The sequence below is a fragment of the Balaenoptera musculus genome, chromosome X (genome assembly GCF_009873245.2).
Source record: "Balaenoptera musculus isolate JJ_BM4_2016_0621 chromosome X, mBalMus1.pri.v3, whole genome shotgun sequence".
Classification (NCBI taxonomy): Eukaryota; Metazoa; Chordata; class Mammalia; order Artiodactyla; family Balaenopteridae; genus Balaenoptera; species Balaenoptera musculus.
Genome location: NC_045806.1, coordinates 99387676 through 99654946, shown reverse-complemented (window position 1 = coordinate 99654946; position 267271 = coordinate 99387676). Strand labels below are relative to the sequence as shown.

The 267271-nt window shown below is 40.3% G+C and overlaps 1 protein-coding gene across 3 annotated transcripts; it reads right to left on the bottom strand.

The window, feature by feature from the left end:
- Positions 1-32141: 32141 nt before the first annotated feature.
- DOCK11 (dedicator of cytokinesis 11) lies at positions 32142-220564 on the bottom strand. Of its 3 annotated transcripts, none has more exons than XM_036840275.1 (54): positions 220326-220540; positions 180298-180414; positions 180125-180214; positions 178927-179009; positions 177839-177908; positions 177124-177219; positions 165569-165703; positions 163212-163389; positions 162718-162797; positions 161367-161450; positions 157173-157313; positions 155407-155619; positions 150186-150308; positions 148603-148685; positions 145273-145395; positions 144993-145069; positions 142195-142379; positions 142041-142106; positions 140195-140287; positions 138038-138161; positions 126600-126721; positions 125899-125985; positions 124436-124525; positions 118238-118356; positions 116593-116662; positions 116386-116511; positions 115413-115484; positions 114362-114508; positions 110952-111035; positions 107198-107309; positions 106652-106690; positions 104816-104994; positions 100435-100551; positions 98777-98852; positions 98089-98198; positions 96162-96273; positions 90356-90422; positions 88944-88991; positions 87479-87621; positions 86104-86219; positions 83782-83919; positions 80459-80641; positions 78103-78216; positions 75599-75814; positions 75453-75510; positions 67142-67248; positions 52188-52310; positions 48900-49013; positions 48228-48374; positions 40522-40732; positions 39650-39840; positions 39106-39206; positions 37705-37843; positions 32142-32613 (listed from the first exon to the last, which is right to left on the bottom strand). In XM_036840275.1, the coding sequence occupies exons 1-54, from the start codon at positions 220425-220427 to the stop codon at positions 32491-32493; spliced, it is 6264 nt and encodes a 2087-aa protein (XP_036696170.1). In that variant the 5' UTR covers positions 220428-220540; the 3' UTR covers positions 32142-32490. The 3 variants fall into 3 exon arrangements, with proteins under 3 accessions (XP_036696170.1, XP_036696171.1, XP_036696172.1); XM_036840276.1 differs by having other exon boundaries at positions 125899-125982; XM_036840277.1 differs by lacking the exon at positions 106652-106690 and having other exon boundaries at positions 220326-220564.
- Between the last annotated feature and the right edge of the window lie 46707 nt (positions 220565-267271).

The following is a 267271-nucleotide window of genomic DNA, read 5'->3' as shown; positions in this document are numbered from 1 at the left end:
GTTTGTGTGCATGTCAGTTTCTGCCACTGGATTTACGTTCCTGGAGGCCGGAGACTCTGTCCAGGGTGACTCCAGGATTTCCACCTAGGAGGAGCTTAGGGCCAGCAATCTGATTGGAGGCCATGTGTACAGCATGCAAGCACACTGCTCTGACTTAGGTTATAAGTTTATTTGGGGTGGCTGTAGGGAAGACAACGTCTGGCACCACAGAGAACATGAAGATGAATGTGACATGATCAGTCCGGATTTAATTGACTTAAAGGTTTTTGCTCTTCAGCAAGTGGTTTTCTTCTAGAAGTTTCACAGGGTGCACTCAAGGAAGTGCTGTTTGCACAAGAGGCCTGTGACAGGACTGTCTGGCCGTTCCTCACACAGGCCAAGCGCACTCCTGCCTCAGGGCCTTTGCCCTGCCTATTTCCGCTGCTACTTGCCCTACTCCCTCACTTCATTCAGATAGCTCATTGAGGCCTGCTCTGGCCGCCTCATCGAAAATTGCAAACCCCATCAACACTCCCTATCTCCCTTCCTGGGTCACTCTGTCTCTCTAACACTCGAATGTAAGCTTCAGGAGGGCAGGGAATTTTTTCTGATTTTTTTCCCCCAGCTGTACTCAGAACTGTACGTGACACATAGTACATACTCAATAAATATGTTTGAACGAATGAATAAGCTACACTTTGATAGGTGCTATGAGGGATACCAAGCAACCAACCAACCAACCAACCAACCAAAAAAGGCAACAGTTCTTGCTGTTGCCCTTGGGAAACTTCCAGCGTAAGTATGGAAAGGTATATAAAACAATTAGAGGAAATGGAACAAACAAACATAAATGGCAAAAATGCTCTTCTGTGGTACAGGTTTCAGAGAAAGGCGAGACAGACCAGTATGGTTGGAATTGCTTTTGAAGGCTTCTTGGAGTAGATGGGAGTTGAACTAGACCTTGAAGGGTGACCAGAACTTAGGGAAAGGGGTTGGGGGAAAGGGAGGGAGGGAGAGGGAGGGGGAGGTAGGGACAGAGAGCGCATAAGCGAACAGCAGTCAGCTTGAGGCTAGATCTCAGAAGTAATAAGGAGCCTTTTACCAGCAAGGTGGTGGCATACATAATAAAAGTGGTGTTTAGGAGATCTGGTTGTCTAAGAGGAATCATCAAGACTTCCTTAATTCTTGCCCAGAGGGAAGAAGGCTAGGGAAAGACTATTTGAGGCTTGGCAGTCAGGGACAGGGTCAGCCTCTAGGCAAACTGTGGGCTCCACCATCAGACCCCTGGGGCTGTGAGGCCAATTCTTCCCTGGGCCAAACAACTTGGGGCGCTGTGTTGCAAAGAGCATACCCCTGGGGCCTGGCACCCCTACTCTCTCTCTCTCTCCCCTTGAGAGCATTCAATATCCCTTTCAGGGACTCCGTGGCCTCACTCCCTTCAGACCGCAAACACTCCCTCTACGGAGCTGGCCCCGTTCTGCTTTCCGACACTTCAGAGGAAGGGCCTCTGTGCCTCGTCGGGAATCTGGGGCTCCTCCTTTGGCCTCAGGTTGGGGTGCTGTCACTGGGGCCACTACCCCAGCGTCTCAGCCAGGATTCCTGCAACCTTCTCACTGCACCCTCTCCACCCTGGATGTAAGACCCTGTTTAGGTCCTGGGCCCTTCCCTGGCCCAGGCAGGACCCATCTTTGCACACTGCCAAGCGCAGCCTTCAGCAGTCCCACCTGTGCTAGTGCCTCACCACTCAGGACGCTTCAGTTTAAAGATTCAAATGCATCACTTGCATGTTAGCTGCCTGCATCTTTTTGTCCTGAAAAGTCTCCATTGTTTGTCTTGAATGTGTAGGGTAGTTACTATTTACATTTGAACAGAGAACCCTCCGGTCCCTCTTGCCTCAGTCTAAGGTGCCTGGTGCCTCCGCTATGGAATCAATGCTCGAATTTGCACATCCCCAGAGGTCACTTTGCCTATCTGGCTGTTGCACAGTTCCCTCTGAGGGATTGAGGCCTCACTTTTCACTTGGAAAACACCAGGCTTGGGGGAGGGCGGGGGAGCAGCAAAGCCCATTTCGATTTAGTTCCTGAACTATGCCATATCGCCCACAGCCCTTCACCTGGATTGCCCTTTCTGACTGGGCTGCTTAGAGCAGGATGACTGCAGCACGACCACGACCACGTAGTGGGTAGCATTCCTGGAGCTGGGCCATGGCTGTGTGCATTCTGGGCCATCCTCCCCACTTCTCAGCCACAGAGGCAAAGGCCGGAACTTCACTTCTCTGCATCCTCACTTCCCAGGATGGTACCAAGCCTTGCGGATTTGATGAGGTTTGCTTTATGATACAATGTATAGTTCATTTTTGTAAGTGTTTCATGAGTGTTTGAGGAACAATTCTCCAATTATTGGGCCGAATGTTCTACATGTGTCCATTATATCAAGTTTGTGGATTGTGTTGGTCAAATCCATGTACTTGCTGAATTTTTTTTTTTTTTTCCTGTCGGACCTATCAGTTACTGAGACGTGTTAAAATCTCCCACCATCATACTATGATGGTGGATCTGTCAAGTTCTCGTTATAATTCTGTTGATTTTTGCTTTATATATATGTATTTTTGAGGCTATTTCATCAGATGCATGCAAATCTAGAACTGTTATAGCTTCACAGTAAACCAAGTCATTAATCATTATGAAGTAACTTTCATTAATCTATGAGTGCTTTTGGCCTCAGGGTCTATTTGACTAATATTAGTATAACTTCATAAGCTTTCTTGTGGTCAGTAGTATGTGCCTGGTACGTTTTCCCCGCATCCTTACTTTCCTGTCCCTGCTATTGTGTTTTAGATGTGCTCTTGGAAACAACATACAGTGCAAATTTGTTTCTTTTCTATCGATAGGCAATCATTGTCTTTTTTTTTAAAATAGATCTTTATTGGAGTATAATTGCTTCACAATACTGTGTTAGTTTCTGTTGCACAACAAAGCAAATCAGCCATATGCATACACATGTCCCCATATCCCCTCCCTCTTGAGCCTCCCTCCCACCCTCCCTATCCCACCCCTCTAGGTGGTCACAAAGCAACGAGCTGATCTCCCTGTGCTATGCTGCTGCTTCCCACCAGCCAGCTGCTTTATATTCGGTAGTGTATATATGTCGATGCTACTCTCACTTGGCCCCAGCTTTGCCCTCCCACCCCATGTCCTCAAGTCCATTCTCTATGTCTACCTCTTTATTCCTGCCTTGCAACTAGGTTCATCAGTACCATTTTTTTTTTAGATTCCATATACATGCATTAGCATACGGTATTTGTTTTTCTCTTTCTGACTTACTTCACTCTGTATGACAGACTCTATGTCCATCCACCTCCCTACAAATAACTCAATTTCGTTTCTTTTTATGGCTGACTAATATTCCATTGTATATATGTGCCACATCTTCTTTATCCATTCATCTGTCGATGGACACTTAGGTCACTTCCATGTCCTGGCTATTGTAAATAGTGCTGCGATGAACATTGCGGTACATGTCTCTTTTTTTTTTTTTTTTAATAAATTTATTTATTTTTGGCTGAGTTGGGTCTTCATTGCTGTGCGTGGGCTTTCTCTAGTTGCGGCGAGCAGGGGCTACTCTTCGATGTGGTGCGTGGGCTTCTCATTGCAGTGGCTTCTCTTGTTGAGGAGCATAGGCTCTAGGTGCGCAGGCTCAGTAGTTGTGGCACACGGGCTTAGTTGCTCCGCGGCATGTGGGATCTTCCTGGACCAAGGATCGAACCCATGTCCCCTGCATTGGCAGGTGGATTCTTAACCACTGAGCCACCAGGGAAGCCTCCATGTCTCTTTTTGACTTATGGTTTTCTCAGGGTATATGCCCAGTAGTGGGATTGCTGGGTCAGATGGTAGTTCTATTTTTAGTTTTTTAAGGAACCTCCATGCTGTTTTCCATAGTGGTTGTATCAATTTACATTCCCACCAACAGGGCAGGAGGGTTCCCTTTTCTCCACACCCTCCCCAGCATTTGCTGTTTGTAGATTTTTTGATAATGGCCATTCTGACCAGCGTGAGGTGATACCTCATTGTAGTTTTGATTTGCATTTCTCTAATACTTAGTGATGTTGAGCATCTTTTCATGTGCCTCTTGGACATCTGCATGTCTTCCTTGGTGAAGTGTCTATTTCGGTCTTCCGCCCATTTTTTAACTGGACTGTTTGTTTTTTTTGATAGTGAGCTCCATGATCTGTTTGTATATCTTGGAGATTAATCCTTTGTCTGTTGTTTCATTTGCAAATTTTTATCCCATTCTAAGGGTTGTCTTTTTGTCTTGTTTACGGTTTCCTTTGCTGTGCAAAAGCTTTTAAGTCCCATTTGTTTATGTTTTTATTTCCATTACTCTAGGAGGTGGGCCCAAAAAGATCTTGCTGTGGTTTATGTCAAAGAGTGTTTTTCCTATGTTTTCCTCTAAGAATTTTATAGTGTCTGGTCTTATATTTAAGTCTTTAATCCATTTGGAGTTTATTTTTTTGTATGGTGTTACCTAGTGTTCTAATTTCATTCTTTTACATGTAGCTGCCCAGTTTTCCCAGCACCACTTATTGAAGAGGCCGTCTTTTCTCCACTGTATGTTCTTGCCTCCTTTGTCATAAATTAGGTACCCATATGTGTGTGGCTTTATCGCTGGGCTTTCTATCCTGTCCCACTGATCTATATTTCTGTTTTTGTGCCAGTATCATACTGTCTTGATTACTGTAGTTTTGTGGTATAGTTTGAAGTCGGGGAGCCTGATTCCTCCAGCTCCATTTTTCTTTCTCAAGATTGCTTTGGCTATTCGGGGTCTTTTGTGTTTCCATACAAACTGTAAAATTTTTTGTTCTAATTCTGTAAAGAATGCCATTGGTAGTTTGATAGGGATTGAATTGAATCTGTAGATTGCTTTGGGTAGTATAGTCATTTTCACAATATTGATTCTTCCAATCCAAGAACATGGTATATCTCTCCATCCATTTGTATCATCTTTAATTTCTTTCATCAGTGTCTTATAGTTTTCTGCATACAGGTCTTTTGTCTCCTTAGGTAGGTTTATTCCTAGGTATTTTATTTCTTTTGTTGCAGTGGTAACTGGGAGTGCTTCCTTAATTTCTCTTTCTGATTTTTCGTTGTTGGTGTATACGAACGCCAGAGATTTCTGTGCATTAATTTTGTATCCTGCAACCTTACCAAATTCTTTGATTAGTTCTAGTAGTTTTCTGGTGGCATCTTTAGGATTTTCTATGTATAGTATCATGTCATCTGCAAAGAGTGACAGTTTTATTTCTTCTTTTCCAATTTGTATTCCTTTTATTTCTTTTTCTTCTCTGATTGCCGTGGCTAGGACTTCCAAAACTATGTTGAATAAGAGTGGCGATGGACTTCCCTGGTGGTGCAGTGGTTAAGAATCAGCCTGCCAATGCAGGGGACATGGGTTTGGGCCCTGCTCCGGGAAGATCCCACATGCTGCAGAGCAACTAAGCCCGTGAGCCACAACTACTGAGCCTGAGTGCCACAACTACTGAAGCCTGCACGCCTAGAGTCCATGCTCTGCAACAAGAGAAGCCATCCAATGAGAAGCCTGCGCACCGCAATGAAGAGTAGCCCCCGCCCGCCGCAACTAGAGAAAAGCCCACGTGCAGCAGCAAAGACCAAACACAGCCAAAAATTTAAAAAAATAAAAATAAAAATAAAATAAAAGAGTGGCGAGAGTGGACATCCTTGTCTTGTTCCTGATCTTAGTAGAAATGATTTCAGATTTTCACCATTGAGTATGATGCTTGCTGTGGGTTTGTCATATATGGCCTTTATTATGTTGAGGTAGGTTCCCTCTATGCCCATTTTCTGGAGAGTTTTTATCATAAATCGGTGTTGAATTTTGTCAAAAGCTTTTTCTGCATCTATTGAGATGATCATATGGTTTTATTCCTTAATTTGTTAATGTGGTGTATCACATTGATTGATTTGCATATATTGAAGAATCCTTGCGTCCCTGGGATAAATCCCACTTGATCATGGTGTATGATCCTTTTAATATGCTGTTGGATTCTGCTTGCTAGTATTTTGTTCACGATTTTTGCATCTATGTTCATCAGTGATATTGGTCTACAATATTTTTTTTTGTGATATCTTTTTCTGGTTTGGTATCAGGGTGATGGTGGCTTCATAGAATGAATTTGGGAGTGTTTTTCCCTCTGCAAGTTTTTGGAAGAGTTTGAGAAGGATCGGTGTTAGCTCTTCTCTAAATATTTGATAGAATTTGCCTGTGAAGCCATCTGGTCCTGGACTTTTGTTTGTTGGAAGATTTTTAATTATGGTTTCAATTTCATTGCTTGTGATAGGTCTGTTTATATTTTCTAATTCTTCCTGGTTCTGTCTTGGAAAATTGTACCTTTCCAAGAATTTGTCCATTTCTTCATGGTTGTCCATTTTATTGGCATAAAGTTGTTTGTAGGAGTCTCTTATAATCCTTTGTATTACTGCAGTGTCAGTTGTGATTTCTCCTTTTTCATTTCTAATTTTATTGATTTGCATCCTCTCCCTTTCTTTCTTGATGAGTCTGGCTAAGGGTTTATCAGGTTTGTTTATCTTCTCAAAGAACCAGCTTTTCATTTTATTGATCTTTGCTATTGTTTTCTTCATTTCTATTTCATTTATTTCTGCTCTGATCTTTATGATTTCTTTCCTTCTGCCAACTTTGGATTTTCTTTGTTCTTCTTTCTCTAGTTGTTTTAAGGGTAGGGTTTGATTGTTTATTTGAGATTTTTCTTGTTTCTTTAGGTGAGATTGAATTGCTATAAACTTCCCTCTTACAACTGCTTTTGCTGTGTCCCATAGGTTTTGGGTCATCGTGTTTTTATTGTCATCTGTTTCTATGTATTTTTTTATTTCTTCTTTGATTTCTTCAGCGATCTCTTGGTTATTTAGTCGTGCACTGTTTAGCCTCCATGTATTTGTGTTTTTTACAGTTTTTTCCCTGTAATTGATTTCCAATCTCATAGCATTGTGGTCAGAACATCTTGGGTCACAAATCAATCCTCAGAAAATTTAAGAAAATTGAAATCGTATCAGTCTTGTCTTTTAACTGTACAGTTTAGTTCTAGTATGTTTATACTTATTTCTCCCATCTGATTTTGTGCTTTCTGTTTGTCCCTTTTTTTTCTGCTTCTTTGTATCCTCTCCTCTTTTGACTTCTTTTAAATGTTGTGTGTGTATGTGGGGGGTTGTTTTTTCATTGCAAGAGCATGTTTTATTTTTCATAAAATATTCATAATAATACTGCCTGCCACAGGTTTTGTTGTAAGGATTAAATGAGATGAAGAAACTCACATAAAATATTTATCCAGTGCCTAACACATAGTAAGCAGTACTAAATGGGAACTATTATTAGAAGTTCTAGTACTCTTTCATATTTAGGGTTCCCTTGTCTCTCACAGTTCCGCTTCTGTTGTTCTCCTTTCTGCTGACAATATTCCATTTGTTCTCAGTCCCTTTTCTTTCATTTCTCCTTTCCTGCCATTTGATTTCCTGTTTCTGCTCACCCTTTCATCCCCAAGCCAGCTCCATGTGCAAGCTGCAGTGGTGAAGCCCCTTGGGGAAGAGAGTCAGCGTGGAGGGGCTCTGTGACACAGCAGGGGCAGGAGGAGAGACAGCAGTGCCTTGTCCACTGATTCCCATTCCACAAGGTGACAAAGGTACTGCCCAACACGTGGCCGAATCTGTGTGTCACTCTTGGCTGGCCACGGTGAAACTGGATCAGCTGCGATCATCAGTTTCTGTGAAATGGGTATAAGGCCAGAGAACTCACCAGCTAGAATACAGTTTAATTCCTTTGCACCTGTGCCTAGAGAGGATGGCCAGATCCTCGCTGTCTGCTCTCAAGAAGGAGTCCTGCTGTGGGACAGTGGTTGTCACCTCACTAGGAATTTGCATATGTACTAACCAGAGCCTGGAAAGAGGAAGCATTTATACTCAAACACATTGTGGTCAGAGGAAAATTTTGTCACCATTGTTGTGACAGAACTGCAACTAAATTTATCAAGCTACGTACTTTGTGTGTGTGTGTGTGTGATGCTTGGAGAAAGCAACACATTATGTTTCCAAAAAGCAAAAACTCCCCAGACCAAAAAGAAAGCCCTCTTCTCATCTCGTATTTGATTGCCATGATGATTCCTTACTCCACCTACTTCAGATCTTTACTTTTTCTGTGTCCTTTGTAGCATGACATTCTTCCAGGAGAGATTATGTCACCAAAGGAACATTGGAACTTGGTTGAGTTTTGGGTATTTTTCGGTTCTCTGGTGGTTTCTGTACTTGGATTGAAATAAGCAAAGGTGTTGATCATCCATATTTTGAATGGGCCTCACGGAAATATGAGAGTCTAATCTCTTGATGGCAATTCAGCATATACTTTTTTTCTTCACAATAAACTTTAAATAGATGCTGCTGGTATTTTTTGAAATTTCTTTATTACAAAAGTGCAATTTCAACTTACAATGTAAATGAAATGCAATACATCCCTGTTTGCATACACAATAACAAAATGCTTCTCTGTGATTCAGAAGTTCTAAGAAAACAAGCTATATATAATGTATCTATCTTCATCAAAGAGAATGCTACTGCCAGCATGGAAACAGGAGCAGTTTAATTTCTTGCAACCCACAGAAAAGGTCTGGAGGAGAAGGTGAGATAAACATATGCTGGAGACAGGGGTGCAGAGTGAAACACATCAAGGAAGGTGAGAGAGTTTTAGGATAAAGTGGGAAAAGGAATGAAGGTCAGAGAGAGAGAGAGAGACAGAGAGATTGGAAATGGGAGAGAGGATCTTCCAATTTTAGTAGTCAGGTAAATATTTGATTGATTGATTGATTTTTTGAGTTTAATTTTTTTTTATAAGCAGGTTCTTATTAGTTATCAATTTCATGCATATTAGTGTATATGTGTCAATCCCAATCTCCCAATTCATCCCACACCCCGCTTTACCCCCCTTGGTGTCCACACGTTTGTTCTCTACATCTGTGTCTCTGTTTCTGCTCTGCAAACCAGTTCATCTGTACCATTTTTCTAGATTCCACATATATGCATTAATATATGATGTTTGTTTTTCTCTTTCTGACTTGCTTCACTCTGTATTACAGTTTCTAGGTCCATCTATGTCTCTACAAATGACCCAAGTCTGTTCCTTTTTTATGGCTGATATTTGATTTAAAGTGACTCTGAGGGGGTTTTACCTCATCTAGTATGCTCTAGACTGTGGATCTCAAATTTTTTGATCTCAAGACCCCTTTAAACTCTTAAAAATTATCGGGGACCCCTCTCCCACAGCTGTTCGTCCCAAGGGCACTCCTTACTTAACAGCCTGCACTCTGAACTGTCTCAGAGTTCACTTCCTGGGGGAACTTAACCTGTGACAAGTGTCCAGCACAGGACCTACCATATTTATGCTTGAAGTATTGCAGCAATTAGTTTTTCCTCAGCTACATGTGGGGACTATTCATTTTGTAAAGAGGTTTTTAAAATCTCTTAAGGTATTTCTTGGATAATAGGATTTACAAAAAATAAGGTATAATCATTAGGGAAATGCAAATTTAAAACACAGTGAGGTACCACATGACACCCATTAGGATGGCTATTATTAGAAAAAGAAAGAAAAGAAACAAGCTTTGGCAAGGATGTGGAGAAGTTGGAATGCTTGTGCATTGCTGGTAGGGATATAAAATTGTGCAGCTGCTGTGGAAGACAGTGTAGCAGTTCCTCAAAAAGTTAAACATAGAGTTATCATATGATCCAACAATTCTACTTCTAGGTATATATCCAAAAGAATTGAGAGGAGTGATGTGAACAGATTTTTGTACATCCATGTGTATAGCAGCATTATTCACAATAGCTGAAACATGGAAGCAACCCAAATATCCACAGACAGATGAATGGAAGCAAAATGTGGTGTGTTCATACAATAGAATGTTATTCAGTCTTAAAAAGGAAGGAAATTCTGAGACATGCTACAACAGTGATGAACATTGAAGACGTTATGCTAAGTGAAATAAGCCAGTAACAAATGAACAAATACCATATTATTCCTCTTATATGAGGTATCTAGAAGAGTCATATTGATAGAAAGTACAGTGGTAGTTGCCACAGGCTGGGGAGAGGGGAGAATGGGGAGCTATTGCTTAATGCATACAGCATTTCACTTTGGGATGATGAAAAAGTTCTGGAGATGGATAGTAGTGATGGTGGTACGATAATATGAATATGCTTAATGTCTCTGATTTGCACAGTTAAAAATGGTTAAAATGGAAATGTTTATGTTATGAATATTTCACCACAAAAAAGGTTTTAAAAAATTAAGTATAAGTATGCCTGAAATCTTGCAATACATTAGTAAATTGGTTGCATAAAATAGTTAATGACGGGCTTCCCTGGTGGCGCAGTGGTTGAGAGTCTGCCTGCCAATGCAGGGGACACGGGTTCGAGCCCTGGTCTGGGAAGATCCCACATGCCACGGAGCGACTGGGCCCGTGAGCCACAACTGCTGAGCCTGCGCGTCTGGAGCCTGTGCTCCGCAACAAGAGAGGCCGCGACAGTGAAAGGCCGGCGCACCACGATGAAGAGTGGCCCCCGCTCGCCGCAACTAGAGAAAGCCCTTGCATAGAAACGAAGACCTAACACAGCAAAAAAAATAAATAAAAATAAATATATAAATAAATAAATTAGTCAGGAGATCTTTAAAAAAAAAAAGTTAATGAATCATTCCTTTTTATTGCCAAATAATAGTTCATTGTAGGGATATACCACCTTGAAAACATTATGCTAAGTGAGAGAAGCCAGTCACAGAAGACCACATATTGTAGGATTCATTTCTGTGAGAGGTCTGGAAGAGGCAAGTCCATAGAGACAGAAACTGGTTTAGTGGCTGCCTAGGGCTAGGAGGAGGCATGGGATGAAAAGAGGAAAGGCTGCTAATGGTGTTAATGGACACAGGGTTTTTTGAGGCAGAAAGATGATCATGTTTTAAATTGATTGTGGTGATGGTCATACAACTCAATGGTTATACTGAAAATCACTAAATTGACTTTAAATGAGTGAGTCATATCTCAATAAAGCTTTCGTTAACAAAAAGGTTAATGAAAACTAAAATCGTAGAAAAGACTCTTGAGGAATATCGTTCCCGATTGACCTAGGAAATTAAACTCTTATGCCTCCATGTGGAAATGTTCATGGGTTTTCTTGTATTTCCCTTCAGTCATTCAGTAAGTATTAATTGAAAATTTTCTGTGGGCAAATAACACTATTGAAGGTACATAGTGATCAACAACAAAAAGTATTGTCTTAAACCACAGTGTCTGCCTTTCAGAAGCTTGCTCTCTGATTAAGGAGACAAGCCATACACACATGAAATGAGATTAATTAAGGCAATGCCATGTTGGAGTTCAATTATCGACTCATGTCCACTTGCCACACACAACTAACCTAAAGCATTATTATTGTAAAATTAGTGATGCTGAAAATAAGATTTCACCATGGTTAAGAGCGAGGGCTCTGGAGCCAGACTGTCTGGTCTGAATCCTGGCTCCATCGTTTACTAGCTGTGTGACATTGTGCAAGTTACTTAACTTCTCTGTGCCTCAGCGTCCTCCTGTTGAAAATGGGGATGATCATGATAATAATGGCACCTACTTCAGAGAGTTGTTGTGAGGATTAGATGTGTTAATACATGTAAAGTGCTCAGAACAGATCCTGGCACATAGTAAATGCTCAATGAAAGTATCAGTTACTGTTATTTCCAGAAAACTGTGGGTAATCCCTTTGATGAATATTGAATATTTGTCCAGTGAAAAACCTTAAACATACATTTTAAAGACACTTCTTAACAGAGCTGTAACCCTTTTGCCGGAGATTTTGGCAGCACATATGGCAGGGTGTCATTCAGGAATGTCACAGTCTTATTGGCCCCAGGTATCTAGAATGTCCAGTATCCTAATTGGGCACAAAGTAGGGGCTCAGTAAGTATTAGAACTCAATGAAAAAATTTAGATTAAAATGTTAACATTTTTGGATGATACAGTTATGTAATTTTTAAGCCAGTTTCTTATTTTTTCTCAAAATGACTGGATTACTTTTATTTGCTTATATATTTTTATTGTTAGTATTTCAAGCCTACAGAAATGTATAGAGACCAACATGGTGAATGCACGTATACCCATTACTTAGCTTTATTAAACTGTAACCCCATGCCCTATTTACCTGAGTTTCCTTTAAGAAGTAAAACAATACAGACAGAGTTGACACCCTGTATGCACCTTTCCCTGTCTCTCCAACACCATCTCTCCCTAGAAGCGCCATTATCTTGAATATTTTTATACTACTACAATGAGGGTATTCATAAATAATATAGGGGTTTTTGCATACTTTAAAACTCTATACAAATGGTAATCTGTACATGTATCATTCTGAAACAAACTTTTTCATTCAGTACTTTGTGAGACTCATTCATGTTGATACATGTAGCTCTAGTTCATTCATTTTCCTTGTTGTAGAGAGCTCCAGAGTGTGTATGTTTGCTTATCCATTCTCCTGAAGGAGGACATTTATATCGTTTCCATTTTTTCGCTGTTACAAATGGGGTTGCTCTGAAAATTCTTGGGCATATATACAGATTTCTCTAAATGTCCATCTAGAAGTGATATTTGCATCTTCCACTTGACCAGATATTGCCAAATTGCCTTGTAAAGTACTTGTACTCTCACCAGCCGTGCCTGGAAGTTTCCATTGCTTCACATCCTCGCCAAAAGTTGTTATTTGTTGTGCTTTTAAAAGTTTTGCCAGTTTGATGGATATGAAATGGTGTCTTATGTAAAGCCTTTAGAATGTTGCCTGGCACATAGTAGGGTCTCGGTAAGGATGAGTTATTATTTTAATTACCATTTCCATAATCAATATGGGTTGGGCACCTTTTCATTTGGTTGCTGGTCATTAAAAGTTTCCTCTTCTGAAAAACAAATACTGTATGCTAACACATATATATGGAATCTTAAAAAAAAAAAGGTTCTAAAGAACCTAGGGGCAGGACAGGAATAAAGACGCAGACGTAGAGAATGGACTTGAGGACACGGGGAGGGGGAAGGGGAAGCTGGGACGAAGTGAGAGAGTAGCATTGACATATACACACTACCAAATGTAAAATAGATAGCTAGTGGGAAGCAGCCGCATAGCACAGGGAGATCAGCTAAGTGCTTTGTGACCACCTAGAGGGGTGGGATAGGGAGGGTGGGAGGGAGATGCAAGAGGGAGGAGATATGGGGATACATGTATACATATAGCTGATTCACTTTGTTATACAGCAGAAACTAACACACCATTGTAAAGCAATTATACTCCAATAAAGATGTTAAAAACAAAGTTTCCTCCTCTGTGAAGTACCTCTTCATGTCCCTTCCCCATTGTTCTTCTACTAGGTTGTCTTTTTCTTATTGATTTATAGAAGTCTTTATATTTTCTTGCACTAATCCTTTGTTGTTTATGTATTCTGTGGCCTGTCTTTAACTTCATTTATGGTGTCTTTTGTCATTCAGAATTATATTTTTTTATTTTAATATACTCAGATTTATCATTTCCCCCTTTGGGTTGTGCTTTTTATTGTTTAAAAAATCTTACCCTATTAGTGGTTATGAATTCTCAAAAGAACTCTATTTTTCTGCCCAGAACCGAGGCCTAGGTAGGCAATCTTTCATTTAGTCTCCTCTGCCAGTGGACAGGTTTTTTCCTAATTCGCCATTTCACTGAGGGGATAACTAATTGATGGTCCAACACTAATATGAAGTTCTTGGTTCCAAAGCCTTGGCTCCTCTCTCTGCATGTGCATTGTACTGATTAGTAGTAGGTTCAGCTGAGAGCAACAGAGCTCCCAAATAATAGAGGCATAAGTGAGAGAAAAATTGTCTCATATAACAGTCCAGAGTAAGGCAGTCCACGCCGGCATGGAGTGTTTGTCCCTACCATGTTCTCAGGTACCCAGGCTCTTTCTATCTTGTTGTTCCAGTCCATGTGGTCTCTGTATCTCAGGTCACCTCATGGTCCAAGACGGCTGCTCCAGCCCTAGCCTTCGCTTGTACATTCCAACCAGCAGAAAAGAGTAAGAGGTCAAGTAGAAGGGACATGGCAGTTGTCTTTTAAGGAGATTCTCAGTAGCTTCCAAATAACATTTTCTTTTATATCCCATTGGTCAGAACTTAGTCATGGTAGTCTTTATTCTGTGTGACTGTGTCCAGCTAAAAATTAGGAGTTCTGTTATAGATACAGAGGAGAATGGATATTGGGGGATAAGAGTCTTAGCCACAGTGGTCAAATCTCAAGTCATTAGATGACAAGTTACCCATATACCACTATAGTTTTTAGTTCTCTTATCCTTTCTGACACCTTATTTTCTTGTACTCTCAACTGTGCCTTTCAGACAGTCATTCAATAAATATTTATTGAGCATCTACTATGGAACCAGGAACTGTTTTCAGAGCAGGAGTTACACCAGTGAACAAGGCAAAAGCCCCGCCCTCATGAAGCTTACATTCTACTTGAGGGAGGCAGACCACAAGCAAACCAGAAAATGCAATACTATAATGTCAGAGGGTATGAATTGGGATGGAGAAAAGTAAAAGTAAAGCATGTTTACTAAGGGGATGGGGAGTGCTGGGAGTGGAGTGAGCAGTTATTATTTCAGGGAAAGCCGACATTTGGGTAGAAACCTAAATGAAATGAGGAAGAAAGTTACGACGTTATTTTGGGTGAGAGCATTTCAGGCAGAGGTAAGAGCCAGTGCAAATGCCCTGAGGTGGAAGTGGACATGGTATGTTCAAGGAACAGCAAGGAGGCCTGTGTGACTGGAGCATGGCTGGAAAGTGGAGAGAGAGAGAGCAGCGGTACACCAGAGGTTCCAAAGTGCCAGATCAGCCAGAGCTTCGTAGGATTTTGCTTTTATTGGAGTGAGAAGAGAAGCCATTGGAAGGTTTTTTTTTAATATAATTTAATTTAAAAAAAATTTTTATTTATTCATTTATTTTTGGCTGCGTTGGGTCTTCATTGCTGCGCGCGGGCTTTCTCTAGTCGCGGCGAGCGGGGGCTGCTCTTCGTTGGTGGTGCGCGGGCTTCTCATTGCGGTGGCTTCTCTTGTCGTGCAGCATGGGCTCTAGGTGCACAGGCTTCAGTAGTTGTGGCACGCGGGCTCAGTAGTTGTGGCTCACGGGCTCTAGAGTGCAGGCTCAGTAGTTGTGGCGCACGGGCTTAGTTGCTCCGTGGCATGTGGGATCTTCCCGGACCAGGCCTTGAACCTGTGTCCCCTGCATTGGCAGGTGGATTCTTAACCACTGTGCTACCAGGGAAGCCCAGAACATTCTCTTCTTATTCCTTTTTTTTCAGTGAAATCAGTAGAAAAATCATTTGCTAACAGTAACATAGTAGAGAGAAAACTGGAGGTTTGAGGAGAGGGGAGATGGTGTGAAATATCTACTTTTAAAAAAATATAGTATATTATGCAACATTATGCAAAGTAGGATTATAAGGTAGAATCAAGGAACAGACAGTGAAGATGCTGCTTTTTTTCTTTAATAAATTTTTTTATTTGTTTATTTTTGGCTGCGTTGGGTCTTCGTTGCTGTGCGCGGGCTTTCTCTAGTTGTGGTGAGCAGGGGCTGCTCTTCATTGTGGTGTGTGGGCCTCTCATTGCGGTGGCTTCTCTTTGTTGTGGAGCACAGGCTCTAGGCGTGCAGGCTCAGTAGTTGTGGCTCTGGGGCTCAGTAGTTGTGGTGCACGGGCTTAGTTGCTCCATGGCATGTGGGATCTTCCTGGACCAGGGCTCAAACCCATGTCCCCTGCACTGGCAGGCAGATTCTTAACCACTGTGCCACCAGGGAAATCCTGAAATATCTACTTGTGATGTTATATTTTGTAAAACATTTCTAGGTGTTCGTTGTGGGAGGGATTTTTGCGTCATCCAATGAGCAGTCTGCTGTTGTAGCTCACTTTTATGATGAGGGAAAAAGGTCATTTTAAATGAAAAGACATGTAGGTACTTAAAATCATCCTATCCAAAATAAGACAAAAGATGCTTTCCTTAAGAAACTGACATATTAGACAACATAGAAAAAAGAAACAATCAAAAATCTAAAATGTTTCTTACAGACTCACAGACATAGAGAACAGAGCTGTGGTTGCCAAGGGGGAGGAGGGTGGGAGAGGGATGGAGTGGGAGTTTGGGATTAGCAGATGCAAACTATTACATGTAGGATGGATAAACAAGAAGGTCCTACTCTATAGCACAAGGAACTATTTTCAGTATCCTGTGATAAACCACAGTGGAAAAGAATATGAAAAAAAATATGTATGTATGTATAACTGAATCACTTTGCTGTACAGCAGAAATTAACCCAACACTGTAAATCAACTATACTTCAATAAAATTTTTTTAAAAATCTAAAATGTTTCTTAAATTCCAGCAAGTGAATAAAATAGAAATTAAATTGGCTTTCCCCTTTATTTACGTGGGAGGTGTGACATCAGAGAGTGATTTGCCTAATGTCTCTTGCTCCCACCAAGACTTGGTGACTGTCATCATATAGGCAGGGTGAACTCCCGTGATGTTTGGCCACTGGTCTCGTTTCCAGAGAAGAACACTGCTGCTGTCCAGTGCCACACTGAAAACAGAGGGCAAAGGACTAGAAACTGAGGACCAATGCCTCAGATGTCTTGGGTAAATTAGCTGAGTCCTAGCCACCAGCAGACGGTTTGGCCCCAAGCTAAAGCAGGTCTGAATGTCCAGTCTGGAGACCAGTGGAGAAAAGGGCCAGACCTAGTCCAGCCGGCCCCTGAGGTTAGACGGAGCCAGCACGCACTCAAGTGCTCGCTCCCATTCTCTGCCTCGTAGTCCCTTCCACCGGGACTAGACTACAGAGAATCATTTACCCTCTCCTCCCAGGCCACCTCATGAAACAGTGGCATACATTAATAGGTTGTTTCTCCAGTGCCAGATGAAGGAAGAGGCAAACTAATCTGTAGCTTATGCTTCACACTATGAGGAACTTAAAAAACCTGGGAAGGGACATGTGCTTCCACCTACCATAGGTATAGAGGATTTTTCTTTGCAGTCTTCAACTTTAACTGTCCATGTCAGAAAGCAATATGGACGAGTACCTGAATTAAAACGGTGTAGATATGGATGAAGAGGTGGGACAGATTCGAGAAGTATTGAGGAAGTGAGTTCTGTAGGACGTGCCAGATTAGATGTGGGAAGGAAGGAGAGCGAGGATTCTAGAGCAACAAAATCCAGCCCACTTACTTCGACCCATGACCCACTTGTACGACCCATGACCTAAGAATGGATTTCACATTTTTAAATAGTTGGCAAAAATCAAAAGAAGACTATTTTGTAACATATGAAAATTATGTGAAAAATTTTCAGTGCACCTAACTGCAGATTTATTGGAACTCAGCCCCACCCATTTGCTAGATGCTGTCTACGGCTGCTTTCATTTTGCAATGGCAGGGTTGAGTAGTTGTGACAGAGACCATATGGCCTGCAAAGCCTCAAATATTTCCTATTTGGCCCTTCATGGAGAAAGGACACCGACCTAGATGACTTGTGGGCTTGTGGCCTGGGTGACTGGATGGGAGATATTGTCATCACTGAGGCGGGGAACACAGGAAGACGAGCAGGCTTCTAGGGAAGAGGAGGAGGTCAGGTGGGGGCATGGTGATCATGAGGTGCCCATGGGCCCCCAAGGTGAGAAGCCCAGCAAGCAGCTGCATATAAGGCTCTAGAACTTGGGAGAGAGGCCGGGGCTGGACACCGAGCTGGTGAATACTGGCGCCCTTCCCCTTCTCCAGAAGTAAATGCCCCAAATCCCACAGTCTCTTCCCACTATTTTGGTAGGGACCTTAGAGTTCCAAGTTTTTCCTCAATTTCAGTGTTTGCTTTAGCCATAGAGCTGTAATTTCTTTTAGAACCCTAAAGATGTGGCGTGGTGCAGGTGAAGACTAGAAGGCTTTTAAGAATTTATTTGAGAATTGGAATTATCTTCAGTTTAGTCTCCAGTCTTCCTAGGATGTAAGGCCTTTTCTTGTTTAAATTACAGCTAAATGGTGAGGTGGGAGGGGGCATAGGTAGATCTTTCGATTTTGCTGCTCTAGGTTGTGCTTCGGCAGAGGGGAGAAAAACAAAACCAAAAGGCAGCATTTTGGTATCCCTGAATTCACACGGATTCCTTCTGAAAACAATTGTTTCTCACAATATAAAAATAACATTAGAATATGACTCAGCCATAAAAAAGAATGGAATAATGCCATTTGCAGCAACATGGATGCAACTAGAGATTATCATACTAAGTGAAGTCAGTCAGACAGAGAAAGACAAATATGATTTCGCTTATATGTGGAATCTAAAAAAATGGTACAAATGAACTTATTTACAAGACAGAAATAGAGTCACAGATGTAGAAACAAACTTAGGGTTACCAGGGGGGAAAAGGGAGGAGGGGGATAAATTGGAAGATTGGGATTGACATATACACACTACTATATATAAAATAGATCACTAAAAAGGACCTACTGTATAGCACAGGGAACTCTACTCAGTACTCTGTAATGACCTACATGGGAAAAGAATCTAAAAAAGAGTGGATTATATGTATATATCTAGCAACTGCCTTCCAACGTCAGGAAACTGAGGCTTTCCTCCTCCTTCCTTCCTTCCTCATCTTTTTATGCTCCAGCATCTCTCTTCTTTTTCCCTCGATTCATCTCAGTGTGGTGGCTCAGAGTGTGAATTTTTACACCAGATTCCCTGGGTTCAAACTCCAGCTCTGCCACTTATTGTGTGATCTCAAACAACTTATCTAGCTTCACTGTGCCTCAGTTTCCCCAGTCATAAGATGGTGGGTAATATTACTAATTGCCTCACAAATTTGTAGTGAGAATGAAATGAATTCTTGTATGCAAAGCACTTATAACAGTGCCAGGCACATATTTAAGTACTGTCTGAGTTATTACTAATGTCATCATTCCCTTCCACATCCTTTTTTCTCCTTTCCTCATTGTTTACTGTCCTACAATGATCCCACTTGGATTACTGCCTAGGCTTGAGTTTCCTTTCGTGAGTGCTGTGGTTGTTGTGTTTTTCTTCAATGTGGAACCTCACAGAGGTGAATCCTCACCTGAATCAGTCAATTCCAGGTGTCGGTCACCTTGGTAAGATGCCTGTCTCTCAAACCAAAAACAAACAACCGACTTGCACTAGGCAGGAGAATGTTCATTGGCATATCTATTGGGACACTGACTCTCCAGCTTCACCAGGAAGATGTCACAGTGTCTAGGAGGGACCTCCTGGGCTGAGAAGTAGGCTGTGGGTGGTGAGAAGCAGGGAGAAAAAGCGAGGACCCCAGGTTAAGGTGTCTCTGAAGTTGTGCCAGTCTTTTTTAAGGCTAGATGTCTCAGATGTTTACTTCCTTTTTGTTCCTCCTCAGAGTTTAATAAAGATGTCCTTTCTTCCTCCTTTGACTGTCATTGTTTTAATTTACATTTCTTTAATGAGAAAGTTGAACATTTGTTCTTATATTTATCAACCATTTGTGTTTTCCCTCCTGCAAGTTGCCTATTCATGTTCTTTACCCATTTTCCTATTAGAAAATTCATCTTATTGATTTGTAAGAATGCTTTTTAAATTTATTTATTTTTGGCTGTGTTGGGTCTTCGTTTCTGTGCGAGGGCTTTCTCTAGTTGTGGCAAGCGGGGGCCACTCTTAATTGCGATGCGCGGGCCTCTCACTGTCGCAGCCTCTCTTGTTGCGGAGCACAGGCTCCAGACGCGCAGGCTCAGTAGTTGTGGCTCACGGACCTGGTTGCTCCGTGGCATGTGGGATCTTCCCAGACCAGGGCTCGAACCCGTGTCCCCTGCATTGGCAGGCAGATTCTCAACCACTGCGCCACCAGGGAAGCCCAAGAATGCTTTTTATATTAAGGATATTTATAATCTATCATAGAGCTGCAAATATTTTACTCAGTTATTTTTCTTTTGACTTTACTTACAATGTTTTTAATTTAAAATTTTGGGGGGACTTCCCTGGCAGCCCAGCAGTTAAGACTCCGCACTTCCACTGCAGGGAGCACGGGTTCGACCCCTGGTCAGGGAAGTAAGATCCCGCACACTGTGCGGCACGGCCAAGAAAACTAAAATTAAAGATAAAATAAAAAATAAAAATAAATACAATTTGGGGGATCGAATTTATCAGTTGCTTATCCTTTTCGTCTTCTGAATTCTGAGTCTTCGTTGGAAAGACCTTCCCAACCTCAAGACTGTACACATAGTAATACATGTTCAATTCTAGCTCTTTAAGGGTCTTGTTTTTTTTAACATTTAAATCTATGATCAATTTGAAATTGATTTTTGTGTAAACAGTAAGGTAGGGATCCCTTAACTTTTGTGCAGATACTTAGCTGATTACAACAATACTATTTATTGAATAATCCCAACATGATTTATTGATTTATTTTTTGGAATTAAAGCTTTGTCATATGGATTTTTACATATATTATTCTGTTACATCCTTCTGCCTGCCTACTTCCATATTAGTAAGTTCCTGGTTTTAAAAACTTATTAAGACTTTTTTTTTTGGAGCAGTTTTAGGTTCATAGCAAAATTGAGAGGAAGGTGCAGAGATTTCCCATGTACCCCTTCCCCACACGTGCACGGCCTCCTCCCCCATTACCCACAGCCCCCACAAGACGGGTGCATTTGTTACCAAGGATGAAGCTACACTGACACATCTCAATCACCCAAAGTCTGTAGTTTACCTTAGGGTTCACTCTTGGTGGTGTACATTCTGTGGGTTTGGGCAAATCTATAGTGATATGTACCCATCATTATAATATCGTACAGAGTATTCTCTCTGCCCTAAAAATCCTCTGTGCTCTGCCTATTCATCTCCCTCCACCCACTTTCTAAACAGCAATCACTGATGTTTTTATTGTCTCCATAGTTTTGTCTTTTTTTTTTTTTTAACAAGGATGTCCACTCTGGTTTTTTTCAGAATTTATTTATTTATTTTTGGGATGCACTTTGCGTCATGTGGGATCCTAGTTCCTCGACCAGGGATTGAACCTGTGCCCCCTGGAGTGGAAGCACGGGGTCTTAACCACTGGACCGCCAGGGAAGTCTTTCCATAGTTTTGCCTTTTCTAGAATGTCATATAGTTGGAGTCGTACAGTATGTAGCGTTTTCAGACTGGCTTCTTTCACTTAGTAATATGCATTTAGCGTTCCTCCATGTCTTTTTAGGGCTGAATAATATTCCGTTGTCTGGACGTACCTCAGTTTATTTATCCACTCAGCTACCAAGAAGGACATCTTGGTTGCTTCCAAGTTTTGGCAATGGTGAATAAAGCTGCTATAAATATTCCTGTGCAGGTTTTTGTGTGGACATGTTATCACTTCCTTTGGGTAAATAGCTGGATCATATGGTAAGAGTATTTCTAGTTTGTAGAAATCTGTCTTCCAAAGTGACTGTACCATTTTGCATCCCCATTAGCAACGAATGGAGTTCCTGCTGCTCCATATCCTTGCCAGCATTTGGTGTTGTCAGTGCTCTAGATTTTAGCCCAGTCTAATAGATGTGTAGTGGTATCTCATTGTTGTTTTAATTTGCATTTTCTTGATGAGATATAATGTGGAACATTTTTGTAAATACTTCTTTTTCGCAAATATGTTCTCCCAGTTTGTGGCTTGTCTTCTCATTCTCTTGACATTGTCTCTCACAGAGAACAAGTTTTTGATTTTAATGAAGTCCAGCTTATTAATTAGTTCTTTCACGGACCTGTCTTTGGTGTTGTATCTAAAAAGGCATCGCTATACCCAAGGTCATCTAGGTTTTCTGTTATGTTATCTTCTGGGAGCTTTATAGTTTTGCATTTTACATTTAGATCTGTGATCCATTTTCAGTTAATTTTTGTTAAGGGTGTAAGGTCTCTGTCTAGATTTGTTTTTTTGCCTGTGGATGTCCATTTCGTCCAGTATCATGTGTTGAAAAGACTATATTTGCTCCATTGCATTGCCTTTGCTCCTTTGTCAAAGATCAATTGACTATATTTATGGGGGTCTATTTCTGGAATCTCTATTCTGTCCCATTGATCCCTTTGTCTATCCTTTTGCTAATACCACACTGCCTTGATTATTGTAGCTTCACAGTAAGTCTGGAAGTCAGGTAATTAGTCCTCCCAATTTTGTTCTTCTGTAAATGCCCAGTTTTAATTAGGTATATTATTCATTTTAAGGTCTGCTAGGGCAAGCCTTTGTTTCTTATTGCTCTATTTCGGGTATTCTCTTCGCTCTTTTTTCATCTTTATTCTCTCTGATAAACTTGAAAATCATTTTTTCAAGTTAAAAATATCCTTTAGGGATTTTGATTAGGATGGCATTGAATTTAGATATTTAGCAGAGAAGTCACATCTTTATAATTGTGACAAGGTATGCAACGCCATTGATTCAGGACTTTATTTTTATGTCATTCAGTAGATAGTCTTCTCGACCTAATGCTTTTTTCTTTCACGGCTAATATCGTAGAAGTCTTGGGTTTTGTCTTATTAGAGGAATTAAACTGCTTTATAGGTGGCAGCAGCAATAGAAATTGGAATTGTTTGGCCAAGTTAGCAAGTTGGGAGTGTCACTAGTAGTGAGAAAGACTTCACCAGAAAGTGGAAGGGACAGTTACGGAGATGGTGAAGTAGACCTTGAGCATCCTCAGGTTCTTGAGCATAGCCCATCTGCAGACAAAGGGCCGAGTTAGAAATGAAGGTCAGGTGGACCCCTCCTGCTCGTGTATGCAGGCACGCAAGCGGGCAGATAGTTGCAGTTGAGGGTAAAAAACCGTCATTAGTTGGGAAGAGAGATCTCCCAGTGGACTATTGGTAGGATGGCCAGTAAAAGGGTCCTTGAGGACAAACCAGCTGGTGGAGTAGCCTTCACGGAGTCCAGTGAGGTAGGCAGCAGTGCACCTTGTGCCCTCCTGACATTAGGGGCCAGGTAGTTTTGTTGTAGCGCTAGATTCCAATAGCTACCCCACCTTCCAAAATGTCTCCAGACGTTGCCATATGTCTTTGGCGGGGGCGGCAGGGGGCATCACTCCCAATTAAGAACCACCATTCTGAGATCTAAGGGACCAGAGAGCAAAGGAATAACCAAAGAAGTGAGCACTTGAGGTCAGCCAGCAGGGTGCTGGTGGTGAAGTTTAGGGTCTAGGCAATTCAGTCTTGGCCGGTTGGCCTCCTAGAAATGGGAAGTGCAAGATAACCACCCACACTCTGCCACATCCTGGTAGACGGGGTGTGATGGTGCAGGTAGCTGACTTCCTACGGATGCCCCAACATCAGAGCAGGGGGAGGAAGCAAAGTAGGGGCAGGGACTGGTTTGCTCACGGCCAACTGAAGGAAGAAATCCTTGCTGGGGAATACCTGGAAGGGGGGAGAATGACAGTAGAGAGGTATCCATCCATGAGGAAAGTTTCAGATTTGGGGTGGAGAGAGGGAAATTATAGCCAGTTCCACCTCAAGACATTTCCCTAGTGCAGGCTTGTCAGATCCTGACTAAATGTCAGTTTCTCCAAGTTGCAGTGGCTGCAGAAACTTGCTGAAATGCCCTTAGGTGAGATGAGCTGGAGTTATGGGTCATGGTTGTGGAAACTGATTGATTCGGACAGTGATCGCTGAGAAGCTAGAGTGAGGAGAGCGCACAGCATAGGAGTGTGGCGAGCTCTTAGATGAAGGAGGAAGAGGACAGGGTCTAGGAGGGGATTGGGAGGGAGGGGCCGGCGCTTCACTGCAATGCACGGGGACAGTAGACCTCAACTCCAAGCCCCATCACCTAAAGTGAGGATGAAATGTCTTTAAACAAGATTGGTTGGGCAGATTTGCCCCTAAAGGATTTCTATAGCTACAAAGAAATGGGTAGGAAATGGGGAAGGGAAACTCTGAAAACTTTTCTGATCTTTTTCATGAGAGCTGGGTATCTGTGAACATTGACAGCGGAAATCCAAATGAGAAATGTAAATTAAACTCAGTTGAAGGAGGCTGTGTATTTAGAGACTCTCTATAGAGGGAATACTGAGGGAGTAACTCCCACCAGTTCAATCGCAAATCCAAAACCACTTCTGTGTAATTCTGAGAGCGGAAGGAAGCCAGAGGAGGTAAGCAGAGAGGTCCTAGAGTTCAGGGGCCTAAGGGACAGCTTGTCAATGCTCAGATGTGTGTGGAAGCTATAAAGATAAATAACCGGCTTCTGTTCAGGAAGACAGACACAAGGGCAGGGCTGATATTCAGCCAGGATGCACCAGTATGGCAGTGTTTGCCGCTAACAGCCAGCATCTGTGTATGTTTGTCGGCGCCCATACCACACAGGAAATAACGTCCTTGCACGGGGCACAGCTCTCCATCACATGGCGAGATCTAGTGAGGCCAGCGGTGAACTGTGGAATATCAAGTGGTAAAAATGGCCTGACCTTGACCCACCCATTGTCCCTACCCCACTTCCACCTGGAAGGGAGAGATGGGTCCAGAGACATAGAGGGTGTGGTGGCTGGCAAAATTCTGCTATGCTTTGGGGTAAAGATCACAGTTCTTAGCTAACACACATATAGATGTAACAATCAAATAGATGTGTCAGGTATCACTGCCTGGGCTTTACATACCTTACTTCATTGAATTTTCACAGTAATGTTAGGAGGTAGGTAAAATTAATGCCTCCATTTTACAGATGAGAAAATTAAGGCATAGAGGGATCAAGTAACATGCCCAAGGTCCCACAGCTTGGTAAATGACAGAGCTGGGATTCTGACCCAGCCAGTTGGCTTTCAGAGTCTGTGCACTTAACCAGCATATGCTATATAGAACGAATGCCAAAACTCTCAAAATGAGAATAATCACTAGAGGGCAGACAAAGCCCCTGGGTAGGCTAGGAGGACCCCTAACTAGTCCATCCCCTGCCAAAGGCTCATCTAGAAGCACAGGGTTATCATGAAACACCCCTGGGGGCCATCACAGTGGTGGTAGTTCAAAGAGAAAGCAGAATAATCACAAGATGGTTAAACCAATGGGGATAGAGTTGGAATTTTCCCTCCTGAGGATTCTCCTTCCAGGGCTAGAACTTTTTGTTTCCATAACACAGGAGGAGGAGGTGGTGGTAGTGGTGGTGGGGTTACCTTATTTTCTGCATAAATACCCCAAATTACTTCCCTGAACATAATTTCTCTTACATGTGACCTGAATTGTCTTCAGCTGACCTTGTACCTACTTGGGGTTGCAGTGGAACAAAGTGCAGCCAAGGTTTCCTTCCAGAAGTCTTTCATTTTCACTGTACTTGTTCTGATAGGGATAATTTTGTCAACTCAGCCCTTTTCCCTCACTCGACCTCTTTCATTTTGTGTGTGTTTGTGTGTCTAGATTTAGTTTGGGATGTGGAGGGAGGGCATAGTACTATTATCACGATTGACAGTGGTTCTGGAAGCATCTCAAATCCTGACTATGGCAAAGAAGAATTCTGAAATAATTCACTGCATGAGCACTATAGGATCTGATCATCTTTGCATTGAACAGAACTCCACATCTATTTTAGGTCTGCTTTTGCTTCTTAATATTAAGTGTTCAAATATATCAGTGCCAGGCACTATTATTTATATCCCTCAAAGAGACATAAGATGTTTCTCTTCAGGGATACAGAATTCAGAAGACCCAGTCCAGTTATTGACAGAAAAAGACTACCTTTGGAAATAACTACTAGATTATAATTATAATCTCTCATCTGCATATCTGCCCACCGAATACTGCCTTGATCATTCATATACCTGGCTCACAATGGGAGATCAAAAAATTGTGACAAATGGTCTACAATTCACGGATTGCAGCCCTGAACTGCTCATGTGATAGCTTCCATTGGTTTCCTATCAGAGGCACACACTCGGCATGCAGGATGCGGGGTCCAGAGCTTTTTAAGACTCTCAAGTAGGAGATCTACCGAAGCAGTGATTATTACAAAATGCTACAATACACAAAGAACAAGACTTGTTGGTCAGAACTTGACTGAGGTAGGCTGAAAAAGTTTTCTAACATGGGAATGAAGCAACTAGAGCATAAATTTTCTAGACAAAAAGAAAAGGCTGATTTACTCAGTTTGAATCTAAGACGAAAGGATAAGGGAGTCAGAAAAACAAGATAGAGAATGTTACCTGATCTTACATGCACTCTATTATTATTTTTCCTTTGCATGTCCCTTGTGATAGTGATTGGTTTTAACAGAGTTCACATAATAATTAAAATGAAGTTAATTTTTTAACTTCTTGTTAAAAACCCTGCCTAAGGTACTTCCTTAATACACACACGCTAGTTCCTACCCATCATCCTTCAAGGCTGTGCTCCTCCACGAAGGCTTTTTTGTTCTACATCTAGAAAAGCTCTGCCTATTCAAGCACTTGCCATTACCACTGATTTGCTATTATCAGACCTCTTCATACCTTATGTGACTATGTCTTACTTTCTCAACCACACTGTCTCTGAGGGCTGGGATATTGTCTACATTGCCTTGCTCATAATAAAAGCCCTGGAAGTATCTGCTTATCTAAACTGGCTTTATTTCCTAGACACTGCTCAAGTACTTATTCTGTGGCAGGCACTTTTAGATTTCAGGGAAACAGAGGTGAAAAATTAGACACAGACTCTACCTTTATGGAGCTTACCTTCTTAGTAAAAAGGAAGAGAGGAAACTTTTTTGGTCTCTGTAGAAAGCTGCAGGAAGTTGCAGCAGGAGACTATAGGAAATAGTATATAATAGTTGAAAACACTGTGGACTGCGAGTTAGGATGCCTTGGTTTCATCTCTAATTTGATGTGTATCGTGAGTACATTTCTTAACCATTTCTCACCTATTTCCCTATATGTCATACACGGATCATATGATTACCAGGGGAAACTGAATTGGAAAACAGATGCAAGTCATGTTGGAGGGAACTTCCTCAACCTGATAAAAAGCATCTATGAAAAACCCACAGCTAATGCCATACTTAGAGGTGAAAGAGTGAAAGCTTTCTCCCAAAGATCAGTAATAAGACAAGGATGTCTTGCTCTCACCACTGCTATTTAACATTCTACTGGAAGTTCTAGCCAAGTGCCAAGTAAGAACATGAAATAAAAAGAATCAAGATTGGAAAGGAAGAAGTAAAACTATCTATTTTCAGATGACATGATCTTATATAGAAAACACTAAAGAATCCATAAAAAACTATTAAAGCTAATAAATGCATTCAGCAAGGTTTCGGGATACAAGGTCAATATACAAAAGTCAGTTGTATTTCTATAAACTAGCAATGAACAATCGGAAAATGAAATTTAAAAAAAACAACTCCCTTTACAATAGCATTGAAAAGAATAAAATACTAAGGAATAACTTTAACAAAAGAAGTGTAAGACTTCTAAACCGAAAACCACAAAATACTTTTGAAAGAAAGACAACCAAAGCAAATAGAAAAACATCCTACGTTCATGGATTGGGACACTTAATATTGTTAAGGTGGCAATATTCCCCAAATTAAATTACAGATTCACAGCAAATTCTACCAAAATCCCAGCTACTTTGTTTTATTTTTGCAAAAATTGACAATCTGAGTCTAAAATTCATATGGAAATGCAAGGGACCCAGAATATCCAAAACAGTCTTGAAAAAGAATGAAGTTGGAGGACTTGCACTTCCCAACTTAAAAACTTACTACAAAGCTACAGTAATCAAGACAATGCAGTACTGGCATAGGGACAGACATATAGATCAATGGAATAGAACTGAGAGCCCAGAATAAACCTGTACATTTATGGTCAATAGATTTTTGAAAAGGGTGCCAAGACAATTCAATGGGGGAGAATAGTCTTTTCAACAAATGGTACAAAGACAACTGGATATCCACATGCAAAAGAATGAATTTGAACCCCTATCTCACACCATATACAAGAACTTGAGCTTGAAATGGATCAAAGACCTAAAAGTAAGAGTTAAAACTCCCAAACCTGAAGAAAATGTAGGTATAAATCTCCATGACCTTGGATTAGGCAATGTCTTCTTAGGTACGATATCAAAGCACAAGCGACAAAAGAAAACATAGATAAATTGGACTTCATCAAAATTAAAAACTTTTGTTTCAAAGGACGCCATTACAAAAGTGAAAAGGCAACCCACAGAAATATATGGAAATCATATATCTGCTAAGGAACTTGCATCTAGAACATATAAAGAACTCTTGCAACTCAACAATAAAAAGACAAACCAATGTTTAAAAATGGGTAAAGAATCTGAATAGATATATCTCCAAAGAACATATAAAAATAGTCAACAAACACATGAAAGAATGCTCAACTTCATTAGCCATTTGGGAAATGCAAACAAAAACCCCAATGAGATACCACTTCACACCCACTAGGAAGGTGATAATCAAAGAGGCAGATAATAACAAGTGTTGCTGAGAATATTGAGAAATTGGAATCCTTATTTATTGCTGCTGGGACTGTAAAGTGGTGCAGCTGCTGTGGAAAACAGTCTGGCAGTCCTTCAAAAGGCTAAATGTAGAGTTACCATATGACCCAGTAATTCAACTCCTAGGTGTATGCCCAAGACACATGAAAACATATCCACAGCAAAACTTGTACATGAGTGTTCATAGCAACATTATCAATAATAGCCCCAAAGCAAAAGTAACCCAAATGTCCATCAACTGATGAACAGATTAAATGTGGTGTATCCATACAAAAGGAATATTATTCAGCTATAAAAAGGAGTGAAATTCTGATACATGCTACAACATGGATGAACGTTGAAAACATTATGCTAAATGAAAGAAGCTAGTCACAAAAGGCCACATATTGTGTGATTCTATTTATATGAAATGTCCAGAATACAAGTCTATAGATACAGAAAGTTGATTACTGATTGTCAGGGGCTGGGGGCTGGTTGGTGGGCAATGGGGAGTGACTGCTAATGTGCATGGGGTTTCTTTTTGGAGTGATGAAAATTTCTAAAATTAATTGTGGTGATGGTTGCACAACTCTGAATATACTAAAAACCCTTGAATTGTGCATTTCAAATGGGTGAATTGTACGGTGTGTGAATTACAGCTCAATAAAGAGGAAAATAGAAGAGAAAAAAGCATGTTGGAAAAAGTTTTAAGATGCCATACACAGAGGCAAAATCTTTGAAGGATTTAGTCACAAGTTCAGTCAGGAGTTGGATAAACATACATATACACTTTTCTTCAAGTAACCATTACGTGGTTTGGGACTAGAAAAAAAGCATTATTGTAACTGGAACCAGATGAACGAAGCACTCTTATTGGCCAAATCCCAGGATAGGGGAATAGCCTTGCTACACAAACCCGCTCCCCATCCCCATCCCTTTTACTCTACTCCTTTCCCTTGTGTTTTTTTTTCCCCCCTGTGTTTTGATAGCTGAAGTAGTATACTGTTAGAACAAGACTGAAGGTAGCCCACCATTTTGTGGGCTACCTGAAATATGAAATATGTGTCTGAAGCCTGAAATATGTGTCTGATTATTAATATTTTCAAGAGTTTGGAAATTTCCTATTATTCCAATACATTGCTCAGGTTCTGCATTTCAGATAAACCAGTATTTATAATCAAAGGCTTAGGTTTTTATTATGCTGACCTATTTAGTTTGTTAATTAACCAGTGAGTCATCTCTAGTTCTATGATACGTTGGTCAAGGTTCCAAGGCTGTTGTTACCACTGCTGCTCTTTGTTTCATTTTTAAAAAGATGTTTACAGTATTTATTATAGGCAGCCAAGTCATATGGTAACAATAACAATCCCATCTATAGACACGATGACATTGGTGCACCGGTTACTTGGAAAACCTGCATGGAATTGCTTACTTTCTCTACGGGTTATCACTGTAGTGATAAACTAACACTACTAATGGTGACTTTATTCACATTTTACAATATGGTCGAAGACTATCAAAACAAGAGCTTCCAGGGGAAATTGGACTCAGGCTTAACTGCAAAATAATCAGTATAGCAGAAATGTACTCTTTGATGTGAATTAATCTGTAGAGGCCAAATCACTTCATGAAATCATTAAACTATATAAACAGTAATACCTAATATATGCAGTGTTTCAAAACACATTTCGCTGGCCTTCTCTAGTCTAGCCCACCTTGTTTTCTGTATATAGCTTTCTGACCTCAGTCTGAAAGTTGGTGAAAAAAAATCTAGTGAAATTGTGCTATGACCCAGAGAACTCACTGGCCACAGGGCACAAAATTATCTTTAACTTTTCCTCTTTTCTCCTTAGCCATCAATAAGTCATGTCCAGTCTTTCCACATAGTATCTCTTGCACTTGTCCTTTCTTCTCCATTCTTATTCACATCTATGGGTTTATGGACTCATAACTAAAAATAACATTTAATCAAGTAATCTCTCTGTTCAAAAACCTTGACTGGCTCCCCCATATTTACTGACTGAAGTCCAAATACTATTAGCCTGGTATTCAAGGCCTTCCAAAATCTAGGTCTGAATTTTCTTTCCACTACTCCCTTGAACAAAACTGGTCTCCTCACCATCCCCTGAACTTCTGCAAATTCTCTTTGCACCTTTGCTCATGATGTTCCTCCTGCCTAGAATACCCTCTCACCTTAGAAAGCCTGTTCAAGGCTTACTTTTGTCCATGAAACCATCCCTGAACATTACAACTCACAGCGGCCTCTCATTCCTTGAATGTGATATGAGCTATGGGCAATGTCTTTCATTTGTCAATGTTCATATACAACTTTTCTTGTCTTATATTGTTAATTCTTGTTTTATTTAATTTTGTGTCTATATTGCCTCCTCAACTAGATTGCAAGTTCCTTGAGGGCAGGGGTCATTTGTTATACTTTAAAAAATTATCCACAGGGCACAATACTGTGCTGGGGGACATGATAGGGACTAGTCATTGACAAAGGAGCACTGAAGTTTCCCCAAGATGCCTCATTCTCAGAAGGCAGCACTCTCTCTAGGTGACGGTTCTTTACATATACATGCCAAATATAATCACTTTAAAGGTGAAACTAACTCTCCAGTTACTCCAAGATATTAAGGAATTACAAACTGCCTCTGAAATTTCTGAATCCCCTATTAAATACAAAATTAACGTTTCATAAATAATTTCATGCTCCCCTGAAAGCTTAAAAATGACATGTAAAGAAAAATGGCCAAGTCAGGTGCATAATCTCTAAGATTTACTTGATCACAAAGTATTTAAAAAGCCAAGGCTCCATGCGATCCATTTATATTTCAGTGTCTGTTTCCCCCCGCCCTTTTTTTTTGTCTGTAAAATAAGCTAAACTACATAAGAAAAATAAGTCTAGGACTTAAAGTTTACATGAAGGGCAGCCAAAATTATACGGATAATGCAAGCTAAAAAAGTTCTTTGCATCTTGGTTTCTCCTGAATTATTTAAGTAGTCTGAGGCTTCTTCATAGTTAGAGATGTAATCCTTAGCTAGCAGTTGCTAAATCTGTGGTGGTTATGTATACCGACCCAAGAAACGCTGCAACCATCAAGTTCTATCAAAATGCTTGTCAAACTTGTAAACTGAAGAAAATCATCATTACAAAATCCCTACCCTCAGAATCTGCTGCTAAAGCTTTGAAGTTGCATAGTATGTACTGACTGCAAATCTCAGAGATGTTTTGTTTAGCTTTATAGCTATATAGCCTCAGCTGATGAAGCTCTGGCAACAAACGCTGCTTGCTAGGCAAACCTACGCCACAAAGGAATCCCTCGTCTTGTACGTCAGAGAGACCAACTGGAGAACCTACCATCACTGGATCAAAACTTGAAGGATCGGTAACCCTGGTATTTCTATATATATCCTTTCTTTGTGAAATTTTCCTTTTTAAATAATGCTTTTGTTTCCTTTAGCCCAGTCTTGACCACTGGTAGGCAAGATTTCAAATCATCTCCCCAATTGGAAGTATCCATGTTTTATGGAAATTTTATCAATTTTTTTCCTCCAAGGATTAGTATGATAATAAATTTAGCTTCCTGTCAAGAAAAATGCTAAGTTCAAAGTATTTCCTTCACTTCTAATTACAAATAAGTTTTACCTTTTATTGTGTTCCATTATACAATTTTACACAGTACCATTATTATTTTAAGCAACAATTAAGCAAATCGAATTAATGTTTTTGAGCTCTACTTCTCAGTATATAGATTTACCTAAAAAAGTACAAACCAAGCACAGTGGTGCAATTTTCCAGGCACTTTCAAGTTGCTTAAATATTTACAAATATGTAAGCACCCTGTTTGAAAGCATGAAAATTTTGGTGTCAGGAAGAAAACACTCCATGTATATCAAATCCTTAAATTTTAACATTTGCACAGCTCAAAATATTCCTGAGAAGGTTCATTCTTGTTATCACTTTACATCTGTATGTCCTCATATTTCAGCAGCGTATCTTGGGGAACCATAACCTCTGTCACTCGACGTGCCACTAATTGCACAAAATACATGTAACGTGTTGCTCATCCAGGGAGAATGCATTGTGTCTTCTTGTAATATCTAAAACGAAAGAAGTCTGCATGTTTATCATGAAGTAAAATAGCCACTGCCAAAAAAGTATGTGTATATGAAATCACAGGCATATTTCAATTTATCACTGACACTTAGCTATTTAAAATGACATAAAGCAGAAAGAGCAAAGAGAAACATTACCGACTCAAGTCTTCAAAGCTGTATTACAAAGGCAGCATATCAAAAAAGCAGAAAAGATCTGGTTACTCATTAAGAAAAACAAAAGGCTGTAAAATGCAAAATTCAACAGAAAGCGAGAGGTAATACAATCTCTAAAACAATTTTTTTAACAGATGGTCATAACAAGAGTCCTAAACAGTGGACTCTTTGATACAAGTTTATAGATCATCTTCTAAGAGTGGTTCTCAGGATCACTGTGGGACTTTTCAAACATGCAGATACCCATGCTCCTTCCCTGGAGACTTGGGAAATAATATTAAGTGAAGAGAAAATAAGTGAACATTTCTAAATACATACTATAATTATATAAGCTAATTAATACAGAAGACTTTTCTTGGAAATAAACTTCATAAATATAAATTTTATATCCCATAAACATGTAAACATACATATTCATATTAGTATAGATGTTTTAAAAATTATCCACTTTTTTTAAAGATTTTTTTTTGATACGGACCATTTTTAAAGTCTTCATTGAATTTGTTACAGTGTTGCTTCTGTTTTGTGTTTTGTTTTTTTGGCCGCGAGGCATGTGGGATCTTAGCTCCCCGACCAGGGATCAAACCCTCACCCCCTGCATTGGAAGGTAAAGTCTTAACCCCTGGACCGCCAGGGAAGTCCCCAAAATTAACTATTTTGTGTGCTCAAAAGCAACAGAGATCTCATGCATGGATTATATAGACGAAAAGAATAGCGTACACATCACATCCAACCTCTTTACTATACTGTCCCAATTTAGGTCTCAAGCTTTCAATACTGGGTTCTCGAGTTAGCTCTGAAACTTCAGTATTAAGCCTGCAAATTGGTTTACGGTGGCAGTAATGCGTCATATCATTTGTGTTGCTACAAATCATGTCTTATATAAAGTCCATAATAGAGAAATTTCCTCTTACAAAAATCATAACTCATGACACTAATCTGAAAGCACAGGAGAGGTTTAAGGGATGATTGATTATCCACAACTGTCAGATGTGACGAGAAAATAGAGCATTCATCATGAACAAAACAGACCAAAAAGACACTACAATGGCCACCACCAACTCTATCTAATTAAGACCTGCAATTAATAGTTTTAAGGTGATATAAATCCCTTTTAAAAAGTCAAAAGCTTGAAGAAGTTTTTTTTTAAATGATTTTGCTTTTTTTTTTGTAAAGCTATTTTAATTAATTAATTAATTAATTAATTTATGGCTGTGTTGGGTCTTCGTTTCTGTGCGAGGGCTTTCTCTAGTTGCGGCAAGCGGGGGCCACTCTTCATCGCGATGGGCGGGCCTCTCACTATCGCAGCCTCTCTTGTTGCGGAGCACAGGCTCCAGACGCGCAGGCTCAGTAATTGTGGCTCACGGGCCTAGTTGCTCCGTGGCATGTGGGATCTTCCCAGACCAGGGCTCGAACCCATGTCCCCTGCACTGGCAGGCAGATTCTCAACCAGTGCGCCACCAGGGAAGCCCTGAAGAAGTTTTTAAAAGGACTTTATATTTTAGTATAGTGTAACAGATTACATTGAAAAGGGCCAAGGATATCCAGGCCGTATCTTTTTGTCAAGTAGTCATTTATGGAGCTCACAGATAATTCACATTGCAATGCACAGCTATATTTTATCTTATTTTGTATTATTATGTTTTCCTTTGGGAAATAATATGTCTCAAAGTGTACGACTAAAAAAAGGCTCTCTTTTATATGAGAATCTAATAGGAAATATTGATTTACAAAAATTCACTATAAAGTCAACATTTGCCCAAAGTAAGGCACACCTGAATATGATGCATTATGACAGTACAGCGTGCATAAATATAAACCAATAGAAACTAAGATCTTTCTTGGTTAGCTATCAATATATAATATCAAAGGTCTAAAATATTGGTCCCTAGAACTAAACAAAATAGCCATGGTTCATGGAAATTAAATGAGAGAGACAGGTGGGATATAAGACAGCAGATTTGTAAAATCCATACTTGAGGGTGTTAAAAAAGAGATGAGAGGCCCAAAATGGAGTCACTTGCACTAAGCCCATGTCACCTGAGACTTAATACCTAACCTAATTGCAGTTTCAGCCTTTTCTAGGCAGGTAATCTTAAGCAGTGAAAAAAGTGTGTATACTACCAAATGTAAAATAGATAGCTAGTGGGAAGCAGCCGCATAGCACAGGGAGATCAGCTCGGTGCTTTGTGACCACCTAGAGGGGTGGGATGGGGAGGGTGGGAGGGAGGGAGATGCAAGAGGGAAGAGATATGGGAACATATGTATATGTATAACTGATTCACTTTGTTATAAAGCAGAAACTAACACACCATTGTAAAGCAATTATACTTCAATAAAGATGTTTAAAAAAAAAAAGTGTGTGTATTACTTTCAGTCTGGAATTACCTGGTCGGCACTAGTGAGGTACTCCATCTGACAGACCCTTACTGTGCCCCGTAGGAAGGTGACCTTGCCTGAGAGAATCAGCTCTTTTCTAGAGTAACTTCCTTGTCCTGCCTCGTTCTACCTGTAAAAGTCTTCCATTTTGTAAAACTCTTCGGAGCTCCTTTCTGTCTGCTAGATGGTGTGCTGCCCGACTCATGAATCACCGAATAAAGCCAAGATCTTTAAAATTTACTCAGTTGAACTTCGTTTTTTTTAAACACGGGAAAAAAGAACTTTATAAAACCACTACTCTAAATATCTTGATCACAGTAATAGCAGTAAATTGAATGATTTGCTTTCATTTTGAATAAATTAGAGCTCAATGCTAGGTCATACGGTTGCATGCAAATTATATAACTGTAATATAATACACATTGGCTTAAAATGATGTAATTGTTTTATATCTTTTGTGAAGGAGGAGTTTTTGCTGTTTTTTCCTATGGACTATGGAGAACAAAACCCCATAAACTGGACAGGTTCTAGGAATAAATTATGTGGTCTTATTTGATTCAAGTATACCCCAGAGCAGTGATGGTGAAGTCCCCACTGTACTCAGAGGCTGAGCTTGAGATACAGACAATAAAGGAAGTGGAATGATTCCCTATCTTCCTAGTCCTGATCACCTGGCTGCTTTGGGAAGGAGGCCAAAAAGGGCCTCTGAAAACTGAGCAGCAAAGGTATGCCTTGGAACAGTTTGCACTCACTCCTAAGTGGGCTAACAGAAGTAAAGATGGCAAAAAGAAGAAATAGATCACTGATTCCAGACTCCTCAGGCCAACAAAATTCCCAGCCATGAGAACGGGAGAGTAGGAGACTGGGGTGACTCGTCTCATTGAACAGATGGGATGATGAACGTCTGGCTGACTGGCTTCTCCATACTGAGAAGATGACCATGGTTAGAAAATTAGACTCCTAGTCACTCAGTGCGACCTTGGGCTAATGGTAACTAAATTTCCCATAGTCCTTTCTAAGAGAAAGCATACATGCTAAATTCAGAGAGGTGGAGCCTGGAGTCAACTAGCTTTTGTTTTCCTCGAAACGCCTCTTCTTTCACCCATCATTACACTGCAGATCTTTGGGAACTAACCACTATTTGTAAGTCTATTTGTAAGTACACCCTTTGAGTGATGGTCTCACGCAGGGGAGTGCCAAGCAATCAATGAAATGCAGATACCAGGACAGATGAGGTTCTCCTTTCTGGAACCAGTGTTAAGAATGGGTTCTCTAAAGGGTTGTAGTTATCTTTGTTTCTTTTAAGGAGCCTTAATTTCTTTAAAAAATTGAGAGTTTGAAGAGTTTCTGAAGCAAATATTTATCTTATTGGCTGTTTTCCTTAGTAAGGAAATTAAGGAGACTTTAATGATAAGCTTAATAGGCTCACGCACTGAGGGACCAGACCATCATGCTGTGACTTTTACAACTGTGTTGAAGATATTAAAATACTTGAGTGACAATCCATGTCTAGAGTGGTTGTAAACACAGATTTCAGGACCCCAATAGAGGAATGACATTTACCAGGACAATTCAGGAGTACTCTGGTTTTAGGTAAGTAGGGATATGAAAGTCATAACTATTTAATTATGACATAATTTGGCTGTAAGTGGTGAGCAGATCTTTGCTTCTATATTTTTCAGATTGTGTTCTACTAAGTTAGCTGTAATTGTCATTAACACTCAGTCATAAATTAAAATGCTAGGTTTTATGAAAATAAAACTAGCTGTATGGGTATTAAGACGATTCCCAAATTTTGGAACTCACCTAAATGATGGTATAGTTGTCCCTTGGTATCCTTGGAGGATTAGTGCCAGGACCACTGCCTCTCGCACCCTCCCCACCACGGATATTAAAATCTGAGGATGCTCAAGTCCCTTACATAAAACGGCGTCATAGTATTTGCATATAACCTATGCACATCCTCCCCGATACCTTAAATCATCTTTAGATTGTTTATAATACCTAATACAGTGTAAATGCTATGTAAATAGTTGCCTATGTGCAGCAAATTCAAGTTTTGCTTTTTGGAACTTTCTGGAATTTTTTTTCAAATATTTTCGATCTGCAGTTGGTTGAATCCATGAATGTGTAACCTGCAGACAGGGAGGGCCACCTGTATCTAGTTTCTTACAGCTAAGACAGGAATATTCATTTAGGGATTCGGCTACTGAGCCATTTCACTTCTCTAGGACCCTTCTTGAGAGATTCTTATCCATGTTCATAGTAGATCAACTCAGACTTGCTCAGCTACTCGCTTCTAATGGCTCTGTGGCACAAAGAACCAAATGATTTATTATCTGAAGCAATTGCTAAAGCAATTGTCAGTAATCGCTTCAAATTTCATTTGTGTTACATCATTTAAATGATTAAAGAAAATATGAGCAAATTTTAAAATAACATACTAATTTCAAGGTAACACATTTCAAACTAATAGATTTGTTAAGTAACTCTTTACGGACCCCAGATCACGTTTTCGTTTTCAACCACCCTAATACTTGCCTGCTCGTGAATAATGTCAGACAGTTCTTTTACCATGTCTCTGAAATTTGACTTTAGCCCTTCATGGTACTCAATCTGATCCTCTTTAATTAGCCGCTCGTTTAGTTCCAGTGCAATGCTGCATGCTTGGATGAACTTCCTGTGGATGAAGATCAAAGATAAAGTTTTTGTTGTTTATTCCTCGAAAGTCTCACTGACAATTTAATATTTACTTTAACCATGGCTTGCCTACAAGGAAGATTAGAATCCTATATTTTCTCACTGTGCTTTTGCTAATGCCACCTCCTAAGTCTGAAATATCTTTTTCTTTCTTTTCCATCTTTCTCTTCTGGTTTCTTACCTCCTTCAAAATCCGGCTCAAAACATATACCCTCTAGGAAGCCTACTTGCTCAGTCATTTACTTGATATGATATCAGCTAAAGTTGTGCTAACATTAATTTACATCTGTAGATAATGTCATTTATTCAAAAATAATTTATTTGGTACTAACTATGCACCCAGTACAGTGCTGGGTGCTATAGGCATTAAGTATCTGCCCTGGGCTGGTAGGAGTGGGGACAGAGAGTTGATGAGCTATCATAAAAGCATTTTTCCATCATTTCATGTGTTTATGTTTAATGTCCATAATTAGACTGTAGGTCTTAGGGGACAAAGTACCTCACTGCCCACTTGTTTTGTATCCCTGTCATAGCAACTAGCAGAATCTTTTTATACATGCCAGGCATTAATAAATATTGAATGAATGACTACAGGTTACTCTGTAACTTGAAACAGCTGATAACACAGAGACAGGAAAAGTAAATGAAATAAGTCTGAAGCAAATGAGTGGGTAAGTTATCATCTTTCTCCTTAGTCTATTTTACTCAGCTGTCTCTCTTATTCTGAATGTAAACTCTTTTTATATATGAAACAGATTTTTTCCAATGCAAGACCATTCAGACATGCCCTAGCTTAGAGGGATGCTCAGTCCAGACAAGATATCACATGCCCTAGACTGGAAGAATCCAAGTGGAACTAAGGATGTGGATAGAAGCAAGCCTATCCAGCCCTTCCTACCCTAAATGGTCTGAAAAGCTGTAACATAAGGTCAGTCAGGCAAAGGAGGGCATCACATAATGAAAGTAGGCTTGTGTTTGTGTCACAATATCCAAAGCAATAAAGTAAGTTGTCATATTTAATGTCTTGGGTCACTAGGACATTGTTAAAGTCCTGCAGCAAGATAGAAATCACACATTTCCTTACTACTTAAAGTACCATCAGAAGGTCACTTAAATGTTGTGAAAGAGAACAGAGAATGTCCTTTTTTGGAGGGACATTATTTGGTGAATATTTTGGCTTCTTTTAAGAAGAAAATGGAGTAAAAGAATAGAGGAGTAATCTGAAAACTACAAAGCACTTACCTAAACATGTCTTTCAACTCATTTACTTTCTTAGGTGGATACTTGCTAGCTTGACTGTCATTTAAGAAAGCCCTTGCATATGCTAACGGACCTGCATTTACCTAAATTACGAAAGGAGAAAAACGAGAGTTGTTAGAATACAACCAAAAAGTAATTTTTGCAATTCTCTTTTTAAAGAAAACCAATATGTTAAAAATCCACATCTGAGAAACATATTTACTATTCTTACTATAAATTTATTTGAAAAAGATTAACTAAAGCAAATCATCTGCAAAGATGATATTCTAATAGGTTAGTTAATGATTTCTGATATGTAAATATAGGGCTTGGCTATAGTCAGAGGGATTTATGTTAAAGTCCTCTGACATAACACAAAATTTATAGAAATTGAACATAATTTCTTTATTAACTTAATCAAAAATGTACAGGTTTTTGCACTCAGTAAGAGTATAACAGACAATTACAATTAATGCTTGCTCTGTGCCCTTATGAAAGCAAGAGGAACGTCAAGAAACATTTAATACATGTTTAGCAACCAACATACCTGCACTGAAACACAGCCCTGCAATTTAAGTTGGAGCTGAATCATGTCCACGTCAGCAGAAGAGCAAAGCTTCTGCAGCTCTGCAGTTTTATCTTTTATTTCATCAGTAGCAACATCAATTGGCTTTAAATTAATCTGCTGTTCATAGTTTATAGGGATCCTCTTCTTCACATATGGAAATGAGTTTGAAGCTATTAAATGTTAAGATTGAACAAATGAGTTTTTAAGACAGTAAATCAAACAGGCAAATTAAAGAAAAAAATCTATTGTGCTTAATTCTCCCCATGCTTTGTCTGGAAAATACCTTAGGGACCAGATTGGCGCCTTATTACTTCAGGATTGAGGGAGAAATTCTCTTTATGAGACAACTCAGAGCAATCATGAATTACATACGGGAAACCAATGGTTTATAACATAGCCATGTTTGTGCAAGCTAGTGACTGAACAGCAGAACAATGAATGATTAAAGTTTCAGTTACATTTTCCTGCTGACCAGCTGCTGCTTGTGTGTATCAAAAAATGACCATGTCAGGGGCTTCCCTGGTGGCGCAGTGGTTGAGAATCTGCCTGCTAATGCAGGGGACATGGGTTCGAGCCCTGGTCTGGGAAGATCCCACATGCCGCGGAGCAACTAGGCCCGTGAGCCACAACTGCTGAGCCTGCGCGTCTGGAGCCTGTGCTCCACAACAAGAGAGGCCGCGATAATGAGAGGCCCGCCCATCGCGATGAAGAGTGGCCCCCGCTTGCCGCAACTACAGAAAGCCCTTGCACAGAAACGAAGACCCAACACAGCCAAAAATATATAAATAAATTAATTAATTAAAAAAAAAATGACCATGTCAAACAAAGAAGTTATGCCAAGTCCCACTTACTAGTCAAGATCGTACGGCGTTTGCACTGTTCTTCTATACAGCCTTGCTTTTTGCCTGATAATGTATAAGGAGCCTCAAAAACAAATCTGTTGATATTATGGTTTCTTTCAAACTCAGTTTTTCTTTCTGTGAGTTCTTTGTCATCAAAGTAGGGCTTCACATAAGTGACTTGGATATGAGCATATTTGGGATCAAGCTCTTTGACATTTACCTGTAAGGTAAGAAAGTTTTGTTTTTTATTCAATATATGGGAAAAGGGGGTACAGGTAAGCTACTAACTCCTCTGAAATCAATTGAGGACCACTGTCGCTGAATACACTGTGAGTTGAATACACACCTGGAAGAGGTCTTTGCTCTTTTTTCAAGGATCGTTTCCTTCTGATTATTAAGAAGTTACAGAAACCTATTTGGAGATTACAGAAATGCAGGCAGAAAATAAAAACTGTAATGCTACCACTCAGCAATGACCATTATTCATATTTTCATATATTTCCTTCCAATCTCTTCTCTATGCACATGTATTTACAAACCTGAGATCATGCTGAACATTGTTTTATAATCTGATTTCCTAAAAATATATTAAAGTGGCTCAACTGCATATTTGAATTCCACCTCAATAAAATATATATTATAGAGAGGATTCTGAGAAGATGGCAGAGCACCAGAAATCTATCTTCCTACAGAGACAACAGTTACACTGGCAGAATCTATCTGATGTAACTATTTTGGAACTCTGCAGTCTATTGAAGACTTGCAACTTCCAGGGGAGGACCTGGGCAGGAAATTACCTTAATTTTGATTTTGGTCAATTTTAGCTCTTGGCACAATGGCCGCTATCTGTACCTCACCCCTCAAGTACCATGGCAGGCAGTGGTGCACATGTTCTTGGAACAGCTTGCGGGAGCCAGGATGAACAAGAAGGACCCTGTCTTCCAAATATTGGGGATCTGTGCTACGACTGCTGATTGCTGCCTCTGATCACAGGGGGGCAGTCAAAGAGGCCATGGCCATTACTGTAGCACCTCTTCCCATTGTTGCAAGGCCCTCCCCCTCTGGCTGAAGTGACTTCCAGGGGATTTAAAGGACCGGTACCTTTTCTCCCCCCCTCCCTTCATTTTCCTCTCTTTCCCCTCTTGGGAGCCAGACACTGGCGACTAGGGCGTTCAAAAGCAACTGCATATATGAAGGAAACTAGAAAGTCACTGCACATGCTCAGGGGAAGGCACAGGCTAAGGAAAGACCTGATAAGTCCCCAAGTTTACACCTCAGGTTTATCCCTGGCACAGAGACAGCTTACAACAATTAAAAACAAAACCAAAACCCAGCAAACTCTGGGACAGAGAGAGAGAGAATCTGATTTCCAGAGTGATCATGTTATTAAATTCAAATGTCCAGTTTTCAACAAAAAAAGAATCACAAGGCATACAAAGAAACAGGAAAGTATGGCCCATTCAAACGAGAAAAATAAACCAATAGAAACTGTCCCTGAAGAAGACCTGACAGCAGATCTCCTAGAAAAAGACTTTAAAACAACAGTCTCAATGCTAAAAGAACTAAAGGAAGTTATGGAAAAAGTCAAGAAAATGATGTATGAACAAAATGTCAATATCAATAAAGAGGTAAAAAATCTAAAAAGAAACCAAAAAAGTTTTTCAGAGCTGAAAAATATAATAACTGAAATGAAAATTCACCAGAGGGATTCAAAGGCAAATTTCAGCAGGCAGAAGTAATAGTCAGTAAACTTGAAGACAGGACAATGGAAATTATCAATCAGAGTAACACAAAGGAAAAAAAAACTAAAGAAGAGTGACAGAGCCTTAAGGAACTTGTTGAACATCATCCAGCAGACGAACATACCCATTGTGGGAGTCCTTGAAGGAGAAAAGAGAGAGAAAAGGACAGAGAGAATATTTGAAGAAATAATGGGTGAAAACTTCCCAAATCTGATGAAAGACAGGAAGCTCAACAAACTCCAAGCAGGGTAACTCAACGAGACCCACACTGAGACATATTAAAATCAGAATGTCAAAAGCCAAAGACAAAGAGAATTTTGAAAGAAGCAAGAGATAAATGACTTGTCACACACGAGGGATCCTCAATAAGATTATCAAATTTCTCATCAGAAACTTTGGAGGCCAGAAGCCAGTGGACTGATATATTCAAAGTGCTAAAGAAAAAAAAATCTATCAACCAAGAATCCTATATCTGGCAAAACTGTCCTTAAAAGTGAGGGAGAGGGACAACTTCCCTGGTTGTGCAGTGGTTAAGAATCCACCTGCCAATGCAGGGGACACGGGTTCGAGTCCTGGTCCGGGAAGATCCCACATGCTGTGGAGCAACTAAGCCTGTGCACCACAACTACTGAGCCTGCGCTCTAGAGCCCGCGCGCCACAACTACTGAAGCCCATGTGCCCTACAGCCCACATGCCACAAATACTGAGCCCGCGTGCTGCAACTACTGAAGCCCGTGTGCCTAGAGTCCACGCTCCGCAATAAGAGAAGCCACCGCAAGGAAAAGCCCGCACACTGCAATGAAGAGTAGGCCCCGCTCGCCGCAACTACAGAAAAGCCCGTGTACAGCAATGAAGACCCAATGCAGCCGAAAATAAATAAAATTTAAAAAGAGAGAATGTGATTTAAAAAAAAAAAAAACCACTGCCAAAAAAATCAACTGAATACAAAAGAAGATAGTAATGCAGGAAATGAGAGACAAAAAAGCTATAAGGCACACAGAAAACATAGCAGAATGACAGAAGTAAAGTCCCTCCTTATTAATTAGTAATTAATTTAAATATAAATGGGTTAAATTCTGTAAACAAAAGACAGAGATTGGGAGAATGGATTAAAAAAAAACAAACATGATCCAACTATATGCTGTCTATAAGAGACTCACTTTAGCTCCAAAGACACACAAAGGCTGAATGTGAAAGAATGGAAAAAGATATACCATCCAAATAGTAATCAAAAGAGAGCAGGGGTAAAGATACTAATATTGGACAAAATAGACTTTAAATTTAAAAAGGTTACAAGCGACAAAGGAGGACATTATATATTGACAAAAGGTTCAATACAGCAAGAAGATAAAACAATTATAAACATCTACACACCTAATAACAGATCATCAAAATATATGAAGCAAAAATCGATAGAACTGAAGGGAGAAATAATAAATAGTTCTACAATAATAGTTGGTGACTTTAATACCTCAATCTTAATACTGGATAGAACAATCATGCAGAAGGTAAGTAAGGAAATAGATGACTTGAATAACACGATAATTTACCTAGACCTAACAGACATATATAGAAAACTCTACCCAACAACAGAATACACATTCTTCTCAAGTGCACATGGGACATTTTCCAGGATAGACTATATGTTAAGCCACAAATAAGTCTCAATAGGTTTATAAAGACAGATATCATACAAAGTATCTTCTCTGACCACAATGGGATGAAGTTCGAAATCAGTAACAGAAGTAAAATTGGAAACTTCACAAATTGGTGGAAATTAAACAACATATTCTTTAAAGAAATCAATGGATCAAAGAAGAAATCACAAGGGAAGTTAGAAAATACTTAGGTATTAATGAAAATGAAATCACAACATACCAAAACTTATGGGACACAGCAAAAGCAGTGCTTCAGAGGGGGGGGGGATTTATAGCTATAACATTTAACATTAAAAAACAGGAAAGGTCTCAAATCAACAACCTAATTTTACAACTTAAGGAACTAGAAAGAGAAGAACAACTAAACTCAAAGCTAGCAGAAGGAAGGAAATAATAAAGATTAGAGTACAGATAAATGGAATAGAGAATAGAAAAATAACAGAGAAAATCGATGAAACCAAAAGTTGGCTCTTCGAAAAGATCAACAAGATTGACAACCCTTTAACTAAACAGACCAGAAAGAAAGAGAGAACACTCAAATTACTAAAATCAGAAGTGAAAACGAGGACATTACTACCAATCCTACAGAAATAAAAAGGATTATAAGAGAGTACTATGAGCAAGTATATGCCAACAAATTAGAAAACCTAGATGAAATGTGAAATGAACAAATTCCTAGAAACACAAAGCCTACCAAGACTAAACCATGAAGGAATAGGGAAATCTGAATAGATCTTCAGTAAGGAAACTGAATCAGTAATAAAAAATATCCTGACAGAGAGAAGCTCTGGACTTGGTATCGTCACTGGTGAAGTCTCCCAAATATTTAAAGGAGAACTAACACCAAGTGTTCTCCAAATTTTCCAGAAAAGTGAAGAGAAAGAAACACTCCCTAACTTATTCTATGAGGTCAGCAATACTCTGATTACCAAAGCCAGACAAAGACAGCACAAGAAAACTACAGACCGATATCCCTTATGAACACTGATGCAAAAGTTCTCAACAGAATACTAGCAAACTGAATTTAGCAGCATATTAAAAGGATTGTACATGATGACCAAGTGGGATTTATTCCTGGAATGCAAGGATGGTTCAACATATGAAAATTGATCAATGTAATATTGATACACTGCATTAACAGAATGAAGGGGAAAAAAACCACATGATCATCTCAATCGATGCAGAAAAAGCATTTGACAAAATTCAACACCCTTTCATAATAAAAACACTCAATAAAGTAGGAATAGAAGGAAATGTCTACAATCTGATCAAGGGCCACTGTGAAAAACCTATAGCAAACATTACATTCAATGGTGAAAGGCTGAAAGCTTTTCCTCTAAGATGAGGAACAAGGCAAGGATGCCCATTTCACCACTTCTACCCAACATGGTGTTGGAAGCACCACTGAATTGTACACTTAAAAATGGTTAACATATAAATGTTATGTTATGTGTATTTTACCACAATAAAAAAGATAGTTATCACAGTTCTATATTATAGTCATTGACATGACTTTTAATGGATGGATATGGATAAGCATGATTTATTAGATCAGTCCCTCATTAATAGACTCAGGTTGTTTTCCAACATTTTGCTATTATAAATAATGCTCCAATGAACATCCTTGTATTTAAAACTGTGTACATTTCTTTCTGATTTATTCCTTAGGAAAAATTTTTAGATGAGAAGTTGCTTAGTTAAAAGATTTACATGGTTTTAGGAATTTTGATACATACTACCCAACTACCCTATAGAAAAGATTACAATTCGTACATCCACAAGCAGTATTTGACATTGTAAGAGTGGGTACTCTTGATTGCATTAAGCCTATTCTATGGAGGAAGGGGACCACAGGAAAGCAGAATCGTTCTATTTCAGAGACATAAAATTATAATAGTTACAGACCATTACATAAAGAGTCTAAATTCCACGTTAAGAAGCTATGCTGCAGTCTCTCCATTAACTCCAGATGATTCCCAGGACCCTCTTCTTTCAGTGTTCTCCCAACTAAATTTGACTTGTGCCTTGGGTGTTGGTGACACTGTCAATATCCTTGCAATTTATCATAGTCAGGCCTTTTTGTGTTTAGCATAGGAAAAAATGAAACAAACCAAAAAAACAACAAAAACCTCCCAGGAAACAGTCCCTACATCCTTTTTTTCTCCTCCACGTATACAGGAGCATAGACAAGGGAAAGTTTCTTAGCAACTTTTAAAACTTCTCCAAACCCATCCTACTTGTTATTACATAAAAATCTAAAAGCCTAAATCTAGAAATCCTTTCTTTTCTTTCCCATTAAAAAGCTAGATTTCTCCAGAGAAACTCAGGTGAGGTTAATTATCTGGCTAAGACAAGACATAGAAGGAAAATAAAAAAGAGGTCAAGACTGATTTTGACCTTATAAAATAAACTATGTATATGGTAAACATTCAAACAGTACATGAGGGTATATATGAAAAGTAAAAAAAAGTCTTTCTTCCCACATAAGACTCTAGTCTCTCTCCTCAGGGATAACCATGGTTAACAATTTTGTATGTATCATTCCAGAAATTTCCTAAGCATAAACAAGTGAGTATATGTGAATATCAATTTTCACAAATGTAATCATCCTATCCATAATGTTCTGTGCCTCACCTTTTTTCTCTCAATAATATATCTTGATAGGTATATCAATACTTATCAGTTTTTTAATGCTTAGGATACTATATCCATTATATGGGGGTAGTACCACTTCCTTAACCATATGGATATTAGATTGTTTCCAGGTTTTTGTTATATAAACTTTGCAGCAATAAACACCTTTAAACATACATGTTTATGTGTATATATCTATCTACAAGATAAAATGATAAATGTGAAGTTACCGGGTCCAAGGAAAGATACATTTAAAATACTGGAAAATATTGCCCAACTGTTTTTCACATTGTTTGTGCCCTTAAGCAGATTTTGTTCTTTGGCAAGTAAAAGAGTGTTTTTAATTTTTAATTTCACATATTAAGAAAGAAATAAGGATTTTAAAAGTAGCAACTGCTTATTATATCTGTTGCCTATGAAGACTGACTAAAATATTGTGCATAAAAATAATGTCAGGAGTCCAGCTGCCTGATGGTGGCTTGTCATTAGTGCTTGTTGGCCAGGTTTTCAGAGGCAGAAGAAAGTAGAAAACCGCATGTTGTTCTGCAAGCCTGGCTTTCTATTAACTTTCCATTTATAGTATCAGTAGTATGGCAGCAAGCCTAAAACTTTCTGGCTACAAGGAGATAAAATTTTCTGTTGTCTTAATTCAATAAAACAACGCAAAATAGTGAAATGGATCAGAAGTAGAGAGGTTCTGCCAAATATTCATGAATTTTGAACCTATCAGCACATCTATTTTTAAATGTCGAAGGCATATGCTTAAGATAAAATCATCTCCATGAGATATAGGTAAGTACAAAGTGAAGAGATCATTTTCACAGTAGAAAATGAAGTGTCTTTACTATTGCCACGGGCTTTTCACTCCGGCAATGCTGCTTGTTAGCTATTAAGTGCTTTGCGTAGCACCATGCAATCATAGTCACGCAGTAAATATTTCTGGGGCCTACAGATCCTGCACTGTATAGGTCCTTCCTACCTGAAAAATCAGCTCTCATCCTGTACATACCCATGGTAACTAAGGACAGTCAGGCATTCCTATTGTGCCTTCCCGCAATTCTGTCTATAGGGAACTATGCGTTTCTAGGAAAGAGCCTCTCTTGCTGGAACCTTTCTCATCCTTGCCTTGGCAGGGCTAGTGGGATGGATAATCTTTAGATCAAGGCCCAAGGCATCTCTCCTAAACCTACATCACTGCGAATGTAACTAGTGAACTAAGGATATCTTAGAGTAAAATGTGTGTCCTAAGATGATTTTAATCATAAAGTATGAAATTGACAATCATGATGCACAACAGCATTCACAATAATAGCTAAACTTTATTGAGCGTGCCAGCTTCTATTATTATTAGTGAATGCTTTTTTACATACCAGGAACTCTAATCACTTTCCATATATTAACTCATTTAATTCGTACAACAACTCCATGAGGAAGGCACTATTATTAACTTCATTTTACTAATGAGAACAATGAGGCACAGAGAGGTTAAGTAACTTCCCCATGGTCACACAGCTAGCAAGTGGCAGAGAATGGAGATTTGAATCCTTCTTTCTGATTCCAAAGCCCCTGTCCTTTCTTTCACAATCTGGAAAGGCTCTATTTCCCATGCCTCTCCTCCACTAGCTAAAAAAGGAAAAAGTCAGTAGCAACGTACCATGCCTGGAACCAATAAATATGTTACCTTGTCTGAATCCTGAATTATTTTGACATTCTCTGTACCAAATTTTTCACCATAAAGTTTAACAAGTCTCAGGGAAATCTCCGAGAGGCCAGTGAGCTTTGGCTCTTTATAGATGTACTCCTTTCCATCCTCTTCTTCAAAAAAAGACTATTATAAAGTTAAACATACAATAATTTATAAATAATATGAGCAAACAAAGCATTTACAGAAAATCTACTAAATAATTAGCAATAATGTATTTGAAATAGATTTTAAATAATAGTACTAAAAGTCACATGCATATATTTTAACTGAAATAAATGAGAATTTTCAAACTCAGTCATATGAGCATATTATTGGCCTGAAGATTTCCACACTCGATTTTTTCATCGCCTGCATACTTACCTGATTTTTATTGCAAATCTTTCAGTGCTAGATATTAAATATACATTTAAGAAGCTTAACAAAAAATGAAACTGAAGGAAACATTCAAATCTTATATGTTGTACTCTGACCTAGTGGATTTAGATATGGGAACCAAAGTGAACTTTATACTTACAAACGAGGCTTCCTGCTGTTGTGACAGGTGCTCTATCTAGACAGAATCCTAGAACCAATAACTGCTGCTACAGTAATCATTCAAAGGTGAATGTTTAAAAAAGAAAACAACTTTATGAACTAAAGTATACTTACTTGGCCATAAAAGGCAACTCTGAAGAAAGTGCCTAAAAGTCTTTTTTTTGTGTGCATAACCTCCAAAATTTTTGTGTAAGCTCCATGAAGAGTTCTATAAACTTGAGTAAGTTTCTGAAAAAATGAGAATAAACAAAATAGCTTTGTTTTTTGGTTAGTTACTAAATGTCTAAGATAAATGCACAGGAAAAAAAAAAAGCAACACTATTTCCTTTTCAAAATGGTTTTGGTGGGGTCATTCACACTCCCCTCCCCCATGGTCATTATTAGACAAAACTCCTTAACAACTTTAGGTCGTAGGGTAGAGCTTAAAATGGTCAAATAACACTGTATTTCTAAATATCATGTTTCATTTCATTCATATCTCAATGGTAGTGTATAATTTAAAAATACTGTGTTATTGACTGCTTTTTTCTTATGTCTGAATTATTTTAACTGAAAGATAAGCAAAATGCTTTGCTTGAGCTCTTAGGTGGAGAGATGAGAATAAACAATCCATGCGAACAATTTTGGAGAAGAAAATAAAATTCAGACACAAAAATAATAGTATAAACCTGACTGAGGACTCCTTTTATACAGGTTCACAGACATTTTCAAAGAATATATTCTTCTACACATCCAGAAAAAGGGAGCACGCTGTGCTAAGAACATTATCAAGAATGTGAAAAGACAACCTACAGAACAGGAGAAAATATTTGTAAACCACAGATCTGATAAGTTTTCATATCCAGAAAATATAAAGAACTCCCACAATCCAACAACAAAAAGACAAATAACCTAATTTAAAAGTGAGCAAAGGACTTGAATAGACATTTCTCCAAAGAATATATATAAACGGCCAACAAGGACATGAAAAGATGTTCAAAATCACTGCTCATTAGGAAATACAAATCAAAACCACAATGTGACCCCACTTCACATCCACTAGGATGGCTGTAATAAGAAACCAAAAATAAGTGTTGATCAGGATGTGGAATGTGTACACTGCTGGTGGGAGTGTAAAAGGGAAAACAATCTGGTGGTTACTCAAAAGTTATACATGGAGTTACCCTATGATCCAGCAATTCCCCTGTTAGGTATATATCCAAGATAAATGAAAACACACCCAGGGCTTCCCTGGTGGCGTAGTGGTTAAGAATCCGCCTGCCAATGCAGAGGACACGGGTTCGTGCCCTGGTCCGGGAAGATCCCACATGCCACGAAGCAACTAAGTCCATGTGCCACAACTACTGAGCCTGTGCTCTAGAGCCCGCGAGCCACAACTGCTGAGCCCATGTGCCACAACTACTGAAGCCCGCGCGCCTAGAGCCCGTGCTCCGCAACAAGAGAAGCCACAGCAATGAGAAGCCTGTGCACTGCAACGAAGAGTAGCCCCTGCTTGCCACAACTAGAGAAAGCCCACGCACAGCAACAAAGACCCAACGCAGCCAAAAAAAATAAATAAAATAAATAAATTTATATATAGAAAAAGAAAACATACCCATACAGAAACTTATACATAACTGTTTACAACAGCACTATTCGTAATAGCCAAAATGGGGAAACAACCCAAATGGATAAACAAATTGTGGTATATCCATACCATGAAATATCATTCCGCCATAAAAAGGAATGAAGTTCTGATACATGCTACAACCTGGATGAATCTCTAAATATTATGCTAAGTGAAAGAAGCCAGAAACAAAAGGTCACATCTTGTATTAATTTTTTTTTATGATGCATCCAGAATAGGCAAATCCATAGACAGAAAGCAGGTTAATGGTTTCCAGAGGGTGGGGCATAGGGTGGAGAGTGATTACTAAAGGATATGGAGTTTTTTTCTGCGGTGATAAAAATGTTTTGAAACTAGAGAGAGGTGGTGAGAGCGTAACGTTAAGAATGCACTAAATGCCACTGAATTGCACACCAGAATATGGTCAATTGTATGTTAGTGAATTTCACTTCAATAAAAAAAGGGGAGCACAGAAGCAGACATCCTTTCTCTAAAATTCTTCCCATATTATTTTCTGCAGTTGAGCTCAATTTGAGGGAAGTTTTCCTTACCTTTATGGCTGCCACCTCTGACACTTTTCAGCCTATCCCATAAAGATACACTGAAAAATTACTGCATCTCATTCAGAACACTAGGGGATCTATACAGACCCTTGCACCCCTACAAGGGAATAGGAGTAGTTCCCCTATAGAACGTATTGTTTCCTTTAATGTGTAGGGAAGATATATTTTTCTTTTTTCCCTATTAGTCAATTGAGTAGCAAAATGTTCCCTGGGTTTCTAATATCCTGATCTTCAACCTAAGAGTAAGAGAGTGGGTATTTTGAAACTTTTACAAAGGTTCTTAGGATGTAATGTAATGCTTTGATAGAAAGCTCAATGCCAATTCTTGTCTTGTCTCATAGGCTATTCTTTGTCATCTGTATGACTTAGATTTAATTATTTAACTCTTGCTTTTTAATATAATCACTTGAACTCCTCTATGATTTTTCAGGCATGCCCCATATACACCAAAAGCATGGCAAAGAGAGAAAGACCCAGAACCTAGGAAGAAAAAGTGAGTTTGATCAGAGCCAGTTTGGAACAGAGATTAGAACACTACACAGATGATATTAAATGTATGTTTTCACTCTTGGAAACTTCTTCAACAATGAAAGACTACTTGCTATATTTAAGGATAAACTGCTTTGCTTTTTAAAAAAAATGGCTTGAATCCTAAATCATCCCTTCCCAGCATAGTAAGGGTAGAAAATTATGATATGGACTTAGAGACTTGAATATAAAAAATTCCTGATCAGTGCTGGTGGCAACAGCTGCTCATTATAATGCTATTCTTTATTAACTACCCTTTATCAACAGCTTTATCTGGCAGAATAAATTGGAAAAACTCCTCACAATAGGGTTATTACTAGTGACATTATCTCCCCTACTGTCATCTGCCAGCACCTTTAGTCTCACCGTCAAATTGCAAAGAATAGAATCATGCCTATCACCCTCCCCGGGCAACATGGAAATCCAATAGCTTTTTTTAGTGAAGGTTTAGTGAAGACAACGTTGATTGTTTTCTGCCATGAGTGGAGGAGGAGAGATTGCTAGATAAAAATGTTTTGTGAACCACTGGTATAATGTAAATTTCAATTTATATCTTAAATGTTTGGTCCTTAATTTTATTTGGAAAATTTATATGAATATGAGGTAGGATTGTAATTTTAGGACCTCCTAGCATTTTTTAAGGATAGTAACTTAAGACCAAAATAAAACATATAGGCCAATGATGCAAATGTTTAAATTACCTACCTCGAATTCTCGACGTTTCTCGTAAATTGGAATGATCAACTTGGAAATTTCAGAAATTACTTCATAACGTTCTGCTTTCCATAAGCCATCCACACATTGTTCTAGCAACTCCAGCAAAACTTCCTGCATTGAGAGAAAACTGCAATCAGGAATTTGAGATAGTTTTAGAGCTCTGGGCAAATATATTTTGAACCATTTCAAGTTAATAAAGAATAGAATGTACTAAATTTAATGAAATGCACAGAAGGAGTATAGTTGTGTGACTATATTTTTCTAAATCACATACTTGAAATATTTGAAATTGAAACCATTCTTAAAAGTATGAAATTAATATTGACAATACTAAACTACTATTTACTTTGTTTATCACATAATGAAGATGTTAACTGTACTTACAAATGGTAACACATTGAGAAGAAGTATTTTTAAAAGGGGATACATTGTTCTAAACTGAGGATGTTTAAATGTCTAACAGGGTAAATTCCACTAAGTCTATAAATGTCCATTATTTTTCCTTTGTACTGAAATTATATTTAAACACAATTAACAGAGTCTTAAGATAATTTGGCAGTTTTCAAGCTGTTGCATCAGTGACAAAGGTGTTTATTAAAATGACGTGATTTTGGTCAACACTGCTTCCTTCCTCACTATTGGTTCTAAAATTAGTGGGAATGACAGTATAATACCTCAAGATAGAGATCTCTGACCTTGCTATAATGATAAGAGCTGCTATAAAACAACCATCATGTCATGTTCTCAACAATAAAAAGATGAAGCCAACTACTCATGCTATCCATGTCTTTTTTTAAAAATTTATTTATTTATTTATTTTTTAAACATCTTTATTGGAGTATAATTGCTTTACAATGGTATGTTAGTTTCTACTTTATAACAAAGTGAATCAGTTATACATATACATATGTTCCCATATCTCTTCCCTCTTGCATCTCCCTCCCTCCCACCCTCCCTATCCCACCCCTCTAGGTGGTCACAAAGCACCGAGCTGATCTCCCTGTGCTATGCGGCTGCTTCCCACTAGCTATCTATTTTACGTTTGGTAGTGTATATATGTCCATGCCACTCTCTCACTTTGTCACAGCTTACCCTTCCCCCTCCCCATATCCTCAAGTCCATTCTCTAGTAGGTCTGTGTCTTTATTCCCGTCTTGCCACTAGGTTCTTCATGACTTTTTTTTTTCCCTTAGATTCCATATATATGTGTTAGCATAGGGTATTTGTTTTTCTCTTTCTGACTTACTTCACTCTGTATGACAGACTCTAACTCCATCCACCTCACTACAAATAACTCAATTTCGTTTCTTTTTATGGCTGAGTAATATTCCATTGTATACTATGTGCCACATCTTCTTTATCCATTCATCCGATGATGGACACTTAGGTTGCTCCAATGTCCTGGCTATTGTAAATAGAGCTGCAGTGAACATTGTGGTACATGACTCTTTTTGAATTATGGTTTTCTCAGGGTATATGCCCAGTAGTGGGATTGCTGGGTCGTATGGTAGTTCTATTTTTAGTTTTTAAGGAACCTCCATACTGTTCTCCATAGTGGTTGTATCAATTTACATTCCCACCAACAGTGCAAGAGGGTTCCCTTTTCTCCACACCCTCTCCAGCATTTATTGTTTCTAGATTTTTTGATGATGGCCATTCTGACTGGTGTGAGATGATACCTCATTGTAGTTTTGATTTGCATTTCTCTAATGATTAATGATGTTGAGCCTTCTTTCATGTGTCTGTTGGCCATCTGTATATCTTCTTTGGAGAAATGTCTATTTAGGTCTTCTGCCCATTTTTGGATTGGGTTGTTTGTTTTTTTGTTATTGAGCTGCATGAGCTGCTTGTAAATTTTGGAGATTAATCCTTTGTCCGCTGCTTCATTTGCAAACATTTTCTCCCATTCTGAGGGTTGTCTTTTGGTCTTGGTTATGGTTTCCTTTGCTGTGCAAAAGCTTTTAAGTTTCATTAGGTCCCATTTGTTTATTTTTGTTTTTATTTCCATTTCTCTAGGAGCTGGGTCAAAAAGGATCTTGCTGTGGTTTATGTCATAGAGTGTTCTGCCTATGTTTTCCTCTAAGAATTTGATAGTGTCTGGCCTTACATTTAGGTCTTTAATCCATTTTGAGTTTATTTTTGTGTATGGTGTTAGGGAGTGTTCTAATTTCGTACTTTTACATGTACCTGCCCAGTTTTCCCAGCACCACTTATTGAAGAGGCTGTCTTTTCTCCACTGTTTATGCTAGCCTCCTTTATCAAAGATAAGGTGACCATATGTGCGTGGGTTTATCTCTGGGCTTTCTATCCTGTTTCATTGATCTATATTTCTGTTTTTGTGCCAGTACCATACTGTCTTGATTACTGTAGCTTTGTAGTATAGCCTTAAGTCAGAGAGCCTGATTCCTCCACTCCGTTTTTCGTTCTCAAGATTGCTTTGGCTATTCGGGGTCTTTTGTGTTTCCACACAAATTGTGAAACTTTTTGTTCTAGTTCTGTGAAAAATGCCAGTGGTAGTTTGATAGGGATTGCATTGAATCTGTAGATTGCTTTGGGTAGTAGTGTCATTTTCACAATGTTGATTCTCCCAATCCAAGAACATGGTATATCTCTCCATCTATTTGTATCATCTTTAATTTCTTTCATCAATGTCTTATAATTTTCTGCATACAGGTCTTCTGTCTCCTTAGGTAGGTTTATTCCTAGATATTTTATTCTTTTTGTTGCAGTGGTAAATGGGAGTGTTTTCTTAATTTCACTTTCAGACTTTTCATCATTAGTGTATAGGAATGCAAGAGATTTCTGTGCATTAATTTTGTATCCTGCTACTTTACCAAATTCATTGATTAGCTCTAGTAGTTTTCTGGTAGCATCTTTAGGATTCTCTATGTATAGTATCATGTCATCTGCAAACAGTGACAGCTTTACTTCTTCTTTTCCGATTTGGATTCTTTTATTTCTTTTTCTTCTCTGACTGCTGTGGCTAAAACTTCCAAAACTATGTTGAATAATAGTGGTGAGAGTGGGCAACCTTGTCTTGTTCCTGATCTTAGTGGAAATGGTTTCAGTTTTTCACCATTGAGGACGATGTTGGCTGTGGGTTTGTCATATATGGCCTTTATTATGTTGAGGAAAGTTCCCTCTATGCCTACTTTCTGCAGGGCTTTTATCATAAATGGGTGTTCAATTTTGTCGAAAGCTTTTTCTGCATGTATTGAGATGATCATATGGTTTTTCTCCTTCAGTTTGTTAATATGGTGTATCACGTTGATTGATTTGCGTATATTGAAGAATCCTTGCATTCCTGGAATAAACCCCAGTTGATCATGGTGTATGATCCTTTTAATGTGCTGTTGGATTCTGTTTGCTAGTATTTTGTTGAAGATTTTTGCATCTAGGTTCATCAGTGATATTGCCCTGTAGTTTTCTTTCTTTGTGACATCTTTGTCTGGTTTTGGTATCAGGGTGATGGTGGCCTCATAGAATGAGTTGGGGAGTGTTCCTCCCTCTGCAATATTTTGGAAGAGTTTGAGAAGGATAGGTGTTAGCTCTTCTCTAAATGTTTGATAGAATTTGCCTGTGAAGCCACCTGGTCCTGGGCCTTTGTTTGTTGGAAGATTTTTAATCACAGGTTCAATTTCAGTGCTTGTGATTGGTCTGTTCATATTTTCTATTTCTTCCTGGTTCAGTCTCGGCAGGTTGTGCATTTCTAAGAATTTGTCCATCTCTTCCAGGTTGCCCATTTTATTGGCATAGAATTGCTTGTAGTAATCTCTCATGATCCTTTGTATTTCTTCTGCAGGGTCAGTTGTTACTTCTCCCTTTCCATTTCTAATTCTATTGATTTGAGTCTTCTCCCTTTTTTTCTTGATGAGTCTGGCTAATGGTTTATCAATTTTGTTTATCTTCTCAAAGAACCAGCTTTTAGTTTTACTGATCTTTGCTATTGTTTCCTTCATTTGTTTTTCATTTATTTCTGCTCTGATCTTTATGATTTCTTTCCTTCTGCTAACTTTGGGGTGTTTTTGTTCTTCTTTCTCTAATTGCTTTAGGTGCAAGGTTAGGTTGTTTATTCGAGATGTTTCCTGTTTCTTGAGGTAGGCTTGTATTGCTATAAACTTCCCTCTTAGCACTGCTTTTGCTGCATCCCATAGGTTTTGGGTCATCGTGTCTCCACTGTCATTTGTTTCTAGGTATTTTTTGATTTCCCCTTTGATTTCTTTAGTCATCACTTCGTTATTAAGTAGTGTATTGTGTAGCCTCCATGTGTTTGTATTTTTTACAGATCTTTCCCTGTAATTGATATCTAGTCTCATAGCGTTGTGGTCGGAAAAGATACTTGATACGATTTCAATTTTCTTAAATTTACCAAGGCTTGATTTGTGACCCAAGATATGATCTATCCTGGAGAATGTTCCATGAGCACTTGAGAAAAATGGGTATTCTGGTTTTTGTGGGTGGAATGTCCTATAAATATCAATTAAGTCCATCTTGTTTAATGTGTCATTTAAAGCTTGTGTTTCCTTATTTATTTTCTGTTTGGATGATCTTTCCATCGGTGTAAGTGGAGTGTTAAAGTCCCCTACTATGACTGTGTTACTGTCGATTTCCCCTTTTATGGCTGTTAGTATTTGCCTTATGTATTGAGGTGCTCCTATGTTGGGTGCATAAATACTTACAATTGTTATACCTTCCTCTTGGATTGATCCCTTGATCATTATATAGTGTCCTTCTTTGTCTCTTGTAATAGTCTTTATTTTAAAGTCTATTTTGTCTGATATGAGAATTGCTACTCCAGCTTTCTTTTGATTTCCATTTGCATGGAATATCTTTTTCCATCCCCTCACTTTCGGTCTGTATGTGTCCCTAGGTCTGAAGTGGGTCTCTTGTAGACAGCATATATACGGGTCTTATTTTTGTATCCATTCAGCCAGTCTGTGTCTTTTGGTGGGAGCATTTAATCCATTTACATTTAAGGTAATTATCGACATGTATGTTCCTATTCCCATTTTCTTAAATGTTTTGAGTTTGTTATTGTAGGTGTTTTCCTTCTCTTGTGTTTCTTGCCTAGAGAAGTTCCTTTAGCATTTGTTGTAAAGCTGGTTTGGTGGTGCTGAACTGTCTCAGCTTTTGCTTGTCTGTAAAGGTTTCAATTTCTCCATCAAATCTGAATGAGATCCTTGCTGGGTAGAGTAATCTTGGTTGTAGGATTTTCTCCTTCATCACTTTAAATATGTCCTGCCACTCCCTTCTGGCTTACAGAGTTTCTGCTGAAAGATCAGCTGTTAACCTTATGGGGATTCCCTTGTGTGTTATTTGTTGTTTTTCCCTTGCTGCTTTTAATATGTTTTCTTTGTATTTAATTTTTGATAGTTTGATTAATGTGTCTTGGCATGTTTCTCCTTGGATTTATCCTGTATGGGACTCTCTGTGCTTCCAGGACTTGATTAACTATTTCCTTTCCCATATTAGGGAAGTTTTCAACTATAATCTCTTCAAATATTTTCCCAGTGCCTTTCTGTTTCTCTTCGTCTTCTGGGACCCCTATAATTCTAATGTTGGTGCGTTTAATGTTGTCCCAGAGGTCTCTGAGACTGTCCTCAGTTCTTTTCATTCTTTTTTCTTTATTCTGCTCTGCAGTAGTTATTTCCACTATTTTATCTTCCAGGTCACTTACCCGTTCTTCTGCTTCAGTTATTCTGCTATTGATCCCTTCTAGAGAATTTTTAATTTCATTTATTGTGTTGTTCATCGTTCCTTGTTTCCTCTTTAGTTCTTCTAGGTCCTTGTTAAATGTTTCTTGCATTTTCTCTATTCTATTTCCAAGATTTTGGATCATCTTTACTATTATTATTCTGAATTCTTTTTTATGTAGACTGCCTATTTCCACTTCATTTGTTAGGTCTGGTGGGTTTTTGCCTTGCTCCTTCATCTGCTGTGTGTTTCTCTGTCTTCTCATTTTGCTTAACTTACTGTGTTTGGGGTTTCCTTTTCGCAGGCTACAGGTTCATAGTTCCCGTTGTTTTTGGTGTCTGTCCCCAGTGGCTAAGGTTGGTTCAGTGGGTTGTGTAGGCTTCCTGGTGGAGGGGACTAGTGCCTGTGTTCTGGTGGATAAGGCTGGATCTTGTCTTTCTGGTGGGCAGGTCCACATCTGGTGGTGTGTTTTGGGGTGTCTGTGACCTTATTATGATTATAGGCAGACTGTCTGCTAATGGATGGGGCTGTGTTCCTGTCTTGTTTGCTGTTTGGCATAGGGTGTCCAGCACTGTAGCTTGCTGGTCGTTGAGTGAAGCTGGGTCTTGGTGTTGAGATGGAGATCTCTGGGAGATTTTCGCCGTTTGGTATTATGTGCAGCTGGGAGGTCTCTTGTGGACCACTGTCCTGAATTTGGCTCTCCCACCTCAGAGGCACAGCCCTGATGCCTGGCTGGAGCACCAAGAGTCTTTCATCCACATGGCTCAGAATAAAAGGGAGAAAAAATAGAAAGAAAGAGGATAAAATAAAGTAAGATAGAATAAAATAAAGTTATTAAAATAAAAAAATAAAAAAAAATTATTAAGAAAAAAAATTTAAGTAAAAAAAAAAAAAAAGAAACGGATGGACAGAACCCTAGGACAAATGGTGAGAGCAAAGCTATACAGACAAAATCTCACACAGAAGCATACACATACACGCTCACAAAAAGAGGAAAAGGGGAAAAAATAATATATCTTGCTCCCAAAGTCCACCTCCTCAATTTGGGATGATTCGTTGTCTATTCAGGTATTCCACAGATGCAGGTACATCAAGTTGATTGTGGAGCTTTAATCCGCTGCTTCTGGGGCTGCTGGGAGAGATTTCCCTTTCTCTTCTTTGTTCGCACAGCTCCCGGGGTTCAGCTTTGGATTTGAACCCGCCTCCGCGCGTAGGTCGCCTGAGGGCGTCTGTTCTTCGCTCAGACAGGACGGGGTTAAAGGAGCAGCTGATTCGGAGGCTCTGGCTCACTCAGGCCGGGGGGAGGGAGGGGCACGGATGCGGGGTGAGCCTGCGGCGGCAGAGGCCAGCGTGACGTTGCACCAGCCTGAGGTGCCGTTCGTTTTCCCGGAGAAGTTGTCCCTGGATCACGGGACCCTGGCAGTGGCGGGCTGCACAGGCTCCCGGGAGGGGAGGTGTGGATAGTGACCTGTGCTTGCTCACAGGCTTCTTGGTGGCTGCAGGAGCAGCCTTAGCGTCTCATGCCCGTCTCTGGGGTCCCCGCTGTTAGCCACGGCTAGCGCCCGTCTCTGGAGCTCCTTTAAGCAGCGCTCTTAATCCCCTCTCCTCGGGCACCAGGAAACAAAGAGGCAAGAAAGAGTCTCTTGCCTCTTCGGAAGCTCCAGCCTTTACTGGTCTCCCTCCCGGCCAGCCGTGGTGCGCTAACCCCTTCAGGCTGTGTTCACGCCGCCAACCCCAGTCCTCTCCCTGGGATCCGACCTCCGAAGCCCGAGCCTCAGCTCCCAGCCCCCGCCCGTCCCGGCGGGTGAGCAGACAAGCCTCTCGGGCTGGCGAGTGCTGCTCGGCGCCGAGCCTCTGTGCGGGAATCTCTCCGCTTTGCCCTCCGCACCCCTGTGGCTGCGCTCTCCTCCGTGGCTCCGAAGCTTCCCCCCTCTGCCACCTGCAGTCTCCGCCCGCGAAGGGGCTTCCTAGTGTGTGGAAACCTTTCCTCCTTCACAGCTCCCTCCCACTGGTGCAGGTCCTGTCCCTATTCTTTTGTCTCTGTTTTTTCTTTTTTCTTTTGCCCTACCCAGGTACGTGGGGAGTTTCTTGCCTTTTGGGAGGTCTGAGTTCTTCTGCCAGTGTTCAGTGGGTGTTCTATAGGAGCAGTTCCACGTGTAGATGTATTTCTGATGTATCTATGGGGAGGAAGGTGATCTCCGCGTCTTACTCTTCTGCCATCTTCTCCTCTCCCATAAGTCTTAACAGTTTGTTTCTATCTTAAAGAGATGAACTTCAGACCTATAAAACTGACTGCTAAAGCGGCTCTTCCTGTATGTCCTCTAGACAATTTTGAATTCATCTTCTTCCTAAACTAGCTCTTTCACTTGTGTTTCCTACCTAGCCAGTGGTCATACCCTATAAACTCTTAGCTAGAAAATTAACAGCAGTTTTGACTTTACCCTTTGTTATGGGTTGAACTGTGTCCCCCAAAAAGATAAGTTGAAGCCCTAACTCCCAGTAACTCAGAATGTGACCTTATTTGGAAATAGGGTCATTGCAGATATGAATAGTGGAGGTGCAGTCATACTGGAGTAGGGTGAGCCCTTACTCCAATATGACAGAGATATGCAGGGAGAACACCATGTGACTACAGAGGCAGAGACTGGAGTAACGGAGCTATGAGCCAGGGAACACCAAAGATCGACAGCTACCACCAGAAGCTAGGAAGAGGCAAGGAAGGCTCCTACCCAGAGTCTCAGAGGGAACATGGCCCTGCTGACACCTTGATTTCAGACTTCTGGACTCTAGAACTGTGAGACAATAAAATTCTGTTGTTTTAAACCATCCAGTTTGTGTACGTTCTCATGGCAACCCTAGGAAACTAATACACTCTCTTTCTTTACTCATCCTCTAATCAGTCCATCACCAAGTTCTGCCAGTTTTACTTCCTAAATATTTCTCAAATCTGACCCTTCTTCTCCATTTCTGCTCTCATTGTTAAGGTTCAAGACCTCATTATTGTTTTCTAACTGATCTTCCAGCCTTGGCACTTTCAAATCTATCCTCCACAAATCTGCCATAGGGTTCTGATTAAAATGCAAACCAGACCACATCCTTCTTCCCTTCTTAAAATCTCATGATGGCTCCCATCATTCGCAGAACAAAGGACAAGCTCTTTCATTTGGCACACAAGCCTTGCAGTGATCTGGCTGATACTTTTATAATATCATCATTCATCATGCTCAGCCTGGTACTTGATGCTCAAACAATGATGAGCTACTGGTAGTTCCTCTGAAGCACCATGGTGTTGCCTTAACTTTGTGCCTTTGTCCATTCTGTACCCTCTTGTCCTTTAATCCCTTTCACTTAGTTAACCCTTTAAGAAAGCTTAGGTATCACCTCTTCCAGGATTCTTCTTCTGATTAGCAAAGAGTAGCAAGACACAAGACACCTTTTTTTCTTACTCTGATAATTCATTGGGTGGATATTTATCACTATACTTGTCCGTTATCTATGTATCTGACTTTCCAAATAGGCTGTGACTCTTCAAGAGTAGGGACAATATATTATATTGGTTTCTTCAGTCACTAGTATGGCGGCAGTACATAGTAGATGTTCATTAAATGCTGCTACTTGAAAAAATAATCTATATATTAACATTTAATAGCCAAATTAAAATTTCTATCAACAGTGGGAAGGAGGAACTTTGGGGGAGTTAAAAATCTATTACAAACTAGCAATGTTTGCCCCAGGAATATAAAGTTGGTTTACAATTAGGAATAAATCCAGTGTAAACAGAATGAACCATGTAAACGGAATAAAAGAGAAAAATGCGATCTCAAGCAATAGATGCAGAAAAAGCATTTGAAAAAACTCAACACCCCTTCATGATGTTAGAAAAGAATCCCCAGAAAACAGGGAATAGAAGACCTTTCTCAATCTGATAAAGAGCTTCTACTAAAACCCAAAAACCTACAGGCTGAACACTCTTCTCCTAAATGTGGGAACAAGTCAAGAATGTCTGCTCTTACCACTTCTATTCAACATTATGCTGAAGGTCCTAGCCAGTGTAATAAGGTGAGACAGAGAGAGAGAGAGAGAGAGAGAGAGAGCGCAGAGACTGGCAAACGTAAAACTGTCTTTCTGTGCAGATGACATGATTGTGTATGTAGAAAACCCTAAGGAATATACAAACTACTAAAACTAATAAGCAGATTTAGCACGGTTGCAGATTATAAGATCACCATACAAAAATCACTGTATTTCTATATACTAGCAACAACAAATTGAAAACTAAGATTAAAAAATCAAGCAATACTATTTCCAGTAGCATCAGAACATCCATTATCTAACAATATATACCCAGGAAAAGACTTCTATCCTGAAAAATCACAAAATATTGCTGGGAGAAATTAAAGACAATCTAAATAAGACCTGACTGAAAGACTCAGTATTGTTAAGCTCTCCATTCTCCATATAGTGATATATAAATGTAACAAAATCTCTACAAAGCTTCCAGCAGGCTATTTTGAGGAAATAGAAACAATGATTCAAAATTCTGCATGGAAATTCAAAGGATACAGAATAGCCAAAACGACTTCGAAAAAGAATACAGTTGGAGGGCTAACACTACCTGATTCCAAGACTTATAAATTTATAGTAATCAAGACAGTGTGATATTGGTATCAAGATGGACAAATAGATCAATGGAACAAAACAGAGTCTAGAAATAGACCACAGACATATAAAGAACAGAAATTTGACTAAGGTGCCAAAGCAATTCAGTGGGGGTAAAAGCTTTATTTTTCCCCAAATGGTGTGGACCATGTAAAATAACTGTTTAGAAAAAAATGAACCTTGGGACTCCTCTGGTGGCTCAGTGGTTAAGAATCCACCAGCCAATGCAGGGGACACGGGTTCGATCCCTGGTCCAGGATGATCCCACATGCCACGGAGCAACTAAGCCTGTGTGCCACAACTACTGAGCCTGCGCTCTAGAGCCCGCGAGCCACAACTACTGAGACCACGTGCCACAACTACTGAAGCCCGTGTGCCTAGAGCCCATGCTCCGCAACAAGAGAAGCCACCGCAATGAGAAGCCCGTGCACCACAACGAAGAGTAGCCCCCACTCGCCACAACTAGAGAAAGCCTGCGCGCAGCAACAAAGACCCAACAAAGCCAAAAATAAATAAATTAATTAATTTTTAAAAAACAGAAAAAAATGAACCTTGACCTCTCATTCCATGCTCAAAAATGAATTCTAGATAGATTATCAGCCTAAACATAAAACTCAGAAACAAAGTTTATAGAAGAAAATATAAGGCAGTATCTTCACAGTCTTGAGGTAAGCAAAGATTTCTCAGACCAAACACACACACAAAAACAAACCATCAAAAAAAACGGTAAATTGAACTTCATTAAAACCAAAACTTTCTGCTCAATAAAAGACTCAATTAAGAAAATAAATAAACAAATCAAAGACTGGTAAATAAATCTGCAGCAAATATATTTGACAATGGACTTATATCCAGAATATAGAAAGAACTCCCTTAAGTCAACAAAAAAAATAATGCAATTTCTAAAAACGGGCAAAAGACTTGAACAAACATTCCACAAAAGAAGATATATGAAAGACAAAGGAGCACATAAAAAGTGCTCAATACCATTAGTCATTAGGGAAATACAAGTGAAAAACACAAGGAGGTACCAATTCATGTCTAACAGAATGGTAAAAATATAAAAAAAGATTAGCAACATCAAATGTTGGTGAGGAAGTGGAGCAGCTGAAACTCTTATTCATTGCTGGTAGGAATATAAAATGGTCCAACCACTTGGAAAAACTCTGGCAATTTTTTATGAAGTTAAATATATAACTTCCCCAGGATCCAGCAGTTTCGCTCCTAGGTATTTACCCAAGAAAAATGAAAGCATATGTCCACAAAAGGTCATAGATAAGAATGCTTAAAGCAGCCGTATATTCGTAACAATCCCAAACTGGAAACAATCTAAAATCCATCAACAGGAGAATGGATTTAAAAATCTTACATTGATATAATGGAGTATTTAGCAATGAAAAAGAACTTTTGATATACTCAGCAATATGGGTGTATCTCAAAAACATTATGTTAAGCAAAAGAAGGCAGATACAAAAGGGTACATACTGAATGATTCCATTTTATGACACCAAAATATGGCAAAACTAATCTACAATGATAGAAATCAGATAGTGGGGGTGGGGAGACTAACTGGAAATGGGCACAATGGAACTTTCTGGGGGAATGGACACGTTCTATTTCTTGTTTCTGGCGGTAATTTATATGGGTGTATACAACTGTGGAAATTCATCAAGCTGTCCACTTAAGATGTGTGAATTTTACTGTATGTTAATTGTATCTTTAAAAACTATTGCAAATCAAAAGTCAGAAATGCAGTTTTAAAAACAAATTAAATTATTATTGGTTTAACTAACCTATTTAAATAAGGCACTAAGTGAACAACAATTTGTATTTTTCATTTCAATTAAACTTGTAAATCGGTGGCAGTTATTTTCCACTGGCTAGAGCACGGGGAAGAAGCCCTATTATATAAACTGAAACATAAAATGGCACTATGGAGAACATGATTCTATCTGTATACATCAAATGAAAAGCATGTATAAATTATTACTGTAGAACACAAAAGAGTTCCAACAAATGTGTTTACATAGAAAACTGATTACAGTTCTTGACTAATAAGAAATATTACCGCTCTCCTTGAGAGTATAAAAAAGGGTCAGGCGCAAGGCCATTTTTATGACTAAGTTGAAGCTGCTGTTTGGAAAAAAGGACGTAACTTCAGTTGTGTTAAACCATTTATCTCCCACAAACTCCCGTGAATCTTTCTGCTGCTAGCCCGCACAAACTGGAGGTCTTAGATGAAAATCATTGAAGTCTAACTAAAAACCCAAAAAGTGAATTAACTTACTCAAGGCTTCACAGTCAAGCAATGAACTGGGATTAAAATTCAAGTATCTCGATTCTCTGTTATGATAAATTAATTCAGCAAGGATGTTTTAAGCATCTACTCTTCTAGGTTCTGGAGGTAAAAGGAAACCTTACTATCAAGTTGGTCAGTGATAAAGTCTGACATTTATGTAGCACCTAATGACTTATAAAGAGCCTTCACATTTGTTGTGAAGTGACCAGGATAGTATTATCACCTTTATTTTATTGATGAGGAGAGAGACCCATATAGAAGTAGTAGGTAAAGCTTCTAGGCATATATCATCTTAGCTAAACGAACTAGAGCTACCTTGAGATTGCTTATATTTTTAAAAAAAACAGGACTTCCCTGGTGGCGCAGTGGTTAAGAATCCACCTGCCAATGCAGGGGACACAGGTTCAAGCCCTGGTCCGGGAAGATCCCACATAACGCAGAGCAACTAAGCCCGTGCGCCACAACTACTGAGCCTGCGCTCTAGAGCCCATGAGCCACAACTACTGAAGCTCGCACACCTAGAGCCCGTGCTCTGCAACAAGAGAAGCCACTGCGATGAGAAGCCTGCATACTCCAACGAAGAGTAGCCCTCGCTCGCCGCAACTAGAGAAACCCCACACGCAGCAACGAAGACCCAAAGCAGCCAAAAATAAATAAATAAAATAAATAAATTTTAAAAATTAAGTAAAAATATTAAAAAAACAATTCATAAAGTATAAAATGTGCCTCTGCCACTTTAACCTGGCTGCTTCTTATGTTTCTTAATACAATGTTAAAAAAATTTATTTCTATGGGACTGCAACCCCTTAAATCTCTCCACTTTTGTTGTTTCTTTCTTTCTTTGGTCTTCACATTCCTTAATTGTGAACATCAATGTGCCTCAGTCCTTGGTTCTCTGGTCTTCGCTTGCTGTATTACCTCCCATCGTCAGTGTGCTTTGGTTCTCACACAGCTACGACTTCCAGATGTGGCTCTCCAACCCTGATCTCTCTCTTTAGATTCAGTTCTGAATTTCTAATGGCCTGATGTTATTTCCATTTCAATAACCTTCTACTTCAAATTCAACACCCATCAAAAACTGATTTCATCATCTTCCCTGTAAAATCATCCATCCATCATTTTTCTATAATATCCAAACCTGAAATCTCAGCACTATCTTTGACTCTTCTCCTCCCACAGCCAGCAAGTCTTCCTCTTTTCTTCACAGTGTTTCCTGAACCTGTCACTACCTGGGTTTAGGCCTGGCTGCTTCACATCTGGACTCTTAGGGCAGCCCGCCCTCCAGACTCTGCCTCCAGCCCCTATCCATCTACCTCTAATACATTTCCCACATAACCGCCAAATTAACCTTTCCTCTTCCTTGCTTTCATCTTGTCATTATCCTGCTCAAAAACCTTTGACAGCAATTCAACATTCTAATCAGTGAAGTCCAGACATTCAAAGTTTCCCAAAATCTGACCTCAACTACTACTCTTCTCTATGTGAACCCAATGGCTTTGCCAAAATGATCCATTCACTGTGCCCCCAAAGATGCCTTATACTTTCCCACCTCTTAACTTTTGTCCCCGTTATCCTCCTCCCTCTGCTAAAATGCCTTCAGGGTGTCTTCACGCTTCAAATCTCTCTCTAACCCTAACTGTCCTCTGTTCTACCTCAGCTCAGAGGCATCTCTCACCTTCAACTCTGCATGGAACATACTGTCTGTATTATTCAAATGGCACTGTCTTGCTTTTCTCCATTTCGAGCAGGTGTATTATCTCTTTAGGTAGACATAAGAGGTCAGGGATCAGCCATATCTAATTATTTTATAGCTTCTATATCACCAAGTCCAAAGCCTTGCTCACAAGTCAGTGCTCAACAAATATTTGTTGAGTGATTGACAACTGAAGCTGTTTGCTACCCATATGAAGGTTGAAGCAGAAATTTTCCATCTTTAAAATACTCGTAAGCATCCTCTCCTTAGCTGTTACATTGTTAGCTATATTTTTTTACGGAGATTTCTCCGAAGTATGTTGACCGTGATCTGGTTACTGGGAAGGTGAGCTGAGGAAGATACATGGTACATTTCTAAAACCAGACAATAAGAACAGTTCCAGAGATAGGGCTCCACATTCCACACAGGCACATCTTTTCCCTGGGCAGTTTTAATGCTTACAGTTCATCAACCCTTAGTTACCTTCCAAATTAAGTTAGCTGTAATAATTTTTTTTTAGCTGTAATAATTTTTTAATGTAAATAAATTTTAAGAAGTTAAATTTATATAACTGGCAATGCAGGCCCTGGAGTCTTACTTCACTATAATGGACGTCCATCATTCCAGCATCTTCTTTCATTGCTCCTTCTTCATCTATATTGGGAGTAATTTTCTTGAAGGCTGAACATCCATTAGGGAATAATTCTGCGTGAATAAAAACCAGTGAAGTAAATTTATTTTTAAAAAGTGTTTTGTAAATAACAGATAGCCTTACAGGGATTAGTTACCCTTAAAAATAAACACATATTTTTGTAAGGATCAAAGTCATAAGTGCAATTTGCAGTTACAAAAAAAGAATTTTACAAATTATTTCTATCTACTATACATCCTACCAGTCTTTTTACCAAATGGTGAGCTCAAGTTACTTACAAATAAGTTTCATTCTCTGACTATGCATCATCTTCAATGGCTACTATAGTAAATGTTTTCCTAATGTGATCTAAAAATTGTTATTAACACTTTGATCCTGTGTATGTTTATGGTCTGTCACCTAAACAAAGAGAGCATGTACTTTTCAGATAAACATCGAATGAGCTTTTGTAGTCATCTCTAGCTCCTCATTTCACTGGAGAATTGGAAAAGTGGGTTGTTAGCCTAGCCTAGGACTTGTAAAGAGAGGCAGAAAATAAAACAGATGCCAGGGATGAAGCATCCTTAGAGAAACAGGATGGGGCACTGGAAGAACCAGAGCTTTTGGAGTTAGATAGACCCAGCTCTATCATTAACTGTGTGATTTTAGACATGTTTCTCTCTCTAGGACTGTAAAAAGTTCCATCATCTGTAAAATAGAAACAGCAGCTACCTTATAAGAATTCAATGAAATGTAAAGTGTTTAGAACAGAACCTAACATATAACAAGTGTGCAATGCATTATTATTACCAAACAAAGCTACCAATAAATAAACTAGCTTTCTCAAGATAAAATAATTGCTAGCAGCTCGTATAGTAAGTGACTCTGCAGCTGGACCCCTGGGAAGTAGGAAGTGAGCTCAAGCTGAGAACAGCTGCTGTAGGACTGTGGACCAAATTGTTACTGTCAAGCAAGAGTCTGGGTATAGAAGGCCACGTGGTTGCCCTGCAGATTCTGGACATAGGAACATGTCCAAACACTCCTGCTCTGGCTGCGTTTACCGCTATCTAAGGGGGCTGTCATTTTAGAGTTAAGGAAAATTCAGCTTCCTTATAACCGAATCTGCTAGGCAGTGGAAAATGGCTGGGCACAAAGGGGACAGCTTTTGCAATCTATTGTTCTACAACCTCTCTAATAGTGATGCTTAGAAATGATGACCTACTCACGACTAAATATTTGGTAAGCTTCCTGGTGTTAGAGGTTGGGGAAGGAAGAAGGAAGGTTTAAGAAAGCCAAACCTCACATTGAGGAGATTTCTCAGCATTCTGATGGAAAAAAGGGTCATGTATCATGGCTTGGATTTTGCCAACTCTTCTTGTCTAAGTGAATGCTAACTAGACATACATCTTCTGGTAAGACGCTTAATAGAAAATGAGTTATCAAGTCAGCATCACACTTCTATGAGAGAGAAAGATGGGATTCTGGTTAAGAGAAGATGGGGTTATTCTGAAGCACTTTTTCAAAAATGGAGAAACACATAGGGAGTAGTCAGTGGATTTCCGTTACAGAAAAAGGAGAGGCAGAAATGAAAGTAAGATTTACTTTGACCCAATGGACTTTAGGGCCATTTTTGTTCAAAGAAATTAGGTAATAAAAGGCACTGAAGATAGAGCATGGCATGTTTCATTTCTGAGGATAAGCATGCCTAAAATGGTCTGTTATATAGACTTCTAGGGGAATTCTATTCAAAGTGCTGGATCACAACACGATAAGGAGCTGTACCAGAATGTAAATCAATTCATCACTTCCTTCTTCAACAAAGTCTTTCTATAAAAAATAAAAAATTCAGCTGAACTAACCATCATGCTCAGTGACATAGTTGATTTACATTCGGGTTAATATTCCTTATCATGTCATGGACCAGTAAGAAACAGTTCTCAGACTGGCAGTTGCGTCCATGGGACACTCTGAGTAGCAGGTGCATTAGGAGAACTTTTTGAAATTTAGGAGAAAACGTCCCACTTGATTACCTTTATGAAGTCAAGAGCTAGGCAGTTAAGGAAGAGGGCCCCAAAACTTGACTTGAAGAGATAGTGTGGTCCTTAACAAAGAAAAGGGTCAATCCCTGAAGGCCTCAGGCAGCTAGGTCCATGACTGGGGGAAAAATCCTGTCTACTCTGAGGATATTATTACTTTAAGTGATTCCCAAATCTAGGGTTTCTCTAGTAGGCCGTGATTTAGGGGAGGACAAAAAGGGGCATACTCCTATGCCTGAGATCAGATGAGACTAAAGCACCTTGGGAAAGAGTCTTCCGGTGTGTACCTTAAGTAGAAGGAGGGTAAATTATGGTTCTTGTCAGAAACAAACAGGTTAATACCTTCTTTTGGACTTTGTTGTGTGTATCATCTGGTGTAAAGACTACTATTATGGATTTTCAGCTTCAGAGTCTACTATTCTTGCTAAGTGTATTATCTTGAGTCCTATGCCTGATGACGTTATCTCTAGCTAGAAAGGCCTATATATCCCCTTGTTTGCTTAAGTTATCAACACCCACCAAACTATCCAATGATAAGAGGACTCTTTTGTTTGTTAGGGTCTTTAAAATGCTTGGGGAAAATTCTGATTCCCTTTAGTCTTGTTTAGTCTTGTTTCAGATGAAACAAGTTGCTGAATCGAGGCCAGTGTATATGTCCCAACAGAGGGAGGCACGTGTGTGAGGGCTCTCCCGTAGCCCTGTGTAGCATTATATAACATGGTCTTGGAGGGTCTGCTTTGAATCTTTCTGGTATGTGACCTGGATTCCTGATTTTGCCCTTCATAGCTGTAGCTTCTGTATTCCTGATTGCTGTCCAAGGGAAAGCAAGATGCAAACTGTCCAAGTAGAGACCACTACCTTGAGCACAAATAGTCCCGTGAAAAAAGTAGGGAGGAGTTTGGAGGATGGGAAGCAGTTGAACCCTTGATAAAATACGACTGCTGGTCAGAAGAGGGATAGGAGGTAAGAGCGGAGGGCAAAAAGGGAAAAAGCTGTAATTGGGAAGGAAGTGGGTAAAGAAAAAGCTTTGCAGAATTTAAGCTATCAGAACCTGGGTATAAAGACTTGGCAAAGGGAACATTATCCTATAAGGCATGAAAAGAACAGACTCTATGGGAAAGGAAATTCCTTTTCCTGGGGGTGCTGGAGGAGCTCTACAGGCCTGAAGCTTTGCTGAACCTCGGATGCTATGTGGTGGTGTAAGAATGCAGACTTGATTCTTGTCTTCCCTGGGGGAAAACAGTTGTGCAATCTCTCCGGAAGAGAGGAGGAAGAGGTACATAAGTCTAGTCTCCAGAGAATGAGATCTAGAACATTTTGAGGTTTTCAGACAAAATAAAAATAAGGAAATTTAGATCTGTTTTTTATTACATATTTTTGGGAGTGGCAGTAACTAACACCTAGCATCACCACTTAGAGGTAACTTAGGGAAAGGGAAGAGAATGGTGACCCTTAAGATCTCTGGTACAAAGAGCAGGAGCCCTGGCTGCCTGAAAGACGTTTGAGGGTGGCGGTGCAGGGAGAACTGCACACCTCCTTCCCCTTCCCCTTTCAGTTCAGGGCCTGAAAGATGAAAAAAAGGATCTAGAAATGGGCCCTCACTGGTGTTCTGTGGTCACCTCTGGAGGCCAGGGGCCCAAGTCCTGGCTCGCTTAGGCAACCACCCAATGAGACAAACTATTTTTTTTTCTTAAAAACTCTAAATAGGAAAACGTGTCTCCAGTGCATCAGCTGTAGCATTTCATTCCATCTTGATGAAAAAGAAAGCTTTATAATGACTCCAACAGAAATGGCATAGGACTTTGAGAAAACAGAAAAATTTTGGCAATTGATACGTCAGAGATTTTGTCTTCATTATCAAGGACACTTGATAGAAAACACAGGGTTCTACAATTGCTCAATTATTTTTGTTAAATAAGTGTGTCTTAAGTATAAATAAAACTTTTTTTTTCAGTCCTGCACTCAAAGGTACTTTTATTTACTCTGTGAATATCCAGGTCTTATCTAGATCATGGATTTCTCAGACTGAATGACAGGTTAACAGATTAAGTTTTTAACTTCTGTTTTAACATTAGTGGTCTACCTGGGTATAACTATCATAGCTGAATCAGCTAATTAGCAAAATCAGGTGTTTTCGATCATTGGCATGATTGAAGCTAAGGGGGGAAACCCTGAGGATTTTACTACTGCCACCATTTTAGAATACGATTTTCTAGTTTGAGTAGAATTTTCCAGGCTTAAAAATAGATGGCACCTATAAATAAATATGTAAACCTCTCCTATATTTAACATTATTTTTTGTTTAAAATGCAAAACATCATTTTCTTCCTACTCAGAGAAGGGCTCTTTGATTTCTGTGAAGGATAAATTCTAAAAAACCTTGAAGGTATTATGAAATAAATACTTAAATGACTAGTTAAAAGCACTGTTTCCACTTGTTGAAACATGTCACACTGTTTGGTGTTCAGGCTAGCTGCCTCAAGCTAATGTCCAAAAAAACCCACAGCAATATTTAAATATTTTAGTTGCTATTTTCTCCAATACTATAGTTATAATTCTAAAGCTTAAGAACTGATAATGGAGATTAATAATTCTTGATTTTTGCTTAGTTTTAAGGTCTTTGCACTTGTGAAAAAAAATTCTAAGGAAGTATTTTAATATATTTAACTATTTTCAATATATAAAGGGTATAGGTTTATACTCAGTAGACAAAAAACTCTTATTTCAGATTTCTACTAATGAAAAAGATGAGATAATATTAACCTGATATACCTGAAAGACACACCTAGAACTTTATTTAGTACCATGTTTAGGGTTCTCATATTTGTTAGTTTTTTGCAACTGCAGGTGTGCAATTTCAATATGTGTTTTTACTGCAATTTCTCAGGCATACCAGTGATGTAGAAAAAAAACCCTCAAACAAGGCCTTCTTTTGATAATTAATCCCATTCTCCATTTTAAAACCACATATGTACTAAAAAGAGAATACTAGAGTATACCAATTTCAAAATATGGATTGTTCAAAAGAAATTCAGTATCAAACAGAAAGTGTTAAATTTAAAATATAAGTAAAATGAATCTACATTTTAGTCATGCTATCTGGGAAGAAAGATATATAGTTAACTGTAGGAATTCTGGAATTAAAAAACAAAACAAAACATGGTTGTGTTCTCAGAGCCAAAACTGCAGCCATGTGACTCCCACAAGATGGTTTCATTTTGCCCAAATGTTACTCATTTGACTGCCTTCAAGGAAATAGCTTGGCAATTATGATAGATAGTGGGAGATTTCTTTGCAATGTCCATTGCCAATCACTTTTTAAACCTAACTCAACTGTTTTACTATTTAAGTAGTTGTTACAACAGTCAACAATACTAATTTTGGAAAGGGAAGTTTTCAGGCAGATTCCTGAATTAGACTTGCTGGATCCTGAGCCCTTCAAGACCATGACTCCTTTTTGTGGCCCCCTTCCACCCCTGCAACCAGCCCCAGCTCTGTTGAGACATAATTGATATCTCACACTGCGTAAGTTTAAGGTGTATGTGTTGATTTGATACATGTATATATTGTGAAATGATTACCACAATAGTGTTTATCACCACACATAATTACCATTTTGGGGGGAGTGAGAACATTTCAGATCTATACTCTTAGCAACTTTCAAGTATATACCACAGTACTGTTAACTATAATCACTGTGTACATTAGATATCCAGAACTTATTCATCTTTTAAGCGGAAGTTTGTACCCTTTGACCAAAATTACCCCAGTTCCGCTACCCCTGGCTACCACCATTCTACTTTCTGTTTCTACAAATTTGGCTTTCGAAGATTCCTCGTATAAGTGAGATCATACAGTATTTGTCTTTCTCTGACTTAATTCACTTAACATAATGCCCTCAAGCTCCATCCCTTTTGTCACAAATGGCAGGATTTCCTTCTTTCCATTGATTATATGTGCCATGTCTTCTTTATCCATTCATATGGATACATTTCATATGTTTTCATGTTACTAATTAGCATCCTTTCATTTCAGCTTGAAGAACTTTTTTCAGCATTTCTTAGAAGACAGGTCTAGTGGTGATGGACTCCCTCAGCTTTTGCCTGGGCAAGTCTTCATCTGTCCATTTCTGAAGGACAACTTTGCTGGATGGAGTATTCTTGGTTGGCAGTTTTTTTTTTTTCTTTCAGCACTTTGAAAATATCATCCCACTCTCTCCTGGCCTGTAAGGTTTCTGCTGATAGTATCCCACAGATCACATAGGCTTTCTTCACTCTTTTTCATTTTCTTTTTTCTCCTCTGACTGGATAATTTCAAAGGTCCAGTCTTCTAATTCAGATTATTTCTTCTGCTTGATCCATTCTGTTGTTAATACTCTCTACTGTGGTTTTTCACTTCATTCATTGTATTCTTCAGCTCCAGAATATGTTTGGTCCTTTTTTGTGAGGTTTCTATCTCTGTTTAACTTCTCATTTTGTTCGTGTATTTTCCTGATTTTGTTGAATTTTCTGTTTTATTGTGGCTCACTGAGCTTCCTTAGAACAGCTATTTTGAATTCTTTATTAGATAAATTGCAGATCTCCATGTCTTTGAGTTTGGTTACTACAAGATTATTGTGATCCTTTGGTGGTGTCATGTTTCCTTCATTTTTCATGTTCCTTGAAGTCTTCCACTGCTATCTTCACATGTGAAGTAGCAGTTACCTCCAACCAACTTTACTGACTGATTTTAGGAGAGAACAACTTTCCATCTGTCCTGCTAGGGATTCTGAGGCTTTCACAGACCTGCTATGGATACACCTGCTCCACAGTTCTTGCTCCCTCTTATGACAGAATTCTTAAGCGTGTATGTCTTTTCTCCATCATGCAATACACCAGGCCAGGTGCTAACAGCCTCCCATTTGATCACCCAAGGGTGATTCTAAAGTTCAAGCTTGTGGTCTCTCCCTGGCCCACTGATTTTGGCTGGTTTTCTGCACATGCTCACTAGCCATCTGCCTTCAGGAGCATGCACAGAGATCCAGCTACAGTGTGTGGCTGAGGCACATGGAGCACCAGGGGTGCCTGTGGGCCAGCTGGGGGGGATCCACAGGCTAAATATCTCTAGCAATTTGTTGGTGGGCTTTTTGATGGAGTCTGTGATGTGATTAGTAGGATCTGTGTCCCTGTAATGCCCTCTAAGTCCTATCTGCTGCTCTCCCAGCCTCTTCCTGCCCCCCCACTCATTCAGTTCATGACTCAGTACTCTCAATGGGGCAAGAGAGAAATGGGCCTCTTTGGCAACATCTGCACTGCTGGGAAAGGCAGTACCCACTCACATGCCCTCACTTTTCCCTGCAGAAGAAATCACGGTGAGAAAGTCTCTCTTGGCACTGAGCTGTGCCACCTTGGGGAAAGGGTGACACGAGTAAAATCAAACTGTTCCTCTTATCCTCTCCAATGCATTCAAACTTGTATAATTTTTTGCTCCAACAGCATGCTGGAACTTCTCCACTGGACTTCTGGACTTCCCCCAAGGCTCTCTCATCTGTGGGAGATTATCTAAAGACAGTGTTCTCCAGGGGATCCCGGACTGCAGCTGAGAGGGGCTGGAGCCAGCTCATAGGCCACTGCAGGGTCCACAGACAGGACACAGATCTGTCTGCCTATTACCTGATGCATAGGTGGGTAAAATTCCTCCCAGGTCCCTTGGCATGTGGTGCTGGATCCCACAGCTCCCACAAAGGCACTTTCGTCCATGTATGGGTGCCAAATTGCTGTTGAGATGGGTATACAAATGAGGGACATCTTATAGGGCCATCTTGCTGATGTGCCAACTCCCTTTTAATACCAAGATATTGTTGCACTAAAGTGGCTGTAGAGATATAATTTGTGGGCAGTTGTTGGTAAAGTTGAGGCAGATAGGGGAAAATAAGTGGTGTGTATTATCCAGGGCTTCTCATAAGCCCTGAGAAGAATTTAATTTGTGGCAGTCTTCCAGGGAGACAGTCTTGGAGAATAAACACTGGGCATCAGGCCTGGCCCTGTACTATTCAGCTTATTCTTGTACTCTTAATGAAAGCAGAAGGCAAATGAACAATCCAGTTTTCTTTTATAACAACTTCTGTTTAACAGTGAATAAGGCTAAAGGTGAACATACTTTTCAGAGCTCAATCATATCACATTCACAGTTGCAAGCTACAAAGATAAAAATTCTTGTGCTAACTGAAGTTCTCCCCATCTCTAAGAACAGAAATATCTTACTTTTTCGATGAAGAAACTCTGCAACCAAACCTGCTACATGGACATAACACATTGCTGCCTGAAAAAGGATGACAAAGAAAGAACTGTCAGATTGCGCTCCAGGGGTTTTGCAGGGTTGTGTTTAGAACAAAGCCATAAGTAGTCACCTCTGAAAAATCTCCATTTTTTATATGAATCTTCGCCATGCTATCAAGCCAGGTTTTCCTGAGCTCTGGGGTACTTGCATAGGACTTGGCTAAGCTATACTGGAGATCAATTAGCATTTCGGGGTCTTTCTCATGCTCCTTCATTTGAGCAGTGGCCATAAGAACAGTACGGATTCTCTTGGTCAAGTCTTTAACTTCTGTGGGAAAAGCAGTTGCCTAATATCAAAACAAACAAAAAGGACATGTTTATCAATATTACCAATGTGCTCTAAGCCTAGGCATCCAATCCTGGGAATAACACACAACTTTTACCCCTTGTTAGAGATCTTGGTATTTGGTTCTTGGTTCTTGGCATGTGGCATGCCTAAAGAGTTTTAAATTAATTCTTTAAAATATATCCCACTAGCTCAGGCTTCAAAGGCAATGAGTTTGAGGGCAGTATATTCATAATACATAAAAGCACGGACTTCGGAGCCAGACTGCCTGGCTTTGAACCCCAGCTCCTCCACCGTGAATTCTACAGCTATGAGTGTAATGTACATTCACTTTTATTGTGTAATTTTAGTTACAACAGTAACTAAAAATTGACAGCTTACTATGCACCAGGCAGTGGCCTAGGTGCTTTACATATTTTAAATTTTATAACAACCTTATGAATTAAGTACTATTATAATTCATTTTACCAACGGAAAACCGAGGTATACAGCAGTTAGGTAGTTTGGCCAAAGTCTTGCAGTTGGTAAGCGGTAGAGACAGGATTTACACCCAGGCAGTTTGGCTCCAGAGCTAGTGATCTTAGTCACTCTTCCACATTGACAAGCATACTTATCCCATCTACCAACTACCATATACACTAAGGTGAAAACCATACTGCAAAAATTTCCAATTATGCAAGTAAGAGTTGATGAATCACAGAACACTCTGAAGAGTTTAAAGAGATCATTAACTTCTCTCAAAGTGTCTGTTCCCAAAAACACGAAGTTCGAGTTTCCTCTTTATCCTGGGCACTATTAAGGAAGTCCTATCGCTTCCTATTAACCCCACTGGAGTAATCACAATTATTTGTAGGATTCAGAGAAGATGAGTAAGGGACAGGTACAGGGCTTTGGGAGCCTTTCAATGTGAATATAACCAAATGTGGAGAAAATGATTTTTAAAAGTGCCTTCTTTAAAGATGACTTTTAAAAATAATTATATATGTAAAGTCTCTTCTTATACATTAATAGAGATTCCATTTACTGGGAGAAAGCTATACTTTGTTGTACTAGAGTTTATTGGTAATGACTTCCCTACCAGAATAAAACTAAGTCATTTCAGAAATGAGTCATGAAAAAGATTTCCTATCAAGGAGGGCTAAAACAGACCCCATTTACTTTGAAAAAGCTGCTAACCCAACTTTTACATAACATGGAATTAAGGATGATAAAAACTGGTAAAAATAAACTCTTAGGGTATAAGTAAAAAAATCCTAAATGACATAAGCGTTTTCTGTGCTCATGGGATTAGCTGAAGCATATACTGATCTCCCAAGGAACCAGAACTGGCTGAAAAGCAAACTTTCCCAGCCTGACAATGGCTGGCACTACTCAGTGTTTTTTTCAGTTTCAGCAACATTCCTATGGGAATATTTTTTGGTACAAAGATCCGACACATCCCAAACATTAAGTATGCTGTGACTGTGAGCTTTTTTTTTTTTCCAGATATTACACAAATTGTCAAATTATGCTGAAAGATGACTTTTCCCAAGAATGGGGATGATTCCTCGGGGAGGAAAAGTTCTCTATTGGCAAATGATTCTTCTTCCCTTGTACGCATGCATCACTGAAGATCAGAACCTGCTCTCCATGAAACAAAACAAAAAATGAATTTTCACAATGTTATAGGTTTTAAGCATATAGCTCGGAAAGAGGAATGGTGGTCAGGGTCTTGGGTTTGGCCTCAGCCAGCTGGTGCCTAAGAATGACAGCCTTGGACTTGGATTTGCCAATAAGTATCTCTGGTAAGCCCCAGTTAACAGATGATTCTTTAAACTCAGAAAATCATCAAATAATGAATCCCTTCTCTGCCACTCCTTATCTGTTGGCAAAGGATCAGGCAGCTGTTAGCTAATCTAATAAGTGAGGTTTTGTGAAATTTCAAACTCAGTGCTTAATTAACCAATCTTATAAATGGTAACAACTGTTAAGAAAGGACCCATTTCTTTTCTGAGCAAGTTTAAAAATCAAGCCCAGAAAAAATTCGAATCCTATCATAACTATGTATACACACTATAGCCATTGATCCATCCATTCAAATAATATTGAATATCCGCTGTGTACCAGGCAGTGTTCTAGGTGCTAGAGGTGCAGTGGTATACAAGACAAAGCTTTGACTTGTGAAGCTCACATTCTATAAACTCTATACTATATAAAAATTGTGACTCCAACACACAGTTTAACTTGAGGAGTGTAAACTTCCCTGACAGTGAACGTAGTTCTAATTTTTTACTTGAAGTGAGAGCATACCTTCATAGGTCTGTCACTATTTGCAAAATTACTGATAATGGATAAAGACTCCTGAAATCTCGATCCTCCGCTTAGTGCTACATCAGCTATCAGCTGGCTTACAGCAATGATAATCTGTGGGAAGAAGCAAACACCATTTTTTCAAATGTCTTTTGAATAAATGCTGCTTATTTTCATCATTGTACAAACCCATAAGCACTCATATGAAATTCTTTTGAAGATCCTACATAGTTCCATCAAAATCTATTTTCTTCATACATGAGGGGTTTAAACTCTTCTATTGAAATAGCAACTTCAGAGGTTCCTAATTACAAATTTTATTGGGACTTTTCTTGGTTAGATGTGAAAAACCTTCCAAACTCATGGCACAGCTAGATCTAAAACTGTTTTCATAATTAGTGAACTAGTACAATGGTGGTCAGGTCTCTACTTTCAATATGCCTGCTACGTAGTAGCTATGGCAAAGTTGGGAAGAAATGACCTTTTTCTTGATGGTTTCTCCTTTCTTTTCACTAGTCTATTTCAGTGTGCTGGACTTCCAACTCCAGCGCCTCAGCTCCCTTCTTTGTTTCTGACTAGGGCCTGTCTAGTTTAGATAGCAGTATATGTTACGGCATATACATTACATAATGATAGCAGTATAATGTAACATAATGGTGCTTTTTAATTTCTCAGGCTCCTTTGGTTGAATGTGTAAATGATTCAGGCTAAGGTGTTAGTGGCTGGAAGCTTTACCCTTGATCCGGAGAAGCAAGATACCATAGGAGCTGAGTGCAGGCTCTTGAGTGAAACTGCCCTAGATTCAAATCTTGACTTTATCCATTATTCACTGAGTGGGTTTGAGAAAGTTAACTACCCCTCCTGTGCCCCACTTTCCTTATTTGCAACATGGGGATGATAACAATATCTACTTCATAGAGCTGTTAGGAGGATTAAAGAGATCATAATCATAATACTACTACTTACCCACTTTATTGACCACTTAGAACCTGGTTCTAAGTCTGCACATTTATTAATTCATTTATATTTGAATAAAGGACTTGAGAAAAATTGATGTTTTAACCCAGAAGAATGGACCCTACTGGGGAATTTCAGATACACCAGAACACTAATTGCAGAAATGTTTTGGGGGAAGGTGGTACACAAGTGACACCTCTATGAAAGCAAATATTAGACACCCTAACATATAATGCTGGCCCTAGTATCCAAAAGTAACTATATAGAAGATTTTTACAGGAAGCATATACTTCTATCAGATTTCCAAATCACTGATGACGTTTCTAAAAAGCTGCTTATGGCTGTTTCCTCATTTATAACCCAGTCTCCAATAAACAACTGCAACGGGACAGACCATGGCAGTGAAGACAGAAATATGACCAAGCATTTCCCATATTACGAAGAGGGCTACTGAGCCAAGAAGTCCCAATTGTTGTTTAATTCAGAGTTGTTTCATCAGATAAGCTAAAGAACATGGAGACATTGAAAAACAACTGCCACGTACTCAGTGTCTATTATGTGCCAGGTATTTTGTGCCTGGCACCACACACACTTTATTTTTAACCCTCATGATAACCCTGCAAGGTGAAACATACTTGGTCTCATTTTACAGATGAGGCAAATAGTTAAGACAAATTGAGTAACTTGCCTAGGGTCACATAAGTAAGTAAGTAGCTGAGCTATGATTTAAGCCCAGGTAGGTCCAATTCCAAAGTCTATGCTTTCTACTAAACCTTGAGACTTCTCTCATTTTTTTACTAACTGGGCATGCCGGCACATGAAAAACACAAGTGCTTTGTTTGTTACTTAATCATCTCATTTAATCCTCACCACAACCGTGCGAGGTAGGTAGGGATATTTACCACTATTTTACATATGAGGCAACTGAGGCACTGAGAGACTAAGGAAGCCCTTGCTAAGGTCACACAGTGTGTGATAGTCCTGGAATCTGGAATCTGGAATCTATGCTCTTAACACCTATGCTGTAGAGTAGTGCTGTCCAACAGAAATATGATCTGAGTCACATGTGTAATTTTAAATTGTCCAGTAGCCACATTAAAAAGTAAAAAGACACAAGTGAATTTTAATTTATTTTACTTACCCCAATATATCCAAAATATCACTTCAACATATAGTCAATATAAAACAATTGAGATATTTTACTTCTTTGTACTTAGTCTTCAAAAGCCAATGTGTATTCTATATTTACAGGAGATCTGAATTCAGACTAGCTACATTTCAAGTGCTAAACGGCCACCTGTGGCTAACAGCTATTGTATTGGATTGGGTAGCTCTAGATCTTGACATAGAGGCTAAAGATTGAATAGAAGAAAGAAGAGGAGCTTTGGTTTTCACTGACCTGCAGATGTGTCCTCAAAAAGGTTTTCCTTTTGGTATACTCAAAGTTGTTTCTCATCAGAAGATACAAAAGTGCAGAGGCTTCATTCCTGGTTGAGCTAATCTTTGATGTGCAGCACTTTAAAACCTCATAGCAAAATGCAGCACACATGTTTACCCTTCCTTTGAAAAAGGCTGAGGGAAACTAAAGAACAGGAAAAACATAAATAAGTATCTGAAAACCCAATCATAAAAGTCAATCAACTATCAAGTGCCTACTATATTCTAACCTAAAACTATGCTGGGTGCTTTGAGGATACAAAATCAACATAAGGCTAGGGCTCCACTCTGGAGAACCCAAACTAGTTAAAAACATAAAGACCAGCATGTATTAATGACAGAACAATGCAAGTCAGTATACAAGTCTCTACAAAAATGTGAGGTGCTGACTATAAGTGCTACGGATCTAAGAAGAGCTCATAACGGTCTGGAAAAGAAGATAATTAGGTTCTCAGTAATATGTATTAAATTAATGAATGACTGAAATGATGAATGATTGATGGGTCTCAATTTGGGCCTTAAAAATGGTTAGGACAATCTGCATTACTTACTCTTTTGCTTTATATTTAAACAGTTCCTTATATTATGAACTTCCAAATGCTGAGAAAATTATACCAGGAATCTATTCAGCAAATAAAGTTGATCTTTAAACAAAATGGGGTATAGATGAAGTGTACACACACAAACATAAACATGTGCATCCTCTATTCATAAACTGTTGATCAAAATACATGTTGGCATAGAAAAAGAGTAAAAAAAGTGACTAATTCTCAAAACAGGCAAGTGGCTGCTACTTTGAGAACGTATTCACTCTGTTTCGTGGAAAACAAACTATACATGTAACATAGGCTTATTACAATCTTCCATGCTTACATGTCTAGGCAAGCAAGTAGTAAGCTGCTCCAGGGTACACAATGGATGTTTTTCAGGGAGTGTGAAGCTAGAGGGCCACCCTTTCAAAATTATTTCTTGGGAATATTGAATTTAAACCCATATCATAGGAACCTATTTTCTTTTTATCACCTTAACACCGAGTGCAATGCTATGAAAGTTTAATAAATGTTTTCTAGTTGGCAGTTGAAAGATCTCATCAATAGTCTCACCGGATTAAACCAAATCTTGTTGGGCAAGATACTCTAGTACGAAAATAAAGGAAGGGAAAGCATAGCTGTAGTGTAGTTAATCCGCTATAAGAAGTCTTCTACCGGAACTTCCCTGGTGGTCCAGTGGTAAAGAATCCGCCTTCCAATGCAGGGGATGTGGGTTTGATCCCTGGTCAGGATCTTCCATCCCCTTCTATGTTGTTTTTCTCCCTACATTCCAGCTAAACTGGGCCTTGCAGTTCCCAGAATTTCAAGCTCTATCCCAACTCCAGGCCTTTGCATATGCTTGTCCCTCTCCCTAGAATGTTCTTCCTTACGCTTTTCAAACAGCTGGTGCCTTTTCCTATTTCAGGTCTCATTTTAAAAGTGACAAACCTATCTAAAGTAAGGTAACTCCCACAAATCATTATTCGCTATCTCAACGCCTTGGTTCCTTCCTAGAACTTGTGACAATTACTGTTTTATTTACTTGTTTATTTTCTGCCCCACCCTCCTTGCCCACTGAAAGCTTCATGAGGGCAGAGACTAGGCTTCTAGGCTACTTTTTAAAGAGATTCTCCCCCTCCCGCAACAGTTTTCTTAATAAAAATCTAATTATGGTGCTTTCATGCTCCCTGATGCCTAAAAGATGAAGTCTAACTCCTAAGATGAGGACATAATCATCCGGTCCCCATCGACCTCTTCAGTCTCATCTCTTGCTGAGTCCATACTAAATCCTAACTCCGGTGCTGCAGAGAAACTTTTGCTAAATTAGTGTTTCCCGTCCTTCTCCTGTTCATCCTCAGTTCTCTGTATAGACTTCTTTTAGCCTAATGGTATTTGTGGATGTGCATCAATGTGTGTGTGTTTCCCTCTACTGGACAGTAAGTCCTCAGACTGTATCCCTGACACAACGTCTGACACCAGTAAGTACCTACCCAGTAACTGTTTGTTAAATGAATTATTTCTGAATCTCTTTCCCTTAGTTTCTCGTAACATGCTTGCACTGAACTCAGTTTTCCATTTATTTCTTTATTCAAAAAATTGTATTAAATAATGGCAATTTAGGGCTTCCCTGGTGGCGTAGCGGTTAAGAATCTGCCTGCCAATGCAGGGGACACGGGTTCAAGCCCTGGTCCGGGAAGATCCCACATGCCGCGGAGCAACTAAGCCCCTGCACCACAACTACAGAGCCTGCGAGACACAACTACTGAGCCCACGTGCCACAACTACTGAAGCCCGCACGCCTGGAGCCCATGTTCCGCAACAAGAGAAGCCACCGCAATGAGAAGCCCGCGCACCGCAATGAAGAGTAGCCCCCGCTCGCCGCAACTAGAGAAAGCCCGCGTGCAGCAACAAAGACCCAATGCAGCCAAAAATAAAAAAATTAAAAAAAAAAAGAATGGCAATTTAAAAATAAACCTTCAAGATCACCTAATTTCTATATCAGTTAAACCCCGTAAGTTGCCATACAAATAATGACAAAAAAGTTTTCCACACTCAGCTATCCTATTACACAAATTGGTTAACTGAATTTGTCTTGTTGGAGTTACACATACCAGAGTGGAGGCCTAGACTGTGCCTTTCCATAATTTTAACTCCATCTTGGTTCCTGATGCTTTTAATTATGTTTAAAAGCTATCAAAACCAGACCAGAAATAAATCTTTGCTATCTGTTTCAGTCATATTTATTCCTAAAAGCCTAGTCTGAGGTTTTAGTTTAGATGAGGTAAATGGCCTGAAAATTTAGAGCCCACAGATACAATTCGCACTGAAAAGAAGGATTCATTCATCTGAACGTGTATTGAGTGCCTACGATTTGCAAGATATCATACAAGGCCCTGGGGTTATAAGACTTGGTCTCTGCTTTCAAAGTGCTTATACATGAGTACCCTCACAGCTTATATATCTTCAGCATGACAATACTTTCAAAAGAAGCAAAAGAGAAGAAAAACTGGCAGTTGGTAATTTTAAAATGATACTCTTCAGAAAGGAATGACAGGACAAAATAAAAAGCACGTGCTGATTTTAGGGAATGCCTGGTCAGGCTCTCTTTACGTATTTTGCTGTTCTAATATTTACAAAGGCAGGATTTAATGGCTTCCTTATCTGAGGTTTGGAGAGGTCTTCGCAATGATCCCTGTTCCCCTTTCCTTCTTGCTATGAAGCAAGGCCACTCGCAGCCACAGAGCTCTGCTCTTACCTTACTAATGAAAGCTCGCAGTGAGGCAAAGACATGTTTCAGCGACACTTCAGATTGCCCATTTTTAAGAAAAGCAAGATGAATATCAAATACTTTTTTCATTAACGGATTGTGGCCATCATTATTTAAAAGTTGGCTCTACAAAACATGAAAAAAAAAATTTGCAGAAATAGTTTATGCTGCTCCCCCTAGAATGAGAGAACACGCTTTACCAACAACCTGTTTATCAAACCACTGCTTGAAAAGTAACAATAAAAAGTTTAACATAATCTAAAATCATCTGTGCCATCTTTCAACTTGGAAATCTCAAAATACTATATAAACTACATCTATACTTAATTCCACAATTTTAAATAGATGAAAAAAATCTTTTTCCAGTATAACACAGCAAATACAGAACTAGTATGGGAAGAGTATTTTCTATTAACCTAACCATATTGCTCCTCAATTCAGAAATCAGTAAATTAAAAATGGATACAAGGTAACCAGCCTTTGTATTTCTCTGACAAAGTAATGTAAGAATTAAGGAAAACATCAATTCCATTTTAAAAGTCTAGTATCTAATTTGCTTTTAAATGTATGTTTAGCATAAGATATCTTTAGCCACTGGTGACAAATTAAACCCTCTATGAGTAGAGATAATAACAGGGATCACAACTGAACAGACTACGTAAATTGTTTAAATGTTCCTTGCAAATAGAGATATAAGAGAAACAACAAATTGTAGAGAAATATCTATTGGTTTGTGAACCTTTAAAAAAAAGGCATTGGTTAACACCTCCAGCCCTGCTCTCCTATCCCTCAAGAAACTAATTACCGGGTTACAACTTGGCCAAAAGTAACAACAATGAACCAAAACAATATGCAAACCTGTAACAGATTTAATAGTAACCTTGATAGCCAGAATCCCTGAATGGTGTTTGATCTTTCTGTTAGTCTACTTCTAACAAGCATGGGGTAGTGGTTAGAAGCATGGACTCTTGTGATAACTGGCCTAGATCAGAATCCTGATTCTGCTAACTAACCACCTATGTGACATTAACTTCCCTGTGAGCCTCAGTTTCCTCATTTTAAAATGGGAAAAATAACAGTATCTATATCACGAAGCTAGTGTGAGGATTAAAGGTGAGTCCACATTTGTACTTTTAAGTTTACTAAGGTATAATTTACATACCACAAAATTTACCTATTTTAAGTACATGATTCAATTAGTTTTGGTAAATTTCCAGAGTTCTGCAACCATTACAACCCAATCATTCCCATCATCTCAAAAAGATCCTTGGTGCCCATTTGCAGTCCTCTTTTCCACCTCCAGACCCACAACAAAAAAGTGAGTTAATGTTTCTAAAGCACTTAGCGGATAGTGCCTGACATCTACCAAGAGATGTATGTTAAACAAATAAGAAGTATTTGAATAGGAGGAAGGAATACAACGCAAACCTTGAGACCAAATGTCTTACTTACTGGCACAATAAAAAATGAATTTGGGTTGCATTTTAATCAGAACAAACTTAATACTTCATAAAGGGATTTTGCAGCCTATTTCTTATTAGTATCGAATTCAGTTTTCCCTGATAAGCCTCTTGGAAAAGCACAGGCCAGGTTTCCATAGTAAATCCGGAGGGCTGAAGCAATTAACTGAATTACTTAGAGAAGGGGGGAAGAAAAGAAAAAAAATCTGTATAACTCAGATGAAAAGCCAGCAAGAGTTTTCACTTTTGAGTTCTCCCACTACTGTTACCCTTCATTATAGTTATACAGTCTTTACTTTTCAAAGCACTCTCACGTCCATTATCTCATTTTACATCTTCAACAACCCTGCAAGATAATTGCTTTTAATTTCTTCTTCTTCTTTTTTTTTTAATCCTAGCAATGATGATTTGTATCGAGAGGCAAGCATCTGAGAAAAACCACTAGGCACCTGATGAGGGAAGCCAGCCGGCCAGCCTGCCTGGACATCATCTGGCTTGACAAGATACCTCATCACAACGGGTGTTTGGATAAACTGACTCAATCATAATTTGGGCTAAAAAGTACTGGATATTTTCATAAAAGTGTGAAAGAAAACTGTTTTTAAACAGGAAAATAAAAGAGAAGGGAAATTCAGGGCAAATTAGTCCAATCCTCTCATTTTATGGATGTGGCACACGAGTCTCAGTGATTTCCCAAGGTCACACAGGAGCCAAACTAGGTCTGCCATCCAAGTTTCCTGACTGCTCACCGGGGGCTTTTATACTATACTAAGCTTCGTCTGACTAATTAGTTTTTGCATAATATTTTCTTTGCAATGATACCAACTGAGTTCTAACTCTTCATGTTTACCTTGAAGCACTGGGTGAAAAATGATATGGTATCTAGTACTGTTAGGGAAACTTCAGTAGCAGTATTGCCTTCAAGAAGTGCCTGATGGAAAATGTCTGCTTCAGTTGTTGCAGAACCTGGGATTTAAAAAAAAAGAAAATTAAAACTGCCCAACACAGAGATTCACATAACAGTTTTGAATGATATTCTCCCCCAAAGACTCAGAGAGAGAGACAAACACAAAGAAAGCAGGCTTTCAATACCTGCAGACTTAATGAGTTTCACTGTGTTTACTCCTTAATCAAATATGGTCTGGGTTAATCAATTCCACTGATTTTTACTTCAGCTCTGTATCAACAGCTCTGCAACAAATAATTAGGTGCCCACTTCTTTGGAGACAAGATTTCAGTGATGAACTATGGTGATGTAACCAGGAAATAACGCAGGAGGCATTTTAGGCTGTGCTGTTAATTATGTGTGCAAAAATGAGAAACTCATAGAAATGCAGCTACATTACATACAGTGGTGCCCTATGGCCAGATGTTTTCAATGATGCCAATGGTATGAGATGTTTCTAAATCAGAAGGAAAACAAAGCATCTGGGCCAACTGAAATACACAGGTTTATTATATTGATATTTTTACAAGTGACAAAGAGCAAAGCTGAAGGCTGTAAGACTTGCATTTTTTTTAAAGGTCTTGACTCTATTAGCTCAGGTCCATCTGCTCAAGACATTTGTTTTTATTATCAGCCCTTATCGCAAAGCCAGTTCTGCTGGCTTCCTTTTATGCAACCTCCAAAGGACTGCGTGGAAATGAACGTTTATCTCACTCTTTGACTTTTTTATTAATATTTGTTTTTCAGAGGATAGCTTCCATTTATATAACCCTGTAGCTTCCTCCTTGTCCTATTCGACTTGTCAATACTTCAACCTAAGTGAAATACATCTTTGTCAAAGTACTATTTACAGTTCTTTGATTTCTGTGGTCAGCTCAGCATGGACAATCCCTTAAGATCACTGAATGAACAATAGCAACTCTAAACAAATATTATACATACTATTATATTAAGATGCCGTTATTTGCATTAAAGTAGGAATAAAGGATATCGAATGTAAAATAATATAAGAACAATAATTCAAAGGGAAAATTAACTTCCTTGATATTGAACTAAGAAAAAAAACCCATTATTACCTAAAATTGCTGAAAAATCCATGCATATTTTATCATATATTCACATATGATGAAATGACTGTTCATAAACAGAGATATGCAATTGTATGTATGTATGGGAGATGATTACCAATTGTATTGGAGATTTAAGCCAGTACTTCTTTAAGATTAAATAGTATAAATATCTGTTTCAAATGGGTACCCTACACACATTTTTCACTTACTGTGATTAAGTGTAAATGAACTTTCCAGGCTACTAAGATGTTGAAGCCGGGCCTGCATTATTCCTGATCTGTTTCGAAGAGCTGGCATGGTTTGCGATTTTCGGTCTATTCCAAAGTGTTTTGACATCCAGGCATCATGCACCCTAAAATAAATGTTAAAGTTAGGAATGGAGCACTCTGAGAATACATCTCAACGTTAGATTTTTTAAACTAATAAATGACTAGGTTTCCACATAAACACTGTGTTATGCTCAGTATTTACTTGGCTTAAATGAGGCATCACTGGAAATTGTATGAAGCTTAATGTACATTTAAAATAGCTTATACTATACGAATACAAGTAAGGAATTTAGAGAGTTTCTTACTTCCCTTCTTCTCCTCAAAAATATCAGAGTAAAGTGGACAACACTCCAATAAGATCCAGTCTTTTCTCAGGAGGTAAGGAAAGGCAAGAGTCAGAGAAAACAGTAAGAGGGATACTCGGAGTTGACGTGAGGTGGAAGAATTCCTGGAGTTAGATGTTTAAGAATGAGTGCCTATCTAATCTGTTTCTGGACCTGAGTTAAACTTGGAGCAGAAATTTTTACTCTATAAACATGTCTATTTGCACATTTTTCTTTGTTTTCCTTTAATTTTAAGGTTCCATTAAAAAAAATTACAACCGGGTAATACAGGAACTAAGGAAGAAAAAGAGTTTGTCTATCCTCTAATAAACATAGAGGGTGGGTCAGCAGAATCTTAGAGGTTAAGGTTCATGGTGGTAGTTACCATACCAGTTCTAAACCAGTTCCCAGTGCTGGGAAGACAGTGGAAATCATCCCCTGAATTATTAGGATGTTCCAGAGACTCAGCAGTAAACCTCATCCAAACAGCCTCTTTAGTTTTTGGAAGTGCCATGGAATTTACTTAAAAAAAGAATTCTATTTGAGTTCCTTTAATGACTAACTCTACCCCTGAAATATATCTTATTGAAATAAGCAAGTAATCTTTTCCTTACAGTTCCTTATTAAGTATTTATTTCACTAAGACTTACACAGCAAAAAGAAGAAATAAATAATATATAGTGCACGTCCCAATTGCTGTTGGGGATTTCTATTCACGTTAGTAACTGAGGTGAGTATTGACAGGTCGTAGATAAAAGTACAGATCTTACAGTTGTCCTCACTTTACGATTTCCTGCCTTCCCCTTGATCTAGCCCTTTCTCACATCCTTCAGAAGAGACAAGCATCTGTTCTAGGAGTAGAACAGAAACTCTGCATATCAGTCTAACTACTACCCTCTGGAAAACTTAAAAAATGTTCACATCAGATTAATTTCAACTTTGAGTTGAGACGCATTAAATAAATCATGGGTATCTTAATGTCAACTCAAAATGAATCATCTAGGTTATACATGGCATAATTAAGACTGCCCTCTGTTGGAAGAGAAGAAAAAAAGTGGAAATTGCAGTGCTATGGGAATTACCTTGCTATGTTTCTTTTCCCCATATATCTAAAGTGAAACAAACATACTCTAGAAAGAAAAACAAGAGCATGTTAGTAAGATATTACCATACTTTGCATTTTAACAAGTAATATTTGAAAATTCATGTGTCACAAAGAATGACCCATTTAAAATCATATTACAATAATATGTTTTGGTATACAAAAATAAATATACAAATAACTACTTGCCATATTATATCTTTCTACATTTATTTGCTACAATTACATCAGCACCAAAAAGCTCCATGTCTTCATATACAATTCTAATGACATATTTTTTAAAAAACCGTCAATGCAAATCATCCCTTGTGCTTTATAGTGTGTGTCACAGCAAAGGTCTCTAGCACAGTGAGTAACACCTAAAAAGGTTCTTAAGCCCTAAAAATTGGGGCAATTGCTATATTTTTTATAATGGCATTAAAATACTTTCTAGTATGGAAAATCTCAAACACATACAAAAGTAGAGAGGACAGCAAACTAAATTCCACATACCCAGCACCCACCAGCTTCAACAATTATCAGCTCATGGCCATTCTTAACTTCTACCCCAAACAGGTCCCATGCTCTCCCTCCACACTCCCTACTGCCTTTATTTTTTTTAAAGTAAATCCCCAACATCATATATTTTCATTAGTAAACATTTCAATATAATTAGAGTAGTTTTTTTTAATCGTAATTTTTATTTGCTGACATTTTCTGCAAAATTTTGAAAGACTTTACTAAGTTCTTATGCATAGATTACCCTCTTTGTGTTTTGGTAGACACACACATACGATATCATATATGTGTACTATTTATTTAGAAATTTCTTACATTTCATTCTAATTTTTCTTTTAGCTTTCAATAATGACGTAAAAATAGCTCAGCATACAATACAGGACAATTTCCAACCTCCACCTAGGAAAAAGGCTAGATTTTTTTCCCTAAGGACCTTGCAGTAGAGAGAGAGATATATATATATATGGAAATATATATATATATGCATTTCTGAAGTAGGTAGAATTACTCAGCTCTACATGAGTACAAATTCTAAATTCCAACATTTAAGCTGCTCCATTAAGCCAGCATCTGCTCTAAATGAATGATTTAGGACAGCTGATGCCACTTCCAGTTTTCCAGATCACAGAAAGACTCCTGATGGTCTGCAAGGATGCACTATTATTAGCTAGAGTTTTCTATAATATCACAAGTATTTCATCTCCATGTTTTTCTTCTGTCTATGTGTGAAGAACCTGTATGTCAGCCTCTAAACTATCAAAATAGTTTATCATTTCCTACATTATTAACAAATATGCTGTTGAAAACAGAAAAGGGGTAATATTTTATTATGTATAAAAATTAAGCTCCCAAAAATAAGAGGAAATTTTATGAAAATAAGTTAATATAACTTACTCTAGAAGTATAAGAATGTTTATGAGCTCCTGGGGAGATACTTTATTCCAGTAAGTTAAGAGTGTATCTGAAAATGGAATGAATAAAGTGTTACATCTTGAGATAGCATAGATCTTACAGCGAATAGCGCAGTGAACTCCAATGTACCAATAACTTAGTTTCAACAGCCATTAACTCACAGCCAATTCTGTCTCATCTATATCCTCCCCTCCTATCTCATCTCACTGCCCAATACCCACACTGTATTCTTTTGAATTAATTCTAAATATACCTTTTAATCTGTAATTATTTCAACTTCAACAATTATTTTTATGTATTTTATAAATGTTCTTTTGGATGGCTTATCATCCCTGAAGACAGAGGAAGGGAAGTAGACCTGGGGTTTTTAATAAGCTTCCTAAAATTTTATGCAAGATGGTGCATTTAAGTACATTTTTCCGAAGGTAGGGTCAAGCACCTTCGCCTGCTACTCAAAGGGCTCTGCGAACCAAACAGTCTGAGAACTTTAAACTTTAGAGGAAGAGACTGATAACTTTCTTTTTCCTCTTTGCCTTTGGATTATCAACCCTGAAGTCCTGGCAATATACAAACATACACACACATTAATGGAACTACTATTTCAGATATAAAAGTCCCTTAAACCTATCACATACATTTCTCTTTTGAGCTGTTCCCTTTTTTTTTTTTTTTTTTTTAACACACTCACAGAGACTTTTTTAAAAAGAAAAATATTGCCCTCACTTAACCTTCCATTCCTTTTTTATCCTGTTCAGATATAGCTAATGGTGTCAGCAGGTCCACTTCTATATTTAAAAACCTGGTAGGGATCGCAAAAGTAGGCAATGACGTAATGGCCTGCCCCGCGAGAGCCTCTGAAGATAGGGATGGACGACTAGGTAATGTTGGCTAAACGGAGGGGTGACAGGGAGGGAAGAGTGTGTGGGTTTTGACTTTATTTCCCCAATTTACTCAAGACCATGAGTACTGACAGTTTTCAATGTTTATAAAATACTGATCATCAGGAATAAAGATGCTAACATAAGGTCAAATTAGATTTGTTTCAAAAATAAAGTGAGCACTGACTTCCGGTCCCCCCCCCTCCGCCTTCGGGAGCCCTTCCGGCTCAGCGCAGCATGGCTCTCCCAGAAGTCACTGCGTTTCCGGTCTCTCCAGCCTCTCGTTACAGGCCGGCTTGAAGGCGCTGTCTTCCTTCTGCGCACTGGCTTTTCCCGCCAAAAGGAGGCTCGGGTCTCCTTTCCGCCGCCAAACCGCGCCCTTCTGTCCACCTCCGAGCCATCCTTGCACCCGCCTTGTGCTCTGAAGCCTCTTCGCAGGTCTGTAGAAGGGGTGAAACTCTCGTCCCGTTCGCGGCCCAGCTCTAATCAGCAGCCCTTCCGCCATTTTGCCAGCGGCGGTTTGTCTCCACTGTTTCCCAGTCCCAGTCAGGGAGACGAGATGCAGGAGGGGAACGTGGGTGGAGGAGACAAGGGAAGTGGCCGGAGATCTCACGCAAGAGATAAAAAGCAGGTTAGCACCTGTGATTTGTTTTCTGACGCTTTTAAAAAAACCTGGCTAATCCTAAAAGAGCTGCATGACAGGGAGGTACTCAGTCTCCAGAGGAAACTAACCAGTCTGAGGAAAGAGCGATTGGCAGACAGAAGGTGGACGGGCTCCAAAGCCAAAATTGAAGAGTTGATGGAGCAACAGAAAATCCTGAATATCACCATCCATGACCTGCGAGATAAGTTAAGCTCTAAAATATGTGACCGCTGTTCAGTGAACGAAATGTACAGGAAGACGCTACAGAAAGAATTTTACCATATCCAACAAAAAAATATGAAGTTTATTGCTTCGCTCATGGCAGAAAGGAATAAATTAAGAGAAGAAAATAAACAGCTTTCTGCAAGACTAAAACTGAAGGAGCAACAGCTTCATCCTTCTAGTTCTGATAGTGATGACGATTTCATTCCTTGCGCTCAAAATAGCAGGCTAGTTTTTTCAGTCAGGGAGCCTGCACCCAGATCTCAGATGCATCTGCCTGTCAGACTGGTAAAGCAGTCAAATACTGAAGAGATGAAATCTGGAGGCAAAAAGGAACAGCAACGGAGTCCCACGTTTCCAGGTCCACTTTATGGTCAGGGCATCTCTGAGGTGCCAGAGACCCCTCTGGAGAGTTCCTCTAACAGCAGTAAGCCTGCCACAGTAAGGAGTGCCAACCGGAAGTCATCTGTAAGTTTTCCTTTAACATCTAAACCTGGCGCTCAGAGCGGGTATGGATTTCAAGGTGACTTCAGCCTTCCTGAAGACAGGCTTGGCAATACACAAAAGGAACTGATTTTCACACAGAAGACCTCCACACAAAAGCGTAGAGCTCAGATGTACTTCTCTTGGAGCCCTTCCAGTATTTCTGCGAGAGAAGACCGACCTACTCCATTAGTATCTGAAACTTCAGAGGAAGATATGCCTGGTCATACTAGCTCATTTCCTCCTCTTACACAGAGAAAGGAAAAGCGCCCTTTAAATGTATTTCCTTTTGACTGTACTTCTAGTGGGAAAAGAAGATCAGTGACTGGTGTTGCCCATTACAAAACTGGATTTTCGGTGAGAGACAGCTGTAACCAGACACCTTTCAATGAAGAGTTGACTGTGAGGAAGAATACTACTGAATCTACAGGTGCAGCGCATGGTGCTGATAAGCCACAAGGTGAGACCCAGAGTTTCATTTTGGGGTCTGCAATAAAGAGAAAAGCCAGGGTACAGTCAGAAAGAAGGAAGTAGCTTTCCCTCTTCCTCTCTCTTAAGGAGACTGCTTTTCTTTTCCAAGAGGACAGTCTTGCTGTCAATTCAGACTGTGTAACTGATAACCCCTGACTCTGATATACTTCTCAGAATATAATATACAAAGCAATAAGACCTACACAAAAGTTGGGCAAATGACTAAGACTTTGAAACAGTGAATTATTGCCAGTTAATAAATTTCAGCTACAGAGAAGGAAACTCATTCTTCAGAATCCCTGTACTTCCATATGAATGTGTAGGGTCTACCATCTTTTTGCTGAAATTAAGTTGCTACTGTTTATGAGTCAATAAAAAGCCCAAAAAACTGAAAGCCAAGAGAAGACCTAAAGGGCGTGGACTTTAAGAGTTCAACATTTAAATGCATATAGAGTAACGAAAAGTGAAATATTTACTGGACTTGACAAGGTAACTAGAATACATTCATTGAGAAGGACCAAGAAGCAGATATTTTTTCGGAATAAAATGAATATGACTTTACAGATACCATGCAGCATGACTTTACATTTACAGAAGATAAAGAGGAGATGTGACTGTATGCTAGTCATTAAAAATTTGCTTTTAAAAATCAAAAAGCAAGAACAGAAGAAGGAAAAACCTAACCAACAAAGATCAAATATTTAGCAAGCAAGGTCAACATTTACAAGACGAGGGGGAACTATGAAGTTCTCAAGAAACAAAGCAGTTATGGTTTTACCCATGACATGAAAAAAGCAGCCAGCGGCTTGTCACTGGTTAACACTGTATGTGGTATGTGGGCGTGTGTGCACATGTGTACTGGGGTGGAGGAGAGGAGAACTAGTCAACGATGCATCTCCCTCTCCTCCTTCCTTCTCTCTCTGCCCCTACCACCCTCCTTCTTACTTTCCCTGGGCTGTGGTGGTATTCAACTACTTTTTTCTTTTTCTTTCCAGTTTTTTTTTTTTTTTTTTTCCTCTTGGGCCTTAAAAAAAAAAAAAGACAAATTTATTAAGTGAATTCATGTGCCATAAAACTCATCCATTTAAGTAGTGCCCAATACAGTAGTTTATGGTACATTTAAAAACTTATAAAACCACCACAGTTTTAGAATATTTTCATCACCCTAAAAAAAAAACCCATACATATTAGCAGTCACTTTCTACACTCCCCCACTTTTCACCTTGTGGGGAGACAAAAACAGTGAGCTGTGGCTGTAGTTATTAACTGATCCATTATTTCCTGGAATGAAATACCACCAGGGTTGAAAATGGTTTCCCTTTACTGTTTTCTTTCCCCAAACATGGAGGCTTATCACATAGCCTCAATAATCTTTGATGTTTACTCTAAATCATACATTCTTAGAACTTGAAGATTCTAGTTATTTAAACCTGTTTTATTAATATACTTTAGAATTAACCATTCATATCTAGCTTTTGATTTGTTTCAATGTTTCTAGTGAGTTAACTGTCAACTTATTTTATGTTTTTATATGCTGCATTATTACAAAAAAAAAGATTTAATATTTACTAAAAATGAAATAGAAAAATAGAAAAAAAGTAAAATTTAACTACTATATTATGATGATCAGAACCCAGGTGCTTTTATGTTCCTCATTCCTGCTTACTTTTTTTTTTTTTTTTTTTTTTGAGCAAAAACAGAAAAGGAAGAAAGGGGAGGGAATTGTGTAAACAAATGTGGTATTGAGAATAAGATAACCTTCTGATTTTACTTCCAGAGGACATGCAGTTTATGAAAATCCTTTGGTTATAGTTTATCATATAAGGTAAAGAGGAAATGGTAATACTAGTTAATAATACAATTATACACCAAGGAAAAAAGAACAGAGCCTGGAAAAGAACCTGACACCATGCAAAACTGTATAATGGTACTGCAAAGATAACAGCATTGTGGGGAGACAAAAACAGTGAGCTGTGAATTATTAACTGATCCGTTATCTCTTGGAATGAAATACCACCAGCATTGAAAATGATTTCCCTTTACTGTTTTCTTTACCCAAACATGGAGGCTTATCACATAGCCTCAATAATCTTTGATGTTTACTGTAAATCATACATTCTTAGAACTTGAAGATTCTGGTTATTTAAACCTGTTTTATTAATATACTTTAGAATTAACCATTCATATCTAGCTTTTGATTTGTTTCAATGTTTCTAGTGAGTTAACTATCAACTTATTTTATGTTTTTATATGCTGCATTATTACAAAAAAAGATTTAATATTTACTAAAAATGAAATAAAAAAATAGAAAAATAGAAAAAAAGTAAAATTTAACTACTGTATTATGATGATCAGAACCCAGGTGCTTTTATGTTCTTCATTCCTGCTTACTTTTTTTTTTTTTTTTGAGCAAAAACAGAAAAGGAAGAAAGGGGAGGGAACTGTGTAAACAAATGTGGTATTGGGGATAAGATAACCTTCTGATTTTACTTCCAGAGGACATGCAGTTTATGAAAATGGTTATATTCTATCATATAGGGTAAAGAAGAAATGGTAATACTAGGAAATAATACAATTATACACCAAGGAAAAGAGAACAGAGCCTGGAAAAGAACCTGACACCATGCAAAACTGTATAATGGTACTGCAAAAGATAACAATGACATTCCTTACCCTCAAAGAACCCTTCCTGTCTTTTTGTTTGCTTTTGATTTTCCAAATCCTGGGTCAAATAAAAGCTAAAGTGTTAACTATGACACTGGTTATTGTTATTTTCTTCTGTTTACGTTGGTCATTTACTGCATTATATGCTCTGCATGAAAAAAATGTTTAGCACTTCTAAAACTATTGCCTCACTTTAGAAACTAATTTTTAAATTAAAAAAAAAGTTATTTCAAAGAATCAAACCTGTATGACCGAAATGAACCTATTTTTAGTTAAAATATAGGAACATTCTAAGGTCAGAGTCTTCAAAGTTCTGTTTCTAATGTGCATGTGTTCTACATGCAGATGATGGTCAAATATTTGTTGCATGAACTTGTAAACCTGTGAGGGTGGAGTACAGTCCACGATTAATATGCTGGTAACTCACCTTCAGAAATCATTTTTACTATATACAAATAGCACATCAAGAGGCTTCTGATTTCATACTGATCCAATCGGTTATACTGAGATACACTACTCCTTGCAGAACTCTGCCGAGTCTGTAATACAAAGATAGGACTTTTGTGAAACAATATTGGTACTGTAGCTTCCCATAGCCTTTAACTCAATAACTGTTTTAACCATTAGTCCTCTGTTTGGGAAAATTCTAAGCATAAATCCAAATTTTATATCACATTTGGAAGGTAAATGGGCTGACTCTTCTTTGCTACTGTACCTAATAATATCACTGGAAATTACCCTGCAGTCTTCATCAAGATATAGCCATGAATATACCGTGTATGTTTCATTCCCATAGGTCCTGTGTTTTAGTAAGAAAACATTTTGAACAATCATATGTGGCTATTCCAGGAAAAATAGCTTTTACGTCAAGGAGAAACTTAACTAAGGTACATTGAAGCATAAGAAACATTTTAAACTCTTTAACTTCAGTCTCTCCTTAGAGTTTATTAAAATCCAACGTCTAAATAATAGGTCGGAAAATCTATCTTAAAAAAGGGGCTTAATGACATTACAAGATAATTTTACTAAGGAGGACCCAGTAATACTTCAAAATTAGAGCCTCTACAAAGTAGTGATGTTCCTATTATTTAGTGACTTTTGTTAAAATAGCAGTTAAGCATGACAAGATCTGACTTATTTGGGGATTTGTATGAATACAGCAATGACAATCTCCTAACGAATGTACCCTTGTTAGAAACCAATACTTTCAGCTGAGCTAACCTGGGCTGGGGATATATATTTACTAATGTAGGATTCACCAAGAACTTCTACTTGGAGCAAAACATCTAGGTTCTGAACGCTTGCTAGCTGTGTGACTACTAGCAAGTCATTTAACCTCTTTGTCCTTTATGTGCCTTACCTATGACAGTGTCTGTTGTCTTAATTCTAAATGGTGTGAAATGAGAACCTTTATGATTAAATTACTAACTATGCAAAGACTCAATGGAGTATATAGTCCAGTGGTTCTCAAGGGGTGGTTCCCAACCAGCGGCATCAGCATCACCTGGGAGCTTAGAAACACAAATGAGCAAAAGCCCCCAGACTGACGGAAACAAATTCTGGGCATGAGGCTCAGCTATCCATTTTTATAAAGTCCCCCAGATGCACCCTAAGAATGCCATGATCTAGGAGAAGAAGTGCCGGAATTAGAAAATCTGGGTTCAGGCCTGGCCCTGCCATAGTTGTGTGGTTGTCCTAAGTCACAATCCCAGTTTTAATTTGTAAATTGAGAGTTGGAATTTATTATTTTTATGGACCCTTCTAACTCTAATTTTATATGATTCTCTGATTTTACGTAGCAGCGTGACAAGGCTTTACTGGTCTAAAGTGAGGTTTCTGTCTCAAGGCAGACATATCCCAAACTGTAATGTTACGCTTGAAATAATTTGATGGAAGAGTTAGAGAATATATTGTGATTAAGTGATTCTGGGATGCTGAGATCATCAATTTGGGGACCTAATTTTTCTTCTCCCATGTTAATGTCATTACTCTATTACAAAAGAATAAAAAGCTGAATCCTGCCAGGGAGTGATTTAAGTGACAAGGTACATTAGGCATTTTAAACTTGAACCTTCCCTCTCTAGAACAGGTTTACAGAGTGTTAGGGTTAAAGGAGGTATTCAGAGTTGGAACTCTTAAAGATGAATGCCTTATCCTCTATAAACAGTTTTAAAATATCCAAGTAGCAGCTGCCAGGATAGGAAGGAACTGCTACAACATCCAAGAATTATGGGATGCTTTTTACAGATCCAGTACAAACTACAGGAGAGTAGAGAGACCCCTATTTGCATAAAAAGAAAGACTGCTGTAGCTTAACACATCACTAGGGTTATCCTATATATTTAGGTTCTTACATTTTCACCAGTGCTGCCCTGATCTGGAAATCCTGTTGCTCCTTCTGGGATGAGCGAACCTCTCGAATCTTCCCTCTTAATTCCGTGTCCATTTTGAAAAGACCCATAAGCTGGAAAAAAGCCAAGTCCTTGTTAGCAACAGGAGGAACTGTCAAAAATATTTTTAAAACTAAGCACTAGGTTAATTTAAGTAAAGACATATTTTAGGAAATAGATCTTGGTCATCTAAAATGTGAAGTTTATATATTACATTAAAACACCATAAGAAGCCAAATAAAGGGTAAACAATTTTTTTTCCTTGAAACACTTTAACATGTATGAAACTACAAGAAATTCCTTGCAAGTCATAAAATAAAGGCAAACAATTAGATAATTTTATAGATAAGGAAAGTTTGGCCCAGAAAAAGGAAGTGTCTTGTCCAGGACTGGAGACAGAGGATTGGAAACCAGTGTTTTTCTCATTATCCTTTATTTTCTTAGTATACTAAGCTAAATTCTACACAAGCTGAGACGAGGAAACCTAAGCAAAGAAATGTGGCTGCAAGTGTGTGTCAGATTTTAATTAAACTTTAGTAGAGATCATGCTATGTATAGTTTTTATTATGAAATATTTCAAAACTACAGAGAAGTATAGGGTACATTTCTAAACAGCCATGCCATGTATAATCTTTAAAGGACTTTTAATTACCGGTGTCTTTGTCAGTGCTCAGACTCCCTCTACTTGTAGGTGAAGCGAAGCCACATGCAAACTCATCTCTGGATGCCTGTAACACAGTGTGATACCTCTGTCATTTAAATACATTTGTACACTAGGATAAGAAATCAGAATTAACAATGAGATGGTACCCTAATTTTAAACAAAGCTCACTGTGAAAGTCTAAGTCACATATCAGTATTGGTATTTAGGGGACATCTCTTTAAAAATGGATCCTGGTACGCTGTTACAACCATGACCTCTGGCAAAGTGACACAACTCTAGGTGGCTGGTAAAAGCTGCAACTGGTGTGATCTAAACATGGTTCCATTCTCCTCCTTGAAGCAAGGGCAATACTAGAAGGAGAGGTGTGACCAGAGGCCCTACATGATCTTGAGTTGCAAAAGAAAGAATAGATAAGTAAAATATTTCCAAATATCACTGTCAAATGTTGTGGAGTGTGCATAAGCATGAGTAACTGTGTTTGTGAAGAAAGGCTTGCTTGACACCCAGGTAGGTGATATAGCATCCACATTTAGCTGATTTACATAATTGGGAGCTACAGGCAATCAAGCGAGGCTTAAAAGCAGCTTTCTCAGGAACCCAGGGTAGGCTTGACAAATCTACGGACATTTATTATGGGGAATTTCCAAAGGAAGCTGTAAAGGACACAGTTTCACCTGCCACCCAACAATGTGACTTGGCTACTGAACATGTGAAGGTGATCTTGGGCCAGACAGAACGTGGAGTGGGGGTGGGGCAGGAGTTATTAGTCCCACTGGACAGACTGCAAAGTATACACCACATTTTAAAATGGCAATCGGTAAAATGGAGCATGTCCAGAAGACTCCAACCAAGAAATGTAAAGGGTTTGAAACAACAAATGATGAAGTGGAGATATCTGGCCTGGAGAAAAATTTAGAAGGGACATGTGTGAAGGGGTATCACGTGGAGGTAGAAATGGATGTGTTCTATGTATCACTAGAAGGCAAAACTAGGACCAGTGGATAGAAAATCTTGTAGATCTAATGTGAGAAGGAAAGTTTTAATTACTACTATGGCAAAAGGTTGTTTTGCCAAGTGGGAGACTGATCACCTCCAAAGTTCCTTTCAACTCTAAGATTCTAAGGGGAGAAAAAAGCACAGACCAACTGTGATGAGTTAAAAGCCACTCACCAGGAAGTGCTGAGAGGAGGCTGTCAAAGAGAGGGAGAAGCAAAGGAATACAGTTTAATCCCTGGTGCCTAACATTTTGCAAAGTGAATGTTTTGTTCAGTTTTCTGGTTGAATAAATATATGAAGGCATGTAACAGCAGCAAATCTTAAAAAGAAAACACTGAGCACAGAGGATTCTTGGTGTTCTCTTGGACCTCGTTACTCAAAGTGTGGTCCTTAGACGAGAAAAAGCCAAGAGCCTGTTTGAAACGCATAATCTCAAGCTCCACCCCAGGGCTACTACCTTAGAATCTCTGTCTTCATTCCCCAGGTGATCCATATGCACATTAAGATTTGAGAAGCACTGCTCCAGGAAAAAGTATAAATTTAAAATGTTGTAAAAGGTGCACTATTGAGACCATACAGCGTATGACCCTAATTCCCAATACAGTCAACAAAACAGGATAAAATGACAATAGAAACACATTACTACTTACAGAATTAGGCATGGCTGCACAAGAATACAAGGTATCTCGACCTGCTAATCGCTGTATATTTTCCAAAAGCAGTCCAACAAATGGGAGGTACAATTGTGCTATTTTGGCTTGTTGGTTCTGAAAAATAATTATCAAAAGCTTAATAGATATATAATATGCCTATATTACAAATAAAGTTGGCTCCATCTATCCGTTTAAACACTAAAAGCAAGCTAATATTCATAACAAATTAGTGAAGCATGAGTCTATTTATACCCATACTCTCAAAACTAGCTGCCACACCACTTTGTTGGTATTTGAATTTATATACACTACAGAGTCGAAGCACATCCTTCAAACATCACTACATAATAGGCAAAAGTTTATTTTTTTTAATAGCAGATCGTGTTAGTCCTGCTCTTTAACTCCAGCGAGGGTTGGGTTTGATGAGAGCAGGGATCCTGTCTGTCTTGTTCATAGCTTCATCCCCAGTGCCTGGGCACATAGGATATGGTCAATATACATTAGCTGAATGAATGAATAGATGGAAGAAGTAAAAAACATGGTGAATTACTGTATTCATTCAAGAAATATGTCTTTGCTTTGAGTAAAGCTGCAATTAAAATAATGTAATCTTGGCCCCCTAAATCAATTATACAACTTGGGAGATTGATATATTTGTAAATATGCAAGTGAAGCTGGCCACTGGTCATCTTAATGAATGTGGTACCTCTTATACAAACTTATTGCTTTTCTCAGCTATAGACATTCCTCACCAGATATGTACATACATTCAAATCAGCCAAACCAGTGGTTGTGATGGCACAAGAGTTGCCCTCCATATTTTAGGACTTTGGGAGGTTTGTCTGTAGACTTAGATAAGGCCTCTAGGGTACAATGGTTAACCTATAGAATACAGATCAATAGTGTCTCATAGTTGCATTTATTCTTGAAATTGAACAATTTTTCATATGTTAATTGTCCATTTGTACTTCCTCTTTTATGAGTTTCAGGAACTCTTAACAGACCTACTTCTAATACACAACCCTAATCAGTAATAGTCTCTATCACTAGGAGATTCTGGTTCAGTAGGTCTGGGCTGGGTCCCAGGAATCTGCCCCAGATGGTGCTGATGTGCACTGAGGTTTGAGAACCACTGATCTAGTTCAATTTCCTGCTCAAGGCAGGAACAGCCCTTACCTGCATCCTTGACAGATGGTTAGTTTTTAAACTTCTTAAACACTCCAGCCCTTTCAGAGGTTCTGTTAGAAAAATCCTTTAGCAGTTTGTAAGTTCTACCTGCTAGGTATAAGTTCTACCTGCTAGGTATATAGTCCACTTCCACTTTACATGGCAACCCTTTAAATATTTGGAGACAATTACCACAAATTGTCTTAATTCACTCTTCACAAGGCTAAATAGCTGTTACTACTTTTCTTTATTCTTCACATGGCTTTGATTTCAACAGTTTCCACCATCATCATCACCCTTTCTCGGCAGTTCTCTAATTTTCCAGGGTCCCACTTAAGATTTGAGAGGCAGTAGTATAGTCTAGTGGTTAAGAGCACAGATTTTGAATTTTAGACACATAAATTCCAGCTCTCCTGTTACTAGTTACTTGATTGTGATCAAGTCACTTAACCACAGTTTTCTCTTTAGTAAGATGGGGATAATAATAGTGACATTAATTCATGTAAGCTAATGTTTAATACAGTGCCTGGCATATAGTGAGTCCTCAATAAATTTTAGCTACTATTATTAATATTATAGCTTCTCGATGGGAATTCATTTTAGCTCTGATAGTCAGTGATCACTAGGGAAGGAGATACTACACCTTTCTCAGGTGAACAGGAGCACAGGCAAGCATGCAGTCAGGGCAAATATATTAAAAGTTTTGTCTGCACAAAAGACAGAAAACCATCTAAGAATCTATTAACAGAAGACAGTTTAGATAAATAGAATAAGGTATATCCATATGATGGAATACTATGCAGATTTAAAAAAAAATACAGTAGATCAAATCTTCAGGCTATATTGTTAAGTGACAAAAGAAAAATGCATAATGGTTTCTACTATATATTTATATATATACATATATATAGCATATTGGCTTGTGCATGCATAAAATAGAAGTTTATATAAGAAACTGATAACAGTAGTTGCTTCTGGAGAGATGAACTGAGGCATGGAGGTAAGGAATGGGAGAGAGGCATTTTGATTCTTTTTTTTACCATGTGTGTAAGATTACTGTAAAAAAAAAAAAAAAAAAAAAAGGAAAAAAAAATCTGCCCACAGTCCAAGCAGAAATTGCAATTCTTAGGTGTCAACATCACTTGCAGTGGGTACAGGAACTAATACAGACCCCAGAATAAATGTTAGATGTTGGATATTCTTGTTCTGAGTAGGAAAGATGTCTCATGGTATTAGGAGGGCTCCCAAAGCAGTTTTTGAGTAGCACATAATAGGGACCAGTGACATCTCCATAATTTCATTAGAGGAGAGGCTGCGGAGGGCAACATGGCTGGAATGGGGGGTGGCGGTGACTAGGAGATCGAGTCTCAAAGCAGCCTTTCCACAGGAAGAATTTTTTTCTTGACTGTATTTTTATTTGGGGTCACTTTGGGGGACCCAATGGAAATTATAGGGGCTTAAAGCTCCCCTCTCTGCCCCCACCTTGGCATCATCATTAATGGTGAACATGTTTTAAGTGAATGTATCAATATTTGACAAATGACCTCTTAGGCCACCTGTGAAGTCTTTGGACCAAACAGAGAAAGGGAATGAAGCAGGTTCATGAAGCAAAGTTTTACTGGGGAGAATCCTATACACACTTAAAACCTGTCAGAAGATTTTGAACAAAGAAAGGGCTTTAGAAATTACTGAAAGGGTAATGAGGCTGGCATCTCAATCTTTCCCATAGTCTAAAACCTCAAACACTCAAAGAGGCAGAGTGTTATTTACAGACAACAACAGTGATGTGTGTGTGTGCGTGTGAGTACATATACTGCTCTCAGAATTTTAAAAAGTAAATAATGTGCAAATATGTGATATAAAATATTTAAAATTCTACCTCTAGGTAAGACACTAGTGAAATCCGATATTCCTTCACTTTCATCTGAGGAGGCAGGGGAAAAAATACAACTTCCTGCTTTAAGAACAAGAACTTCATTTTGTACTTTTCCCACAAATTCTTTGAAATCATGGCTAAAGACATTTTCCTCCGCTACTACTAGGTACAGAGCCCAGTGGTAACTGGCATTTTTAAAGCTTTGACAAAGCTTGGTTGGAATGGATGACTTTAAGATATCTTTTCATTTATATATATTATACCAGTTAACTTACGTTAAGTCAGTATCAACATTCACACACACACAAAAAGTGGCACATAATAAAGCAAACCACACTAAATGGGAGTATGTTATTATAATTATAATGTGGAAAAAACAATGCAAGCTGCAGTAAGTAATAACATCTGAAAGCTAAAGAGTTTAAATCTACTTTAGGATAGAATTATATGAAGAAAACTAGCAAAATTTGTAAGTAAAACAAATCTTCATAATTAAAGAAATATAATTGGATGTAGCTGGCAGGCATTTTCTGTTTTTTAAGGACAAATGGGAATACTGTAGAAAAAGAATAAAATCCATCTCCAAGTCAGCTTTCCAAAGTAATTATAATAATAAATGACATGACAATTTTATTTAAATTTGAATGTAAAACAAAGGGACAAATTCTTAATTATGAAACAATATGTTACATTGAGCCAGGTAAGTAAGTTAGGTTATTCTAAATCCATACAGTTTGGCATCTACTTTTTGAAGCCCATAGGGTATAATGTTAGTAAGATTTGAATATACCCTCCATCCCCATATATTAAGTTAAAGGTGCGGCAAAAAGCAACTGCAGCTGTGGCCTTCACACACGGACAGTGTGTAATGTATGTAAAGTTTACAGCCACACCTACATTTTTTCAGTAAGAAGAAAAACTTCATATTACATATTTTATATTGGACATACTTAATGTGTCATTATTAATCACTTAATAATCAATAATAGCATTTATTTAGGGAGATATTTAAGGATATATATTAAGGTGTGTATTTGAAAGAGTGCACATGGCTATAATCGTATATGATTTTTAAAAAAAATTCTAGTTTATGTAACAAATCATGAAGCAGTTGTGCTGTTCTTTAGACATGATTTGAAAAACCAGTGTTCTTCTTCAACAGTTATCTGAACAGTATTTTTAAAACCTAATCATTTGAAACGGAAACAAAACGTATTTGTAAAAATAAATTCATCAATCCCCCCGTTATGTTCCTTACTGAAAACTTCACCTTGAACATAAAATCTTCTTAGAAACTAACTAATGTGATACTGATGATGATACGAACATCCTTACCTTGTGCTGGTATCTAGTGTCAAATGCATGTTTTATCAAAAGATTCTTTATGACAGAGATAGCTGTATATCTGATCTCATAATTGTCTTGAAGAGCGATGGAGGTTTCCCTCAGAAGTAGACCAACCAAGAAGTGATGCTTGCAATACTCATCTGATAAACTGTATTCAAGATTTGAATCTGCAGCATAATGAAATTTAAAATCCATTTATAAAAATACTCAAAAATTACTTTAACATTAAAGCACTATATTTATTCCTTAGTCATATGTGACCATGCTAGCAAGAACTATACTGTTATTATTAACAAATATGAACAATTCTTTTGTCATATAGAATAAGCATGCAAAATTTTACAAGATACGAGCACTCATCATTGGGGCTAGATGATAGCCTTAATGACAATTTCAGTCGGTAAAATAGTCCCTAGAATTCTTTGTTTTTCGAGATGCTTTTCAAATCTTAGAAATCTTAGGATAAAACCTAGAACGAAAGAATACTGTATTTGGCAATGTTTTAACACATTTCTTCACATCTGAAGAGATTTAGTTACAACTACAGATTGGAGTAATTCTCTACAGCAATACTTGATTCACTTATCTGTTTATATTTGTAAAGTAGGAAAAGGAAGAGACACTAGACAACTGAATCACCGTAACAGTATTAACTATTGACTGTTTTAGTAAACGTTATACATTGGCCCCAATATGATGGGGCACAAGAACAATAAGAAAAACAGCCTCTCACTCAAATTCATCACACGAATACAAATCTTGTATTTCATAAAATTACCGCTTTGAACTATTTCTTTCACTTCCTTTTAGATCCTTAGTCCATTTTAAATCCCAGCTGCTAATATCCCGGTTGGGACTTGCCTTATATAAACTGATTGGGTCACAATCAGAAGAGACCGTGACCAAGTTTAGTAATTTCTATGGTAAATTTCTACTACCTTTATTTCCTCTCCCGTACCCTTTAATTTTAGTTAGGCCATAAAGCTGAAGGATATGTTTTCCTTTTCTTTTCTGGTCTCTTCAGCACTTAATATAATGCTATATATTCAGTTAGGACTTAATAAATGCTAAATCAGATTTAACCCTAAATCCTCATCCCTTCTTTTCCCTGAATTCCTCAAGCCATCAATAAATACTGGGGGAAATATCGGACCTATACATGCTCAGAATCTAATAAGGGAGCGGTTGAATAGGGGTGCTTGGGTTTTTAAATATTTTTTCTCCGTTTTCACTGGCTGGCATTCAAGCACTGAAACTGATGCTCAGCAGCTACCCTCCTAGAGACCAAGGTAGCTGATATTCTTTCTGCCATTGGTCATGCTCTTTTGTGAACCCCAACCACTTTCTATGCACAGGAACCAGTACGGACTAACCCAGGTGGCCTTATCTGGGTCGACTTTACAATGGTAGTAAGCTTTTTTACTTCAGGGGTTTGAATAAATCCAATCAGGTAGTTTCAGCCAACCTCCAAAACTGTGGCCAAGCAGTCATTAAGCAGGGTCAGAGAGGAGGGAGGCAAGCCTGGCAGAGATGAGACACACTTAAAGAACAGCTACCCTCTAGCCCCCATGCTGGCTTGAGCCAAAACTTGTTTTCTGAGGACGGTGTTTTAAAGTTGATCCTTCTAGCAATCAACACTCAAGCTGATTTTAAGAGTTAACAAATACACCACCTCCTAGGTTTTCTGGGTACATTAACTAAAGCTTCATCTTGGCTAGGGAGGATTTAAAAAGCAAACAAAGCCCCCATCCATCTTAGCCATTCATGAAATCAATTGTTTTTAAAGACAGCAAACTACTTTAGAGTGAACCGAGTTAAACCTACCTACTGAAGTCAAACGGTCCACCGCAAATGAAAAAAAATCTAATTAATATATGAAAAGAAAAGGGACAAATAAAAAACATAGTAACATAAGAATAGTGCTACACAACAAAGCATTCAATAAAACTAGCAATGGAGATAACTGAAGGCATTTCATCAATTTAATACATACATATCACTATTTTACTCTGCCTTTATACTTCTCTTTTGATGTTCCATTCAGCAGAAATGTATTTATATGGTTTTTTCTTAATTCAGTCTCACATAAGAGTCCAAACAGTACTACAGAGAGCAATTTAACTGGTATCTGACATCTGTGTTTAAAAACGCAGCAATCTATGTAACACACCTAATTTCTTCATACTATGAATACTACCACTGACACTATGAAGGAAATGCCGAGTACCATTAACAAACCTATCTTCAGATAGTAACAATTCTGACATTACCTTTAGATTGACTGGTTTAACTAGAAAACGTTATACTATACTAGCGCTAGCCAAAAAAAGGAAAACACAATCCCTAATGATGGAAAACACGAATACATACCTTGAACTCGCTGAAGTTTAGGTTTTGCAAATGCCATTGGCAAATTCAGAGGAATGTAATGTTCGTGATTGCAGACTGTTTGCAGGAATTCAAACTTGTATTCAGCCAGGACCTAAACACAAAGAAATTAAACAAAAACTCCTATTTAGTAGTCATTTACTATTTTAATAATTAAATACAGTACATTAATTTTCAAAACAGAAGTGTTTAGTATTTCAGGCATACCTTAAAATGTGACCTGTGCAGTAAAGAGCTAACATAGCAGGTCCAAGACTGCTCGCCTTAAAAAGGCCTGCTTGCACGGTTGGTCATTGGCTGGCATTTGGGAAATTGGATTTTTTTTTAATTATATAAGTTTCAGGTATACAATATTATAATTTGACATCTGTATACACTACAAAGTGATCATCATCACAAGTCTAGTTGCCATCCATCAGCATACAGTTTACACCCCCTTCACCATTCTGCCCACCCCCCAACCTCTTCCCCGCTGGTAATCACTAATCTGTTCTCTGTATCTATGAGTTTGTTTTGGGGTTTTTTTTGTTCATTTCTCTTTTTAGATTCCACATGTGAGTGAAATCATATGGTATTTGTCTTTCCATCTGACTTATTTCACTTAGCATAATACTTTTAAGGTCCATCCATGTTGTAAAATGGCAAGATTTCATTCTTTTTTTGTTTGAGTAGTATTCCATTTTATATATATACACATACAAAGACACACACACACTTACACACATATATACCACATCTTCTTTATCCATTCATCCATCGATGGACATTTAGGTTATTTCCATATCTTGGCTACTGTAAATGATGCCACAGTGAACATAGGGGTGCATATCATTTTGAATTAGCGTTTTAATGTTCTATGGATAGATACCCAGAAGTGGAAAAGTTGGGTCATATTATGGTAGTTCTACTCTTAATTTTTTGAGGAATCTCCATACTGTTTTCCACAGTGGCTACACCAATTCACAGTCCCACAAACACTGTACGAGGGTTCCCATTTCTCCACATCCTCTCTAACATTTGTTATTTCTTGTCTTTTCGATAATAGCCATTCTAACAGATTATGAGGTGATGTCTCATTGTGGTTTTGATCTGCGTTTCCCAATAATTAGTGATGCTGAACATCTTTCCATGTGCTGTTGGCCATCTGTATGTCTTCTTTAGAAAAATGTCTATTCAGATCCTCTGCCCATTTTTAAATCAGATTGTTTTTGTTGTTGTTGAATTGTATTAGTTCATTATATATTTTGGATATTAACCCCTTGATGGATATATGATTTGCAAATATCTTCTCCCATTCAGTAGGCTGCCTTTTCATTTTGATGATGGTTTCCATCACTGTGTAAAAGCTTTTTAGTTTGATGTAGTCCCATTTGCTTATTTTTGCTTTTGTTTCCTTTGCCTTTGGAGTCAGATCCACAAAAACATCACTAAGATGGATGTCAATAAGGTTACTGCCTACGTTTTCTTCTAGGAATTTTATGATTTCAGGTCTTACATTCAAGTCTTTACTCCATTTTGAGTTAATTTTTGTGTTATGATGTAAGATAGCGGTCTAGTTTCATTCTTTTACATGTGGCTGTCCAGCTTTCCCAACACCTTTTATTGAAGAGACTGTCTTTTCTCCATTGTATGTGCTTTGCTCCTTTGTTGTAACTTAATTGTTCATATATGTATGGGTTTATTTCTGGGCTCTGTTTTGTTCTGCTGATCTGTGTATCTGTTTTTATGCCAGTCCCGTACTGTTTTGATTATGATAGCTTTTGTAGTATAGTTTGAAATCAGGGAGCATGACACCTCCAGTTCTGTTCTTTCTCAGATTGTTTTGGCTATTCAGGATCTTTTGTGGTTTCATACAAATTTTAGAATTATTTGTTCTAGTTCTGTGAAATATACCACTGGAATTTTGATAGGGAATACACTGAATCTGTAGATTGCTTTGGGTTGTATGAACATTTTAACAATATTAATTCTTCCAATCCATGATTATGGAATATTTCCATTTATTTGTGGCTTCTTCAGTTTCTTTCATCAGTGTCTTATAGTTTTCAGTGTACAAATCTTTCACCTCCTTGGTTAAATTTATTCCTAGGTATTTTATTCTTTTTGATGCAATTGTAAATGGGATTGTTTTCTTAATTTCGCTGATAGTTTGTTATTAGTGTATAGAAATACCACAGATTTCTGTATGTTGATTTTGTATCATACAACATTACTGAATTCATTTATTAGTTCTAACAGAGTTTTGGTGTAGTCTTTAGGGTTTTCTGTATGTATTATCATGTCATCTGCAAACAGCGACAGTTTTACTTCTTCCTTTCCAATTTGGATGCCTTTTATTTCTTTTTCTTGCCTAATTTCTGTGGGCATCCTTGTCTTGTTCCTGATCTTTTTTTTTTTTTTTTTTTTTTTTGCTGCGTTGGATCTTTGTTGCTGTGTGCGGGCTTTCTCTAGTTGCGGCGAGCAGGCGCTACTCTTCGTTGTGGTGCACGGGCTTCTCACTGCGGTGGCTTCTCTTGTTGTGGAGCACGGGCTTCAGTAGTTGTGGCACGTGGGCTCAGTAGTTGTGGCTCACAGGCTCTAGAGTGCAGGCTCAGTAGTCGTGGTGCATGGGCTTAGTTGCTCCACGGCATGTGGGATCTTCCTGGGCCAGGGATCGAACCCATGTCCCCTGCATTGGCAGGCAGATTCTTAACTACTGTGCCACCAGGGAAGCCCCTTGTTCCTGATCTTAAGAGGAAAAGCTTTCAGTTTTTCACTGTTGAGTATGATGTTAGCTATGGGTTTGTCATATATGGACTTTATTATGTTAAGGTATGTTCCCTCTATACCCACTGTTGAGAGTTTTTATCATAAATGGATGTCGAATTTTAGCAAATGCTTCTTCTGTATCTATTGAGATGACCATATGATTTTTATCCTTCATTTTATTAATGTGATGAATCGGGTTGACTGATTTGTGGATGTTGACCCATCCTTGTATCCCTGGAATAAATCCCACTTGATCATGTTGTATGATACTTTTAATGTATTGTTGAATTCAGTTTGCTAATATTTTGTTGAGGAATTTTGCGTCTATGTTCATCAAAGATATTGGCCTGTGATTTTCTGTTTTGTGGTGTGGGAAATTAGATCTTGAAACAAACATTTCCTACATGATAAGGCTGTGCCTTCTGTGCCAGCCTGTTCAGCACTGTGCAAACCATGTGATTTATGGTGAACATCTGCTTTCCTGTCCTTTCCAAGACTCTGGAAATTTTGACCAGCCTCAAATACATAACTAGCCCCCAACAAAACCTCTAAGCCCTGAGTCTCAAATGGGCTTCCCTAAAGAGAAATATTGCACACATGTGACTCAATTTTCACTGCTGGAGAGAGGATGTGCTCTATGTGACCCTTCACAGGAGGGAGGGCACTCAGGAAGCCTGCACGTAGATTGCCAAGGACTCCACTTGATGTCTTTTCCCCTTATTGATCCAACTGAGCATCCTTTTTGTGTCACTGTAATGAATCTTAGCCATGAGTACGTCCTGTGAGTCATTCTAGTGAACCATCAAACACGGGGTAGTATTGGGGACCCCCAAAACACTATCCATTATTCCCTGCTTTGAGGTATAACTCTAGTCAAAGCACCTAAATGAAAACAGCAGTTCCAAATCCTCCAGAGGAGAATAAATGTCACCACTGTTCTCACACTCTAATGTCTGACACCCACTGCAGTTATGTCCTTATAACTTACCTTAGGATCTTTGGGGCTGAATCCAGATATATAATCATTTATCAAATTGAAAACAAATCCTCTATCCATTAGTGTCAGACAGCGCTATAGAAACCAAATCAAAATGAACAGTTAGTTACATAATTCTAAAGGTCTGTCAAGTTTTTAAAATTCAAAAATTTTTAAATTTTTTCCACATTAAGGGGATGACATTCTCACTTTTACAGATAATAGAAAAACTTTCAGAGATTTAGGTGACCTTAAAGAGATAAAGGGGGACTTCCCTGGTGGCACAATGGTTAAGAATCTGCCTGCCAATGCAGGGGACACGGGTTCGATCCCTGGTCCGGGAAGATCCCACATGCCGCGGAGCAACTAAGCCCGTGTGCCACGACTACTGAGCCTGCGCTCTAGAGCCCGCGAGTCACAATTACTGAGCCCACGTGCCACAACTACTGAAGCCTGCACGCCTAGAACCCGTGCTCTACAACGAGAAGCCACCGCAATGAGAAGCATGCACACCGCAACCAGAGAGAGCCTGAGCACAGCAATGAAGACCCAATGCAGCCAAAAATAAATAAATAAAATAAATAAATTTATTTTTTAAAAAAAGAGAGAGATAAAGGGCAAATGACTTATCATTGGAATTGGGACTCAACTGTATAATTTTCAAACTAAGATATATATACACACACAAACACATGTATACATATATATACACATATATGTATATAAACATATATACGCATATATATTGATATGTAATCTATTAGCTATACTGCCTCATTTTGGTTAACTCTCAAAGCTCAAAGTGAACTGGAGGGTGGTTAGTGGGGCTTGCCTATGTGAACATTTCAGGCCAAAAGTGAAGTTTTTCTTTGGGTCCTGTGAAGTCTTGGCCTACAAAACATTCTTCCTCTGTGACAACCCTACTAGTTGTTCATATTTTCCTGCCATCACTCTCCTGGTTAATGCTTTCATTACCTTGCAACTGCACAACTGCAGTTATCCTCCAGACCTGTCTTCCTGCCACTAATCTTTCCATCCAACTGCTTCCAGATTAATCTCTAAGTCCTAGCCCTAATCATGTCACCTTTCTTCCCAAAAGCTTTCAACAGTTCCCTATTGCCTCTAATATAATTTCAAACTCCTTAGCTTGGCATTCAAGGACACTCACAATCTTGTCCCAACCTACTTTTCCAGTTTTATCTCCCAATACAGCTCATCTACTTATTACCCACTCAAGATGCACTGTGCATTCCCACCTCCGGGTCTCTGCTCATGCCAGGTCTAGCTAGCAATTCTATCACTGCTTCTGCATAATCCTGCCCACTCTTCAATGATGAAGCCCATTTTCATTAACCACCTTGGTCTACAGGGCCCTTTTAAACACTTTACACTAGCTTGTATTTTCCTTATTATTTTCCTGTTTTCCTCTAGAGAGGACAATAGGAACGATCTCTTTTTCTTATGCTCTCCATGGTACCTACAGTAACCCTGTGAAATAGAAGGAACTCAATATTTGATTCATCAGCCACTTGCATCTCACTTCTCATCTCTCCTTTCAACTTCCACTGCCTCATCACCTCTCACCTGGATTAATGAGGTAGGCTTATATTTATCTGTTCATCCAAAAACATTTTGAGGATCTACTGTGTTTGAAACAATGCATTACATTCTAGAGAAATACAAAGGTGAATAAGATATGGTCTTTAGCCTTGTCCAATGGTAAGGACAAATACACAAATAATTAAAATACAGCACACTAAAAAGTTATAGAAGTATGTAAAGGACGGGTAAACAACAGAAGGGGTGATCAGCCCTGTGTGGGAAGGTTAGGAAAGAGCTGAGCCTAAAAGATGAATGGACTCTGCCAGGCAGACAAGGGGGAACGACTGGTCTTCTAACTGGTTGCCTTGACTCTGGCTTTTTCCTCACCTCTTCCAAAATCTTTGGTATATAGCTCCATGGCATATAGCTCAGAATCTAAATCCCTTAGCCTGACATTCAAGGCCTTTCATCATCTGGCATCAGATGGTCTTTCCAGCTCTACCTCCACACATCCTAAACTCTGCACAATGACTTTCTTGCTCCTCCCTGAACAATTCTTGAACGCATATCTCATCTTTGCTCATGAATCCTCTACCTGAAACACCCTCAACCCTGTCTTGGGGAACTATTCTTCTAGTCTCTGTCCATACTACCTGGTCCTAATCCCTCCCTTACTTGTTTTCCTATTGTATTTTGTTTGTATTTTCAGTATAGCAGTCATCACACTTGATCTTGTACATGTATTTGAATATAATTACAGAGATAGCCTCTCACATCTTTGGATTCTCACAGAGAAGACAGACAAATGTTTGTTGACTTGAATGAGGTAAATACTGCTATTAAATCGACTATGTTCTATTCCGTTTACATAGCAAACTTTAAGTTTAAACTCCATGGAAGAAACGGAGATTTTATATTCCAAATAATCTCATCTTTACTTTAAAAAGATATGTGGATGTTTGGTTTTTAATACGCAAAAGGGCTCATGTAATAGTGTTAAAACTTTATTTTACTTCTGGTAAAGAGAGGTCTTACATCAGAAAATCATGCTCTGGAGATCTGAAACCTAGTTGTGAATTTTTAATAAGAAAACAAGGGTATGTGAGCTACTAAAACTGCTTGGGTGGATTATTGACTATGAGGTTCTTAAGATAAGGTTGAGACATGATGAAAGGCTGTGAGAAGATGGGGAGTGGAAAGAAGTAAAAACTAAGTGCATTACAAATCCATGCCCCTTCTCTGCAACAAATCAAATATTATTATTACCCACTTTCTAGAACAATCGCATTCCAGCATTGCCCCTTACATATGGAGAATAACAAAATACAACAACGAGAAATGTGCTATCTTTCATAAATATAGGAGTTTCTGATATCTCTCAAAATAGTCTCACTGACCAAAATCAACAGTTTTCATTTACATGTATTAGCCACAAGTAGATGGTGATTATATTAGCAATGTGTAGACTGTGCTTTAGTTCAAGAGTTACAAACTCAGAGGCTGACAGGGTCAGAGAAGCTATTTAAATGTATAAAGAGTGTCGGGGTATATTAAGGAGTGGTGGGGTTTGTGGCAACCTAGAAAGTACATGCCCCACCTAAAGGCATTCAAATTAATATTTTTGAGAAACACCATGTAAAACCAGCAAGACGTGCCTTCCGGTTAAGCCACCTATGTGAGACCTCTGATTTAATTAATTAACCATTGGGGGTGGGGGATCAAACATGGCTGTTTAACTGAATTGATGGATTAATTCAGTCAAAAGTTTCTCCAGCAGCCTAGCTGAGTCTCTAGAAAGTGGGTAATTTTTTTTCTTTGGCTTTAAAGACCATATTGGTGAAGAATAATTCCTTACCATGTTCTGGCTGCCTTTAACTCACCTTCAGGAAGCTAGCCAAACTATAATTGACGTTTCTGGACTCATCAGGAATCTCTGCATAGCGAATAGTCACGTGAGGAATTATTGCAAGAAGCAATGAATGTAAGACATGATGATATGCCTCAGAAAATCTCTGGCCTCTGGGAAGCTTAAATTAAATAGGCATAGAAAAAAGAGTTGCAAAAGATCTAAATCAACTGCTGTTTTTATTTTCAGATACATTCTGTATAAAAATGTGTTTTAAACTGGAGTTTAATTTTTCTCCCAACTTAAAAATGACATGGCTAGTTCAGTGTATACTTTAGATCATTATAGGAACTATCTGGACCTCTAATACCATAACTGACTGAAATCATGAACGAGAGTAGGTCATTTTGACCCAACTTTGGAATCGTGTTCCAGAGATACAGACACATCCATTTTTCATTCCATGTTTTTCCTGACACACAAAGTATACATGTATCCATGCATCTCAATTTTAGTAAACCTGCTCTGTGAAGATTCTGATAAAAATGATAAGTATGAGGTGAATATTTTTTACTTCACAAATCTTAGCTTTCAATTCCTATAGCTAAGAAAATTTCTTTGTACTTTCGAAAGAGTTTAAAAATATAACTAAATGTATACAGCACATGCCAGGAACACATGTATTATTACATAAAGTGTTTTTAACTTTGTACATGCCTTCGACCTTTCTAAGAGAATGGTTCTTTCTTATTTGGTACTTGTTCTTCTTCCAAATGAATGTTCTGACACAGACATTTTAAAACCACAAGACAAAGCGAAAGCTTCAAAGATAATGCATTTAACATGGCAAACACCTCACAGGAACAATCTATGTGGAAGAGTCTCTGACGATTAGACTTCGAAAACATATGAACTGTCAGATTTTTGCAATACATCCATTGTTTGTTTGCTTGTTTTAAGCAAAATTGAAAAAGCTAAGGGCTAAGAGCCCTTAAAATATAAAAGAGGATTTGCATGTCACGGCTACCTGTGAATAAGATTAGCCTTCTTTGTCTATGTTAAATATTATTCTTGAGCCTACTTACCTTAATTTTATTCTCTTCCAACAAGTATGTGGCCATAGACTTTGCAATAATTTCAAAGAAAAACCATGAGTACTAAAATAAACAAATAAATACAAATCAATCTTTAATAGTTACCCAAATCCTTGAAGCTTAGCAGAGGTTGACGAATCACTATGGATTTTGTCTCTGAACTTTAGTAACATTTTAAAGTGATCGCAATTGTCCAAGTCCCACAGGATACCTTCAAATTGTGTTGGCAAAAAGGTAGTAGTGTACCTTAGGGCTGGCTGGTGATGTACAAAGGCTGTTTGGTGGGAATGTTTAACTCAGTGGGGAAGGGGATTTTATCACTGACACTGCTTTGATTTGCCTACGTGTGGTGATAAGAGCAAACCAACTGTTAGTTTATTTTTAAATTCTCTAGAGACAATGAATCGTATTATGGCCTGCACCCAGTGGGGGACCCAACCCTGCCCTTGGTACAACACTGGGGCCAGCCCAAGTAGCAGAGGTGTTTGTGTTAAGTGTAATTTGAAGGGTACAGAGAAGCCTCAAGCAGATACATCCTAAAATACCCAAAATTGAAATTCTACCATTATTAACAGGAATAGTAAAAACATGACAATAATAAGAGCCACCATTTGAGTGCCTACTGTGTGCCAGAAACATGTTAAATGCTTTGCTTATATTTTAGAAATGAGGAAGTGGAGGCTCAGGATTGCTAAATAACGGGCTCCAGGACACAGAACTACTATGCAGTGAATAGAGGATTCCAGCCCAGGTCTATCGCCTCCAAAATTCTTTCCATTACACATTCGACTGTGGGCAGGATGGGGTGGGGAGGGTGAGGGGAATGAAGGAGGTTCTGTGGAGAACTTGGGGGAAAAGGATGTGTAGGTAAAGTGGTGAGGAAAAGGAAAGTCACATGAGGAAATGATGAAAGGCTAGAAGTGAAATGGCTGCTTTCCTTGCCTGCCGTGTCCTGTGTCCTTACCTTTAGCAGTTTGTTTATTGCTAAAAAGTCTGCAGACTGTTTCAATACCGCTATCATCGTAGTAGCCAGAGTTTCATGTATCAGCTGGGCCTGAGGAACACTGGGTTTTTCAGGTCGGAAGCTATACTACAATCAAAGAAAACGAGCTGTAAAACACAATTCTCTCATAAGACAAACTGCTCAGAAAGAAAGCTTTACTCCACAAACCTTTATGAAGGATCTTAAATAATTATCCAAGCCTTCTTCATGGCACTTTGATACGATATGTAAGAGAACCCTGAAACAACATTCACAAAAGTCAGCACGTCAGGCTACAATTAACCACTATAGTTCGATTGTTAGATAAAACCATCATACTTAACCCTAAAAATACCTAATACTGCCTAAATAATTAAAGGTGAGATGACTGCATTAAATGTCATCTTAGTTTGGGTCTAACAGACATTTCAGCATCTAACATGCTCAGGGTCTTGTAAAATATGTTTCCTGGTTCAAAAGAAGGATATTTTATTTTGGCAACCCAGATATTTCATCTCCTTTCTAAACCACATTTGAAGTATGGTCATAACTGCCATATAATAAAAAAACAAACAAACAAACAAACAAAACCCTTCAGTAAGGTAAATATTGAAATCCCCTCTAGTGAGAATAAAAGGAAAAGAATAGAAAAAAGATGTTAAGCATGACAACAGATGGGGGAAAAGGGAAGGGAGAGACAGAGCAGGTATAATGATATGAACTAAAATTGGAAGTAAACCTAAGATTCATAGAAAGTTTTAAAATTATGAGACCAGCGGTGGTTCTCCAACCTTAGCATGCCTCAGAAACCCCTGGAGGGTACACTGCACGCCCCTCTCCCAGAGTTTCTGATTTTTTACGTCTGGGGTGAAGTTCAATGATTAGCATTTTTAATAAGCTCCTAGGTGATATTGATGCTGCTGGTCTGGGAACCACATTTTGAGAACCACTGGACTAGAATAATGCTTTTCAAATTTGCAACCAGACTATGCCCAACAGCAGAGAAGAGCAAACAGTACGAAGGTGTGTGGAGCTTCAGCCCTGAGGCTCCGGAGAGGCTCAACAGAAGTGGCAACAGCAGAAGCAGCAAAGCCAGAAACAGCCAGCACTGAGTTCACAATTTTTTGGAAAACTCCTGTTTTAACTTCAAAATTCAGGTGCATTTTGCATCCTACTCTACAATATATCCTTGTTTGTTTTCATATAAAAAGAACACTCCATCATTCTTTCGAGTACAATTTGATGGCCTAGGGCCACTCTGTCCAATGTGAGAGCCACTAGTCACAAGTGGCGATTAAATGAATTAAAATTAACTACGATTAAAACTTCAGTTCCTCAGTTACACTAGCCACATTTCAAGTGCTCAACAGCTAAATGTGGCTAATGGCCACCATATTGGAAAGCACAGGTATAGAACATTTCCACGACTGGAGAAAGTTCTACTGGACAAGACTGGTCAAGGGCAATGGTTCTCAAACTCCCTTGCATTAGGGACTCATCAGGGAAACTTAAAAAAAAAATACTGATGCTGAGTTCCACCTTCAGAGATTCTGGTTTAATTGGTGTGAAGTATGGTCCGGGAACAGCCATTTTTAAAAGCTTCTAACATGCAGCAGTTTTAGAACCTCTGGTTGAGGAAGTTCATCCTATGGTTTCTGGTATCATCTATCCCTGGGGATATAAGTCCCCTGGTCTGAGAAGTATGAAACTAGAGAAAACTGATATTAGATTTCTGACTTTGGGGTTCTCATTTGGAAGATAAATTTATATTTCAAATGAAGAAATGCAAAAGGAAACAAAAGTTGCTTCTTGGTATTATAACACTGAAACTCACATGGTGCAGTTGATAGGCACGTCATCTTCATGGGTCATATTTGTGAGAACTCGGAAGAGTTGCATAAGAATTACAGGTAGAAACTGTATCATGACTTGGATCTCCATGGCATGCAAACACTAAAATAAGTCATTATTAGTTATGAAAATAAACCAAAATATGATATAACTTGCAAAGGTGAAACAACAAAAAATTAAGTAATGAAAACTACATTCACTAGAATATAAGCTCACTTTAAACACGAGCTTCAGGGGATAGGGGACTTTGTCAGTTACTTTAGCCACATCTCTTATTTTGGCACTCAGATTCTGTTAGTTCATTTAATATTAAATGCTCTATTGAAGATAAGTATAACCGGGATCAACAGGTTTTGGAATAAAGACAACAGACTCTTGGTAAACCAACACTCAGTCGGGGCGAGGAGCAGGCATGCTTGGAGGTGATGGAGACGGGCCTACCAGCCCCCAAGTTCGTGTGTTTTACAGGGGAAAGTGGGCCATTACTTTGTGGTGAGAAGTTACGTGGGATTCAATAAGGTGTGTTTCTATATATAATTGGCTTTACACTAGCACCATCCACAAGCTGAGGCAGTTCTGCATTCTAACATCTCACAATACGTTTCTTCAAAGTGCTAACACTCTGTCTCTACTGATCAGTATCTTGACATCAAAAAGAAGAAATATGTCCGTGTATACATAGAAATGATACAAGCAGCTAAATATGTAAAATGTCTTCCTTCTTACTTCCCTTCTCTCTGCATTCATTTATTCACTCATTCATTCACTCACTCATTTAGTCAACTGGCCAACCAAAATAACCTCACTGAGCACCTTCTACACCAATTCAATATTTAGTGCCCTGGGAAATACAGACACGGGGAAAACAAGTGTCTGTACTAAGGAACTCAGCATTTATCTTTCATAGCCTCCCTTACTCTTGCTCTATGTTGCCATCCTTACTCTCACCATCCCTTTTCAGGCTTCTCTCATCTATATTTGAATCATCTCAACAGTGACCTCTTAGATTTCCGGGCAGCCTCTCTTCAATCGGATGCATAAGGCAAGAAACTGAGGTCAGGGAACCCATGGTCTATCCTTCAGGTTTTTCCTTCCTTTTGCCCTCTCTCTTCTATCCTTACAGCCGTCGCCCTTTTTCAGAACTCTAACCTATAACCAAAATAGTCTAATAATTTTCTAGTAGGTCTATGTACACTTTCTCCTCACTCCCAATGTCTCTCATTTCCAAAACTTAATCCTCCTCAAATAGGGGTTACATCAGGCCACCCCGTGCCACCAAGAAGATTCTTCTGATGCTTCCCCATGACCTAGGGCAGCGGTTCTCAACCAGAGACCCTGTGCCACTCCTCCACCCCAATGTCCGGAGACTTTTTGAGCTGTCACAATTGGGGGGTGCTACCGACATCTAGTGGATAGGCCAGAGATGCTTCTAAACACCCTCCAGTGAACAGGACGGCCCTTTACAACAAAGACTTATCCTGCCCCAAATGTCAATAGTGCCAAGTTTGAGAAACTCTGACCCAGGTATTAAGTCTAAGTTACTTAAGACCCAGCTTACACTCTTAACCTTAACACTCATCATTCTTCACGAGGCCACACTGGTGTCTTGACTGCTCCTTGAATATATCAATGCACTGCTACCTTTGTTCACACTTTGTAGCCAAATCCTCGCCACCCTTCCCAGTCAAGTTCCAACCCCCAGTTCAGTGAAGCCATTCAATCACTCATTCAACAAAGGCATACTGAATGAACTTTCAATTGCCAAGCACATCAAAAAAACATGGTTCCTACCATCAAGCAGTTCACAGACTATGGGGGGAAAACACATGGAACTAAATCACTGTGATACAAACACTAAACAGTACAACCGTGGTATATACAAAACGTACAGAGGAAGAAGAAACCGAGTCTGCCAGTGAGGAGGGAATGTCATATGAGGCTTCAGAAAGGAGGAAGGTTCAAGGATCGTAAGTAGGATCACATCAGGTAGAAAAGAGAGACGGACCTTCCATGCAGAAGTGATCTCCCTGCACCAGTACTGTTCCTCTAGAATTTATTCTCCACATAGCAGCCAGAGGGTTCTTTTTGAAAGGCAAATTCCACAATGTCATTTCCCTCTGTTACAAACAAAACCAACCACCAGGAACAAAAAGTTGTGAAGGGCTCCCCATCCTACATGTACGCTGCCTATCGCTCCCCACTCATGAGGCCATCCTCCTGCTTTGCTGCTCAATGTGCTCTAGCTACGTTGTCTTTGCTTCTTTTCTTTCCACACATCCCACTGCAAAGTGTTTACACCTGCTGCAATATTCTGTCATCCTTTTACACAGCTTTATCACCTATGGCTGTCTTCCTCGCATCAGCTTCTTTTCAGCTTAAAATGGTGTCATCTCCTAGACAGGTCTTCCCTGACAAGTCCATCTTGACTGCACTCCTGGTCATGCTAGAGCCCAATAACCTGTTCTATTTTCTTCATAGCACTCATCCCTATGTAATGTGACTTACTTATTTATAATCTCTCTACCCCAACTAGAGTAGGTATGTTGTCTAAACTGTTCCCATTATAGTCCCAGCATCCAGTACAATATGTGACCCATAGTAGGTGCTCAATAAATATTTGCAGGATGACTGAATAAATGAATAAAATAAGGAACCAAAGGGATAAAGATGGGAACCCTCTAGTCTCAGTGGTTCCTCGGTTTTGTGAACTCTTAGCATTTATACCCTGTATCACACATTTGACATTTAACTATATATTGCTTTGGACTATCATTTGTACTACTGACTTATATTGTCATTTGACTAAAGTGGATCCTGTCTCTCTGACTGGTTGTAAGATCCCTACGGACAATGAGCCTAAGTTATTCTTCTTTGCAAGCCCCACAGCATCTAGGAAAATACTGAACACATAATAAGAGCTCAACATGTAGATGGTTAAATGAAGTGATGAAACACTGTCATTTACAAGGACAACAGGTAGCAAGGTTTGATAGAAAGAAAACAGGACTAGGAGTCAAAAGACACATCAAGAGACAGGCTTGGCTCAGCTCTGCTAGTAACCAGAATGACCACAGGCAAATCACTCTCCTCGGGCCTCAGTTTCCTCATCTGTAAAACAAAATCGCTAAAGATCCCTTTCAGCGCTAACATTCCATACAGGAGTTTGGCTCTTTCTATGATCACATGGCATTTCATTCACTGCCACTAGAGGGCAAGCATAGGTCACATAAATATCAGAAATTCCACACCCTTAAAAACGCAAATATGAGTACTTTTTTTTCCCTCCATTCTAAGAACACCAGTATAGGAACATCGTGTTCTGTTCAGTTCTGTTAAAACTTTTACAAAGCTTCCCACTGGAAGAAAAAGACAATGATCTCAACAGACAATGCATTCATACGTAGAGCAGGAGTTCTAGACATTACCCAAGAAAAGGATTTGAAGTTAGATGACTACTATACTTCTTAATGATAATTAAGAATCGTAGCCACCATTTATCGGCTACCTCCCTGATTCTACCCTTCCAACAATATATTTTCTGTATGGTAGGCAGAATGATACTTTAAAACCAAAGTCACATCATGTCACTCCTCAGTTCAAGGCTTTCCATCTCACTCAGGGTACAATTCCAACTCCTCATCATGGCTTATGAGGCCGGACCTGACCAGCAACCCAGCTACCTTTCCAGCGTGAGGGCCTAGCACTCTGTGTGCCAGCCACACTGGAACTCCGGCTGTTCCTTGATCACACCAAGCAAGCTCCTCAGGGCCTTTGCCCTTGCTATTCCCAGCTCTCCCCCAGAATTCCACATAGCTGGCACCCTCCTTTCCTTTAGGTCTCTGTCAAACATCACTTTACTGGAGAGCTCTTCTCTGACACTTTATCTAAAAGAGGGACTCCTTATTACTCCTATTCCCCTTCACTATGTTTTGGTTTTCTTTATAGCACTTATTACCACCTGACATGACATACACAGTCGGCCCTCCGTATCCACACGTTCCGCATCTGTGCATACGGAGAGCTGACTGCAAGGGACTTGAGCATCTTTGGACTTTGGTATCTGTGGAGGGTCCTGGAACCAGTCCCCCGAGGATACAGAGGGACCACTGTATGTGTATATGTGTGTGTGTGTGTGTGTGTGTGCGCATGCATTTATTCGTTTATGTGTTTATTGTCCATCTGTCTCCACAACAAAGTAAGCTCCTTGAAAACAGGGATACTGTTTGTTTTTTTCATTTATCCTCCCAATGTTTAGAATGAAGCCTGGTCCATAGAATGTACTCAAGAAAAAAGTGTGGAATGAATGAATACTATATAGCAGATGCCTTATCTCACTGAGGCCTTGTAACCACCCTACAAGTGGGTTGTTTTTTTGGTTTTGTTTTGTTTTGTTTTTTAACATCTTTATTGGAGTATAATTGCTTTACAATGGTGTGTTAGTTTCTGCTGTATAACAAAGTGAATCAGCTATACATATACCTATATCCCCATATCTCCTCCCTCTTGCGTCTCCCTCCCACCCTCCCTATCCCACCCCTCTAGGTGGTCACAAAGCACTGAGCTGATCTCCCTGTGCTATGCAGCTGCTTCCCACTAGCTATCTATTTTACATTTGGTAGTGTACGTATGTCCATGCCACTCTCTCACTTCGTCCCAGCTTACCCTTCCCCCTCCCCATGTCCTCAAGTCCATTCTCTAGTCGGTCTGCGTGTTTATTCCCGTCTTGCCCCTAGGTTCTTCATGACCATTTTTTCTTTTTTTTTTTAGATTCCATATATATGTGTTAGCATACGGTATTTGTTTTTCTCTTTCTGACTTACTTCACTCTGAATGACAGTCTCTAGGTCCATCCACCTCACCACAAATAACACAATTTCGTTTCTTTTTATGGCTGAGTAATATTCCACTGTATATATGTGCCACATCTTCTTTATCCATTCATCTGTCGATGGACATTTAGGTTGCTTACATGTCCTGGCTATTGTAAATAGAGCTGCAATGAACATTGTGGTACATGACTCTTTTTGAATTATGGTTTTCTCAGGGCATATGCCCAGTAGTGGGATTGCTGGGTCGTATGGTAGTTCTATTTTTAGTTTTTTGAGGAACCTCCATACTTTTCTCCATAGTGGTTGTATCAATTTACATTCCCACCAACAGTGCAAGAGGGTTCCCTTTTCTCCACACCCTCTCCAGCATTTATTGTTTGTAGAGTTTTTGATGATGGCCATTCTGACTGGTGTGAGGTGATACCTCATTGTAGTTTTGATTTGCATTTCTCTCATGACTACAAGTAGGTTTTTATCTTTATGTGAGAGAAGAAGGAACAAGGGCTTGGAGAAGTTAAGTAAGTTGGTCAAGGTCAATCACAGAGCTAATAAGTGACAGACCCGGGACACAAACTCAGTTTGTGATTCCAGAACCCATACGTGTATTACCTCATGTCATACTACCTCTCTGAAAGAAATGAACCTTTTCATTTCCTGAGAATATCATTCACTATTAACATATGCCTAAAGGGAAATCCTGTAGAGGCTTCATTTAAAATAAAAATGCCTCAGACTGGCCATGGCTGATCTACTGAAGGAGCAGACAAAAGAAAAGTCACTGTTAGCTGGGTCCCATGACGTGTGCCCTGTCCCACCACATTAGGGAATAAATGGAGTCTTGGATTCTCAATACATTTGATAAAATATGGCGTTACTTATGACTCCCTTCTATGCAACATGCAGAAACTAGGTTCTCTTTTTTTAGCTGACCCTTCTGATAATCTTTCACCTATGAACACAGGAATCATTTCACATTTCATTCCAAGCAAAAGTGACTCCATTTCTCCTGGCCCTTCTCCCCAAGCTTTCTCCACCTTTACCAGGCCATTGGCAAGATGAGAAAAGGTCTGGAAAAATCAATTTATGGAACTGAAATAAACATTTTCATGAGATTTTCAAAAATATGTCGACGAATTCTGGCTAAAGCATTTTCTTCCTAATGTAGCAATTCTGCGGTCTGCTTCTAAACAGCCCCTTGATGGAAAAGCACATAATAGAAAGTGTTCTCTTGAGGATACACAGCCAAAAGTATTTTTAAAGGGTTCGTTTGATTTTTTTCCCCCATGTCAAAAAATGTGGCAACCGAATGACATGAAAAACAAACCTTTCACAGAAAGCTACTGTTCATTTACCTTTAAATATTTAATGAGCTCCCCTGGAACTTCTTTCGAGCCTGACTGAATAAGCTGGCAATGATGGAAGAATTTGTGCACATGTAGATCCTGAAAAACAGATGGACACAGCATATGAAATTTGATTCATTTTTTTAAATTTTTTTTTTATTTTTTAACATCTTTATTGGAGTATAATTGCTCTACAATGGTGTGTTAGTTTCTGCTGTACAACAAAGTGAATCAGCTGCACGTATACATACATCCCCATATCTCCTCCCTCTTGCATCTCCCTCCCTCCCACCTGCAAAGCACAGGCTCCACCCCTGCACCACACCCCGCCACCCCGGAATCTTGGAAACCTGTTTCCCTGGGTCTTCTAATGGCCAGACTCGGCATCTGCAGCTATCAACATGCATGTTCCTAAATGAGTCCCATAGTCCTCTCGACCATCACACAAAGCAGCAAAACCAGGCGCATTCAGCATGTACCTAAGCACACTGGGTAGGTCACCATTTATGCCCAAGTAGTCACACATTTGTTTAATCTCTTTTTTGGCTAGTGTAGACTCTGAAGTTGGGCTGTTTCTATATTTTAATGAAATGAGCAGGAAGAGAGGTCTGAATTGACAGGTGAAGAAAACGTAGCAACAAGGAGTCACCAGAATAAGTCTCAGGCATTCAGTGCCCAAGGTACCCTGGCCCTGCACCGGCCAGTGTCCAGCTGTCCTGTATGGAATCTACAGATATTGAATTTGTGGACGGCATGGACTGTATCAGGAACCAGAATCATGAAATTCGGATTTTGACCTGCTTCCTCTAATTACCACCTGTGTGACCTCGGGTAAATCATCTAACCCGAGCGAGCCTCGGTTTCTTTTCCTCTAAAATGATGAAGTGGGCAGGGGGAATTGAGAGGGACCTTGTAGGCCACACCAAAGAGCGTGGACTTCACCTTCTCCACCCGTGATTTTTCAAACTGTGCTTGAGGCGTCTCACAGATATTTGATCCTAATTTCATGGATGTCGAGGCTAAGAGCAAACTGTAGTAGCCAGCCATGATCCACTGACTGCAAATTTCTGTGTTCAACTCTAGTCTAACCATGAGAAAAATGTCAGACAAATCCCAACAGAGGGGCATCCTACAAAATACCAGTAGTCCTGAAAACTGACAAGGTGACCAAAAACAAGGAAAGTCTCGGAACTTGTCACCGCCAAGAAGAGCCTAAGGAGACATGACAACTAAATGTAACACGCTATACTGGATAGAATCCTGAAACAGAAAAAGGGCATTAATAGGTAAAAGGATTTGGTAATTTGAGAAGAATTTTTAAATTTGAGCTATTATTAAGAATGATGTTATTACTAATGAGAAAGTCTTTCAGGCCACAACTTCTCTAAGGCTGTAGAATCGAATATAGTCTGTGTTAATCCAGAAATACACTCAAGTATTAAAATTGACAAAATTCAGGTGATGCAACTTACTTGAGTATAAATGGTAGACTCCAAGTGACTTTTAATCTTCAACAAAGGCTTTGCACCATCTACCCACTTAATATCCACATTAGACTGCTGTGAAGAGAAAATACACACATGAGTTTCTGTACCATAGCAATGGATAGATGAGCAACATATAACACCTTTATGCATTTCAACATTTTCTTTCAGAAACAAATGTGTTAGTTTCGCACATAGGGAATTATTGGAGAAAATAACCTGTCTTTAGAATAAATGTATCCTAAACCATTTTGAATTTCCAATCCTTTGCAGGCTGATACTTTTCCAAATGACAATAAAAATTACTAAAGAAATGAATTCTTTTCATGATGCACAAAATCGAAGTCCCATTTTAAAAATCGTTATTAGAATCAACAGACATGAGGTTACTTTGTCAAACTATTATACAAGCTTCTCAACACTCATTTTCTATACTTATCTTTGTCGTGGACCAGCACCAGCCCTCAAACCACACTCTGAGTAGCTATCAACCAGACCAAACTATCGACTATGCCAACGGTATTCTACTTTTTAAACATTTCATCATATATGTATAACTGAATCACTTTGCTGGACAGCAGAAATTAACACAACGCTGTAAATCAACTATACTTCAATACAGTTTTTTAAAAAGAGGGGAAAAAAACATTTCATCATGATTACTTCAACAAATACAGATATTTTCCTACCCTTCTTGATTCGGCATCATTCAGATTCAAGTAGCCTGGGGGAAGATTAGCGGAAACTGGCAGCTGCTGCTCAAATGTGATGATTCTACCATCCTTCAGCAAAGGTACCCAGGCAAAGCCAACTGCCAAGACAATAAACAACCATGAGAAATGAAATCGCAAATGCAGTTAGCTACACCAATGTCTGGTCACCGGGGAGCAGGGCAGGTCTGTATGTGGGAGTCCAGGTGTTGGGCATCCGAGTACTGGGGAAGGAACAATGAGTTTGGATTGCTTCCTAATCCTAGCCTGACCACTAACAGGTTATTCATGCTACCTCCTTGACTATAATGATGGGAACAACAACACACAGCTCTTCTATCAAACAGAGTGATTGAGAGACCAAAGTGAGCTAATATACCAAAACACTTAAAAACTTTTAAAGTGCATCAATTTCATTATTTTGACACACTGGGGGAGAATTTTTGGTAGACTTATTTTTTAAACAATTCAGATGTCTCTCGTCCATCCTTACAGAGTCTCATATCTGAGACAACAATCACCATTGTTGCTTCCAGCAACCCTAGGGTAAGCAAGGGACTGCAGAAAATTAAGGTCACAAGTCAAGGTTACATTCCATATTTATACAAGGCAGTATTTATCTGGGCAGTTTTCCTGATTACAGAAGGAAGAGGGGTAGTGGGAGAATGCAGCCAGGGCACAGTGCTTACAACTGCAACCCACTGAGAGATTTTCCTCCCAGTCTCTACATTTCTTAACAGTTCTACCCCAAAGAGCCTCTTGGCTTCCTATTAGAAAACTCATCATGTTCTAGCTGAAAAAGCCAGAGCCATCTGTGTTGCTCAAGTCAAGCGATGTCAGTATTTCCATTATAGAGATTACTCTGGGCTTCAAGTGTTTATAACTCAGCTGTAAAAAAGCTTGCTCTGGACTGAGTTCTGGCATATGAGAGAGGGTGTTGGCTGGAGAGTACTTTTGAAAGCCGTTGCTTTCTGATGCTTTGAAATACTTTGCGTAAGTGCGTGTGTGTGTGTGTCTGTGCGTGCACGCGTGCATGTGTTTACACTGTGAGCACTTAAGTCAACACAAATCTGGTTAGAATGTTTTCATTCACGTGTTTAATTTGGCAAATGCTTTAATTCTTAAAGAGACTAATATGTTGCTTTCTCTAAGCAGACTGAAACATGCCTGAAGGGCATCTTACTAGTACAACTTCAGAAATGCTCTACCCGGAGATCTTTTAGAAAAAGCAGAGGAAAGTAACACGAGCAGAAAAACCATGCAAAAGGACTCTGTCAAAGTAGTTAAACTGAAAATTAGACAAATGACAAAAGGTTTCCAGTCCAGAAAGTAGGAAAAGGAAAATACATTTCTTCTTCTTAGGCAACGTTTTTTTTTCCTTATAGAAATTCTTACTGAGATATAATTCAGATGCCATACAATTCATCTACTGAATATTTAAAGTATACAATTCAATGGTTCTTAGTATATTCACAGAGCTGTGCATCTATTGCCACTATCTAATTCCAGAACTTTTTCATCACTCCAAAAAGGAACTCCGTATACCCTTAGAAGTCACACCCTATTTGCCCTTCTTCCAGTCCCGGCCAACCACTGATCTCCTTTCTGTCTCTATGGAATTGCTTGGGCAACATTTTGCACTGTGAATCAATCAGAGCACGGCCAAGGGTATCTTGCAGTCAAAACTCATCTAGCACACTTGGACGCTATCAAGGTACAATGTCAAGCACAAGCCATCTAGCTCAAAGATGTGAAGCCACTTAAAGGATGGACGGTTAAAAGTGATGAGTGGTGGGGAGGGAGGGATAAATTAGGAGTTTGGGATTAACAGATACATACTACTCTATATAAAATAGATAAACAACTAGGACCTACTGTATAGCACAGGGAACTATATTCAATATCTTGTAATAACCTATAATGGAAAAGAATCTGAAAAAGAATATATGTGTGTATATATATATATATATATATATATATATATATATAGGTGTATATACTGAATCACTTTGCTGTACACCTGAAACATTGTAAATCAACTATACTTCAAAAAAATTTTTAATATTTTTTTTTTAAAGTGATGAGTGGCACATAGAACAACCATCTCACACTCCACTAAGCATCTTGCCCTATCTGTCTAGGATTTGGATAAGGAAATAGTCATTTGTTGCTCAGGAGGTGCACTGTCATAGGTTCTCATCATTCTGCCAGATTTCTTCTCAACCTGCAAGGTCCCTACCCTGAATGAACTGCAATTTCTATGGGGATCTAGAAGAGGACCACCCTATCCACAAAGGGAACTTCCTAATATTCAGTCCTGCTGTGTGCCGGGCATCACTCAGATGTCTCACTAGCACCTCAGACTCAACATCAGTCAAAACCTACCATCCCTACCCACAATTCTGCTACCTGGCAATACCTTCTTTCCAGTTTCGAAACTTCAGTGCTAACTTTGAATTATCTCTCTAGTAGCCAATCACTTGCCAGGTGCAGTATATTCCTCTGCAATTCTCTTTTCCTCCATCCCCCCCGTTACAGCCATAGTGCGGCCCCCTTTCTCTCCTGAACTTCAGAAATAGCCCCCTAACTGGTGTTTCCTCCTTCCTTCCTTCTTCCTGCTCCAACTCACCTCACCCATTATATTGCTGCCTGATTAGATTTCCTGCAAAACAGCTCTTACTGGTGTTTACAACCCTCCAGTATTTCCTTATCGGTAACAGAATAAAATCAAACCCACAACCTGGCATTCAGGGCTTTCCACCATCTGACGCTTCCTTTCCAAGCTGGCATCCTATGATTCCCTCTCCAGTACCCTGTGCTTTGATCCTATTGAATTACTTGTGGTTCCCTGTCCAGACCCCTCAATACTCTGCCTCTGTACCAGCTGTTCCTTCATCCTGAAATCCTCTACCATCCTGCCATCACTGCATTATCAAATTCTACCCTGCCCTTTAAGGCCTCACCCAAACACCATCTCCTCCTGGAAGCCTTACCTAATTCCCAGCCACTTGTCCCTCCACCAGCTGAAGTAATAACTCACTCTTCTCTGACATCACACAGTGCCATTTTCTTGGTAACTACTACTTTCTATCTTGTGTTATAAATGTCTACATAGGTCTCATTTCCCCTACTAGATCATGTGCTCACTGAAGATGAGATCTATGTTTGGTTCTCCACTGTATTCTCCATAGTACCTCCTATAATATCTTGTACATAATACATATGCAGACATATGTGCTGAGTGAATGAACAAATGAACAAATTTAAGATTGGTCCAGGGACTTCTCTGGTGGTGCAAAGGTTAAGAATCCGCCTGCCAGTGCAGGGGACACGGGTTCACTCCCTGGTCAAGGAAGATCCCACATGCCACGGAGCAACTAAGCCCGTGTGCCACAACTACTGAGCCTGGGCTCTAGAGCCCGTGAGCCACAACTACTGAAGCCCACGCGCCTAGAGCCAGTGCTCCACAACCAGAGAGGCCACCGCAATGAGAAGTCCGTGCACCACAACAAAGAGTAGCCCCCGCTCGCTGCAACTAGAGAAAGCCTGCGCGCAGCAACGAAGACCCAATGCAGCCAAAAATAAATAGAGAGGAGCTTCAAGATGGCAGAAGAGTAAGACGTGCAGATCACCTTCCTCCCCACAAATACATCAGAAATACATCTACATGAAACTGCTCCTATAGAACACCCACTGAACGCTGGCAGAAGAGCTCAGACCTCCCAAAAGGCAAGAAACTCCCCACGTACTTGGGTAGGGCAAAAGAAAAAAGAAAAAACAGAGACAAAAGAATAGGGACGGGACCTGCACCAGTGGGAGGGAGTTGTGAAGGAGGAAAGGTTTCCACACACTAGGAAGCCCCTTCGTGGGTGGAGACTGCGGGTGGCAGAGGGGGGAAGCTTCAGAGCCATGGAGGAGAGCGCAGCAACAGGGGTGCGGAGGGCAAAGCGGAGAGATTCCCGCACAGAGGATCGGCGCCGAGCAGCACTCACCAGCCCGAGAGGCTTGTCTGCTCACCCGCTGGGGCGGGTGGGGGCTGGGAGCTGAGGCTCAGGCTTCGGAGGTCAGATCCCAGGGAGAGGACTGGGGTTGGCTGCGTGAACACAGCCTGAAGGGGTTAGTGCACCACAGCTAGCCGGGAGGGAGTCCGGGGAAAAAGTCAGGAGCTGCCGAAGAGGCAAGAGACTTTTTCTTCCCTCTTTGTTTCCTGCTGCGCAAGGAGACAGGATTAAGAGCGCCACTTAAAGGAGCTCCAGAGATGGGCGCGAGCCGCGGCTATCAGCGCGGACCCCCGAGACGGGCATGAGACGCTAAGGCTGCTGCTGCCGCCACCAAGAAGCCTGTGTGCAAGCACAGGTCACTCTCCACACCTGCCCTCCCGGGAGCCTGTGCAGCCCGCCACTGCCAGGGTCCCGTGATCCAGGGACAACTTCCCCGGGAGAACGCACGGCACGCCTCAGGCTGCTGCAACGTCACGCTGGCCTCTGCCACTGCAGGCTCGTCCCGCATCCGTGCCCCTCCCTCCCGCCGGCCTGAGTGAGCCAGAGCCCCCGAAGCAGCTGCTCCTTTAACCCCGTCCTGTCTGAGTGGGAACAGCCACCCTCAGGCGACCTACATGCAGAGGCGGGTCCAAATCCAAAGCTGAACACCGGGAGCTGTGCAAACAAAGAAGAGAAAGGGAAATTTCTCCCAGCAGCCTCAGAAGCAGCGGATTAAAGTTCCACAGTCAACTTGACGCACCCTGCATCTGTGGAATACCTGAATAGACAACGAATCATCCCAAATTGAGGAGGTGGACTTTGGGAGCAAAGATATATATATATTTTTCCCCTTTTTCTCTTTTTGTGAGTGTGTATATGTATGCTTCTGTGTGTGATTTTGTCTGTAGAGCTTTGCTTTTACCATTTGTCCTAGGGTTCTGTCTGTCCGTTTTTTTTGTTTTTTTGGTTTTTTTAGTAGAGTTTTTATTGCTTGCTATCATTGGTGGATTTGTTTTTTGGTTTGGTTACTCCCTTCTTTCTTTCTTTTTTTTATTACTTTTTAAATTTTTTAAAATAATTATCTTTTATTTAATAACTTTTATTTTATTTTATCTTCTGCTTGCTTTCTTTCTTTTTTTTCTCCCTTTTATTCTGAGCTGTGTGGAGGACAGCCTCTTGGTGCTCCAGCCAGCCATCAGGGGTGTGCCTCTGAGGTGGGAGAGCCAACTTCAGGACACTGGTCCACAAGAGACCTCCCAACTCCACGTAATACCAAACGGCGAAAATCTCCCAGAGATCTCCATCTCAACGCGAAGACCCAGCTCCACTCAACGACCAGCAAGCTACAGTACAGGACACCCTATGCCAAACAACTAGAAAGAAAGGAACACAACCCCATCCATTAGCACAGAGGCTGCCTAAAGTCATAATAAGGCCACAGACACCCCAAAACACACCACCAGACGTGGATGTGCCCACCAGAAAGACAAGATCCAGCCTCATCCACCAGAACACAGGCACTAGTCCCCTCCACCAGGAAGCCTACACAACCCACTGAACCAACCTTAGCCACTGGGGACAGACACCAAAAACAACGGGAACTATGAACCTGCAGCCTGCGAAAAGGAGACCCCCAAACACAGTAAGTTAAGCAAACTGAGAAGACAGAAAAACACACAACAGATGAAGGAGCAAGGTAAAAACCCACCAGACCTAACAAATGAAGAGGAAATAGGCAGTCTACCTGAAAAAGAATTCAGAATACTGATAGTAAAGATGATGCAAAATCTTGGAAATAGAAGGGAGAAAATACAAGGAACTTTTAACAAGGACCTACAAGAACTAAAGAGCAAACAAACAGTGATGAACAACACAATAAATGAAATTAAAAATTCTCTAGAAGGGATCAATAACAGAATAACTGAGGCAGAAGAATGGATAAGTGACCCGGAAGATAAAATAGTGGAAATAATTACTGCAGAGCAGAATAAAGAGAAAAAAAATGAAAAGAATTGAGGACAGTCTCAAAGACCTCTGGGACAACATTAAACGCACCAACATTCGAATTATAGGGGTCCCAGAAGAAGAAGAGAAAAAGAATGTGACTGACAAAATATCTGAAGAGATTATAGTTGAAAACTTCCCTAATATGGGAAAGGAAATAGTTAATCAAGTCCAGGAAACACAGAGGGTCCCATACAGGATAAATCCAAGGAGAAACACGCCAAGACACATATTAATCAAACTATCAAAAATTAAATATAAAGAATATATTAAAAGCAGCAAGGGAAAAACAACAAATAACACACAAGGGAATCCCCATAGGGTTAACAGCTGATCTTTCAGCAGAAATTCTACAAGCCAGAAGGGAGTGGCAGGACATATTTAAAGTGATGAAAGAGAAAAACCTACAACCAAGATTACTCTACCCACCAAGGATCTCATTCAGATTTGACAGAGAAATTAAAACCTTTACAGACAAGCAAAAGCTAAGAGAATTCAGCACCACCAAACCAGCTCTACAACAAATGCTAAAGGAACTTCTCTAGGCAAGAAACACAAGAGAAGGAAAACACCTACAATAACAAACCCAAAACAATTAAGAAAATGGGAAAAGGAACATACATATTGATAATTACCTCAAATGTAAATGGATTAAATGCTCCAACCAAAAGACATAGACTGGCTGAATGGATACAAAAACAAGACCCGTATACATGCTGTCTACAAGAGACCCACTTCAGACCTAGGGACACATAGAGACTGAAAGTGAGGGGATGGAAAAAGATATTCCATGCAAATGGAAATCAAAAGAAAGCTGGAGTAGCAATTCTCATATCAGAAAAAAATAGACTTTACAACAAAGACTATTACAAGAGGCAAAGAAGGATACTACATAATGATCAAGGGATCAATCCAAGAAGAAGATATAACAATTGTAAATATTTATGCACCCAACATAGGAGCACCTCAATACATAAGGCAAATGCTAACAGCCATAAAAGGGGAAATCGACAGTAACACAATCATAGTAGGGGACTTTAACACCTCACTTTCACCAATGGACAGATCATCCAAAATGAAAATAAATAAGGAAACACAAGCTTTAAATGATACATTAAATAAGATGGACTTAATTGATATTTATAGGACATTCCACCCAAAAACAACAGAATACACATTCTTCTCAAGTGCTCATGGAACATTCTCCAAGATAGATCATATCTTGGGTCACAGATCAAGCCTTGGTAAATTTAAGAAAATTGAAATCGTATCAAGTATCTTTTCCGACCACAGCGCTCTGAGACTAGATATCAATTACAGGAAAAAAACCGTAAAAAATACAAACACAGGGAGGCTAAACAATACACTACTTAATAACCAAGAGATCACTGAAGAAATCAAAGCGGAAATCAGAAAAACCTAGAAACAAATGACAATGAAAAGACGACAACCCAAAACCTATGGGATGCAGCAAAAGCAGTTCTAAGAGGGAAGTTTTATAGCAATACAATCTTACCTTAAGAAACAAGAAACATCTCAAACAACCTAACCTTACACCTAAAACAATTAGAGAAAGAAGAACAAAAAAACCCCAAAGTTAGCAGAAGGAAAGAAATCATAAAGATCAGATCAGAAATAAATGAAACAGAAATGAAGGAAACGATAGCAAAGCTCAATAAAACTAAAAGCTGGTTCTTTGAGAAGATAAACAAAATTGATAAACCACTAGCCAGACTCATCAAGAAAAAAAGGGAGAAGACTCAAATCAGTAGAATTAGAAATGAAAGTGGAGAAGTAACAACTGACACTGCAGAAATACAAAGGATCATGAGAGATTACTACAAGCAACTATATGCCAATAAAATGGACAACATGGAAGAAATGGACAAATTCTTAGAAATGCACAACCTGCCGAGACTGAACCAGGAAGAAATAGAAAATATGAACAGACCAATCACAAGCACTGAAATTCAAACTGTGATTAAAAATCTTCCAGCAAACAAAAGCCCAGGACCAGATGGCTTCACAGGCGAATTCTATCAAACATTTAGAGAAGAGCTAACACCTATCCTTCTCAAACTCTTCCAAAATATAGCAGAGGGAGGAACACTCCCAAACTCATTCTACGAGGCCACCATCACCCTGATATCAAAACCAGACAAAGATGTCACAAAGAAAGAAAACTACAGGCCAATATCAATGATGAACACAGATGCAAAAATCCTCAACAGAGTATTAGCAAACAGAATCCGACAGCACATTAAAAGGATCATACACCATGATCAAGTGGGGTTTATCCCAGGAATGCAAGAATTCTTCAATATACCCAAATCAAACAATGTGATACACCATATTAACAAGTTGAAGGAGAAAAACCATATGATCATCTCAAAATATGCAGAGAAAGCTTTTGACAAAATTCAACACCGATTTATGATAAAAACCCTCCAGAAAGTAGGCATAGAGGGAACTTACCTCAACATAATAAAGGCCATATACGACAAACCCACAGCCAACATCATCCTCAGTGGTGAAAAACTGAAACCATTTCCACTAAGATCAGGAACAAGACAAGGTTGCCCACTCTCACCACTATTATTCAACATAGTTTTGGAAGTTTCAGCCACAGCAATCAGAGAAGAAAAAGAAATAAAAGGAATCCAAATCGGAAAAGCAGAAGTAAAGCTGTCACTGTTTGCAAATGACATGATACTATACATAGAGAATCCTAAAAATGCTACCAGAAAACTACTAGAGCTAATCAATGAATTTGGTAAAGTAGCAGGATACAAAATTAATGCACAGAAATCTCTTGCATTCCTATACACTAACGATGAAAAATCTGAAAATGAAATTAAGAAAACACTCCCATTTACCACTGCAACAAAAAGAATAAAATATCTAGGAATAAACCTACCTAAGGAGACAAAAGACCTGTATGCAGAAAACTATAAGACACTGATGAAAGAAATTAAAGATGATACAAATAGATGGAGAGATATACCATGTTCTTGTATTGGAAGAATCAACATTGTGAAAATGACTCTACTACCCAAAGCAATCTACAGATTCAATGCAATCCCTATCAAACTACCACTGGCATTTTTCACAGAACTAGAACATAAAATTTCACAATTTGTATGGAAACACAAAAGACCCCGAATAGCCAAAGCAATCTTGAGAACGAAAAACGGAGTGGAGGAATCAGGCTCCCGGACTTCAGACTATACTACAAAGCTACAGTAATCAAGACAGTATGGTACTGGCACAAAAACAGAAATATAGATCAATGAAACAGGATAGAAAGCCCAGAGATAAACCCACGCACATATGGTCACCTTATCTTTGATAAAGGAGGCAAGCATATACAGTGGAGAAAAGATAGCCTCTTCAATAAGTGGTGCTGGGAAAACTGGACAGCTACATGTAAAAGAACGAAATTAGAACACTCCCTAACACCATACACAAATATAAACTCAAAATGGATTAAAGACGTAAATGTAAGGCCAGACACTATCAAACTCTTAGAGGAAAACATAGGCAGAACACTCTATGACCTAAATCACAGCAAGATCCTTTTTGACCCAGCTCCTAGAGAAATGGAAATAAAAACAGAAATAAACAAATGGGACCTAATGAAACTTAAAAGCTTTTGCACAGCAAAGGAAACCATAAACAAGACGAAAAGACAACCCTCAGAATGGGAGAAAATATTTGCAAATGAAGCAACTGACAAAGGATTAATCTCCAAAATTTACAAGCAGCTCATGCAGCTCAATATCAAAAAAACAAACCACCCAATCCAAAAATGGGCAGAAGACCTAAATAGACATTTCTCCAAAGAAGATATACAGATTGCCAACAAACACATGAAAGAATGCTCAATATCATTAATCATTAGAGAAATGCAAATCAAAACTACAATGAGATATTATCTCACACCAGTCAGAATGCCCATCATCAAAAAACCTTCAAACAATAAATCCTGGAGAGGGTGTGGAGAAAAGGGAACCCTCTTGCACTGTTGGTGGGAATGTAAATTGATATAGCCACTATGGAGAACAGTATGGAGGTTCCTTAAAAAACTAAAAATAGAACTACCATATAACCCAGCAATCCCACTACTGGGCATATACCCTGAGAAAACCATAATTCAAAAAGAATCATGTACCACAATGTTCATTGCAGCTCTATTTATAATAGCCAGGACATGTAAGCAACCTAAGTGTCCATCAACAGATGAATGGATAAAGAAGGTGTGGCATATATATACAATGGAATATTACACAGCCATAAAAAGAAATGAAATTGTGTTATTTGTAGTGAGGTGGATGGACCTAGAGTCTGTCATACAGAGTGAAGTAAGTCAGAAAGAGAAAAACAAATACCGTATGCTAACACATATATATGGAATCTAAGGAAAAAAAAAAAAAGGTCATGAAGAACCTAGGGGCAAGATGGGAATAAAGACACAGACCTACTAGAGAATGGACTTGAAGATACGGGGAGGGGGAACTGTAAGCTGTGACAAAGTGAGAGAGTGGCATGGACATATATACACTACCAAATGTAAAACAGATAGCTAGTGGGAAGCAGCCGCATAGCACAGGGAGATCAGCTCGGTGCTTTGTGACCACCTAGAGGGGTGGGATAGGGAGGGTGGGAGGGAGGGAGACGCAAGAGGGAAGAGATATGAGAACATATGTATATGTATAACTGATTCACTTTGTTGTAAAGCAGAAACTAACACACCATTGTAAAGCAATTATACTCCAGTAAAGATGTTAAAAAAATAAAAAATAAATTAATTAATTACATTAAATAAAGATTGGTCCAGGCTAGCTTGGATCTGAATCCCAGGGCATGCTGATATTGATAAAGTGGGTGTGGCACGGGCCATGTTCTTAGGGCCTGCTATATTCTCCTAAGGATGCTTCCCACTGGCTTATCTAAAGCCTTGCTGAACGAGACCATGACTGGAGCTTTACTACCAAAGCTTATTCAAGTTTGTTAGACCTGTCCTCCTCTCACTAGAACTCCAATCTCCCTCAGGTTCAAAAACGCCCATGGCTCTGGGCTCACGTCCCTCTTCTCAGTGAGCAGAACTGGAAAATTCTGGTTGCTGGGCTATTCTATGTGAAAGAAATAACAAAAACACTGCATCACAATATGGGTTTCTCTCTGAGAGGGGCAATATTACTTTACGTTGCCTATGGTAGTCTAAGTACACTGGCAAGCATTTGGACATGACGTTGGGTAGAAGTAATGATAAAACGAACATATAATTCATCTTTCACCAATGAACTTTTAACTCAAAAATGTACTTTTTGGTGAGGGGAAGTGGTCTGTACCTCGATGAAAAGAGGTTATATATAGCCAAGATGACTCAATTTCAAATAGGTCTAGAGAGAGACATTTAAAGAGCACACGTACCTGGAGTTTCAACTGTATCCTGCTTTTTGGTTGTTCCCTTTGTGTTAATTTCACAACTCACATGATAAAAAGTGAAAAGCAAATGATGTTTTTGATGCAGGTGAATGGGAAGCTCAATTTTAATCTGAAATGAAAGCAAAATTACACATAGCGTTTTGTTTTGTTTTCATTGTCAAGCTGGACTGTCAGACCTTTAGCTCTGTTTCATCATACTTTTCCAGTGACATACTTTTCTAAATCACAGGCCAAGTGGTCAAATAATAGATATGATTTAAATATACTCCAAATGCTTTTCTGGTCAGTTTCACAGTTTGACAACAATATTCTCTTGGGTTGTGAGGGCTGATTTATTACTTTTGCTGGAGAGTCCAGTGGATTCTCCTGGATTCAACTTTGCAGCAGGATTTTCTGAAACACTGGATCAAAACCACATCCTTACAGCCCAGGGATACTCTGTAACTCAGTGTGAGTCAGTGAATGCAATCCATCTACAATGTGCGTTGAATTTGAAAGGCTGCTTTTTTCGAAATCACTGCCCTCCTCTGCATGAAGAAAAAATTAAGCCTTTCCAAATAAACATGCAAAAAGTCATTGTGTTATTATGGGATCCACAAATTACAGTTTATATAAATTTCTTTAGAAGAAAAACACAACCTTACTCTTGAATAAATAAAAAGTATCATCCTGACACACAAATTTAATACTAAAAATTAATACTTTAATACAAGCATTGCAAGTACTTTTCCAGTCAGAACCCAACTGCCTGTTTGTAATGCCTCCTGGGAAGTATATGGGAGACAGATTACAGATTTAATTGATTTAACACACATACGTGGACACATACAGGAACGCATGCAAACATACACACACGCTCACACTCACTTTCCTGGTTAATATATAGTGAATGCTTGAAAAGTCCATTTCTGACTCCCTAAAGATAATGTGGACTACTTACTACATGAACAAGTTTTCTCTACTGACTGACATTGGTTATAGAGAGGGATGTATTAAACAGCTTGGTGATGGGACATCTGGCCTAATTATCATTCACACAAGGCATCGTTTTGGTGTTATAACTAATTTCTGTCGTAGGTATATTTCACCACAGAATATGCCTATTCACAGCATCCAGACCATCTGGGTATCTAATGCTCTGCTGCACATCAATATGGACATACTCCCTCCCTGGGTGGCCAAAATGCAAAGTCCCACTACCCTCCTCTCCATCCCCGGAGAAAGTAGGGGCACTGGACTGAGAAGGAATGAGTGAGCCTCGGGCTGGGGTTTAAGGCCTCCATACAACAGCAGCTGGGCCTGGGGAAATCAGGACAGCACGGGGGATGGTTTCAGACCAAGCCAGGGATGGAGACGTGGAGCCTGAGAAGCAGAAACAGCAGAGCTTCTGGCCTGGGCTGCACATCCGGGTTCCATGGAGACGTACAGCCATCAAAAGCAGTCTGCGGATTTGGATAAGCTGGCTGCACACAGACGAGAAGAGGCTGTGACAGAGACGCTAAGAGAGACACTGGAAAGGACACAGAGACATAGAGATAGAGAAGCGCGAAGAAGGAAGGAGAGGCAGGGACAGAGTCAGAAAGGCAGACTGAGGAAGGGCTCTCGGAGGCCGGGAGACCGCGCCAGCCCCCTCTGTCTACATTGCGCTGCGGCATTTAGTGCAGCCAACGGGATTCTGGGGACCCAGCCATGCCGCTGTGTCTCTCGGAGCATTTCACTTACAGGGAGGCCGCACCCTCCCACGCAGAACCACAGGAAGAAAGAGCTAAAAGCGCCTTCAGAAAACCCCTTCTAAATTTCTTATTTTAAAGCTTTGGAAATGGAGACTCAGAAAGGGGAAGTGACTTGCTCAAGGTCACGGAGCCAGTTGTTGTCAAGGTAAGGGCTAGAATCCCCATTCCAGTGTGGTGTCTGTTTCCTACATTATCTCACGCCAGAGCCCCTTCAACTTGTGGGCCAATCTTCCACTGTCACCAAAGGGCACCAAGCAGGCAGTGGCCCCTCGTTCTGATGTGACATTTTCTATTTTCATGGGACAAAACATTCAGGGAGTGAAAATGCAGACACAATATTGGAAATGATTCAAAGAGAAAAAGAAGAGCCACCACTGCGTTTTGTAAACATCAAAATAACGCGTTTTACCTCATCATAGAACTCTGGATTTTGGTTGTGATGCGAGACAACAGCATAAGCGTTTGTGGTAAAAACAGGCCCCGCAGGTTTTCCATAAATACACTGCAAAAGAAGGAAACAGAGTCACCGCTCTCAATGCCACTCTTTAAACATGATGCTAGGGAACCACATACAGTTAGAGGCATCTGTGAGCCCAGGGTCACGGCCAAGCCCACCGGGCTCTCACCATGAACCTGTAAATTCCAAATCATTTACAGTCACTCCAGACACCACCCCAGACATCGCCTTACTTGGCTGCATGGATGCTTCTGAATTTCCGGCCATCTGAGAAATATAATTCCAACCTAGCTGACAGTAAGAGGCTGAACACTTCTAATCATTCGGAAGGGAAACACTCTCCAACCAGGCCTGGAAAGCTTACTTCTCTCGTGCTATTTGCACTTCTTAATATGAGAAGCTCCCCCTCAGTCGGTCAGCAACATTTGCTGAATGCTCGCTGTGCGGTGGGTAAGGCGAGGAGTTAACAAAACAGAACCAACAGCAGATCCATTCCTAGCCTCGAGGGATTAGAAATTGAATGTCCATTAAGCTACAGACTAGCTTACTGTTCTCTCACTTTATGAGCCACAGTTTAAGAGTCACCGGCTTGCTGTTACACCAATAAAATTAATGGAAGGCTTTCTATGGTTCCATGGAAAGATCCAATTTCATTTCTAGTGTGAGTTTTTCACTTCCATAGGCCTAGTAAGTTCAAGGATGAATATATGGAGTCACTGTGCCAAGGTCCTAACTGCCTCACTCGGGTACTTCAGAGCTAGCCTCCGGGCCAGCTAAGAAATGAAAGTGACACTCCACATGAGTGCAACGCCAGCTCTCCCTAAATATGGTCATGAAGGCAATTTGCAGGCACTGCGGAGAGGTAACCTAAGAATCTTTAAGTATACAAAAGGATACCGCATGGGGGTGAAGAAAAAGTTATTCTCATCTCCACTGAAGGAAGAATCAGAGAACACACACCTAATTTGAGCCAGCTAATTCTTAATTTAACTTAGCTTTCTCTGTGAAAAAACTCTCTTTTCAAAGGTCAGAGCTATTAAACATTCAATGACTTAATCGGGGCTATTCCAGCCTCTTTCCCGAGGTGGTTTAAGTGGAAGATTTGCCATCCATCTGTCTGATTTAGGCTCAAGCTAGAGAAGTTGGGAAGCCAGATAAACACTTTGTGATGGCTAGAAGGTCTGACTTCTCTCTCAGGCCTCTGATTAATGGGCTAAAGAGCCAAAAGTAAAAAGCGGCTATGAAGAGTGAAAATGTAAGGGCACTGTGAAGTGACAGGTATTTAAGGATTGCGGTATTAGATAATGCTGAGATGCTTTTCGTAGATCACTAATTCAAGTTTGGAGGCACCATTTGGCAGCCAGAGACTAGAAGTCATATCTCAGATCAAAGCAGTTATGCTGTGCTTCTGTCAGCTCGAAGCCCGTTCAGGTTTCAAGGAGAAAGGAGTTTAAACTCCCCTGATGGTACCGTTATAAGCTGTCAGGTCATAGGAGAAAACGACCTTGTGACTGGGCATTGGAACAATGCAAAATCAAAGTGGAGCAAAGGCAAAAATCTGGCATATGAAGCTTACCCATTTTTAAAGCTATATATGCTCCTAACTCATTTTGTTATTTCTTAGTATTTAACGCGTTCTTGTAGTTAATGTGTAGGAGTAGAGAAGACGATATAACATTTGTCACATTAGTACATTTTCTTTGACGTTTAAACACATTAAACTTAGCATATGGAACTACCGAGTACCAAAATCTCTATCTCTACTAAAAATGCATGCTTATCAATATCACAAACAAACCTTTAGAGCGCTAGCATCACTTTCATCCGAATCCCGGAATTCCACACAGACTGCGATGTTCCTTGCCTAAAATGATTCATCATTCAAAATGAGTGACAAAACAAAATTATAAATAACATTTTACACCCCAAAATATATAGTTTACACTGTGTACCTTGGCAAATGTTTTCTGGCTATCGTATTTTAACTGCAAGGGATATACATATAGATGGTTTTTGTAAATAGTAAATGGATAACAATATTTTGTCATTTCTGGAACAAACTCTTCAACTTCCACAGTAATATTTTGACAATTCTTTTCAAAAGGCTTCAGGGGCACATATGAAGATGTAAGACAGTCTATAGCAGAAAAAAGAACAGGCAAAGATATAACAATCATTAACACATTCCTGCATTTATAAAAATATACATGATTTGTGTTCTCAAAGAGCAGTTTAACAAATAGAATTCTTAGTGATTGACAAAAAGTTATACAACCACTTTAAGAACCCAGAAGAACAAGTAGGAGTAAGTAGCCTGATGCTGATTTTAGTGAAACCCTTCAAACCAGACGTGGATTGCTATTTCATTCCCAACGTAGAGTGATTTGCCAAATATAACACATCATAATTTTGACAAATTTAAACTCTGCAAAGAAATCCATTACATTTTGCCTCCTGTGACTGCAATTTAGCTTTCACTGCAAATTTCTATTGGTATCAGGGAAGTAACAGTAAATTTATGCCAATTAGCTCATGGCTAGTCATTCTTAAAAAGTTAACTTGGTGCAGGTGCAAATTTTCACTTAAGAAATAATGGCAGCCTTTTGAAACTACAAATCTTATGATGTGTTACCAATGATAAATTCAATCCTCCCGAAAGTGGAAAACACAAAGCCTCAGAGAGGTGTAGAAGCACATGTTATTGAGGTAGCCCCTTGTAGTAAAGGTTATTCATACACTTAAGGGGCTCTAAGACTGCTGGTCCTTGCTGCAGAGCAATACTGATGGAGAAGGAAGACCCCGGAGAGCCAGACCTGAGGACACAATATTTTTCGTTCGGTTTGGTTTTCTATTATAGCGATACTTACAACAGAATATCTGGCGGTATAGAGTAAAGGTACAAAGAAACAAGTGATCATTTCACTACCCAGAGATAACTTACTGCTAATATTTTGGCATATTTTCTTCTAGTCTTCTTCTTATGCATGTTTTATATAACAACACAAAAATCCCACTGTATACAGAACTTTATCCTGGTTTTATTTGGCGTTTTATCTGATGTCTTATTTCATGAATTTTTTGTAAACATTATTTTTCATAGCTGCATAAAGTTTCATGGTATCTGGATACCATAATTGCCTTAACCACACTGACAGTGCTGGGCTCTGGTTGTTTCCAAATCCCCCCGCCCCATATAAACAACACTGCAAAGAACACCTTTATGCATAAACTCCTGTTTACACTTCAAATTATTTCTTTAGGAAAAAAATAATCCATTGTACTCTTAGATGTTTTAAAATGTCAATTGCCACTCTCCTACTTCAATCTTTTCGTGACTTCTCATGGTACTTGGAATGAAATTCAGTCTTTTAAGGAGTTACCATGGTCTTTACAATTCTCTACATGACGTGATTTTTCCTACTTCTCCTACTTCATCTCCTACTCTCCCTTGTGCCCGTCACACACTACACTAGAGCCACATTGGCTCCATTTCTGTTCATACAAACCAAGCTAGCTCCCACCCTCAAGATCTTTACATATGTGACACCCTCAGAGCAGAATGTACAGTCCCAATCACCACATGCTGGCTGGGTCACATGGTGAGCCTTCATTGGCCACCCTTTTTAAAGCAGCCTGCCCAACCACAGACTGAAATTATTCATTTATTTGTTTTCTTGTTTAATGTCTGTCATTCCTTCTAGACTGTAATCTCCATACTTGCAAAGCATCTGGTAAGTATTCAATAAAGTTTACTCAATAAATGCTTATTCGGTGAATAAATGGCTAGATAGAATCTCAGAAATGGAATGCCTTAGTTACGGACATTCATGGATATCTACTGCCAAATTGTATTCCTACTCATGATGGGGGACGGTGCCTGGCCAAAACCTAGCCAGCATTAGACAGTTCCACTTCATTTTTGTAAATCTGATAGATGAACAAAAACATCACAATGCTTAAATGTTTACCTTTGTGTTAGTGGCATAATCACTGAGATTGGACATTTTAAAATTATTTACAAGTCATTTTATTTCCTGCAAATTGTCTTTTGTGTCTCCTGAGATCATAGATTCTTTAGACAAGAAAAGAGATTCTCCTCCTTTTGGATCCCTTCGTTGATGAAACTTATCCAAGGCAAGAGGAGCAGAAACTCACTGGAGCACACTCACAACATCATATATAATACATGAAACAGCACCTGATAAAATCAACTTAATTCACTTCCTAATCTGTAACTATTTACCACGTGTCCTGGGTTGAACAGTGTCCCACCAAAATTCATGTCCACTAGAAGCTCAGAATGTGACCTTATTTGGAAATAGGGTCTTGGCAGATGTACTTAGTTAGGATGAGATCATAATGGATTAAGGTGGGCCCTAAATCCAATGACTGGTGCTCTTAATAGAAGGCCATGTGAGGACAGAGGCAGAGATTGGAGCGATGCAGCTACAAGCCAAAGGATGCCAAGGATAGTCAGCAGCCACTAGAAGCTAGGAAGAGGCGAGGAATGGTTCTTCCTTAGAGCATTCAGAGGGAGCATGGCCCTGCTGACACCCTGATTTTGACTTCTAGCCTCTAGAACCACAAGAGAATAAATTTGTCGTTTTAAGCCACCCAGTTTGTAATACTTTCTTACAGCAGCCCTAGGAAACTAATATACCATGTAAACCTCAAGAAAAACACTGAGAAGATAAAAACCTGAGATTCAAGCATAACTCTGTAGGCTTATTTGCAATATGTAAGTTCTTACTTGATAAGTCCACAGGAACACATTCTACTGTGATGTTTAGCTGCCCAGGAATAATCTGCAACTTGGTCTTCTCTGGCCTAGGTGTAAAATAAGAATATTTTATACTTAAAAATATGATTAAGAAGTGCATTGGTTACACTTTATCCAAACTTCCAAATGCTTCCAAATCCAAATGCTCTGAAGCATTTGATTTTTCCCATATATGACTCACATTCAGAATTTGAAGAAATTATAATTCATCTATTATACTGATTTACTGCAGTAACTCCAAAACACTTACTTCTTGTATTCCGAGAGCAACTTGAGAATGTCTTCATTTGAAAGCTTGCTACTGTCTTGTTTATACAAAGGAGAAAATCTCCCATCCAGGTCCAGAGAACCTTGAATATCTTTGAAAATGGGTCTAAAACAGGAACAGAAGGGGTTTTTTAACTCGAAAGTATTGATAAATTAAGATAAAATAGCGGTGGTGGGAGTATAAAATGGTGAAACTATTTTGGAACATAATTTGGCAGTTTCTCCTGAAGTTAAGCATACACCTACCCTCTGATCCTGCAATTCCACTCCTAGGCATATTTCCACATGGTACTTGAACGTTCACAGCAGATTTATTTGTTATAGCCCCAAACTGGCAACCACCCAGATATTCATCAACAGGTGAATAAACAAATCGTGGTATATTCTTACGATGGAATACTACTCAAAATGAACAACTGATACAACATTATGGATGAAACTCAAAAACAGATTGAGCATAAGAAACCAAATGCAAGGGACTTCCCTGGTGGTCCAGTGGTTAACACTTCTCCTTCCAATACAGGGGGTGCGGGTTCCATCCCTGGTCGGGGAGGTAAGATCCCACATGTCTCGTGGCCAAAAAACCAAAACATGAAACAGAAGCAATACTGTAACAAATTCAATAAAGACTTTAAAAATGGTCCACATCAAAAAAAAAAAAAAAAAAAGAAACCAAATGCAAGAATACATACTGCATGATTCCATTTATATGATAGTCTAGAATAGGTAAAAGTCATCTAAGGTCAGTGGTTGCCTGGGTGTGGGTGGGATGGCTGACTGGACAGGAATATAAGGAAATTCTCTGGAGTGATAGACATGTTCTATATCTTGGTTGGGGTGGTAGTTTTATGACTGTAAATATCTGTGAAAATTCACCAAGTTGGACATATAAAATGTGAATTTTAATCAAAGGTAAATTCTCTCTCAATAAAGTTGATAAAAATTGAATCAGATATTTAAGATCAATTTATAGAGTCTGCAATATATATGTAAAGTTTCCAATATGAATTGGAACTATTCCCTCCCCCTCCCCTTCTTCCATTTTTCAAGCAGCTATTTTACTGCTAAATCGGGAAGTAATGTACAAGCACCCAACACACTGGAAGCAGCTATGGCCAGAAGCACAATTCCCCCTGGCAGAACCTCTGAAAATGTGGTTATAGGCATTAACTATTGTTCCTACTTCTAAGCATACCTCCTTTATTTTCAGTAAACAGGGGTTTATCACACATTTTTTAAATACCCCAGCCAAGCCTTTAGAGTGAGGTCCTGCTACTGCTGACAACCAAAATAATTCAGGAAGAAAAAAACAGCATAATTCCGCATCAGAACTGAGGAGCAAAGCTTCTAACTTTGAAGATTTTAAAATTTATTTTTCTACTGGCAAATCAGCATCAAGCAGCTACTGCTATGGCCTGAAGGGGGGCGGGGGGCAGTGTGCCACAGGTGTCCAGAGTGGGCTCTGAACTCAGACGCCATGAGCGCTAGGCCCTATTCATACACATGCCATGTGAACTTGGGCAAGGATTTTTTTTTTTTTTTTTTTTTACTTCAGTGACTCAATTTCCTCGTCTCTAAGATGAGGGAGAATACTACCCACCTCTTTTTTTTGGGGGGGGTATGTATGTATGTAGGTATTTATTTATTTGTTTGTTTGTTTGTTTGGCTGCGCCGGGTCTTAGTTGCGGTGTGCAGGATCTTCGTTGCCGCATTCAGGATCTTTTTTTTTTTTTTTTTTTTAGTTGCAGCATGCGGGATCTAGTTCCCTGACCAGGGATCGAACCCGGGCCCCCTGCATTGGGAGCACAGAGTCTTATCCACTGGAGCACCAGGGAAGTCCCAATACCCACCTCTTAAGGAAGTATACATTAAACACTTAGACCTCTGCCTTATACACTGAGCACTTAATTCCTATAAATAATAACAGCAGCAGCAGCTGGAGCATCACTAAGTATGCTTATATTTACAGGCTATATTTCACCTTCTATAATGCCTAAATATACCACCCTCCACTACTCTTTGCCCTTGACCTATCCTTGGCTATCATTCTTACCAGTCTGCAAAACAAGGACAAGGTGTCTTTTCATCTACCAACATACAATGCATTTTGAGACCTTCTCCCAAATGAAATGATTGTAAATAGTGACAGAAGAGTTAATTAACTTAGAATCTCCTATCCTTATGCTACTCCTCAGCACCCACTGAACGTAACTGATTGAATTATTCAGAACATGGTGCCCTTTCCCCAGAAGTTCCAGTGAGCTGTACAGGCTATACCACAAACAAGCCAGTGAACTTGTACTTCAAAGGGGGAATAAGCAAGAAGCACGTTTTAAGTCATCACTGTAGGTAGACTTGCAAGATCTGGAGAAAAAACATGTAACCCACCATCAGATATGTGGTATAGATAATACACTTCCTAATAGACTACTCCTGAAGGGGTTGCCAAATTTGTCATCAGAAAGCAAGAAAATCTATTAAGTAATTACACACTTGCACTTAACAACAGCATTCTTTGCCTTCTCATTTTTAGTATGTTTTTCAGAATTACTCTATGATGGCTTTTCAAAGCATAAACCCAGCCAACTCTGAAATAGTGGGCACACTGTACATAATTCACTAGAATTTCTGGTTTTCTGGAAAAAAATTCCATCACTTTAGCAAATAAGCTCTGCTTTAAAATGCAATAAAATTAAGTGGTGTCAGTCAGATCAGTAACCCAAGCCAAAGAAAATTTCCCTGAAGCAAGACATTTGAAGAAATGAAAGGTCTTTGAGGCACAGCAAATTCTAAGAGAAAGAATTCTCATATACTGTTACAGACTGAATGTTTGTATCGTTCCCCCCACCCCGGCCCCATGCTGCCAAAGTTCATTTGTTGAAATCTAACCCCCAACGTGATATTTGGAGGTAGGGCCTTTGGGAGGTGATTTGGTCATGAGGATGGAGACCTCATAAATGGGATTAGTGCCCTTCTAAGAGGCCAGAGAGCTAGCCCGCCCTCGTTCCACCACGTGAGGATACAAGAAGTTGGTTATCTAAAACCTGGAAGAGAGTCCTCACCAGAACCCAACCATGCTGGCACCCTGATCTCGGACTTCTAACCTCTGGGTACGAAATAAATGTCGTTGTTTAAGCCACCCAGTCTATAATAATTCATTATAGCAGTCCGAATGGACTGAGACACATCCCAAGTGTCCCAAGATGTAACTGGCTTGTCAGAAACAGACTTCCAAATGCTACTGGGAAAGACGACAGCCCTCAACTTCACATATGAGTGTGAATAGATGGGTCAGGATTATATTTGTACAAACCTGGCAGCCCAGGCAAAGGGCATTCTGTATTGTCCAAGGCGGCTACACACTTGCTTAGCTGTCCTGTGTACCTTCTGGGCTGTCTAAGGGCAGAAATAAGAAGATAGGATCATATTTGTTCAAACTACCAGGGACTCACCCAGAAAAATAATTGCCCCAACTTACTGATATAAAACATCAAAATCTAGGAAAACAATATATAGAAGTAGCTACAAGTAAAACACAACACACATCAGCCACCCACTTTTCAAGACGAAAGTATTTCCTAAAGGTTCTGTGTTTTCTCATCAACAAAGCCCTCATCGAGATATCAGAAGACAGACAAAATAGATGCAGGGCATGTTTTGCACCAAAGACCACTACTGGGAAAATTTAAGCAGTTTTAATGTGTATTTCCTTTCACAACCTGAGCAGGCAGACACTCATCATTCTTGGGAGAAGTTTGTTCTGGGTGCCGTTGACCTTTTTACTCCCAAGATAAAAGCCAAATGACCAAGAATCAATGCAATTAGTTTAGCGTGGGCAGGAACTGCTGTTTGCACAGGCACTGGAAGATGGCAAAGGAGATTAACTGCCTATAGAGTCTAAACAGGCTGTGAAAATGCTGGCTGTATGCTCACCCCTAGGGATACAGAATGCTAGAGGCTTTTATCTATATTGTTCAGAGTTTCTTTTCCCACAACTTAGTCATAGGTCTCCTCAGCATCTCCCACTTAATAAACACTATTGGCACACACAGCTAAATGCTACATATAACAGATCGACTCTTATAAATACTCAGCAGCTGGAGTGCCGCTAATGAACTGTGCCACGAATGCTTTCCCTCTCTGGGCCTCACTTTTCTCATTTATAAAATGAGACGAGAGAACTAGATCAATAATTTCCAAAAGTTTGGAATTCATGATCCAGAAATTTGGATGATTATATGGGTTGCCGACTTTGAAGGCTGCCATTTAAAGCCCCTGGATGGTAAAAAACAATCCCTGCCATTTCATATGTCAACATTTCAGGAAAGACAGACAGGTATAATGTTTAAAAAGTAGGAAGGGCAAAAATCTCAGAATAAAGGACAGCCCTTCGAATAAAATACACTGAAGTTTCATGAATGGCTCACTATCTTGTCTTTCTTTTCTCATTTCATCACAGATAGCAGTAAATTTGAGTACAGACTGGCATTTGGAAACTGCAGGACTGGGTCATTTTTATCCTCCGAGCTCTGACATTCTAAGCCTGTATTGCAGGGCTGGGAGTAAAGAAAGGGTAGCTATTGCCAAGGATACGGTATCAATGAACAGGTGTTGCCTAAAAGCCTTTAGCTCTTACTTTGATAAACAAGCAAAAATCAGATCGTCATGTAAAAAGGACATAAAGGAAAAGGGGAAAAAGTCACGTTCAAGCCTTAGCATGCATATTCACATAGTATACAACATTTTCAGAAAATACTGCATGCTGAGAGAACGTTGTGGGGTTTTTTTGTTTTTTGTTTTCTTTTGGGAGGAATCATTGATGATACCATTTAAAATATCAATAAAAGGCAAATTCTACATCAGGCTGAAATGCTCACAAACGATCTTTATAAATACCTTTGCCGGGTCGGAATTTTTGATGTAGGGTTCTGCACAGTGCGTGATGTTTCCCTGGAGCACCTTTTCAATTCTCGCAACCAGGAAAATTTCAGGATGTGGATTCGTCACTGAGAAAATTCCCTGGAAGAAATTCCTTCCGTTAGACTTTTCTTGAATGTAACCTCATATATACAGTTGTTTGGTTAGTGATTCCTAGTGGTGTGTTTAGCACAGAATGTTGATATTCAACATAGTATCATGTCCAGGGCCCTGGCAATAGACAGCATTTCCTTTCATACAGTTTCCCAGGCTCCCAATGTTCCTTTCAAAATGGATTTTCTATTTTGTCACCAATTTCACGTGTATTAGTCCCCAAAGCACAGGTGTCACCCTGGCTGCTTAGTCTCTTGTGTTCGGCGGTGTTTGCGAGGTGCATCCTTAGGCCTTATCTGTACAGCGTGTATTGTTTGGCTTAAGCGGCATGTGCAAAAATAGCGTGCCTTTCTGAAGTGGAACCGGATATGCATTTTTAAATGTAACTGCCTGTAACTCCAGGGCAATTCCCTCACACTTAACTACTACTGATGGTAGCTAAGAAGGAAGAAAATACTTTACTGCTCTGTATAACATAAAAACTGAATCATCCTATAGAAAACATTCCTTTGTTGCAGTTAAAGAGCTCTGGTGCTCTCAACGTAAAGGTAGAGGACAGAGGATCCAAAACTCCTTTAGTTCCCAAACACTTTATCTCAGGTACCAATGTAGATGCAACCCAAGTTCCATGAGTTTTCTTTGAAGGCATGTGGAACAACCATATCATCTCCTGTTCCAGTTCAGCTCCTTCCAAATATAATGTCTTCCAAATAGCCTGTTAGTTGGCTATGTCCGTTGCTTAAAGGAGTACCACACAAATGAATTCAAGTGTAAAAATCCATCACTGGGACTCTACCAAGTTTTATTTTTCTGCTTGGTATATTACCAACTGTGTTAAGATAGTGTGTTCCAGTTTTCAAAGCATTTCAGACACGGTAGCTCATCTGTTCCAGAAAGAACCCTCTGAGGTAGACAGGAAAGAAGAGAAAACCGAGTGTAGGACGCTAAGTTATTCCCCCAAATCCAGCAGCTTCTAAGGGTCCCGGATTATGGCTGATTTAGCTTTGAATTCCCAAGCAGCAAGCATGGAAGAAAGTGGTTAAAAACTGTTCGGGGAGTCAAATTTCCTGGGTTCAAATGCTGACCCCACCATTTATGGGTTTAGGCAAGTCGTATCCTCTCTACATCTCAGATTTCCCATCTATGAAACGGGGGATGATGAGAGTTAAGAGCGCTTCTGTAATCTTCTTGAGGGGATTAAATGCAGTAACGCACATTGGGTACCTGGTTATTGCCAGAGTAACCCAAAGCGTCTCAAGATCACAGAACTTGATTTTTGGTTCTGCCAGGAGCGTGTTGCCCGGGCTGTGACATGCAGCTGGCAGACTGCTCGAGCGGCTCCCGCAGAAGGTATGCTGAGCAGTGCACCTTGAGTGCGATCTCTTGCTTTCTGATCGTCACATAACTGTGCTAGATAGTTTTCGTGCACCATCTCCCTCAGTCTTCATAAAAACCCTTGAACGCAGGCGCTACGATATACACATTTTACAGATTAAGAAACTGAGGCTTAGAGACGTTCATGCAGTAAGTGGGTGAAGATTGCAGCCAGGGCTTCCAGACAATACACAGCCTCTCAGCCTCTTGACCTAGGCTTCCAACATCTCACGCGATACAGCTTGGCGAGAACAGTAACACCGATTACTGCCATGGCTAACATTCACTGAGCGCCTATTGTTCCCCGTGCCCAGTACTCCAGCCGTTTCCCCACACTGATGCGAGCAACGAATATTATCATTTAAAGGATTTGACAACTGATAAGAGGAAGCTGCTTTCACTCGTTTATCTGTTATCACTGTTACTACTGTTCTGAATAGCAGCCACGTCTTACTGAGCCAACTCGGCAGGCCTGGTACAGAGCCAAGTGCTTTCTAGGGACAGCACACGTTGTCTGAGCCTCACGGTCACCCCGGATGCAGGTGCTATGGTTACCTCCACTTTACAGATGCTGAGGCACAGAGATGCTCACTGACCAACTGACCAGGATTCCGGCCCAGGGGGAGACTCTCTGGGGCTGCTTCGCCTTTTGCCCCAGCAGCTTCGAGCTCTCCCCGTCCCCGGAACACAGAAGGGCAACCAGAGAAAACCCAGGAATCCTGTGCGCGCTGTGAGTCTGGCTCTTCAGGACAAGGCCTCTGGCCCTTCCCTCCTGCCCCACCAAGGAGGCATGGATGGGCCTGCCCCCGCCGGAGGGTGACTCTCACCCACTCCACTGCCCCCTCCCTCTAAAGAACGGGCCAGGTCCCCCCCAGCCCAGTCCCCAGCACTTAGCCCCCAGGGCACGGCAGGGCACGTGACGGCAGTGCCCCCTTTTCACTAGCGCCCAACACCTGCTGCCCCCCAGCGGGGAGCCCACAAGCCACAGGTCAGTTTGGGGGACACGGGGGACTGAGCTCTGTCAGGGCATCTGGGAAGGAACTGCCAGGCAGCTGAGAGTGAAGTAACTGGTCACAGTGGCTGTTTGGTGTCAACGGACCCAGCTTCCTCCCTTTCCTGTGGTCACGCTGTTGCTCCAAGGAGCAGATGGGGAGGGCCTAGAATGGCCCACAAGCCCCCACTGTCCACCGAGCCCTGGAGTGGCCTCTTCCTATAGATCATGCCGCCCCTTGAACAGCCCTGGTGGAGGTGACGGGGTTGCCAGACGGCCCTTTCCAGGAATGCTGGGGAACCAGGCTCTTTCCCTGTCTCTAGGGTGACAGGGAAGCAGTACAGTAGAGGGGGGAAAGCTGGGCTTTGGAGCCTGCTAGACCCAGGCTCAGGTCCTGCTCCTCATCTTAGTAGCTCTGTGACTTTGAGCAAGCCACCTGACTGCTCTGTGCCTCAGTTTCCTCATCTATAAAATGGGGATAGGAATAGGACCTACCTACTTTACTGGGGGTGTGGTAAGAATTAAATGACTTTATACAGATAAAGTACCTAGAGAAATACTGAAAAAAAAATTGCTGAAAAAAAATTGATGAGCTGAGATTAGCGTTCAGATCTGCTAACACCCAGTCTCTCCCTACACAGTACTGCATCCTAGTCCTAAACGGGAGGAAGATGAAGAAAAAGCCTTCTTCAAAAGAAAATGTTCAAATATTGGAGCAAATGACCGCTTCCTGGTATCTTTAGGTGATCTGGAACAAGGGTGCAAAATGATAAAGCCATTTGAGGCCGCTGCCGATCGTTCTCACCTCTCCAGCTCTCATCTATTCCTTTGAAGCCTCTCTCACGTCCCACATCTTCTATGCAGTCTTCTAAGTCAACTCCTGACTCTTGACCCCTCCTCACATTCCAAACTCCTCCACTCCCCTTGTGTTATACACGTCAGCACTTAATTACATACTGCCTGATGTTGTTGACTGAGGTCTTTCAAACAGACCTAGGCTCAAATCCCAGCTTCACCACTACCAGCCAGGTCATGATGGGCAGCTTACTTAGCCTCCCTGATCAGCAGTTTCCTCATCTGCAAAACAGCAATAATTATCCTATTTCACAAGACAATGGTGTTTACATGAGACACCGATGGAAAATTCTGGCACACAAGAGATATGCAAAAAATGCTGATTTTCTTCCTGACCTAGGTTATAAGTGGGATGACACCTGAAACCACAATTTAAACTTCTTGTATTGAACAGACAGCTGAGCACATTGAACTAATGCAGCAAATACATCATTGGCTTAGAAGGACTTATTTGACATTGTGTGGAAAATTTTAGACATATAATTCAATAGCAGGTTCTCAAATACTTGTAATACTGTCTTGCTCAATCTCTCTTTTAGAAGCATAGGCCGTCATAGTGGAATGTTCAAGTATTTGACAACCACAGTCTGAGTAACAAACTAAGAGGATGTAAGGGAATGAGGAGCAACATGGGGAAAAACGACCACAGATCCACAGCCCACAGAGGGGAGTGACAGCACATGTCAAGTCCCCTACCATTGGGCAATCTGTATCAATGAGCATAATCTTTGGCCCTGAAAACCCCAATGCTTGAAATTTATTCTAAGGAGATAATTCAACAAGTGAGCTAACATGTAAGCACAAGGATGCAATAATGCAGTGTTCTTTGTGAAATCCCCAAATTAGAAATATCCTAATGAGCTAAATCAGTGGAATAACAGATTAGCCTTTAATAAGAATGTGACTGATCCAGATAGTGATACAGGGTGATAAACATGATGCTGAATAAATACAGTAGGTATAAAACAGCATGACTGTGATACAGTCTGTATAAGAGTATACATAATGTGTATGTGTTTATATAGACACAACAGAGACATCTAGAAAGATGTTTGCCAAAATGTTAATAGTTATCGTCTGTGGGTGGTGATTTTTACTTTCTTCTTTATTTTTGTACTGTTCTAATTTTCTACATGATAATGTATTTATTTTTATAATCAGAAGAAAAAGGAACAACATTTTTACTTAGGGTAAAATAAATCTTACAATGTGAGCTGCTTTGTTCTGCTTCTTCCCACTTTAATTCTCTGCCACACTCTAGTTTCCTTTCAGTTGCAAAAGTCTAGAAGGCAGACCATCAATTCTGCTCTGCCTAACCTCTTGTGGCGTCCAGTCTGGTCAGAGGTCAAAATGCCAGGGGACTGTTAGGTTCCTTCCAAAGGGCATTCTTTGCCTCAGATAGGACAGGGGAGCATAGCATTACAGCTGTGACACAAGAACTCCTTGAATAAAGAGAGTTTATGCTCCATTAAAACTACCTACTCAGAATGGGAATGGGAGTTAGGGAGGGAAGGTTATTGTAGGGTCAACTTTTTCTTCAAAGAAACGAGTCTTACAGGTACTTATTGCCTTGCTCAAAAGTATGCGCAGGGGTACAGGGGTGTGTCTATGTCATCTGCATTCCATCTCACAAAATACTTCCTTTGAGATTCACATCACGGTCCCACTTCACCAGTGTATTATTAGCATATTTGCTGGTTTCCTTTTTTTCCCCTCCAACTTCAGTCACCAGAAAAACATCTATACACAGACCCTATAAGAGATGGAATGCCCATGAGAACACTGGCCTGAAACCATGAAGGAACCCAAGGGTGTCTCTGTTTCTTATTCTGAATGCGCTACCAAGGCTAAAAGATCATTCCTTACCTGCCTTATGTAGCGTAACTGAGATTCAGCAATTCCATGAATGAAAGACTCCGGTGAAGAGCCTCTTGGGTTTCCGTCACTAGCCAGTTGGGTTGAAGGGCTCCACAGCATTTCACGGACAGATGCGGGATTCAGGTCTACGTGGAAGTCAGCTGAAATCTTACAATTGTTCTTCACATCAAATAAGGCAAGATTGATAAAAAAGGGTTCAACCTGGGAATGAAAACCATTACGTTTTTAAACTATGACTTTAATTTTAGGTGGGGTGGGGGGAGGGACACAAATTACAAAATATTTTTTTTTTAATTCCTCAAGTTTCTGTGATTACAGTTCCTTTCTGAGTTCAACATTTAGCTAAAATTGCATTGTGGCTCATTTGCATATAAGAAAGAGCATTCTGGGGCTTCCCTGGTGGCGCAGTGGTTGAGAGTCTGCCTGCCAATGCGGGGGACACGGGTTCGAGCCCTGGTCCGGGAGGATCCCGCATGCCGCGGAGCGGCTGGGCCCGTGAGCCACAGTTGCTGAGCGTGCGCGTCTGGGGCCTGTGCTCCGCAGCGGGAGAGGCCGCGATGGTGAGAGGCCCGCGCACCGCGATGAAGAGTGGCCCCGCTTGCCGCAACTGGGGAGAGCCCTTGCACAGAAACGAAGACCCAACACACCCATGAATAGATAAATAAATAATAAATAAAAAAAATTAAAAAAAAAAAAAAAAAAGAAAGAGCATTCTAAATAACAGACTATCAAATTTTAACTTCTGTCAGGTATAATTTCACAAGTTATAAATTTTTTAAAATGATGAGTAGAAATCAGAAGCCACATTTAAAGAACTTCAACTGTTCTATGAGTAAATTTTAATTCTCCATAGCCTTATTGAAATTACCCAAAAATAATGCCGGTATTACAGAGTAGAAATAAATCTTCCCTTTTGCTATGTTACAGCTTACTGGATTATACATTTAATAAGAGCTAATAACAGTCAACATCAAATTACTTGACAAAAGCTTTGCCCCATCAGCAATTTTGGAAGACATGATTCCTCTCTACAGATGGCATTTGAAAGCTGGTCACAAAGAGAAATTTCATGCCAGATGGCATAAAGATTAACCCTTTACACACCGAAAGTCTGCTAGTGCATCTCAGCTACTTTGTAAGAGAATAAATCATCACTGTGGATATTTTTCAAAGACAAACTAGAACCCCCAAAAAGATGAACATAAAATGCAGTCTCTTTGGCGATTTTACATTCATAGTTTCAAGTATTCCTAAGCAGCTCAAATGATGCATGACAGCTAATAATTAGAATTTTCTGTGAAGAACAGAATGAATTCACCCTATGAGAATAGTGCGTGAGGCGGAGCTGACTGCACAGCATCTGCGTTCCTCCATGGCTTTGGTGTTCCTTACTCATGGCTATGAGTCAATTTCACAGAAGTCATATTCTCTAGTAGAATTTACAAATTTGAGGACTTTCCAGGTTCTGGAGACATGTCCCTCTTGAATGTAAAGAGCCTACCTACTCTACCTGCTATTTTGAATAGGTAAGACTTTCATGAATCCTCTCAAGATGAAAACACATTCCTATTCTGGCAAAAGAAAGACATGTATGAAATTCTTCCATGTCAAATTTATCGTAACATGTAGCAATGGAATTTGCATGCAGTAAATTAGTTCTCAGAAAAAAATTAAAAAATCTTAAAAAAAAAAAGGAAGAAGAAGCTTCCTTAATGCACTGGTTTAATGGAGGTAGAAGGAAAATTCATACATACGTTTGTGGGTGGTCCTTTTGCATTGTCTCCAACTTGACCCAAGATATTGAACGTTAAATCATGGCAATTTACCAGGAAACGTTTATTGCACTTTTCCTCAAATGGCTTTATATCAGGTTCAATTCCTGAAAAGTCCAACCTCTACAAAATACATAATATGAATCATTTCCCCCCCAAAATAGATATCATATGAATACAGATCTATGCATAAAAATTGCAAAACCCAACAGTTCTCTATCCATTCTTCATTTGAACTCTATTTTTTTATTCAACAAGCCTTTGTAGAGCTCTTATAGTAAGGTTTGAACACAGATAGAGAGAAATCCCGACCTCACCCTCCACCCCGCTCCTCTGACTTCATCTCCTATCCTCCCCCCCACCTCTGTTCAGCCCCATTGGCCTCCTTGGTTATTTCTCCAGCACACCAAGTATACTCCCAGCTCAGGACCTTTGCACTTGGTGTTCCGTCAGGAACCCTCTTCCCCCAAGATAAATGCAAGGCTTCCTTCATTTCATTCCTTCATTTCATTCAAGTGTCCAATCAATTGGCATTTCCACAGAAAGACCTTCCTTAATTCCCTATGTAAAACTATATACTCTCTGAAAGTCTCTACTCCCTTTCTTTAATTTCATTTTCTAACATTATTTTTAATATTTATTTGGTTGTTTATTGTTTGTCTTCCCCACAAAATATTATGTTCCAGGATGGTAGGAATTTTGTGTCTTTCATGAGCTGTGCAGGAGACAAATTTGACATGAATGGATATGGAAGGCAAGAATAACACAATGGCCTCTAACTTGGAAGATTCAGCAGACTGTGATGTTATAAACTTAGATGTGAAATAAAAATGAATAGCAGGTATAGGGGGAAGGTGAAAAGAGATGATGAGTTCAGCTAGGGATGTGTTGAGTTTGAGGTGATGCAAGTAAGTGGTTGGAAAAATAGGAGAGGTGTGGGTTGGAGATCTGGATTTGGGAATCAGCGGTAACTAGGGTGAGGAGGACAAGGCCGGACCTCTGGGGACCACCTACATTGAAATGATGAACAGAGGGAAAGGCATGTGCTTAGGAAACTGAAAATCCCTGAGCTCGGCTTCTAACAGAGCTGGGAGATGAACCCTGGCTGCCACAGAGATATATTTTTAAAAATTATTGGTATTTCAAAATAAAGTTTAAAAAAAGATATTGGGAGTCAAAGAATTCCTCTCACAGAATCCTCCTCCTCAGCTCACCCGGCTCAGGCGATCTGAGTTCATCTGTTCATTCCAATGGTCTGAACAGACTCACATTCTGTGCACAAATGGGAGGAAAAGTATAGACTGTGGGACAACTTACTATACTTTCGATAAGACCAGAGACAGGGTAGATGGGAAATGACTGGATGAATCCGAGCAGAATATACTGCCAGTATGGAAAACTCAAGCCAAGAAACAAGAATTTTTCTCAACTGCCTGAGTATTTCAAGCCGAAGCAGGTATTGTGCCTGCAGAGTCTTGGATAATTATAGCTGTTCTGACCTTGCCTACATCACTGACAAAATTCTCCTTAAAAGGGCCTAAAATATAATATTCGTACCTGAAAGCACGATTTTCCCCCCAGAGTCTATTTATCTACAAATGTGTGGGACTAGACAGCTCCCTCTTGAACACTTATCTATCTGTGGAGCCAGCGGAGGCAAGTCATTGCCATGGAGATCAATTCTAATTTCCGCCCATTTATCTGCTCTCCTTTCTAGCTTACTCAGACAGTGGAATGTGAAGAGAAGCTGGACTAAACCACCCCAGCCCCCAAATCCTTTCCCTCCTGAGGCCTAAGAGTGCAAATGTTGGGACATATGGCCATCCTCAGTAGTTCAAAGTCGGAGCCACCCCCTTCAGTCAGTGTTTCTTTTCTTTTGTTTTTTGTGTTTTTTAAAATTTTTTGTCTGCCTCTTCTTTGGGGGATGCTTATTAGGCATGTACATTTTTAATTTTTTTGGCCACGCCACTTGGAATGTGGGATCTTAGCTCCCCAACCAGGGATCGAACCCGTGCCCCCCTGCATTGGAAGCACGGAGTCTTAACCACTGGACCGCCAGAGAATTCCCCAGTGTTTCTTTATTCTCTACGGTCAGTGGAAGAAAACACGTCTCTAAACACTGAACTCTGGCCAAAAGTGACAGCCGATATTATAGGATGACACTGACTACCTAGAAAAGTACTCGACACACACAACCTGGATTTCTCTGTAGTGAAACTGCCTTCCATAACCAACACTGAACTCAATTTTCTGTCAAACTTTCGTTGCAACTGTGAATTTTTCTCTCACTGTAGCTCACAGATAAACAACTCAAACATAAAATCAGTTCAGTTCCATGACCACAAAAACACTACACCACAGATTTTTTAGACACTAGATTGAGTTTCAACCACAGTCAATTGGCTTCTTTGTATACAATCAAAGAGTCTGACATGTTCAATTAGAGCCCAATCATGATGGTGAGGGGTGGGATCAAAGGCTCAGACATGCTTGGAATGAGTAAATTTCTGAATGAATATCTTAGAACTAACATTCCCAAGGCCTGCTATACCCTTTTTTTTTTTTAATTCATACAACTTACACAAATAATATAATAGTGCTATGGAGGAAAAGGGAGAGGAAACATTTAAAACAAATTTTCCCCAGATAATTTTATTTTCTCATGTGGTGTTTTATTAAGGAAAAACTTTTGCATTATTTATAGACTATATACTTTTTCCATTTCAGACTAAAAACTTTTAGTTAGAAAACTGTATGAAGTGGGGGCTTCCCTGGTGGCACAGTGGTTAAGAATCCACCTGCCAGTGCAGGGGACACAGGTTCGAGCCCTGGTCTGGGAAGATCCCACATGCCGCAGAGCAACTAAGCCTGTGGCACACAACTACCGAGCCTGCGTTCTAGAGCCCGGGAGCCACAACTACTGAAGCCCGCGCGCCTAGAGCCCGTGCTCCGCAACAAGAGAAGCCACCGCAATGAGAAGCCCGTGCACCACAACGAAGAGTAGCCCCCGCTCGCTGCAACTAGAGAAAGCCCTCGCGCAGCAACGAAGACCCAACGCAGCCAAAAATAAATAAATAAAATAAATACATTTATTTAAAAAAAAAGATCAGAGGAGGCTCCTCTTTAAAAAAAAAAAAAAAAAAAGAAAACTGTATGAAGCAAAAAGAAGTGAAAACAAAATCAGTCTTCCCCAAATTATTTTATATTGTATTGACATTTTCCCTGAGGAAAAAACTGTAATGCTTATATAATGCATACTTTTCTATTAAAAAAATTTCACAGATTTTAATTAGAAATCTCATGTAGAAAAATTGAAAAGAAAACCAAAATATTCATCTTCCCTCAAATAAGTTCATTTTCTTGTGAAATAGTTTCCATTAGGAAAAATATCTGTAATACTTATACACTGCAGAATTTTTCCATTTTAAAATATCAGCAATTTAATTAGAAAATATCATGGAATTACCTAAATGGGAAAAGAATATGAAAAAGAATAGATACATGTATATGTATAACTGAATCACTGCACTATACACCTGAAACTAACACATTATTAATCAATTATACACCAATATAAAATAAAAATATTTTAAAAAGGTAAAAAAAGAAAATACCATGGAATTAAATATTAACTACCTATATATCTTAGTACAAAAAGTGCCTCACTCTCATGAAAGAGATTAAAATACGCATGTGCACATAAACCCGCACTTCCCTGCACCACTTTCCATTTAAAGTGAGATACGTGAAATTATCCCAGTTCTACAGGCCTACATCAAAAGTGGAAAATAAACATGTCTCATATGACTTGGTGTTCCTTATACTGTAGATATTCACTGCTACTGGATCACAATTGTATTTAATGGGTTAAAAGCACTGAAACCATTGTTAAGGACTCTTTAATTTATCCATTTTGAGGAGTGAGATGAAGTGAAAAGAATATAAAGAACTGAGAGAAAAAATATATATATATATATGTTGTCCCAAACTATTCGTATATACACTAGTCCTCTTAGTGAAGTTAGCTGTTAAGCTACTTGTTCAAAGTAAGCAAGACAAGTATAAAGCAATAGATATGCCCAGTAGTGCAAAAATCAGTGATTTCAACATTTCAGACATTGTTTATCTGAATAAGCAACTATTCTAGGATTATTTAAAGAAATATATCATTAATACCTGAACTTCCGAGTCAAAAGAAAAGAGGTTCTGTCTTCCATCTCCTCTACTGAGTTTGTTCAGCTGTTCAGTTTCTCTTCCATACTAAAATTAAAACAAACATATATATACACACACACACACACACAAACACAAAACATTACTTCATTTCCTTCAAAACAGTATTAAATGCCATTTAATTATCTAGTTTATGTGAAACTAGCGATCTGCCACAGCTTCAAAAATATACTATTCTCCATTTCCAAGCACTTAAGGTGGATAAAGAATGCTTGCTGGGCAGAGAGTCACAGTCACCATGACCCATAAATAAGCTATAGATCAGCTTCTTATACTTTCTATATGCCTTTTATAATACCAAGAATACTGTTCAACCCATAGTACAAAAAAAAGAAATACAAGAGACTTTGGATGTAAAAGAGAATAAACGAGAGAAAACACTATCTTTTATATATCCATGGTGCTATCCATGGAATATTCTACACAATTCTGATTCCATCACTTTAGGAAAAACATAACGGGCTCTACGGTCTGGAATGACAAAGACTCAGAGGGGATACATTAAAATCTACAGGGGATCATGAGTGCATTCCTAAATTTTGGAAAACAGCTTTGAAGCTTAAGAGAATGGTAAATTTAAACTAGAAAAAAGTAACATCTAAACCTGCGTAACTTATTAGTTCAGGAAGAGGAATAAAGTAAAAATATAAATAGGTTTGGCAAGGATTTAAATGAAGAAATGGGTCATAACCTTCTAATCTATTATAGTAGAGAGTCCACAGAGTAATATATGTAACCTACTAAGATAGGTATGATAATCCCCTCTACACTTTCAAAACTGGCTCACTTCAAACACCAAAGAGCAGAGTAACTGACACAAACGCTGTCTGTTAACCAAAATCTTTATCTGATGAAATTATTCATATACATATACATAGGCATTCACATATAGAAAGACTATGATTTTCATGCAAAACGTATACAAATCATTAGATTGAATATCATGTTCAATCTTCATCAAGAGCCCCTTGAATGAAGAATAGTTAGTGTATGAATGGCATACAGTAACTGAACTGAATAAGAAGTAGCAGATAAAATTAATAAAGTCACAAAAGTCTAGAAGTACTTCTTGGCATCTAGGGAAAAAAAATAACATTTTCCAAACTGTTAGTTGACACTTACAGGTCCAGCTTTAGGAGTGTAACTTTTCTTTTACCATCTCTACCTGTTTCACTCATTTGTTGTGGTTTTTAATCTTAGAAACGACATTGCCACATGGAATCCAGCATTCAAACTTTAATAGCTAATCCTGCATTGTCTCAGTTGAAGGCAAGTTGCCATCAGAAAGATGTACCTTCATCAGTTCCGGATGCATGCTCCGTTCCAAACTGGCCATGATGTTCTCGGCTTTTCCTTGGCTGCTAGTTTCATCATCTGCGAATTCATTAAAAGCAGATGTTCTAAACCATGCAGACCATTACTAATCACCTAAGCGGAATATCCTAACTATCTCTCTCTCCCACCCCAACCTCTCCTACTAGATTTATTGCAAAGAATTTTGATTATGAAAGCACAGGGAAAACTCTAATGGACTTTTGAAAATCTGCCATGAATTCCCTATCTGTTTCAGTCTGGTTATATTTCATATGTCAGAGCCCATGTAGCATCAACTCTTAAAAAAAAAAAAGAAAGTAAGAAAAGAAAACCCTATCAACCTCCATAGTCACTTTTAATGAAGAAGTAGGTCAACCTTCAAGATTAAGAGTTCTATATTCACTCTACACAAAGGACATTCCCATGGATTAAAAACAAGGGCTTTACCTCAATGAATCATTTAAAAATTCTGACCTTGTGCTGTCTCTACCGTCTCCTTTTTCTCTTGCACTAAACTGTCGGTATTGATCTGAATAATCTTTTTCAAAGTTATCAACCATTCCTCCATTTCCTGCTCAGTTTCAGCAGCCAGATAATGGCTATACTTATCTAACATCTTGAGTTCAAAAGCATGACGGCGCATTTTGGGGCACTGGAGGGGGAAAAAAAAAAGACGTGTTCAGTTAGTTTAGTTGCCCTTTTAATATTAGATTTCATTAGCTTATTTATTTTTACCTCAGCTCAGCACATATGTACGTCAATACTTTCATGAAAGAATTGCTTCTTTCAACAAGGAACAGAAATTCCAAGACGATGAATGACCATGTCAAACATCTTATTTATTCCCCTCAGTACTGAGCACGGCAGTACATGCACAAAGTTGGCATAAAATACTACACGTTGAGTGAGTATTATCATTTAAGGCCTTCTGACATCCTCCACATTTGGATAATCAAACTACCACCATAAAAATAAGCAAATGTTTTACTATTTCCACCCTGCTTAAAGTTTTCCTGGCATATTCATAGATTTTCAAAATCAGCCCTTAAAAACAAGCTTAAATGTGACCTGAAATAAACCTGGTACTTGCTTTATATCACACCATAAAATGCAATATCACTATCTAATTCACTCTGCCATGCAGAATATGAAATGCACCACAGTAGCATAAAAGAAGACTGTAGTTGGGTCATATTAGATTGTGGCTCTCCATAAAAATGATGGAAATGGCCCAGGCTGAATACTAGCACACAAGGAAAATAAAAGCCCCTTCCTTTCCTCAAACACGATGACACCTCTTTTATATTACCACCTTCTCTGTCATGACAAAAGAAATGACACACTCTCCCCCCCTCCCAAATACCTCAGCATTAATTTCAAGAAAGGCTCATGAATCAATAATTTTCCAGTGCATGGTCATCATTCAAGAAGGAACCAAGAAAAGTTCCTCCTTCTCATCTTCAAAGCATAGTAAAGTATGAAATTAAACTGCTGTAGCAAGTCATAAAGATTTATATATTTGAAAATATTTGGGAGGAGGGAATCATAAATAGAGGGGAAAGCAGAGTCTGGGAGCACCAGAAAAGGAGGTCAATCCGGACTAGAGCTAATTGAGAAAATCTGGGAATTGTATGTGCCTTCTTCCTTTCAGTAGATAAGAAAGCTGTCACATATATATATATATATATATAAAAGAAGGCAACTTCTATTCACATAGATCTTTATATCTTTTATATTTTATGTTTTAAAGTGTTTCTTCACTTGCTCCTCGTGACAATCTCATTTGATAAAGCGAGTAGATATCATTAATCCCACTTTACAGTTCTGAAAACTAAGATTCAGGTAGGTTGAGGGTGTTGAACCAACATCTCCTGCCTTCCACTCAATGCAGTGCCCCTTCTTGTCGACCAGGCCACCCCGGCTCTGTAGTAATGGCTCCTATCCCACGGTCAATCAACTTCCTATTTAATCATCTCTCTGCCCTCTGCTTCCCACCCCATCCATGCTAACCCTAATGTCCCTGCCTCCTCAGTAACTCAAATCAGCAAACATTTGTTAAGCCCCTACTGTACGTACAACTCTGCTAATTACTATAAGGGACCCAGACATGAATATGACATGGTCCCTGTAATCCAAAAAGGAATGTGCAGAGCTAAGTACAGTGGTAGCACAGGGGAGGTGGAGCTTAATTCCATGAGGGTGAAGAAGAACACAAAAAATGTTTCACGCCACAAGTCCCATTTGAGCCAAGTCTTCAAAGATAAGATTCAAACAGGAACAGAAGGGGAAGTATATGCCAAGCAGAGAAGCAAATGTAAGAAAGGCACATAGGCGTGAAACTCAGCGGAGTGCTTAGCCTGGTGTGACTAGAGCACAGAATGTGTATGGGGATGCCGGGGGGATGGGGTTAGTAAGGAGAGTAAGGTCAAATCACTGCGGGCCTGCAATGCCCTGGTAAGAGATTTCGAGCTCACTCGGCAAGACAATAAATCAAGAGCCAAAAGGTTTTGAAGAGACAAGTGAAGGACCCCATCTACGTCTTAGGAAGCCGGACGACACATCAGAAGGCAGGAAGGTGAGACTCTAGGCAAGAGAGGATGAAAGGGGGAACCAGAGGAAGACAGTGAGAATGGAAAGACGGTAAGAGATTCAAGAGGCACTCTGGAGCAGACTCCAAAGGACTGGGTAGACACTTGAATAGTGGCACAGAGGGAGAGTGGGAACTCTGAAGAGGATTCTGAATTGCTAGTATGAATGTTTTGGTGGATACAGATGTCATTAACCAAGGCAGAAAAATACTGAGGTTCTTAATAGTTGATCAATAACCCTACCTGAACAACATCAATGCAGGCGTCCAAGTAGATGCAACCTTTAGATTCTTTTGAATTTTTCTCATCTTTATAGGAATTGAGAATATACGAACCATCAGGAAGCTGGGTTAAGTAAAAATACCGTCTCTTGAACACCTATGGGGGAAAAACCAGCAGTGACACATTTGTTATGTATACATTGCATTTGAACAAAAAACCTTGAAGGGCTTGCCACACGCATTATATCTGGACAATCTTCAGACAACTTGGGGAAGTCATTAGGAATTACCGTTATCTTGATTTTGTTTTAAGATGGAGAGCTTGAAGTCAAGTGGTTTACTCTCAGTCAAATATCTGGAGAAGAATTTTAACACTTTAAAGTTCATAAAGCATTTTTGTATCTGAATCACTATCCATTTCGTTACAGCATCCTTCTCCTGTTTAATTGCAAACCATGACTGGATTCTTATAATTTCGTTCACCTCACCACAAATCCAAGGGTGTATACATACACACATACATACACACACACACACACATACACCCTCTATCATACAGTTACATCTCACCTGCACATCTTATTGCACTCACCTATGCTGCTCCAGTGTCCCCACTCCCAAGAGTCCAGCTTATAACACACTCACAGGGAAATACTGAGAGCAATTAGTTGCCACCAGTTGCTGTTCAGCGCCCTGTATGCTGAGATTTGAGTCAAAAGGCCCAATGTGATTGGGCCACGCGTTTGAAATTAGGGATTCACAACAGTTAAGGAGTAGCCTGCTGCTACAAGTCACAGCGAAGCCCACAGGAATGGGGAAAAGGAGGAAAAGACAGCCTGATTCATTTATTCTGCCCCTCTACTCTCCCTTAAAAGACTCTTGGACCTGATGAAGGAGGTGGAAAAAGGGTTAGGCTTAGGATTCAGAGCTCTCTGATGAATCTATGCTTCTTTCAGTAAGCCACAGACTGCAAGCTGTGTTCAGCATTTGTTATAGTAAAATTCCCCTGGTTAAGAGATCTAAAAGCATTTCAGGGCGGGAATGGGAAGACAGACTAGGAAATAGCCTCTTGGTGATCATATTGAAGAAATGCATTCCTATGCATCTTGTCTTACAGAAGTCAGCTTTAAGACCTAAGTTAGCCATTTTCAATCACCCATCTGATAATCCAGTATGATCTCTGATTATTTTAAGAACTTTAATTATGGAAAGAGTATTATTTGGCAAGATTATTCTTGAAAACTACTTAACTCTTGGCAAAGTATCTAAAATATCAACAATTCATTTCTCCATGGCATGAGAGTAAGCAAAATATAGAAATAGGTTAAGGGGCATTTCTTTTAAGGAAAACCAGTAAAAAGAAATCATACGCTTGTAGTTATTTTTGACTTGTTCAAATATCCCTGATTTTAGAATCAATGACAAAAATATACCAGTGTGAGGAACACCCTAACAGGTTAGACTGGTAAATGCGTACTGCTTCTATTTCAGGGAGGGGCCCTGTGGGCTATATGGTATCAACAGAAAGAAGTCCAAGAAGAAAATACCACTTTGTTTTTCAATGCCAATCAAGTAAATATTACTGCATCAGTATACAAAGGCACAGAAAGTGTGTGTGTGTGTGTGTGTGTGTGTGTGTGTGTGCGCGAGATATCATTTTACCCACGTTTAAGTTTACTGCAACTATAATGAAGAAATCTAGATTCATATATAAGGAAAATGTTAATCATAACGGTGATCATATATATATGTGTATATATATATATATATATATTTACGTTTGCTTATTTTCATGACAGTGGTTCGTATCTGTTATTAAATTGATGGAACCAGAAGACCTAAAATGACATAATGAGCTGATTTCAAATGAACAAAACACCACTTTTTAGAAGTTATCACAATACTTACGTATGACAAAAATTAAAATACATTTTCCAGGCAAAAATTAACATAAAAAATTACAACCAGATTAGAATCTGAACCATGATCAAATCTAAAACTCAAAGTTCATAGATTCAGTGGTATAGTCTGTAGACTCCATTGGCAGAGTCCTTAGCCAGCAACAGAGGAAGGGAAAACACAGAGCAAAACATCTGTGGCACAGAGTCAAATTATAGCCTGCAAAATTTTTTTCATGTACAGCTCCCTCACCAAGCAAAGATGTTTTGTGGCAGCCGCCATTTCCAATATTAGCAAAGCACGATCATCACAATAGAGGTGGAAAGGGATCTGAAATTACAGTAAATCACTTCCTGTAACATTGCAATTATGTCTAAATGTGACACTGAGGTAAGGGAGCTCATGAACCTGGGGAGAGAGCAGATGCCTGAAAGTCATACGATCTTGATTCTCACCCAGCACTCCTGCTCCCCAGCAGTGAAACTGTCCTCAAGACTCAATTTCTCTCTGTTTCCTCACTTGTAAAATGATGGGATCAGATCAAATGATCTGTAAGATCCTTTTTTTTTTTCATGATCTACAAATAATTTTATTGAAAAGGAACAAATAACACAGCAGCCTTCCCAGCTGGGGGCCACACTCCCCAAGCGATTTCCTACAGGCTTAAAGCACTCAGTTTGCATAGTAAGGACATTTTTAAAAAAATCATTTCTAGAGACAGCAGACTCTGCCCCAACGACAGATCTGTAAGATCTCGAAGACGTCTTCTCATTCTAATATTCTATGATATATGTTGGGTTTCCACTTCTGGGAAGCTTTTAAGGTACTTTTCAAAGAAGAAAGGAGTATCCTAAATCTCATATGGAACCAAAAAGGGAAGTCAGAAACAGGATTTTTCTTTTTTTTTTTTAAGTGGGATGAATATCAGGAGTCCCACTTTTTTTTTTAATTAATTAATTTATTTATGGCTGTGTTGGGTCTTCGTTTCTGTGCGAGGGCTTTCTCTAGTTGCGGCAAGCGGGGGCCACTCTTCATCGCGGTGCGCGGGCCTCCCACTATCGCGGCCTCTCTTGTTGCGGAGCACAGACTCCAGACGCGCAGGCTCAGTAGTTGTGGCTCACGGGCCTAGTTGCTCCGCGGCATGTGGGATCTTCCCAGACCAGGGCTCGAACCCGTGTCCCCTGCATTGGCAGGCAGATTCTCAACCACTGCGCCACCAGGGAAGACCCAGGACTTTTTTTAATGTTGCTATTTAGGGTACCGGTCTACGTTGTTTTTTTTCCATTTTGAAAAGAAGACAACTGTTAAAATAATGACTATACAGAACAGTGGTAATTACCCTATATCATACCTTTCATCTGAAGGCCTCAAGTCCTTTGTAACCAAGAGCTAATTCTTTTAATGTCACTTGAGGATAAGCATTATTATCCACATTTTACCTAACAGCAAACTGAGAGACCAAGACCTCACTCAAGTTCACACAGACAAGTCGATGGTAGAACTGGAATCAGAATCATAGGACAATGACAAAGAGAATCTTGCCCACACCTTCCAATGGCTTCCCATCAAGGTTAGAATAAGACCCAAGATCCTTCCCCCATAGCCTGGGATGATGTACAGGCTCTGGCCTTGGATTACCTCTTGGATTTTATTTCTAATTATGCTGCTTCAGCTATACTGGCTTACCTGCTGTTCCTCAAACAAAAAAGCCTTCTTCGAGCCTTTGCACTTCATGTCCCCTTGGCCTGAAAGCCTCTTGCCCCACGTATCCACAGCTTCTTTCAGGTCTTCACTTGAATTTTACCTCCTCCGAGAGGCCTTCTATGACTACCTGCCCTCATGGCGGCACCTTATTTTATCTTTTTCATAGAATGATCACTATCCAAATATATCTTATTCATCTATCTATTTATTTGCTGTCTGTCTCTTTTAAACTGTTAAGGTCCAAGTCTCATCCACTGCCGTAGCCCCAGTACCTGTAACAGCGCCTGGAGAGCAATAAAATTTTGCAAAATGAACGAGGAATGAATGAATAATTCATTCTCCAGTACAGATTCTCCAGCGGTTTCATCGAATAGAAGGGTGTTTCTCTGTAACGCCCATATTCTTTTTCCTCCTCCGCACCTTTATTATTTTTCCTAGATGGTGAACACAGCTGAAAATTCCCCACCGTACTCAGTGAGAGGCATGGTTCCTAATGAGTGCCCCACTCAGACCACCCAGAAGAATAAAATAGAGAGTTAGCCAAAGGAGATAATTCTCTGGGAACAGGTCCTGCCAAGTCTCCTGAAGGCCCTGAGGTGTCTGGATGACAACTTTTTGAACATTTACCATATGACCCTTTCTGGAGCAGGAACAAAGGCCTTTTGTCACTCGGTTGAATCAAAGATGGAAGGCCAGAAAGTTTGAGCACCTAACATCCTCAAAATGAGGACAGCCTTTTATCATTTTATATAACAAATCTCAAGGGTGCTTACCTACGTGTGTTCCCTAGAGGGTAATTATTTACTGCTAAGTTCTATGAACCAGGAGCCCTGAGAAAGGATGGTCTGAAGGCTTTGGCAAAGTAGGTGGGCCAGGAGCAATGTAGAAATGGGGCGGGGGAAACTTACTTGACTCATGTCTCAGACAGAACAGGAAAAAAGAGGCAGCGAGGAAAAGGAGAAAGCAGGAGAGCAGGAGACACACTGGGTCTCAGAGCTGTTCGAAGCAAAGATGAAAGAAACAATGGGGAAGAAAACCCCACGACTTATCAGAAAATTGAACTGCAGTTAATTATACCAGAATGTCAGGAACGCCATCCTGCTGAATACCCCTACCAGTAGGTTGGCAACCTAATATATCACTCATCACTCTCCACTGTATCATTTTACAGCCCTACCAAGTTTTAATATATTACATAGGTCTACTGTCTGGGAGACTGGTTAAAAATCAAATAGCTTTTCTTTGATAATTCTATCATATCTAGGCACTGGAGATTTTTTAACTATTTAGTTTGAAGCAAAGTCTAAAAGGAGGGGTCTACAATCCACCCTTCTCATTAGAGACAAATTAATTTTTCTTTCTTAGAGCATGTCATGGTCCTGCTCAAATTTCCAATGACCCTCAGTTACCCACATGGTAAGGCTCCCATGCCTGATCTGGTATTCAAGGTGCTCTCACAATCCTACTAATAATATAAAATAATAACAATCTGTGACATCTGTGGAGTGCTTACTACGTTACAGTTTCTGGCTAAGTGCTTTTCTCATATTACATCAGTGAATCCTCATAATGACCTCGTGTGGTAAGTACTGTTATCATCTCCATGTTACAGAGGAGAAACTGAGGCACGGGGCAATACCAAAGGACCAAATCAACTCCATCTCCCATGACTACTCAACTTCACCTAACACACTTGTCCTGTACACACTGCCTGCCACCCTCACCTCCTTTCTGATTCCCTTCCTTGGAGGCCCCACCTCCTTCAAGAAGCCTTCTCTGACCCCAGATCACAGTGATCTGGACTCATATAGCACTGGGTCTCTGTACCACCTTGAAACAATACATTATTATTGTGTGTCTCATCTCCCCAAACAGGTTTAAACTCTACATGTTACACCTCTCTTTCTCTCTACCCTCCACAGTGCCAACACCTTGTACTAATAAGGTATTCAAGATATATTTGGTGATGATGAACTCATTGATTCCTAATACTGTCTGGCACATAAGAAGCCCCTAATAAATGGTTTTAAACAGTCACCAATGAATGAGGGAAATGGAAACATAAAAAAAACAAATTAGTGAGAAATCCCTTATCCAGTAAAATGAGTGTAATCCGTTTGTTAGCTGTGAGAGACGGACTGGGAGACTTGAGCATGCAGTGTATTAATATATCAAAAAGAAAAGATTTCCTCTTCTCTGTTCCAGTAAACATAGTGACCTTGGCCTCCCAGCAATTATTTTAATATCATCTGTGTTTTCTTAGGTAAAATCCTCTTTTGATTTGTTGTTCTCCCACTGCAGAAGGCCAAAAACCCTCCCGTAACAGTCAAAGAATAAGTGAGAACTTTTAGACTCTGGATATATAACAAATGGCTCTGTTTTGTGCAAAGAAGAAAAAAGAAGAAAGAAAGAGAAAGAAGGAAAGAAAGAAAGGAAGGAAGGAAGGAGGGAAGGGAGGGAGGGAGGGAGGGAGGGAAGGAGGAAGGGAGGGAGGGAAGGAGGAAGGAAGGGAGGGAGGGAGGAAGGGAGGGAGGAAGGAAAGGAGGGCACCGGAAGTGAGTCATACATCAAGCAGTTGAACTTGCAACCCTGATAACATACCCAGACACTTCAATGTTTAATTGCTAAGAACGGGGAGGAGGGAGCTGGAGGAATGTGACCAAATTGAGCCAAGAAGATGCATAAAGGTGGGTGTCCCAATGGGTTGGCCAAGAATCTATAGCAGATTTTTTTAAAATGAAAAACCACCGTCAAGATCAGATTCTTCCTTATTCCATACATCATTATACCCCTTAGGAAAAACAGTTCTAAATACCACGGGAAGGTCATGTCCAATATCAGAGCTATCTAGTCCACACTAAATTCCTTCACTGATATGGAGAGAAGCTGAGAAAAGCAGATGTCTCTAGCAGCTACTTGGGAAAGAGAGCATGGAGGCTTCTGTTAGGACTGGAGTTTCTGCCTGACGGATCATTTATTCTCTATGCTATCTAAAACTTCTCTCCAAAACTTTCCCAGGAGCTGACGAGTGGCAGTGGGGTGTGTTCTCATTATCTAGAAGGTACAAATTGGGGAAATTAATCACCTATGACAAGGCTTGTCTTGTTTTAACATGAACACCGAGAACAAAGCAATTATGAGCTGAGTAAGGTGGTCACCGTGCCCAGACAACCAACAGAGCTTCTGCGAGAGCTGCGTGTGGCCAACAGCCGCCTCCGTGAAAGGACATGCTCGGGCACTGAGAACTGTGACTTGGAGAGTGACACACATCATTAGCAGCTCTCCTGTAGCCTGGGTTCCTCGCGGCTAGTTCTCAGCCGATAATGGGGAAGCTCAGCAAGCACTTCTGGGAAAATAATGACAACTGCAGAAAATGGTGCAGACTATATCTAAACTGACCTAGCTGGCGGAAAGGTGTATACTGGGGAAAATACAAAGGTTTATTCCATAAATACGGGGTCTTCCAATCTTCCAATATGAAGAACTCAGCTTAGTTCCTTTACCAGCCCCTTTTCCCTAGAGCCCGTCACCATCGACTTGAATGTTCTTGCAAAACTGTCTGGCAGCTAGTTAGGGAGGTTGAACTTTCTAAAGCAGCCCATATATAAATTACTTTGGCTACATTATTCACATCACATCACAGGTCATGTGGTTGCTTTCTCAAAAGAACTTATAAAGTAGGAGTCTTCTGATTTCCTTTTATCTACTGGACGTTGCGGAGTCTTTTCTAACCCTCTTTCTTCCATTTTTTTCTTTCTAACCTTCTCTCATGATTCTATCTCTTCCTTCATGGCTATTAGATTGCCTTATTTCTGAGAGTCAAAAGGGCCAGGAAAAGGACTCAGACTTGTTGATAAAAAACAGTGTAAAGTGGTCATGCATGATTTCAAACTTTCCAAAGGACTGATTCTACACAGTTTTTAAAATCCAGAAATTTTTAAGTGAATAAAGATCTGTAAACTTACACCTCACTCTAAAAGACACCAAGCTGTCCTGCTTTAATCCTGTCATCCCCAGAAGGATCTGCAGGCCGGTGTCAAACCACAGTGCATCAAAGAAGTGCAGATAAAACAGGAGGGAAGACGCATGGCTCCCGTAGGCTGTTACTTGCCAATGAGTCATGATTAATACCCAGATCCTTCTGCTGTAGCTTCCTGGTTAGTCTGCTGTGTATTTGCAGGGGCTGTCAACACTTGAATTTCCTAATAGAAATGGCTCTTTGCTCTCAACTCTGCAAGCTCTAGCCCTGTGGTGCTCATTGCTGAAGCCAGCAAAGCTTGTCATCAGTGTGGGCTGGAGTTCCTTGCAGGCAGGGGACTCTGGATGCACCAAAGGTAAAACTGCCACCACGATCAGGAAAGTGACTCAGCCAACAGCATACGTGAATCATCTTCCCATTTGCTTAGCAGAGGCATTAATATGCTTCACTTCAAAGATTTACATGGCAGAAACAGATATGCAGAATTTTTCCTTTCAGAATGCCTCATGAACTCTGCAGCCCTTTACTGCAGTTCTTCTGTCTATGCCTGAGCCAATCCAGGCCTGAAGCAGGAAGAATGTGTACGATCCCCCATCCTGTACAGGGCACCTAGGGATACAAGCCTGAGGTCTCCAGTGCACCTCAGTTCACGGGCCTGGATTTCTGCTTTGGCCCTCACTCCAACCTCCAGCCTGACAACTACGAAACTGCCACCTATGCCCAATCCTCCCCCTGCCTTGCTCCATACTCACACGCCCTCTGTTTATGTAGGGAGAGAGAGCACAGTAAACACTGCAAGTTTCCACGAATTTCAACGATGCTAAACTAAATAAGAGTTAAAACATAGTTCTTATAGGAAAAAAATATCTTGGCAAAATCCCTGATGCCTTTAACTGAATCTGGCTGGACCTTTATCTGGAGGTAAAACCAGAAGAACATAGGGTGTATTTTCAGCTCCCAGAAATCCAAAATGGAGAGCCACAATCCATAATAAAGAATAGCTGGGATAAATGAAATCCATAACCAGAGACAATTCCCAAAGCTCATTAACGGCCTTTATATTTCAAATTATTCCTCACACATTTTTTTAAAAGAACTGTGTAGCACATATGACCAAATTGGTTTACTCTTCTTCTCCTTCCTCTGCCTACTGTTTGGTAGAGGTTTTAAAAGAAATAAGTGTTTTTATCTTATGTGAATTATATGTCACTTAAAAAAAAAGAAGAAGAAGAAAGAAGCAGCCAAAATATGAACAGCTGGGGATAAAAAAGAGGAAAAGCAAAGAGCCTAGCTCAGCAGCAGCAGAGCAACGATTAGCTGGAAACAAGCCGCAGCTGTCCCCTTCAGCCAGGCCACGTGGTCACCAGGTTGCCTCGGACCCACCCCCCTCCACACACCCCCACCCCCGCCACCCCCCCCACCCCCGCTTCATGAATTTATGGTTCCTGCCTGGCCTTTGTAAGCAGTGGAGTTTGCAATCTCAGGGGTAGACAATACAAAAGCTAAACAATCAATCTTTGACTAACTGATTGAATTGCTTTTCTATTTCTGTTGTAACAAATTACCACAAACTTAGAGGCTGAAAACAACATAAATGTATTATCTCACAGTTCTGGAGGTTAGAAGTCTGACATGGATCTCACTGGGCTAAAATCAAGGTAAGAGCAGAGCTGTGTTCCTTCCCGGAGGCTCTAGGGGAGAATCCACTTCCTTGCCTTTTCCAGCTTCCATTTCTTGGCCCTTTCTCCATCTTCAAAGCCAGTAACACAGCATCTCTCTCTGACCCTGCTTCTGCCCTCACATCTCTTTCCCCAACTCTCCTCTTCTGCTTCCGTCTTCCAGTTTAAAAGGACCATGATGATTACATTGGATAATCCAGGCTAACCTCCCTACCAGCTGATTAGTGATTTTAACTCCCCTTTGTCATGTAAGGGAACATTTACAGATTCCAGGGATTAGGAATGGACACCTTTGCATGGGGGTCTTTATTCTGCCTACTATATTAACCAATCTGTAGTTCACAAATTATGAAAGAAAATTTAAAGCATGCACTTTTTACAGACAACTGTATTTTGATTTATAATATATGAACTCCTAAAAAAGTTATATGTAAAGCAAATTATAATTTAAAGTCATTAGAATAACTCACTATTGAAAGGAATCCTGTGAATTGTTTTGTAAAGATATTAACTTCCTAATGTCTTGTTTTAGGAATCCAGATTTCCATACATTATATTTACTTAATGTTGAACTAAAGCTTAAGTATGGGTAAAGCATTTTAATATTTTGAGGTTAGGGGAAGGGGGTGCAGTCAAAAACCACAGAAGCATTTTCTAACAAACTGCCCAGAATTTTCACCTTCACACATGCACTTCGGAACCCGATAACTGATAGGTAATACGATAAACGCCTGAGTCTCACTTACTCAGCTAGGAAGCATCAACAGCCTGCTGATTAAGATCACAGGCTCAGGCATCACCCTTCCTCGGTTCAAATCCCACCTCTGAAAACTCGAAGCTATACGACCTTGGGTTAATCACTGAATTTCTTCGTGCCTCACTTTCCACATTTGTCAACCAAGAATAATAATAATACCTGTGTCTTAGGGCTGCCATGAGGATTAAAAGAGATACAGAATATGAAACATTCAGCATGGTGCCTGGCACATATTAAGTCATCAATAAGTGGATTTTCTTATCCTCACCACGTGCCGAGGCCCAGGCTTAGGTGCAGGACACATATAGGAAGCATCCTACCACTTGGATTTGTTATTTTCAGGGCTTGAAAATGAAAGTGAGAACAGGACATGACCACTAAATGGAAAGCAGCAGGCAAAATATTAAATTAAGATAAAATTTGAGTCTCCCCTTGGTAGACAACCATGGTTTCTGCTTGCAGGCTGTGTGAAAGACAGAATGACTTTTAATACTTAATGCAAGTGTGAGTCATCCTTGGCGAACCACATGATCTTCTATTGAATATCTGAAAGGACAGTTATATTTGGTATCAGGGAATCATTTGGTTTTCTGCTCAGAATCTTCAAGTAGCTTGTTAGTTTTACCTTCGGATTTTAATGGCTCTCCACAGCCTCCCGAACAAAAGCCAACCTCACGTCCGAGGCACTCAAAGCCACGCACAAACCCCATACACAAACTCGCTATTCTGGCCAGACTACAGAAGTCTCTAGTTCTGACAGCACTAAGGTACCGCTTGGTATAGTAGTTAATTTGGTATGTTTCTTATCTAGTCTGGAGGCTTTTGGAGGCCAGGGATCCCATCTTAGCGAGCCATATGTTCCCCACCGTGAACAGCGTATAATAAGCACCTAATTAATACCTGCTAAGGAAATAGAGTACCCTATTTTTCTACTCATTTACATTCATTTCCACACAGGAACCTTCGATGCCTTTTTTGTTTCAAAGCTATTTTCTTCATTCAACTGACAGCCTCCTTTTTAAACATCCTGATTCAGAAGATAATAATTACATTTCTTTAAAAAGGTGTACTTCTAAATTTATCCTGAGGTTTCAGAGTTCTTAAATTCCATACAGGGGCTTCCCTGGTGGCGCAGTGGCTGAGAATCTGCCTGCCAATGCAGGGGGACACGGGTTCGAGCCCTGGTCTGGGAAGATCCCACATGCCACGGAGCAACTGGGCCCGTGAGCCACAATTACTGAGCCTGCGCGTCTGGAGCCTGTGCTCCGCAACAAGAGAGGCCGCGATAGTGAGAGGCCCGTGCACCGCGATGAAGAGTGGCCCCCGCTCACCGCAACTGGAGAAAGCCCTTGCACAGAAACGAAGACCCAACACAGCCATAAATAAATAAATAAATTTAAAAAAAAATTCCATACATGTGTGAGAATCCTCTCACTAAAGATTTTTTTTTTTTGCTAGGGCTCCTTGTAAGAAATTTTGAAAAAGAAATATTGTTTCCAGACAGGCTAGTCATGGCAATATCCTTAAAATGATGAAATAATATAATAACTACTTCTTACCTTCATGGTAACCGTGATGGTGCTATTTACATTGGCTTTATGCAACCAGCCTTGTTTTATCACACCGCCCTTCTGAGAACATAACGATGAGGAATCCTGAAATAGAGCGAAAACCATCAGTAAAACAGCAGCTGGCTTGGCATCTAATCAAACAGTTGGGGGGCACGAACTAGGCCCTGCCTGACTTTCCAAAGCATAAAGTTCCCCCTACCCCCGCCCCCCACCGTGACGATGCCTGATTAAACTTGAAATTGTTAACTACAGGATGAAAGGCTCTGTGCCGTGCACACAGTAGGCACTCAGTATTCACTGGATCGTATGGACTGTCTTCTGGGAAAGTCTGCATTACATAAACAGTCAAACTGCACCTCAAAATGTCCCAGACATCCGGGCCATCTGTCCCAAGAGGGATCTATCAGGCAGGAGAGTCCAGATGAATCACCATGCCACATGCCCAGTGCGGGAAAAGCAACTCCACAAGCGCGTCCCACAGGTGGGAAAACATGTTTATACACACATCACAGCCCATTTCACTTGATTTTTCCTAAGCTCCATTTGGAAACGCAACAATTAAAAAAAATTTTTTAAAGACACTCGTCAGCTTGAAAGCTGGCCCCAGATCATTCAAAAACAATTCTTTCCCTCATCTTTTCCCAGGGAAATCTCTCAGCAGAAGTGATCTTGAAGAAACCAGTGCAGTTGCCCCCATCTTTACCTCATCCTTCTCACAGTCCTCATCAATCTCAAACACATGATTGGGAATCTTTTCTGGTCGCAGAGATTTGCTGAAAATACAAGAGAGCTGTCTTAGACACTAAGCAGAACAGACCAAAAAAAAAAAAAAAAAAAGCAAGATGAGTAGACTTCTCTCTTTCACAACCAAGGAAACGCCAAGACATAAGAAGGAGAAATTGTTTTCTCCTTTCCAAAGTCAGATTCTCCCCTCTGACTAAACTTGCATTACCTTTTGTAAAAGGACTCCCACATGCGCAGCCAGCAGCAAAGACGTAACTAAGCCCAAACTGCAGAAATTGCAAGGAATGTGTGCCAGAGCTGTCACTGGTGGTGGGACCTTATCTTTCCCAAGCCTAAAAGCAACATCAGGTCATTCTGGCTCTTCCGTCTGTTTGCTGTATGACCCTGGACTGATCATCTTAGCACTCAGCTTTACAGGACATCTTTAAGACTCAGTTTTCTCGTCTGGGAAAGTGCCTTGAAAACTACAAAAGGCTACACCAAGTCTTATTTCTCCAAAACATCTCCTGTATGATATCCTGTGAGGTTAACAGTATTATGGATGAGAAAGGGGAGAAAAGTGAGAGCTCAAGTGACTGAGTGACTAGCCCAAGGTCATCCAGCTAGGAAGTGGTAGAAGTAAGATTTGAACCCTGACAGTCTGGATCTTGGGCCAGGGTGCTCACGGCTGCCCTTCAACGCAACTCAAAGAGATGTACTTTTGTCAAGAGATGTCTGGGGCCATCAAACTGAGCCAAATGTCTTCTAGCTTTTTCATTGACAGCACTAGAAAATGCTCACTACATTATCCAGATTCAAAGAAAGATGATTTTATGGTCAATATAGATGTACCAAAGCCAAAAAGTGAACTTGTCCATTTTGGAAAAAATTTCAATGAGCAAAGTTAAAATATATCCAATTACCCAAAATACATTTACCAAACATGCTGGTTGTTTGAGGTTTTGCTTTATTATATGTTATAATTGAGAAGCTTCACAAATGGTTTGAAAAAAGGTAAAATGTTTAATAACTCTCCTCTTGAAAGTTTCCCTTAAATTCTAAACTTACCATGGCAACATTCGAAAGTCCCCAGAGAAGTCTTCATACTTGTAGTTTACCACATGCCAATCTGTGCTATAGGTTTTAATACACTGAAAGAAAATAAGAATCTTTAATTTGAAATGTAGGAAAAGTACATGTATATCTGCTTTTTTTATGTCTGGTAATAGGCTGAAAGACTTTTAAAAATCATTTGGGGAATGTTGGTACTGGGATCTTCCTTTGGGGATTAACCGTGTCTTCCTAAACCAGTTGGTGGCAATAAATACCAATTCATATGTTCTCTTGGACACTCTTGACTCCAAGTCCAAAGAGTGTTCAAATAAAAAAAAAGACTTCCCTGGTGGTCCAGTGGTTAAGACTTCACACTCCCAATGCAGGGGGCCTGGGTTCGATCCCTGGTCAGGGAACTAGATCCCACATGCCGCAACTAACAGCACGCATGCTGCAACTACAGATCCCGCATGCCACAAGAAAGATCCTGCATGCCAGCAACTAAGACCCGGCGCAGCCACATAAATAAATAAATAAATAAAAGTAAACAATGTCCTTTGCCTTCTAAAAAAGACTATGAATACAAGCTACTTGTGAAAGTATTTAAATTGTATCCTCTATATCACATCATATAGACTTGTTATGTAGGTCAGTTAAGTTCTAGTAATTTTATTTTCCATTTACACTAAAGAAAGAGCATTTTATTTTTTTAAATTTTTAAATTAATTTTATTGGAGTATGGTTGCTTTACAATGTTGTGTTAGCCTCCACTGCACAACAAAATGAATCAGCCATACACATACAGATATCCCCAAGAAAGAGCATTTTAAATACAGTATATATATATTTTTTTAATTTTTATTTATTTATTTATTTTAGGCTGTGTTGGGTCTTCATTGCAGTGCGCGGGCTTCTCATTTCGGTGGCTTCTTTCGCTGTGGAGCACGGGCTCTAGGCGCGTGGCTTCAGTAGTTGTGGCACGTGGGCTCAATAGTTGTGGCTCACGGGCTCTAGAGCGCAGGCTCAGTAGTTGTGGTGCACGGGCTTAGTTGCTCCGCGGCATGTGGGATCCTCCCGGACCAGGGCTCGAACCCGTGTCCCCTGCACTGGCAGGCAGATTCTCAACCACTGCACCGCCAGGGAAGCCCCTAAATACAGTATATTTAAAATGAATGAATGATGAATTTTCTTCTGTGGCCTTTGAGCCTCTTACCTCTTTGACAAACAAACTCTGGGCCCTCTTCTCACCATCCTCTGGTACAGTGGACTGCACCGTTCTGCGCTGACGACTTATCACCGAGATCTAGAAGACAAAGAACATCCTTGCTCTATGAACCGCCTTGAAAAATGCAGTTTTGTTCTTTAAAGAAGTGCTTGCAAACTCACAGATATATCTTCCATTGGAAACATAAGCAGGTCTCGGAGGGGGTCGCTGTAAATCTGGGTTTTTCTTTGGGTGATAACATTCTCATAGTCCAAGGGCTCAACAACTTTGGTCTTTTCCTTAATGAGAGATGAAAAGAAAGTTAATACTGTCAAACTCATGAGAGAGTAGTTCCTCCTCGTCATGTGTCAAAGATACATTATTTCACCAAAGAAGGGATTACTGATACTCAGCAATTAAAGGAGACACTTTTATGAGAGAAATATTCTCCATCATTAGACCCACACACCGAATACATACATATAAACACAGATCTCTCTGCTAAACACAAGAGTTCAGGAGAGACAGCCCTGTACTCTGCTTATCCGTGTGCCTCCCAACAATTTATTGAATTTAAGGCAAAACAAAAAGTGGCATATATGGAAGCCTGTCAGTTGATATTTACTGAGTATGCACTATTCACTGGGTAACTAAAGGGGAGAAAGTATCAACATTCCTGTGCCTACTTGGTACCAGGCACGCTGTCCAAAGGATGTCTCAAGTTTCCAAATAGCTGGGGCAGGCATGGGTACTGGAGATGCTTGAGCCAATGGGCAGGGCATGAGAGGATGAGGCTCCGGGTGGCAAAGTCAGGGGATCCCTGTGGGACTCCCAGGTGACCCGGCCATTGATAGTGGGGCCACAGCCCGAGGCCAAGGTTACAAGGAGCAGGGTTAGTGATAAGTAATAAGAGCATTTACCGAGCCTTTTCTAGATACCAGGCACCGTGCCAAGTGCTTTCTCTATATTTTTTCACATAAGACTCATAATAACCCTATGAAATAGATTAAATCTTTGTCGCCATTTTACAGATGAAGAAATCCTGGACTCAGAACAGGTTAAGTAACTTGCCCACCTTCAGAGCTGGAATTCAAACCTGAGTCTGTGACTCCAAAGCTCTGTTCTTTCCACCTCATACAGCCTTTCCTCCCCTGAGAAATACAGGAAAATACTAAAGTTCAAGGTACTGAACTTGGAATAGGATCCCATCACCTACCTTCCTATCATCTATTCCTTCACTGAATTTACCCTGATCTGATACACTGTCTATTTTACCTCTCTGCCTGTTTAAGGGCAGGGATTTCCCTTCATCTGTTCACCACTATAACCCTAGCACCTAGAACAGTATCTGGCACTCAGTAGACATCCAGTCATTAGTGTTGAATGAACTTGGAGATGTTCAGATTCTACCAGAGCCATGTCTCAACACACTATTGGAAACCCAGGCGGGTATATATTAGTGATTTCTAGTAATAACGTTTTACTTAAATTATTTTTCTTAATAATTTTATAATGAAAACTGTATAAAGAAAACTTGAATTTAAGATATATTAAAACTTAATATCATAATGGATGAATTTAAGATATATTAAAACTTAACAGCATAATGGAATAGGGGTTATATTTGTATTTGTGTACATAGTATTTGAGGCAGTCTCCAGTATACTGTATCCAGACAATCCTTTGAGAACCGTTTTTATACACGGTCACAGCTATATCGCAGTTCCATATCCGAAGGGCGTCACAGAGTTTCCTCTGTAAGATTAGTTAGGTGAGAGTAAACCACTCTAACGAATGAGAATCAGTGTTCAACAAGTCTAAAAGGTCCTAACAAAAACAGTATAGAGGTGCCTCAAGAAGTTAAAAATAGAACTACCATATGATCCAGCAATCCCACTTCTGGGTACATACCTGAAGGAAAAGAAATCATTATCTCAAAGAGATATCTGCACTCCCATGTTCACTGCAGCATTATTTACAATAGCCAAAACATGGAAACAACCTAGGTATCCATCAAGAGAGGAATGGATTTTAAAAACGTGACGTATACATATATACAATGAAATATTGTTCAGTCATAGAGAAGAAGGAATTCCGCTGCTTGTGACAACATGAATAAATCTTGAAGGCATTATGCTAAGTGAAATAAGCCAGACAAAGACAAAGACAAATACAGTATCACTTATATGTAGAATCTAAAAAAAAGTAGAATGGTGGTTGCCAAGGGCAGGGGGATGAGGGAAAACGGGGAGATGTTGGTCAAAGGGTACAAACTTTCAGTTATAAGTTGAGTGAGTTCTGAGGATCTAATGTACAGCATGGTGACTATAGCTAACAATACTGTATTACATACTTGAAATTTGCTAAGAGAGTATATCTTAAGCATTCTCACACACAAAAAAGGTAACCATGTGAGGTGATAGATGTGTTAATTAATTCGATTGTGGTAATCATTTCCCAAGGTATATGTATATTAAATCACTGTACATTCTAAATATATACTTTTATTTTTCAATTATAGCTCAATAAATCTGGGGGAAAAAAAGATCCTAACAAAGATATATTTCATTTCAAGTCTTAAATTTGGATTTACTGACCCATGAGATCAAATCAAGCAGATCATCCCTATCATGTCTATGGATACCCGTGCAAAACGAGTTGAAATAAAAGAAAAAAAACTCCTATTTTGTGAACTCAGAGATTTTTCTGATAGGAACATTTGACCCCCTTGTCCCATATCTACCATGTTTCGTGGACCCAAGTGAAAGGACACTGTGACTGCAGCTTGAGCCCTAACACTTAGAGTCTGTGATCAATTTCTCAGAGAAGTTAAGTGAATAAAGCCCCATCTAAGAAGGCAAGCCTTGGGAGATTGGGACTGACATATATACACTACTAGGTATAAAATAGATAACTAATGAGAACCTGCTGTATAGCACAGGGAACTCTACTTCACTTTGCTGTACAGTAGAAACTAACAACGCTGTAAAACAACTATACCCCGATTAAAAACAAAAAAAAAAAAGGCAAGCCTTAAAGACTGAAAATAATTTCAAAGTTTTGCTTTCGGTGCCAACTATCTTCCCAATACAGACTGCAAAAACAGTCCTCCAATTTCATTGTTTAACCTGTTGAATTAGCATCTGTTAATCTTCTCTGCACAATAATTTCACAGGTACCTGCTCCAAGTAACTTTGAAAAAGAAAATCCTCCTTCAGCTTTCTAACCTAGTTGTCAAATTACTATGCTAAAGGGTACGTCAAAATGAATCACTTGTTTAAATGTACAGTATATGCCTTCTAAAAATGACACTTCCAGCTCTCCCTGTGTTTCAAAGGCCACATATTCATGTTACAGAAAACGAGGTTTCACTTTTCATAGAAAACGGATTCAACTAAGCATTCTCGGTCTTCACTCCTACTCCTTTGTCAGGGATAGCTCAACTGCAGAAGAAGCTGGGGTGGCTATTCTGGGTCCCACAAACCTTCCCCTAGAAGAAGATCTAGGCCTGTGAATCAGGCTTCATTTTTACAAAAAGAAAAAGAGAAGGATTAAGGGCCCCCTCCCATCCCCCAGCTGCCTCCAATCCCCATGTGTTTCTCCAGCCCTCTCCCCGGAATTAAAAGCACAATTCGAGCTGTCAGTAGGATTCAGCTGTAACTCTCTTGGCATCAGAGACAAGGAAAACCTTTGACTTTTAGAATTACCATGATTTAATGGCAGCTCTGCCCGGCGGTCTAGAACATAACCCTTATCTAACTTTCCTATTCGGCTTTATCATTTGATTATCAGACTTACAGGGTTACCCGAAATAAAGCTTCCGTCACACACAAAAAGGGTCTTTCTCTCAGGTTTGGGCACTGCCTTCCTGCCAGTTCGTGCACTAACTGGCCTGAAAAGGTGCTTTTGCCTAACGCAAGAAAACTGTGTTATAATAATCAGTAGTTTAGGGCTTCCCTGGTGGCACAGTGGTTAAGAATCTGCCTGGCAATACAGGAGACACGGGTTCGAGCCCTGGTGCGGGAAGATCCCACATGCCACGGAGCAACTAAGCCCACGAGCCACAGCTACTGAGCCTGCGCTCTAGAGCCCGCGAGCCACAACTACTGAGCCCATGTGCCACAACTACTGAAGCCCCTGTGCCTAGAGCCTGTGCTCCACAACAAGAGAAGCCACCACAATGAGAAGCCTGTGCACCACAACGAAGAGTAGCCCACGCTCGCCGCAACTAGAGGAAGCCCATGCACAGCAACAAAGACCCAATGCAGCCAAAAATAAATAAATAAATTTATTTTTTAAAAAAATAATAATCAGTAGTTTATAAACACCCAAATAATAGCAATAGCTGCGTCCTTCTATAAGTTCTGTAGCAGCGTTAAGTAAAAGGCAAAAGCATTTATATAATCTGGAGAGAAGCAAGCATATGTTTCAGTCTTCTCTTCCTAAGTAGTGACAGGAAAACCGTCAGCCTAAATTTGGAACCTACTCAGTTTTCACCATGCAGGGGGAAAAAAAAAAAAAGGTTTGCCTTTGAAAGTTCTCATTCACTGATTCCTGAGCTCTCTTGAAATAACTTGCTGCTCATATTATTAGGGTTTTTGGTGGTTGTTTCACTCCAAGATGACTCTGCAGTCTTAAGAAAACACTTTCAACATATATTCTACCTGTTTCTTAACCAAAACTCATCAAATAGACAAGGAAAATACTATCATTTCAACTTTGTACATGAAGAAACTGGCTTGGAGGCTTAAGATCAGCCGTCTACATCTAGCGGTAGAATCAGGATTCAAATCCAAGTCTTCCAACTACTGATCCTTTTTCTGTTCTTAAGTGTCTCCCAAACTCGACTTACTCATGGTACAATCTTCAAGATTTCTGCCACAACTTCTGCACTATCATATACGTCATATTTTTCTTCAAATCAAATCTCTTTTTCATTGAAATACATTTATTGAAACAGTAAGCTTTATATTAGCCCCCCAAAGGAAAATAAGTCAATATTTTCCTAATCCCTAGAAATATAAACTTTTAAATGTCAACCTTTGTGCCATGGTTCAGGACACAGTACACTCTTCCAGACTTAGGCCACTCGCACCAAATCTAAATAGACTTCCATGTGTAAACCCTCAAATTGTGAAGAAATGCACAATTCCGCAAATGGAGATAACTTTCTGATGTCTAACATAGAGTGAAAGGACCGAGACTGAAAAAGGGAACTCATCAGTACAGATTTGGTTACAGTCTGCTTCTTGGTACAAAGAGAGGAAGCAATGGATTCTTACCGGGAGTCACTAACAGCATCAAACACTTAAGACTTTATGATTTTGTGGTGGCCCCTGTACATCCACTGTACAGGATGACTGATCTTTCATCATCTTAACTATGTATGTATAAATGCAAAACCAAGCTTGCGACCCTAAAGTGATATGTAAATATGTATATGCAGGTATACAGTCAACCCTCCAACCACTCATGTATTTACAAGCGCACATTACCAGTAAGCCGGTTTATGCTCTCATTAGAAACTTAAGCATATCATTTCAATTGCATTTTTAAAAAGCAATCATAATCGCGTAATATTTCCGTGTCAACAGTGCAAACTCAGCCTGGGTTACTTTTGCTTAGATATTACACCAAAGGTCACTCGTTTGCTGGTAAATTTTCGACTTTTAGAAACTAGTTCTCCTTAAGAATTCTAAGAATGTCTCTTCTGCAAGTCTGAAGTGAACACTGGCTTCACAGAATCCCTTCTGCATCACACTGGGAGGGAGAGCAGAGCAGGCAGAAGGCTTAGCAGTGGGGCACGGAGCCAGTTCAAAAATCTCCCACTGCCACCCGCTTCTCCACATTAAGTTTTGGTGCCAGACGGAGCACGGCAACGACTGGTTTGAGAAGGAGAATGATTTAGCCCAAAAGTTAGAAGCTGATTTTTGCAGTATTGTGATCAGACTGTTTGAATGGCATCTGAACATAATCTTATTAAAAATAACAACCATCTTAGAAAAGAAGGAACAGACTCAAAAAGAGGGGGTTACTCCGCAAGTCTCTCCTTCCCATCCTTCCCCCACCTCCCTCCCTTGGGAATGTCTCCAGACCCCCTAAGGGATTTAGCTCCCCTTTTGTTTCAGACATTTGGAGCAGGGTTTGGAGCGCTTTCTCCAGAGATCTCAAAATAACACTTTGCGCTCAAAATGGCCACTGGGGACATGCTGCTTCCGGCAACGCAGAAAAGAAAGTGGGTTTGGTGGTAGAGCACGCTTATCAAGTCCCTGCTAAGGTCCAGGCTGTGTGCTAGCCCTTGAGAAGCTCACGGTCTAGAGCGGGAGGCGGATAAACCTAAGACGTTTAAGTTGATCACAGAAGCTGTTATAACTTGAAGCACCACTTGGCTTCCATGCATCTGTCAGACCCTCTGATACCACATCGTCTTCCAACAAAGCGACTGCACAAGTGTTCTTGCACATTAAAGTGTGCAAGCCCATCTATTCACATTTATATCAGTCAGAAGAATTTCCCTGTATGGGTATACGTGGTCTCGGATCATTTCATCTTGTCTTCTACTTTAGTTGATAAATTCTGTAAGATCGGAGACTAGGTAACTGTCAAGAGTGGTGTATGACGGTGAGGAGCAGCAAAATTTGGGCTGTGACTAGCAGAAGTGAGAAACGTCACCACTGCAGACTAGAGATCTCTAGAGGGGGACCCTACACAGCACGGCAACAAAGGAACCATAACTGTAAGGAACTTTTTCATAAGGTTCACGTCAAGAGTATTTGACTTTGTTATGACCTTGTCTTTTCTCAATCATATGATTACCTTTCACCAGCTCATTTCCTTCCCTCTTTCCCAAAAGGAACTCAAGTACCAAAGAAGCTTTGAATTAATATAATCTGATGATGACGCTAGGGGAGGGAAGGCCATCTTTTCAGTTAGTACAACCGACTTGGCAAAATAGACACGAACATATTTTATTTTATTTTATAAATGTATTTATTTTTATTTTTGGCTGTGTTGGGTCTTCGTTGCTGCTTGCAGGCTTTCTTTAGTTGCGGCGAGCGGGGGCTACTCTTCGTTGTGGTGCGCAGGCTTCTCATCGCGGTGGCTTCTCATTGCAGAGCACAGGCTCTAGGTGCACGGGCTCAGTAGCTGTGGCTCGCCGGCTCTAGGGCACAGGCTCAGTAGTTGTGGCACACGGGCTTAGTTGCTCCGCGGCATGTGGGATCTTCCCAGACCAGGGCTCGAACCTGTGTCCCCTGCGTTGGCAGGAGGGTTCTTAACCACTGCGCCACTAGGGAAGCCCGACACAGACACATTTTAATAAAGATTGTTTTTCAGGACAAATGTTGGCACAAAAACCCACATACAGATCACATTCAAGACACTGACCTTTCTTAAAGCTAAGAGCTAAAGGGAAAATCATACTTTTCATGAGACCACTGGGTCATGCTTATTCCTAATTTACACCTTGGCTCTCACATCATTCCTGTGACAGCCCAACCTCCAACCTCTCTCACCCACAGCTCATAATGTCCTTCCCAACCACTGTGGCATTTTCTCACATATAGCTGTAATTGCATTGTGGGTACTTTGCATATTAGTCTCCTTAGCGGGATTGTAAACACCTGGAGGGGGAAAGAGTGCCTTGTACATTCGCTGTCCTTTACACTGAGTATTAATATACACCAAGCTAAGCATTTTCTATTATCTCACTTAATTCCTTCAAAAACCCTGCAAGGGAGGTTCTTTTATTATGCCCATTTTCAGACGAGGAAACTGAGGCTCAGGCAGGTCCAATGTCACACATTAGTGGAGCTGGGATTCAAATCTATATCTGATGGACTCCAGAGCCAGTACTCCTAACCATAACACACATAAACAAAAACAAAACATTTCCCCACCTTCACTCCTACCATGTTTTTTTTTTATATAAATTTATTTGTTCTTATTTTTGGCTGTGTTGGGTCTTCATTGCTGCACACGGGCTTTTCTCTAGTTGCGGAGAGCAGGGGCTATTCTTCGTTGCGGTGCGCGGGCTTGTCATTGCGGTGGCTTCTCCTGTTACGGAGCACAGGCTCTAGGTGCTTGGGCTTCAGTACTTGTGGCATGCGGGCTCAGTAGCTGTGGCTCGTGGGCTTAGTTGCTCCGTGGCATGTGGGATCTTCCCGGCCAGGGCTCGAACCCATATCTCCTGCATTGGCAGGCAGATTCCTAACCACTGCGCCACCAGGGAAGTCCCTCCTACCATGTTTAATTTCCTTGGATGGACTTGACATTTTAGGATTTGCTAGCGCTTACTTGAACTACACCATCATTTTTACCAAAGTGAGATCTTGCCTTCTCATGGCCCTGACGATGCTGAGCATGACTGGCTTACAGAGCTTGTAATGTAATTGGATAAGGAGTTTTACATTTCTTAGCTGTTGCTTCCAATTTAGCATTTGCCATCAATGAGTAGGGATTAGCACCTTAGGTCTTTTACTTTGGGGAAAGGAGTTGGCAGATTTGACTTCAAGTGGGTAAGAATCAGATTACAAGAAAACAACAGTAAGATATCATCAAGGGACCGTGTCTAATTCACCTCGGTATCCTCCACAGACAGAACCTAGAAGACAGCCGTGAGAACTGCAAAGCCAGAAGCTTTTGTGGTGCATGAGGGATAAGCGGCTGAATAATACAAACAGACTGATCCTACACGTATGCCTTCCAAGCCAAAATGGCAGCACACAAGGAGAGAGAGACAAGTCATTGATTAGCTAAGGCTTTCAGAATTCATTTTCAGATCCCAGCTTGAATTTAATTTCTGATTCCAAGAAATCAGCAAAATGAGGTTCTAAAGGTATGTAAATCTAACTGAGGAAAAATAAAACTCATTTTCTTCCCTGTTTAGAGTTTTCACATAGGGAGGAATTCTTTTTAAATGCCAAATTACTTCCCTTTTCTAAGTCTATTCGGTTATTTATATAAACTCAAGAACTATTTTTTAAAACCTACAAAGAATTTATATTATTTTTTTAAATCACAAAATAAACAAGTCTCATATGTACTATATGATTAAATCAAACTCGGTTAACAAGTGTTTTTCATTACAGCCAACTCAAATATTACGCAAATAATCTAGATTATCTACAAATGAATAAATAGAATTTCGATGAACTCTCTGCCCCCAAACTTCACTTTAACTGATAGTTATATGTTTACTCAATATGCTGGCTGACAGGTAGGAAAACTGATTTGAATTCAATCACTCCTTACATTTTGTGTCCACTTTCTGCTAGTTAGTATTTAAATGACTCAAAGATAAGACAACAAGAGGTAAAAATGAAAAGAAAGGACTGAATAAATTGAGAGAATGGCAAAGTAGCTTTTTGAAACTAGAAGAACACTGTTTCTATTCTTTAGCAAGCCATTATTGACAGAAAGAAAGAAAATGCACCTTGGTTACACATAATGGCTTTCTTTCTAACAAATTAAAGAATTTAACAAGTTCACATAGACATACAAAATTATTACAGATAATTCATTCAAGCAAGGAGAAATTAGATCGTGTGCCCATCAACTAATTTATAACCTGCCTTGGATCTTCGTTCCCACTCCAGTAATGACAAAAAAAGAAATCTTGTTGACTTTTTCCTGAGTTTGACAAACAGAACCATAACATACCTTGCATTCTTAAGCAGAACAAAATGTAAAGTGCACTGATGTTCTATAGGTATGTGGATTTAGCCGGCTAGATTACTTACATTCCATGAAAACATAAAAACCCAAAGGTCCTGTTTGTGTCATTTGAAAACAGCAGGACAAGCCTATTTCGTTACAAAAGCTCAGTAATCTATAAATCAGCCAGCCACACATCATTTTCCACACTGGATCCAACCACTGGTCTACCCATCCCATTAATTTGCTCCTGACAATGGAGTAAAGAAAATTGATGGGCCCCATTTTGAAAACCAACCTTGACAGGGGCAAAAACGCACTTTCCTACAAATATTTTCATTTTCCATAATCGGTCATATTGGATCTATCCATTAATTGAAATTCTCTCTGCCTTTTTTGAACCTTACCAGTATTTTCAGTTTATGCCACTTCATGAGATAATACATTCTAAAAGCTATTTGAAATAAATAGAGAGCTCCTTTGATTTTTCTTAAGTGTACCTCTTTAAAATATCAGGAGATACCCTATGTCTTGGTATAATATTCCAGTAGATGGTGACCTGAGCCATGTTTATCCTAGCTACCCACTTGTGATTAAACAGGCAGACCTTCTTCCAGAAGGCTCTGCCTTTTGATGACTTGAGGCAGGAATCTATAGATGATCTTCCTGACCATGATCCGTTTTACTGTCCTTCCAGCCCTAACGCATCCTGGGCAGACCGTGCTCAGTGTTCAGTCTACAATCACTCCCATGTTGCTCTAGCGGAGCATAATCAAGCTCAAAACCTACTCTCCTATTAAGAAGTTTCAATTATCTCCCCAGCTCTTGTCCACATTATCTAGCCTCATGGGGTCTCACTGGGGTACAGCTCCTAGAGCCTGGCCTCTCTGAACTCTTAGGAAAGGGTGTTAAGTCAGACCAGCATCCCTTGCTTAACCATCCTTTGGCTATTCAGCTTTTCTACACAACTTCTTCTTTAAAAAATGCCTGTATATAGCCTTTGTTTCCTTCTTTAAGCCAATTCCCTCCCTATGACAAACCTGTATCATCAGAGATACCACTTGATAGGAGAGTCTTAGGGGTTGACCCCTATGAAAGGTTTTTTGAAGTTCTTAAGTGAATAACCTTGAGGTGATTAAAATGTTATAAAATCGATATGATGGTTGCACATATCTGTGAATATATTAAAAACCACTGACACAGACACTTTAAATGGGTGAGTGGTATGGTATGCAAATTACATCGCAACAAAGCTATTAAGAAAGCCAGGGAAAAAAATAACCTATCCAGTTTCACTTCCTTATACCTAAAAAACCCCTCCACTATTTAGGAAGAAGAGTTCCCCGTACAGCAACCACCAGGCCCCTCACTAGAATGGTTAGGTGTCAACGTGTGGGGATTCCACTGGCAGGCCTGGAACAAGTGAGGCTTGCTGCCCTGTAGCTCCCTGAGGGCTCTTCTGGAGCTCTTACACACAGAAACACAAAACACACAGCCTAGTTCTGACGGTCACTGAGCATCGACCACGTGCCAGAGGCAGTGCGCTACAAAGCTGAGAAAACAAACGTGGGCAAGATGTGCGTGCTGCCGTTCAGGAACTCATGAGCTTGAAGGGAAGACAGACGCCCTCAACAGAGAGTTAAGATACGATGGGATAGGGACTTCCCTGGCGGTCCAGTGATTAAAGCTCCGAGCTTCCACTGCAGGGGGCGCGGTTCCATCCCTGGTCGGGGAACTAAGATGCTACACGATGAGATAAGAGCTGGGACAGGGGACACAGAGAGTGCTGTGGGGATGCAGATTAATTCCACGGGTGAAGGAAGCTCAGAGAGGAGGTAGCATGTGCGCTGAGCCTTGAAGGACTGAATAAAAACGCCCATGGCAGGCAAGGTGAAGAAAGGCATTGCAGGCAAAGACGAGAGCGGAAGTAATAGATGAGGATGAAAAGCGTGTGTTCAAGGAGTCTGGGGATGCACAGAATAAGGAGAAATGGCCAGGAAGAGCTGGAAAGGCACGTTTACGGAGGACCACAGATGCCAAGGCCATGAGATTGGACTGTTCCCTAGTGTAGGCGATGGGCAGCCAGCAGAGGTTTTTAAGCAGGGGAATGACATGAACAGATGTTTTACTCATATTTATGCACTGCAAGCCAGAAGGTCAGCGCTAATGGAAATTAATCCATAAAATGACAGCATAGGCTGAAAATTTGCCCCATTGTCTACATTTTCCAGGAGCAATACACTGAATTATGGAAAACTACTCATTTAGAGTTGCACACGAAACTACTGAGGAAAATAAAGTGAGGGCTCTGCTTCTGTGAAGAGCTTTTCTTTAACAGAGAAATAAAGAGAGAAATACTTGCTTGCATCTTCCTTGTGACTGAGATTAAATTCGCCTGAACATTTTATTTTGAAAAGATCAACTGCCAATCTGCACTTAGTTTGTTTCCAACACCTTCTCAATGGCTAATTTGATTCAGAATGGTTAAATTTTCGATGAAACGTAAGTTGGATCACAGTATTCCGTTGTTTAAACCCCTTTAATGGTTCAACATAGCCTGCAGAGTTGGTGATTTGTGAAGCAGAGAAAAACGTTGGGGTAAAAATGGGAAAGTCACTACATTCTCCTGGAGAATGCATAATATACTAATATAATTAATAATAAATTTTCTTAATTAAAATAAAAAACATAGCCTGTAGAAAAAAGCTTGAACCGTTTAGCAAGGCTTATAAGATCTGGCCTCCACTCCCAGCCTCCGGCCCAGGCCCTCCAACCCCCGTGGGCAGATCTCCTAATGGGCCCTGTTACCCCACCTTTGCTGCTCCTCTGCCAGTTCTTCCCCCAGCCCCACTGCAAGACTCCATGAAGCTGCCCATCTTTCTAGGTGCAAATGGCCACTCCCTCCTACCCACTGCTACCCACCTCCTCAAACCCAGAGCTCGTGCCTGAACTTCCTTCCCCATCTTAGTCCCATGATGAAGTGCTGAGGTGCCCATTTCCTTTTCTGCCTCTCCCCTCACTAGAATGAAAGCTCTGTGATTCAAGAGCCTTTGTCTTATTCGCGGCTCTATCCCCAGCACCCCCAAATTTTATCTTGAATGACTGAATGAGCAAACTATGAATCCACTGTTATTATCTTTCTTTCTTTCTTTCTTTTTTTAACATCTTTATTGGAGTATAATTGCTTTACAATGGTGTGTTAGTTTCTGCTGTATAACAAAGTGAATCAGCTATACATATACATATATCCCCATATCTCTTCCCTCTTGCGTCTCCCTCCCTCCCACCCTCCCTATCCCACCCCTCTAGGTGGATGCAAAGCACCGAGCTGATCTCCCTGTGCTGTCATTATCTTTCTAACTCTCAACATTAAGATTTCCTGCCTCTTCCAATTTTTCAAGATGATCACCATCTACAAAATGCTCACTGAAATACACACATTTGGGTAGCTGTCCAAAGGAGCCAGGCTACTGAACACTTTAATAATGTGAATCATCACTCATTCATTTCTCTTTTGGTATATTCACAACATCATATATGAAGTTTTCACAGAACCAGGCACACCTACATGAAGAAATGTAAAGTGTCAGGAGGTGGAAAATCGTGCTGGTTGGGCATTTGAATTAAACTGGAGAGAAAGTTGATGACTCCAGCAAAACTCATTTTGTGCTGGTAACAGTTCTCCCACTGCCAAACTTCCTCCTGAACAACCTCTCTCTCCCCATCCCTCCCTTCCCTTGAGCTCACATTTACTGTGTGCTGAATGTGCCTACTGGTATGTTTTCTGGTTTCCTTCCCTAAAAGTAATCCAAAATGCATCCCGCCACACATGCGCAGAAGCACTAGCAAGAAGCACTCCCCACACCCTTATCTAAGCATCCCCATTTTGCAACGTTCCTCATCCGGTGCAATGCCACTGCAAGACCTCAGACTTAGAACAACGCTGCCTCTACAAGCCTCTTACCTATATTATGTGGCTGAACCACTGTCAAAATGGCAAAACTATGTCTTTCCTAGAAAAGAATCTCCACACCTTCTCCCCAGGACAATCTCCAACTAGGCTAACATCACCCTTGCCCATTCTCTCCATGTTACAGCGCATTCCTGTCTTGTGTTCATTTTCATTTCAACCTGGACCCCATGGCCGATAGCCCTGTCACTAGTCCCTTGTCACTAGTCCCTTGTGGTTCGGAACCACATCCATGGCCACTCCCCAGCTCTAGATCAAACCCCCTGCTTGCCTGTCTCTGCTGCTGCAGGATAAGAGCCTGACTGATTGCTCAAGGCCTTCATTTACAGGGATACAAATCCTAGGCTCAGTTGGGCTCTCAGTCCCACCCTCAAGGCTTTTACTTACTCCTTGTCAGCTCCCCACGACCTGAAAGAGAACAGGACACTTGAGGTTTCACGAATGGAAAATCCCCTCTCTTACAATGGCATCCTGGTTGACTTGCATAGCTTGTTGCAAGGGCTGTTCTACTGAATCCGATGTCCCCACGCTGACGTTACCAAATTTCATATAACCCTGTATCCTGCCACATTTATTTGGCAGTCAACTCCTTTCTGGGTACCACTTTCTCCATTCCTAATTTGGTTCCTAATCTGGGGTCCTAAGTGATCCTTGGATGGGCTACGTGGGATCTGTGAAAGTCTGAAATCATATGGAAAATGTTGTATGTACACCTTTACAGGAAAAGGATCCAGAGCTTTCCAGAACCTCAAAGGAGTGTGTGACCCAAGAAAGGCTAAGATCTACTGCCTTACTAGCTTCATACAGATTGCATTATTTTTATATAAGACTTACTGGTTTTGTGTCGTTATAAAGCAATACATGTTCACTGAAGAATCTTTAATCTAAAAATGTAAAAAAGAAAATGAAAGTTCCTTAGAATCCCATCATCCATAGAGGATCACTGTTAGTGACCATTTTGATGTTTCTCGATCTCTTTTCAATTTTTGTCTCCTTCTAAATTGGATTCATACTGTTGATTTTTGATAGTTACAGTGTTCCAAATAATATAAGAGAAACTTCAGAGTACAAAGAATTTGGGACCAGTGTTCACAAATCCCTTTGATTTCCAAGCGCATCTACCAACAAATATTTCTTGAGCACCTGCTATGTGTATGACATACCACTCTAAAAGTCAAGAGTAAATCCTTATCCAAGTTCTCACACAAGGTGTTTAAAAATTCTAGGGATTTCAATAGGCTGTGTGAAGTTCCAGCCTAAGAAAGAGAACATTTTCGCTTAAAATGACTGGACCTATATCAACCAGAAAAAAAAGGGGGTCAGGTGGCAACGATGACGTAATTATAGACTTGGAGGAACACGATTAAACCACTAGAAGTCAGATTTTTTTTTAAATGACGGTTCTCCTTTATTACCAAAATGTGGACTCTCACCTAATGATATAAAAAAAAAATAGGTGATAAAACAAAATACACGAGATGTGACTATACAGTAAAGGCCCGGATCATCTCACACGACTCATAAACTCATTCTGAGGGAAATTCCCCGTGTTTTGAGCAATGACATTAGGGAATAATTGTGTAGTCTCCTATGGTGGTGACTGTTCAAAGGACAGTGCTTGTTTGCTTGTGGAATTCCGCTGTGTTTAAGGAGTGTAATTATTTCACCGCCACTGCTTACATATTTCACAATCAAGATAATTCTGGAAAAACAGAATTATTGCTTCTTTGCTTTAAATATATATAGACAGAGGATGAGCCAACTGCAAGATTTCTTACCATTTCAGGTCCACTCCCTTCACTGCACTTTTCATCCCGTATTTAAACATTATCCCATTTTCAAGCAGGAAAGCAAATAAGTCTCTTGCAAGAATTCAAGGCCAAGCCCAGTGAAATGCTTCAGAGCTTTCTCTATCAGCCGTCCCATCCCTCGCTAAACCACTGAGGCCTTTCCTCCTTCCTCTGACCATTGGAGGCCTCTCTGAGGGAGCAATCCAGGCCTGACCCTGCAAGAGTTTCCTGGAACATACTGGCATCGACTGGAGAAGCCGCAGCCTCTGGCCAGGTCAAAGGCTCGGCCCTGCTTTCTTGTCAACACCTCAACCTGACAGCAGACGCCTGCAGGCTGTAAGTGAGGTGGTCACCGGGCAAGCAGGCCGAGGCAGCCCGTTGCAATGCCTCAGCATCTTTCTCTCCCTCGGGGATCCGTGGCCAGAGCTCCTTTCGGAAGGCCCTGAGGCAGCCAGTGACTGCAAGAGTTAAGAGCCCTCACCTTCTCTTAAAGCAAGAGCCACGCTCTGTCTAAGGGGGACTTGAATCCGTGGCTAAATGTGACGCTGCTCCAGGGCTCAGTGTGTAGCATGAGAAAGACCAAAGACCTTAAAGCCCTTTTATACGCTTTTCACAGAACTGCAGCTGGAAGCCAGACCTGCTGACCCTATTAAGTCCCCATGATGTGCTCAACAGCTTTGAGACACGACGCCTGCCACGGCGGCTCCTTCTTTCACTACTATTTCTTTTCTGTTTGGGGATTGTTTAAGGCACCAAAATTTCACGGGGGAATAAGTAGGCGCTACTGTACTACCTATACAGGAAGTGGTAGAAAGTGAGCGCCATTTTACTGACAAGAGGAGAGTAGTTAAAAGTAAATACGGTCAAATGAAAACATTAAAGATTTCTGTATCCTGAGTGATGGGATTATGGGTGATTTTTTTCTTCTTTTTCTGCTTTTCCCCCAATTTTTCTAGCACAAACCTGTATTGCTATTATAATCCAAAAACATAAAATCAATTTTATTAGCTTTTTTTATTACAGTAAAATATACATAACATGAAATTCACCATTTTACCCATTTTTAAGTGTACACTTCAGTGGCATTAAGTACATTTATACTGTTCTGCAACACCACCATTACCCGAGTCCAAATTTTTTCATCATCCCAAACAGAAACTCTGTACTCATTAAACCCTAACTCCCTTCTCCCCAACCCCCAGGAACCTCTAATCTACTTTCTGTCTCTATGAATTTGCCTATTGTAGGTACCTCATATAAGTAGAATCATACAATAATTGTCCTTTTGTGTCTGGCTGATTTCACTTAGCATGATATTTTCAAGGTTCATCCATGTGGCAGCTCATGTCAGAATTTCATTCCTTTTAAAGGCTGAATATGATTCCACTGTACATATGTACTATGTTTTGTTTATCTGTTGATGGACATTTGGGTTGTTTCCACCTTTTGACTACTGTGAATAATATGATACAAACACTGATAGGATGTGTTGATAGGAACACTGAGTACAAGTATCTGTATGAGCCCCTGCTTTCAGTCCTCTTGGGTTTATAACCTAGAAGTGGGATTGCTGGATCGTATGGTGATTCTGTATTTAGCTTTCTGAGGAACTGCCAAGCAGTTTTCCACAGTGGCTGCACCATTTTGCATTCCCACCAGTATTGCACAAGGGTTCCAATTTCTCCTCATCTTCTGCAACATTTGTTATTTTCCACTTTTTTGATAACAGCCATCCTGATAGGTGTGAAGAGGTATCTCATTGTGGTTTTGATTTGCATTTCCCTAAAGATTAGTGATGTTGAGCATCTTTTCATGTGCTTATTGGCCATTTGTTTATCTTCTTTGGAGAAATGTCTACTCAAGTTCTTGGCCCATTTTTAAATCGAGTTGTTTGTTTTTTCATTGTTGAGTCATAGCAGTTCTCCATATATTCTGGATATTAATCCTTTTTCAGGTATACACTATGCAAATATCTTCTCCCATTCTGTGGGTTGCCTTTTCATTCTCTTGATAGTGTCCTCTGATGCACAAAAGTTCTTAATCAACTTTATTTTTTAAAGAAAGTACAGGTAAAATGTTTAGGGGATAGGCAGACAGCCTAAAGTATAGATAGGGGGCTTCCCTGGTGGCACAGTGGTTAAGAATCCGCCTGCCAATGCAGGGGACACGGGTTCGAGCCCTGGTCCGGGAAGATCCCACATGCCGCAGAGCAACTAAGCCCGGGCGCCACAACTACTGATCCTGCACTCTAGGGCCCGCAAGCCACAGCTACTGAGCCCACGCGCCACAACTACTGAAGCCTGTGCGCCTAGAGCCCGTGTTTCGCAACAAGAGAAGCCACCGCAATGCGAAGCCGGTTGACACAACTAGAGAAAGTCCGCGCGCAGCAACGAAGACCCAACGCAGCCAAAAATAAATAAATTAAATAATTTTTTTTTTAATTTAAAAATTTAAAAATTAAAAAAATAAAGTATAGATGGGGACGGGAATCCTCATACCTCTCTGTAGACTTCCTTTTCAAGGGAAAAGGAACAAGAATTGAGGTCTTCTCTATGAGGTAACAACTCATAACTCCTCCCCCAACTTGGCTCCTTCCTAGGCAGCTAGTGCTGTAGGACACTTGTATGCTAGCGAGAGTTCCAGAAAGGGAACTCATGCTGGGTGTGGTAGGTGAGCTCAATGGGGATGGTCAGGATGGTGGGTGGGGACATGGGATCCTGTAAGACTTTTAAGGTTCCCCAGTTCCACCAGGCAGACGTTTCACCCTAACCCCTTCTCTGGCTGGTTCTTGACTATACACACTCAAACTTCCAAACTTCTCACATGCAAGATCAACACGCAGATTTGTTACTGCTTGAATGGAATGGACTGTTTAAGTCGTTACTGTGAAAAGTGACACCCAAGTTCAGTTCCCTCTTGAAGACTCAAACTCTCAGGAAGTGACTCCCTCTGTTTGTAAATTTCAGGCATTGCCTTTTGTATGCCTCTGCCCTTCATTTCTTTTCTCCTCCCTCCTCCGTCTCTGCCTCCCTACTCCTATCGGCAAAATGGGGCTTTCTAAACAACTCTTTGTCACGTGGGAATTTATTTTCCAAGTATTTCTGAAGTCTAATCAGTTTCTACAGGCAATCAGAAGAAGCACCACATACGCATTTTCTTCTAGGGATGACCATGGCACCACACTCAAATCCCCTGGAATGTGAATAAATTAAGTCTAAATTTCAGGACTATTGTGAGGCTAAACTGTTGAATATCTCTAAGACTAAAGGTTAGAAACCCACTGCAGGTCCTGTAAATTGATATTTCCTGCTCTACGAAGTAAGCATTTGTTATCAAAGGTATTCTCAATTATAGATCACTGATCCACCAAACCATTTTTTCATAAGGAGACTATCTGAAACTTTTCCCTTAACTAGGAAGCATATCTCATACCCCAGGGTGTGAATTGAGTACTGTACATGCATTCATTTAGCAAAGAATCAAATTAGAAGGATATCTGTAGGAAGTCCTCCACCTAGACATTCCAAAACAACTGTCTTAGAAATTTCACCTTTACTCTTAGGAAATTCTTTTTTGTACTTAAATCGTTAGGGGAAAAAAAAAAAACCCCCTCAACTCCTTTAGCCTATGCTCACATGCTCTACCTTCAAAGCCATCACATTATGGGATGGCTGGGGTGAGAGAAAAGGTAAGAGGGGAGGAAGAAAAGTGGCTCTTCTCTACCATTCTAACATTTATTGAAAGCTTGCTAAGCACCAGGTGCTGTGCTAAATGCATTACGCGTGTTATTTCATTCTCGCAATTATCCTGTGAGGTAGAAAATACTATCATTGCTCACACGTTATCAATGGGAAAACTGAGACTAAGGGAGGTTGGGCAAGGATGGTAGGCAGAATTCTATAATGCCCCCTAAGAGGTCTGCCCCCAGTCTACTCACCCTGTATAATTCCCTCCCCTTGATTATAAGCAGGACCTGTGAATATTATGAGATATCACTCCCCTGATCAGGTTAGTAATAAATTGACTCCAAGGTCATCAAAGGGGAGATTATCCTGGGTGGGCCTGGCCTAATCGGGTGAACCCTGGGAGAGGAACTGAGCCCTTCCTGGAGAGGGAGATTCACCCACTGGCCTTAAAGAAGGAGACAGAAGCGTTATGAGAGGTCCATGGGGCTAGACCTGAGGCTGTCCTCTAGGAACTGACAGCCACCCCCAGCTGCCAGCCAGCAAGAAAACGGGTCCAATCAGTCCTACAACCACAAGCAACTGATCTGTGCCAACTTGAAGGAGCTTGGAATAGGCCCCTGGGCTTCCAGATGAGACCACAGTCCTGCCAACACCTGTGAAACCCTGAGTAGAGACTCCAGCTGTGCCCTGCCCATACTTCTGACCCAGAGAAACTGAAATACGAAGTGTGTGTTATTTTAAGCTGCTGAGTTTGTGGTCATTTGCTATGCAGCAATAGAAAACTCATTCATTCAGGATTCAAAGCCAGGGCTGTTTAACTCTGGCATGAACGCTCGTAACCACTACAGTAGTTTCAGTGGCAGTTTCACAAATTCCTAACCATGTTTAATTCTTCAAAATGAGTAGAGACACCAATTTCTACTTAACGGTTATGGGTATGATCTTTTCCTCTTCTGATGCAGTTTGCAAGTTTTTTAAATGTTTTGATCACATTCTAGTATAGAAACACACATATTGATTTGAGATCTGGGGGAAGAATACACATTCAATAGAAAACTGCTCGAATGAAACATGGTAACAGGTAAGTTGTGAAAAAATAAGTAGGCTGGAAATCATAAGATTTTATTTACCAATGGCACCTTGTTGAAGCAGGCTGGGCTTTTACAAGGGCTCCAGGCTGTGCTACTTATGAATACTTTCCTTCTGATCATTGCGTAATCTGCAAGATCTGTCATCCTGTGCCTCTGAAGAGATGACAACCCATTATCTCTTTTCAGACAGCCCAACTCAAAATCCACTCACTAGGAGAGGCCGGCGTATTCTCTGCTGGAGTGAGATCACGTTAAAGAGAAACTCACAAAAGCATACACCGGAGTTGCTTCTTGGAGGGCATCAGTCAACAACTCATGTTTCATGTTCTTTCACACACGAACACACCCAAACTACACATGGGGACAAAGCAGATGAATAATAATAGCTAACACTTACATAGCCGATGCCAAGCGTTTACCATGAATTGTGTCATTTAGGCCTCCGGCTCACCTCATGAAGTAGGTATTATTATCACTGTCACTCCCATTTTATAGACCAAGAAACTGAGACTTATTTAGAAAGTTAAGTAACTTTCTCAACACTCTCCAACCAGAGTGGCATTTCAACTCAGACGCTGACACCAGAGCTCACATTCTCAGTCACGTTGCTGTATCACCCGTACTTCTACTGCTCTTCAACTAGATATTTCTTCCACCCTTCACAGGACCTAGCAACGAGCCTCCACATAGGAATGCTCCATAGATGTTTGCTGATAACGATAAAGAATGAGGCCAGCGCCGGAGGGACTAGGTAAGGCTTCCAGACCATTCATCATTGAGAGAAGATGGGAGCCAGTCTCACAGTAAGTGAACAGGATCATACTACTTAGAACTCCAAATATATGTTGACTAACCCTCTACAGGAAGATTTGATTCTGGCGCTAAGAGCATTAAAAGAAAAAAGAAAACTAACGCAGTTTTCCAGAGTTTAGTTCTCCCTTTTGGAAAAGTTTCTGTGACACATCTGGAAGTGATTTTCTAACACACTAGTTCCAATGAGTCATCTACAATATTAAGCAATGATTCCATAGGGTGAACCCTGATCATATTTTTCCATTAAGCAGCATCCACTGGGGTCAGTGAAAGGCAATGGCTGACCCAGACTTGGACAATCTCACCCTCCACAGCCCCATTTTACATTGTCAAGAACATGGGTTTTAAGAGGTACGGGAATGCAATCTATCTCCCAGCACTAGCACAAGACTTGTTCTAATACACTTAGTTTCCTTTCACTGGTCACGTGCAGAAGAAGGATCCAAAGGCTGCTTGAGGGGGAAGTAACCCTAAGTAAAGCTGGCAGAAGGAACGTTATGGAGCCATGTATAAACATGGGGCAGTCAGAAATGCAGGGGGTCAAGGTGGGCTCCCTGGGCAAAAGAATAAGACAACCCATGGTATATCGAATTCAACTAGAGCGCAAGACTCTTAATGCCGCCAGCAAGAATTTCCCAAGGAATATGCTAGAAAGGACTCTCAATCCACCCCTTGCCCTTTCAGCCACATCCTAATATAGTGGCTCCAACCATCAACTTTTAACCCATATCATATTGGTTTCCTAACATTTAAAACCTCTAGTATCGATGTTTAGAAGTATAACTTAAGTCCATTTCCCAGTGTCTTCTGACACTTGGATTTCTTTCAGGTTACAATGAAGGAATGAGTCATGTTCTTTCAGAGACTAAGGAGCCACTTACAAAGTGTATTTTAAATCTTTCAGGTGACACGGGTATTATTTAGTTCTCAGAAACAGTAAGTGACTAAATGGTTTCCTCAGGGCTGAAGGAGTTAATGCAACTTCCCAGAGCAATTTTTCTCTCCGGGGCACCAAAACAATCTGATTTTAAATGGCAGAGGAATTGTATAAGCTTAAAGCATTAAATCCTACCTTACAAAAGACATAAATTAGCGGGTGGCCATTTGCATTACAAAAGGATTCTTTGCTTTGCCAAAGGGTTCCAATCAAATTTATTCAAAAATCAGATTCCCCTAATGTATGCTGAATGATTGGATTTGCACATGGGCGTCATTGAGCAAACACAGCTGTACCAAAGGCTGAATTTAATTACAGGTACCTCTTCACCATGACTTCAGTGATTCTTATACCCATTTCATTGCCTCCAAGGTCGTACAGTGAGGAGTTGACCTTACAATTTCTGACTCACAATTCCCCCACTCTAACAATAAAATCGCTTTGCTTTTTACCTAGCACTCTTCACCCAAAGTCTTCAAAGTATTCAAACCACATTTGTTAGTCTTCATAATTATGCCAAACAAGTTGGCAAGAAAGCTGGGAATGCCACCTTCCAAACTACCAGGGATGGGGAAAAAAAATTAGCACCATTAACAGGCAAAAAAAGTAAAGGTCCACATAAGCACAAAAGAACTACGTTTAAGTTTATTTTTTTCCAAACATGAACTATTTCATGCATAGTATTTTTTAAAAATAGACTGTAATTTTTCAATCAGTTTTAGGTTCACAGACAAATTGAAAGTACAGAGAGTTCAGTTCCCATGTACCCCCGCCCACGTGCACAGCACAGCCTCCCCCATATCAACATCCCCCATCACAGTGATACATTTGTTACAAGCGATGAACCATCACTGACCCTCTTAATCACCTGAAGTCCAGAGTTTACACCAGGGTTCACTCTTGGTGTTGTACCTTCTATGGATTTGGACAAATATATAATAACATGTATCTCCCATCAGAGTATCATACAGAATAGTTTCACTGCTTTAAAATTCCTCTGTGCTCGCCCTATTCATGCCTCCCTCTCTGCTGCTTTTTAAGTTACGAAGAGAAAATATTCAAAACTCAGTTTAAATACAACAGATCAATTTTCATATATCAGTTTTATATTATGATCAGAGTGGGTGCTGGAGAGAAAACAGAGGAAGAAATGTGGTGGGGAAAAGACAAGACAGAAGGACAAAGGCAACGAAAAAGAAATGAACTCAAGGATGTACATGCTGATAGGGAAGAAAAAGGGCACACAGTACAGAGAGGAAAAGAGACCCTGCTTACCAAGATCTGCAGCATAATCTAATTATCTGAAATGTCAGAGGCAAGACCTTCCATTTCATCCATAATTCCTAATTCATCCATAATTCTCCCATCCATTTGTTTTAAATCCACAAAAAATCTAAGATTATTTTTAAATAAAAGAACAAAGATACAGCAATTTTGAACTCAGGAAAATGGCAACCAGAAATCCTTGCAATATCAATGCATATCACCTATTAATTAGCTATACTTGAAATTTAAGTCCCTCTTGTGATTGATCATATTAATGGCAGAAAAGGATGACTACAGTATCGACAACCTAAGACACAGGTCACATGCAAGAAAGATGAGACCAATTTTAATTTACATTTCAGAAAATTCAGGGTAGGCATTTCCACCTCTCAAAAACTGTGAAGATAATATGAAACATTACACAGATGTAGACATACAGGCACATATACTGTGTGTGTGTATATACATATACATAAACCCTTTGAAACTTCACTTTATAGAGAACCCATTATGATCAAAATTGGAGGAATACTTAAGCAGATAGGAATGAAAAGCAAATGGGAATTGAAGTCTCTAATTTCTAGGCCATCCTAATTTTATTGATTCAAGACACAGAGAATGTGAGACGTGCAAAGCAACGGGCAAGGAGCTGAAGGATTATAGGAGAAATTATTTTAATAATAACAGCACCAGGCTAATTACTATATAGATACTATATGCCACATACATATGCATTTATATATATCAGAGAAATATAGCAAGCCTGAAAAGTAAGTGTGGAGCTTTTCCTGAATTCTACTTTTTCTGATTACAGAAATAATACATTTTAAAAACAGAAAATGTAAAGCAAGAATAAAATTTACTCATAATCCCACCACCCAGAGATATGCACTGTTAATATTCTATATACTCACATATAGTATAAACACAGGCATTCCCTTTGAGAATGTTTTCTTTGAATATAACAGTAATACTAACAGCTAACATTTATTTAGCACTTCCTATGTTCCAGGCATTATTCTAAGTGTATTACTGTATTATTTTACTCAATCCTTATATCAACCTTGTGAAGTCGGTACTATCTATCATCATCTCCATTTTACAGATGGGAAAACTGAGGCAGAGAGTGGTTAAGTAACTAAAGTCACATATATCACATAAGCATTATTTTACAAAAATACGATCATACTTTGCATGGTGTTTCATAACCTAAACTTTTTCCCATGTCAATAATTAATACAGATGTCATTTTAATGACTGCATGGTTTTCTGGTGTATGGATGTACATTTTACTTTTGAACATTCAGGTTGTTTAAGCTTGGGGAGGGGGGCGGTTGCTGTTTTGCCATTATAAACAACTTGGCAAGGCCCATTGAGGTTGATATTAGCTCCATTTGACAAATGAGCACAAGGAGGTTCCACAAAGTTAAACAGCCTGTCCAAGGTAACAGAGAGGGTCAGTGGAATCACTGGGCCTTTCTGGCACTCTGGTGCCTATGCATTAGCTCCTTCTACTCTCCTGCCCACTCCTTAAGGCATTTACATGCTAATGGACGAGAGAAGTTGTCAGCCATAGTTATGAGGCAGAATGAAATCAATCCTCTGTAAAACTGGAGAACTGGAATGGTAGGCTGAAAAATGCCACCCCCCCTCGCCAAGATATGTCCCCATCCTAATCCCTGGAACCTGCAAATGATACCTTATGGCAAAAGGGTCTTTAACATGTGATCGAGTTCATAAGGGTCTCAAGATGAAGAGATCATCCTGGATTATCGAGGTGGGCCCTAAACGCCATCACATATGTCCTTATAAGAAAAAGGCAGAGGGAGATTTGACACGACCAAATAGCGGGGCCATGCGACTCACAGAGGCAGAGACTAGAGTGATGCAGCCACAAGCCAGGGAATGCTGGCAGTGACCAGAGCTGGGAGAGGCAAGGTACGGAACTTGCCCGAAATTCTCCAGAGGGAATGTGGCCCACTGATACTGATTTTGGACTTCCGGCCTCCAGAACTATAAGAGAATCAATTCGTGGTTTTTAAGCCACCGAGTTGGTGGTCATTTTTTACGACAGTCACAGGAAAGCAATACAAGTAGCAGGAGGCTATGGGCCTATAGAAGGAGCAACTTGCTCCAAATGTGGGGGGGTGAGGGATGGCCATTTGATCTAAGCCCTGCAGGACAGATAGGGTTCCCTTTAGCAGGGAAGGGGCTGGAAGGGCATTCTAGGAAGAGGAGTCAGCATGTGCGAAGGCATGGAGATGAGAAAGTTTAGAGTGTGTTTGGGGAGCAGTAATGGTCCAGCACAGCTAGAGCTCAGGTGACAGGAAGGAATGTGGTGGGAGAAGAGAATTCAAAAATGGGACGGGGGCTTCCCTGGTGGCGCAGTGGTTGAGAATCTGCCTGCCAACGCAGGGGACACGGGTTCGAGCCCTGGTCTGGGAAGATCCCACATGCCGCGGAGCGACTAGGCCCGTGAGCCACAACTACTGAGCCTGCGCGTCTGGAGCCTGTGCTCCGCAACGGGAGAGGCCGCAACAGTGAGAGGCCCGCGCACCGCGATGAAGAGTGGCCCCCACTTGCCGCAACTAGGGAAAGCCCTCGCACAGAAACGAAGACCCAACACAGCCAAAAATAAATGAATAAATAAATAAATAAAAATTAAAAAAAAAATGGGACGGGCCTTCCTGGTAGACAGGAAGGAACAGGAAGGCCTGCTAGGAAATCTGGGCGCTCATTTCCAGTAACGTGGAGCCAGGGCAGATAGAGTTGGTATTTTTATGGGTTTGGGGATTTTGTGATTTTCCCTCATCCTTTCCTGAGAGGCAGCAGAATGGTGGGTCAGTTTCTAGCTATTTCAAGACAATAATTGCTTTGCTTACTGTCAAGATGGTCCACTCTGATATGTCATACCCCTAGGGACATGTGGACGAGATCGTGCCTAAATGATTTCTCCAGGGTGGGGCAAGAACCGTGACAGTGAGGTAGACCTATTCCATCCCACCTGGTGTCAACTGGGAGGACACTCGTGCCCCCCAGGAGACACTCTGAAATGTCCCTGGTTGCTCTGAAATGTGCACGGCCTCTGCCAACTCATCACCCCAAGAAAGCAAAATCCTCCATTAAATTGAGCCGCAGGAACTTTGCTTGTCTCTCATGAGGAAGGTTTCACTTTTGAAAGGTCTACTAAGCCAAAGGCCACTCTTTCCCAATAAAACCCAGCAAACACACACACACACACACACACACACACACAAAGTGACGTATACTGGGCTCTGGAGTGGTAATTATATCATTTCTTAAACTCTTCATTCTTATTCCATACTTCCGCAGACAGAATCTCCGCTTCTTTTAGTTGGAACTAAATACAAAAGCCAGGACATTTTAGCCAGGACAACCTTGCCAGATGTGTAGCTCCACAACATTCCCTTAGCATCCAGGCCATTGGATTTCCAGAAAAGGCACCCAGCCATCACTAGCTCAGGCCTTTGGAATTTTCCATCCTTGTCTAAAGAAAAGGTTAAAAACAATAAACACAGTGCCGGCCCTGTCCCCCAGAGAACACTTTATGACCAAACACGGAGGAGAGAGGGAAGGAAGAGGTGAGAAAAAGATGAGACGGGGTGAGTGAGAGAGTGCCCACCGTGGAAGGAAGTTTCCAGAGCACAGGGCTGGTGACACTGGAGCCAAATATGCAGAAGCTTTTCCTGGAAGGTCACAGCGCAGAGAGGTGAGGGCCACCAGGAGCAGCACTTGAGGAAGATCAGAATGAGGGGAGAACAGTCAGCGGTCAGTGGAAGGCGGAAAGAGAAAGAAAGAAATCTGGCAGGGCGAGCACGAAGTCAGCTAAAGGAATCCTGCGCCAGTGGGCGCCTCGCTCAGAGCAAGTCTCAAGGCCTCGGAGACCTGCCTCCACGGCCCCCATTCCTGTCTAGCAGGGTTTGCTGCCTTGAGAAATACGGATCTGGAATAGGTGTGAACTGTTGCCCTTCTTCTACCGGAAGATGGAGGAAGTGAGGGCCAGCCAACCCTTGACTCCCAAAAGAAATCTGGCCTCTACAGGTTTCTGGGGGTCACAAGTCTTAAACCCCCAAGTCGGAGAACTGGGTTCCAACTAACACATACGGCAGAGAACTACATAGAAGTGTCCTCCACATTCCTTAACTAATTAATTTGGGGTCTTGAATTATGCGAGTTGACAGGGTGCACTGCCACCATCCCACACAAAACTGTTCCATTTACCTAGCACAACTTCTACAGGGGTGGATTTCTTCCGGTCTGAATCTAAAACTATACTGCTACCCTCATTAAATATTGTTAATATTTTCATCTCTGGTCTCTTGGTCTATTATAATGAGGGGGAAAAAATCCCTTCCTTCCATCTTCACTTATTTTTATCCTTTAGTTTCCTCAGATTAAGTCCTTGTCTTCACTTACCCCACCCCACCCCCATCCTTGCCCTAAGTAGATCCAATGTATTAAAAAGAAATCAGTAGAAATAGATTCTCTGCTTCAATTCAAGCAACAGTTCTAAAAGCATTTCCCTTGGGATTTTAGCATGACCCGAAGGAAAGTATCTCTCTTTTCCTTCAGCTAAGGCAGCTTGCTATCTCCCATAGCTCAGCACACCTCTCCCCTCCCCCCCACCTCTCTCTCTCTCTCTCTCTCTCTCTCTCTCTTCTAGCTCACTCTCAAAGACATTTGCTTTCTAGTTTCTTCTGGTATATACCACACTCCCAGATGTTCCAGAGTCCTGAGGCATCAACTCTGTCACGAAGGTCATTGATCCAATGCCTACTATCCCTAAGCCATGAAGTTCAGATGAGCGCCAGTGAAAAAGGAAAAACCTCAAACCAGAAAGGAGTAACTCAGTAAAATAATATGAAATAAACTGTAACAAAATAAGCCAGGTTGAAGGGCAACAGCCCGTAACATAAAGAAAATGAACATCAGTCTCTAAAGAAGATTTAAATAGGATTACAGTTAATACCTTTTCGCATCCTAGAGATTAGTAGTATCTAAATACATTAGAAAAAATTTCAAGATAATTCCACTGCAAACATCTGAATTTTTTAATTGAGTTGGCTTATAAGGAGAATTGGAACTATCTTCCTATTGAGGAGAAAAGAAAGGAAGACTGGAACAGGAGAAAGTGAAGATGGTTAATGTATATTTTGTCGGTACAGATTTTTAAACAAAATCTAGGGGTTTCCCAACCTTTTACAAAATGTTTTTCAGTACATTTCAGCCAGTTATCCAAGGGTCTGGAAAAAGATATGCCCGGCCTCGGAGAAATATAGCCATGGCCAATTAGAACTGATGTAAAAATAGAAAATGCAATCCACATCGATGATAGAGTGCTTCTTCAGGGCAGTAGGCTCTCTGCCATCAGCTTATCAGGTATGTTGTCACGGCCAGCGTGAGGAGGGCTGGTGCAGTGTGTGTCTCTAAGATGGCAGCGGCTGGACTTGGTGAATGAGACAGGAAGTTTCAATTTCTCTCTCAATTGAAATCATCATGAAGACAGAAGGAATCAGAGAGATTTTCCAGTCCTTCTCTCTGCTTCTCGAATCATGTGTTTTAGAAACCCATTTCTGGGAAGGGGTCTGCCAATTACCTTGAAAATGCAGGAGGGCCATGCCCAGTCTAACTTGACCTTCAGGATGGGTGAAGTGTCTCTCACACAGGACACATGAGAGGTGTCTTGGGGCTTGTCAGCCAAAGTTATCCTCTCTGATGTGAAACCATCCTTTTCTCTTTTCAATACACACACCCACCCCCTTACCTCTTTACTCTTTAGCTGAGGGTGGAAAATTCCATAGGCCTAAACTGGCTAAGTGCCTGCCAAGTGTCTGGCCAGCTTGTATCTTGAAACACCTCAAGTCTGAAAGCAGTGCCCACTTACAAGAACTCCAGACTGAGGGACTTTTGTGTGGGAAAAAATTTTTTTAATCATGAAGAATTTAAGAAAACATCCAAATTGAAACTGCAGACTGCAAACCTATATTGCTTTCTTTCAGCCAAAATTCTCAAAAGGGTTTGTGCTTTCTCATTCTTATTCTGTGAAGACTTTTGCACCTGGCTCGCAGTTTGCCAGTCTATCAGACCCGTGTTCCTCCTCCACCACAAGGTCAGTATCCATGCTGGAAACCCATATGACCCTAGAATTCCACCATTCCTCAACCTCCAGCAATGGTTTCCCAAAGCTGTCCACTTCTTAATCCCTGGAATTTGTGACTATGTTATATCACATAGCAAAGGGATTCTGCAGATGTAATCAAGTTAAGGATTTTGAGATGGGGAGATTATCCTAACTAATTATCCTGGTGGGACCAAGGTAATCAATCGTAAGAGTCCTTCTAAGTGAGGGAGGGAGGAAGGAAGGAAGAAGAGTCAGAATCAGAGAAGGAGATGTGATGACAGAAGCAGTGTCAGTATGATATGATGTGAGAAAGACTTGACCAGACATTGCTGGCTTGAAGATGGAGGAAGGGGCCACAAGCCAAGGAATGAAGGCAGCCTCTAGAAGCTGTAAAACGCACGGTAACAGATTCTCCCCTAGAGCTTCTGGGAGGGAGTGAGGACTTACAGACACCTTGGCGTTAGCCCACTTAAAACCGTTTCAGACTTCCAACCTCCAGAACTGTGAGTTTAGTAAATCTGTGTTGTTTTGAGACACTGAGTTTGCGGCAATGTGTTATAGTGGCCATGGGAAACTAACAGGCCATGCATCTAGTGCAACTCTCAGCAGGGTCACTGCTGGAACTCCTCATCTCAAGTACTCTGCCTTTTCTGAGTTCTCTAAGCAGACACCCAGCGTGCTAAGCTCAAGCTGTTGTGCGGTCATGGTGAGTGTAGGACAGGCCTCCTCAGGACCAGCAACAAGACGAGAGCTCTCCTAGAGGAGCTGGGCAATTGGCCGGCAAACCAAGACAGAGGGTTAGATATGGGGTAGGGGGTCAAGACAAGGATACAGTGACTGGGACAGTGACACAAGAGGACAAGGAAGAAGATAAAACCCAGTGACCGGAAATGGATTTTACAGATCGGGCAGAACCAGTAGCCTAGGGGACTTAAGGCCCAGATCCGGAGCTCTGAATACGAGTCTTCTGATGTCCCCTGCTTAGGCCCTGACGAGTCTCTGGGCCTGGGGCGGTGCCGGGCTGGCAGTGGACCTCCGAGTCCACACAGAGGAAGCAGGGGGAGGGAGCTGGGCCTCTATCGCAGAACTGAGGCGACAAAGCCCTACGGAATTCTCCCTCGGCTCTCCCGGTGAGAATTCTGCCAGACCCGGTTTCACTTTGTTTGGAAGGCGAAGACAGAGGCAGAGCTCCTCTGTAAGCAGTCACGCAGGTCACTAGCAGTGGAGGAGTGATTCTCCCTTGGGGTCAGGTTAGCAGGGAGAAACTTCTTTGCTCCACAAGCAATAGAGCATGATCTAAACACTCCTCTGGCCAGAAGGAGAGCTGCGGGCGCCTATGAGCTTTCAAATAACCATTTTGTTCAATTTTCGCAACAGTTGATTGAGAGCCCTCCTGGATTTAAGTGCTTTCTTGGTGGTAAGTTAGGCAACTTAGAAGGTGGTATTCCCTCCTTCTGGTCTCTAGGAAACCATTTAATGGACCGAAGCCTTCGGAACTTGTTAACCTATGAAAATAAACTGGTTTTGCCAACCACACTGTTCCACTCACGCCATGAACATTGACAACAGGTCCTGTAAGACATAAAGCTGGCAGTTTCTCAAGTGGGAAAACTACACGCTAATATAAAAGGCATGGAGAGAAATATATATGTTGTTATTTTTGGACGGCACTAACCTGCTTGAAAAAAATCATAAAAACAGTTCCCTGAAAATGATCCCAGGTACCTCGGCAGAGCCAGTGTTCCGGAGATTTTTTCCCCCATATAGCTAGTCAAATAGCAAAGAAAGGAAGAACGGCCAATTGCAAAAAGTTCTCAAAATCCTTAGGCTGACTTTGGCAAGGAAAAATCTATACTGATCTTGCCCACATTTCTCAGTAACAACCCCACCCCTCTTTTTTTTTTTTTTTCTGTCCTCACCTCCTACTTTCCCACTACAGAGACCTAAGCTTGTTCAGAAATAAACACTGTTTCCCAATAGGAGGAGATCATCACCAAAACCACACAAAGAGAGCTTCCTCCACCCGTTCTATTGTGGAATCTGGCCCAGGAGCTAGTGCTTCTTTACCTGATTATGCCAAAGAAATTGAGACACCCGGAGTTCATTACCTGTTCTGTCATTTAGCAAACTTGGGTGGCCTACAGACTGCCTCACTTGAAACCATGCCTCTGTTTCCCCACTGATGGGAGACAGGTGATGACAATGTGGTACGCATTTCACAGTGACCTGGAAGAACATGCGAGGTCAGAGGCATAACAGCATTTTTAACTCATCATAAGATCGGGGCTATAAAAATACAAGGTCTTGTCATTATCCAACCACCATTTCGTACAAAGGCATTCCCCAGCCTCCTGACACACTTTGCTGAAGCACTTCAAATAAAGATGTTCTGTCTCAGAGGCTTAGAAGAACATCTGACTTCTTAGTTAAATCTCACCCAGTCAAATCTTTTAGTCACTACGGAAAGCAACAGGAGGGGAAAGCTGAAGTATCAGAATACCTTCAAACATTTCTCTGCAGCTTGAAACATATACAGTCCAACATAAGCTGTCGAGAAAGGCCAAAATACAACTTCCTGTCAACGATAAACTCGATGAGCAATAAAAACAAGGTGGTAAAGAATGGCAGGAAATCATTAAGAGCAAATTTTGGCGTGACTGTGAGAGGCTGTGCGTAGATAGTAGGTCAACCTCATGTCCCTGGAACAGTTGGCATATTTTCCACGGTATTGACTATGCTGGAAACCTGCACGCACTATTCCTAATTGGACTCATCCTGCTACCACAAAACCGGGATAGCTGCATAGAAAAGTATATTAATTTCTTAGAAGACCTGTAAGCTTATAATGTTCCCACTAAAATACATGTTTCCAAAATACCTCTTTAAAAAGGCACTTGAATGTCAACAGTCATTTGATTCTTTTTAAAGTAAGGATTAATGAGTAAAAGGCATGTCAATAAAGTTTTGAGAGGGAAAGGAAAGAGCGTTCAAGTTCTGTTCTTCCATACAGAGCCCAATGCTCCTCTATCCATGCTTTTGGAGAAACCGCGCTGAACAGACTGTCATAAGTTCCCCAGACCAGAGGACCTCCCCCCGGGCACAGGCTGGGGCGTTCCTCCCCCCTAGACGACTAGTCTTCCCACTCACTCATCTGACTAGTCTGAAGGCAAGAACTGCCACAGACCCAGAGCCCTAGCTCACATCCACTGGGCTCTTCGATATGACCCAGTCCGCCTGGGAACGGCTGCTCCCCAGGACCTCATGGGCAGCCAGCTTATTTTGCCAAGAAGGGTATGATTCTTGGCTCAGCCATGTATGTGGCTCACCCTTTGGGGCATGATCTGGAGCAGGGAAATAAAAAAGCAAGGGTACCTGCTTCCCTTCTACCCGTCTACTTTTGTCGGTTGACGTGCCACACATACACAAAAGACTTCTGCACACCATCAAGCCCGGGAATAAGCATGCGAGCCAACAGTTGTCCAGTGCCTTCCACGTGCCAAGCCCCGGTCCCCAGTGCTTTGCATGCAACTCGTCGAAGCCTTTCCACAAACCCACGAGAGGGTTATCGAGGCACAGAAGGTGAAATAACTGGCCCAAGGTCACCCAGTTAGTAAGCAGCCGAGCTGGACTTTGAACCCTGGCAGTGAGCTTCCAGAGCCCAGTGTGCTCTACTAAGCACGAGTCACAGGCAACGGAGCTGAATGAGACTGTCCCTTTGCCCCAGTTCCTGCTCTGGGAGCCTCCAGGGTGTGGCCCTGCAAGAATCGGAAAGGCATCTGGCTCTGGGTTGATATAAGCGACAGGTCAACGTTACCCATGAACCCCTCTGCACTCCTGACAAAAGCTAAAGGAAACTAAGATATCTAAATCCCAAACAGAGATGTATCATAAAATTACCATTAAGATTTACAGAAAAGGGGAAACAGCTCTCGCGCTTTCTCCCCGCCTGTGGTTTCTGGCCTTCCCTCTGTGTTTAAAAAAAAAAGAAGAAGAAAAAAGAAAACAAACAAAAAAACTAATAATTTTTCAACATGCCTACTGATCATTTTATGTCTCAGAAGAAAGCAAGACCAGGGAGGTGAATGACTCCTCTGAACGGAATTCCCGCAAACAAGCCTGGCGGGGCGGGGCGGGGCGGCTCCGGAGGTGGAGCTCTGGGGGTCTGGGAAAGTAGCGAGCGCTCCGGCAGCCCACAGAGGTCAGGTCAAGGAATGTCAAGGTGAGTTACACATGTACACTGTATGCGAATTTCTCTGAGTGTCAGGCGCTGCCATTTACTTTCCCCATTCCCATCAAAAAAAAAACAAAAAAGGCCTCTGTAGCCCAGTAAATGAGGGAAATGCCAAAGGCCTCATTTAACATTGTTGAACCCAGAAAGGACCAACGTCTTGAAAAACGTTAAGGATCACAAAAAAAGACCATGAGGGGGCGGGGGCCGGGCAGAAATGATGTAACTGAAGATAGAAGCAGCACCAATCACTAGCCTCCTGCCGCTTCCATCTTCTCTATTTCACACTCATTTGCATACACCCCATCTCCCTTCCAGGCTTGTGAGTCCCTCAAGGGCAGGACACACGCTAGCCAGCCTCTTCAGGCACCTGGGGAAGGAGGCTGGTTAGGCTGAACCCTGGGACGGGAAGCTGCCCAGGGGGTGACCTAACTTCCCATGAAGCCTGCCTGGGGAGGCCGCTCCTCCCCCTCGCCCTGCCTCCCACTTCCCTAACGACCCCCAAAGGTGCAAACCTCTTCAATCAGCTAATCTCGCCTCGCCAGCCCGGCTGCTCAGCCCTGGCTCTTCCTCCCCTTCCTGATCCCATCTGGAACACTTTCTTCTCTGTCCTCAAGAACCCTAGTCTTTTGCCAAAACACGACACTAGAGGCTCAGCCTTTCCCCAGAATGTTCTCTCCACCACCTTAACTGTAACTCGGCTTTGCCCTGACGACCCTCTCTAGAAGAGGCAGCTCATTTGCTTCTCCCTTCCCCTCTCGTGGAACACACTGACCCTCCTGGTCACCTGGGCTGACAAACCTCAGTCATCTTGACTCCACCTCCCCCCCCCCTCCTCCCACTTCTTCCTTCCCCCCTCTACTCCCCCTTCAAGGATCACTAAATCCTGATGATTTTATCACTTCTCTTACTTCTTCTGCCTTATCTCCATTGTCACTGCCTCAGCTAAGCCATTGTTGTCCCTCTCCAGAACCATATAGCTATATTTTACCCAGTTACCTGGTCTCCAGGCACCCAACACCTGGTCCATCCTATATATTGTTTCCATGTATTTCCCGCTGTGAGAGGCACTGGGAATAGACAGGAACACACAGCCCCTGCCTTCTTGGCTCATATTCAGAATGGGTATGAAATATTGCCCCCTTCTTCACTGTAATCTGTGATAGACCCTTCTAGAATACTTTTTTTTTACTAGATCTCTCCTTAACTTTTATGAATCACTTATACATCAGACATTTTCCAAATATTACCTTCTTTGACCCCCACAAGAACTCCACAAGGTCAGCACAACTATTTATTATCCCCATTTCACAGATGAGGAAAACGAGATCTCGTTACTTGCTTCGGTTCACAATGCAAGCCGGTGACAGAGGGCAGAGTCAAGCCCAGGTCTGACTCTTGAGCCTGGGCTCTGGCTCCCACATTTTAAGGAGGACACTGAAACCTTGGAAAGGAGCCCAAACAAGATGATCGTGATGGTGAAGCATCCTGAAACCAAGTCACATGAGGAAGGAAGGAAGGAAAGAAATGAAGGCTCTTTGGCTTTGGGAAGAGTGCATTTTAAAATGCCATGGTGGCTGTCTCCAAATATTTGAAGGGTTGCCATGTGAAAGAGGAAGCAAACATATTCTGTGCGGCTCCAAATGGCAGAGCTAGGCCTAGCCTAGTGGTGCAACTTACAGAGAACAAATTTCAGCGCAAGAGCCGTTTCTAACCCAGCCCTCTAATGGGCGGAGAGCGTTTAAGGAGAAGCTAGGCATCGTTTGTCAGGGCTGGTACGGGGCACATTTCTGCCTTGAGTAGGCAAGTGGTCTAGATCTGCATTTCTGTGCACATCAAAGTCACCTTGGGTTGTTTTTAAAAATACAGATGCCTGGCCCCAGCCCAGACTTACCGAAACAGAATCTTAGGGGTAGAGACCGTTAGTGTGAGAATTACAAACCAGGAAATAAGTCTGTAAGAAGGTTCACTCAAATCCTCAAAAGAAGAAATACAAATGGCTAATCAACATATGCCAACCTGGTCAACTTCAAGACTAATCAAAGGAATGCAAATTAGAACGGTGATATGCCGTTTACTGCCTACCAGATTGCAAGGGTTAAAAAATATTAATTACAGGTGTTGGCATGGGAGGGGGCAAAAGGAACACTCACACTTTCTGGTGACGGAAGGGCAAATGTCAACTTTCTGCAGAGCAATTTAACAGCAGGTTTAAGAGGAATTGTTAATGCTAAAAATGTGTCTAATGTTTGAGCAAAGCAATTCCAATGCTAGAAATTTATCCTAGAGGGACAATCTAGCATGTTTGAAAATGCCTGCTCAAAGATGTTCATTCAAATTCATGTTTATACCAGAGCTGTCCTGAAGAACTTTCTGCAGTGATGGAAATGTTGTCTCTGGGCTGTCCTACGCGGGCCAGCCACTAGGCACACGTGGCTCTTGAGCACTTGAACTGTGGCAAGGGCAATTTAGGAGCTGCTTTTTAAATTTTTTAAATTAATTTTAATTTTTTAGTTAATTCAAACGTAAATGTAAATAGCCACAGGTGGCTAGTAGCTACTGTACTGGAGAGCTCATGTTTATAACTCCTCAAAATTAGAACTTCTCAAGACACCAAACAATAAAGGATGATTAACCTATGGTCCACCCACAGTGGAATTTTTGGCAGTCGTTAAACATGATTATGTAGATTTGTATCACTGGCGTGAAGAAATGTTCATAAGATATGGGTAAGTGAAGTAATTATTTACAAGTTTGTATGATAAATTTGTTTAACATGCTCGGCTTGGAAAAGAAATTCTATTCAGTACTATTTGGTGCTTCAAAGAGGGTTGGGCAAGGAGGCCTCTCCGGCTTCACAGCAACCTCTGCACTGGGCTGGCTGACAGGTCCTTCCTTCTCCAAACCTGGAGGAGCCAACGGGAGCAGTAAGACTATTTCATGCTTACTCGCCCACACTCTGGGTCAGTGCATGCAGAGCCCAGCTAAGTCTCTGAACTGCAGACTCGCGGGCAAAGCCCGTTGCAACTGGCTTTATTCTACCGTGTAAGTTGTTTCGTCCTCAATTAAGTACTTTCCACAAATTCCCCTGGGAAGAGGGAGCAGGGGAGCTGATTCATTTTCAGGCCTTCCCTAAATGCGAACCTAAGGAACACTCCTTGCAAAGGTGGTAGTGGGGGGGGGGGGTGTCAACAGCTGCAGACGCTGTTCGGCCATTCTCAGCTCTTGGAGAGCTTTTCTCCACTGGCTTTGTTATATGCCATCTGGCCAGGCGCCAGCCAGGGGACCATGCATGCATTGCCCTGCCTCAAGGGGCTACAACCCGTAATATCTAGCAACTCTTTCCTGATCCTTTGGCGCACAAGGAATTGAGGGTAAATTCAGCAGCAGCAAGCCAACAGTATTTAAACACCTACTAGGCGACCTTCCCAGGCTGACACAAGGACTCCTCCCAAGGGCAGCCAGAATACAACAGGTTTATCAAATGCCTTTGTTCCCCCAGAGGCACAAAGAGCTACATCCTGAATTATAACAAAAACAGCGTTGAAACTCTGCATTTTAAAATGTGTATATATGTAAACACTTCTCAGTTAATCACATGCACTCTCAGGTTATAATATTCCTCCCCAAGTCTCTCTTGAGAAATCTCTGCCAGTGGTTAATTCTGTAATTATCCCTTTGCCTGGGTTAAAACTGTCTTTCATTAAAAAAAGAAAAAGAAAATGCAGCAACGAAACGGTCTCTCTTTCTCTGTCTGCTTCATCATATAGTTAATAGATTTGAGGAAGTACTGATAACTGAATGAAGGTTTGAATACACAACTACATGCTATATATAGCCCAGGCCTTCTGAATTTTTCAAACAGTGAACAAAACTGAATGATGTTAGCAACATGCCAAAAAGGGTATAATTGTTAAAAAAAAAAGAAACCACCTAAACAGGAAATTCTGTATATTTGTTCAGCTTGGTGGGTTTTCCAAGTTCTAGTGAAAGATACACCACAGGAAAGCTTGCTCTGCGGCAGGAATGACTCCATATTGAAATCTAATGAAAACGCGACTCCATATTGAAGCCCTAACTTGAATGTCGTGGGTTTACAGCAGCAAGTGTAAATCCTACCTCAGCTGTCCCTAATAAACATTTTGGGTCTTAAACCAGAAAAGAATCAGACGTTAGGATGGCAGCTGCAATGTGGTCCGCTAGCTCTCCAGCCACCCATGGCTTTGCTAACTTTGGTTAACGAGCTCTTGGTGTCAGAAAAGCAGGGGCCAAGAAAGAGAGCCATTTAGGAGAGTACACTCCATTTAAGACTGTTTCCTTATCTCTTAGTTGACTGAACTGCTTCAAAATAGCATTCACTAAGGTGCTATGAATAAGATAAAACTGATTTATGTACATAATCTGGATGTCCTCTTGACAAACACATACACACAGACCCAACCCAGGTTGGAACTAACAGAAACAAATGAAGATAAAGTCATCCACACTCACTCATAATTTTAGGGCATCTAGGATTGTGCCTTGCACGTTGCAGGGGCTCAACAGATATAGATTTAGATTCCTAGAATCGGTTCTCCCCACCTCCCAAAATCTCAGTGTGGACCACATACCAGAGTAGTAAATAAATATCATTCCTGTGCCTTGCCTGGTAAAAAAATCTGTGGCCTTGGTCCCAAGTAAGATAGGTTGGCGGTATCTCTCAGAAGAGTCTCCTCCCACTAACAGTTTTTTGTGCCAAAGAGTCAATGGTTAGGAAGGCACCCGTGTTACCCCAAATTCTTTTTCAAACCCAAAACCCTGGACAAGAATGCTACTGTCAACTTTACGCTGCTGAGGGTGGCAGGTCAAATGCTGGTCAAATCCCCGTGGAGGTTTGCTGAGTCCCATTTATTCTCTTGAGACCATCTGTCCACTTCACAGGCTCCCTTCACACGATGTGGTAGAGGGCCAGCCACCCCTGCTTAAGCGAGGTTTTCTTCCTGAATTTAGGAAAGCGTTTCCTGTGCTAGGGAGGCTGAATCACTTGTTAACAATCACCCGAGATGAGAGCCCTGGTATAAATTCCCTACCCACAGCTTGCTTTCCTCTCTTAACTGGCTGTGATGACAATCGAGGTTCCAATCTGACCCCAACAGGACCTCATTCTAAAATCAGTGAGACACACAATAAGCCAAGTCCATTAAAACAACATTAAAGGTCTGGGTTTTTAGCTCTGCTAAACAGCAGGATTAAACTTCCAAGGGTCCAGCTACGATAGACAGATTTCTTTAAAGTCATTTGGCTTTGCACAGTTGTAGCTATTAGGGATCAGATCTTTATCTCAAAGGTACATATTTTACCTTTGATCCTCCTCCAGAACTCCCACTAATGTCAACTTTCTCCACTGTTGGGATCAGGCCCCTGGCCTCCCTTTAATGTTGGTTTTATCGCAGATTCTACAAGATCAACAGAAAAATTACAAGGAAAAGCTGTGAAGTTCCCTTCCGATGATAAGTTGTTTTAACAAAAAGAGCTCACTCTTAATGGTGAAATTTAAACACAGCAGACGACTCGCTGTAAGGTAGACAGCATGGAGAGAGCCAAAAACGAACAAACAAAAAAACCAAAGCAACAAAACAAATGCTAATTAACCAGTCTGATTGCTTATTTAGGTTTTGACTACTGGTCCAGGAAATTGGCAACGAGTGTCTTGAAAACAGGAGAAGGGGCAAGTGCCCGTTAGTACCCGTCCGCTGCGCTCCACAGTCAGACAATCCGAATGAGGCTGAGGGTGCGATGGAAAGGCTCCCAGGAGGTCAGCGCGCTTTCCAATGCCCATCCCCCAGCCGTGAGCGGTGGGGCTCTGAGCCCAGGTCCTCCATCCCTGGACTGGCGCACACCATCTTCCCCCAAACCCCCATGGCCCCATCTCCTTGCCTCTGGAGCGCTCTCGGGTCCCAGGGGACACGCTCGCCCTGCGGCTGCAGACCCCGCGCCCACACGCCCCGGAAACCCGTTGTCTCCAATCCCCTCCCTCCGCGGCAGCAGCGGCGGCGGCGGCAGCAGCAGCACCCCTTCTACACCCATCACCACCCTCTCCCCAGTAGCAGGAGGAAGTCGCTGTGCTTCCTCTGTTCTCACCGCCCGCCGGAGCTTGGGCGCCCGGGGCTTTTTGGGTGGGGTTCTTTTTTTGTGTACACGGTGTGTGTGTGTGCGCGCGCGAGTGTGTGTATGTGCAAAACGGGCATCGCATCCTTCCGCCTGGGCTGCCTCAGGTGCGGGCAGCAGGGACTCTGGATCTCGTCGCGCCCGGGTCGCCGGCTCTTTGTGCCGGGTCTAGGGAAGCGCGGGGTCCGCTCTCGAACTCACACCCCCGGCCGGGGCCCAGGTTCCGAGCCCCCGACGGCCCGTCGGCGTCCAGCCCGTGCAGGGCAGCCGGGCAGCCGCGGCGCTGTCAGCGGGCGCCTGGGACTCGGACCCCGGCGAGCGGCGGCCAGGCGAAAACTTACTGAAACGGAGAAAGAGCGCGGAGCGCACCGGCCGGCCGCCGCCGACGCCGTTCCCGTCCCGACCCCGCGCGCGCGCGCGGGAAGCCGCCCGGTCGCTCTCGCCCGGAGCGCGTCCCCCGGGACGCCCCGTCCCCCGGCCACTTACCAGCACTACGGAGCCCCGTACGGCCTCCGACACGCTCTGCCGGAGCTCGGCCGCCGTGCCGGGCTTGCTGAGCCGCTTGGTGAATTTGCGCACTTCGGCCATGGCAGCGGCGGGCAGGTCTCGGCTGGCGTGTTCACTGCCCCGGGCCGGGGCGGCCGCGGCCGCTGCTGCTCCAAGTGTTTACACGCCGGCCGGCCACATCGCAGCTTGGCGGCGGCGCGTCTCCCGCTGCTCCTCCCTCCCGCCCTCCGCTGCCCCTCCCTCTTTCCCTCCTTCCCTTCCTCGCTCGCTCGCTGTCCGGCCCCACGGCGGCGGCCGCTCCCTCCCCTAGAGAGCCTGTGCTTCGTGCGCGAGCAGCCCGAGGAGGAGGGTGTGTCTGGCGAGGAAGGGTGTGTGGAGGGGGAGGGAGCACTGGAGGGGGGGCGAGGGTCACGAGGGAAGAGGGGGGAAGTGGCAACCGCTCGGGCTCCGCCCGCAGCTGATATTGCTGGTGCAGCCGCCTCCGGGAGGGGAGGTCTGGTTGCTTCATTTTCGTTTGTGTGTATTTGGGGGCGGGGAGGGGGGAACAACACGAAATGTCTCCCAAGTGTGCGACGCGCTCTACCCCAGCGCTCCTTTCCCGCCCCGGAGGCTGCAGTGCCCGCAGGAGGGCTGGGGAACCCTCGCGTCCCCCCACCCCGCAAGCCCCTAGGACCGGGGCGGCGAGGGGCTGGGCGACAACGTGGAGCAGCCGCCTATTGTGTGCTCCGCCCGGGAGGGGTCGAGCCGATGTCGCTGTCGAAGGAGGGAGAGCGGGTTTTCTGGCCGGAGCGACTTGCCTGGGTCCTCTGCTGCCCACACCGTTTTCTTACCCATAGATCCTCCTCACGTGGGAGGGGTCGGGGGCAACCCCAGGAGGGAGCGGGCTTCTGGGACTGGAAACTTGCTGTGGGCGAACCCACTCCTCCACCCCCAGCAGGGCAGGGGAGAGCTGGGTGGTGGGGCCTGAGCCTGTGGCAGGTTGTCTAGTTCGGCAGAGACTGGGCGGGGGCGGGGGCGGGGGGGGGAATGGGGTAGCGGCGGGGGGGAGGGGTTGGGAAGGCTATTACCTGGAGTCTGGAGGATTTACCGGTCTTCTAGAAGCTTTTACACATCCTGCTATCGCCTCTCCATTTCCTACTCCTTTCCTTATCCTCTTCACCTTCCAAGAAATTGTTTCCCAAGAATCAAAGAACATCTTCTAACTAGATGTAAAATAAACGTGCTTAAGACAGAAATAAGGACGTGAATCTTGAAGTACTAGTGACCCTGTAAAACCTCCCCAAGTACAAAGTGAGAGGCTCTGCTAATCGCGGGAATTTTCTGTCTGGTTACTTAATGTGTTAAGAGTTTGAAAATGGCCAACAATTTCTGGGGAGCCATGCAGCCCTTCTAAGCGGGTTCCTACCACTGCCATGAGGGCACTTTGCCCACTTTTTACCATCTTCAAAGACCAAGCAGTCACACCTATATATAGGACTTTGTTATGAAAACAAGGTCATGGTTGATGGTTTCTGTGAATCCAGAAAAGGCCAAATCTCTTAGCAGCATGTCTATTTCAGCAGCCATCACATTAGTGCCAGTAAAGCACAGACAAAGGTTCCAGAGGGCTTGGGACCCGGAAGTCCTCTAATGGCAGAAGCCATGTATCACCAATCTTGGCTTTGCACAGAGCGTATGTATATAAAATTTGTTAATTGTTGAATGTAGGTGGATCAGCCCTAATTCACGCCTCGGTTCTGTGAGTGCCTGTGTGGCCCGCCCTGTTGGTTACCTACAGAACAGCCATAACACCTTTTCCTTGCTAAGAGAGCCCAGATTTGCTTCTGGTATGGAGCAGAGCCAGGGGGCTTAGGGAAGACAGACCCAGCTCCAGGTGATGAATTATGACTGGTTAAAAAGAAAATCATGATAATCTCACTCTACTAGAGGAATGGTCTTAACTCCATTCAGTTTGGGCCCATGCAATAGAAAAGAGAAGTGTGGGAGGAGAGCTCCTGAGTTTTTCCACCTTTTAAAAGAGAGCTGTGCAGAGAGACCTCTGCTCCCCCTTCTTCCTGAGAGGGGTCTTTTCTGGTGACGCATCTGCCCTTGGCAGCCATTTTGCAACCACAAGGGAAGTCCAAGACCATCGCAGAGGGGCCAATCCAGAATTCAGACAGCATTGAACCGTTGAACCAACCCTACCTAGTACTGCCTACCTCTGAGAAAAGTAAATCCTTATGGTTTATGCAACTTTTAGTTGAATATTCTGTTTCTTTCGGCCAAAAGCATCTTTACTACTACATACTCTATTGTAGCCATTAAAAGTACACAGGGTTGAACAAGACAGGCAAGGTCCCTCTTCTGGTGGAGCTTACGTTCTAGTGCAAGCAAATGAACATGTTAATTTCAGAAAGCGAGACATACTATGTGGAGGTTTAAGTTAAGGTGATAGGATAGAGAGTACTTGGAGTTGGAGACCTAATTTAGAATAGAAGGTCAAGGAAGTCTTCTTGGAGGAGGTGAAAACTGAGTGAGTCTTGAAGGAAAAGAAGCAGCCAGCAGAGATCAGGAGGTAGAGCAACTCCAGGTAGAAGGAATGACAGGTACAAAGGCGTGGAGATGGGGGCAGACTTAGTGTGTTCAAAGCCAGAAAAAAAAAAAAGGCCAGCATGGTTCGAGCATAGAAGGAAGAGAAGTAGTAGGAGATGGAATCGGAGAAGGCAATTTCTACAGAGCCTTGTGAGCCATCGGAAGCACATGTCACACGGATGGTATGCAAACACCATCTGGTCATTAGTAGGCTCCATGCTTATTCTTGAGACTGTAGGTTTCACTTTTTTTGCTTTAAGGCTTCTGTTTAATTACATAAACATTGAGCGTTGTGCTATGCACTGAGGGACGATGCAGGATGAATTAAATACACTGTCCATTCCCTTCAGGAAAAAAAAAAGAGTCCTGTAGAGAATGTATTTATGATACAAGGAAGTATGTGATAAAGACCATACTTCAGGTAAAGCGGGAGATTGCAAAATCACATCTGATTAGGGCCTACTGAAGGCTTCCTGTAGGAGGGGGCGTTTGAGTTGGACCTTGAAGCTGAGTAGGATTTGGACATGACTACACTCACATAGTAAAGGGAAATTGTAGAGGCAATCCTACAGCTTCCAACAGAGCATCTTATTGGGTGATTTCTTTTCCACATTTGTTAAATATCTTTGATTTCATCACAAATTTACCTATCCTAATGTTAAATTTAATTTAATTTAATGTTAACCCTACCCTAATTGAACTTGAGATTCAGTATTAGAAATGCCATAGAGCTGTTTGACCTACAAATTCCACTTCTATGAATCAATGCCAAATAATAACTCTCACATGTGAACTGAGATGCCTGCATAAAGATACTCATTGTATCAATGTTAATAATAGCAAACTATTAGAAACAACCTAAATACCATCCATAAGGGACTACTTTATCCTCAATTTCTAGATCAGTGCCTGGCACATAGTAGGTGCTCAAAAAATATTTGTGAGTGAATGAATGAATGCATGGACATAACATGATTCATTCATACTAAGGAATTCTCTACAGCTATTAAGAAAGAATGAGATATATATGGATGTACTTACATGGAAAAACTCCAAAAAATATTGATAAAAAGCAAGTTGCAGAACAATTCTACTTGTGGAAAAAAATAATATTTGTGTGTGTGTATCTATATCCCTACACATGAGCTAACCAGGGGGAGGGGGCTTATGGGTGGGACATGGGAGTGGAGAGCAAGAGGACTTTCACATTTTATCATCTAAATGCTGCAGACTCTCAAATTTATATTTCCAGCTTCAACCCCCAGACTTGTATATCCAATTCATCATCCCTACATGGATGTCTAATAAATACCTCAAATTAAGCATGCCCAAAACCTAACTCCTATTCTTTCTCCGCGAATCTACTCCTTCTATAATTTCCTCTATCTCAGTATATGATAGTTCTTTTCTAGTTGCTCAGGCCAAAAACCTTAGAGTCATCTCTTATTTCTTACACGCCCCGCATCTATTCTAACAGCGAATCCTGTTGACTCTGCCTTCCAAATACATTCAAGAGGGAATTCCCTGGCGGTCCAGTGGTTAGGGCTCTGCGCTTCCACTGCAGGGGGCACAGGTTTGATCCCTGGTCGGGGAACTGAGATCCTGCATGCCCCTCAGCATGGCCAAAAAAAAAAACCAAAACTTTCAAGGTCCAAAGACTTCTCCCATCTCTACCAATACCACCCTAGTCCCAGCCACCAGCATCTCTTGCCTGGATTATTTCAGTGGCCTCTCAACTGACACCCCACCCCCGCCCCCGCTTTCCCCCTTGCCCTGCTACAGTCTATTTGTAACATACCAGCCAGTGATTCTAATCAGTCCCCCCACCCAGTTTGTGCTTAGAGTGACCTACAAGATCCAATGTACTAGTTATCTCTTGCCGTGTAACAAATTACTCCCAAATGTGGCCCCTAAAGAGAACACACACTTGTTATCTCACATTTTCTGTGGATCAGAAATCTGAGCATGGCTTAGCTGGGTCTCCCAGATCAGGATCTCTCACTAGGCTGTGATCAGGGCATTGGTTGAGGCCTCAGTCATCTCAAGGTTCAAGTGGGTCAGGATCTCTTGCTAAGCTCAATCAGTGGTTACTGGCAGGATCTGGATCCTCACAAGTTGCTTGACTGAAGGCCTCAGTTCCTTGCTGGCAGTTGGCCACAGGCTGCCTTCAGCTCCTTGCCACATGGGCTTGTCCATAGGGCGTTTATAACATGGCAGCTGGCTTCATCAAAGTGAGTCAATGAGATAACAAGAGACTACCAGCAAGTAGAAGCCACAGCCTTTAAGAACCTAATCTTGGAAGTGACACCCCTTCAGTTTTGCTGGCTTCTATTCATTAGATCCAGCCCGCAATCAAGGGAAAGGGTTACACAAGGGCGTTAGCACCAGGAGGTGGGGACCATTGGGGGCCATGTCAGAAGCTGCCTGTCACAGTCTAGACCACCTGTCCTACTACATCTCCTTTCCTATAACTCTCTGATCTCATCTCCTGCTAATCCTCCCCCTTGTACTCTATGCTGGAGCCAGGCCTCCTTGTGATTTCTTGAAATGGCAGGCATTGCCCAGCATCAGAGCCTCTTCACTTACTATTCCCTCTACCTGGAAGGCTCCTCCCCACATAGCTTCATCGCTTTACTCCCTCACTCCTTTGGATCGTGCCCAACGTCAGCTGCTCAATTAGGCCTCCCTTGACCTCCCTGTTTAAAATGGTAACCCTCCCTCCTATCTAACTTACCCTTCTTTACTATCACCATTTGATGTGCTATATATGTGTTTACGTAGTTATTTTGTTTGTCGTCTGTCTTCTACACTAAAATTTAAGTTCCATGAGGGCAGGACATTTTGTCTGCTTTGTTCACAGTTCTAGCTTCAATGCTTAGGGCAGCGCTGTCCAATAGAAATACAGTACAAGCCACATATGTAATTTTAAATTTACTAGCAGCCACATTAAAATTCAGCAAAAAGAAGGTGGTGAAATTAATTTTAATAGTGTATTTTCTTTGACCCAATATATCCAAAATGCTATCATTTCAACATGAAATCAATATACAGGCAGACCTGATTTTATTGTGCTTTGCATATACTGCATGTTTTATCAATTGAAGTTTTGTTTGCTTCAAACGAATCTACTGGCACCATTTTTCCAACAACATTTGCTCACTTTGTGTCTCTGTGTCACGTTTTGTAATTCTCGCAATATTTCAAACTTTTTCTATTTGTTATTATGATCTATGATCAGTGATCTTTGATGTTACTATTGCAAGAAGATTACAACTCGCTGAAGGCTCAGATGATGGTCAGCATCTTTTGACAATAAAGTACTTTTTAATTAAGGTATGTACATTTTTTTAAAATATTTATTTATTTATTTATTTATTTATTTAGCTGCGCCGGGTCTTAGTTGCAGCACGCGGGATCTTCGTTGCCGCATTCAGGATCTTCGTTGCAGCATTAGATGTAATGTTATTGCACACTTAATAGACTGCAGTATAGTATAAACATGACTTTTATATGCATTGGAAAACCGAAAAATTCGTGCGAGTCGCTTTATTGCAATATTTGCTTTATTGCAGTGGTCTGGAACCAAACCCACAATATCTCTGAGGTATGCCTGTAAAAATTATTGATGAGATTCTTTTTTACTTTTTTTTTTTCATAGTAAGTCTTCAAAATCCAGGCTTTACCCTTAGATTGTTCAGATGCTAAAGTTTCATCAGAAATCCATGATCGGTATTTAGATTTAGTATTAGTTGAAAGAGTAGATTCACACATCCAACTTGTTTAAAAGTTTTCCAATAACTGTATCGCATATCAGTTTTTATATTTCAGTATGCATTAATTAAAATTAAATAAAATTACAAATTCAGTTCTTCAGTCACACAATCCCCATTTCGCATGCTCAATAGCCACGTGTGGCTAGTGGCTACTAAGTTGGACAAGGCAGGCCTAGAACAGTGCCCAGCACATCAGGGTCACTCAATAATTAATTAAAATATCCAAATTTATTGTGTAAGGCTTTTCCAAAGAGAAGATATTTATGGTTAGTTGAAGAAGACAAATAAAGCAAAACGAAAGCAATCATGATGCCATGCCCACTTCTCTGGGTCGCTGAGGCCTTTGTAACAAGCAAACTGTAATCGCAGAGAGCTGTAGAGACTCCAAAGCACGTTTATATCCATTAGCTCTTGCAATCCTCAACACAATCTTGAGAGGTAGGTAGAGCCAAGACTATTTTTCCCATTTTACAGATGAAGAAACTGAGAAAGCCAAGTCACATGTTATTTGGCAGAGCCAGAAACAGAACCCAGGTCTTCTAGTTCTCTTTCCAATACACCATATAGTGTCAAGTAACCTGAATGGCCCTGAGAGGAACTCCGTCTTTATCTCATTATGGATCCATCATCCATGAATTTATATTGATGGTGTCCAATTAGAAACAATAATATATGCACTATATGAGTATCTGAAAAAGTTAAGAGCCCTATTACAGTATGACATATTTTAAATTATATAAACCTTACTGTGTGTACATTAACAGCCTATTGCACCACTTGGAATAATGGGAGGTTTCTTATTCCCCAGACAAAGCCACAAACCTCACCCTCTTTTGTTACTTTTTCCGAATCCACCTCCTTCACAGAGTGTAATAAAAATCCTCTACCCATAAATTGTTTGTGGATTTAAGGATAACCCTTTCCCCTACCAGAGGCTAATGATATGTCTCTGAAAATGCAAATGTAGGGGTCTTGAGTATTTCGAATGTTGTAGAAAGTACTAGGTGTTACTTTGTACTGTAAATGCATGTTCCTAAATGGGAAACTCATAAGGAGACCGAATGGTCCAGGCTGGGGAAGGAAGATGAGAACTTGGCCCTGGGCAAGTTGAGTGGAAGCCATCTCTGGAGCAGAGTTGAAAAGAGCAAAGGACGACTTTCAGCAGCCTTTAGGGGCAGATAGGTCGTATCCAGAAAATTGCGGGGAGTAGAATCAGAGCAGAAACACGGACAGGGAGGGCAGACACTTAGAGCTGCAGCAGACTTTAGAAATCAACTAGTGACTAGATTCTGGTTCAAACTGCTTCATTGTATAGGAGGCAAGATGGGGTTTAGCTCAGACACAGGAAAAGAAAACACTTAGGAGAAGGGGCCATGTCACAGACCAGAGAAGGCACCTGGCCTGACACCTAGTAGGTGTGCAATCAACATTTACTGAACAAAAAGGACCTTACTTCTACTGATGCCAAAAAGAGGGCCTCGTGGATATAAATGCAACCAAGCCTGGAGGGCACCCTAAGGGGAAAGGAGAGGAGTGAACGTTTACTGAGCTCCTACGATGTGCCCGGTGCCATGATGACTTCTGTGATCTGACTGCCCTGGAGAATTAACAGGGGCACAGCAACCCAAATGGTCAGGGCCTATGAGAAGGTGTATAATCGACACGAGCAGAATAGCATGGTGGGTGTGCACCAGGGCAGCAGGTCCCCAACCTTTTTTGGCAGCAGGGACCGGCTCGTGGAAGACGGTTTTTCCACGGATGGGGCGGGGTGAAGGGGTGGGGTATGCTTCAGGTGGCAATGTGAGCGATGGGGGGATGGGGAACGGCAGGTGAAGCTTCGCTCGCTCACCCACCGCTCACCTCCTGCGGTGCGGCCTGGTTCCTAACAGGCCACAGACCGGTACTGGTTTGCGGCCCGGGGGTTGGGGACCCCTGCACTAGGGCACAAGAGTCTAATTGAACTGGGTTCAAATCCTGGTTTCCGACTCTCTAGCAAAGTAAGCACGAGCAGGTCATTTTTCCCCATCAGCAAAATGGGAATAACAACTAGTACCTGGCTTCCGTGCTTATGGAAATTTAATGAAATAAATTGTCTGGCACACAGTAAGCTATTAAATAAGCATCAGTTGTCTGTGGCAGATGTTGTGTTTCCCAAAGATGCTACAGGGGGATCTCCCATCCCACATGCTCTTTTTACAACATGACTTTGACGCTTCTGCCTTCAAGACATGACCAGCTACGTACTTTTCTGGGCTCGGTGTGAAGTGCAAATGCAGGGCCCCTTGCTTGAAATGTATTCAGAATTTTACACTTACGTTTCCAACAACAGGAGAACATTAAACCAAGCGTGGAGCCCTTCTGAGGGTGAGGCCCTGTGTGACTGTCCAAGTTGCACACCCATGAGGCCAGGCGTCTGTGTTGCCTCTCCCGGAATCCAGGTGGGCTTGTGACCATGGCAGGATGACACAATGTGACTTCTGCGGCAAGATCATAAAAAGTGATACATTGTCTATGTGGTTCTTTTTTGATACCTGTTTGGAGCCCTGAGCTGCCATTATAAGCAGCCTATCTGTCTCCAGGCCACCATGCATGGAGGAAACCCAGACTGGCCCCTGTGGAGAGGCCACATGGAGAGGCTCTCAGGCTACATGAAGTGAAAAGAATGCCTGAGCAGTCTCCTGCTGCTATGGTGCCCCTGCAATTCCAGCTTCAGTCACCATCTGACCACAATCACCTGTGAGGCTCTGAGCCAGAACCGTCCAGCTGAGCCCTTCCTGAAATTCCTGACCCACAGAAACCATGAACAGTAATAAAATGTGTTGTTCTCCTAAGCCACTAAGTTTTTGGGTGATCTGTTATATAGCATTTGATAACTGGAACGCTATCATTAAAACAAAGAATTAAAACAGCCAGTACCAGGAGTGGAAGTGATATATCAGAATGAAAGGAACTGCGTCTGAATGTGTGAAACTTGTTTGGATCCTGTTTCAATCAAACTAGCTTTAAGAGAATTTTGAGACAATAGGAAATATTTGAATATGGATTGGGTATTAAATGATATTAAGGAATAATTGTTAATTTTGTTAGATATGACCATAGCATGATGATTATGTTAAAAACCAGTCTTTATAGATTTGAGATGCATACTGAAGTATTTACAAATGAAATGACACGACCTGGGATTTGCTTAAAAATGCTTCCGAAAGCACCAAGACCAGTCAATGGGGAAAACATAGTTTCTTAAGCAAATGGTTCTGGGACAATCAGATTTCCACATGCAAAAGAATGAAGTTGGACCCCTACCTCACTCCATATATGAAAATTAACTCAAAATGGCTCAATAGTTTAATTATAAGCACTAACACTGTAAAACTCTTAGAAGAAAACATAGGGGTTTATCTTTATGACCTTGGATTTGGCAATGGATTCTTAGATTTGACACCAAAACCACGAGCACCAAAAGAAAAAGATGGATAAACAGGACTTTCAACAAAATCAAAAACTTTTGTGCATCAAAGTACATTATCAAGAGGGTGAAGAATGGGGAAAATATTTGAAAATCATATATCCAATAGAAGTTTAATATTCAGTATATATAAAGAATTTTTATAACTCATCAAGAAAAAGGCAAACAACCCACTTAAGAAAATGGGCAAAGGACTTGAATAGACATTCCTCCAAAGACATAAAAATGGCCAAGTAACACATAAAAAGATGCTCAACATCATTGGTCATTAGAGATATGCAAATTAAAACCACAATGAGATACCACTTCCCACCCACTAGGATGATTGTAATAAATAATAATAATAATAATAAAGAGACTGAGCTGCTGAATTGACCAGCCCTGCACCTTGGACCTCTGGTTGTTCAAGACCATAAATGTTCTCATTGTTTAAGCCACTTTTAAGAAGGCACTCTTTACTTGCAGCTGAAAGCATCCTGACTGATAAGAGTTGTTAAACTGGTCTCTCCAGTCAGATAGGCAGGAATAAATATATAGATAAACAAACAAACAAATAAATAAATAAATGGAAGGGAGAGAGAGAAAAAAGAAGAAAATAGCAAGCATTGGCCAGTATGTGCAGGAATTGGAATCCTCATACATTGCTGGTGGGAATGTGAAATGGTGCAGCTGCTGTAGAAGAACATTTTGGCGAGTCTTCAAAAAGTTAAACATGGAATTACCATATGATCAAGCAATTCCAATCCTAGGTATATATCCAAGAGAAATGAAAGCATATGTCCATACAGAAAGTTTACATGAATGTTTATAGCAGCATTATTCATAATAGCCAAAAGATGGAAACAGCCCAAATGTCCATCAGTAGATGAATGGGTAAAGAAATTGTGATCTAGCATACAGTAAAATATCTTCAGCCATAAAAAGGAATGAAGTACTGATACATGTTACAACTTGGATGAACCTTGAAACCATTATGCTAAGTGAAAGAAGCCAGACACAAAAAGTCACACATTGTATGATTCTATTTACATGAAATACCCAGAAAAGGCAAATCCATAGAGACAGAAAGCAGATTAGTGGTTGCCAGGGGTTGGCAGAGGGGGAATGGGGAGTATTACTTAATGGATACAGAGTGTTCTTCTTGGATGATGAAAAAGTTTTAAAACTACAGAGAGGTGGTAGTTGCACAGCATTTTGAATGCACTGAATGCCACTGAATGGTTACATCTTTAAATGATTAACTCTAGAATATTATTCAACTTTTAAAAAGAAAGAATTCCTGTCACGTGCTACAACATGGCTGAACCTTGAGGATGTTATGCTAAGTGAAATAAGCCAGTCACAAAAGGACAAATAGTGTATGATTCCACTTGCGTGAGATATCTAGAGTGGTCAAAATTATGGGAACAGAAATAGAATGATGGTTGCCAGGGCCTGGGGAGAGGAGAAAATAGGGAGCTGTTCAATGGGTATAGAGCTTCAGTTTTGGTAGATGAAAAAGTTCTAGAAATCTGTTACACGACAACATGAATATAGTTTACACTACTGATCAGTACACTTAAAAATGGTTAAGAGAGTAAATTTTATATTATGTGGTTTTTATCACAAGTAATTTTTAAATAAAAAATGGTTAACTGTATGTTGTATGAATTTAAGCTCAATAAAAAAATACTACAGCAAAAGAAAAATGCGGGAGTGGTGGTAGATGAGACAAGATTAACAAAAAGCCAATAATCATTGACATGGGTTAGGGGTACATGAGGATTCATTATACTGGTCTTCCTGCTGTTGTGTATGATGTATATAAAATTTTCCATAATGAAAAGTCAAGAGAGAAGTTGTGCTTGTCAAACTGTATCTATATAATACATATTGTCTGTTTTCAGGAATTGCCTTACTCTAAAAGTCTAAAGTTAATCATGCCCTGATCAACTGCTTGTGTCTGCTGGTTTGGCATGGATAAGGTGGCAAAAAAAAAAAAAAAAAAAAAGACTGCCAAGGAAGACAGAAAGTGTTGGGAACGATGATGCCTAAGGGAACACATTCATATAATTGTTCTTATTATGTGATAATCTGCCTTATTGAATGGTGTGCCATGCCCAACAACTACTAAAAGTCCATAAATGATCACTAGGAGAAGGAAAACACGATAGTCAGGGAATTAATACATAGGCAGCATTTACCAACTAAACATCATACTAAAATATATTGTCCTCCCCTGTGACTGCAGTTTCGGTGACACTCAGAATGACGTATTAAACAAATGCACCACCAGGGCTGCCACACTGAACAATTCTAGAGAACACCACCCACATCGTAGACTATGTGAGTGGCACCCCCTGGGGACGTGGAGGGACAATCTGTTCAGTTGCATGCAAGTGGCCCCAACTCATTCTCTGCACTCCCCAGGGATATTTTAGTTGGGAAAAAAGTTATAAACAAACAAGTAAACAAAAGAAACAAAACCCAGAGTCTTGTAATCTTGAGTCTTCATCTAACAAAGTTAGAATTTCTAATTACAAGTGAATATAAACAAATAGAGCCTTTGATTTCTAAAAACTCAGGAGCTGAGTTCTCTAGAATGAAGGAATGATTTCTGAAATAGCTGAATTAAAGCATGCCTAAATATGGTAAAATGGCATTTGTGTTCCTCCCTTTGCTCCAGTGAATCTATTCCAAATGATTTCTTCATATTAAGATGCAATTACGCAGATGTAGAGAATGGACTTGAGGACACGGGGAGGGGGAAGGGTAAGCTGGGACGAAGTGAGAGAGTGGCATGGACATATATACACTACCAACTGTAAAATAGCTAGCTAGTGGGAAGCAGCCGCATAGCACAGGGAGGTCAGCTCGGTGCTCTGTGACCACCTAGAGGGGTGGGATGGGGAGGATGGGAGGGAGACGCAAGAGGGAGGTGATATGGGGATATATGTATATGTATAGCTCATTCACTTTGTTATACAGCAGCAACCAACACAACATTGTAAATCAACTATACTCCAATAAAGATGTTAAAAAAAGAAAAAGATGCAATTAAAACAAAATACAGTTGACCCTCGAACAACATGGATTTGGAGTGCGTGGGTCCACTTATACACAAATTTTGTCAATAAATACATACTACAGTACTACACGATCCGAGGTTTGTTGACACTGAGGATGGAAAACTTAGGATAGGGAGGAACTGCAGATATGGAGGGCCTACTGTAAAGTTATACTCAGATTTTCAACTGTGTGTGTGTGGGTCAGCGTCCCTAAACCCTGAGTCGTTTGAAGGTCAACTGTGTAGTGGGGTTGTGGTTACATGGGTATACACACACACGCATACATCTCTATATATCTATATTTTTACAATTATAGCTCAATAAAGTTGAATATGTGTTTGTATATATATAAATAGGTACTTATATACTATATATATTTATATAATATACACACATACCTAGATATCTATATATATATCGATATATAAATATACAAACACACATTCATTCTATATAGATATATATAGAGAGAGCGCTTTATTATTTACAATTATAGCTCAATAAAGTTGAATGTGTTGGTATATATATAAATATATAAATATGTACTTATATACAATTTATATGTATTTATATAAATACAATATTTACATATCTATTTATGTGTGTGTGTGTGTGTGTGTCAACGTTGGCATGCTTGAAGGCTCAATCTTTTAAAAATTTATTTATTTATTTGGCTGCACTGGGTCTTAGTTGCAGCATGCGGGATCTTTAGTTGCGGCATGAGGGAGCGATCTAGTTCCCTGACCAGGGGATCGAACCCCAGCCCCCTGCATTGGGAGCACGAAGTCTTAACCACTGCACCACCAGCAGGGAAGTCCCAAGGCTCAATCTTTGGATCTCTTCTCTGGCTACTCCTCTTGCTCCCTTGCTGATCTGATCCAGTGTTCATGGCTTTATATACCATCTGTACTAGTGCTATCCACTAGAAATATAATGTGAGCCACATATATCATTTTAAATCTTCTAGTAGCCACATGAAAAGAAGCAGGTGAAATTCATTTTAATATATTTTCTTTAACCCAATAGAGCTGAAATATTATAATTTCAACATGTGATCAATATGAAATAAATATTCATGAGATATCTCACTTTCTTTTTCCTGTACTAAGTCTTTGAAAACCTGTGGGTGTTCTACACTTACAGCACATCTCCATCCAGACTAGCCATGTTTGGCGTGCTCAGTAGCCACGTATATTAGACAGCCCACATCCAGATTTACTTCTCCACCTCAGACCTCTCTCCGGATCCGCAGACTTGTACATCCAAGTGTCTACTCAACCAAACCTACCTGAATTTAGTAGAGGCATGTCAAAATTAATCTGCCCGAAACAAAGCTTTTCATCTCCCCCCAGAATTATTCCAGAGGCTTACACATCTCAGTGAATGGCAACTCCATTCTTCCAGTTGTTCAGGCCCCAAACCTTGGAGCCAACCTAGACTCCTCTCTTTCTCTCACACCCTACATCCAGTCCATCAACATATTCTGCTGGCTCTACCTTCCAAATATAAGATCATTTTTCACCGCCTCCGCTGCCAATACTCTGGTCCAAAGAGCCATCATCTCTTACTTAGGTGATACAACAGCTTCCCAAGTTGTCATCAGCCCTTCTTGCTCGCAGCCTCGGCCCCTTCAGTTTGTTCACAACACAGCAGCCAGCGTGATGCTGTTCAAATGAAAGTCAGATCACAACATTCTGCTCAAAAACTCCACTGACCCCTCATTTCACTCAGCAAAAGCCAAAGTCCCGACAGGGGTTCTTGCCCTCCAGTGACCTGTCTGCACATCTCACTATTCTCCCCCTGGTTCCCTCACACCAGACCTACCAACTTCCCTGCTGTTTCTTGAACACTCCAGGCAGGCTCCAGCCTCCAGGCATTTGCCCTTGTTGTCCATTCTGTCTGGAATGCTGTTACCCCAGACATCCCTGGGGCTCCCTCTCTCCCCATTCCAACCTTTGCTCAAATGAGGTTCTCAGTGAGGCCTTCCCTAAACACCCTATCTAAAATTGCAACCCAGGGGCTTCCCTGGTGGCTCAGTGGTTAAGACTCTGTGCTCCCAATGTAGCGGGCCCGGGTTCGATCCCTGGTCAGGGAACTAGATCCCACATGCATGCCACAACTAAGGAGCCCGCCTGCCGTAACTAAGACCCAGTGCAATCAAATTAATTAATTAAAAAATAAATATTAAAAAAAAATAATAAAATAAAATTGCAACCTACCTCCACCCCCAGACTCCCTATTTTTTTCTATTCACTGTTTTATTTTCTTCCCAAAGCGCTTATTACCTGTATATTTTCTTTGGTGTTGATCTTTCCCCAGCTCTGTGTGAGAAGAGCTTTTTGTCTCTTTTGTTCAACACTTATATCCACAGCACCTAGAATAGTGCTTGGCACATATCAGGTGCTCAGTAAATATTTGTCAAATGACTGAATGATGTAAAACTCCTATTCAGCACAATTGTTCATATGAAGAAAGTGTGAGATAAAAAGACACAAAAGCACTGTTCTCATCTTTAAACATTGCTTTTTATATGTCACATTTTATAACAAAACTTGAAAACACAAGATATCAGAGATTAAAATATTTTGTTCTTAATAAAATAAAAATAATTTGATCTTCTGAATGTGTTATCATAGGTATTTAGGTGTCTTACTAAATGTATAAAGCCTGTGAATCAAATTGTAATCGTTTCTTGTAGCAATTAATTTACCAGTAAAACTTTTTTGTTGTTTGGTTGTCTACTTTAATTCAAATGAGCATTATATCTTGAGCTCCTGGTGGAGTTCCAGCCAAACATGATCATTTTAATTTTGGTTAAATACAGGTGGGAAATGCTGCTTAGTCTATTAACTTGTGTGAAACTACTCCATCTTCTTGGTCCTTTACCTGATTTTCTGGTCTGCCTCCAGCTTGGTGACTTCATATGGTCGCTTGCTCTTCTTCTGACTTGTGAATATAAGAGCCTGAATCTCTCCACATCAAGTGATATGCCATTGTATTTGCTTTGCCGCTAGTAGTTAGAGAGCAAAATTTCCCCCTTAGAGAATTTATTTTTTGTATCTAATCCTTAATGGCTATTGACTTTAGTTTCATATGTCTCTTGAAATGGCTGGAAATGTCTACAGAGTCAGTGTATTTTTGACTTCTTGTTCTCCTCACAGTGCTCCAAGTGAAAAGTTTTCTGAGATTTTCTTTTTCTGCAATTATGACTGGTAGTCCATTTGAAACTTTGGGTCTGGGGTCATCCTAAATGTTAAATTCTTTCTTCATACCCTCTTTGCACAAGCTAAAAATTTGAACAAATATATAATATGGATACATATAATTATGTATATATCATATTGTGCATGTATTTACATATTTGTTCATCATAACAGATTTTGAATAGTCTGTTAATTAGTATCATGAATGATTAAAATATATTCCATATATATATATACAGAGAGAGAGAGAGAGAGAGAGAGAGAGCACCATGGGCTGAATGTTTGTCTTCCAAAATTCATATGTTGAAATCCTAATGTGATTATGATTAGAAGATGGGGCCTTTGGGAGGTGATTAGATAATGAGGGTGGAGCCCTCATGAATGGGATTAGTGCACTTATAAAAGAGACCTCACAGAGGTCCCTTGCCCCTTCCACCATGTAAGGATGCAATGAGAAGTCCGTGACTCGGAAAAGGCTCCTCACTTGACCATGCTGGCACACTGATCTTGGACTTCTGGCTTCCAGAACTGTAAGAAATAAATTTCTATTGTTTATAAACTACCCAGTCTGTGGTATTTTGTTATAGCAGCCCAAACGGACTAGGACACATATATACATATACATACATTCGTATACACGTGTATATGTGTGAATATGTATGTATGTATATACATACATAAAGTTGTGTATATACTTCCCATGCATATTTTTCTACTTTTGCTGTATATATATTTACCCATAAACAGTATGTAGTACCCCCCCACCTCATTGCCCATCTTCTAAAATAAATAGGCTTCCACCACTTCTTCTTCCTTTGTCTCTTAGCTACCTGCCACCTGGACTCTCATCTCTGCATGACACAATCTTCTCACCTGAAAGTCATCACCATATTCAATAACCTTCCCTCAATCCTGATTACCTGACTCCACATTGTTCTTCATCCCCTCTTGAATGTCTTCTTCATTAAACGCTCTTATGGCCTAGAGTCTGTGACATGATGAAAAGGTGGGGCTCAGGGAAAATGTCCTGCTTTGTCACTCCCTCTTTGCAGGTTAGTTTCCTGTCCCAACCTCTGGCTTCACGCATCCTAAATACATTTCTAGCTGTATGTTCTGCTGCTTCTTTAAGCTGAACATATCTGAAATATATAGTTCCTTATCTTCCACACAGCCTGCTTCTCTAGCTTCTTTCTGTCAATGACAGCATCACCATACATGAAACCTGAGTCATCTCTTACTCCTTCCTTGACTTCACACCCACACTCTGTCAATCACCCAGCCTTGTTGATTTTTTTTTAAAACTGTTCTGAATTTATGAAATCTTTCAAACACATAGAAAGGAGCATAGAATAAACACACATTTAACCACTGCTCAGACATGACAGATCTTAATATTTCACCACATGAGCTTCAGAGGTTTCCTTTTTTTTTCTTTTAAACATTTTTTCCAGCTTTATTGAGATATAATTGACATATATGTTGGTATAAGTTTAAGGTGTACAGCATAATGACTTGATGCACCTATATTGTGAAATAATTACCACAATAAGTTTAGTTACTATCTATCTCCTCATATAGTTACAAATTTTGTAAAAGTTTTTCAATAAATAAGACATTATTAATACATTTGGAATCTCCTCTGTACCTTTCCTCAATCCTATTCCCCACTCCCTTACAGGTAACCGCTATGTAAATTTTATGTATAACTTCCCATGCAAAGTTATATACTTTTACTACCTATGCGTTTATCCATTAACAATATATAGTATTGTTTTGTGTATTTTAAATTTTTACATAAATGATATATTGCACATACAACTTGCTTTTGTAATTCAACATAATGATTTTGAGTGTTATCCATATTAATACATTTATATCTAGTTCATTCCTCTGAACTGCTATATATACTATTTCATTGTATGAATATACTACAATTTATTTACCCATTCTCCTATTGACTTGAAAGTTATTTCCAATCTTTCAGTATCACAAATGATACTGGATGAACATTCTTGTACATGTTTCCTTGTACACCTATGTAAGAGTTTCTCTGGAGTTTGTATAGCCAGGACTATCCTCACCTTTTCCGTAAACTAGCACATTGTTCTTCCAAGTGGTGATACAGTCTTGCACAAGCAATTTATGAAAATCCCCCTTTCTTCTCATCCTCATGATTATTTGGTATTATCAGACTTTCTTCTAAAAGCATTGACATTCTCTTTTCATATTTAAGTATTTAATTAGCCTGGGATCTAATTTCGTGCATGGTGTGTGATAGGGATCTAATATTATCAATCTCTTTCAATTAGGACAACTAATTGTTCTAGCACCATTTAGTGAACAGTCCATCCTCCTTCCTTTTATTTGTCAAGTCACCTCTGTCATATATCAAGTTTCCATATATGGGTGAATCTGTTCTGGTTTCTCTGTTCCAATCCATTGAACATCTTATCTATCCCTGTACCAATACCACAATGTCTTCATTGCTATATCCTTACAATGTCATCATATCTCATAAGGAAAATCCTCTCATATTGTTCTCCTTCAAAGTATGTTGCTTATTGGCACTTTTCTATTCCATATGATAGGTTGGAGGATCAACCTATCAAATTTTACGTACACACAAAAACCTCCAGGGATTTTTTTGGAATTGTATTGAATTTATAGATCAATTGGGGGAAAATTGATCTCTTTATGATATTGAGTCTTCCCACCACTGAACATGGTACACCTCTTTCTTTAGTAATGTCATCTTGTAGTTTTTACCAGAAAAATTTTACCTAGCATTTGTTAAATTTACTTAACAAAAAAGCTATTCGATAGTTTTTGTCCTATTGTATGATCTTTTTTTTTCTATTTTATTTTTTGATTAGTCATTTTTAGCATATAGAACCCTACTGAATTTTTAACACTGATGTTGTATCCAGCAATCATGCTGAATTCTCATATGCGATCTAATGGTTTGTGGATTATCTTAGATTTTCAATAAGTAGACGATCATCTGCAAGTAAGAATGGCTTTGTTTCTTCCTTTCCAATTCTTATACTTCCTTTGTTTCTTTTTTTATTGCATTGGCTAGCTGTCCAGTACTATACTGGTTAGCAGGCACAATTTCTATATTAATAAGAATGCTTTTAAAGTATTATGAACATTAAGGATGATACTTGCTGTAAAAGTTTTAGTAGATACCCTTTATCAATTTAAGAATGTTTCCTTCTATTCCAAGCTTGCTAAAGATTTTATCACGAATGAGTGATGAATTTTATCAGATGCTTCCCCCCTACACCCCACTGCTCTATTGATGTGATCACATATTTTGTTCACCTTAATCCATTAAGTGGTGATCACTAAACTGTAAAACGGTGATTTACATTAAGTGATTTTCCGATGTTGGAACTTTTCTTCCACCCCTGGAATAATTTGGTTCTTTCTACAAAATGTACAGTATCCATTCCTTTTTTTCCATTCCCGTGGTTACCACTCTATTTTATAGTCATTGCTGACAACAATAGACTGCACATTGCCATCATTACATCTTTCCCAAAGACTGTTTTTATCATGTTTTTTGGCTTGAAAATGCTCATAGGCTCCCCATTTTCTAGAGAATAAGGTCAAAATGCCTTTACCTGACTCCCAAATATCTTTCAAATCATTTACATCATTTTCTAACTCCTTTCCAGCTGGTCTGATTTTACTCATTATCCCCCAAACATGCCTTTCCTTTTCCCACATCTGTGCCTTGCCTCACAGGGAGCACAACATTTTTGATCCAGAGGAGACATTGTAGATTTTTTAGTTCAATCCCTTCATTTTTCTAAAGACAATGGAAAACCATTGAAGAGTTTTAAGCCGAAGAGTAATATAACCCACCTTAATGTTTTTCTAAGATTACTATGACTACTTTGTGGAGAATGGACTGTAGGGGCCAAGAATGGAAGCAAGAAGACCAGTTAGGAGACAATTATATTAGCTCAGGTAAGAGATGATGGTAGCTTGAACTAGAGTAGTAACAGTAAAGGTGAAAATATGCAGACAAGTTTGAGATACATAAATATATCTCAAATAAATACATATCTTTATAGCTCAATAAATATATATTGTTATATATCTCAAATATTCATGTTATATATATCAAATCAAAAATATATCAAATATATATATTTGGATATAGCACTCACAGGACATGTTGAAGAATGGATGTCAGGCCTGTGATGTCAGGACAAGAAAGAACCAAGAATGACTCCCAGATTTAGGGCTTTAAAAATTGGCTGGGGAATTCCCTGGCAGTCCAGTGGTTAGGACTCTGTGCTTCCATTGCAGGGGGCACGGGTTCCATTCCTGGTCAGGGAACTAAGAACCCGTGTGCCGCAAGGCGTGGACAAAAAAAAAAATGGCTGAATGGTTATGCCATTTATTGATATGGGAAAGACTAGTGGGGACTGCAGAAGACTTTGGAGAAGGGATCAAAGTTAAATTTTGGATATGCTGAGTTTGAGATGTTTGTGAGAAAGCCAAGTGAAATTCTCTAACCCTGCCTGTGGACTCCATGTATTGGCCTCTCTACACGGAATTACCATAGTATACCCAATGATGGGGAAAGGCAGGTTCTCTTTCCCTCTATTAGATATGGAAATCTCAGCATTTTCTATGCCTACTATTCTCATCTGTTCCTATAATCCCCTGCTGAAGCAAATGGTCTGAGGCTGTTCCTTAATGGTAGCCCGTGACTGGACCAGAGATGGGCACTTAACCAATTACGTCAATCCATAGACTGGCTGGCAACACCTGAGTTGGCTTGTTGCAATAGTCTCTGCCCACTAGGGATGTTAGTAGTTAGCTTGGTCAGAGTCTCTCCTTCAGAAATCAAATACTTGGTATTAGAAGAAAGGAGAAAACATATAAAGAGGAGATAGCATCAGAGTTTTGTTGACAGTGCCAAACTGAAGATCTACAATTCTTTTAGCTGAAAGAGTGGCAACAATCCCTACATCTTCCCTCAGGGAAGAAAGGGACAGGGCAGAAACTCCTTTACAATGAGAAAATATTTTTAAGCCTCTATAAAAATGTAAGCCGCGTGCAGCAACGAAGACCCAATGCAGACAAAAATAAATAAATAAATTTATTTTTTAAAAAAAGTAAGCAGTAGCTACAAATTTGACTTACAGAAAAGCTACTGTAGGGCTTCCTTGGTGGTGCAGTGGTTAAGAATCCACCTGCCAATGCAGGGGACACGGGTTCGATCCCTGGTCCGGGAAGATGCCACAGAGCAGCTAAGCCCGTGTGCCACAACTACTGAGCCTGCGCTCTAGAGCCTGCAAGCCACAACTACTGAGCCCACATGCTGCAACTACTGAAGCCCCGCGCCTAGAGCCTGTGCTCCGCAACAAGAGAAGCCACCGCAATGAGAAGCCCCTGCTCGCCGCAGCTAGAGAAAGCCCGCATGCAACAACAAAGACCCAACACAGATAAAAATAAAAAATAAATAAATAAATATATTTTAAAAAACCCTACTATATATGTATTTGGAAAAAACTTTTGTATTTGATTTTTAAAAATCAAGATCACGTATATTAATTTTTCAAAAAACCTTTCTTTAAAAATTTAAACATTGTTGCTTCATAAGAACTGATATACAAATACTTCAATCACAACACTATTTATAAAATTTTTGTAGAATAACATTATCTAGAAAAATTGGAAATAAACCTCTATATTGAATACAAGTATTCAATCTATTATAGAATAGCCATTTAAAAATCATATTTTCTTTAATGATTTGAAAAAATGTCAATATTAATTTTTTAAGTGAGATTTTAACAACTGTAGATATAGTATTATCTACAGTTAGTAGATAATAAAAATTAGTATAGTATCCTAATAGTGTATGTATGAGCCTACATTCCTTTTGGCCACAGTCCCTAGAAGATGCTAGTGGTAGCATGCCAGGCATTGTTGCCCTATCCCCCGGGGCATGTCTTCCCTCTCTTCTAAGCAAAAAGCCTCCTTTTAACTAGAACCTCTGAAAATGCAACACTTATTTCTACCTCAGGGCCTTTGTACTGCTTCTTCTTGCTTCCTGGAATGCTCTCTCACTTTATTTTATTTTTCTAAATTTACCTCTTTTTAAAAATTGATTTATTTTTACTGAGATATAATTGACGTATAACATTGTATAACTTTAAGAAGTACAACGTGTTGATTTGACACATTGATATATTACAATATGATTACCACCGTAGTGTAAGTTAACACCTCTATTATGTCACGTAATTATCATTTTTTTTTGTGGTGAGAACAGTAAGGATAATACAATACTGTATGATAAACTTCAAAGTTCCTAAGAGACTTTGAAGTTTGTAATACAGTATTGTTGTTGCCTATAGTCACTATGCCATGTATTAGCTCTCCAGGACTTACTTATCTACTGGTTTCAACTTTGCACCCATAAACAACATCTCCTCAGTTCCTTCCCCATCCACCCCGAGCCCCTGGTAACTACCATTGTACTCTCTGTTTTTATGAGTTTGGCTTTTTTAGATTCCACATATAAGTGAGATCCTACCCTTTCCAACAACATGGATGGATCTTGGCATTATGCTGAGATAAGTCAGACAGAAGACAAATACTGCATGATCTCACTTATATGTGGAATCTAAAAAAAAAAACCCAGGGAATTCGCTGGCTGTCCAGTGGTTAGGATCCTGCACTTCCACTGCAGGGAGCACAGGTTCAATCCCTGGTCAGGGAACTAAGATCACACATGCCGCACAGCGTGGCCTAAATAAATAAGTTTTTAAAAAATTTTAAAAAATAAAATAAAATAAAATAAAATAACCAAATTTATAGAAACAGAGATCAGATCTGTGGTTGCCAGAGGTAGGGGATAGGGGATGAGGCAACTGGGTGAAAGGTGGTCAAAAGGTATAAACTTCCCAGTTATTAGATAAATGAATCCTGGGGATGTAGCTTACAGCATGATGACTATAGCTAACAATATGTATTGTATATTTGAAAGTTTCTAAGAGAGTAGATTTTAAAAGTTCTCATCACAAGGATATAAAAGATCTTAACTATGTGAGGTGATGGGTGTTATTTAAACTTCTTGTGGTGATCATTTCACGTATATACATATAGCATTATATAAACTTACACAGTGTTACATGTCAATTATATCTCAATAAAACTGGAAAAATAGTAATAGAATTTTAGTTTTTCTTAAACTTTTATTTATCCATGGATAATCTATTGCTAATAAATCTGAACTTTTTATAATAAATTCAAAAATTTGCTACAAAAGTATACTTTTCACTGATTGGTTGCCAATATTTTACATGCTGTAGACATGCCTCTTATCAGTACCAAGTAATGATACCTGCTAAGTTTCATATGGTATTAAGCCATATTCAGAAGACAATGTTCCCACCTGTATTGGACACGTGTACACATACGTACCAGTGAAGAATACTGAGAGATGACTAAAATGTGTATTTTCCTAGGTTACTTATTTGGGCATCCAATACGGACATTCGAGAAGTTAGCCTCTCAGTAGAGATTAATACAATACATTAAATTATGAGTAGAAGTTGATCTGAGTTCTGCATCACATAATACTTATAATAAACTAGGATAAAAGGAACGGGATGGTTTCGTCTACCAGTTTCATCCAAACTTTATGGATCATTGCTCTTCCATTGTTACATTTGGTTGTGAATTCTAATCACTTATGTGACTAACTAACACATATCAAGTTGAATACGGGCCACCCACTCTTCTAAGTGGTTTACAAGTATTAACAAATTTAATTTAATTTTTTTCTTCTTTTTTTGACCATGCTACTTGTGGGATCTTAGTTCCCCGACCAGGGGTCGAACCCGTGCCCCCTTGCAGTGGAAGCGCAGAATCCTAACCACTGGACCGCCAGACAATTCCCAACAAATTTCATTTTCATAACAACTCTATGGCATAGATATCATTTTATGGCAATTTTACAGATAAGTAAGCTGAGACACGGAGCTTAGGAGATACGGGTGGCAGAATTGAAAGTCAGGCAGACTTAGCTCCAGAGTTTGTAGTCACAAACATCATGCTGCCTGAATTGAACAAAAATCAGATGGAGATATAGTCTGATCTCTTCAAAACTAAGAAATAGACTTAAAGGGAATTTGGGAGGACTCCAGAAGATAGATAGCCTTGAGTGTATGAGGCAAATTGGGATTTTACATCAACCTGAGTTTCAAATGGAAGGATAAGGGGATTCAGTGAACAAAATTTTTCCCTGATTGGAAAAATCCAGGCACAGAAAAGCAGAGTCTGTACACAGTGGTAATACAACAGTGATCTTTCTTTCTTCTTTCTTCTTTCTGTTTTGGGTAATAGAAGGGAAAAGCTACAGACAGTTGATGGGGTACAGAAAAAAATTAATGTTTTCTGAGATTGGTAAAAACTATTACAGATAAGATTCTTGGTGAACAGCACCCTAAGCATCGTGAGTGAAGAGGGAATGGAAGGGTAATGATATTGATGATATTTGAGGATTAATGAAAATGATATTGAATTGTACTTAGGTGTTGTGTTTCTTTAAATCTTGCTATAAATTGCGTATTGCCTCTTTCTAAATAGAGATTAAATCATTATTAACAACATTTTATTGTAATGGATAGTTTATTTTAGAGACAGACCAAAATTATGGGAGAAACTATTCATATACTCTGACCCAGCTGTCTACATCTACATAGAGGGAGGCCACTTGGATCCCAAAGACATAACCCCATCATCATTGGAATTACCTGAATGTCACGTGTAGTTCTTAGGAGTAAAGAGAGAGCTTTTGAATGTCTTTACTTATGAATCCAAATATATAGAATGAGCAAAGAGAAGAGTCCAAATGAGACTCCTGTCATTATTGGTAGGTGCTGGTTTTAAGTCACAGGGATAAGCTGAAAGGAGGGCGTTGAAAGGGCTCAGTGCTGTCAGGTAATGGAAGAGAGAAACTGACTACACTGACAAGTGTTTTGAAAAAGAAACCCCTTGTATTTTTCAACAAATCCTAGTAGGATCATTGGTTAACTATTTAGAAAAAGTCTATAATCACCCCACTCCATGCACATTGAAAAGTTAAAAATAAAATCAAACCATAAAAAACTAGAAGAAAATATAAGTGAATATCTGATATCTAGATAGGGGAAATTGTTCTATGTATGAGGGTGAAAGCAAGAGACCTGATCATGTAAAACCTCTGTAAATAAAAGGATCATGGCTTAAAAGATCAACAGTAAACTAGGCACAGGGATAATTTATTTATTGTATGAAGAGCCGATGCTGTCATTGATAAGGAACACAGAAAGAGCAGCACAAGATTGATCAGTTCACAAAGTGGGAGATAAAAATAATGGAGGATTGAAAACTTGTTCAGCCTCACTAAAAGTCAAAGAAAGGCAAATTAAAACAATCGTTAAATATCAGTTCTTGCCTATCAAATTGGCAAACTTTTTTTGAAGTGAGACTATTGGTGGGTGAGAACTTCCTGTTCATTGTTGGTGCTTCTGTTTGCTAAAGCAATGCGTGGTGGGTGTTGGAAATATTCACTCATGGCTGCCCATCAGCTTTGAACAGCATTTCTGTTAGGGTTGCCAAATTTAGCAAATAAAAACATAGGACGCCTGGTTAAGTCTGAATTTCAGATAAACAACAAATAATTTTTAAGTACAAGTATATCCCATACATGTTTGGGATATATTTATATTAAAAATTATTTGTTGTTTATCTGAAATTGGAACTTAACCAGGCGTCCTGTATTTTATCTGGCAACCTTACTTTCTATGCTTGTGGAAATTCCAAGTTTATAAGACCCGTCTCAGATTCTCAGTGTCCCTTGCAGTTAGCCTGCAAGCATTTGACCTCAGCTTTGCTTTCAGGAGACTTTGACTCCACAGTAAGGATGATAATTAAATCAGGCTCTACATGGAGCTTCCATTTTTGCTGACATTGGTGATGAAAAGCGGGGTTCTGCTTTTTTTTTTGGTGCTGACGACAGTGTAGGGCAGTGAGGTTTTTTATAGTGAGGTTCAAGGCCACCACGTATGTACAACTCTAAGATGTGCTATTTACTTAGATTATGATATCTTTTTCATCAAGCTTGTACTGTGACCTGGTTTGGGGCATCGTTTCTGGCAGTTTAGCCTTGATTATCCAGTCCTCCCAACAATTCTGTGAAAGACTCAATATCCTTTAACAAACTCATTTTCTGCTTAATCTTCCAGAGTCAGCTTCTGTTGTTTGCAACTAAGAAACCTGACTGACAGACAGTATGTATCAAGGACCTTAAAAATGTGCATATCCCTGAGTGAAATCAGCCAGTCACAAAAGGACAAACACTGTTTAAGTCCACTTATACGAGGTTCCTAGAGGAAGCAGATTTATAGAGACAGAAGGTAGAAGAGTGTTTGCCAGGGGCTGGAGGGAGGGGGGAGTAGAGATTTAGTGTTTAATAGGCACAGAGTTTCAGTTTGGGAAGATGAAAAAGTCCTGGAGATGGTTGGTGGTGATGGTTGCACAACAATGTGTATTACTTAATGCCACTGAACTGTACACTTAAAAAATGGGTAAAATGGGGACTTCCCTGGTGGCGCAGTGGTTAAGAATCCGCCTGCCAGTGCAGGGGACACAGGTTCGAGCCCTGGTCCAGGAAAATCCCACACGCCACGGAGCAACTAAGCCCACGAGCCACAACTACTGAGCCTGTGCTCTAGAGCCCGTGAGCCACAACAACTGAGCCTGCATGCCACAACTACTGAAGAGAAGCCACCGCAATGAGAAGCCCGCGCACCGCAACGAAGAGTAGCCCCCGCTCGCGCGACTAGAGCAAGCCCGCGTGCAGCAACGAAGACCCAACACAACCAAAATTAAATAAATAAAAAATAAATAAATTTATAAAAAAGAATAAATAGTACTTTTCTATGACAACAAACTTGGGTATATTATGGAGTAAAAAGCAAAAATGCATGGATTTTTAAAGTCAAACCCAAGATTTCAATGAAATTGTATGCTTACAGCATGTATACGCCTCTGCTCAGAACATCTCTGTCTGTGCACGGAGCCCTCAGGAAGGGTTTAACTGAGAATAAGGCCCATTTTATTTAACAACTCCAGATCTCTTCAACATGACTAAGTAAATGGGCGGTAATGATTTCTTCCCCCCCTCCCGCCCCCCCTCCATCAACGCTTGTGTAAGGAGCTTTTCTCCTTTGCCTACTTGGTTTATGCCCTGGAGTTTTTGTGCAAGACCGGCTAACGTGTTATCTCTGTTCAACTTTATTCAATATGTGTCAGAAATCAAGTGTCCTCAGAGGGGCATTCCTTATCAAGGCTTTCCAGATACATTCTGTGATTGCAGAGTCAGCCCTAAAGTCCAGCTTGTAGGTTCCTCTTCTAGAATCTCTTAAACAAACCTTTGTCCTTTTGTCATATTTTCTTCCAAGTCTTAACAGTGACCTCTGTTCTCTGAAGGGATTGCAGGGCATTTTGGACTGAACTGTGAAACAATCTGATATTCTAGAAAGAGAAATGGGTCAGGTAAAGACCCTAATGGAACACACAGAGATCCACTTATTCATCCATTATTTCAATGACATTTATGAAGCATCTACTACATACTAGGCACTGTTCTAGATGCTGGGGTTTCAATGGTGAGCCTAACTTGACACCATCCCGGCCCTTAAGGAGCTCTCGTCCAGTGCAAGAGATAGGTCTTAATTAAATAAGCACAAATACATGGATAATTATCATAAGAATAAATAAACAGGCCTTTGCAGCCACCTCAACTCTGCTCTGGTGTGTGGACAAGAATGTCTAGAATATTGGCTAATTATTCTCATCTCTTCCTCCTCCCTATAATAGAATTATACATCTGCACCCTTTGCAATGCAACTTTGTAGTACATCCCACCCAGTGGAGTAAGTGGAGTACATTTCTTCCTTCTATCTACTTTGGGTTTGAGCATGTGACCTACTTTGACCAAGGGTTTCATTTGGCCCATATTCGTGGACCAAAGTGATAGTGTATCAGTTCTGAGCAGAGGCTTTAAGACGCATTTTGTATTTTTGCTTCCGTCTTGTCCTCCTGCCGTCCACTAAAAGAAGACCATATACAGGTAGCTGCTCCTCTTTGGCATGGGTCCTGAATGGATGAGCAGACCTGAACCCAAGCCTAAGAAGCCAGGCTAGCCAATCCCAGTAGACCCACAGCCAGCCCACAGAACCATGAGCAAGAGATAAAGGTTTGTTGTTGTATCTGGAATTTGAGGGGTCGTTACTGCAGCAAAAGCTGACAGTTCATCAGCTTATAGGTATTTACCTGAGTACCTCCTATATGCTAGGCCCTGGGCTAGGGGTTGGGATTAAGTGGTTAACAAACCCAGACACTGTTCTCATGAAAATCACAGAGTACATTTTTGTTTGGCTGACATATTTTTTTCTCATTATTTAAAAAAAAAAATAAATTTATTTATTTATGGCTGCATTGGGTCTTCGTTGATGCACGCGGGCTTTCTCTAGTTGCGGCGGGCGGGGGCTACTCTTCGTTGCGGTGCGTGGGCTTCTCGTTGCGGTGGCTTCTCTTGCTGTGGAGCATGGGCTCTAGAGCGCAGGTTCAGTAGCTGTCGCTCACGGGCTTAGTTGCTCCATGGCATGTGGGATCTTCCCGGACCAGGGCTTGAACCCGTGTCCCCTGCATTGGCAGGCGGATTCTTAACCACTGTGCCACCAGGGAAGCCCCTCTCATTATTTTTTATTTCCTCCTTAAAGTGGGGTCAGCAAAATATACTAAAAATATGCCTGAAACCTCAATGTTATTTGTTCCGGTCTTGAGTTTCTGCCTTCCGCCAACCCCCCAACATTTTTTAGCTTTTCTTGGGCTCCTAGAATGGAGATGCTACCATCACATTTTTATTTTCAATGACGTGGAAAATCTGTCTCCCTTGGGAAAAGAAGGGTTTCCTTGTCAGTGTCCAGGAGTTGAAAAAGATTGGAAACTACTCATTTTAAAATTCTGTCTTAAGTTATGAAAAACTTTCCAGTAATTTAGTGCCTTTAAGGTGTTTTATACATGTAAGCAGAGTATGCCTTACGGCCTGGCTGTTTTCTATCTACAAGCACGCAGGGTAGAGGCCTCCCGACCATAGCTCTGTGAGGAGAGATTCGTCAATCACAAAGCTTTGATAGAACTGATAGGGCGCCTGCTCAAAAGTGACAAACTCATTTAAAACTTACAGCAAAGGGGGGATTCCCTGGCGTCCAGTGGTTAGGACTCATGCTTCCACTGCAGGTGGCATGGGTTCTATCCCTGGTTGGGGAACTAAGATCCCGCAAGCAAAGGATACCAAAAGTGCTATTTACATCATCCTATTTAACCCTCCCAACACTCGTAAGGCTTAAGTCTTCATTGAAAGCATTACTGAGCACCTGCTATGTGCCAGACATTATTCCAGATGCTTGTGGACATAATAAAACAAAATAGACAACAATCCTTGCCCTTGTAGGCAGTGGCGGAAGACAGAAAAGAAGCTATTACAATGTTAAATAAATTAATTAAATAATGTTTTAGAGTATCATAATTACTATGTAAAAAGAAAAAATAAATATGACTAGGTACTATTATCTTCTTTGGAAATGGGGTATTAGTATCAGACCTGTGTTCAAATCGCAACCCTACCAATTAATAACTAGGTGATTTTGGGCAAGTTACTTAACTTCTCTGAGCCTCAGTTTCCCCATCTATACAAACAGGGTAAAACCTCCCCTGAAGTATTGTTTTGAGGACTGAGATGATGCAGGCACAGTGCCTCCCACATGGACCCATAGTAAGCGTCAGTGATTGGTAGCTGCCTCTGCCGGGAAGTCATACATATTGCCTGTGGTTGTAGAGATCTAAGGGGCGTGATCAGGATTTGCAACCACATTTTTTAAGCTTGTAAATTTAGAAATAACTTCAAAATTACAGAAAAGTTGAAAGAATAAGAATGGTACAGAGAATACCTCTGACTGCTGTTATAGTACATGCTCTCTCTCTCTGTATACATATTTATTTTTTCTGAACCATTTGAGAATAAGTTACATAATTTATGACACATTACCCCTAAATATTTCAGCATGTATTTCATAAGAATAGGGATATTCTTTTACATGACCACAGTACAGTTATCAACTTCAGTAAATTTAATATTGACACAATTTTATGTGATCTACCATCATATTCCAATTTTGTCAACTGATCCAATAATGTCCTTTATAGCATGATCCTCCCTCCCATACAGGATCCAGTCTAGGATCAGGTATATATTTAATTGTCGTGTCTCTTTAAACTCGAAACATTTTCATAGACGTTGTCTTTTATGACATTGACATTTTCAAGCAATACAGTCCTCACCCTCCTCCTTATTTTTTCAGTAGGACGTTCTTTATTTGAGGTTTGTCTGACATTCAGGTGATGCTTTCTCAACTGAAATACTACAGAGGCGATGCTGGGTCCGTCTCAGGGTCTCACATCTTGGAGGCACACACTGTCCATTTGTGCCTCCCTGGTGATGTTAATTTGATCACTTGGTCAAGATGTTATCCAATTTCTTCACTGTATAGTTATTTTTTTACTATGCAATTAACAAGCAATTTGTGGGGTAATACTTTAAGACCATGCAAATATCCTACTCCTAATCAAAAGCCATTGATGATTCTTGTCTGACCAATATTTAACATGATGTCGATTTTCCAACTCAAGTACTTCTTTTGCCTTCACCAGTTGTACTTTACAGTAAACAAGATCCCGCCCTTTTCCTCCATTTATGTAGGTATGTACGTGTTTACATGTATCTAACTATTATCTATCTATTATTGTTATGGACTCATGGCTTTCTGTTTTTTCAATGTTTCATATTTCATTACTGTACTTATTTGGGTTCTCAATTTGTCACATATTTGGCCTATGTCCCTTTCAAGCTGGTTCTTGTTCTTGTGACATACCCCCATCATTTATTTTGAGCACTTCCTTAATTTCTGGCATAACAATATGTTCCAGAGTCATCTTGTTCCTACCTTGCCTAGCCCTGAAATCAGCCGTTTCTCCAAGGAATTCTGTGCAATAAAATCTTTTGACTCGAGCTTGGGGCTCTTTCTGTCACACCACAGAGAGTTCAGCCCTGCAAAGACCAAGCCTATACTTGGGGGATTTTTATGGAGAGGTGCACCTCTGGGGTACAGGATGATTTTTGGGGAGTGATGGGAAACAAAGCTTATCAGAAATTTGTCCGGAGTATAGAATTTTTTGTGGTAAGCAAATGGAAATCAATGAAGTTCCTAATCAAAATTCTTGATTGGAAATCCCAGTAAAAAGAATGGGAGGGCTTCCCTGGTGGCGCAGTGGTTAAGAGTCTGCCTGCCAATGCAGGGGACATGGGTTCGAGCCCTGGTCTGGGAAGATCCCACATGCCGTGGAGCAGCTAGGCCTGTGCGCCAAACTGCTGAGCCTGAGCGCTAGAGCCCATGAGCCACAACTGCTGAGCCCACGCGCCACAACTACTGAAGCCCGCGTGCCTAGAGCCCGTGCTCTGCAACAAGAGAAGCCACCGCAATGAGAAGCCCGCTCACCGCAACAAAGAGTAGCCCCCGCTCGCCACAACTAGAGAAAGCCTGCGCGCAGCAACAAAGACCCAACGCAGCCAAAAATAAGTAAATAAAATAAATTTATTAAAAAAAAGAATGGGAAAGGGGTGGGCTTGAAGATTGATATAGTAAAGATTGAATTTCTTAGCTGGGGATAGACAGTATGGACAAGGCAACTTGATTTCCTTATATTGAATAAAAAGAAAATTGTATAAAACACGTCTCTCATAATTTCTTCGTGTAATATAGGAGCACAATTGCTAAGAGAAATGAAATCAGCAGAAATTGCAATTTCATTTTTGTCCATGTAACATCAATTTCTTCCGCTGACTTTTGTTTTGGGGGGGTGGGGTCCAGACTGACTGCAAAGAATACAAGCGTTTTGAGCTTCATCTCCTTTCTCTGGCTACCCTCTAGTGGAGGTGAACTGAAATTACACAATGGCTTACAAACAGATTGCTAAAGGAAAAATAAAAACCAACTAGGTGAAATAGGCGAGATCACCAGTTAGAGCAGGAAGGACTTGAAATATCTTTGTATTCAATCCCTTATTTTGCAGATAGGGATAATGAAGCCCAGGGAAGGGGGGAAGCTACTTGCCCAAAGTCATAAAGCTAATGACAGAGCCAGGACACACGCTGCTCCTGGAACGCACCATCATTTCAAAGAAATCCTTGACAACTTTCTATTAAAAACAGCCCATTTGAAAAAAAAAAACCCAGCCCATTTGAATGCAGAGGAGTTTACTTAAATTTTATAATACTTTGCCATCAAATATATATTTTTCAGAACTTCATTTTTAGGAATGTGAGGGAAATCAGTGGTTATTCCATACATGCACCCCACCCCATTCCCAATTTTCTTCTTTTTTTTTAATAACAGCTTTTTAAAGATATATTTTATAAGCCATAATATTCAACCATAACAATTCGACAGCTGCCATCATTCCTTTCAAAAACATATAGACAAGCTCTTTAACAGTTGAAAACTATCTATTATTCCCTTTTCTCCTTGAACGTATAGTTCCATTCCTCTTCTCCCAGATTTTTATCCTAATGTAATATATTTTCATTCTTGAAAATGTTTATATTTATCACCCTGTCATACTTCTTTGCAGAAAATATACAGATACACATGTTAAACTTATATTTTTCATTTCCTGTGACCACAGTGCTGTAAATGTTAACACTTTTCTTCTGATTTGAGTTAGCCTTACAGTTATATTGCTGTAAGGCTTGATCAAAATAAATGTAACAATTTTAGTCAATTATTAAACATGAGGAGTACATTTTTATTGGAAATACAACTCTAAATGTGGTGTATGGGGCCATTTTCAATTAGTTCATATTTCTGTGGCTGACTAGTTCTTACTGCTAAAAGGACACAGCGTTCAGCTTCAATTTTGTTCCTATTTTCTTTTCCATCTATAGACATAAGCATTGAGGAACCTTATTCACAAATTTAAGTAGATGAGAATTTTGTTATAGCAATGCCACTCAATTCTTTGAACCTTTCCAAGTATATAAAAAAATAGCAGTGAGCTATTACCAAAGTTATTTTTTAATGGTTATCTGACAATTAGGTTCTCATTCAATTTTGTTGAAAGCAAAGAATCGGAAACCACTTAACTGGCAAGAAGATATGCTACCCCATTATTGTAGTCACACATGTTCTCAGCCCCGACACCAGTATTTTAAATTGTCCCTCTGTTTGTCTCTATGGCGGTTTTTACACCCTGGGGCCATTCCCTACATAAGTTTTAGGATAGATAAGTATGATTTTTTTTTTTTTTTGGTCTGTCAAGGGAGATACAGGTGATCATGAAAGGCGAGGCAGGAAAGGAGATTCTGCTGGTTGCCTCTTAGGCAGATGGATTTTAGGAACTCTGAGGACATATGAAAATGGAGGATCTGGAAATTGATTCCTTTAAGACTATCTGTGCCTATATATGCCTTGGAAAATCTTCATGTATCCTCAGCGGTATGTGTACATATCTTTTTGTTGTTGTTGTTTGTCTCGCTGCGCATTTGTGGGATCTTAGTTCCCCGACCAGGGATCAAACCCTGGCCCCCTGCAGTGGAAGCGCGGACTCCTAACCACTGGACCGCCAGGGAAGTCCCTATGTGTACTTACCTTTAACAACAGTTGCTCCAACCCAGGGCTTCTAAAATGTTAGTGCTTATCAGAATTGCTTGGTGAGTTTGTAAATATGCAAATTCCAGGGCCTGGCTCCCTTTGATCCTGATTCAGGAGGTTTGGGGCACCCTGGACTCTGCATTCTAAGCACACCTCCTCCCCTCCCCTCATCTGATGCAGGTTGTCTGTGCCTGACGCTCAAGAAATCCTGGGCTAGAATATAGGCGCAGAGGAGAGTTTTTGCCTGTGGGCTGCAGCATATACACATACCCTTATTTTCTTAGCTCAGGCTCTAGACTGAAGGGAGAGGGCCTTGAAGAAGGAGAAACAAAATGTTCTGTTCTCGACATTAATGCATGAGAGTGAAATGCTTTCATGTATTTGTTTATATTTATAAGCTTAAAATAAATCCTCTCCCAAATGGAGATGCACAAATGCTTGGCTGACCGAATCCAGCCTCTAATGGTTTATACCTTTGATTTAGCAAATGCCTATGTCAAGGCAAAAATAGAGCCAATGAAGTCACACATAATTCCCAATCTCTCTTCTGTTACTCTAGCCTTTTTCACATTGTACTCTGCACTGCAGCAGACTCAATTCCTATTGAACATTTGTTGAGCATCTCATACTTGCAAGGCCCTGTGATCAACTTTCACGTACATTCTGTGGGTCAATTCATAATAATCAACCATGAAGTGGAATCATTCTCTTCTGTCTTCGGCATCTGTTTCAACTTGATTCTCAGGAGGTTTTAAGGCTTTCCATCACCTTCCACTCCCATTGCCACCGGTGTCTATTCCAGCCTTTGCTGCCTCTGCAGTCTGTCTACACCTTCCCCCCGCTCTCCCATACTTAGGGGTATACTCTAGCCACACACAGAGTTGCATGAAGATCTTTCTTTTTTGCCTCATGCCAAACTCACCTTTTAGAAGATGCTCCTGATTATGGACTCTGATTTACCAAAGCAAGATTCAATTTAAGTTCTCTTTGGCCATTTTTGTAATAGTTAAGTTTTACGCATACTCAAATTTTTTAGAAAATAGGTTCACTTCTGGTTTGCCCTGCTTTACCAAACACTTTGTTTTGTAAATAACTTAGGTTAGTTTCATGGTTCACTGAAGTGTATGTGCAATTTGTTTGGGGGTTCAGCAGATTGATACAGTTCATTTTTGCTTTTTGGTTCCGTTTGGTCTGGTCCCAGGAGAGGCAAAATACTGCCATCTGCCGTCTGCTCCAATACTCCTCCCCACTCTCCCCAGCTAGGGACAGGGAAAAATCTAAGGCCTTTTGTTCTCCTAGCAATTTTAAGTTATGCTTTTGGTCTCCTTATCCAGATAATGAATAATATGCACCGCAATATTTTAAATGTTGAGTACCAGCTAGAGGAGACAATATTTACGGATCCAGCTGATGAATGTGTTTGGGGAAAAAACATTAGGGAAAATGCTTCTCAATATACTGATTTGGGGCATGGTTAGTTGTAATTAGAAATTCTAGGTGTAGAACTCAGTCAGACTGGGCCATTCTGGTGCCACAGGTCAGAAGTTATAATGTCAGCATGAACATAAACACATTAACAACACAAAGCCTGACCTGTCCTGGCAGTTGGGTGAGACAGGGGATGGGCTTGGCTTCATTGGGGTTCCTAGTTGCCATGCACCCAATACAGCGAGCTCCAGGAGCAGTTGAATTTACTGCAGTGGAGATCTCAGGGATGCTCTGACTTGGGACCACTAGTGCCCCCTCTGGTAGTTTTGGTTATTGTTGGGATTGGGCTGTGAGCCATCAATTTATTGTCATCAACCTGGTGTAACATTCCATATGCCAGAGGTAAGTAACCTTGGTATGGCCTCTAACAGTGACGTAGTTTGGAATATCTTAGACAAAAATGTGAGGTCCATAGAGTTTGTGTTGCAGTCTTCTTATCTCCCATATGTTTCCCTTTCTTCCTTCCTGGTACCTTGCAACATTTTTCCAGTGCGCTATTTTTCTTTATACTCAACTATTAGTTTATGCCAACTGATAAGGAAAATTAACTGATACCAGCGTAACTAGTTATTCCTTCCTGGGGTGAAAAACCTTCAAGATCCAAACAAATGAAGCTATGGAAGTATAATAAAGGCAGAGGAGTTGATATACCCAGATGTGGTGGCTAGCCTTGTAGAGATGTGGGGAAAGGCGAGCCAACTCTGTTACCCACCCTCCCCTCTCCTGCCAGTCAATTCTATCACCAGGAATTCCATCTCTGGAAGTGAGCTCCCCAAGTTGACTTCAACAGACTTCACATGGCTATGACTTTGCAGGTGACATAAACTGCGAGTGACTTGCATATCGCATGTCCTCTAGATATCTGCTGAACAAACAGGAAAGTGAGTAAATTCTTAGCTATACTGCCTCTGAAGGAATGCTGACCAGGCACATGGACCACTTGAGTTAGAAGGGCTCTTAATCTAAATACCTCATTTTGTTAGGCTGTCAGAGAATTCCTTAACTTTCCTGAAGTCACAAGGCCACCAGAACCAGGACTAGAAACTGGGGCTCCCAATTCCTGTGCAGAAGATTTTTACAATCTATGATACTGCTTACCCTTAGGAGTCCATGCCTTATACTTTCATTTTAAGGATTTGTCATCTTAAGTCAGTAACTAGAAATTCTGACAAAGATATTTGCCTCTATATCTTCCATTGTTATTCATGGTAATAAAATACGGGTACACCCTGAGTGTTCCATACATTGCTTAAATTGTGTCCATATGATGGAACATTTATGCACCATGAAAAAACATGGAAACTGCCCATGATGTGTAGTATGAATATTATTCAAATTATCTTGTTTAATTATACAAGCTCTTAAAAATATATATGCATAAAAATAGAGTTAAATATTCTAAAATATTAATATCAGTTATCTCTGAATTACAGTATTATGGGTGATTATTTCTTATAATTTTTGGTATAAGTCAAGTTTTCTACACTGTGTAAATATTAAAGTAGAATAATATTTTATTTTATTTTATTTTATTTTTTTATTTTTTTTTTTTTTATACATCTTTATTGAAGTATAATTGCCTTACAATAGTGTGTTAGCTTCTGCTTTATAACAAAGTGAATCAGTTATACATATACAATAGGTTCCCATTTCTCTTCCCTCTTGCATCTCCCTCCCTCCCACCCTCCCCCTCCCACCCCTCTAGGTGGTCACAAAGCACCGAGCTGATCTCCCTGTGCTATGCGGCTGCTTCCCACTAGCTATAAAGTAGAATAATATTTTAAATTAGAAAGGATTTCTTATGAATTTGTGCCAGTTTATAGATCAGGTATGCAGCAACCGAATTCTCTCTTCTACCTAAGCCTTGCTACTAGCCCCAGCCAGGAATCAGCGTATATAACCCAACTCTGCTCCCACAAATGCTTCTCCAAGGGTAGTATTTTACATGCAAATAATCCTTAAGTCATGGTTTCTCCACTGCTTTTTGCCAAATCCTCCTAAGAGTTAGGTTTCCCACAAAACTGGAAATTGAATAGATGTGTAACAGATCCTCCTGTTATTTATGCCCTTGTACTAATCTGAAGAGGCTGTATTAACAAGTTCTAATAGTGGAAAAAGGTTTCTACTAATGAAGGGTGTTCTGATTGTGACCTTTGAAGGAAAGGGCCATACCTTATAATCTTTTATTCTTTACAGTACCTCATAGAGTAGGAACTCAGAAAATATGCAATAAAATGATTGAAATCATAATTGTAACTCCTTCATGAATTTCTGAGATCCAAAGCATATTACAAATGGTTCAAGGCAACGTAGGTGATTATCTGAAAAGCATTTGCTTTGAAATTTTTCCTATGTTGTTTAGTCTCAGCCAGCTGCTTCAAACTTGGTTCTTACAGACTTTTCAAATTCTGGTGAGCTCTTCAGCCATACATCAAAAATATCTTTTTTTTACTGGAGAAATTAGGGTTAATTTTCCTATTAAATTCCAACAGTTTTTGCAGAAATTGACAAGCTGATCCTAAAATTCATATGGAAATGCAAGCGACCGAGAATAGCTAAAACAATTTTGAAAAGATGGAGGACACACAGTTCCCAATTTCAAAAGTTATTACACAGGTGCAGTAATCAAGACAATTTGGTATTGGTATATGGATAGGCATATAGATCAATGGAATAGAAATGAGAATCCAGAAATAAACCCTTACATTATGATCAAGTGATTTTTGACAAGGATGCCAAGATAATTCAATGGGGAAAGAATAATTTTTTCAAGAAACAATGCTGGAAAAACTGGATAGCCACGTGCGAAAGAATAAAGTTGGACCCCTCCCTTATACCATACATAAAAATTAACTCAAAATGGATCATAGACCTAAATGTAAGAGCGAAAACTATTAAGACTCTTAGAAGAAAACTGAGGAGTACATCTCTATGACCTTGGATTAAGCAATGGTTTATTAGATATAACACCAAAAGCAAAAATGACAAAAGAAAAAATAGATACATCAAAATTAAAAAGACTTGTGCTTCAAAGGACACATCAAGAATATGAAACGACAACATACAGAATTGGAGAAAATATTTGCAAATCATATATCTGATAAATCATATATCAGGTATATCATACATGTGATTTGTATCCAGAAAAAGTACTAATACACTCAATGACAAGAAAAATAACTCAACTAAAAAATGGGCAAAAGATTTGAATAGGCATTGCTCCAAGAAAACATATAAATGGCAAGCAAGCACATGAAAAGATGCTCAACATCATTTGCCATTAGGGAAGTGCAAATCAAAACCACAATGATAATGCACTTTACATAACTAGGATGGACAGCAAGTGTTGATGAGGATGTGGAGAAATTGGAGCCCTCATACATTGCTTGTGGAAATGCAGAGTGGTACAGCCACTGGAGAAAAGCTTGGCGGTTCCTCAAAAAATTAAAGAGTTACCATATGACCCAGCACTTCTATTCCTAGGCATATACTTAAGAGAACTGAAAACAAATGTCCCCACAAAAAGTTGTGCATAAATTTTAAGAATATCATCATTCATAATAGCCAAAGACAGGAAACAACACAAATGTCCATCAACTGATGAATGGCTAAACGAAATGTACAATGGAATATTATTTAGAAATAAAATGAAGTGCTGATATATGATACAACATGGATGAATCTTGAAAATATTAAGCTAAGTGAAAGAAGCCAGAGACAAAAGGGCACATACTGTATGATTCTACTTATATGAAATGTCCAGACAGAAAGTATATTAGTGGGGCTGGTACTGGATGAAGGGAAGCGGGAAGTGATTGCTAACGGGCACAGGGTTTCTTTTTTTTTTTTTTTACATCTTTATTGGAGTATAATTGCTTTACAATGGTGTGTTAGTTTCTGCTTTGTAACAAAGTGAATCAGTTATACATACACATATGTTCCCATATCTCTTCCCTCTTGCGTCTCCCTCCCTCCCACCCTCCCTATCCCACCCCTCTAGGTGGTCACAAAGCACCGAGCTGATCTCCCTGTGCCATGCGGCTGCTTCCCACTAGCTTTCTGTTTTACATTTGGTAGTGTATATGGCATGGACATATATACACTACCAAATGTAAAACAGGGTTTCTTCTTGAGGTGATGAAAATGTTCTAAACTTGGTGGTGATGGTTGCTTAAGACCATTGAATTGTACACTTTAAATGGGTGAATCTGATGGCATGTGAATTATATCTCAATAAACATGTTTAAAAGGTTTTATGGGGCTTCCCTGGTGGCGCAGTGGTTGGGAGTCTGCCTGCCAATGCAGGGGACACGGGTTCGGGCCCTGGTCTGGGAAGATCCCACGTGCCGCGGAGCAACTGGGCCCGTGAGCCACAATTGCTGAGCCTGCATGTCTGGGCCTGTGCTCCGCAACAAGAGAGGCCACGATAGTGAGAGGCGCGCGCACCGCGATGAAGAGTGGCCCCCGCTTGCCACAACTGGAGAAAGCCCTCGCACAGAAGCGAAGACCCAACACAGCCATAAATAAATAAATTAATTAATTAAAAAAAAAAAAGGTTTTATGTGGTGCATGTGAAGGAATGAGTTTCGATCTTAGACATTTATTTAAGTATCTGTTTATGTCTAAACAGTTTATACAAACACACACACACACACACACACACACACAAGCCCTGTCTACACAGCCCATTCTATGCTGTCAATTTGTTTCATCTTTGAGTTTGTCTAGTTTAGATGCATTTCATGTATAACCTTAAATGCAGGGCCTGAAAAAGCATAGCCACAGGCTGAGTAATTAATTTGAGTATTTCCAATTTCCCTATTTCCTGCTGTTACTACAGTTTTATCACTTTTTAGATTTATTTTAAATAAAATGACTGTTGGGGGCAGTGTTAATGGAGTGAATTGTGTTGCCCCCAAATTCATATGTTGAAGCCCTAACCCTCCAGTACCTCAGAATGTGACTATATTTGGAGATAAGACCTTTAAAGAGGCAATAAGTGTAAATGAGGCCTTAAGGTGGGACTCAATCCAATCTGACTGGTGTCCTTATGAAAAGAGGAGATTAGGACATACAGAGACACCAGGGCACATGTGCACAGAGGGATGACCCTGTGAAGAGGCAAGACGGTGGCCATCTTTAAAGCGTAGGAGAGAGTCCTGAGAAGAAATCAAACCTCTTGTTTAAGCCACTCAGTCTGTGGTATTTTCTTATGGCAGCCCTAGCAAACTAATATAGGCAGACTCACTGCAAGCAAGTTATGGGGCTGTCGGGTTAGCTTCTATAAAGATCCACAGCATGAATCCAAATGACCAAGGTACTCAACTTTTAGAGTATCCATCAGAACGGCCCTACCTCCGTATCTTTTCATCAGGAGAGAGAATTAAGGTATTCACAACTAAATTAGAAATGTCTTTTCTTTGAGAATGGACTTCATATATTCTAATGAATTACTAATTCCTTAAGATAATCACCAAATTTTGTATATGCTCGAATAAGTTTGCTTTTTGATAACTGAGAGTACTGCTTATACTTATAAGCAGTACTTATATAAACAATCTTATGTAAGCAAGGGGGAATCAATACCTGCTTGCATGGTAAATCAGAGAACTGGGTTTTGACTTAACCCAACATCATATGTATATACATACATACATGTATATATATATATATATATATATATATATATATATATATCAGTAAATGGCTTGGCATTGAGAAGTAGGAAAATCAGATAAGACTACCCTTTAATCATGCTAAGAGTCTGGATGGAATCATCATTCTTGTCTGTTTCTTCTACTGGACTCCCTCAAGGTCTTGACACAGACTAAGCGCTTGATGTTTGGTGAATAAGTGCAACCCCAGTGCAGCAACAGGACAGACTATAAAACTGCTTTGGGATAATGCTAAGCATTTGAAAGCAAGGCAGGAAGTTGTGTACAAAAGATTGCCACTGCTTACTTACTAAATAAGTTAGTCTATGTACATCAAATCCCAATAGATTTTTAATTTTTTAAAAATTTTAATTAATTAATTATTTTTTGGCCATGTTGGGTCTTCATTGCTGTGCGTGGGCTTTCTCTAGTTGTGGTGAGCGGGGGCTACTCTTCACTGTGGTGCACGGGCTTCTCTTTGCGGTGGCTTCTCTTGCTGCGGAGCACAGGCTCTAGGTGTGCGGGCTTCAGTAGCTGTGGCACGCGGGCTCAGTAGTTGTGGCTTGCGGGCTCTAGAGCGCAGGCTCAGTAGTTGTGGTGGACGGGCTTAGTTGCTCCGCAGCATGTGGGATCCTCCCTGACCAGGGCTTGAACCCGTGTCCCCCACATTGGCAGGTGGATTCTTAACCACTCTGATACCAGGGAAGTCCTCAATAGATTTTATTAGAGGAACAGATAATGTAAATGAATCTAATATTTAAAAAGGTGATGTGAGTGGAGAAAAGAGGCGCTGACCTTAGTAACTTCGAGAAACGGTGTTGTATCCAGAAATTACGACATAAAAGACAAATGACTGTATGTAAAAGACAAATGACTGTATGTAAATGACTGCATAAAAGACAAATGACTGTATTCTAGTTGGTAAAGGTATTTCTCATGGGGGTATGGGTTAGCAATTCTGAAACTGCTGAATATGTTATGTTGTGATTGAACAAATAAGTAAATGCGAAGTAAATGGTGGAAACCAGGTGTCTCACTGTTGGAGAAGGAGGTTATCCATAAGCAAGAGGAGGAAACTAGAATAATCCATGTGTTAATGGATTACTCAGAGACATCAGCAAGGATTCACATCTGATTTAATATAGAGATGGTTACATAGAAATTTTTATAGATGTGTGGAGATTAGCATACATGCATATATTTCTTTGCTCGGTCAGTTGAGAGGGCCTAAGAGAAACAATGCCCCAGTAGCAATGAGCACACCTATCACCCAAATCTTAGTTTCTAATACCAGTCTCCAATAAAAGGAACTTGGATAAATGGTTGATTATAGGGCTGGAGCAGGAAACATACAAAATGAACCTGGAGCATGTTGGGAGTGGCAGAAAGTAAGGAAGTGCTCAAAAAAAAAAAAAAGTCAAAGGGACACAGAAGCCAACTTGAAAGAACTCTCAATGGCTAAGGCTGGAACAAGTTGAACAACAAAATAATGTAGTATTGCTCTATAACTCAAAGTATAAAATAAATACCCATCAAGTCCATGCTGATATAAACAAATGGTTGAATAAATAAATAAATAAATAAATAAATAAGGGAGATGGGACCTATCTCCTGTACTGAGCAATTCCAAATTAAGTTATACAGATACTTGCTCCTCAAGGAGGTGGGCCTTAACTCTTCCCTACCCCTTGAGTTTGGGCTGTGCTTAGTGATTCACTTGCGAAGAGAAGATTTATGGAAAGTGAGAAAAAAGTAACTTTATAATAGAGAAACCTGACAAACATTCCTCAGCCAGGTGATGTCATGTTGGTAGTACGTATCCTTTTTTTAAAAAATACATCTTTATTGGAATATAATTGCTTTACAATGGTGTGTTAGTTTCTGCTTTATAACAAAGTGAATCAGTTATACATATACATATGTTCCCATATCTCTTCCCTCTTGCATCTCCCTCCCTCCCACCCTCCCTATCCCACCCCTCTAGGTGGACAAGAAGCACCGAGCTGATCTCCCTGTGCTATGCGGCTGCTTCCCACTAGATATCTATTTTACATTTGGTAGTGTATATATGTCCATGCCACTCTCTCACTTCGTCCCAGCTTACCCTTCCCCCTCCCCATATCCTCAAGTCCATTCTCTATGTCTGCGTCTTTTTTCCTGTCCTGCCCCTAGGTTCGTCAGAATCTTTTTTTTTTTTAAGATTCCATATATATGTGTTAGCATACTGTATTTGTTTTTCTCTTTCTGACTTACTTCACTCTGTATGACAGACTCTAGGTCCATCCACCTCACTACAAATAACTCAATTTTGTTTCTCTTTATGGCTGAGTAATATTCCACTGTATACATGTGCCACATCTTCTTTATCCATTCGTCTGTTGATGGACACTTAGGTTGCTTCCATGTCCTGGCTATTGTAAATAGTGCTGCAGTGAACATTGTGGTACATGTATCTTTTTGAATTATGGTCTTCTCCGGCTATATGCCCAGTAGTGGGATTGCTGGATCATATAAGAGTTCAATTTTTAGTTTTTTAAGGAATCTCCATACTGTTCTCCATAGTGTATATCCTTGATGTGATGTAATGAAAAGAGTAATTCACCTCTGTGGTCTTCCTCTCCAAAGTTCATAGCCTGTTGAATCATGAGAAAAATACCAGACAAACCCAAACTGAGGGACATTCAACAAAATACTTAACCAGTACTCCTCAAAACTGCTGAGGTCATGGAAAGCATGAGAAAACGTTGTGGCTAAGAAGAGCCTAAGGAGACCTGACGACCACGTGTAATGTCACATTCTGGACGGGAATCCGGAACAGAAAAAGGACATTAGGTAAAAACTAGTGAAATCTGAATAAAGTGTGGAGTTTAGTTAACAGTAATGTACAAATGTTGGTTCCTTAATGTGAAAAATGTGCCATTGTAATGTAAGATGTTAACAATAGGAGAAATTGGTGCAGGGGATATGTGAACTCTTTGCAAACTTTTCTGAAAAATCTAAAACTATTCTAAAATAAAAAGTTTATTTAAATTAAGAAAGCACAATATGCCTAAATGCAATAAGGTATTCTGGACTGGATCTTGGAACTGAAAAAGGACACTAGTGGAAAACTGGTGCAATGTGAATAAAGTCTGGAGTTTACTTAATAGTATTGTACCAGTGTGGGTTTTAGTTTTGATCACTGTGCCATGGTAACGTAAGATATTAACATTAAGGGAAACTGGGTAAGGAGTATATGGGAACTCCGTATTTTCTTTGCAACTTTTCTGTAAATGTAAAGTTATTCCAAAATAAAAATTTAAAAATGTAACGCAGAGTAGCTGGACGTACAGGCAAACTCCATCTGCCTGGACCACCGTAGATTACCTACATGATGACATTTGATTTGCTGCGGACTCTGCAGTGGATCTCTCCCCTCATTTCCACACCACCCTTCATGCTGGCCCTGCTGTATCAACCTGCATTTACTTCATGTGCATGGGTCTACACCAGCCAAGTGGTTGTGGCTAACAGGGGGAACCTGGCTTCCCCAAGACTAGATGACTCAAATCTAAAGAACGAAAGAAAACAAAATGGACCAAGCTTCAGAACTGAAGGGAACAGGAGAGCAGTTGCAGGGAAGGGGGGTCTGTTAAAAAGGAGTTAGCTCAAAACAGAAGACAGGTAAGAATTTAGAGGAAATAGACAATGATTTTAGTCTGGGAGGAAGGGGCCAGAGACCAGCGAAGATGTTGGCATGGTGGGTACTCCATTTTCTCCACCTTACCTATGGCTTACTCATAAGGTCTTTTACCCATATTATCCTTGCTACTTGTAATATTAGATGAACTAAGATGGGCCTGAGAATCAAGTGGCTGCCATGAGTCACTAGGAAGGGTAGAACAGACAGGGGATAGGATGAGAAGGGGCATTTCTAGGGCCACAGCCACAAGATAGTTCCAAGTCTCTTATTTGTTTCTGTGGCCATCTTCTCCATCAGACTGTGAGCTCTTCTGGCACATGGCTGCTACCTTATTCTTTTCTAGTCCCAGCAGTGGTCTGTACATAGTAGGTGTTCAATAAACATCTGCTTAATGGAGAAGTAAGGCAGGAAGCTAGAAACCAGTGAAACTGGGAATGATTTTCTTTTGAAAACTTTATCTTGAATCCCCATAATAATTAAATAACTTAAAAACATTCTGATAATTTGATTTTTTTGTATCAGTGAGGAGAGCTGGCTCTCAAAATTATACAACTGAAACTGGAATTCTGGGGATGGATATATTAATGTTAAACATGTATTTCAAAGAATAAAAAGCAACTGCCCAGCTGTATAATTTGAAGACCAGAGAAAATGGCATGCTAAATATGTTGAGTCATTCATATTTTAATTCCAATTAAGGTAAACAAGATGGAGGCAGGGGAAGGCTCAATATGACTCTTCAAATAGTTTTTAATGAAATGTGGTTTTAAACTTGTTCAGGCAGCCACACCAAGTCTGTGATGAAATTTTCACCAAAGGAAAAAGGGAAAATAAGGTAATATGGTTACTTTTTTCAAAAGCTAGGTTTATTCACTTTAGACTGTTTGTTGCTCTAAGATAAGATTGTGCTTGACTTTTCTTAGTGACTTTTTTAGTATTAAAATGTTCTCTCTTTTATGATGAGGTGATAGTAGACGGTGGCAGTTTTTAAAAGTGCTGAGTTGGCAGAAAAAGGCTGGTGCCCTATGTCAATCCCTAAAATACTATTTGTCCATGAAATCTCAATATCTAGAAAGCACTTCCACATCTTTTTTTTTTTTTTTTTTTTTTGGTCTAGGAGGGTACTCAGGGATTTGGGAGAGGAAGTGAGAAATGTGTGTTTGTTGAGTACACCTATTGGCTAGGTACCAAGCTTTATACATACATGATTTCTCAGTAAATCTTTACAATTTCCATTAGATATTCTCGTATTACAGATAAGGACATGGAAATTAATACAGAATAACTTGCTCAAGGAAGGTGCTAACAGAGGAAACCAAATCTAAGTTTATCTAATTCTAGAATCTGTGCTCCTTCCTATAATACCACACAACTTATTACAGTGAGTTTCTAATATTCACTTTAGGGAAAAATATTGTTCAATTTTTCTTTGTATACATCTTCATGCTACCTTTTCAAACTCACTTTCTGACTTGTAACTTCGCAGTGTATTTATATAGTGATAGCCAACAATTTTTAAAACTAAATTTAGAAGTGTCAGTATTGTTCTCTTAAGCTTGCATCCCAACTATTTTTTGCCTTTTTGTTCAAGAAACCACATAAAACCTATCAGGAAATATTCATATGGCAACACCTGATTATCTGCAGTTGAAACATCCAGCACCACAGCAGACTACAAGGCCTCAGGCAGAAGTCAGTGAAAGCCAAGAGGGTTGAAGACACTGAATTCTTTGAGACACTAGACCAATCACACTGCCATCCAGACCCTGAGACTACGAAAGTGACTGGTTAAAAAGCCAATGGCATAACAACTTGGTCTGTTAGGTAGAGTACAGAAAAGTGAGCAGAGGTAGGGAGAGAAGTGTGAGGGAGGTGAGAGGAGGGGAAGGAGAAAGCATAGCACTGGCAAGAGGAAGAAAGCAGCATAGGGGTAAAACCAAGGCAAATAATATGCAATGAACTAGAAAATCCAGGACACCTCAAGACCATGCTGATGGGCTTCCCTGGTGGCTCAGTGGTTAAGAATCCACTTGCCAATGCAGGGGACACGGGTTCGAGCCCTGGTCCGGGAAGATCCCACATGCCGCGGAGCAACTAAGCCCGTGCGCCACAACTACTGAGCCTGTGCTCTAGAGCCCGCGAGCCACAACTACTGAAGCCCGTGCACCTAGAGCCTGTGCTCTGCAACAAGAGAAGCCACCGCAACGAGAAGCCCACACACCGCAGCGAAGAGTAGCCCCCGCTCGCTGCAACTA

What these genes read in the sequence shown, in the direction of transcription:
- DOCK11 (XM_036840275.1), bottom strand. Translation starts at nt 220,427, where the DNA reads ATGGCCGAAGTGCGCAAATTCACCAAGCGGCTCAGCAAGCCCGGCACG. An exon ending in AGAGTTTGTTTGTCAAAGAG is followed by an intron (nt 179,010 to 180,124) that starts GTAAGAGGCTCA and finishes ATTTTCTTTCAG; the next exon opens with TGTATTAAAACCTATAGCAC. An exon ending in AACATTCTTATACTTCTAGA is followed by an intron (nt 88,992 to 90,355) that starts GTAAGTTATATT and finishes TTTTCTTTCTAG; the next exon opens with AGTATGTTTGTTTCACTTTA.